We start from the raw sequence: 203,602 nt of genomic DNA, 5'->3' as shown, positions 1-203,602 counted from the left end.
TGCATGGCTTACAGACTGGCAGTATGTGAAATTGATGAGATAATGAGCTGTTCCTCAGCGTTCTGCAGAAGATGTGTTGAATAGAAGTTGCTTTAATCATGCTCACCTCAAAACAGTTATGCAAATGTAAATTAAATGGATTGCTTGGCAAATGCTTTTTCACACTTTGTCACTTTACTAAGGCAAAGTTTAAGGTCTTTATTCTTGATTATATGTGGTAGTTCAACAGACATTGGAAGTGAAAGGAAAAAGATACAACATTTTTACATCTGCAAAGTGTGTCACGCATTTGCACTCAGCTACCGTTAGTCACTAACATTGTAGAACTATCGAGTCTTTGGGGGTATGTGGTATGGGGTATGCACAATAGCTTTAGCTCAGTCAGATTGAGTAGACCGCATTAATTAAGTCTTGCAAAACATTGTAGTTCTGGTTTTATGCTAAGGATTTTGCTAGAAGGTGAACCTCTGCCATAGTCTCAAGTCCTTTGCAGCCTCTAACATGTTTTAAAAAAATATTCAGTTCCATCCAACTCTGATAAGCTTTGCTGCTTTTGCTGAAGAAAAGCCTATCCACAGCATGATGCAAGTGTTATTCTAATTGTCTGCCTTAGATGCACCATATTTTACCAAATTAATGGTATGTTCAGGGTTGTGTGCAGTGATAGATTTCCACAAACCATAGTGTTTTGCATGTAGACTAAAAAGTTCAGATTTGGATAAGAGCACCTTCTTCCACATTTCTGTTTCTGATAAATGGATATTGGTAAATTTTAAACAGGACTTTTCATGTTTCCTTTAACAATAGCCTTTTTTCAATGCTTTTTTAAAGAAGAGTTGCATGACTATTAGCATGGCAAATAGTAAAAGCAATAACAGGCCACCTTGCAAAGCCCGTTAGTTTAAAAAAACTTTAAAAAAACCATGCATCATTTTTTTCTTCCACTTCACAGTTATGCATTAATTTGTGTTGGTCTATCACCTGAAATCCCAATAAAATACATTAAACTCTGTAATGCAATGAGAATGTTTTTTGTGTGTTTGTTTCTAAAGAAAAGTGACCTAACGCTGGTTTCCTTATTTAATCCTTAATCTTTCCACCGACTACTTTTAAACAGAATATTTCTGTAAAACTGTTATGACTCAAAATGTGGCTCTGTTAATGAAATGTTGGGTTTGAAGCTGATTAAGTTTGAAACAGACAGCACTGAAAATAGGATTTAACATAATTTTGCCATCACTGACAAAGGACAATAAGACCCAGTTTGGAGCTGCAGCTTATTAATGATTAAAAGGAAGCATTCTTCCAACTAGGCTGGGCTGATATTATACTTCCATGTAATCCTATCACAGATGACATGGCAATATTGATTACTTAACAGTGTAATCATCATACATTTTCAGCCTTTCTTTTCAAGGGAGTTTGGTTTGGATACATATCACACCACACATGCAATGTCAAGCTTTCTTTGAATACAATAAATACAACACGTGATACTTTGTGTATTTTTGGTTTAACAGTCATGTTTTCTGATGTAGATGAACTTTTAAATACCATATTGATGGTTTGGACCATAGAAATCCTCTCACATTCCTTTGTAGTACCTTAAAACATCTGTGGATTGGAAGATTCTGCTCACAGTGACGTCTCTCAGCAGTCACTAGTTATAGTTACCAGTCTCAGGTTCAACCCTCATGCACTATTAATTGGTGTATCGCATCACTCCTGCCAGACCTCAGACTTGGATAAACACCTTTCCTTTCTGTGCACAACTTTAACTTTGTGGCTTTATTCTGGGGGTTCTCTAAATGTCTAAAATGCTTATGTAGTGTTTCTTACATTTTCAGTGAAAGCAAATCAAGTTCTGGGTTTTTCTCTCAAAAGGAGAGCTCTAGGATCTACGTGGAGGAGAGAGCAGAGAATCATTTCTCGTATATGGTATGTATTATCAGATTGTTTCTAATGAGCCACACAATGCCAAGCAGAGATCAAATGTTGCACAGAAATGGTGGCATTTAGGCCACAGTGCTTTGCAGAGTACATGAATGACTTTCTTTGAGAAGGAACTTTTTCATGTCATTTTTTTTTTTTTCTTTCGATACCAAGATTTCTTAAAAAGTTCAAACTGCTTTTTGGTTTATCACCAATTTACACAAATGTGCACACTATTTGATGATGCCAAGCATGCTAAAATTTTATTTATTGGTCATGTAAGATTTCCTGTGCTATTACCTGTTTTTGGTAACTCATTTTAAAATTAATCAAAAACATGTAGAGGCAGTCCTGAATTCCAATAATTAATAATTACACCATATCAAGTAAAATAAGATAACCATTCTGAAAAAAATACGTGTGTATGTAGTCAGACCACTTTGTTGATTAATTTCTGCAGAATAACAAGACTTAGGTATTATTTTCACAATGCATGTGAAATTCATCCCCTCCAGTTGAAGTATTGGGGCAGATGATTTAAATAATTAAAAGGTCAATTTGAAGGTTCTGCCAAGGTGTGGCAGCACACTGATATTTCACTTAAAATAGTAGCAGATTTCTGAAGTATTCTTAATGTTTTTATTATTATCAAGTTGTACCTTAGCTTTTCTTATATTGGTGATTAGCTGTTGAGATGGAAGAAACGAGGCCTCAGCAGCCCTGCATACATAAATAGAAAATAACCAAATTAAACATTTTCTACAGCTTTAGTCTTTGATTACTAACCAGCAGAACTGGCTTCAGATATAAGTGGATTTTGAGGTTGCTCAACCCCATCAAAAAGGACAAGTTACACTGCCATGATAGGTTGACAGTTGTTTGAAAATGTTAGCAACAGTTATAATTTAAAGGTAATTTATTAATTTCTGTTATTGTGTCAATAGCACCAAAAAAAAAAAAAAAAAAACAGTTTAAAGACCCCAAAAAGTGCTTGAAATCACTTTTATCAAAATGTTTTTCTGAGTTCAGAAAAGAATACAGAATTTCTATAGATAAATAAATATTGACAAACAGATCCTACATGTGCTTTTTATGTAATAATTAATGTGAAGTGACTAATGTGTTTGTCATGCAAAACAAATTGTGTAATACATTTGATTCCTTAGTTGACTAAAAAAACAATCTGCTATTCAAATAATACCAGGCATAGGCTCAGTGGTGATTTAGTGGCTGGGGAGCTTAACTTGAGGTGAGGCACCAAATAAATTTCTGCTCAGGGCCTCATACCAGCTTGAGCCGGAACTATTAAACTGTATTTGGTCCAATAACACGGACTCCTTCTGTGTTTTATCCTCGAAACTGTGTTTTTATCCTCAAACTGATCATTTGTGTATTGCAGAGCGCTCAGAGAATACCTTTGAACCATGAAGCGCAGTAAGCACCGTGGACAAAAGGAGGACAAAGGCGGAGGTATCACCTTAGCTGGAGCATTGGATTCATGTCAACAAAGTCAGAAAGTCCTGTTTGATATTATACAAACAGACTCAGGCTGTTTCTCTTTAATGTAAAACATATTATCATAAACAATGTGGTAAATATATTCTCATCCAAGAAATGTGAGCACATATTTTTAGCCTATTTATTTAATCTTGCTGTTTGCTCCATTTTAATTGTAAATGTAAAAATGTAATTCAGCTGCAGATAAAAATGAATTTGCACGGAAAGTACTTCACATATCATTTTGCTTTTAAATGTTACATGCTATACTATAGGATATTTACATATCCTATATCGTTACTGATCTATGTAAACGTGGCAGGATGAATTTGAGAGTATCTTTTTCACAAAACACAATATTTCAGTAAACTGCACAATTCTGCCTGGAAGTTTTGAGCTTTAGTGCCATAAATAAAAATCTCTCCTATTTGATTTTTGTCTAACTATGTCTTTTGTATGATCCCCAGATGAACCAGCCATTTTGGAGACACAGAACATGGATCGTAATGGGATGTTAATGGGAGGCCCAGACCCTGACACCATCTCTTTGGCCTCGGTCACAGCTGTCACCACCAATGTATCAAACAAGAGGCAAGTGTTATTCTAATTGTCTGCCTTAGATTTTTTTGGGATTTTGTTAAACATCTTTAATTCCTCTGACTTGTTGTTGAACAGATCAAAACCTGACATCAAGATGGAGCCCAGCTCTGGACGACCAATGGATTACCAGGTAGAATAAAGTCACAGTAGAGTGTTCAGTCAATGACTTGCAAAAATATTTGTAGTTTGAGAACCTTTTCACATATTGCAACCACAAACTTCAATGTGTATTATCAGTATTTTATATGATATTCATAAAGTAGATCATTATTGGGAAGTTGAAGGAAAAGGATTGATAGTTTTCAAAATTTGAAAAGTGTTTCATGCATTTTTTTTCAGCCTATTTTAAATTTAAATTTAAACAGCTTTGGGGAAAAAGTTACACTGCACATTACTCTTAGGACACTGTATTCTTCATGAAACATGGTGGTGGTAGCATCATACTTTAGGAATGCCTCTCTTCAAAGATAAAGGAACCTCATTAGAGTTGTTGGGAAGATGGATTAAGCCAAATATAGTAATCCCTGGGGAAGAAAAAACCTGTTAGAGGTGGCAAAAGGAAGTTCAGCTCCTAGCAGGACAATGACCCTAAACATACCGACAAAGCTACAATGGAACATTTTAGATCAAACCACATGTGTTGGAAGAGCCCAAACTCAAGACCTAGAAGGTTTGCCTCTTAATGATTGGCCTTAGAAGCCACCCCCAAAAAGTGCAGCCAAACCTCAAGGTGTTAATGAACATGGACATACTACAGGTCAGAAGGTACAAGGTTCACAAGGTATTGTGCTGTATGTGATTTGAAGATATGAATCGATTGATGGTGTTGTTTCAGGTCAGTGTGACAGTGATTGAAGCCAGACAGTTGGTTGGCCTGAACATGGATCCGATGGTCTGTGTGGAGATCGGGGAAGAAAAAAAGTATACCTCTATGAAGGAGTCAACTAACTGCCCTTACTACAATGAAGTAAGTTAGTCATCATGATGTAGAGATAGGAAATTAACTCTTAAATTCACGGTTTATTCACTACAAAACAAACTGTTTTCTCCTCCAGTATTTTGTGTTTGACTTCCACGTCCCGCCAGATGTCATGTTCGACAAAATCCTGAAAGTGTCTGTAAGTCACTCTTTCCTTTGAACCGACTGACAGGAATTCCTCACCTGAGCACTGAGCTTTTTTTATGTGTACAATTTTTAACCTACTTGCAGGTAATCCACTCCAAAAATCTTCTGCGAAGTGGAACGCTGGTTGGGTCTTTTAAAATGGACGTTGGCACAATCTACTTCCAGCCAGGTCAGAAAACAACAACTTTTACCGTTTAACTCCTGATCAAGCACTCTGATGTACAGTTTTGGTCAGAGGTTTACTTATACTCATGAGCAGTTTGAATGCCTTAATAATTTTGGCCTTTTAAAGATTTATTTTAAGCATCTTCATTTGTGGTGGGATGATAATGCAACATACGAGTTCAGTAAATAAAAATTGTGTATATTGTTGTAGATAATCTCTTATCTACACAAGGTAGAAATTATTAATCCATCCTCAAGTATTTACATAAACTCCTTCTAATATCTGGCGAGCTCTGCTTAGTCAATGGCGAGCTAAAACTAACTTCATCGTGGACAGTGATACTGGTGTTTCACCATATTCTAGTTTATCATAGACCTGAGCCTTAAATGGAAATTATGTTCTTGAATGTTCTCTTAACCAATCTGAGGCTAACAGCTTGGGTCAGATGGCTAAATCTGGACACAGTGAGATAATGATTCCCACCACACACCAAACTTGGTTTTGGAATGAACAGGCCAGCATTAAGCTTCTGCAATGGCCTCAACTTCAACTTTGTTGAAAACTTATAGACTATGGTTAAAAGCTCTGTCTGTGGCAGGAAACCAACAAATTCAGAAGAAAACTACCAATTCTTAGGCACCAGCTCCCCTGCGACCCACTATGGAATAAGCGGTAGAAAATGACTGACTGACTGACTACCAATTCTGTGATAAGTTTGAACCTCAGCGCCAAATTTGTGTTTTTACAATTAATTTATTATGATTATTTATCATTATATCTTTTTTCAAAGCAAAAAGAACGGTTCAAATAAATCATAAGAACCCCAAAATTAAACTGACATTAATGCCAATGAGGAGTGTTTGAAAATTTACCAAAACTGTTTCTCTCACAGAACATCAGTTTTACCACAAATGGGCTCTGCTGTCTGACCCGGAGGACATTACAGCGGGCTCTAAAGGCTACGTTAAATGTGACATCGCAGTCGTGGCTAAAGGAGACACTATTAAAACTCCACATAAGGCCAATGAATCTGATGATGATGACATAGAGGGGTAAATAAAACCTTCTTTGACATCTGCTGTTTAACCCATGAAATGTCTCATTTAAAACTTAATACAGAAAAGTTATTGAGAAAAACATTCTTTCTGGGTCAGAAATCTGCTATTACCTGAGGGGGTTCCTGCAGAGCGACAGTGGGCTCGCTATTACTTGAAGATCTATAGAGCACAGGGACTTCCCAGAATGAACACCAGCATCATGGCCAATGTCAAAAAGGCTTTTATTGGAGAAAATAAAGACCTGGTTGATCCATACGTTCAAGTACTCTTTGCAGGGCAAAAGGTCAGTTGAAATAATTGTTATCTCCTGGTCTTTTTTGTTTATCTACAGGAATCAAACATTAACTAATTTATTATGTGGTTACAGGGGAAAACATCAGTACAAAAGAGCTGCTATGAGCCCATATGGAATGAGCAAATTGTTTTTACAGAGATGTTTCCTCCTCTGTGCAAGCGCATGAAGATCCAGATCCGGGACTCAGATAAAGTGAATGATGTGGCTATTGGAACACACTTCTTAGATTTGAAGAAGATTTCCAATGATGGGGACAAAGGTGATTGCTTATTAATTGCAAAATATTTGACATGGGCGACATGGCTTTCTGCCCAGGGTGGCACAGCCTGAGGCACGCAAGACGGCACCGTGATATTTTCTTATTGCTTATTTGCATTTCCAGTCAGTGGTAGTGGTTCCTGCCTGTGATGTGCACACAGTATGAGAATAATGATGACAACACTAGTTTGTGTCTGATTGGGGCCTATGACTCATACTAATCAAAAGTACCATTACAATTTATTTTTAAGGAGTCTGGACTGTGATTGACCATCTATGGTTCAAACTACTACATATTTGGGCTGATCAGACCTCGAGTGAATAATTAGGTTTAAATAAGATTATTTAAAACACAGTTGAGATTTGGGAAACCTTTCCTCTTTTTGTTAAAAATTAAGAAAATAATGATTTTTAATCATTTACTGGCAGTAGGACCTCCTTAGATTTAAATAGATGGGATAAACACATTATATACACTGACCAAACAACGCTGAACTTATTATTTTACAGTGATTATGGACACTTTAAGCTAGTTGTAGATCTCAAAAAAGGGATTCTTTTCTAAAAACTATTGTTGATATCAGTCTATCTGCCCAGCTACGTAGGAAACTATTATCAAACCAAATTCTTTTAGTTCTCAATGTTTCCAATAAGTTGCATAAAAATTTGTTTTTTGGGTGTGCATTTGGTTGTGGATGGGGGGCAGAAGAAAAGGACTCATCCAGGGCATCATTCATGCTAGAACTGCCACTGCTGGTAGGCTTGTTAAATTTACCTACAGAGCATTTCCTTTTCTCATGAAGACCAGTTAAGAACAATAAACACCTCGGTCACTTTAGGGGTTATCCAGTTGTTCAATCACTTTCTTTATGCACCTTGTAGTTCATTTCCAAATTACCAGGAACACATCCTTTACACCTTGTTTCTCAGGCTTCCTTCCCACATTGGGACCTGCCTGGGTGAACATGTACGGCTCCACCCGCACTTACACCCTGATGGACGAGTACCAGGAGCTAAATGAAGGACTTGGGGAAGGTGTCTCCTTCAGGGCCCGTCTGCTCATTAACCTGGGCGTAGAGATCCTGGACCCCTCCTCACCTGACATCACCAGCTCCACAGAGGTTCAGGTGGAGGGAGTGCCTAACATCTCTGAGGTGGGTCTCTGCTCTGGATGGGTAGCCATGGAATGGGAGCATATTGTTTCTGCTTCTGACAGGTCACTGTGCTGAGCTTATTGTGAATTATTAATAGCTCTAATTTAGCCCATCAAATGCATAATTAATAGTTTTTGCATTAATGAGGCTCTGTCTACACATGTTTGAATACACATGGTTGTATTTTTTCCATAGACTGCTACAGGGAAGGCTGAGGATTTCTTTCTCTTTGGGTCTTTCCTGGAGGCTACAATGATTGACAGAAAGATCGGCGACAAGCCAATCAGCTTTGAGGTCACAATAGGTATTCAGGCTATGTCTTTGTCACTGTGGACAGAGTGGGGTCAGAAATAAAGGTACAAGGTCCACATTTATACAGCTACTGTTTCCAGGTTACTATGGAAGTGAGAACGATGGAGTCATCCAGCCTAAATCAAAGGGGAAGAAGGGTGGCGGCGAAGGTGCTGAAGAGGAAACCGAACTGATACACAACTCCAGCGATGAGGAGATGGACAATGACGGAGACCTGATTTCAGTGTCATCTTCTCCACCTATGAAACCTGTCATCACCGACCGGTCAGAGCAGTTATATTATAATACAGTCAAACAGTAAAACAACGAGCAAAATGATGATGTGGAAGGAAATATTACATAGTTTTTGGATGTTTTTTTTTTTTTTTTATTTTGTTTGCAAATTTAAAGTAATCATCATCAATTCTGACGAACCTTCTTGTCACTTCTGGAGAAAGCATTCCCACAACATGATGCTGTGACCACCATGCTTCACCACTGGGATGGTGTAGTCAGAGTGATGTTATTTATCTACTACACATTTTATATGTAAGCCACAAAGATCAAGTTTGGTTTCATCAGATCAGGGCAGCAGCGCATATTTGCTGTGTCTCCTACATGGCTTGTGGCAAACTGCAAGCAGGACTTTTTATAGGTTTCCTTCAATGATGGCTTTCTTCTCTCCACTCTTCCATAAAGGATAGATTTGTGGAGATCATGAGTAATCATAATGCTTTTCAGTCCTCCACCTGAGCAGATGTGTGTGTCTGCAGTTATTCCAGAGTAGATATTGGTGTTGTTCACTTATGTTCCCTAGCAAATCTCTGAGGCCACTTGTATTTATACTGAGATTAAATTACATGCATGTGGACTCTACTTATAATTAGGTGACTTCTAAAGACAGTTAGCATGGGATCTGATCTTATCTTAGTGGTACCAGAGTAAAGGGGCCTGAAAACAAATGTTTGGCTCACTTTAATTAGTAAAAACGTTTGAAAACCATGCATCACTTTCTTCACACATCACAATTACATGCTACCTTGTGTTCGGTATCATATAAAATGGAAATAATATAAACTAATGTTTGTGGTTTTTGTGTGAAAAATGTAAAAATTTAATTTTGCTGTGAATTGTTTTGCAAGGCTCTGTAGAAGCCTATTGTTGCATTTTGTAAATACAGCTTAAAACTACAATTTTCAAAGCTCAATACACCGTGGCTCTTGTTTCGATCCACAGAAACTATTTTCATCTGCCCTATTTTGAGAGGAAGCCATGCATTTACATCAAAAGTTGGTGGGAGGATCAGAGAAGAAGGCTGTACAACGCCAACATCATTGATAACATTGCGCACAAACTGGCAAGTGGACGCTTCAATAATAGCAAAGGGATTCTGAATCATTTAAGTTACAGCTACCAACACGTCTGAGTCTGATGTTCACTTGTTTTTTGCAGGAGGATGGACTGAACGATGTGCACGAGATCATCAAAACAGAGAAGGCTTATCCTGAACGTAGACTAAGAGGTGTTCTCGAAGAACTCAGCCAAGGATGCAGGTCCATTTGCTTCCAAACCTAAAACTAAAGAAACAACCAGTCTGTTTTAATGAATTCAAATGTTAACACTGACCAACATCATGTTCTTTTAGTCAGTTTGTTTCTTTGGCAAACAAGGACCACAATCAATTTGGCAGAACCAAACTTGACAGAGAGAGACTGAAGCTGTGCTTGTCAGAAGTGGTATGTCAGCTGACGATATCTTATTTTCCTGCTGTTTGTGGAGTATATATTTGCATTGTTTTACTGAATGTCCTCTGTTTTTAGGAGGCCATTGGTCAACAAGCTAAGTCCATGAGGACCCAGGTGAAAAAGAGCACAGTCAGGGATAAACTCAAGCTGGCTCAAAACTTCCTTACAAAGCTACGCTTCCTGGCCGATGAAGTAAAACCTGCACCAAATGAGTCAATTCATAACTACTCAATTTTGCAACAACAGATAATGTACTGTAGTATCTTCCATAATATATATATATATATATATGTTTAAATTAAATTTGTGTTTTTATTGCAGCCTCAGCACAGTGTTCCTGATGTTTTCATTTGGATGATAAGTAACGGGAAGCGCATTGCTTATGCACGTGTTCCTTCCAAAGACATCCTTTACTCCAGTATAGATGAGGAAAGGGGGAAAGATTGTGGCAAAGTCAAAACTATTTTCCTCAGGGTGGGTTTAAAGTAATCCACTTCAATTTATGTTACTGTTACTTCTTTTATTTATATTGATCTGAAGTTCAAGAAAAATCTGAATATTATTTTGTCCATCAAAGATCCCTGGTAAAAAAGGTTTCGGACCTGCTGGTTGGACGGTGCAGTCCAAATTAGAGATTTATCTGTGGCTGGGTCTGAACAGGCAACGCAAAGACTACCTGAGTGGCCTGCCCAACGGGTTTGAGGAAAATAAATTGTCCAAGGGGCCTGGCCTGCCTTCTTCACCACCCATCAGCCTAACCTACATGAGTAAGACCATCAACTGGCACAATAAATCACATATGCTTACTTTAACACAAAACGCTTTTTCTAAAGTGATCATTTTAGATAATTTTACAATATACTTTCTGAAGCTTTCCAGGTACTTTCTGGAACTCCTGTAGCTTTCCCTGGAAATCACTGATTACTTTTCTGGAGCCTACTGGTTGTGTTTCCAGAACTTGCCAAGTAGTTATTTTCCCAGGACCACAATTACTTCCTGGAACTTACAAGATACTTACCTATAACTTTCCTGGAATGTATTGGTTACTTTTCCAGAATGTACCACAGACTTTGCTGGAACTTACTGGTTATTTTCCCAGAACATACCAGGTACTTTATGGAACTTAACAAGTACTTTCATATAACTTTCCTGGAAGTTACTGGTTACATTTCCAGAGCTTACTAGGTATTTCCCTGGAGCGTTCTTGTTACCTTCAAGTTACCTCCCTGAAACTTAGTTGGCCATTTCAAGAACTGGGCTGTAATATGAGCTGACATAATGAAGTATATTCCTGGAACTTTTATGGCACGTACTACTTAATTTCCAAGACCTTCCTGGTACTTTCAGGATCTGGGTTATATTATGAGGTGATTTCAAAAGCACTAGGTAAGTTCTGGAACATTACCTCTAAGTTCTGGGAAAGTAGCCTCTAGGAAAGGAATGGACCACATTATCTAGTTCTACTGGATATTTGAAAATTCTGGCACATTCCACAACAGTTAGGATATTTTGTGTATTACTGATTTTAGTGACAGATATGTAAGAAAATATATATTGTATTTAAATGTCTTTAAGTTACATTACATATAATAGGCTGAATGTTTCCCTGCAGTGAAGCAAATTTTCCAGCTCAGGGTCCATATGTACCAGGCTCGCAGTCTGTTTGCTGCTGACAGCACAGGTCTGTCTGATCCGTTCGCACGAGTTTTCTTCTCAACCCAAAGCCAAGTCACTGAAGTGAGTTCTAACAAGACTTTTTTTAATCCAGCTTTTACCAAAAAAAAGAGGACAAACAAATACTCTGGTATTTTCCAGGTGCTGGCTGAAACCCTCTGCCCCACATGGGACCAGCTGCTGGTGTTTGAGAATGTGGAGTTGTTTGGGGAGGCCTGCGAATTGAGAGATGATCCACCAATTATTGTTATTGAGCTCTATGATCAGGACACAGTGGTGAGGGCAGTTTTCATATAGAGATGTCTCAAGGTCCTAATTTCTGTTCATAGGAGTGAAGGCTCTTCCTTTGAACAGTACAAATGTCATAGCAGCTGTTTTATTATTCTTCATTTTAATCATTATAATTAGGGATGTCCTGATCAACAGTATTTTTGTCCCTGATGGCAATTTGTTTATTTAAAGTATAGCCCTCTGTTGATACTGAGTTATACTTCAATACTTCATTAAAATAAATGTCCACACTTGAATTAAATAAATAAATTACATTTTATCAGTGTAACTCTTATTCACAAACTTATGACATTCCGGATGATGTAGTCACTTCTGCTTCTCTTGACATATACTATGTCCCAACCAGGGTTTCTGCAAGACAACCATAAAATCCTGCTCCAACACAGGGTTAAAACCTGCATAACTTTGTGACATTTTTCTAAAGATAAAACAAACACGACAAATAGAGCTACAGTCTGCATTAAATGCATGTGATACCCTGTAAATATTTTCATGGTGAACAGTTTCCTGAAGTGCTAGGCTAACACTTGCATGCTTATTCTCTGTTTTCATTTTACTCATTAATAATTCGGCTCGTAACATATTTTAGAGCAGGGCCAGTTAATTGTTTGTGGAGAAAACCGACAGAAAAAGTTATATTCCTCCTTCATACATAAAGCAATTTGCTTTTAACATTTTCAAATTCAATGACTAGTAGCTCTCTGCTACACTGAAAGCTATCTGGACATATAAGAAAAGTGCACAGATCAAGTCATATGAAATAGATATATATAAACACAGTTTCTATAGCACCGTTTTTCAAGTCCTGCTCAAATAAATAGACCATTGTTAAATTGTTAATATTGGCCACACAGAGGCGGCTTCAGGGAGTCCCACAATGATCATTTAAAAATGCTTTGATCAGGACACCCTCACTTATTATCCAACAATCTGTCTTTAAATTTAAATGTGATCTTTTGTTTGTGTCAACATCAACTTAACATGTTTCATATTTAAATGAATGTTTGCTGACTGACAATTTTATATTTGCTCCTGACAATAACAACAATGTTTTGGATGACCCTTTGGATAAGTAGAGTGTGGATTGTCTTGATATACTATAGCGGAATTTTAAAGTGTGCAGAGTAGATTGTATTCAAAGGCATGCAAGAAGAATAAGATAGGTCCACAAGGGCAAATAGATGGACCCTTCATGAATGTCTTATTCCTGTTGCATTCCTTTCGGTGAAAGTTTGTGCTTTTGTATGTGGCCATCAAAGTATTTGACTCTTTATAACCACTAACTGCAAGAAAGATTTGGCTTCGCAACTCTCAGATGCAGGTTTTTGAACTGTTCTTTGACTTTACACAGACATCTATTTTGCAGTTTACTGGTTATTTGTAGGGATTTTATATTTTTGCTATCCTTGCATCTTTAGAGATTTTTAATCTTGAAACATGTGCATCTTAAGCCATGTTTCTTGATGTTAATCAAAAACATGAATATTGACACTGCAATCATCTTTCTTTAACTTTAATGAAAACATAGTGTAGTCAACTGTGATATACAGGGTATGATGGTTATTTATTAAAACATACAGTCCAGATTTCATGTTTAATCGTCCACTCTATGCTCAAAGGGTAAAGCTGACTTCATGGGCAGGACCTTTGCTAAGCCTGTGGTCAAGATGGCAGATGAACACTACGGGCCCCCTCGTTTTCCACCCCAGCTGGAGTACTATCAGATCTACCGTGGGAACGGTGCTGCTGGAGAAATGCTGGCAGCCTTTGAACTTCTTCAGGTCAGTTCAAGGCAGTTTGGACACTCAGGCTGTCCACCTGTGAGCTTTAGATTCCTGTGGTTTCACACTGCTGTCATCTCTCAGATTGGCCCGAATGGAAAAGCAGACCTTCCTCCCATAGATGGGCCTACAGATATGGACCGTGGCCCAATCCTGCCTGTGCCTCTTGGGATTAGACCAGTGCTCAGCAAGTACAGGATTGAGGTATAAGCTTCGCTATAACTTTCAAAACCTCAGTGATTGTTGAAGATGTATTTGTAGAAAGTTCAACACAAGACAACATGTAAATTCTGCTTCTTCTAGGTTTTGTTCTGGGGCTTGAGGGACTTGAAGAGGGTGAACCTTGCCCAGGTGGATCGGCCTCGTGTGGACATTGAGTGTGCTGGAAAGGGAGTTCAGTCTGCCCTCATTCCCAACTACAAAAACAACCCCAATTTCAGCACCCTTGTCAAGTGGTTCGAAGTGGTACTGTTATTCCTTTCTGTTATTCAAATGCAAATACCCTGGATCCATATCTGAAATAAAAACTACATTGCTTCAGAGTCTGGCATATACCCTTTAAGAATTTAAATAATCATGCTATAAAAACTAGACGAAACATGTTCTTTGGCTGAGTAACAATATTAATAAGTACTATTTCATACAATCACACTAGAAGTATTAAGATCCAACATGTGATTGTCATTCCTTTAGATTAACCATTTCAAAAAATCTTTTATTGTGTTTGTTAGGATTTGCCAGAGAATGAGCTGCTTCACCCCCCGCTGAACATCCGTGTTGTGGACTGCAGAGCGTTTGGTCGCTACACTTTGGTTGGCTCTAACGCTGTTACCAGCCTACGCAAGTTCATCTATCGGAAATCAAATAAGCAGGACAACAACTGGTCCACTACGGGTATAACCTAATCCCCTGGGGTCAGACCGTGCCATGCAAAAGTATTCATAGCACTTTTATGTTTGACATATTTTATCACATTACAGCCACACACTTGGGGCTAGGTTAGGTACACATGGATCAGCAATTAAAATCCACAGGTTATAGTTTTGAGCTAACCATGATGTTCTTTCTACTATGTTTATTGCCTAGATATTTAAATACTCTGTACAAAAAGACAAACTACCACTGTATGACATTAAATCAGACTAAAGAATTTCTGATTTACTGTAGGTCAGTTAGGATTATGAAAATAATGTTTATTTATCACATGCCACCATTACAAGAGAGAAAATATTTTATAACCTTCCTTAAATTCATTTGTTTAATACATACATACAGTAAGATTAGTGTGCCTTTAAACAGTTAAGGAAAGCAATTTAGGATGTTTAAGCTCCTAACAGGTTACTTCACAATATTTGAGTAAAATGGAGGTAACTTCTAAAGCACACTGCTTCCTTGTATGACATCATGACAAAGAAAGAAGAACCACCAAGGTATTGGAAGGACAATTGTGGACCTCAGCAAGTCTGGTTCCTCGGTGGGTACAATTTCAAGATGACTGAAGGTGCAACAATGTACTGTTTAAACAAATATATGGAAGTATAAACCCCACTGAAAGGTCTGGCCATCATATCATCCAGGGAGTAAGGGGGTTCTGTGTCCAAGAGATGTTTTTGGTGCAAAATGTGTTTATCAACCCCAGAACAAAAGCAAAAGAGCTTGTGAAGATGCCGACTGAAGCTGGTAGGAGACTGTCATTATCCACAGTAAAATAAGTTGCACATGTACATGTGCTGAAAAGCCACTCAGTGAAGAAGAAGCCATTATGTCAAAAGCAACATATAATGACAGAATACAGTTTGCAATGCACTCAGGGACAAGACCATCATTTTTGGAGACATGTCCTGTGGTTTGTTGAAACTAAAATGGTGTTTGTGCATAATGACCAACCACACATTTGGAGGAAAATGGTGGAAGTTTGCAACCCGGAGAACATATCACAATTGTGATGTAAGGGTATGATTGTCATGTTGTGTTTAAGGATGGACCCAAGTGCAGAATGTGATTGGGGAAAACCACATTTTAATATTAATAAAAGGAACTTACCAAGCAATGAAGAATGGCAGGAAAACTAATCCAGAATCCAGAGCACAACAACAGAGGCAACTGAATGAATACAGCAGGAAACAATGAGAAAACAGGAGTTTATGTACTGAGGAAGGGGAGGAAAATGGCAAGCAGAAGAGATTTGGAGCAACTGTGGCAGAGGGAAGGCAGAGAAACTGAAGGAGGGAAGCTAATTAACACAGATCAGGGGGCAGAGATACAAAGAGAATACAAATCAGTGAAGGCAAAGACAAACAGAGATGTTACAGAAATAATTCTAAAAGAACAAAGGACATGAGAATAAACTAAATACAAAGAAATTAACCAATCAGGTAACATCTTGCAACCATAAATAGCACAGGAAAAACTATCCAAAGAAGAGAAAACCAAAGGAACAAGAACAAGAAAAATGATCACTAAAGAAAATCAAAATCCAAACACCTCATGATTGTGACAGTGATAGTGTCATGTTGTGAGGGTGCTTTGCTGCCAGAGGGACTGGTGCACTGCACAAAATGGCATCACGAGGATAGAACATTATGTGGAAATATTAAAGTTACATCTCAAGACCATCAGCCAAGAAGTTAAGGCTTTGGTAAGAATAGGTCTTCCAAATGGACAAAGGCTTTGATCATACCACAAAATTAGTTACAAAGTGACTTAAGGACAACCGAATCAATGTTTTGGAGTGACCATCAAAAAACCCTGATCTTTGTCCCACAGACATTTTGTGGGCAGAAGTAAAAATGTATTTTCAAGCAAGGCAGCCAACAAACCTGATTCAGTTTTATTAGTTCTGTCAGAAGGAATGGGCCAAAATTCCAGCAAACTATTGTGGCATACAGTTTTGATCAGAAATTATATCTATTACTAAGGAAATATATGTAAACCTCTGAATTTAGAGAAAGGTTTCAAACGAAACCTCTCAATACTGGCATCCTATTTGACCTGAAACAGGAAAGGTTTAGTTTGATTTAATGTCAGATAATGAGAAAAAAAAAGTTTATGTGTCTTTATATAGTATATGTAAATATCTGATTTCAATTGTATGTTGTTTGTCTTTCAGAGGAAATTATTGTGGTGAGCATTGAAACTGAGCCTGCTTTTAAGAAGATGGATACTGTGGTCAAACTGGACTCTGTAAGCTAAATCTTTTTTAACATTGATTCAAAGACTTAAACCAGGTCATAAAGACTGCATATGTCAATGCAAGTACAGGATGATCTGCATTTTTAAATTACCGAGAAAAAAACAAATATTTGTAAATGTGCCTGTACAATCTGCTGTTTTCTCCCCAGTGCTCCGAAGCTGTGGTCAAAGTCGAGGTGAGCAGAACACAAGTAGTTACTTCTAATCAAAATGAAAAATAATTGGTGTTGACTTTACAATATCTGACAATATCCATTGTATGGGTTACTCGAAAAAGGACGATGACAAAGATGAGAAGGGTAAAAAGAAGAAGAGGAAGAAGGGGGACGAACCTGAAGAGGAGGAACTTGATGAGAGCATGTTGGACTGGTGGTCCAAATATTTTGCCTCCATTGAAACGTTAACAGAGGTAACAGTTTTGTTCTTGCTAAACTATGTTCAAAACCTGTTAGCTCAAATATAAATACAACTGTATTCTGTAAAGAACTGTGCATCTTGCTTTAATTTTAAATAAGTAGAGTGAAAAAATACTGTCCTACTGTTGTAGGCTCTCAAGGCTCAAGAGGCAGCTCTCTCAGATTCAGAAGAAAAGGAAGACATGGACATTGCTGATGGTGGAGGTGAAAACAAAACCCCCATTAAATATAACATCTTGATATTCTAAAAATCTATTTATATGATTTATTGGCTTTACAGAGCCTAAGCCAACTATGCTATAATCATCTATTTCATTTAATATGAAACACAGGCAGTTTTTAACTTTTAAAAGCTCAACAATTATGTAGGTTTCTACTACAGTGCAATGGCTTAATTCTCAGTATTTAAAGGCCAAAAATAATTTCATCGAGATGTTGACACAAATCCATACAACTTGTTGGTTCTTTGCTCAATGAAATAACAGCGAATTGTGACCCTGAGAGAAGAAGCATTAGTTGTGGAGGTCCTCAACAATCCATCTTGGGGTCATTTTTTTTTATATATAATGTTTTCACGCTTTACATTTCATCCGCACAATTTGAGGAAATCTTTGATTGTGATACTGCTGAAGATTGCTATAAGAATATCAATTATGATATTCCAGTTTTTTTTTTGTTTCTTAACACAATAGTGCCCACCACTCTCTATGAGCTCTAGCATCTCTCAAATAAATACTTCTGCTTTGGGCATTAATAAAACTTTGATTTTATTCAACTTGCCAAATACATCATAGCTATGCAGAGCATGAATGCATGACACATGACTAATTATATCCTACCAAAGGTTGCATCCAAGCAGTCTTTTGCGACTGCAATATTCCACACAGATATTGAGATGCCCATTCCAAGAAGCTAGGTGATGAACAGCTTACCTAATGTGGTAAAAAAATATATTTCTAAGCTCAGTTATTCATAAGTATACAGTTATCTTTCATAAATGTGAAGAAACAAAAAACAGTCAAGATGTAAGTGTTCAGTCCAGAGGTGTCTAATACATTGAAATATTTCTTGAATGCATTAAAAGTAGTCAATTTTAGGCTAAAATTATGGCTTGGTGCTCTGCCCCATTACTGACTCTCTCATTACCCTTTTTCTTTCTGTCTTCATGGCTTACTTTCATTCAGAGATCAAAGCTGATGACTCTCCCGTAAAAGGCCACAAGAGAGGAAAAGGAAAAAAGGACAAGAAAAGGCCCACTGTGGATACATTTGAAAGGAAAAAGCCAAAGTTGGATGAGTTGAAGGTGGAGGATGACTAAATGTGATGTATTTTTATGTCATCCAAGTGGATGTGTAAGTTTAGCAAGGTTAAAAGAGGTCTAAATCCGTGTTGTCTGTTCCCAAAACAAGGTGTATCCTAAGGAACTGGAAAGTGAATTCGACAACTTTGAGGACTGGCTGCACACATTCAGCCTGTTCAGAGGAAAGGGCGGTGACGACGATGACCAGAATGTGACAGATGAGGACAGGATTGTTGGCAAATTCAAGGTGAAATATTATCCATATGAACATTTAAAAGTTTATCATTGGTGATTTGTGTTTTTGCTTTGTTCCATTCTTTTCCTTTAATTGTTCCGTTTTAGGGTTCACTGTGCATGTACAAAGTGTCAGATGATATGCCCAGAGACATGAGCTTCGACTCCAACTTAGGAATGTTTCAGAACATTCCCAACAATGATCCTATTAATGTCCTCGTACGCATTTATGTCATCAGGGTAAGCCTATGTGCTCTGAGCCTCTATGTATATTGATGCGATTACTCTTTCAGGAAAAACAAAGTCATATCTACAAGGATTTTCTGTGTTTTGAAGTGATGCTGTTATTTTATTAACAGGCAACCGATCTGCATCCAGCAGACATAAACGGAAAGGCTGACCCCTATATTGCAATCAAGCTGGGAAAAACAGAGATCAAAGACAAGGAGAACTACATTTCCAAACAGCTAAACCCTTTGTTCGGCAAGTAAGTGCTGGAAAAAAGGCTGAATTTCTGAACAGATTCTAAATAACAGCAGCTTATTAAATTTTCACTTTGTTCTTACATTTGAATGAAAGTGCATTTCTCATGGTCTTAGATCTTTTGACGTGGAGGCGACATTCCCCATGGATTCCAGTCTGACAGTATCAATATATGACTGGGACCTGGTGGGAACAGATGATCTGATTGGAGAAACAAAGGTCGATCTGGAGAATCGTTTCTATAGCAAACACAGAGCCACGTGTGGTATTTCATGCAACTATGCCATGTAAGAATCTAAGACCTACCTCATAGCATTAAAGCAAAGTATGTGTACTTTTTGAAGTAATTAAGGGTAGAGTTTTGCTACACGTAGCCTGTAAAATTTTTACTTCATAGTATAACTTTACATATAAATGTACTTTAACATGTTTATTACATAGCCATGGTTACAACGTGTGGCGAGACCCTATGAAACCCACTCATATCCTAGCTAAACTATGTAAGGACGGCAAACTGGATGGCCCGCACTACGGCCCCGGAGGAAGAGTGAAGGTGGAGAACCGTGTCTTCATGGCACCAACTGAGGTCGAGGATGAAAATGGTATCTTTAAATTGTTGGTTTCTACCACTTCATTGATCTGATGTTAAAATGCTAATACTTGCATGCTAGATAGTGGACTTGCAGATGCAATTTCTTGCAAAAAACGTTTATGGCCCTTGAACACCACTACATTTTGTCACATTACAACCACAGACTTCATTAGGTGTTAATGTGATGGACCAACGCAAATAGCAAACAACTGTAAAGTTGAAGGGGAAAAGCGTGGCATGCTTTTGTATTAAACTATTCTCGTTCTAACTAAATGAATTCCAGGGCAACCAACTGCCTTCAGAACCTGCTTAATCAGTAATAGAGTGCATTTAATCTCAGAATAAACACAGCTGTTCTCTAAAGGACTCAGTGGTTTGTTAGAGAACATTGACAAACAAACAGCATCATGAACACCAACAAGCATGTCAGACAGGATAGGGATAAAGTTAGGAGGAAGTCTAGAAATAAGAAGTCCTATTTGGAATGTGCCATAATCCATGAAGGGGGCACATCAAACATGTTGAAAAAGGTACTCTGGTCAGATGAGGCATCAATTAAATTTTTGGCCCACATGTGAGACATTATGTGTGAGATAAACTTACCCTGCACACCTTATCGCCACAGTAAAACGTGGAGGCAGCATCATGCTGTGGGGATGCTCAGCAGGGAGAGGGAAGATCGTCAGAATCAACTGGAAGGTAGATGGAGCTAAATATAGGGAAATTATGGAAGAAAACCCGTTAGAGGTTGCAGAAGACTTAAGACTGGAGTGGATGTTCACCTTCAAATCAAAGCACATTCAGGAGTTCGAATGGCCCAACGTCTAGGCCTGAATCAAATTGAGAATCTTCAAAATTTGCTGTTCACATATGCTCTCCATCTAATCTGACTGACCTTGAGCTATTTTGCAAGTAAAAGTCTCTAGATATGCAAAGCTGGGAGAGACATTCCCCAAAAGACTTGCAGCTATTGTTACAGTAATAGGCCCTTCTACAAAGAGTTGACTTAGGGGGGGCTGAATGCAAATGCACAGCACGTAAGACATTCAAGAAGTATGAATACTTTTGCAAAGTACAGATTTGTGACGATGTTTGACAGGTTTAAAGAAGCAGACGGATGAACACCTTGCTCTGACTGTGCTGAGGCACTGGGAGAAAATTCCCAAAGCCGGGTGCAAACTTGTCCCAGAGCATGTAGAGACCAGACCGCTATTGCATCCGGATAAACCAGGAATCGAACAAGTATGTTAACGTCACCCTAAAGCTGTCACAGATTTGAATTCCTGCTGTTCGTTTGCATCTTAAAAGGCGACTCTCATTATTTATTTAACTGTGTTCAGGGAAGAATTGAGATGTGGGTGGATATGTTCCCCAAGGATAAGACTGCACCCGGTCCCTCTCTTGACATTTCACCACGAAAACCAAAGAAGTATGGATCAAAGTTTTTAGGAGCCCTGCATAAAGGATCAGTATCCAAAACACTGCTGATACATTTCTAAACTTATTATAAATGACATCAATTTTTTTTGTGCAGGTTTGAATTGAGGGTCATCATTTGGAACACAGATGAGGTTGTTTTAGAGGATGATGACATCTTCACTGGCGAGAAATCAAGCGACATCTTTGTGCGAGGGTAAACGTGTGCTTGTGGCTTCCTTTTTTTTTTGTGCAACTTTTCTTAATTGCACATCTAGACAAGTGCAAATTTTCCATTATAAGGATTAAATCTACAACTTTTGTATCTGTTTGCCCTTAATCTATGACAACAGATGGCTGAAAGGACAGCAGGAGGACAAGCAGGACACTGACGTCCACTACCACTCCATCACCGGAGAGGGCAACTTCAACTGGCGCTTCGTCTACCCTTTCGACTACCTGGTGGCTGAGGAGAAGATAGTCATCTCAAAAAAGGAGTCCATGTTTGCCTGGGATGAAACCGAGTATAAGATCCCCCCTCGACTTAATCTCCAAGTGTGGGATGCTGATCACTTCTCTGCTGATGATTTTCTGGGTATTCTTTCCAGGAGTTCATTTGCGCGTTGATCAACAAATTAAATTACATAAAACATGCAATTATTGAGATTGTTTTTGATTGAATGTTAATGGACTGAATAGTTCTGTTGTTTCAAAACTCTCTTTAAGTTTAGTAAAAACAAAATGTCTCTATAGGTGCGATTGAGCTGGACCTGAACCGTTTCCCTCGTGGTGCAAAGACAGCCAAGCAGTGCACCATTGAAATGGTGACAAACGAAGCTGAGATGCCCCTGGTCTCCATCTTCAAGCAGAAGAGGATTAAAGGCTGGTGGCCATTTGTTGCCAGAAACGAAGAAGATGAATTTGAACTCACGGTGGGTGACAGCACAGACCAAACAAAAGAGTTATTCTAAATCGAACAGCTATAACACTATTTCTGCCATAGCAACACATGATGCAACCACCACCATGCTTGACAACTGTCATTCTTAGGTTTAAAACTCTCACTTTGACTCCTCCAAACACAGTTCTTGTTTTTGTGGCCAAATAACTCAACCTTTATCCCATCTGAACATTATGGCTTTTTTCAGAAAGCATCTGGCTTGTCCATTTGGGCAACAGTAAGTTTTAATCGGGCTGAAAGGTGGTGAGTTCGGCACCAGAAAACGTATTTCTTGATATGTATCCTCTAAGTCCACTTGGATCTTAAACTTGCTTCATTGTGTTCAAGCATCTTCCTGATTAGTTTTGGGTGAAACTGTTCATACTAGGGAAAGAAAACTGAGTTTCAACAGGATAAACATCCCAAACACAATAAATAAAGCAGGCTAACATTAATCTTCAGCAACGTTGCCAATCTCAACCCTATTGAAAATTTGTGGACTCCGTCAAAGCAGGGTCTTTGCCAAAAAAATGTGTTTGGTTTCTCTGTAACTTGCTAAGAGAGATTTATCCAAATATTAGTGAGAGTGTATGTACAGAGGAGGAAATCCAGGAGAAATAAAATTTTGCCCAGCAAAGTAAGTATAACCCCCTGAATAAAGGGAAGGGCTTAAGAACAACATTAAAGCCTTACATTAATATTGCAATCATACACCTGATGAGTACATGTAAACTGCTTGCTGGTACTGTGCATTTTGACTCAATCCAATTTTTTAAAGTATTATTTTTCTTTGCATTCTTAAACAAACATCAATTTCCTTCTTAACTGGGAAAATGTGTCATACTTGTTGGAATACAGGTATTCTGTGTAACCCAACATGACAAATTAAGCTTCTTGTGTCTTCAGGGTAAAGTGGAAGCTGAGCTGCACCTCCTCACAGGGGAGGAGGCAGAGAAAAGCCCAGCAGGAGAGGGACGCAACGAGCCTGAGCCTCTGGAGAAACCCAAGTATGAAAGATGTGCTCCTTTCACCCCAGTTTTTCTCTGTGACACTTTTGAATATATTTGGCGAAAGTGTTTATATGTGCATGAAGCTCCTCCTTCATACATACTATGTGCAAACATATGTTTATGCTGAAGAAACAGCTTTTCTCAAATGTGCTCAAATGTGTTCGGCTCTCTGTGCCCCAACAGCCGCCCAGATATTGCCCTCCTCTGGTTCCTTATTCCGCTCAAAGCCGCAAAGCACCTGGTGTGCGACCAGTACAGGTGGCTGACCATCAAGATTGTCACGGCGGTCCTGCTACTGGCTATATTAGGCCTTTTTCTCTACAACATGCCTGGATACATGGTGAAGAAAATGTTGGGAGCTTGAGAGCAAAACAGGACGAGGTTTTCACTTTTTTTCAAATAGTGTGCCGTAACACAATAGCTTCTGTTGTTTTTTTTTTTTTGTCTTTTTCCAAATTCCTGATGTGCTACTAACAGGGCAATATAACAACAAAAATAATCTGATGTTGATTTGAGCATATGAGTTGTTTGTCATTAATGTGTAAAAATCTCATTTTGCTACTGTTGTTCTGATATTTCGGCTGCTGTTTTTTGTTTGTTTTGCTTCTTGAAATGTTTCTTTTGTTCGCATTTGATTAGAATGGATAGGATCACAATTTCATTGAAAATTATGTAAGGGTATTTCACATAGTTTGCTTGTTTTCAGAATTTCTTGCTTCTGCTTTTCTGTATGATGTATCAAATTTGTGAATAAAATTCCCTCTGGACACCTCAGTTGTCCTCTGATTATGCCATTTAAATGCATATATGTGAGGTATGTACAGTTTATTTCAAAAGTATTGAAACTGTTTGAGTTTTTCACATTTTTTCATGTTACAACCATAATAACCATTGTATTTTAATGCAATCGTAAGAGATAGACAAACACAGAGGAGAACATAATGGTCAAGTAATCTAAAGCAGTCTAAAGCATGCTTAGTTTTTTATATTTTGCAAAATAATGCTGATGGTGAGTTCAGGGTGATGTGGAGTGTTACTTTTCATGTTGTGCATCTAGGCAACAGTTTCGGCCCCATTTAACCAGATGTTTGGGTCCTTTACATGGCTTTTGGCAAGCTATAAACTGGGCTTCGTGTGGCTGTTTTTTGATAATGGGTTTCTTCTAGCTCCTGTTCCAGAAAAATTTGTTGTTTGCAATTTGCTGCCATCCGCTGGTCATAAATTGAAATGACACCATGTCATGGTAAATGTGGATTATGTTAAACTAGCGCAGTTTTTTCTCTTTAAAGAATTTCAATTCAATTCACTTCAATTCAGTTTATTTATATAGCGCCAATTCACAACACATGTTGTCTCAAGGCACTTCACAACAGTCAAGTACATACATTCCAATTAATCCTAACAATTGAACAGTGCAGTCAGATTCAGTTATTTATTCAAAATTGGATACAAAGTTTTTCTATCTAAGGAAACCCAGCAGATTGCATCAGATCAGAGATTTGTAGCAGTCACTCCTCCCGGATGAGCATGTAGAGACAGTGGACAGTCACTGGCGTTGACTTTGCAGCAATCCCTCATACTGAGCATGCATGTAGCGACAGTGGAGAGGAAAAACTCCCTTTTAACAGGAAGAAACCTCCAGCAGAACCAGGCTCAGTGTGAGCGGCCATCTGCCACAACCGACTGGGGGCTTGAGAGAACAGAGCAGAGACACAAAGAGAACAAAGAAGCACTGATCCAGGAGTACTTTCTATGGGAAGGAAAAGTAAATGTTAATGGATGTAGCTCCTTTAGTCGTTTCACCTAGAAAGAAAGAACAGATAAACTCTGAGCCAGTTTTCAAGGTTAGAGTCTGAAAGAGAGCACATATAATTAGTTACAGTAAAAGGTCAGTCAGTAGCTATGTCTAGGAGAGAGAAAGGGTTAAACACTGAAAGACAGGGCCATGTGGGTCATCTGTAGAAGGTGAGCATTAAGTTGTTGCCAGCAGAAGCTTGGACAATGCCCCCCCTCCAGGAAGGTGTCACAGGTAGACACAGAGTCAGGCCAGGTGTAGCTTTTAGGAAGAAAAAAGAGAGTGAACATAATGTTAAAAGCTGAAATAACAGCAAATAATGCAAAATTGGAGAGTAGTGTGAGAATGTAGCGAAGAGGGTCAAAGTGGTCGTTATGTCCTCCAGCAGCCTAAGCCTGTAGCAACATAACTACAGAGATAGCTCAGGATAACCTAAGCCACTCTAACTATAAGCTTTATCAAAAAGGAAAGTTTTAAGTCTAGCCTTGAAGCTAATAAGTGTGAACTAAAATTGTTCGTAAATCACTTAGAGAAGATGCTAAAGTTGATGTCTGCTATAAATGTAAGTGAACTTTCTAAAATGTAAAGTAATACTGAATATCTACACTTACTTATATCTACAATTACCGTCAAAGTAGGAAGAAATGCGGGAAACGCAGGCATTTTATTTTAACACAGGTTAACATATCGAAATAAAAATAAAAATAAACTTTCCCACAGAAAAAATTTCGTCACCTAAGAAAAAAACGTTTGGAGGATGCGGGCATCGATCCCGCTACCTCTCGCATGCTAAGCGAGCGCTCTACCATCTGAGCTAATCCCCCTACAAGACGACAGACATGGCTGTGATGTCTTAAATCGTGAGCAATGAGATACATGAGATATAGGTCATCTCAATCTAAACCCGACCAGCCAATAGATGAGCGCCTCATAGTCCGGTGGGTCAATCACCTGCCGAGCTGATGACTTACTTTGGCTTGCTTTTGACCAATCACGCTTCACGTTCTGAATCCTCTATAAACTCTCGGAGTAACTTGGAAAGCCGTCATCGTTTCATCAACAACAGTCTGTACTTCTTTTGCAACCGTTAAGTTTAAACATATTTTCTTTTTTACATCTAAATGTATGACAGATTGTATGGTTTGTTTGTTTGTTTGTTTTGTTTTTTTTAACTTAGGTTCTATATTTTTATTACAAACAGCGCTCTGCGTATCACGTGGCGTCATGTTCATATTACCTCATTGGACTTGTTTATTAGAAATATTGAGTACACAACAAATACAGCAAATAATTTTCTCTGTGATGTACATCTCCGTTTTTACCCGATTGTTGCCTAAGTGCAGTAGCTCGTCAATGTCAGTATAGTATAGTAATAACTATTAATTATTGTACATTTATATGGCGATGTTTGCATCATAATCACGTTGTGCTGCTTCTATAATATTCTGTGCTCTATGTAGGTTGTGCCCAGCTAAATACAGTATGCTTAAGTGCTATTTCAATCACAGTTATGATCATAATTCTATGAATCATCAAACATGCGCGCCTAATATTTGATATTGTCAAACCCCCCCCAAAAATAAATAAGTAAACAGAAATTACGCTTAGTATTGTAGCAATAAGATAATAATTCACTGCTTCAGAGCAGCAGTGAATGCATAGTGAATAAATGTTGCTCATTTGTAAGTTCTTTGAAACTGATTGAAAAAAGTGACAGAAATCCAGTGTAATGATTGTTTTGTTATTTCAAACAATTTTTAAACAAGTAACTTTGTGTTTATGATTGCTTCCTTTCATAGTATGTATGCCAGGGGAGTAATCACCATCTCAGAAATGAGGGGGACATATTTTTCAGTCGTCTATTGAGATATCACCTCTCACTTTCAATCTTGGTGATTGTGTGGCTAGGGAGCCACACAATCACCAAGACCCACAGTACAGCTCCAGGGGACCGACTTTAGATCTTTAAACTACCAAAATTTAAAGCTTTAGCTACCAAACTCTGGTTGAGTTATCACAATGACCCTCTGACATCTACAGGGCAAATAGCCAGATCACTAAGTGCCAAATGACAACATTGACCCCTGACAACCCCTGCGAGCATACTAATCATTAGCTGTAGTGTCACATTATTCATACAGTATATGTGCTTTAACTCTCTAAGATTTTACACACTGTGTTTTGTATTCTAATACTTTCCTGCATGCTCCAGTTCTTGGACCTGATGGCATCCTTGGATGGGATAAGGTGCAGGATTTGGCTGAGTACCATGTGCATCAAGCTATGTTCACTGCACAAGTCTCCAAATAAGGACGGAGTCTGGCTTCCTCAGTGGACAAAAGTGCTCACCGACTACAACCACATCTGAAACCTGGTCCTGAACTGCCACACCCTGATTGAGGCCACCTCTCTTCAGCTTTTTGTCCTGAATCAGAGGACTCTTACACAGTGGTGAGCATAGTAGTTGTTTTTTTTTTACATAGACATTTGAAAGAAAAATATTGCTGTAAATTATAAAAATGACAATTTTCTGATTGCAGGTTTAATCAAAGGGAGAGCACCCAGGAGTTATGTGTCCTTACCCAGGGCCTTGCTGCTGAAGGTGGCATTGCTGTGGCCAGCTCACAGCTTCCGGCTCCACGGGAAAGGCTGGATCAAACTCCCTCCACATCAGGGCTCCGACATGAGTTTGTGCTTCCCCCAAACAGGGAGGGACAGGCTCCTAAGATGCGGCCAGGCAGACGACCGGCTAGTGCCACGGTTGTGCGGCCCATCGCCCCAGCAGCTCCTCTTCCACTCCCAGCTACTCTGCCACCACTCCAGTATAGTTTACTGTACCCTGGGTCAGTGGTGGTGGCAGCAGGTGCTGGTCAGCCTTCAGCTGCCTCTCCACTGGCTCCAACTCCAGTTTTACCTGCCACACAAGTGGCTCCTGCACCCACTGCCCCTGTCTCTGTATCCCGCTCCACTCAGAGGAATAGGCGACGTAGGGCAGAAGAGGAGGCCACTGAGGCCCCAAGTGGCAGTGCCACTTTCTGCCCCAGTAACTCAAATGGCAAATCTCTAGAGTGGCTGGTAGAACAGCGCCAGCTGAAGAGGCAGGGAAACCCATCCCATAATCTGGAGGTGGGATCACACCTGTAAATATTGTCTATAAGACTGTAAAAATGTAAACATGTAATTCAGGTTCAGTTCAAAAACAAGCTTCGCATCCTCCTCTCCTGCTCAGAGCCAAACAGACATTCCATCTTCCTTTGACCCACAGGACCCACAGCTGTCCAGTAACACCTCACATTTTTTATCTTCCACCTCAGCCCTAGACCCTTCTGCTTCTACATGTTTGCCTTCAACCATATTAGAAGATGCTGATGCTTCCTTTGCTTCCCACTTCCACCTGTGTGTCTCAAGAAGTCAGGTCAAGATGCAACTGGAGAGACTGAATAGGAATAAGGCTGCAGGTCCAGATCATGTCAGCCCTAGAGTCCTGAAGGCCTGTGCAGAGCAGCTCTGTGGGATTCTGCAGCACCTCTTCAACCTTAGCCTGGCCCAGAAGAAGGTTCCGGTGTTGTGGAAGACCTCCTGTCTTGTTCCGGTACCAAATAAAACTCACCCATCAGTCCTCAATGACTATAGACCTGTTGCCCTGACATCCCACATCATGAAGGTCCTAGAGAGACTCCTGTTGGCCCACCTGAGTAAGCAAACAGTAAACCATCAGGACCCCCTTCAGTTTGCTTATCGCTGTGGAGTTGGAGTTGAAGATGCCATCATACACCTGCTTCAACAAACCCACTGTCATCTGGACAAAGCCAGCAGCACTGTGAGGATCATGTTCTTTGATTTCTCCAGTTTATTTAATACAATCCAACCTGATTTGCTTTGTCAGAAACTCCAGAAGACTCAGGTGGAGCCCTCAACAATCTCCTGGATCAAAGACTACCTGACAAACAGACCACAGTTTGTGAGACTGAAGGGTTGTGAGTCTAACCAGGTAGTCAGCAGCACAGGAGCACCACAGGGGACTGTACTCTCACCATTCCTATTCACTCTGTACACCTCAAACTTCCAGTACAAGACAGACTCCTGTCATCTGCAGAAATACTCGGATGATTCTGCAGTTGTGGGGTGGATCAGAGATGGACAAGAAGCTGAGTACAGGAAGGTGGTGGACCGCTTTGTGGCATGGTGTGGAAACAATCATCTCATTTTGAACGTGACTAAAACAAAGGAGATGATTGTAGATTTTAAGAGAAACAGGAATAAGTCAAAAACTATTTCTATCATGGGAGAAGAAGTGGAGGTGGTGGAGGAGTATAAATACCTCGGTGTTCACCTGGACAACAGACTAGAGTGGAGATGCAACTGTGAAGCCGTCTACAAGAAGGGACAGAGCAGACTGTACTTCTCGAGGAAGCTTGGGTCCTTTGGTGTTTGCAGCAAGATGCTGCATATCTTCTATAAGTCTGTTGTGGAAAGTGTGATCTCTTCTGCCATCATCTGCTGGGGAAGCAGCATCAGAGCCAGGGACTTAAAAAAGCTCAACAAGCTGATAAAGAAGGCTGGCTCTGTTCTGGGGACTCCTCTGGAACCTCTGGAGATCATTGTGGAAAGACGGATTCTTCATAAAATGAAGAACATTATGGAGAACCCTGAGCATCCTCTTCATGAGACTGTCCTACAACAACAGAGTGTCTTCAGTCAGAGGCTTCTTCAGATCTGCTGTAAGACGGAGCGCTACAGGAGATCCTTCCTACCCACAGCCATCAGCATCTACAACGGCTCTTTGAGGAAACCTTCATAATATGAGCTATAACAACATTTAATTTCCCTTTGGGATTAATAAAGTATTTTTGAATTGAATTGAATTTGAATGTAAATAGATCTTTATACTTACCCAACCAATACAATCATTACCATGTAAATAATCTTACCTTTTCAGCTACCTTCTATATTTCTGTATTATGTCATGTTTTTATTTTATTTATACTACTAAATAATGTCCTTATATTATTTATATTATATTATAATACATTATTATTTATATTGTTGTTTATAAATGGAAGCGTGTTGTGTGTGGTACTCTGTTTTTGTGAATAAATGGTGATTGACTGATTCTGATTCAATGTGCTGCTTTCTAATAGTCTTGGATTGGATTAGTGGGGTGTCAGCCTCAGTCCTAACGGGGTTTTGTAGGTCACGCTAGCACCATGCATTACGGTAGTAGCCCGAAGAGGACTTTTCAAAATAAAAGCAGTATGCTTCACTTATATTGGCTGGAGTGGGTTGACGTCATTCTTGCTGCTCTGTGTTCTAATTTTAGTTTTCAGGTCCGACTGTGAATATGGAGATATATTAGTACTTTTTTCATAGTATTATATGCTTGTTGGTGTGTTCATCAATTTAGAGCCCATTATTTCCCATTGGATTCAATAATAAATAAATAAAAATCCAGTGAATACTTTCAATTCAGGATGACAGTAGGACACCTCCAGATGTTGCTCACCAAACTTCACCAACATCTGATGAGGAATTTCAAAATTAAAGCCCCTCAAATTCTGTTTTTTAAACTTTTTTTTACTAAATTGTTGTCAATGTGGCAACAAAACTGCCTGTTTTCAGTGAATACTTTCAATTCTGGATGACAGTACCACACCTCCAGATGCTGCTCACCAAAGTTCACCTATATCTGATGTTGAATTCCAAAATTAAAGCCCTCAAAATCTCTATTTTTCTAATTTATCTAAATTGCTGAGTTCATTTATTTGCATAGTGACAACCTCTATCCACTGACAATTTACCTGACCAATAAAATTAGAACACGGATGCAAGAATGACGTCAACCCACTCCAGCCGATATACGTAAAACATACTGCTTTTAATTTGAAATGTCTTCTTCCGGCTGCTACCGTAATGCATGGTGTTAGCGTGACCTACAGAACTCCGTGAGGGCTTGCTTGACCGCAGTCTGCGTTCAGTGACATCAGGATCTGGTCTTTGCCTCGGTCCAAGACTTTCCATTTCTTAATCGTAGCCTTGCCTTGGTTGATTTACAAATATGTTTTCGGTCTTTTTAGTATTTTGGGGTCCAGTTCTGCTTCACCTCAATTTATATAACGCCTCACATTTTCCTCAACCAACCTAAAACGCATGGCAGAATTCATGGTAGACTTTATGATGGTGAGCTGGCCAGATCCTGTTGCACCAATCCACAAACTATGACACTTTAAGTTCAATGCTTTACAGTTGGTTATGATTCAATTCTGTTTTAGACTAACCTGTTCAATAAGCATTTGTTTTCAAAAGTCCTGGTCTTGCTCTACGGTCTCCCTTCATGTTTTTCTTCGAGTTTCCACCTTGCGCAGCTCCCATGAAGGTTAAACTTGTGCTGTTTTTTTCTGATGTCTAGATAGCATCTTCATATTACCAGTAGCAAGAGCCTGCTGTTGGTCTGGTGTGAGCATTTTAGGGAAGAGTTGTTGGAGACTTCTTTTAGCATCTTTCAAGCCCCTTTTGGTATGGACTTTCTTGGACACACAAGGTCACCCATGAGGTGTCCAAGAAAGTCCAAATGATGTTTTATTAATTTTTTATTAATGAGGTTTTCCTTGTACATCTGATATTATACACCTGTGTGTAATTTTTGATATTTTACATGGGAATACATTTTTTAAATTATATTTTACAAAAAGTTTTAAGAGGTCTTTTTAGTTTTTATTGCTAAATTATATTACTTGAATCTCCCAGTATTGTTAGGATTTATTTTATTTATTCATATGTCCAAATATGTCAAATAAACATAGGCTGTCATAGAATGTCCTTTGTTTTTTTGTTTTTTTTACATGACTGTAGCTCTATTTCATCTTAATACAGTGTAATCATGAATAATAGTGCTCTTAGTCACATGTTACTTTCTATGGTACTGCACGTATGAGACTCCCATGGACATCTTTTTTAGGGATATTTAAGGTCAGCCAATCCTTTTAATATAGCCCAGAAAAGTTTTGAAATTTTAGTCCAAATTGAACCAAATTTTCTAATAATATATGGTAATTTATATCACAGCTGATTCTCTTATATAAGTTATACAATTGAAATGCAATATCCGCTATGATAAAATCTACAATCATCTATGAGAAATAATGGAAAATATGGCATATCTCCAAGTTTTCTCCTCTGCACTTGAAGCTTGAAATTTAGAGACACGTTAAAGTTTTGCAAATAGCCAAAGAGTAATCAGATCTTTTCACACAAGACACAACAAAGACATTGTTCAACAACTGTGTATTTATTGAAAACTCAAAAGATGATTGTTCTGTGGACATGGTCAATGAATGCATGTTCCAGCAGGCTGATGACAGCCAGTTTACAAATTAAAAATATCTTAGGGAAAGAAAACGAAGTGTCTTTGTTTAACTGGATAGTAATGATAACCAGTCAACTGACCACAGATCAGAACTTTCCTTCAGATGGCAACTAAACTCTGAACATCTTTTCAGCAAATTAGACATAAAAACACAATCATTTTAGTGATAAGAGAGCCATCATGTAGAAATGTGTCTGTATTGATTTGTGTAAACTGCTACATAACCATATTTTTAGTCTGCAGGTTAAGCTTAAAGGCCAGTGCATTGTCAGCCTATAGGATACTGTGGGAATAAACCAGAATCTTGCGACAACTTACAAAATCTTCACATAAAGTACATATACAAAATGTCACTCATTCACAGTCACTGTGTAACATTCTCATGCTCAGATATGTTGCTCATAAATAAGGAATATTTGCAGAGCAATGATCACGTTTCTGAAGTCATCACACCGAACAACTTTCTTCGGCATTTTCACATGCTTAAAACCCGCCGCAAACAAAAACACAAAAGCTTGACGCGGACCCAAGCACAAACCGCAGCACACATGGCCTTGGTTTTCATTTTACATACAGTAGGTTTGCAACAGTTCTGCTACAGAAACAAACTTCTACCACTACAGAAATTCAACTGAAACAAAATAAAAGTTAAATAAATAGGATTAAAAGTTACTCAAAAGTCACTTTTGTTACTGATTTAGTGGCTCAAGGAGTGTCATGATGGCACATGAGCAGTGTTGATCTGTGCTCTAACAGTAGTATTAACAGCACATACAAAGTCAAATAAATAAAATAAAAAAAAAACAGTATTCATTTAGAAATCAATATTGTTAACCGTTACAGACAGAAACTCAGCCATTGTTGTAACTCCACTTCTGTTTTGTACATTGCTCATGCTAAAATCACTGGGATATTATCTTACATTACTATTACTGTTGCTGTGTAAGTGAAAGCAAGGAGGAACAGCAAATAATAGGAAGGAACTGTTGTGGAAAGACATTTAGAGGGTGGAGGTTAGCAACAGATATACAGGTGATTAAGAAAGAAAAAGAGACAGAGAGCAGGGATAAGGAGGAGGATTTAGAAAGCGTGCAGAGAGTAGAAAAAATCTGGCCAAAAAAGAAAAGAAAGCTGGTGGAGGTGGTGGGAGTTCAGTATTCATCCTGGTCCAGGTGACCTTGTTCATCGAGGTCATCCTCATCTGGAGGGGCAAAGCCTTCCTAAGATATAGAAAAAATGGACATCCCTCAGATTTCTATTTTCTTTTAATTGACTTGATAACAATGACAAAAAAAAACATGTTTTGATCATCTATCTCTAATAGTTACAGATACGTCTCTTGAAATCACACTGTAAAACCTTTAAAGATCGAATACATATGGGAAATGTTTTGTTAAAGACCAGTGAAAATTAAATATAACATGAGTCCTAATGGACAGGTACCTCTGTTGCATAGAGAATGTGAATTATCCTGCTGAGGACAGGATTGTTTTCACTCTCATGTTCTTGGCAGATGAGCTCAATGTCCCGTAGTTTGCTGAAGTAGAAGTCTCTCTCTTTCTCTAGACCATCGACTGTCAGTTTTAACTCCATCAACTGAGGAAGAGAAAACAATATGTTGATGGTTTAGATAATCAATGAACACTTTCATTTACATACAGTAAGTAAGATTTGTATTGAATTGCAATGATCTAAAAGGGATGGTATAGATTTTTCCAAATTTGGTTACGTTAAAACGTTAATTAAGTTCAGTTCAATTTAGTTTATTAATATAGCACCAATTCACAACAAATATCGTCTCAAGGCACTTTACACAAGAAAAAAAAGTTACACGTGGTTAATCTCTAATCTGCAGTTGATAAGACACTCATTTGGCGACTTTATTTGAATTGTATTCAGATTAGTTGGTCCAGAAGGCTGAAGCTAATAGCTAAAAAACAAACTTCTACCATCTTAAAGGGGACATATCATGCTTTTAAATCCTTCCTTTTCACATTTAAATCATACAGTTGTGGTCTATATAAAGTGGAACTGCAATGCTTTGGTCGGAATTCCTTGTTATTGTAGCCCCACAGGCTCCTCCTTTACCCCTGTTCTGAGGAGCATCTGAGAGCCAAATTGATTAGAAAATGTCAACAATGGAAGACTTGTCCATCCAGACAGAGTCTGACCCAGAACGAGAGGGGAATGAAGACGACAAATCTGCAGAACGATGAGGAGAGAACAGTAAGACGGTTCGTTAGCTTTGTGCAACTCTACCTGTTGATTTAGCTCCATGATCTCGGCATCACTGCCCCCATTTCTGGACAAAGATGGATTCTTCCTTATGGCAGGCATGTTGTGCTGGACTCGCTGTAGTGTTGGCATGTTTTTAGGAACTGTTGGAGATGTTCGCTGTGGTCCTGGAGTTGTCAGAGACAGGGGAAACTCGTCAGCATTTCTTTGTAAACCAGTCAGATCACTGCACTTGGCGACAGATCAAGCACATCTAGAGCACTAATGCTGTCAGCTCGTGGCATGATGTGCCTTTGATATGCCATACTAGAGAAAATAGTTTTGACTATTTTTATTATAAACCTGATATTAAATACATGTTACATGAAGTTAGCGATCAAAATTATGCATTTAATTAAATTGTAAAACGGTTGAGAAGTTTGCTTCTTTAATAAAAAATAAAAAAAAGTGCTGAGGTCTCAAAGACAAAACATGCCAACACGCATAACTACAGTTCTCAAAATAAGTGCAGTCATCCTGCCCATTTCCACCCACACAGCTAAGTAGTGACAGAGTCTCAAAGCTGGTTTTTGACACACTACAGCTCAATGGAGATTGTTCTCCGTGGTTTTCAAGCTACTGAACAAGACACACATTTTGTTATTAATCTGAAAGCAGTTTTGTTTTTTGTTAATCAGACCAGCTTTTGGAACAATATGGGTACATCTGAATATATTAGAAAATCATTGGAAAGTTAATTTGAGTAATTCAATTGATTACACAGTGATGTATTTCAAGCCTTTATTTCTTTAACTTTTCAATGATTACGACTCACAGCAAATCAAAACCTAAAATTCTTCTTCTCAAAAAATATCAGAAAATGCATAACACAGAAATGTTACGTTATGGCCTATGCAATTATGTAGAAGACTGCTGACTTGACAGTTGTCCACCAGAAAGTCTCTAACAGCCTCCACAATGAGGTTAAAACCCAAAAGGTAATTGCTGAAGAAGCTGGCTTTTCACAGAATGGTGTATGCAAGTTGGAAAGTTAAGTGGAAGAAAGAAGTGTTGAATTAACAGGGATAACTGCAGCCTTGAGAAGATGAGAAGCAAATCCCATTCAAAGGTTTGGGGATAATTTTCTAAGGTATGGGCTGCAGCTGGATTCTTAGCTTAATAGCCACCACACTGACGTATCCAGGATATGGGCTACAGCTGTCTCATTTCTTGAGTTAAGCAAGTCCTGACTCAGACAGAACTTTAGAAGTGTCTTACCTAGGCTAAGGAGAAAAAAGATTAGATTGTGGTCCAAAGTCCTCCCTTAAGATTAAACAAGCTATCACTTGCTACTTGCATTTCATTTAAAAAAACACAGAGAGCGAAGGATAAGCTGAGAGGCACAGAATCCAATTTCCAATGTCCAGTATGAGCACTCAATGCTTCCCTTTGCTTAGAAGCTTTATGGAGATGCTGATTTCATTTTTCTGCAGGACTTGAGACCTGATCCCACTGCCAAAAGTTTCTGCTTTAAAGACCATGGTATCACTTTGCTTGATAGGCCAGCGAACTGATCTGACCTAATTGACAAACTGTTGTCTGGGGGACAATGAGAGATAACAGACCCAACAAAGCAGATGCGTTGAATGCTGCAAACAAAGCATTCTGGGCTTGTTGAAAACCTCAGCAGATCCACAGGCCTCCATGCCAACCTGCACCGATGCAGCAATTTATACAAAAAGAGCTCCAACCAAGTATTGGATATACTGTCCAGTATATGGACATACTATTAAGTAGGCCTACATTTCTAAATTAAAAATACCTTTTTTTGGATTCTGTGCAATATATATATATTTTTCAGATTTTTATAAGCTGTAGGGCATAATCATCAAAATGAGCAGAAATAACCTTTGAAATACATCCCCCATGTGTGCAATAAATTTACATAATATGTTAAACTTTTTTTTTATTACTACAATAAATTAACTTTTAAATGATATTCTAATGATATTCTAATTTATTTAGATAATGCTGTAGTTGCGAGAGCTGTGTGGTGAAGAATACAGGTGAATATATAAAATATTTTTGTTCATGTTTTAGAAGCAACGCTGCATCCCTCTATGCACTGTGGTGTTAACCACAGCCCCACAGTGTCACAGGTCTGCAGATGCTGAGCAGTGAAATTAGCCCGTCACTCTGTGAATCCTGCTGCTAACAGTTGCTTACAGCGAGCGTTTTTGAGCCATCCAAAAGCTCAGCAAGGCCGTGCAGCAAAGCCAAAGGTGTTTGGTTTACCTGGGTTTCTCTTTGGTTTGTGGATAAAGTGATCACCTGGATTGGGGGCAGGGGCCACATCCTGCCCCTGTCTGGCTAGCATGGGGTTGTACTCCTTCCCGTCGTAGTTGGCATCGAAGAACTTCTTGAACCACTGCACGAATTCAAAGTTGTCCTGGAATTTTCCTTTAACAAGCTTTTCTACTGGAATTATCTGGACAGTGAAAACAAGAAATATCTTTGAGTCTTCATGTGAGGGGTTAGTTAGATTTGTAAGGTAAAAGTAGGGGATGAACGATGCTTACTTTGTCAACACTCATCCTTTTGAAAGCTGCTTGAAGAACTTTGAAGTTGTGTATAAATTCATGCTCCAGTTTGGCTTGAAATTTGACCTTTTTTAGAAGAATGCAACCCGGAAATAACATGTCCATGAACTGGCAATACGCTGCTCCTGGAGAATACAAACGGACAACAATTTGTTTGTGTTAGATCAATGGAGACACGTCAGCAGGTGTAGCTGAAGAATCTCCTTTTTTGCTTGAGCTCACCTGAACAGAGCTGCTCGATCTTGGTGTACGTGAGATGTAGGGAATCGTTGACCCATGCAAGCATGTCATGGCGGCTGAGGTTGTCAATGGACACGGATGTTGCGTGCACATTCACTGCCATCCCCTTCCTGAGAAAAACAACAACTATTTCAGTTGGCGTTCTTTGTTCATTTCAATTAAATTTTCATCGGGACAGAGAATTTCCTCAATTGGCTACTGTATATACTTTTAAACACTGATTACCTTTCAATAAATGCGGAGTGGAAGGGAAATTAAACACAGCTTTTCATGTTTTTATTGTAAAATTGCCCTGTATCTAGCTCCATCTTCTGTATCTTCCCATCGACTGTGAACAGCTTCCATGTCCCTGCAGAGGAACCATATGCCTCCACTGCATGATGCTGCCATCACCATGTTTCACTGTTGGGATGATCTATTCAGAGTGGTGTGCGATGTTAGTTGTCCAAAACACATAGCATTTCATCTGTAGGCCAGAAAGTTACATTTTGGTCTCATCTGACCACAACTCCTTCTTTCACATGTTTGTGTCCCCTGTATGGCCTGTGGCAAACTACAAAAGTGCCTTTCTTTTAACAACAACTTTCCTCTTGCCTGATTTAACAGTTGTACTGAGAGATTCTCCCACACGAGCTGTAGAACCCTGAAGCTCCTCCAGTATTACTATGGGCCTCTTGGGTGCTTCTCTGCCAGCCAGTTTATGTGAATGCCAATGTCTTGGTATGTTTGACGATGTGCTATACTCCTTTTATGTTTGAATCATGGATTTGCCCATTGTAATGTTGAAAGCTTGGGATGTTGTTTTATAATCCAACCATGCATTAAACCTTCTCCACAACTTATCTCTGACCTGTCTGCTGTGTTCTTTGGTCGTCATGATGCTGTTTGTTCACTAATGTTCTCTAACAAACCTCTGAGGCCTTCACTGAACAGCTTTACTCATTCTGAGATTTATTTACTAATTTGAGGACCTCTGAAGGATGTGGATTGTATTTTTTTTTTTAGGGTTAACAAAGAAAAGGGGGCTGAATGCAAAAGAATTCAGTCATTTAAATTTGTAAAACAATTAAAACCACACATCATTTACCTTCCACTTCACAGTTAAGCACCACTTTGTGTTGTTCTTTGTGTTGTTCATCATACTTAGAAAATGCGATGGGTGGTACTTCTCTTGCCTTCACATGCTCATGTTGCAGCTGTGGATCTAGAAGACCCAATGTGACCTGTCACATAATGGCCTCTGGGAAATATATTTGATTTCTCATTGTAACGAGGTTTTAATCTACAGATGTGTTGTAAACATGATCCTCTGGTTAAACTGGACGAACTGGGGACGGGGAGGGATCACCGCTGTTGAGAGCAGCTGTTGACAGCTCCAGACTGAATGAACCAGTGATAATCTCCATGCACTGAGATTTACCTTTATAGATCATCACGTCATGTCAGTTTTACTACTAATAACTGAGTCATGTTTAAAGCTGGAATGTTCACTCTGACTGCAGCCTCAGCAGAGCGCATACCAGCATTTTCCAGTAGGGTTTAACTGCTTCACAATCACTGACATGATCATCATATGCACAAACCCCCCTATTATGAGACTCAATCACAGCGGCTCAGACACATATACGGCTACAGGAGTGCCTGTTATGAATAAGAATAAGCAGCACACGAAAGATCTCAGTCTATTCTCTATTATAGGAAGAAATGTGCGGGGCCTTGGGAAAAAGCTGCAGCAAAACCCTGAGAGGGAGCTGCTGAAGTCTGCAAATTATAAATGGGTGGAGGTCTGACATGTCGAGTCGGAGCTGAGAACAATAAATGCTCCCGTTAGCTGACGCTGGAAGCCTTTTGGTTAAAAAGCCGCAACGCTGGAGCTGATCTCCTAGCGGCCCCCTCTACAGGCCTCCTCGAATACCTCAGGACTGTCAGCGGAGGGGAAACATCTTCTCTGTGTGGGAGGTGAAGGAAAAACGCTCTTTCACGGGCAAAATAAGGAGCTGACGAGAAGGAGAGCGTGACAGAGCGGGAGTAAAGGTGCCGATACTCACTGTGTTCCGTGTTGTTATCTGGCTGGCAGTAGTCCTTATGGCAATGCGCGGTGCAGTGCTTGGTAACGGGCCGCCCAGTCTGAGCCTGCAACAATCCGGCTTCTACTGCGCAGGCGCCCGACTCCATGCTGTTAAAAGGCTCCTTATAAATAGGACCTTGGCCCGTTAAGAGACACATGATGTGTCGGGTTGGATTTTAAGCCTGTTAGTGACACGATTGAAGAGGTTCCCAAGAGGTCATGCCACACAACAAGTAGCTTATGTTGACGTTGTTTCTACTATTTGCTGAGATAAATTCACGGTGAAAAGAAGTAGTTCTAGGGCTTTACATATCAGCATGTAATAAAAAACAATCTGGTCTTTATGTGCTGACATTATTTAAATCAAACCCCTAGTGTAAACAAATAACATTGATTAAATTAAAACACAAAAAACCGAGAAGCTTTTGGCTGAATAAGTAGCGCCCATGCATCTAATTAAAGCACAATAAGCAGATCATCAGCAAAAAACTCTATAAAAGCAGGAGTCTTGGCAGTCACCTGCGCTGGAGCACACAGGTGTGTGTTAACAATGCCCAGAAGGAAAGAGATCAGTAGGGCCCTTAGAGAAGCAAATTGTCTGGGTTTTGGTCCCCCAAACATACAACCACACACAGGTCCACTTCCCAGACAAAGCACAGCAGAACAGAAAACAAAAAAACAAAAAACAAAAAGAAAAAACTAACAACAACATAGGTAGGTTGGATAGGTTAACAAAATTATAAAGTTAATGTTAGAAGTGAAACATTATTGAACGTCACATTTACAATTATGCTTGGATAAAACTTAAATGATGATTAAAATTTACTTCAGCCCAAATTTCCAAGTTTATAGTGCACTGTTTTCCTAGGCAGCCAGAACAGGAAACCTTAGTAACTAAAGAAATAAATTAAATGTTCTTCAGATAACATCATATAGAAATGATCTACAAAACTATAGTTTATGTATTTCTTTCTTGTTTGAATTGAATAATTTTACAATTTTATTTGAACAGGTAAGACAGAGGTTGTTATTAATAGAGTTGTCACCCTATTAAACATTCCATTATTTCAAAGGAAATGAAACAATTATATTGGACTTAAACACCAAAGATTAATACTTTTTCAGTTATTACACAAAAAATATCACCAAACTGTATATTGTACCTGTGGGAAAACTTTAAAATCCCTGCCCTCTAATGGCTGGTCTTGGCCCGTTTGGCTAAAATAATTTCAGTGAGAGGCATCTTGTAAGCACCAGTCTATGACATCATTATGAGGAAAGTTTGCTTAACGCCTCACTTTCAACCACAAGATTTTTGAGGGGTTTTGTTTCAAGTCACTCCCCGAAGGTCTCACAGATTCCTTAAATGCCCCCCGATACATGATAGATTGTATGGTGGATATTACGACGGTCAGCTGACCAAGTCCTGCTGCAGCAAAACATCCCAAACCATGACAGTTCCAACTCTTCTTCACAGTTGGTATGAGGTTCTATTTTCTGGAATGCTATATTTGTTTTGGTTTTTTTCAAGCAGGTCAATAATTTTGGTGCCCTAATAATTCTGTCTAAAAGTGTTTTATATTCAGATTTTAAGAGAGTTGTGCAGAACTGAATGCATGCAAACCTCAAATGATGATATTGGTGTAGTCTACTGTTTGTTTAGTGCACTGAAAGTTAGATTTAAATAATTGTATAACTCGGTAAGAGCAATTAATTTTTATTTTGTCCTCCTGTTAAATTTACAGACTTGAGAAATGGTATATTTCCTTTTTCCCATGGCTGGATACAAGCCACGATAGTCTAACCTCAAACAAAAAGCATTTTATAACTCCTATTTCTAACATACTCCATTGTATCCACACCTAATGTTTCCTTTTATTGTCATGTTTTTAATTTTTTTGTTTTATATGTATGATTTTGAATATGTTGTCAATATCATGTTTTATTATTTTACACTATTACTATTTAATTTCTGAGTAGTCCTAGATATACTGTCTATAAAGGCCCATCTAGAGACAAGTGCTGCAAACTATCTTATGCTATAAGCACCATGATACAGGCATATGACTATTGTTTTATTCAGTTTGTCTATGATATTGTGTATCTGTCCCTATCAAATAAACCTAATAAAACATAAAAAATAAATTTTGTAGGCATTTGAGATGAACATAACGGTAAGACGCGAAAACACTCAAAAGCCAACCATGTGATTCAGCCGTTATCAGTGCTTAGACACACAGGCTATGATTTCATTGTGGTTTATTTGCAATTAAATCATGTGATAAAGAGCTGCAAGACAAAACAGGAGAAAGAGGAATTCAATGTGACACCACATTGTTCAGCACCAGTGTACAGTATGTTTGGGAGGGGAAAGACACTGCAAGATCCACTGGAGCATTACAAGACCACAGAAATAGAATAGAAAGAGCAAAAAACTGTGCGTATTCCGGCTTCCACTTCCAAACAGAATCAAATCAAGTAAGTCATTTTAAGTGTAAAATTTAGAAATATCAGAAAGCTTATAAAAGTACTAGTGCGGATCTGTTCTGTCCTAACTAAACAATCACTGATACTTTTAACATCTGAAGGCATTTTATCCCATGTAGACACCTGGCATTAACTTCCTCAGCAACCCTTTGACTTTTCATTATTTTTCACAGTAGTGATGCTAGGTTAGGAGAACATCTATGCTCCACCCTTAAGGACCCAGGACAGAAACGACAGTGGCTTACATGTCAGGATGTACACATTTGTTTGAGAGGTTTAGTGTTTTCAGGTGTTAAAAAAGGCCATTTGGGTGAGACTTTTTGCTCAGTGTGAAAATAATTAGTCTTAAAGAATACAAAGTAACATAATTAATAGTTGTGCTTGACATGATAGTAGCAATCATAATATAACTGGAAACACAGCAGAGGTTCATTCACATTTAGTGGGGTTGAAAAAGAAGCCCATACTGCTGTATAGCTGTAAACATAAACTGAAATACTAATCTGAACAAGAACATTCCTTCATCTTTTTAGTCCCGAAAGCATAAAAATATATACAAATATAAAAAATTAAAAAGAAAGCTTAGTTAATTTTCTTCCATCAACTCATCAAAACCAACAACTTGTTTAATACATATTAGCGTCACATCAACAAAAGTTACATTTCATTCACCATGGCCTGCAGTAAAAATCATTTTACGACATTAAATTATGTAAAAAGGCATCTAAATAGTACATGACACAAGTGCAAAAATTGTATCTTACAGTGAGGTAACACAATTGCATCATAAAAACAATGTCTCGTAAACTATGAGATACAGTGCTTTCCCCTTACACGATTAAGAAAAACCAAAGGAGCTCAACAGCAACTGCTTTTTTATGCTGTTTTCATATTTGGTTACCTTGGGACTGAATTTTGGTAGCTAATACCAAATGACAAATGTTTTCCATTGAGTAAATCAATATGGCAAGTGTTACAGTTTTACAGTTCTAAATAACTGTTGAATTCAAGTAAAAAAAATTAAAAACAAATAATGAATCCATAATCAATCTTCTTGCTCTGCCACTTGTTTTCCCCGGGTTATGTTTCATCTATCTGGTTACCAGATCCCGCTGGATCTCCCTCCAGGAGGAGCCAGGATCCGGGCCGAGGATCTCTTTGGAATGTTGTCATCAAACTGAGCACCTGTAGCCGGAGGGAACAGTGACATCATGTGACTTTAGCAGCAAGACACAACAAATTAGTTTTTCTCTTGTTACGTTAAAAGCCGCCCTGGTTCAGCCTCCCGTCAAATGGTAAATACTTCATTGAATTTACCTCCGCCCGAAGACCGGTCAGGATCCACACGATCAGATTACAAGATTGCTCCTCACTTCACCTGCCCTGCCTGTCCACCCTCCACGTTATTCACCATTTAGAGAAACCTGCTTGCACAGCACGCTCGCCTGTCTGCCTTAGTCTCTGTGGCTTGCTCATGTCTCCCCAGAACCAACCTAATCATCCACAAATAAACCTTGCATCCTTGTCTTCCACATTCAGAACCATCCGCCTGATAGTAATAATCCTCTCTTTCTTTGTGAGCCGATACCTGAAGCCTGCTGACTACGGAATCCTGACACTGCCCAAAAACAATATTTTAATAAACTTGTTTAAACTTTTTCAGTGGCTCCGTTGTGCTGCTCTAGAGTCTCCTGGTTCAGAACCCATTATGACAATAACAAACTCTGTAGCTGGATTGTTATATTTAAAAAGTAAAAGTTTAAAACTACCCCTCCTTGAACCGCCACCTTAACGTGGCGGAAGGGTTTGAGTGCTTGAATGATCCTAGAGGCTATGTTGTCTGGGGCTTAAATGCCCCTGGTAGGGTCTCCCATGGCAAACAGGCTCAGGGTGATGGGTCAGACAAAGAGCGGTTCAAGAACCCCTCATGACGACTATGAAATCAAGGCACGTGATGTTGCCCGGTATGGCGGAGCCGGGGTCCCACCCTGGAGCTAGGCCTGGGGTCTGGACTCGTCGGAGAGCGCCTGGTGGCCGGGTTGCTCCTCGCGGGACCCGGCAGGGCCAAGCCCGAACGAGAGACGCGAGACCATCCCCCCAGTGGGCCCACCACCTGCAGGGGGAACCGTGAGGGACCGGTGCAAAGAGGATTGGGCGGCAGACGAAGGTGGAGACCTCGGAGGCCCGATCCCCGGATGCTTAGGCTGGCTCTAGGGAATGTCACCTCGCTGGGGGGGAAGGAGCCTGAGCTTGTGCGGGAGGTCGAGAGATATCGATTAGAAATAGTCGGGCTCGCCTCCACGCACAGCGTGGGCTCTGGAACCCATCTCCTTGAGAGGGGTTGGACTCTCTTCTACTCTGGAGTGGCCCATGGGGAGAGGCGGCGGGCTGGGGTGGGTTTGCTTGTCGCCCCCCAGCTCAGCCGTCTAGTGTTGGGGTTTACCCCAGTGGATGAGAGGATCGCATCCCTGCGCCTTCGGGTTGGGGAGAGGTCTCTGACTATCATTTCAGCCTACGGGCCAAGTGGTAGTGCGGCCTTCTTGGCATCCATGTCGGGGGTGCTGGATAGTGCCCCTCCCGGGGACTCCATTATTCTGCTGGGAGACTTCAACGCCCACGTGGGAAACGACAGTGACACCTGGAGAGGCGTGATCGGGAGGAATGGCCTCCCCGATCTCAATCCGAGCGGTGTTTTGTTATTGGACTTCTGTGCTAGTCACGGATTGTCCATAATGAATACCATGTTCAAACATAAGGGTGTCCATCAGTGCACTTGGCACCAGGACACCCTAGGCAGGAGGTCAATGATCGACTTTGTCGTCGTATCATCAGACTTTCGGCCACATGTTTTGGACAGTCGGGTGAAGAGAGGGGCTGAGCTGTCCACTGATCACCACCTGGTGGTGAGTTGGATCCACTGGGGGAGAGCTTTGAATAGATTCCAAGGGATGTTGGAGACATAGAGTCCGAGTGGACCATGTTCTCCGCATCTATTGTCGATGCTGCTGCCCGTAGCTGCGGCAGTAATGTCTGCGGTGCCTGTTGCAATCCCCGAACCCGGTGGTGGACACCGGCAGTAAGGGACGCTGTCAAGCTGAAGGAGTCCTATCGGCTGTGGTTGGCTTGTGGGACTCCTGAGGTGGCTGACGGGTACCGTGGGGCCAAGCGTGCCGCAGCCCGGGAGGTAGCACAGGCAAAACCGCGGACCTGGGAGGTGTTCGGTGAGGCCATGGAGAAGGACTACCGGTTGGCCCCGAAGTGATTCTGGCAAACCGTCCAGCGCCTCAGGAGGGGGAAGCAGTGCTTCGCCAACACTGTTTACAGTGGGGGTGGGGAGCTGCTGACCTCGACTGGGGACATTATCGGGCGGTAGAAGGAGTACTTCGAGGATCTCCTCAAACCTGCCATCACGCATTCCCTGGTGGAAACACAGGCTGGGGACTCAGGGTTGGACTCTTTCATCACCAGGCTGAAGTCACTGAGGTGGTTAAAAAGCTCCGCGATGGCAGGGCTTCGGGGTTTGATGAGATCCGCCCTGAGTACCTCAAGTCTTTGGATGTTGTGGGGCTGTCATGGTTGACACGCCTCTACAGGGGGATCACACTCCTCAGCCTCCCTGGTAAGGCCTACGCCAGGGTATTGGAGAGGAGAGTCCGGCCGATAGTCGAACCCCGGCTTCAGGAGGAGCAGTGTGGTTTTCGTCCCGGCGGTGGAACACTGGACCAGCTCTATACCCTCTACAGGGTACTCGAGGGTTCATGGGAGTTTGCCCAACCCGTTCACATGTGTTTTGTGGACCCGGAGAAAGCATTCGACTGTGTCCCTCGTGGTGCCCTATGGGGGGTGCTCCAGGAGTATGGAATTGGGGGCCCTTTACTAGGGGCCATCCGGTCCCTATACAAGCGGAGCAGAAGTTTGGTTCACATTGCCGGCACTAAGTCGGACCTGTTCCCGGTGCATGTGTGACTCCGGCAGGGCTGCCCTTTGTCACCAGTCCTGTTCATAACTTTTATGGACAGGATTTCTAGGCGCAGCCAAGGGCCGGAGGGGGCCTGGTTTGGGAACCAGAGGATTTCGTCTCTTCTTTTTGCAGATGACGTGGTCCTGCTGGCCCCCTCTAGCCAAGACCTACAGCATGCACTGGGGCGTTTGCAGCCGAGTGTGAGGCGGCAGGGATGAAAATCAGCTCCTCCAAGTCCGAGGCCATGGTTCTCGACCGGAAAAGGGTGGCTTGTCCTCTTCAGGTTGGAGGGGAGTTCCTGCCTCAAGTGGAGGAGTTTAAGTATCTCAGGGTCTTGTTCACGATGAGGGAAGAATGGAGCGGGAGATCGACAGACGGATCGGTGCGGCTGCCACAGTAATGGGGGTACTGTGCCGGTCCGTTGTGGTGAAGAGAGAGCTGAGCCGAAAAGTGAAGCTCTCGATTTACCGGTCGGTCTACGTTCCTACCCTCACCTATGGCCATGAACTTTGGGTCATGACCGAAAGAACGAGATCCTGGATACAAGCGGCTGAAATGAGCTTCCTCCGTAGGGTGGCCGGGCACTCCCTTAGAGATAGGGCGAGGAGCTCGGCCATCCGGGTGGGGCTCGGAGTAGAGCCGCTGCTCCTCCACATCGAGAGGAGCCAGTTGAGGTGGCTCGGGCATCTATACCGGATGCCTCCTGGACGCCTTCCTCGGGAGGTGTTCCAGGCACATCCCACTGGGAGGAGGCCCAGGGGACGGCCCAGGACACGCTGGAGGGACTATGTCTCTCGGCTGGCCTGGGAACGCCTTGGGCTCCCCCCGGAGGAGCTGGAGGAGGTGTCTGGGGAGAGGGACGTCTGGGCGTCTCTGCTGAGTCTGCTGCCCCTGTGACCCGGTCCCGGATAAAGCGGAAGACAACGAGTACACGTTTAAAACTAATGCAGCCATCTCCAAACCCTTTCTAATCCTACCTCAATGCCATACTAATCACTAGAGAACCCTCATCAGGTTGGTTTTAGAAGTCCTCTTTGTTCTGAGGTTAGACGATCCAGAAGCTTGTACCAACATACATTTATAGCTTAAAATAAATCATTTTATTAAAAAATGTTCATGCAGCTGAGTCTTATTTAGTCCTGATCCTCACCAGACAGGCTGAAGCTGGACTCATGGAGATCCCTCACACCCCCATGACGGGTGCAGGGGCGTGTTGGTGTGTCCAGATCTAGAGCGCCCATGTCCCTCTTTCCTGAATTCACCACAGCAACAACATCACCATTGTAGGGCTCCCGCTCAACAGCTTTCACTGCCTGGCTCTGGAAGAACAAGAGCATCAACAAATATAACAATTAAACCAAGAAAAGCAAATCAGTCACCATGACAACAAAAAATAACTTTATCAGTAATAATTCATAGCTGATATCAATCTTGTAAGTGTTAAGCAAGTTTTTTTTTTTTTTTTGCAGTCAGTCTGGTACCTTTTCTCTCTGAACCATCTTTTTGTAGAGGTAATCTGGGAAAGTCCTCAAAGGACAAAACTTCCCAGAGCCCTCAGCACATGTGAACATGCCATTTTCATAGACCAGACGTCCACGGCTGATGGTGACCAGGGGCACACCGCGACAACGGAGACCTTCATACAGGTTTATATCACCTCCCTGGAACTGGTTATCCACTGAGATGGTCCTACAGGCAGACATTGGAGTTCAGTAAGACAAAAGCTTGATTCGCCTCAGAGTATTGAGATGAAGGCTGCAGTGAGACAAGCTGGTCGATAAACGTGTGGATTGAATTTCATACTTGGATCCCTCTGGGTCCCAGACCACCACATCAGCATCTGCTCCTGGGATGATCCTGCCTTTCCGGGGGTACAGGTTGTAAATCTTCGCTGCATTAGAGCTTGTGACGGCAACAAAGCGATTCTCATCCATTTTACCTCCAACCTGTAAGTTAAAACAAAAACAAGTTTAGAAAATTTAAAAATTTTAATGGAAGGAATTTGGAAAAAATTGTGTAAGGGTATATAAATCAATTTCAAAAAGGGAATTTTTAAAACAAAATGTACATATAAACTGATAAAAAATGTTTTTAAAACCGATACTCCTTTTAAATTGCATAATCTTTTGAGAGATGCCTTTCTTATTTCCTTTTAGAAACTTCTTGTTTAAATCTGGCAGGGATATGAATAATTTCAGGCTAAACTGTAGGTGATTTCTTGATTCTAAAGGTCTGGAAATAATCAGGCCTTGGTGTGGCTAGTGAAACTGAACCGGACATAGGGCCGGGTTGATTTTTTATATCCTTTCTTTACTAAATAAATGAAATCGTTATTTGAAAAGTGCTTTTGCAATTACTCAGGTTATCTTTGTCTAACATTGCATTTTCTGTGATCTAAAACACTTAACTGACAAAAAAAATAAAAGCTAAAGAAATCTTTAAGGGGCAAATACTTAGACAGCAGGTTTTTATTTCCGCCACTAAAATGAGATGCTCTATTTGTGGAGGTTCTCTGGCTGCCAAGCAGAAACAAAAGAGCTACACATACCACTCCCCTCTCCCAGATGACACTCATACGGTCTTGAATGCCTGGAAGGCCGTGAGGGATCTTGGTGAAATCATCCTTGCCCATGGCTTTCTGTTTGACTGTGAATGGACGGTGATCAGACGCCAGGACATTTAGAGTGTCACTGTGGCAGGAAGGAGAAGGCAACGATTAGTCACATTATGTCACCACATCACTGAAATAAACTAGAAGCACTGACATCAGCTATTGTAAATGAGATATTCTGTGGGGTTTTCTCACTTTCCAAGCAGACTCATTAGGAAGTTTGGGGTACTGGGGTCCAGGCGTAGAGGAGGCACAGTAACGTGGGCAGCTGAATGAGACCAGTCCTGGTGATAGTACTGCATGCCGTTCAGGACAGCGTGGGCTGTGGTTGTTTCTCCATGAACAACCTTACCTGTGACCACAAAAAATGAAAAGCTATTAAAAAAAAAAGCAAGAATACAGTGTCATATTTTAGGAGGAGGACACCTGGGCATGTGTAATGTAAAAGTAAGCTAACTTCACCTTGCATCTTAGCTGAAGCCACCACATCTCCTGCAGACATGCTGGACACATTGACGAGATAGATTGGGCAGTGGGCCTAAAACAGAACAAACACAAATATATATTTATGGCAACTGCAGCAATCCCAGTACCTCTGGGAGACTGTAAAGAGTTGATGATCAATGTTGGAATGCTGACATTTAACTTACCCTGTTGGCAATTGTAATTGCCCTGTGTGTTGCTTCTGCTTCCAGCTGTAAACAACCCAATGACTGTCAGAAATTATACAGTTCTATTACAATTACAATTCATTTTCCTCCCATTTCACACTTATGCACCACTTTGGGATGCTCTATCACAGGAGTTAGGAACCATTACTGTCCAGAGAGACATTTTTGTCCTCGTTCCTGCTCAAGAAAATTAGAACCTTAAATGAACTCTTCAATAAAAGGTAGCTTATTGTATTTTGTATAAATACTGACTCTGGGAAATTGTTTTCGTGGTTTAATTATAATTAAACAAAAAATAAAACCAGAAAACTTTTACAAAAAGATAATCAATGCATTTTCTTGAATTGCATATTTATGTAGAATGAAGGGAAACCCCAGTGACAAAAAAAGTAAAAAAAATATACAATTAAACCCAAAATTTTGATTTATTGTGTCATTAGGGAGTTTCTTCTGACTGGAAGGAATTTCAACATTTTGAGTTCAAACCAGAGTCTCAAATCAAATCTGATTCAGAGTCTATGGAGGGAGCTAAGATTTAGGGTGATGGCATGGAGACCTTCCAACTTGAATCCCCTGTGGAAATTCCAAGCAGATGTTGTATAAAAACCATTGGCACACACTACTCAAACCCGTATTTCCTTTATATTTACAAACAGCGCTCAGTTCTTTATTATTTGCCAAAGCTTTTTAAGAGCCACTCTGGATGGCCTAAAAGGCTAAGTGTAACTCAGGAGAAGCTGGTTGGAGACCCCTGCTCCATAAGAAAAAATCCTAGTAAAATACATAGAAAGGAGGTGAAAATGTCAAGGAGTATAAATTTTGCAAGGCAGTGTATTTACGGAGATGTTATTGATTCTGCTGACCAGAGCAGGGGGGGAAGAAGTTATTTTTTTGAAGTATGAAGACAGTGGCTGGTTAATTCTGGATCTCCTACCTCTTCAGGACGACTGATTTCAATACCCTCCGGGCCACTGATGCCAAGGTCTAATGCCTCCTTTGCACCCTGGAAAGACAAAGCAACAAATACATCTTTATTTTTTTTAAATGTACAAACTACTGTAAAATAGATCTAACTGTTGAAATTTAGCATGTTTAGCTATGCAGTTTTTGCATCCTTCTGCACATGGGTTCTTCCTAACCTCTGTGACCAGCTCGCCATTCTCAGCGTGGACCCTTGCAATGGCCCCAATGTCCTTACAGTGCTGCAAGGCCTGGAAGAGCTCGCTGTCCCTCAGCATGAACGTCTCCTTGTAGGCCATGAACATCTGGAAGGAGTTCACTCCTTTTTCTCTCACAAGCTTTTCCATCTCATCTCGCACCTGTAGATCAAAAAGAATCAACATGTAAAAGCCCCCTTACACAAAAATGGTCCAAGTGTTGATGACTAGGCATAGAACCCAATACAATTTATGTTTTAATCCTTGGTGCTGTGCAACTTTTTTTTTTTCACCTTTTAAATAAGTAGGTCAATAGATAAACTGCAGTACTTGGAAAAAGTATTCCCATTGAACTGTTTAGTGTTTTTCACATCACAACCACAAACTTAAATATATTTTATAGGAATTTTATGTGACAAACTAGCAAAAGGTAGCACATATTTGTGAAATCAAAGAAAATGATACATATGAAACAACCAGCCTTTGTTGCACTTGCAAGCTTTGCACATTTTTTGCTCATTCATTTTTGCAAAATAAGTGGACCTCAGTCTGACTGGATGGTTAGTATGCAGTGTTATTTTTCGGCCACGTGTTGCTTTTGCGACTACTTAGTGTTGGTCTATCACATACAATCCCAATAAAACACATTGAAGCTTGCAGCTGTAATGGAACAAATCAAGAAAAAATGGAAAAAAGTACAAGCTTGATCAATTGATTACAATTTCTTGCTGCGACCACTTGATGCATGCAAGGTTTTAATAGTTGAAAAAAGTGTTTTTAAGAGAGAGAAATGCAGAGTTTCGTACCTTGGGTCCCCACCATGTAACTCCAACATGGAGAGCGTAGTCACAGCAGGATTTTGAGTCTGCCAGATTGCGACACTCCTCATAGGCTTCCAGCAAAGACTCATTCTTGTCTGGCAGGACATGTCCAATCACCATAGTTGTACCGCCAGCTAAAGCAGCCTGGAGGAAGTCCCAAAAACAGCTTTTTACATACATATACATATGTGTGTGTGTGTGTGTATGCCACTGCTGCTTTTTAATATCAAGCAGAGATAACTGGAGTAAATACAAAAAGCAGTGTTCAAATGTTCAGTCAGTCATTTTCTACTGCTTATTCCATAGTGGGTCACGGTGCCTATCTCCAGCAGTCTATGGGCAAGAGGCAGGGTACACCCTGGACAGGTTGCCAGTCAATCACAGGGCAACACACAAACAACCAAGCACAAACTCATTCATACAACTAAGGGCAATTTAGAGAGACCAATTAACCTAACAGGCATGTCTTTGGACTGTGGGAGGAAGCCAGAGTACCCGGTGAGAACCCATGCATGCACGGGGAGAACATGCAAACTCCATGCAGAAAGACCCCCAGCAGGAATTGAACCCAGGACCTTCTTGATGCAAGGCAACAGTGCTACCAACTGCGCCACTGTGCCGCCCAATTTCAATGTTCAAATGTTTATTTCTTTTTAGGGAAAAAAGTTATTCTCGTCTAGTGTGAAAAGTAATTGCCTCCCTTGTTAAATCATGAATAACATGTGATAAAACTGGCTAAAACTAAAATTACTCCAAGAGGGGCTTTGAAGACTCGTCAGGAGGTCGATTGCAGAACATCTAACATCTAAAGCACTGAAGGCTTCACTTGCTTCAGCTAAGTTCATGATTCGAAAATTACATCTATAGGAGAGAGCCAATGCAAAAACCACTGCTGACAAAACAGAACATCTTACATTTAGGTTGTTTTTTTGCTATGCTGTTTCAGGATGTTGACAACTTGCCATAACTGATGGAACCGTGCATTCTGCGCTCTACCAGAAAATCCTGAACGAAAACATCTGACAGTAAGTTTAATGAGTTTAAGCTTAGGCACACTTGGGTTATGCAGCAGGACAATAATTCAAAGAGCAACAGGGGCCATCTATTAATGGCATCATAAATAGCCTAGTCTGACTCCAGAGTTTAACTGGCATCTGCTCAAAAACTCTCCAATGTGGCTGAATCAAAACAGTTCAGATTGGGCCAGATTCGCCACAGAGAGATGAAAGACTGATTGACAGTAATTGCAAATGCTTGATGGCAGCCATGCCACCAAGGGTGGCACAATTATTATGTTTAGGGAGCAATTACTTTTTTTCACAGGCTAGGTTGTTTTGGATGACTTTTTTCTTTTGATAAATAAAATCACAAAATAATTTGAAAACTGTTTTTTCCTCTTGTTATCTTTGTGTTGTATTGCAGTTTTTCTGATGATACGTTTAACAGTAAAAAAAAAGGTAAAACACATCAAATCTGTAAGAAGGTAAATACTTTCAAAGCACAATATATATTTTTTGAATGGAATGGTTTTAAGCACTTTTATTACATGTTTCTGTCCAGGTTATGCAGATGTAAGTAAAAAGCCAACTGTAAAAGTACCAGTATAGACATTAACCCTTAATATAATATCTGATATTAACACAAAGTATTTATTTATTAAGCCAATAAATATTGACAGACCCATAATCTAATACTCAATACAACCATGAACTGTAAAACCTTTAACAATTACCCTTAAACATAACTCTATCAGTAGTTAAAGCACCAGACTGACAGCCCCTTATGGTGCAATCTTGAGCAATTTAAAGCCATTACTTTGTTATTACTTTATGACCTCAGTACTTCCTAGTTTTTCAGCTCCTAGAAGTAGATTTACTGCAGCAAAACTGGATAACCCAACCACTGAAGACAGAGCGTGTTTTTGTGTGTAAGTGCCTGCTTAAATGAGCATCTGTCAGCTGACCCCAGAGGGAGCCGGACTGTGTAGGGGGGAAAACTGAGGCAGAGGGGTGTGGGTCTAGGGACCTTTGTTCCTCAGCACAATAGCGTGAGTGAAAAGATTTGCGGCAGTCTTTGCAGCAGCCCCTCGGTATCCATGGAAACGGCTGGTGATCTGCATTTGTCTTTAGGCTTTTTTTTCTGGTGGCATCAGGCGGGAGACGAGAGAGAGGGAATGACGAGCAGAGAGGAGAGAGTGTCTGTGGGTTTGTTTGACGTTCAGCACTCATCGCCTTTCAGCTTACATTGTCATAAAATGCTATGAGTCATCATGGATGTCTAAAGGAAAACGGGACTTCTGACTTGTATATGTTAACTCCTTTCAGCAGATATGCGACTTTGCTTGCGGCATATTTTAAAGCTGTATTTAAGTGACGCAAACAAAGAAAGCTTTCTGTGGTGTTCAAAATGTTATCAGAAGAAACAGAAATGTAAGAAGTTACTTAAAATGAAAGTGTATTTTCTACATGTCAAGACATGTCTGCAGTCATCTGCAACCTGGCTTTAAAGCTTTGTGGCAAGAATGACTGGATGTACTTTAGATTAGAAAACTGAATATAAGAGTAAAATCAACACAAGCTTATAAGATCTCGTTTTACCTTTTAAACAGTAGAAAAAGTTCTGCTTAAAATAACCAAGGTACAGTATTTGATCCAAGAACACGAAAAGGGATCAAAAACATGATACATCGCTGACATCTAGGCTAAAATTAACAACTGAAAACATTTGCATCTGGATGGATAAAACTGACCTAAATCCAGAATAAACGCTCCACTTATTTTCCTAAACACATCTGAAAATGAACAAGGCCCTCTTGTTTAAAAATGCACCCTCACATAAAGTTTCCTCCACCTCTCCTTTCTTCAGGATGCTACCTTGGTGCCACTGTAGTAGTCGTCCACACTAACGGCGTTCATAAAGGTTTCCTCCAGGTGGACGCTGGTGTCAATCCCCCCAGGAAGCACCAGCTTCCCTGAGGCGTCGATCACTTTGGCTCCTCCAGGGATCATCAGCTCCTTTCCCACCTGCTGGATGATGCCGTTCTCGATGTAAACGTCGGCCTCCTGGGTGCAGTCGTTGTTCACCACCTTGCCGCCCTTTATTAGGATCCGCACCATTGCTGAACTTGAAGACATGGCTATCGCTCTGCACCGCAAAGAGAAACACAAATGTGTTCAGAAGTGTTGAATGCTTTTCTTGTGAAAAGCATAATGAATCTGTTACAGTAAAATAATGTTACAGATAAGGTACCTCATTCTGAGACAGTTTGAGAAGCTTAACGAGGAGAGAATAGGCTCAGAGATGGTATTCTGTGACCAGTCTGTCACACAGTGACTGACATCAGCTACAGCTCTGAGAAGACTGTGTCAGTCACTGCTTGAAACCTGACGTCCCACTCCACAGTGATGTAGTGGGAAGCAGAAAGAAGTTGACTCCCGTTGTTGGTCACAATGGGGCAAACAAGGGTCATTGAGGCCATTATTATAAAACAAATGAGTGCCAGGCATACAGTCATGTACAATGATGTGCATCCCACTAAGCTAAAATGTACTAAACAGTACCTGACAAATAGATCCAAACAAAAACAAAAAACAACTTCTGCCTGTTTCATTGTGGAGGATAAAAATCTCATCATGATTTATCTGTAACCTCAGGGATGATACCAAACAAAGATCTAGCTACTGTCCAAAATAGAATATCTCAGTATAATGTAAAGATAGCAGTCGTTAGCCACTGCATGCATTTTTTAAATAATATTTTTGGTTCTGAGTGCAGTAATTCCTTGTGTCCTATTGGTTTAGAATTTGTGTATGTCTTGTCTTTTATTGTCATTGTTGCTGTGATTGCAGAGATAGGTAGGTAGACTGGCAGGCTGGCAGGTGGGAACAGTATGAACGTTTTTCACATGCCTCTTTTTTTAAGATTTTTTGGTGCACACCACACCACCCCAAAAACTGTAACAATTTTCTCAAATTTTATTTGGATAGATTTTAATTTATATTTCTGTGTAGAAAATATGTAGGTTCACATCTAACAGACACTTCATTTATTAAAGTCATTTACAACAATTTTAAAAATGTATACTATATACATACAATATATATAACAAATATTCCTGATACTTGTGTTCATCTGGTTTGATTTAGGCATAAAATTGGACTGAAACAATAATGTGAAAAACTGTGTCTCAAAATCACAAAACAATACATAATTTGAAATATTGTTGAATACTTTGCCATGAAATGTCCAGACAACAATGTTTGGTGACTTTTCTGCCTTTTCAGTGGTTAGAATAAAAGGTAATTGACTTGTAAGCGTCTTTTTATTGAGCCAAAATATCCTGTTTCTTACTGTAGAATGTGCTTTTCTAAAGCCAAAAGCAGAGACAGAGTTTATTCCGCCTTACAGCTAAAAAGTAGATAGATAGATAGATAGATAGATAGATAGATAGATAGATAGATAGATAGATAGATAGATAGATAGATAGATAGATAGATAGATAGATAGATAGATAGATAGATAGATAGATAGATAGATAGATAGATAGATAGATAGATAGATAGATAGATAGATAGATAGATAGATAGATAGATAGATAGATAGATAGATAGATAGATAGATAGATAGATAGATAGATAGATAGATAGATAGATAGATAGATAGATAGATAGATAGATAGATAGATAGATAGATAGATAGAGAGTGAAATATTCTGTCAGCATTGGAAATTCTTTAAATCATGATGTAAATGATCAAATAAAAGCTGAGGAGATAGCTCAGCCAGTAATGTAATCACGAATTTAGCAAGCACAGTTTGAAGATATATTCATACATAATATATCCCATAAAAACATAACTTACTGTACGTTTTTATGGGATGTATTATGGACACTTGCCGAAGGACAAATACGTCTGACTAAACCAGGTCCTTCGGTTAAGTTGTAAATAATGGGTTAAAGTATGATTGGTTACCAAAATTATAAAGTTAATGCTGTTAAAATCTAACCATTATTGAACATTTTTACAGTTATGCTTGGTTAAAATTTAAATGATGATTAAAATGCCTGTTTATCGTGCACTGTTTGCCTAGGCAGCCAGAACAGTGGACCTTACTAAAAAAATAAAATGCCTGAGTTATTCTTATAATGTATAAATGGAATAATGTAGAATATATATTATTTATATATATGAATATATAATAATATAGAAATACAAAAAAGGATATATTTCTTATGTATTTCTTTCTTGTTTGACTTGAATACTGAACAATTTCACTGTTTCTGCAAACTATTTTTTATTTATTTGAAAGGGTTGGACCTGGGTTGTCATTAGGTTTGCTTAATATTGTTCTATTCGTTGAAACAAAAGAAAAACAATTTGAACTGTACTATGTTATGTTTAGATAAAAATATTTCTGCAAATCTTTTAAGTTCAAGACAAATTTTGGGAGAAATTGTAGATTTTCTCCTTCCTTTGCATCTTTCCACTGAGTGGGCTACGGTTGAATTTAGGTTACTTTCAGCGATTAACAATTCATGAGCAACAAAGAAGCAATCTCCAGGGTCCCTCCTGTACCCTGGCCGCCTCCCCTCCCTGCGCATCGTTGTGGTGATGATGTTAGAAACTGTGCGTGAAGTGTGTGTGCCCATACGTGCTTGCGTGCGGTGCAGGATGTGTGCGTCTGAGGGTGCGGCAAGTTTACTGCAAGGCACGGACTCCTTCACGCATCCAGATCTGACGCCTGATAGTGGGAAAGGTTCTGAAAAATCCATCCGCTGATGCTTACAGGTTAAACTGCATCGCTGCTCCACTCTGCTCTCACCTATTATTTGCTTTATCACAGCACAGAGATGACTGGTGGTCAAGTTGTTTAAAAGGGAATAATATAAGCGCCTTAAACGAGTGTTAGGAAATTGTTTTTACTGTAAATAAATACACAAATTAACAACTAATTCATGCATATTATTCATTTAAACGTGTGATAATATTTAGGCCTAACTTTGTTATGTGATTAATTTTGTCCACACCAATAAAAATCGAACCCGTTTTAATCTGCCAGATTATTACCGTAAATATGTAGATTTGGCTGGTTAGGTCCAGGCACAGTCAAATGATGACACATGACACAAAGAAACCGGTCTCCATCATGATCAGCGGTACAGTCTTCATCCCCGACCCAGAAACCGCACTCCCACCCCTCAGTGCGCCCTCTTCGCAAGAAGGTGAAGCTTGTGATCAACGCGACCAGACATTAATTAAACCCCGCGGCCCGTCTGGACAGACAGAGAAGGTGTGGTTGGGCTTCAGGGTGTGAACTGCAGGAACACCCAGACGTGTAGCCTCCTGGAGGGGTATGGAAACAAAAGTGTCCGGGTGGCAGGAGAGGATTAAGGCGAGAGCTCCCTAAAGCCCACTAGTCTTGATAAAACTGCTGAAATGTGGAGCACATACCTCCAGGTTGGGCCTGTTTCAGCTGCTCCAATCCGCGCTCTGGTTACTTTCTGACAGGAACAGAAGACAACACAATCCGTGGACGGCGCTTCCCGAGCAGATACACACACCAGATGGATACCTTCCCGGCCGGTCTGGGACCAGCACACCGCAGCATCATCGGCGTAAAGTCAACACACAGATTAAATAAAAACATCCTCCATATCCCTTCACAATAAAAGTCAAATAAAATCAAATACTTTTATGCATTATTGTGCAAAATTATTAGGTACTTTAAGGAAGCCACATCCCAAAAGAAAATTTAATGTAATATTTTGTCAAGTATTTGTATTTACTTTAAATCCAGTTCTTGTAGTTGATCATTTTCAGAGGTATGTGTATAACTCAAAGGATTATCTTGTGGCCACAAATAATTATTTTGCTTCTAATTTACTAAAACAGCTGAAGACATGGGAATTTATAACACTAAATCCTCACAAATGATATTCCTTGTGTCTTGATAATGTGCATGGGTGACAGACTTGAGGCCTGCATTTAGCTAGAACAGATTTGATTACATCCAAAAACATTAGCTTTATTATTACAATGCCTTATGTAGAAATCTACCCTGCAGCATGATGTTGCCACTACTATCTTCCCACATGGGATTAGCTTGTTCAGGACCATTCTTGCAAATAAAATTTGTTTAATTTAAACGTTGCCATTGATACTCTGTATGTACAGAGTTATTGTCCAGCTGGAAGGTGAACCTCCACCAGATTGTTAAATCTTTTGCAGCCTCATGGTTATCATCCAGGATTACCCTGTATTTCACTCCATCCATTTTCCTATTAACTCCGACCAGAGAAGCAGCTTCATAGCATGTTACCACCTAATTTTCTGACAAAAATATCATTTTGCACATTGGCCGAAAGGTTAGATTTTAGTCTCAGCTGACTAAATGCGACTGGATGGCTTGTAGTAAACAGGACATCTTATGGCTTTCCTTTTGTCTGTCTTCCCTGTCCCTACTGAAAAAACATCCCCACAGCATGATGCTACCACCAGTATTTTTCACTGTGAGGATGGTGTGTTCAGGGTGACATTTAATATTTTTGCATGTGGGCTAAAAAGTTCAATTTTGGTCTGATAACATGTAATTAAATGCACGCCACACTTTTCAGATGTTTAGATAGGCAAGACGTTCAAGTGACATCAATAATTATGCAAGCCACTGCATGTTGATCTCTCAGTTTGTATTTGATCCCCTGGAATAAAGACTTCTAAAGACAACATACTTGTATTTCCTAAAGCCTAACTAAAATGTGGAAGCTCGATTTAAAGACACTTATAATGCTAATTAGATAACTGTTGTTGGGTTTAAATGCAGGTCAAGTTAAACTCATGTTGTAGTTGGCTAACAATAAAAACAAAAAGCATACATGAATACATAAAAATAAATAAATAAATAAATAACTAAGTTGCTTTTTATATATTGTAGTTTTTTGTTTGTCAAATAGGTCTAACTACCTATCATACACTTTGGCCCAGAAATAGTTGCTGTCACATCAGGCAAAAATAAAACAAACTCTGTTAAGGAATAAAATTCTTTAACTGAACTCCCCTCATAAGAGAATTTTTGTCTTTTATTTTGTAGAATAATTTCTGATTTCCGGTGTTGCTTTGCGTTTCTGCAGCTAACCTCACGCGCGCCGCAGCATCCACACGGCGACACGACCTGACTCTCCAATCAGCGGCGTTGCGTAAAGGCTGGGCTCCCAAGCAGCCAATGGCTGCAGACGTAGGGCGTGTCCACTCAGGAGAGGCTGTACCATTACCAGATGAAGAGGGTGATGAGGAGCAAACATCACTTGTTTCATTGAACATTTTATTGGTACTATCACCGTGAATGACTGGCTAATGGGCTGTAAAAAAAAAAAAACCTTTAAAAAAAAACCTATCAACTGTCAGGGAACTCTTGAGTAACTTTTTGTTTTTCAAATAATACTAAATGCGTCAAAAATACAATTTTTAACACAGTATTTCCTTTGGTAGTTAAACATAATCAATAATACCTATAAATCATTTAGATTTTTCCCAGCTGGCTTATAACTGTAACCTACATTTGACAATTCGTTATTTATTTAGTGTAGTTTATATGTAACTGGTAAGATCAGTTCATTACTATTTAATTTATGTCAGGAACATACATTCATATTCAGTCAATCAAAATATTATTGAAAAGTTTATTTATTCCATTAACTCTGTTTTCTGAGTGAAATACATTATATAGATTAATAACAGCGTGAATGATGTTTACAAGCCGTAGTTTCTGTTAATTATGATGATTTTATGCTTACAGCTAATAAAAACATGACATTAACATTAGAATATTACATCAAACCAGTTTTTTTATATACAGAAATGTGGGCTTAATATAAAGTAATACCTGCTTAAAGGTACTTTTAATCTGACAAACAAGTCTCATTGAAACCAATATTCTAATTCAGACTGTATTAGGGCTGAAACAATTATTGGATTAATCAGGAGTAATAGATTATTGAAATAATTGTCAACTAATTTAGTAATCAAATAATCGTTAACTGCAGAATACAGACTCTAAATAAAACATGCCAAAGCCAAAATTGTACAAAATATATTTACATTTTGCATTTGAGATAAAAAACCATCTCTGTCTGTAAATACACTCTATCCAGAATTCAAGTGGCAGAGCTTTCGCTTCACCTGGTACAACTCCTGTAAAAAAAATCTCCTATTAAGAACCTTTTGCTATCCTATTAATTAATTGATTAATTGAAAAAATTGTCAAAAGATTAATCAATTTGAAAAATAATCGTTAGTTGCAGCCCTAGACTGTATACCATAAAACAGCATAAATGGGAACAACAAAATTAACTAGGTAACAACAAACAAAAAATTACAACACAAAAAACTGTTGTCACACTCATAGATGTGGAATATTTAGCTGTTAACTTCTTCAGACCTTTTCACATCTGTCACATGAGACCAGAGTGAACCTGCTTTCATATATGAAAAGAACAGGGCACCGGTGCCAAGCCTGCCAATTCCCGTTTTCTCTGGCAAATGCCAGCCAAGCTCCATGGTGCTGGGCAGTGAGAACAGGGCCTACTAGAAAAGGCCCTCAGGCCACCCTCATTAAGTCTGTTTCTAATGGTTTGGTCAGAGACCTTAACCCAGTGGCCCGCTGAAGGTCATTTTTTAGGCTCTAGGCAGTACTCATCCTGTTCCACCTTGCATAAAGGAGCAGATACCAGTCCTGCTGATGGGTTAAGAACATCTGACAGCCCTGTCCAGCTCTCCTAGAGTAATGGCCTGTCTCCTGGAATCTCCTCCATGCTTTTGAGACTGTGTTGGGAGATGCAGCAAAACTTCAGGCAATGGCACATATTGATGTAGCATCCTTGTGGAGATGGAGCCTAAGGGTGCAGAAGTTTTAACTGGCTTGATATTATACTCTGATTAGAAAGTGTTCCTTTCGAACACTTTCTAATCAGGTGAATTCCTGTCTTGAAAAAATAAGGTATCATTTAATCAATTATAGACACACTATATTTGCATAAAAAAAGGTAAAAAGCAGTGGGGGTCTTTTTTTTGCACAAAAACAAGACATTTATTCAAGTGTTCTCCAGCACAAGTACATACAGAGCCTTTATCTTCTCTCTGGACACTAAACATAAGTATGGGGTAGTCAATGCGGAGAATGGCTGCTACATTTGCTGTACGAACTGATCTTGAGGATAAAAAAGCGTATATAGGCCATAAACAGTCATGACAGAAAGAAATCACAGAGAGCGTCAACAGTATCACACAATATTGACCTGCCTTGAAGAGTAAAAAACAAAACAAAAAACTGGTTGCTGATATAAAAAAAGGAATCAGGTTAAATCAACAGCATGATAATAGACATGAATATTACAGCATGGAATGTAGGGTTAAGAAGCAATGCGCGTAAAGCATACAGTATGCTAAAGTAAAAATTATTACTGTTTTTTTCTCACACAATTTTCCCACAGCTAAAGCACCAACTACAGCAATCTAGCAATCTATAGTCTAAAACAATATAGGAAACCTTTCTTTACTGTTATCCTTAATTTTTTCAAGTACAAAGTTAAAATGCCTTTGTTAATATATTTGTATGAGTGAAATAACAGGTCTTTTTCATCACTACAGAGACTCAAAAACAGTCATTGTCATTTTCATTTATCTCCCAATCAAACATGTTTCTGGATATGATAAACTGTTTAGCACCATTGGAAACAACTACAATCCCTCTTTTACAGAAGCAAAAAGCAAAACTTTAAAATAGAAACTAAAACAAAAAAAAAACACCACCAGGTAGGGCTGTGCGGTAACGCAGTCCTCAGCCAATGCTAACATCACAAGACACCGAATCTGGATTCACTTGACAGACAGATCGGGATGTAACGCATAATGTTTAAAGCGAGTTCTGAATCAGATTTTTCACTTGATTTTTTTTTTTACTTTTATCTAAGAATTTTTGTCGATATATATTATCGAAGAATTATATTTGTACATCTTATGTGAAAAAACAAACAAAACAAAAAACAAGGACGAATTAAAAACAGTGACTGAAAATTTCTATTTACAAAATGTAAAAACTGTACAAAGATGAAGGGGTGTTACTTTTTTCAGCACAGGGAAAATATGTCTGCAAGGACAAAAACGATGGTGGTAAGGTCACTTAAAAAAGTAATTACATAGGGAAATAAAATTTTAAAATTTCAATTTTAAATACGATATAGATAAGTAATGACATCTGCTTTCATTAGGCCTTTTAAATGTTTTGAGTGCTGAAATCCTTGTCAAACACTACGTCAGTTTTTTGTTTTGACAAACCACAGCATCAGTCCTCCTGATTTTAGCTTTCAGTTTAAAATCAAGAGGAATAGCTTTCCTTTTATTGGTGATCCACACTTTAACATTTATCAGGGACACCAGAGGCCCGGCTGTCATTCACAAGAGACAAAATATGAACACAAAGCAGACGACATAGGTCTTAAACTCTGCCAGACGTTTTTACATTTGTTGATTTTGGGCGGTAACTAGGCATGAGCCTCTCGCCACCATAAAGGTAAGTTTCTTAAAAGTTATGATTTTAAACCTGATAAAATATTCCATCATATCGTTCCTATGGTTTAAATCCTCTTTAACGAGATTCCAGAGTCGCCGGAGTTTCTTTTTCTAGCCGAACAGCGCTTCCTGCCCGTCCACCTGCTGAGCACTGCTCGGTCAGCTGGCTAAAAGAAGGCGATGACACCTTTCCCTCACCTATACGAAAGATAAACTTAGCTTTGGCGAAATATTTCCAGTCAAAACAGCTCAGACAGTTGTGTTGTGGAAATTAAAGGAGCACCACCTATCACTCTTATTAGGGCAATACCGATTTAAAACTAGAGTTAGTAACTACGAGTGTGCTCTAATAGAGCAAAACGTCAGACTAATTCCCAAGATAAAATTTGCTTTTTATATACTGTTAGCCTAAAAAGAAGCAAAACAGTAAACTACAAGTGAATTTATCTGGTGTTTATGCTCTATTTTTGATTAAGTCTAAAGACAATAAATGTTATGGATAACGTTATATAACCTCAATAATCAATAGGTTACTTTAGCAGCAGCAGGAAAAATGATTGCTTTTGTCTTCTAATAAAAGCAATTAGATTATGTTATTGATCTTTAGTTTAGCTTTTTGTACATATACCATGAAACTGTCTTATTTTCTCTGAAAGTTATCATGCTGTGAGAATCTCATACCGACCCATGCCTAGTGGTGAGGTTGAGCTGCTGCTTTAAAATAGAGTACAGTGTGGATGATGGAGTAAAAGGAAAGATCAACAAACATCAATCCACCGACTGTACACAGTCCAATAACAAGAGTTTCACATATCAAAAGCCATACTTGTACTTCTATGGCACAGCCCTACTGTATACAAAAAGTATTACACAAGGGTAGATCAGTTCACATCATAAAACTAAAACAAAAAAACATTTCACAAGAACCATCATTTAATAATAACAAAAACAATCAAGAAAACAAGAAAGTATACATATAAAAGTGCTTTATAATGTTGATAAAACAGCACAAAATTGCTATAAAAAGGTAGAAGAACCTTGTGAAGCCGCACCATGTTGTTGAGTATTTGCACCTGACAGTTTTTCAGTTCAGAGAGGCAGACGTTGAGGAGGACGGTTACCGAGCCTCCAGCAACAACGCTTACTAATAGTTGTACAGTAATATCGTTAGTCGGCGTGACACTAGGAAAAAAGTAGCTCACCGGAGACTTCGATCTTTAAAAGGTTTTTTTTTTTGTTTGTTTTGTTTATTTTTTTATGACAGAAAACATCATTCCCATGTGGCTAGCTTCACACCCTGTTTGTGCAGATGCAGGCTGTGGGCCTGAGTGCAGAAAAGCTGAGAGATCAAATGAGCACCAGTAGATACATCAGCTGTAAAAGAGGACAGGCTCTGTGTTGCAGTTTAAAGTCTGTTTCCCAGAATTTAATTAAATGTAAAAACATTCAGCAGAAATCTTTCCAGCAACAGGTTAAAGAGCTCTGTATTGTCAAAGGTTGTAGTGCCACATGGGCTATGATGTTTGTCATTTTGGAGCACCATGGTATTGTAACCATATTACAGTAGTACCTTTATTACCTTCAGCTGTGTATAGAAACTGTAAACAAAGAGGTATATGTGATCTGGGGTTTTGGATTTTCAGAGACACGGCCCTCCAGACACTGAAGAAAATCCCTTTTCACATCTCCGTGAGGCTCAGTAGCTGGAAGCACGGCTGCACCTGCAGGTCACTACGCTGCAGCCTGACACATTTCACTCACCCAAGACGACGCTTCCCATACGATTTCCGTCTCTTTAATAAAATGCTTTCGGCACTTGTGTGTCTCAGTGTCTCGAGAAAAAAGCGTAGTCTCAAGGATATGAAGTGAATTTTGTTCTTTTTTGATACAAACAAAAAAGATTTTTTTTTTTTTTTTTGGCAAAAATAACACAAGCTTAAATTTGCATTTATAGTTTTGCTTGCAAAGCTAAAAGTTTCATATGTGCCTAGGAGTATTTGGTCACGCCTCCACCAGATTTGGTTGAAACTACTTAGCTTTAAACCATTTTTTTTGCAAGTTGTGCAGACATGAACTTCCAGAATGAGGGATATAAAATCTTTCTCTATTGGTTAATGTTGCCTGAAGAGACCATTTTGGAAACTCCAACCAGAATCGGTTCTTGCATGGATGTCATCCTGGATGCAAAAAGATTTTAACTATATTAAATAAAAATCCTCATGATTTTTTGTTTTCACAAATCAAAACTGTGTTAAAAAAAGTCTGTTTTTTAGTTCAGGTTCTTCACAATGATCTCAATATAAGGTTTTCCTGATGTGAAAATAAACTAAAGAAATGCTCCTTTTGTTTTTCTGAAATAGAATAAAGGTTTAATAAAGCTAAAGCTGTTTTAAAGAATCGCTGTTCAGTGTAGAACAGTCCACTTCAGATTTGCAATATTTAAAAATCGAACGCTATAAAATAAAAGACTTTAAATGTAACATTTCAAAGAAACCAGATAACCTTAGCCTCATTACCTACACCCTATAAAAAAAATCTTTATAATATATAAAGATTTTCATACAGTACACATTAATCAGAATTCACAAAAAACACTAGAAACCCATTCAGGCACAATTACTGGATTCCCCCCCCCCCCAACGTTTGTGTCGCCCCCTGAACGTATGCCACCCTGGGTGGTGAGCCATAAGACTCAAATATATACGCCTTCGAAATCAAACCTTTCAAATTTGCAAGCAAAACTTTAGAAGCATAATTTAATTTCAAAATTTTTTTCTTTGCAAAACGATAATATTTAATATTTTGTGTAGTTTTGCATTTAAATGTCTTGTTTTCATTGATTTTGATTAATCGTATTAAAAAACGAACATAATTCTCCTCATATAAGTATAGCTTGCACAAACAAATAAACAATACTCAATAACACTGCTAAAAGGTAAAAATGACAAAAACTTAAATAGAATAAGAATTACAATTCAAATACAGGAGATAATGTGAAATCCATGTCAATGTTTTGCTTGCAAATTATACAAGAGTATAATTTGTGGATTATGGTTCTAATTTCTGGTTCCTAAATGGCCTAAAAGGCAACGTCTCCTGCTTCTCAAACACAGGCAAAGTAATCTTTAAGTGGTGCAAACAGATGGCGTATAACAGGGACACTCCATGATCGGCCCAGGAGCCTCTGCCTCGCCAGTCGGCTCATGTTGGAAACGTCTGTATAGTGGACTGGGAAGCCAAATACCCTGATGAGAGCAACCACAGACAAACAAACAGGTTAAGACAAAGTTATCTAAAACCGAAGGTAAGACAATTAATTACCAAATCTTAACCCCAAAACTCTCAAAACAGAATTTGTCTGAGGAGTCAATATCATGGTTTGAATTTGAATTAAGGAAGGTGTGAACAGTGCATTTAAATTAATAACATTAGGTCTTCTTTAAAAAACAAAACTGCAACAGGTGCTCCACAGGGCACCATTTTAGGTCCAATTATCTTAGTTCAACTATTACCAATCATTTCAAAGTGTTTCTTTAAATATTCAGCTGTACACTGATGACTCAGTTGTATATGTGGCTGGGAAAACTTGTGATGCTGTTGCAGAAAAGTTAAATTCAAATTTTGAGAAAGTGTCAGCACTTTTGGAGGCCTTGTGCTTCGCTCCAAATATATACAACATTAAGTGTATCAACTGTTCTATTAAAAAACGTTATGCTGTAGTTATTCCGGGTCATATTTAGGGCACCATCAACAAGGAGGTAACATAGAAGACCTATTGCGGAGAAATTGAATTTTAAAAACATTTAATCTATTGTAAATATGAATATTTTTACAAAATCTATAAAGACCTGCTTGGTAACAAATGTGTAGTTGATGTGCAGTTAACCTTTTTATTATATCTCAGAAATGTTTTTTATTTATTGTTCCTTTGTCCAACCATGGTGTGTGTAAGCCAGTGGCTGGATGGCCTAATTAAAGCCAACAGTAACTGCAACAGTGCTTTACATGATCAAATAATCATAAACTAATTAATTATCTTAAGATCTTACCTCATAAACCTGTATGTTTTTTAAATCTTTGTTTATTCATACCTTTCCATCTCAGTGCACCAGAGAATATCTTCCTTTTCGTTCATAAAGACAGGGAAATGCTGGTCCTTTCCTTGCTTGATGGAGTTAGACCTCGTGGTGATGGTCCTCACCTTCCCAAACTGGAAAGAAATAAAACATTAAATAAAATAATTACCGTTTTATTCTTTTAAAGACTTAGTAAACTATAATACATGTGATACATGTATTTTTTCTTGTTTAAGACATATCTTAAGGATTATAAATTTGTAATATTTCTAAATTTTTCTGGGATAGATCACAAGATATCCAACACATGGAGCCAAGAATGTGGAAATGTGTGTATTCCTGCATCAAGGACACTGTTGCTAGTTTTGTGATTACATATTTAGTATTTGAAATCTCCTGAAATTCAACTGAGTACATAATGCAGTGCTGGCCACATTTGATGCCATAAAAGGCTTTAAAATAAACCAGTTTTTATTGCAGCAACATAATCTCACAATGAAAATTTCAGAAAAATGAATCCTTTAATTAGAGTACATTCACACAGTGGGGTAAAAATCATATATTTCTTTAGGTTGATCAGAGTTTGCAGGAACTTGTAATTAGTGATCAATGACTAACTGTTTCCCTGGGGAATATATTGAACGCTACACAGAAGCCCATTTTTTTCAGTCACAGGCCACAAGGCTCGACCAATATTTATCTTACCACCACACACATTCACCAGGATGGTGAGGGGGATAAGAAAATCTCCAAAACTTACAGTTTGAGACCTGCTGCATAGAGAGGCATCTAGGGGGTAATAGTTACCACAGAGACAACAGACAATATCTACATAGGTCAGGAAAAAGCCTTCACATCACCAACCTAAACATGGAATTTGCTAAACTCTACTGGGACTTTAACTGCTTTTCTGCAACAAACACATCAGGTACGATTAGCGTAAAGCAAAGCATAAAGCTTTTGAGAAGCACGTCATTTCCATTGTTAAGTATCGTGGAGGATCTGTGATGCTGTGGGTCTGTTTCTCTTCCAAAGGCCCAGAGAACTTTGTTGAAATGCATTATTTAATAAACAATTGGTGAACTCTATTAATGAACGAAAAACTCATCATCACTGGGTCTTTCAGCAGGAAAATGATCCAAAACATATGGCCAAATCAAAACAAAAAATAGTTCAGACACAAAATCAACCATCTTCCATTGCCACCTTAGTACCCAGAACTAAACCCTATGTTGAACAGAACAAAGCATTCTGGACTCTGGATTATCTAGAGAGACTGATTAGAGAGCAGTGGTCAAAAATCTCTTTCTCTGTATGCTTCAACATTGTGAAATGTAACAGATACAGAAGAGCTGTTGTACAAGCTGTAAGCTACAGTATTAGCAGAAGGAGTAGCAACAACTGTGCCCCTGAGGATTTAGTAATTAGTTTAGTTATTTAAAAAATATTCTCTAATGTGAAGCACGCATTTTTACCCCAATTGAATAAATATTCAAGGTGAGACTAAGCTACAGCCAGAAATTGATACATTTATTGATTGGCTTTTTCCATGTCTTTACCATGTAGCCAGCACCATGTACAGTATATTTAGAAACAAAAAAAAAACAAAAAAAACTGAATAATTTCTGTCAGAGACATTGTTTTCGGTTACCATTTTTAAAAATCATTTCTGTCAATTGCTTGATTTTTACTAATGTACCTTTGCTGTTCTGCCGTGTTCCAAACAGTCCTGGAGGTCCAACCTGTCAGCGCACATGGCGGACAGAGGTCTGGAGAGAATAAATGGATGGGAGTCATTTACAGTAAGGCTTTCTGTCTCAGTTGTGACTTCATATTCATCTGTGATGATCAGTGACATGGCAGACTATCTTTTTATTATTTGGGAGTCAGATTCAAAATAAACTACACTTCAGTTGTTTTCAGTTGTTTTTTCCACTTATGCATATGAGCCAAAATGCTTTAGTTTGACAGAGCATCTTCTATGATCCAACTCTACAGACTCTGCTTTTGCTAAAGACAATTATATTTACAAAGGCAGTCCCTCCTGTGAAAGTTTATGTTGATCCATGACAATGCAATCACCAACCTGTTCATGCCAGGGAGGTTACCCCAAAAGTAACGGGCGCGGTGGGCAGCAGACACCTCCTTGGCATCAATCATAACTGGATTACACTGTGATCAAAGGACAAGGAAGAACAAAAAGCAAGGGTAAATGATGAAGAATAGTCCAGATGCTTAAAGTACAGTGTCACTTTCAGTAAAAGCAAACACTACAGATAGTCATCTTTATGTGCCCTGATCAGTGACTGGCCAGTCAGAAACTGAAAATTCTGATCTTTTACTAATCAGTGAACGAACCCGTACTACGCATATCCTATAACTGTGGGAGGAAGACTCAAAGTTAGCTATTAGAAGCATCAGTGAGAAGTTTAACATGAATAAAGTCAGGGGAAGCACAGAGATGTAAAAATTATATTAAATTAAACTATTTTCTACAATCTATTGGGAGACGTCTGAAATGGGATGGAACAGCTCTGAATAGAGCCAGATCTTCTCGATCCTGCCTGGCTCATTTTTCTATTTATTTTTTTAAATGACAGCCTGGGGTAAGTCATTTTATCTGGGAAATAGTCATTTATATAATAAAATAAAATCATTTACACTGTTGGGTGTTGCATCATTGAGTAGCGATGCACATTGTTTTGACCTAGACTCAAATTTTCTTTGGCAAATATTACACTTTGCTTTACTGTTTGTTGTCATCAGAAAAGTGTTTCCAGATGCTGCTGTGTTTTTTTTTCCAGCTCAGACTAATTTAATCTTTTTGAGTCGCCACAAACTCACTTCATGAAGCATATCCAACTGTCTCCCTTAAGATTGCTGCATACTAGGCACCCAAGTGAAGGCGATTTGGAGATCTCAGAGGACGTCATGCAACATTTATGCAGCAAACAAGCACAGCATGTGTACTTGCCTGTTCTCTATCTAGTCCAGTAGAGTAGCGAACAAAGAACTTGTGTGCGTCTGTGTAAAAAGGCTCACAACTTCAACTTGGTTTCCATTGCTCAAGTCGGAGAGTAAGCAAAGTTAATACTGTTCGTTTGTAAACATCACAACTCTAGCTTATGCTGAGAGAGCGAGCCTTTCAACGGATAACAGAAAGGCTGAACAAAAAAGGTTTTCCACTTTGAACCTCTGTCATGGCTCATCTTGCTAATAGCTAGTATAAGATGTTAATGACAGTTAAAAAGGCCTACAAGTTTTACATTGACTGCTTACCTACACATGTTGGCTTGACGTCTCCTAAAATAATTAATTACTGCACAGGACGGCTAGAAAAGAAGATTATGAATAATGTCTCATGTTTCATATCTTCTTATAAATCTTGATTGGTGCATCTCTAGTGAAAAACCTTCAAATATTCTTTCCTTAACAGAATTAAACTGCTTTAAAGTGCAGATGGTTTCAAGTTGACAAGGTGTCAGATGTTTAAAATGAGGTAAGGAGACTAGTAGACGTCAGAAATGACCACATGGTGGCAGTCATAACCCAGTAGTCCTTTGGTGCCTCCTGATGTACAGTCATGGTTAAGGAAAGTATATCTCCTTGAAATACTAGCGTTTTCTCTAATAAATAATAAGATGATGAAAATAAATAGTTTTGTATATTTGTTTTACACCTAAGACTAGATGTGAATAACTTTAGAGCCTGATAAGTAGCAGATTATTTTATCCTTAAAAATTATAATTGACTGGGGGGGCGGTGTACTTAAATTTTTTTTACTGTGTTCAACTCTTAGACAGTGCTTTCTCTCTGGAGAGGCTAACCTCTAAAAAGCGAGAAATGTCCCTCTTGTCGCTGACACCCATTGCGACCACGTTTTCAAAGAGCCAGAAGAAAGGTCTGTTGTCTCCTTCCTTTGGCCGAGCCTCGTGCAGCAGCCGGTAGAACTCAAAGAAAAGGCGACCGGTGCCTTCTGTGGGCCAAAAACAGTCCTCACAGTAAGAAACAAGATCTAATAACATTGTTGTATTTTGAATATTTCTGGATCTGAAATAAAGGGTAAAATAAAGCAAATTTGTCCAAACGTACCATAAAGGCCCTTCCTAGCAGGATTGACTATTGAGAGGTCATTGCAGGGACTTCCACCAATGACGAGGTCAAACGGACCCCACTCCTGAATCTGTGCAAGGATACAACACAAAGTCAAACTCAAGGAAATACAAAGAGAGTAAAATAAACATATTGTACAAAGAATCTCTTGAGTTGTCAGTTTAGCATTTAAAAGTTTTGTTTCATCTTTTGTTTGCTGGGTATGAGATAGTTTAGGTGTTAAGGTTTAGCCACAGTATATCAACAGTCATAGACTATAAATCTGACATTTCATACAACCCTACTTATGCAAAGGGAAACAAATGCCATCTTTGGTCAATTGTCAGTTTAGTGTCTATTTTTTGTGTTCTTTAACACATTTTCTCATGTTTCAGACCTCAAAAAGTGTGTGTCTATTTAAACATTCTTTATTCAACATTTTCCCTGCAATGTGTTTGTCTTCAAGCCCAGGAAAACTACCACTTCTCAGCTTTAGCAAGCAGTGTGAAAAAATCCTACTGATTGTTAGCGTTGCTTTGATAAAGTACTCAGACCGCTTGCTAGAAGATGGGTCTCCTAGTTCCAAGCCTGGAACACGTTTTCCTCCAGGATTCTTCTGTATTTACCTCCAACCACCCTCCCATAAACTCTGACCAACTCCTTGTCCTTGCCCTAGAAAAGCATCCCCGCAGCATTATGCTGCCATAACCATGTTTTACCATAACAATGTAGTATTCAGAGATTTGAAATTATCGTATTGTTTGTCGTCATCGTCAAAAAAAGATCAATATGGTAAAAATTGTGATTTATCTTGTTAACGATAATTGACTTCTGTTAACAACATATGGAAGTAAATTTGTCTCACTATTATTCAATAAAGAAAAAACAACTAATCTCAATCAAAAAATATTAAGTTGTGATCAAAACTTTCAGAGTTGTAACGATTTTTCTTTTTTTTAATGGAATATTTTATTTTGGGGAGAAAAAAAAATTGTCTGATAAAACTTTTTTTGATTAAAATGACTCATTTTTTCTCACGAAGAGAAAAAAGTTATTTGCAAAACAAACTTTTATTTGCGCATGTCAAAAATCATTGGTTACGACTCTCACTCTTTTGGTTTTGACGCTCTCTGTTTTTGGTTGAACTCAAAGAATTTTGAGTTCTGGAAACATGAACATCCTGGGCGGGGCCTAAAGACGAACGACGTAAGACGTTTCCCTATTGGTTAGCGCTGACTAAAGCGGCAGGTTCTGATCCCCCGCATCTCTGAACTTCTGCTCGAACTGCAGGGCTTGCAGCGTCGCTTCAGTGAGGAGACATCAACTGTACAGAAGAAAACTGCGGTCAAGTGAGCCGACAGTCAGAAATATGCGGTGATGCCAGCCGACACTAGCTCTCTCTTAAAGATTAGCGTCGCGCATACAAGGTGCATTACGGTAATGGACCAGAAAGGACGCCGATCCTGGCAATGGTTGAGAAAATAAGAGGAAAACAGAAAAGTAACCTACAGAACATTTATATTAATTACATTTTTACAACTTTCACATTCATGTTTTATGTAAAAGAATAAATATTTTATATTTTACTGTACAGTTTTGGAGAAATATCTTGTCAAAGTACCTCAAAATGCTCAAACATTATATGCATTTGTCCCACTTTCAGGAATTTATTTCTCCAAAACCATGAGAGGTGACAACACAATCTCTTCAGATTTTATTAGAGGGTCATCTATATTATAACCAGAATAAATATTTCATAATTTTACTGTACAGTTTGTAGAAATACCTTGTCAAAGTACCTCAAAATGCTTAACCAGTGTCTGCTTTTGCCTAACTTTGAGGAATTTATTTCTCCAAAACCATTAGAGGTGACAACACAATCTCTTCAGATTATATTAGAGGGTTATCTATACTATAAACAGAATTAATATTTAATGAGAGGTGGGGGGATCAGAGTCTGCTGCTTTAGTCAGCGCTAACCAATAGGGAAACGTCTTACAGCGTTCGTCTTTAGGCCCCGCCCAGGATGTTCATGTTTCCAGAACTCAAAATTATTTGAGTTCAACCAAAAACAGAGAGCGTCAAAACCAAGAGTGAGAGTCGTAACCAAAGATTTTTGACATGCGCAAATAAAAGTTTATATTTTGCAAATAATTTTTTTCTCTTCGTGAGAAAAAATGAGTCAGTTTAATCAAAAAAGTTTTTTCAAACAAATGTTTTTTCTCCCCAAAATAAAATATTCCATAAAAAAAAAAAATTGTTACAACTCTGAAAGTTTTGATTACAACTTAATATTTTTTGATTGAGATTAGGTTTTTTTTGATTGAATAATAGTGAGACAAATTTACCTCCATAACAACAAAAAATGACAGTATGGTTCAGAATATTTCTTTTGCTGTTTTGACGTTTGAAAATATCATTAATGCATTTATTTAATGCTGACTGGGAACAGTTGCAGTTAATGTAACTGAAGTAGCCTTCATGATTATATAAATGTTTTATTGTTAGAGTAGTATTTGTACTTTTGGGGATTCTCTGTGTCTAATGACAAAATGTGTTGGCAAATAGATTATTAGTTTTTATCATCACTCGCAAATACAGTGATAACATTTAAAGCTCATACTCCTCATTCTTAGTTTGGGCCTTTTTCCTACTCTTCCATGGCCGCTACGAGTTAGCGTGCATAGGTAATAGCTGTCCTGTCTTCAGATTCTCAGACCTGTGCATCTCTGCCGCTCCTCCAGAGTAGCCATAGGCCTACAATTTCTGATTAATGCTCTCATGTTTTGATTTCTCATGTTTTTTGAGTTCTCCACAACCTCCTCTCTGACCTGTCTGTTGTGTTCCTTGGTCTTCATGATGCTGTTTGTTCATTATGTCCTTCCACTATGAGGTTGTAATGTGACAGAATGTGAAAAGATAAAGGGCTCTATGAATGCTTTTGCATAGTAGTGTTAATACATCTGAATGGCGGTGGAGTTTAAACACATTACGGCCCCTCCAAGGCAAAGCACATTAACTCACATGTTTGCGAGTGACATTCCTCACATCTCCAACATACATGATCCGCCCCTGATGTCGGACGATCCCCACCGTGATCGAGTCTTCACACACCTCGGACGCTACGTAGCGATCCACTTGGATGCCAAGTTCTTTTAACACCAGCAGCCCTGCACCGATTTCAATAAAAAACAAATCTATCAACAATTTATCAAAAACAACAGGTGTGGGTCATCTAATTATAAATTATTTCATTCAATCCAATTATCAATTAATTACAGACATTTACAATTATTTGACAAAATGGCTGATTTCTGTACAAGTGTTGCTGAACCTGCAGACTGTGACAAAGGTGGAGAAAATGTTCAACCTGTAGCTATGCCATCAAAAAGCGACAGAACACGAATGGGCTTCCGCTTCTCCACCAGGACTGGAGGGTAAAGCTTTGGTGGATCCTGAAATTTAACACCGACACATTGAAAGGAAAGTCAGATAGGCAACATAAAGATTCCTCTGCAATGCGCTGATTGGTATGTTAAAGCTTTAGGTCCAACTACTCACAAAGTCTTGCTCGTGATTGTTTGCAAAGAAGTGCTGCAGACGGCTGGGCCAGTCCGCGCGGCGCTCCAGCAGGCCGAAGCCGCCCTTCTGGCAGCACATGTAGCAGTTCCACGGGTCCTCTTTGATGGCAGCGTGGGCGGCTCCTTGACCGACGAGGAGGTCTACACACTCCACACAGAAGCACCTGAACACAACACAGAGATTTAAATGCATTAACGCAATGAGGATTTCAAATCATGTCTCCTGGTGGGAACTAAACTCAGCTAGGTAAGTGACGATTCTTTCCTTTTCATTTCAGTTTCAGTCAGAGGTCAGAAACAGGCTACGCTGCTGGAGCATCAGTTTTTATCATCCAAATGTCAAATACCGCCGTGTTGAAACAAAGCACAGCATTGTGCGCTGATTAGTTCCCCGTATCTTTGACAACACTCTGTGTGTCCTTAGTGGCGTGTTTCAACATGCTTCACCAGATTTTCTTTGTGATTTCGGTTCAGATTACAAACCGCATAAACCCACGTGATATAGTATTTGTTATCGGCCATTTTTGAGTAGGACCTCCATGATGATGCCCCTCTTTGCTGTTATAACAATGAGTTCTTTGTAAAGTATAATGCCACTATCTGTGTTTGATTGATTAGAAATAATAAACTGCTCATTTATGCAAATATTACTCAATTAAAAATATTCTCTATTAAAAATGTAGCAAGTATGTGGTATACATCTCAGACAGACAGTGCCTGTCAAATACCAATCTAAAAAATCGGTAGCCATACTCAGATTAAAGTACACAGGGGACTTCTCATGGATTTTAATCAGAGGCATCAGATTAATTAGAAAACAAATGTATGCCACACTTTTCAGATCTTTCTTTGTAAAAATGTTTGATAACTATGTATCTTTTTTCTTCAACTTCAAATGAGATCCCGATAGAACACAATGAAGTTTGTGGTTGTAACGCAACAAAATGCGAAAAAGTCAAAGCAGTATGAACACTTTTGCAAGGTCTACACAACATACTTGCTCCGTTTTAATAGACAGTATTATTGAGCTTCATGAGTTTATGTGAGTTTCTTAGTTTCGCTGAACTGCTTATGCTGGTTTTAGAACAAGTTCAGAGTGGAGTTAAAACAACAGTGAGGCTAGACAAACCTTCTTCCTGCATGTGAGGAAGAACTTTAGATTTTGTTATTGTCCTACATATGACACACAAAGCCCTGAGGGGACATCTCTAAATTCAGTCAACAGATAATAACCTGAATCTGTACTAGTTCATTCAATATCCTCATTTCAGATGCAGTGATTGGCTCTGCCTTCAGTAGACCAATATGACTCCTGTATGGTCAGACATATGTTCTTCCTGGCATATACAAGAAAAAACAAAACAAAGTGATAAAATGTCTGCCCAGTTATTTAACGCTGACAGAGGTGTCTGCAAATGTGACGCACATCAAACAGCAATCTCAAAGCATTTATATGAAACTGCTTTAAAAAACTTAAACCTTAAACATCTTGTATAGATTTTTTACAATGCACAATATCCTATTAAACTATTTATTTCCTGTCAAGCTTAGATTATTTCCTTTTGTGATGCTCAAGGTTCTGACACATCTCTGTACTACTTTTTCTGACTCAAATTTCTAGACTTTTTACTGCAAACACACAGCTAAAACATTTGATTTTCGGAGTGTAACAGCACTAGTTCACAGTTTTTTTGGAATCTGGATTAGTTTAGCGCCTTAATTTTATAATTTGTAGCTCTTATACAGGTCCTTCTCAAAATATTAGCATATTGTGATAAAGTTCATTATTTTCCATAATGTCATGATGAAAATTTAACATTCATATATTTTAGATTCATTGCACACTAACTGAAATATTTCAGGTCTTTTATTGTCTTAATACGGATGATTTTGGCATACAGCTCATGAAAACCCAAAATTCCTATCTCACAAAATTAGCATATTTCATCCGACCAATAAAAGAAGTGTTTTTAATACAAAAAACGTCAACCTTCAAATAATCATGTACAGTTATGCACTCAATACTTGGTCGGGAATCCTTTGGCAGAAATGACTGCTTCAATGCGGCGTGGCATGGAGGCAATCAGCCTGTGGCACTGCTGAGGTCTTATGGAGGCCCAGGATGCTTCGATAGCAGCCTTTAGCTCATCCAGAGTGTTGGGTCTTGAGTCTCTCAACGTTCTCTTCACAATATCCCACAGATTCTCTATGGGGTTCAGGTCAGGAGAGTTGGCAGGCCAATTGAGCACAGTGATACCATGGTCAGTAAACCATTTACCAGTGGTTTTGGCACTGTGAGCAGGTGCCAGGTCGTGCTGAAAAATGAAATCTTCATCTCCATAAAGCTTTTCAGCAGATGGAAGCATGAAGTGCTCCAAAATCTCCTGATAGCTAGCTGCATTGACCCTGCCCTTGATAAAACACAGTGGACCAACACCAGCAGCTGACACGGCATCCCAGACCATCACTGACTGTGGGTACTTGACACTGGACTTCTGGCATTTTGGCATTTCCTTCTCCCCAGTCTTCCTCCAGACTCTGGCACCTTGATTTCCGAATGACATGCAGAATTTGCTTTCATCCGAAAAAAGTACTTTGGACCACTGAGCAACAGTCCAGTGCTGCTTCTCTGTAGCCCAGGTCAGGCGCTTCTGCCACTGTTTCTGGTTCAAAAGTGGCTTGACCTGGGGAATGCGGCACCTGTAGCCCATTTCCTGCACACGCCTGTGCACGGTGGCTCTGGATGTTTCTACTCCAGACTCAGTCCACTGCTTCCGCAGGTCCCCCAAAGTCTGGACTCGGCCCTTCTCCACAATCTTCCTCAGGGTCCGGTCACCTCTTCTCGTTGTGCAGCGTTTTCTGCCACACTTTTTCCTTCCCACAGACTTCCCACTGAGGTGCCTTGATACAGCACTCTGGGAACAGCCTATTCGTTCAGAAATGTCTTTCTGTGTCTTACCCTCTTGCTTGAGGGTGTCAATAGTGGCCTTCTGGACAGCAGTCAGGTCGGCAGTCTTACCCATGATTGGGGTTTTGAGTGATGAACCAGGCTGGGAGTTTTAAAGGCCTCAGGAATCTTTTGCAGGTGTTTAGAGTTAACTCGTTGATTCAGATGATTAGGTTCATATCTTGTTTAGAGACCCTTTTAATGATATGCTAATTTTGTGAGATAGGAATTTTGGGTTTTCATGAGCTGTATGCCAAAATCATCCGTATTAAGACAATAAAAGACCTGAAATATTTCAGTTAGTGTGCAATGAATCTAAAATATATGAATGTTAAATTTTCAACATGACATTATGGAAAATAATGAACTTTATCACAATATGCTAATATTTTGAGAAGGACCTGTATATGCCTACAAACAGGAGTATCGTCCAACAAATGCAAATTCCCTAAAGCATAATTTTTACTTGAAGAAACAAATTCCAAAAAATAGCTGATCCAGAACCACAGGTCCAGTTTGACATGAGTTTAAAGCTGTATAAAGTCCAAATAGCCTATTTTACATTTTTAATGTCTCTACATTCAGCAAGTAAGTCAAAAACCAAAACACTGATTACTCAAATGTTACAATCAAGGTGGGATGTAGCAAGTCAGCAATAAGGAATGTAATTCAACCAGAAATTAATGTAAAAAATAGCATCTAAAAAGCAAGATCCAAATGTTCTTCATAAAATGGGAGTTGTGAAACTATGTTTAGAAAATTGAATATGTTTCATATTTAATGTTCTATTTTCCAAACATTTCCAGATCTGAAAAGTGGTCACCTAAAATGGCCGACCTTCGACCAGGGGAAAGAACTGAATATCAAAACCATTTTGCCATGTTTAAAGCAACCGAGTTAGTTTTATATTTGATCTACCAAATATAAGACAAAAACAATCAAAACTCTGATATTTAACATTAATAGAAAGACAGAATAGCACTGGTGTTAAGCACTACTGCTGCCAATCTCTGCTTGCTGTTTCATATTGCAATAATGCATTAGGCTGCCTTCTTGGAGTGTAAACCTAGAACAAGCTCACAGAACCACTTTTGTAGAAGAACATTACTTGATTTTAATGACTGAACGCTCGATAAAAGCTGTCAACGGTTGGTAAGACACACATTTTCCCCTAAATACCACACAGAACCTAGCCAACGAACATTACACTGCCAAGAGGGGTGCATATGCATAACTGAAGAAGAGGCTGTCATGATATAAACTTGTTGCATTAAGAAATCAAACCTTACCGGCAACAGTTGTTGTTTCCACACATGAGCACCTCGCGTCCACCACAGCAAATAGTACAGTACGACTGATAACCATCATCATCGTATTGATATGCACATTCCAGGAAGCAGTTCTGCAAAGCACAGAGAAAAAGCCAACTTCAAGCAATGGGAATTTAAATAGCTAAATGATGTGTGAGCACAGAAGGTGTTCTGAAATCCTGATCCTTTCTTTTATCATTTTTGGGGGGTTAATTTGACACACTGAAGACTTGGGTGGGCAGTTCCTCACCTTGCAGCTCTGGCACATTCCTCCAGCAAACAGAGGGTGCTCAAGGCTCACATTCAGACTTCCACAAGAGATACAGATGTCTGGAGGAAGAGGAGAGAGGGGCAGAGTTTAACAGGCAGAGGTCAGAGAGGTGTGGATACCCAGGACTTTCCCTGAATTGAAAACATTTAACCAGCTGTGACACAGGTCAGCTGAGATGGATCAGTTGGAGGATATAGATCATAGCATTGCTGTTTTTCTTTTCTATTTTTGGCTTTTAGTATTTTATGGAAGCAGTTGCACACATTCTGATTAAATCACTTCTTAATGATTGAGGTTAGAGAGAAATGTCTGAATGCATCTGGAGAGCATCTGTGAGCAGAACTTACCCTCTAAGCTGCGGCACTTTTGTCTCACTTCATAAACAAGCCGCTCTGAGGAAGAAAAGGGAGTCAAACAATCAATGTTGCTGAAATTTTCTTAAAACACTTTATTTCTTTATGCTCGCATCCCAATACAAAAAAGGTGCTCCAAGAAATCCGACGTTGGCCTGAATCAGACAATTTTCTACTGGATCAGACCCAACAGCTGACCAGGTGATCAGAATTCCAAAAATCCGATCTTTTACTGATGAATGAACGCACCATACCGAAGCGCTACCTGGAAGGGGTAACAACACCATCCAGTGTTTTCCTTGTAAGGTTAGCCAGTTTTAGCAACAGTGAGATGTTTTCAAACAAGGTCAGTGGAAGAGATGTAAGAAGCTATTTAACAGGAAGAACATGCTTGCAGTTCTTTCAAGCTGCTGGAGAGAGAGAGAGCAAATAACAGGAAGGCCTCCCAGAATACATCAACATTGCTCCGTTTTATCCTTTAGCGCTTTCGATCTCTAACTCTCTTGGAACACGCTGGGTTTGGAAAAATTGTCAGCATTTCGGAAACAGATAGAAGATAAAAGTTCATATTCTCTTGAATATACACACATAGAGTGCTGTTTTTGAAATGCTAGCTGTGTTAGTCACTAAAATAAGATGCTAGTTTCCAAACTCATTTTGTCTTGGCTTCAAAATAACACTTAGCAGTACTACTCTTTCACTCCCACGCACAAAAAATGCATAATGTTATCTCTACTACTAATATGCATGTTAATAACTGCTCATGGCAAAAGACTAGAAAAACATACTGAATCTTGTTCTTACATAATAGTCAATTCAGTTAAAATAGGTATTGGCAGATTAAAGCTTTACAAGCATGGGAAAACAGAAATTGGTCATGAAACTGATCAGTGCATCTCTGCTTTTTTTTTTTTTTTCCACCAAGTACTCTGACAAAAACACTTCCAACGAAAAGAAGAAGACGAGGTAGGAAGCAATACTTTTACAAAGTGGACAACCATCTACAAATCGAGCAAACCTTGCTGCATCCACTCAACACATACAAGTAAAGCACAGCAAGCCTTCCTGTGATCCTAAAGTGAAAAATATATTATGTATGACAAAGCAGCATACTGTGCTCATGTTTCATTTTAACGTGTGGACCTTTGATTGTTTAACCAAGTCAATATGGCCCCTCTAGAAACAAACTGCTGCTCTCCACTGTTTAACCCCAGAGTGTAGTTTTGTCCTAAATGTAGGTGGCACCCTGATACGCAGCAATCAGCAACAACTTGACCCTGTTTCCTGTTTGCTTTCTCAAATAATGAACCTCTCGTTGAGATACTGCTTCTGGGAACACTTACAGAATAAAGAGTTCATGATGCTTGAATATGCTAACGAACTGGGCCCCTTACCCCGCGTCCTCTCATCAATGATGTCCTTGACTTTCGGTTTCTCAGCTGTGCTTTTGCGAGGCTTTTTGGCTGGGGGCGGTTGGTATGCTGCAGCTTCGGGCTCCACCCACATCTCAGGGTAAACCTCGGAGTTACGCTCCTCTTGTGGGGGACAAAGTCAACACAAATGTATCACAAAGTTAAAATTGCAGAAATTATTCTGAATGAGTTCAACAGGGTTAAAGGTGCCATCTTCTTACCCTCTGGTGGCTCTAAGCCCTTAGGTCCAGTGGGCTGAAACCCTGTCGCTGCCCAGTCAATCATCTGCTTGTTTAACATGTCCACTGATTTGGAGGTTTCACTGTCATCGTTGTCAGGGCAGGCTATGAAGGCTTTTCCTGCCCGGCTACTAGCCACCTGGATACATATTACAAATATTACAAAAACTGCTTTTTTCTGAAGGTGACATCTGTTATTTCTCCATGTAGGCAGCAAGCTTAGCACCCTTTTAATGTGTGGCAATGTTGGTCCATGATAATAAAAGAGTGACTATTTAGTCACAAAATTTAGTGTTTTTAAAAATACATTGATTGGTCGCCGCGCTGTTGGTGTAGGGGTTAGCGCGCGACCACATTTAGAGGCTATAGCCCTCGAAGCGGCCGTCCCGGGTTCGAGATCCGGACCCGACGACCTTTGCCGAATGTCTTCCCCTCTCTTTGCCCCTCCTTCCTGTCTGACTACTATCAAAAATAAAGGCCTCTAGTGCCAAAAAAAAAAATAATACATTGATTTTTAAGTCAGGGGTGCACAGTGTATCCATTCATTCATCCATCTATCCATCCATTGCCTATGGATGGATCACGGATCATGGATGGATGCTTCACATATCCGTGAAGCATTGTGGCACCTCTACCCAGTCTTTGGGCGAGAGACAGGGTACACCCGGGATAGCCAATCACAGTGCAATTACACAATCATTGTTTGCACATATAATGTTGCAAAGGACTGTTTGGAATGCAGTATTTGTTTGTTATCTCCAGTTGTCATAAATTCACAATTTGCACACCAATAAGATATTAATAAGAATGGATGAATTTACAGCAATAGATCCCCACATCTCTCTGCACGTTTCCTGCCTGATTAATCTGAATAGAGGCCACTAGAGCCACAAAATCTTTAAAAAAAATAAATAAATAGATTTTTGAACAAATTGAGTTCAGCTAATGAGCTTGCTGTCACTAACGATCCTGGTCACTCAAGAGAGTACACGCGGTTAGGATTGCTAACCCTAAGTTACTGCTAATGTAGGTAACTTTTGTAAAAATGTATTTTTTACATATTTGTTACTTTGTCCTGACAGTAGAATATGGGACAGATGATCTGTGAAAAAAAATCAAGCGTCTCTGGCTCCTCCCAGTGGTCCTACTGCCAATTGCAGAACTACACCACTCCCAGTCAGAAACAACCAATCAGGCTTGAGTACGTTCTGCTCACACCCTCCCCCACACAGAGCATACCATTGTTCAAGATTGCCAGTATGCTGCAGCTGTTCTGATGGAATCAGGTCCAAGTGTGTAGTCAAAGTAAGGACAGGCCATAGTCAAAACACAGCATGTCGTTGATGTTTCGTCCCTACCGGTGACTGTACCCTAGCTGTTCCGCCGTCATCAGTGGCCCTGCTTACTAGCCTGCACATTCACGGCAGGCTCCACTGTGGGGGGAGGGCTGTAGCACAGCAGAAAGCAAGGAGGAGGGACCTATAAGGTGTGCTTGTTCCAATTTTCAAGTCCACACTTATCTCAGAACTCCCTATTCCAGCTTTAATACAAGATGCTATGGATAGTTTATCAATATTAGCTTTCTAATCATTTAGTGTTTCAATTTCGTAAATGTAGCACGTTTTACAGTGACTGCTCTCAAACACAGAGTGTCACCTCTGATCCTAATATAAATAATGATCGTTCAGCGCAAGAAGGCAAGAAAAAGATCTTTCAGATCCGCTTATTTTATCATCTTATGTTACTGGTGAAAGCTTTACAAAAATGCAGACAAGAAATCAGACAGAAAACATCTGATTGGTGCATCTGGTAGAGTAAAACAGGCGGTGGTATTAAAATATAACTCTGAAAGTCTCACCTGTAACACTTCGTAGATGGCTTTCTTGTACATGGGCTGTTTGTTATACGTTGGTTGGTGAAAGGCATTATTAAATGAACTTAAAGGCAGAAGCTTTTCTACACAGACCTGTAAAAATACACAGAAAAAGAATCTAGGTAAGTTTTACTTTGCATCACTACAAATATCCTATTAAAAAAGCTGTCAGGTTTACATTTCAAAAGAGTAACCAATACACAAATAAACTTAAGAAAAGCCCATTGTAAACTTTGTGGTTATCACTAAATAGAAGACTGTTTTGCTTGAAAAGGCAAAAGAAAAATCACCTGATAGAAATATCACTGTTGGCCCTAAACACTCACCACTGAGAATTTTCCGTCTCCAAACCACATGACCCATCTGGTTCCCTCGGCAGCTCTGCTCCGGCCCGTCATCCACCAGGATACGATGCGGCCTGGCCACCAGGAAAATCCTCGCAGCTTCCCCCAAACCAGCTCGCCGATGCCAAAACCACGGCCGTCCTGCAGCCAAACGACAACACAAATCATCCACTCTGTAATAACTTCTGAACATAGTCATGAAGCCTTTCCAGACAGCTGAGCTTTGGATATTTTCTACTCTTGGAAAAATCTGCTATATAAAATACAATAAAGACTTAATAACAATTTTAACCAAAACACACAATATTAAAAAAGATGAAAACAATGAGGCATACATTAAGAACACAGAGAAACTAGGCAGCCTTTCTTTGGTACAGTATATGTAAAAATGCCCAACTTTCACTGCCAACTTTATTGTTTTTTAAAAGGAATTTTAGTCAGTACTGTGAATTATTATATTAGATCTATTTTATGACAGTATACATGAATCTCCTTTTAAATTTTCATAAAGTTTAGAAGCAAAAAAATTGTAACATAGTCGACAAAGAAAAATGAAGCACATCTTCTTGGTTTCAGCACCAACACGTAAAGAGTAAAGCCAAAAATGTAAATTAGTTCCTCTTGTGAGAACAAAAATTATATTAAATGCCACTGTTTGTTTTCCTTTAACTGATAAAACTTAATTGATCCACTGCTAAAGTAACAAGAAAACAGTCAGCCCTACATCTAGAAATACACCAATAAATCAGCCAGAAATTGGCAATAATCTGTTATCAGCAGGTCAGATACCAAAATAAAATATGATTTTTTCCCCTATCAATTAAATGAATACAACATAAGAACTCTCAGCATTTTCAGTTAATTAATGTACCAACAAACAGCAAGTACTTAATACTGACTTTAGCAAAAACCAGATAAAGGTTAGGAACACATGCTTTGATGAATAAGTAGGGCTCATATTTTAATCTCTTCATTTCTGGTTCAGTTTGATAATCCAAGGAGCTGCAGGACATTTTGTATGCATTATAGTAATATTGAAATCAGTAAAACAGTCCCACCAATTTTTAAATCTGCAACAAATTATTGCCCCATCAGCATATTACCAGTAGTGTCAAAAGTGGCTGAAAAGTGGGTAACCAAGCTGTTCAACCAACCTCTCAGCCATGGCTACTCCCCCCTGCACCACAGGCAATTTGGCTTTCGCCAGTACCACTCCACAGAAACAGCAAATTGTGCCTTTATTGAAAATGTTAAATCCATGCTGGACAAAAACACCTATGTTGGTGCAGTCTTTTAGGATTTAAAGGCATTTGACACTGTTGACCATGAAGTCCAAACTGACTCACGTCAACTTAGCCGAGGACACTCTTGCTTGGTTTACATCTCATCTGTCTAGTCGACGACAGTGTGTGAGAGTGGGAGGCTCCATGTCATCTTTTCTAGAATGCCCCACAGGTGTTCCACAAGGTTCTGTGTTAGGACCTATACTTTTTTCTGTGTACACCAATGATCTGTCAAATATCTGTAAAAATTTTAATTTTCAAATGTAGCAGATGATGCTGTAATTGTTACTCCTGCTAAAACATCTGAGGAGGAATCATCCATTCTCATGGCAGCTCTGGTGGAAATACAGCAGTGGCTCACCAGCTCATCCTTACTGCTAAACAAAAAGAAAACTGTGTCAATGATGTTCACCAAAAACCTACGAAAATAGATTGGTCCAATGTGATCCTTGGGGAAACCGAGCTGGACCTTGTTGAGGAGTATCTCGGGGTCACCTTGGACCCGACACTTTCTTTTCAAAAACATGTTAAACTCACTGCTAATGTAATCAAGTATAGTTTACAGAACAAATCAGGCCATTCATGACAATAAACTTAGCAAAAATGTTTTTACATTTAATAATATTTTCACATACAGACTACTGTATTACATCCTGCTCACTTACCGGAGAAACAAATCGAAAGACTATAGAAACCCTTTATAAAAAGTCAATCGAAATCTTAGATCAAAAGCCTTTGTCACATCATCATTGCAACGTTTTGAGAAATACAAAATGCTTAATTTTAAAAATTGCTGCCTTATTTACAAAACCCTTCATGATTTGGCCCCGCTCCCTCTTTCCAAATATATTTAAGTTAAACCAGTGAGGTGTTTCAGCACCACCTCCTGTGGAGGAGATGTTGGGATCCCACACAGAAGAACAAAATTTGGACAAACTGTACTGTCAGTGAGAGGTCAGTTTTGGAACAGTCTGCCAACAAATGTAAGAGAATGCACGTCTTACCTAATTTTTAAAACACAACTTAAAATCTTTCTTAAAGTAAATCAGGCCTGTTCTCATTTTTAACTACGACTGTATCTGTGTAGGTTTTATATATTTATGCCTGATGTATGTATTTGTCGTATGTGTTGTGTCTGTCTCGGGACTATAGATGTAAACTAGCAGTTTTGCTCAAATCTAGCACATTTACAATTTGTGTACAGTTTGTATATGATTGTTCATCAATGTGCACTATCCCGATGAAATAAACAAATAAATGGTTCATGAACGTCACTGGATAATAAATCAAGCCCATCCTTTCACATTAAAAAATGCACAACAGCACATCATCTGTCACGGCTGCTGCAGTCTGTAGCTCTCATACCGCCTTGCTTTTACTGCTGTTTGCATGAGATGAAGATTGTTAATAAGACTCGAGTTATATACCACGAGCCTAAGTTAAGTCACAAGGTTTTTTGGCACAAGTTAAGTTTTTGGTTTTGTTTCTTTAGTGCGACTCGATTAAGTAAAGTTACTATCAAGTCATAGATGCAACATTTGCGTTGATCATATGAACATTTTGGAAGCAGCGGCCCCTACATGTGGGATATACACATCCAGATAAAAGTCTCATTGAATGGTATGTCTTTATTTTTATTCCTAGCTCTGGAAACTCCTTTAAGACTGTTGGAAAGCCATTCCAGGTGACTACCTCATGAATCCAACTGAGAGAATGCCAAGAGTGCATAGCAGGAATGTAAGCAAAAAAAAAAAAAAAAAGGGTGGTGGGGGGTGGTGTTATGAAAAATCTAGAAGATAAAAACATGTTTTGAGTTTTTCACAATTGTTTGTTTGCTTCATAGTTTTGATGTTTTCACTATGTATCTACGTTAGAGAAAGTGATAAAAATAAGGGAAAACATTTTACAGGTGGTTTGTAACAGTCATACCACAGAACCTTTCAACTTGTTAAAACAATCCATATCAGTGTGGTATAGCAGGATATGAAATCTTATTCGCAACAGTATCAAATGTTTTTTAAAGCCCCTTGAGACATGCTGTAGATACACATTTCTGATGCAGGTGTAACGCACAAAGTGCATCCTTTTACCTGTGACTTAATATATAGAGCCCATTATTGTGCATATTAGTGAACTTTCACACACCCCACCTGAAATGTGCACGTGTAAAAACCGCTGCTTTTGATAGAAAAGATATGATAAACATAATTCTAAACTCAATCACCCTTAAAATAAAAATCTTTGAATATCTTTCAAAACACTGCAAACAGAGCAGGTCATGTCCTGCATAAGGTTACCTCATACTCAGGCTCAGTGTCTGCAGCCTTTGGGGAAGTTTTTCCCTCTTCTCCGATGGTGACAGGCTCCGGGGTGGTTGCCACAGTGGGGGAAGCTGGGTCAGTAGGTTGCTGCTGTAGCTGCTGCTGCTGAGGTGGCTGCTTATGTTGCTGCGGCAGAGACGGCTGTGATTGCTGTTGATACTGAGGCTGAGACAGAGGCTGACTGTGTGGCTGAGGCTGAGGTTGTTGCTTTGAAGGCTGTGGGTGTTTGATTATTGAGACCTCCTCTTTCTGGGTCTCTGTCTCGTTCTTCTCCAGGTCCTTCATTATGTTGATCTCTGACATTAGTTTGGCTTTTTTCTCTGCCTAAAACGAAACCCAGAGACAACAGAGAATTTTAGATAACACGCACAGCTATTGAGCTTGACAGTGCAACATAAGCTATGAACTACTTCATTGCAAAATAAATGCAGGGCTGAGAGCCTTTGTAAACAAGCTCATACTGTGCCTTATAAAGGTATTCATTCTCTTTGAACCTTTTCACATTTTGCATTTTATGCAATAGCCAAACAATGTAGTGCATAGTTGTGAAGTGGAAGGAAAACGATACATTGATTTGAACATTTTCAAATAAAACTTTCAAATTTTACAAATAAAACTCTCAAAAGTGTGCCATATTGTATTTTGCCATAAGCAACACAGAGGACACAACAAACATATGGAATAATGCTCTTCACTAAGGTGAGACGAACAAATAACGTTTTGGCCTACATTCAAGTCGATGTGTTGGGTGGAAAACTACCACTGCACATCCCCTTGAATACCCCATACCCAGGGTGAAACAAGGTGGTGGCAACATCATGCTATAGGGATGCTATGTTCCAGAGGTGACAGGGGGGCTGGCCAGAGTTGATGGGTAGATAGAGCTAAATGCAGGTAAATACTGCAAGTGAACCTATTAGAAGCTGCAAAAGACCTGAGATCGGGGAGGACTTTCACATTCCAGCAGTACAATGACATACAGCCAGAGCTACAGTGGAGTGGTTTAGATCAAATCATCTACATGTGTTATGGTCCAGAGCTAAATCCAGCTGTGAATCTCTGGAGATATATAAAATGGATCTTCACAGATGCTCTCCATCCAATCTGACTAAGGTTGAGCTATCTAGCAATGAAGAATGGGCAGAAATCTTGGTCTCCAGCTGTACCAAGCTGGTGGAGAAATACCGACAAAGACTTTAAGCTGTAATTGCAGTAAAACATGGTTCAACCAAGTATTGAGTTGGGGGGGATTAACAAGAGTAGTGCATAAAGAGTTCGGACCTGCAGCGGTGCAGACAAAAGTTCAGTAAGTTTGAAGTCCATGACACTGAATCAGTAGGTCGATAAGAAAAGGCGAGACGCAGCCGAGACTAAAGCCTCTGGCAGCAAATCCTCAACAGCTGCACTCGTTCTGATGTCTCCTTCTCAAACAAACACAATGCAGGATTCAAACGGACATGCATGCTCACTTTCTGCTCAAACTCTTTGTCTTTTACGTGCACGCACATACACAAAAATCCCCAACTTTCATCCCCATATGTCAACACGTGACGATCATACTATACGCTTCATGTGAGAGCAGTGCTGCACAGCTGTGCTTATTTTCCTTGGGAGTTTTTCAGCTTCTCAGGATTCACATGGTATCAATCTCCAGAGGTAGCATGGCTGGGAAAGCAGGGGGAAGAGAGAGTATAGAAGAATCCCCTTCTCGTCTTCTTCCCCAGTGTGAGCCGTAAACAATAGTGCCTTTAAGAGGACAGGGTGCCATGGCTGAGTGGGGAGGGGTTTGCTTCAGAAGAGTAGAAACATGTGCTCTTCAATCAAGAAGCTCAGCTGCGGTTTATAAATATCTGGACTATAGTGCTGGATGATTGGTTCAAAGCCCTTGGCCATGCATGATACGCCTCTTGGCTCTAACACAAGCAAACTGGAGTTACTGCTCCACATCCCGCTTAGATCTGTAGTTCCAGGTGGTAAACTACAAAAACGAACACATTGCAGCTAGCTTGGTAGAAAAAAGCAAAAGAAGAATCTGTAATCATTACTGCCAAATTGTGGATTCTAGCTTGGTGACATTAGGAGATGAATTTGTGAATTCAGCCCAGCATCTCTTCATCTCTGTCGTTGAGCAATCAGTTATACTAAGAGATCTGCAAAGGCCAATCAAGAAGCTTTTTTAGTTTGCTGATGATCGTGCTCTCTCTCTGAGGTCTCTACTCCTCAGACTCCATGAGAAAGTGACACTAAACAAATCATTTAGGCGAGCACATAGTACAGGGGCTATAAGAAGCAGATATTTGTCTCTGGACTTCTTCTCAGTGGTTAATACCCCCTTTTGGGGGCCTCACAGTGTGTGTGCCGCTTTACGAGCGAAACAGGCCCTCTGAGTCTAAAAAGGGGCAAATAGAAAAGAAGGTAGAGGAGATAATACAATGCGGTCTTTATAATTTACACATGCCTGCCTGTCATGACACTGCAGAACTAGCACTACTTTATACCTCCTGTCAGAACAGCGCTGAAGACAAACAGCACATGTACAACTGTACAAACACAACAAAGCAAATGTGTTGAAGAAACAGGCACATTTTGCCCTTAAAACACAAACGTTACATTTGGAAGACTGTGATTACAGCCCTTTGTCATGAACAGAAGCTATACAGGTCTCTCACAGGGTGTAGAGACATGTTGGTTGCACAATAGCGGATAATCTGACTTAGAAGCCGTGCAGCACGATTCCCTGAGGGCTCAAAAGGTGACAGAGTGCATTGGGAGGCAGAAAACACCCAGAACACATACCAGTCTCTACGTATGAGCTCAAATAATACTGTAATAGTGACATTAACGGCACAGTTACGACAAACAACTAAACATCAGTTGTGTTTAATAAGGCTTTAACTTTGTAAGGGAAACTTTGAAACGGTCTAACACTCATAGATGTATTCCTAATATACCAATAGTGTTATGTATATGATCTGAAAATTCAGCTGCAAATTAAAACTAACATAACTTTATAATAATACTAACATAAAAGTTCCATTAGGATGGCAGAACATCATAACGCAAGAATCCTGATAAAAAAGATAAGTTAACTTAGTTTTCAGTTTGCATTTTTTCTCAACAAACCACTGAGACTTTAAAACAACACAAACCGTTTGACCTCTGTGTGCTGCAGTTTCTCGTGCACAGCAAGCAGGAAATACATATCAAGAACTGTAACTGCTTGATGGCTCATACACTGCGATACCTAAATCCTATCAGGTAGTGCAAACAACACTCTTTGTCGCTGAAGTTGTTAATGAGGAAGAAAGACTCAATATTACCCATTTTTAGTATCAGTGGGGTATTTAAAGTCAACTCAGAAGAAAGCGCAGTAATATGAGAAGGTATGAAAAAAAAATTTACTTTATTTTCTCTGAAATATCTGTGGTTTAAGCAAACGGAGAGCAAGACTTTAAGCACATCACAGGAAGGCTTAAATTATTACTAAATACCTCTGCATTCTCTAATGAAGACATGCAGGCAGAGCTGCTTTGGTTTTTACTATACATGATGCTAAAGACAATTTAAAATGTCAATTACCTACTACGTTTTTTTTTATTATTATAAAACCATGGTTTACATTGACTCCTTTCTTTCACACACAGTGTGACATCACTTCTGCTCATATTATAAATAATTAAAGAAAAATCTGAATCAGCTAACATCGGTATAGGCACCTCCAAGCTGGACAAACATCAGAAATCAAAAATCGGCAAACAAAATTCTGATCGGTGCATCTCTAATAAAAACTGCATTTAGCAACACCAGGCATATTCAAGTCTGCATGAAATCAAATTTCTGCAGAATCATAGCAGACATCTTACAAATATTGTCAGAAATGTAGCAGGGTTACAGTTGTCGTTAATCAGATTTTTAACACAGATCTCTAGAAAAGCTTTCTAACTAGCTAAAGTTATGCAATTCCACATTTGGGTCTTGTTATTCTGCCTCATTCCAGGAGATGACTAAGAATGATACTTAGCTAGCTGTTAATATATAAAGAGACGTCTTCATCAAACAACATGTGAAGTTACTGAAATAACTAACAGAGACATCTGCTTGGTTTATTCCTAACATTTTAAAAATATTTAATCAATAGTTTTCAACGAAATCTGCATTAATCAAGCAGAACAGAGTCTGCACAAATGGGAGGGAAATTACTTTAAGGCAAACACAACAACTCTAACCTTTTCCTGTTTAAAAGTTATGAATTCCCTAGAAACAGTCTTTTTGAAAATGTATCAAAAATCATGCTGCACATATTTTTCACAAGAGCAACTTTCTTTTTCAAGCCTGCAACTTTTTCCCAAACATGGATAAAGTCTGCGCTCCTTCCTTTTTTAAAGAGGCAGGTTCTCTTTAAGCCATGCCGCACAGATGGTCCACAACAACTCTCGCGGAAATACCTTATGTCAGCATATTCTCCTCACAGTAAGTAGGCTGTTCAGAAATACACACTATCGCCATGTGTTATCAATAAAACAATACAGAGAACATACCCATAAACGCCAGTGTGCTAACCTCATAATCCAGCGTGGGGCTTGGGTTTGTTCACCCCCACACTTGGGGTGGAAGAGAGCGCTTAAGAAAAACAAGAAAAAAAAGCCCCACATGAACATTTCTTTGTCTGGGGACTTCAGGGTCAGGTGATTGCTATGGCAGTTCTGGTTGGCTAGACAGGACTTGCAAATGTTAGGGGCCAGGAGGCTGAGTGTAGCTGGATATTTGCAGCAAACTTCATCTTCACCCTCATATCCATAGCACAAAGTTCATTTCAGTAGCTGGGGGAGGGGTGCAGAAAAGGATGGTGGAAGGAAACGAATAGGGAGAAAAGGAGAAGTTCACTGTAACACATGTAACGCACAAAAAAAAGTAAAGCGCAATGAATTTAACCAAACCACCACGCTGTCCGTGCTGCAGGAGCATACAACAGTAAGATCCTCTGCAGGACAAGTAGACGAACTCAGAGGGTGACTTTGATGCCAAAGCAAACTACTGTTTATGCAAATCATATAAATTTTTACAATGTGCCAGATAAGAAAAGAGCACAACAAAATAGCGCTTAGGAAATCCTCATTGTGCTTCAATTTCAGGAAAATCCACCTCTGTTTAAAAAGCCTTAAATACACACTTGACTCATATTTTACGGCACTTCATATGTAGGAGCCCGACATATGCTGCTAATTTGGCAATATTTCCTCCCAGGAGACACTTTTATGCTTTTATGACCGCTACTGGGGCTGAGTGGGAGAGAAGCAGAAAAAAAACGGAAAACTCTGTGTTGATATTGTAAAGATTTCCTTTATGGAACAGTACATCGCTTTGACAACATAGGCTTTAGTAGGTAATGTAAAGTATATGCATTTACAAGAATTATATCCAAGCTGAATAAAGGTTTAAACAGGAACAAACAATTTGGGATAAGTTATAGTTTGGGACGGTAACAGTGACAAATTGTTTTAGCGATATCGTAAAGGATTCAGTGGCTGCTGTGGAGCTCACACTCATTTTCTTTCTATTTACTTTTTTGGTTGTTATTTAAAAGTTTCTTTGTACCTTATTATGTGTTAATGTTTTGAGAATTTCTCATCTATTTATTGCTTTTAGAATCCTGTAAGCTAAATTAATGCTAGTCTGCTTTCTTCCATCTATGATTATAAGCTACATTTTAACTTTTAATAGTCTGTTATTAATTCAACTTTATTACCAGATCAGGGTCCCTCCTCCGGGTGGAGCCCAAGGCGTTCCCAGGTCAGCCGAGAGACATAGTCCCTCCAGCGTGTCCTGGGCCGTCCCCTGGGCCTCCTCCCGGTGGGACGTGCCTGGAACAACTCCCGAGGTTTGCGTCCAGGAGGCATCCGGTATAGATGTCCGAGCCACCTCAACTGGCTCCCCTCGATGTGGAGCAGCGGCTCTACTCCGAGCCCCACCTGGATGGCCGAGCTGCTCACCCTATCTCTAAGGGAGTGCCCGGCCACCCTACGGAGGAACCTCATTTCAGCCGCTTGTATCCGGGATCTCGTTCTTTCGGTCATGACCCAAAGTTCATGGCCATAGGTGAGGGTAGGAATGTAGACCGACCAGTAAATCGAGAGTTTTGCTTTTCGGCTCAGCTCTCTCTTCACCACAACGGACCAGCACAGTGCCCCCATTACTGCGGCAGCCGCACCGATCCGTCTGTCGATCTCCCGCTCCATTCTTCCCTCACTCGTGAACAAGAACCCGAGATACTTGAACTCCTCCACTTGAGGCAGGAACTCCCCTCCAACCTGAAGAGGACAAGCCACCCTTTTCCGGTCGAGAACCATGGCCTATGACTTGGAGGAGCTGATCTTCATCCCAGCCGCTTCACACTCGGCTGCGAACCGCCACAGCGCATGCTGTAGGTCTTGGCTAGAGGGGGCAAGCAGGACCACGTCATCTGCAAAAAGAAGAGACGAAATCCACTGGTCCCCAAACCAGACAGACCCCTTCCGGCGCTTGGCTGCGTCTAGAAATCCTGTCCATAAAAGTTATGAACAGGACCGGTGACAAAGGGCAGCCCTGCCAGAGTCCAACATGCACCGGGAACAGGTCCGACTTAGAGCCAGCAATGCGGACCAAACTCCTGCTCCACTTGTACAGAGACCGGATGGCCCCTAATAAAGGGCCCCCGATTCCATACTCCTGGAGCACCCCCCACAGGGCATCACGAGGGACACAGTCAAATGCCTTCTCCAGGTCCACAAACACATGTGAACCGGTTGGGCAAACTCCCATGAACCCTCGAGTACCCTGTAGAGGGTATAGAGCTGTTCCAGTGTTCCACGGCCGGGACGAAAACCACACATCTCCTGAAGCCGGGGTTCGACTATCGTCCGGACTCTCCTCTCCAATACCCTGGCATAGGCCTTACCAGGGAAGGTGAGGAGTGTGATCCCCCTGTAGTTGGAACACACCCTCCGGTCACCCTTCTTATGAAGGGGGACCACCACCCCTGTCTGCCAGTCCAGAGGCACTGTCCCCGACCGCCACGCAATGTTGAAGAGGCGTGTCAACCATGACAGCCGTACAACATCCAGAGACTTGAGGTACTCAGAGCGGATCTCATCCACCCCCAAAGCCCTGCCACCGCGGAGCTTTTTAACCACCTCGGTGACTTCAGCCTGGGTGATGAAAGAGTCTAACCCCGAGTCCCCAGCCTCTGTTTCCACCAGGGAATGCGTGATGGCAGGATTGAGGAGATCCTCGAAGTACTCCTTCCACCGCCTGATAATGTCCTCAGTCGAGGTCAGCAACCTCCCACACCCACTATAAACAGTGTTGGCGAAGCACTGCTTCCCCCTGCTGAGGCGCCGGACGGTGTGCCAGAATCGCTTCAAGGCCAACCGGTAGTCCTTCTCCATGGCCTCGCAGAACTCCTGCCAGGCCCATGTTTTTGCCTCTGCCACAGCCCGGGCCGCAGCACGCTTGGCCTCACGGTACCAGTCAGCCGCCTCAGGAGTCCCACAAGCCAACCACAGCTGATAGGACTCCTTCTTCAGCTTGACAGCATCCCTTACTGCCGGTGTCCACCACCGGGTTCTGGGATTGCCGCCACAACAGGCACCGCAGACCTTACGGCCGCAACTACGGGCAGCAGCATTCACAATAGATGCGGAGAACATGGTCCACTCGGACTCTACGTCTCCAACATCCCCGGAATCTGGTCAAAGCTCTCCTGGAGGTGGGAGTTGAATACATCCCTGGCCGAGGGCTCCGCCAGGCGTTCCCAGCAGACCCTCAATATGCGCTTGGGCCTGCCAAGTCTGTCCGGCTTTCTCCTCCTCCAGCGGATCCAACTCACCACCAGGTGGTGATTGGTGGACAGCTCAGCCCCTCTCCTCACCCGAGTGTCCAAAACATGCGGCCGAAGGTCTGATGATACGACAACAAAGTCGATCATTGACCTCCTGCCTGGGGTGTCCTGGTGCCAAGTGCACTGATGGACACCCTTATGTTTGAACATGGTGTTCATTATGGACAATCCGTGACTAGCACAGAAGTCCAATAACAAAACACCACTCGGATTCAGATCGGGGAGGCCATTCCTCCCGATCATGCCTCTCCAGGTTTCACTGTTGTTTCCCACGTGGGCGTTGAAGTCCCCCAGCAGAATAAGGGAGTCCCCGGGAGGGCCACTATCCAGCAATCCCGACAGGGACGCCAAGAAGACCAGGTACTCCGCACTACTGCCCGGCCCGTAGGCCGAAATGACAGTCAGAGACCTGTCCCCAACCCGAAGGCGCAGGGATGTGACCCTCTCATCCACTGGGGTAAACCCCAACATGAGATGGCTGAGCTGGGGGGCAACAAGCAAACCCACACCAGCCCGCCGCCTCGCCCCATGGGCCACTCCAGAGTAGAAGAGAGTGCAACCCCTCTCAAGGAGATGGGTTCCAGAGCCCACGCTGTGCGTAGAGGTGAGCCCGACTATTTCTAGTCGATATCTCTCGACCTCCCGCACAAGCTCAGGCTCCTTCCCACCCAGCGAGGTGACATTCCACGTCCCTAGAGCCAGTCTAAGCATCCGGGGATCAGGCCGCTGAGGTCTCCACCTTCGTCCGCCGCCCAATACTCTTTGCACCGGTCCCTCACAGTTCCCCCTGCAGGTGGTGGGCCCACTGGGGGATGGCCTCGGGTCTCTCGTTCGGGCTTGGCCCGCGAGGAGCAACCCGGCCACCAGGCGTTCTCCGGCGAGTCCCGACCCCAGGCCTGGCTCCAGGGTAGGACCCTGGTTCCGCCGTACCGGGCAACTTCACCTGCCTCGATATATTAGTCCTCATGAAAGATTCTTGAACCGCTCTTTGTCTGACCCGTCACCTAGAGCCTGTTTGCCATGGGAGACCCTACCAGGGGCATTTAAGCCCCAGACAACATAGCCTCTAGGATCATTTGAGCACTCAAACCCCTCCACCACCTTAAGGTGGGGCTTCCAGGAGGGGGAATGTTAATTCGTTTAAAATTAAAATCTCAAACTTTTTCAGTTTAACATATTTATTTTTCAATATTTAAACTTTTATGAATATATCAAATTAACAGCCAGCTGTTTGTATTGTAACATCTCAGTTGCTTCAAACATTTCTTCTCCCATGTTTCTGGCTGCAGACGACGAGTCGCTAACAAATGCAGGCGTGTTAACAGTGTCGAATGCAAGAGTTGTAGCTGTAGATCTGAGGCTGATGAAAGTTGTGCACTCTTCAGCCTTGAGAAAAATCTGGTGCTTCACCAGGTGCTTCCTCAGATTAGAAGTATTCCCACCACTGACCTTGCACTTCACATCACAAATATTGCAGCGAGCGTAATCTGCATCGCAGTTTGAAAAATGGAGCCATATTCTCGAGCACTTTCTATCAGCCATGCTTTGTTGACGTGCAAGCGGCTACTGACGTCATTATGCTCTTGTGCGTGCAATGCTGTGTTTATGTCTGGAATGGAAAATCGCGACAGTCACGATTATGTGTTTAGGTACCAAAAAATGGTACCGTTTGATTTTACGTGACTTGGTACCGCGGTACCGACGGAACATTGCCGTTGTGCCAGAAAAACGTTTTCCCCAGCTTCAGTCTGATGTAAAAACACCTCTGTGTTTGTTTTCCTAAACTGATCATTAAACACAGACATGTCTGCCTCCATCTAACATACAAATGAGTGTGCAAAGATGGACATCTATGCTGCAGGGTGAGCCACTTGATGATGATAATAGTCAGTACCTTAGATTGGATCAACAGGTTCTAGAGTTTGTCCGCTTTTTCCTTGATTCACAAATTGATGTTTGAGGTTAGAATGCCAACACAAATCAATCAAGTAGACGAAGATTAGTTCAAAATATCTGAATCCAACAAAAACATTTCTAAACAAGACCCTGATTAGGGAAACCATTTAAGCTCTGTTCAACTAAACTTAGTTTAGCTTGACCTAACTGAACTCTACTCAGTTTAACTCAGTTAAATTCAACGTAACTCACCTTAGTTTGATTCAGCTCAGTTTACTTCAGTTTAGCTTAACATAACTCAATTTACCAAAATTTAACTTAGTTTAACACAGTTTAATCCAACTCAATCAGTTTAACCCAATTTAAATCAACTTTACTCAACTTAAACTTAAATCAGTTTAACACATTTTAATTCAACTCAAGTTAATTTGACTTTGCTGGACTTAACACAGTTCAGCTAAATTTAACTTAACCCAACTCAGTTTAACTCAATTCAACTCAACTTAGTTTAGTTCATCTCAATTTACCTCAGTTTAGCTCAACCTAATTCAATTTACCTCAATTTCACTCAGTTTGACAGAGTTTAATCCAACTCAGCTCAGTTTAACTCAACTTAGCTGAACTTGACTCAATTTGCCTCAATTTAACTCAGTTTAACTCAATTTAATTCAACTCAACTTAATTTGACTCAGCTAGACTTGCACAGTTCAACTAAGTTTAACTAAGTTTAACTTCAATTTAACAAACCTCAATTTAATTCAGCTCAGCTCAACTTTAAACTAAGTTGAGTTTAACTCAATTTAACGCAATTTAATTCACCTCTACTCAACTTGGTGTACCTCAACTTACCTCAGTTTACGTCAGTTTTCCTCAATGTAATTCAACTCAAGTGAATTTAACTAGTATTAGCACAACTTAATTTAACGAGGTTTAATTCAACTGAACTCAGTTTAACTGAACTTAACAGTGTTTAACTCTTTAATTCAACACAACTGAACTAAGTTTAACAACTCGAATAAAATTCAACTCAACTTAATGTGACTCAGCTAGATAACTCAGTTCAACTCAGTTTGAGCTAACCCAGTTAAATTTAATTTAACTCGGCTCAGTCTCAGTCAGTTCAACTCATACTGATTATAACTCAACTCCATTTAATTTAGCTTAAACCAACATAAACCAGCTTAAATTAACTGAATTTCAAAAACTCAATCTCGTTTATCTCAACTCATCTCAGATGTTTCTAACAAAAAACATTACATGCTGTGATCAATTTTTTTAACATTCACTTGCCTCTGCAGTAAGACATGAAAAGCATGGAGAACAGCGTAAATCTAAATTGAATGTTTAATGCAGGACAGCATGAACCAGATGTGACCCACAAAAGACAAGAGGAGAGCAATGGAAAGCAGAAGCCAACTGAGGAAATTTCACTGAAATAAATGGTACCTTCATGAAATATCAAATGACACATCAAATACACTTGGTCGTGAATGGACCCGGGGCCCTTTCTTTGATTCTAGAAGCTTCGGTCAACGCTTGCCCCTCCCCCTGAGTCTGTGGTGGCTGGTTTAGAGTTGGGGTACTCACCTCCATCTTCCACTTGGCCATCAACTCCTCCCTGGTCCGCTTGTTAATGTAATAAGGGTCACCAGCCTGGAAGGTTATTCTGGGCATTGGCCTCTGTCGAAGGCTGATCTCCCAACCAACTCCCCCTCGTAGCCTGCCTCGACCTCCCTGTTTAAGGTATGAAAAAACAAATTAGCTACTTGTTTTTGAATCAACCTATGAATTAAGTAGAGATCTGTAGCAAAACTGTTCATCTAGCCAGTCACCATATTTTATGTGAGAGATTCTATTTAAAATGGGTAGTTTGGTGATCTAACTGGGCTAACTTGAAGTAAACTGGTTAATTTTATAAAGGGAGGTCACAGTGTCTAAGAACGTTGGCAATAGTTTAAAAAACATTGGAACAAACATTTTTGAGATGCTCCCAAGTGTATTTGATATTTCAAATCTATAGACCATTAGGTACCATTTCTTTCACCAGTTTTAAGAGGGAAGAGCACTTCGCGGTTCCTGGATCTCCAGTCAAAAGCAAACATTTTTTTAAAATATACAATATATATTTTAGAATGATTTGTGTCTAAAAGCTGTATGAAAAGACCTCTACTTCAAATCAGATATTTTTAGAAAGTCAATATAAACAAATGTATAAATAAGAAATACATTTGGACCTTTGGACTAGCTGCTTCTTCTCACCGGTAAAAACACGGACCTCCGCGGATCAGCGGTTCTCTGCTTCACCGAGACATGGCTGAGTGAAAACATCCCGGACCGCGCACTGCTGTTGCCGGACTTCCAGCTGCTCAGAGTGGATCGCAGCGCGGAACTATCGGGGAAGAGGCGAGGAGGCGGAATCTGCTTTTATATAAACGAAGGTTGGTGCAGAGACATAAAAGTGCTGGGAAAAACATGTAGCCCGGATCTGGAGACATTTTCCATAATCTGTAAACCGTTTTATTCACCGAGAGAGTTTTCCTCGTTTATAATGATTGGCTCATATTTTCCACCGCATGGCTGCACTTCTGCCGCGGAAAAACATCTTGCTGAGCTGATTACAGACGTGGAGAAAAAAAACATGGACTCTTTCATCATAATACTGGGAGATTTTAACAGAGCAAACCTCTCAAATGAACTCCCCAAATACAGACAGCATATTAAGTGTCCCACCAGAGACAAAAACACACTGGACCATTGTTACACAGCTTTAAAGGACTCATATCATGCTGTTACCAGGGCTGCTCTGGGTTTTTCGGATCATTATCTAATCCACCTCATCCCAACCTACAGACAGAGACTAAGAGCTTCCAAATCCAAGGTTCACACTGTTAAGAAGTGGACTGAGGAATCAAAGCGGATGCTACAGGCCTGCTTTGAATGCACAGACTGGACTGTTTTTGAAACCTCAGCCACTGACCTAAACCAACTAACTGATGTGGTGACATCATACATCAGTTTCTGTGAGGACATGTGTGTACAGACCAAGACCTTCTGCACCTTTGGGAACAATAAGCCATGGTTTACTCCACACCTCAGGAATCTGCGCTGGGAAAAGGAAGAAGCTCACAGCAGTGGAGATTGGGCGCGGTACAGGCAGGCCAGGAACAAACTAACAAAAGAGATCAAAGCAGCCAAGAGAAGCTACAGTGAGAAGCTTAAGAACAGCCTTTCTACTGGTGACACTTCAGCTGTATGGACTGGTCTGAGAAACCTGACTGCCTACAAGAGCCCCTCCACCCATCCTGAACACAGTCGTCTCCTGGCCAACCGTCTGAATGGCTTCTACTGCAGACATGACAAGAAGCCATTCACACCTCAAATTATCCCCTCTACATCCCATTCAGGAACAAATTCCTCCCATAAAGCAACCAACCCCCCACCATCAGATCCTCTGCCTGCACTAAAGATCTCAGAGGAAGAGGTAAATAGGCTCTTTCAGCGCATGAAAACAAAGAAAGCTGGAGGACCTGATAACGTCTCCCCATCATGTCTGAAAGCCTGTGCACATCAACTCGCTCCGATCTTCAGAAGGATCTTCAACAAGTCACTGGAGACGTGTGAGGTCCCCTCCTGCCTCAAACGATCCACCATCTCATCCGGTTCCCAAGAAACCCACCATCGTAGGATTAAATGACTACAGGCCTCTAGCCCTGACGTCTGTGATCATGAAGTCCTTTGAGTGGCTGGTGTTGAAGCACCTGAAAGACATCTCAGGCCCCCTGTTGGACCCCCTGCAATTTGCTTACCGAGCAAACAGGTCGGCAGATGATGCTGTTAACCTAGGTCTACACTTCATCCTGCAACACCTCAACCGTCCAGGGACGTACGCCAGAATCCTGTTTGTAGACTTCAGCTCGGCCTTCAACACTATCATACCAGACATCCTCCACCAGAAGCTCACCCAGCTCAACGTCCCAGCCTCCACTTGTCAGTGGATCAACAGCTTCCTGACGGAGCAGGTGAGACTGGGGAGCATCTTCTCCCGATCCACATCAATAAGTACTGGTGCCCCCCAGGGGTGTGTTCTATCCCCACTCCTCTTCTCTTTTTACACAAATGACTGCACCTCATCGGACTTGTCCGTGAAACTCCTTAAGTTTGCAGACGACACCACTGTCATTGGACTGATCCAGGACGGTGATGAGTCTGCATACAGACAGCAGGTGGATCGGCTGGTACACTGGTGCGGTCAGAACTACCTTGAACTGAACCCACTCAAGACTGTGGAAATGGTGGTGGACTTTCGGAGAACACCACCCCCATACACCCCCCTCACCATCCTCAACAACACTGTATCGGCCGTGGACCACTTCAGGTTCTTAGGAACCACCATCTCTGAGGACCTGAGATGGTCTTCACACATAGACACTGTTCGAAAGAAGGCCCAGCAGAGACTGTACTTCCTGAGGCAACTCAAGAAGTTCAACCTTCCACAGGAGCTGTTGGTCATCTTCTACACTGCCATCATTCAGTCTGTCCTGTCTTCATCCATCTCAGTGTGGTTTGGCTCATCCACAAAACAGGACAGGTCCAGACTGCAACGAATAACCAGGACTGCAGAGAGAATAATCAGGACTGACCTTCCCTCCATCCAGGACTTATACAGGTCTAGGGTCAAGAAAAGAGCTGCCAAAATCTCTGCCGACCCCACACACCCTGCACATATACTGTTCAGAGTTTTACCTTCAGGTGGCGCTACAGAGCACTGTTCACTAAAACCAGCCGCCACAGAGACAGTTTCTTCCCCCAGGCTGTTTCTCTGTTGAACATTCAATAGAGTACAGAACAACAGCATACAGATGTTGCAAATGCACCTTTTTTATTAGATATGTGTATATTGTACATTGTAAATTTGTATATTCTGTAATGCAGAATATTGCATTGTACATTGTATATTGTACATTGTAAATTGTAAATTTGTATATTCTGTAATGCAAAAACAGAACATAAGAGCAATGTGTACTGGAGGCAAATTCCTTGTTTGTATGTACGAACTTGGCAATAAAGCTGATTCTGATTTGATGTAGATTCTTGAGTCCTATTGGAATATTTGGTCATCAGCAGCATTTATGTTACACTGATGGTAAAATACCAAACAAGTCAGATCAAGCTACTATTTACGACTAAAGAGTAAGTCCCGTGTCTTCCATGCAAGTCTCGATGTCATGTCCCAAGTAAAGACATGCGAGGTTCAAAATATGTCCAAAGTTGAACTGTGACTCTTAAACAAGTAAATTGATAAAAAGGTCCTGAGCTAATACTAGTTTCCAAGAGTTATTCATTCAAATCTGGGGAGGAAGCTAAAGCATAGGGTGATAGCAAAGAGGCTGTCCAACATCATAGACTTGGAACTTATCATCAAAGAAAAATACTCGCAATACCAGTGGAAACTGGTCAGTAATTATAAGAAGGCTTTAATTGCTGTGATGCCGAAAAGAATTTGTCCATCATTATAGTGAACGCATACTTTCCCATGGTATAGTTTTTATCCTTTTGACCATGTCACAATTCTTGTAAGCAAATGAAAAAATCATGGGTATTTATGTTCACCAGCTGGCACTCACTTTCTCTCACTTTACAGACTTAATATTAGATGATTTTAAAAATTTAAAAAGCTTTTTAAATAACACCCATTCTGTTTGGCATACAGTGTCAAATATTTTCAACTCAAAGGCTCAAATCCTAGTTAAAGTCCAAGTCGAGTGTAAAAATAAAACAGAAACAAACTGTGTTGTAATCTTGTAGACTACAATTGTATGACTGAGGGGGGTGGGGGTGTACAGAGATACAGTACAGGTGGGTACTAAATGTTTGCAAACCTGAGTTTGTGTGTGCTTTAATTCTGAAAAAAGATTCACAGGCGGGTCTGATCCTAAAAAGCTTCACCAAGTAAACGGCATCTCTCTACACTCATGAGGTTTGTCAACATTTAAATTAACCTTTCTGCATGGATTTATGGTGAAGCTTGCCTTCATGTGGTGTGGCAAAAATCTAATTCAAAATGAGTCAGTAATTTCAAAAAACAATAAAGTTTGTCAGCTTCAACATTAAATAGTCTTTCTAGTGTATTCAATTACATAAATGATGAACGGGATTTGCAGATCAATTGCAGTCCCAATTTCATTGGAACTGTGGTTGTGGAAAAGGTCTATCAGATGCTTCACGTTAACAAACAGATTCTAATTACATAAACTTTGTAAAGAGGATCCATTTGTATTGCACGAGTCCGGCATAGAAGAATCGATAAATCTCTGTTGAGCTGAGGGGTTCTAGTGGAGGACGTATCGAGCCCACAGCCAGAGCCCTTCAACAGAAACCCTAAGATCCTTTTTTCATATTAACGACATAGTTTGTGTTTTGGTTAGCTTAAATTTGCTGTCCATCACTTGCTTTATAAATAAATTGACATTTACAATTAGAAGTTGTGGCAGACTTCAGCATATTTGTATTGACTACAAGCAAAATGTAATAATCAAATTCATTTTTAACTTCTGTGGGTGTTTTTCAACCCCAAATGAATCAGTTAAAGGGGTAAATTCCTCTGTTTCCTTTAATAATCTGCAGCATCACCCATTGATTAACAGACACCATTCATTGGTTCCTCCATGTCAGATTTTGATTTCCAGAGTAATGCTTTTCACAGAGCAAAACAATTAATAAAAATAAATAAATAAATAAAATAAATAAATAAACATCTGCAGCCTCATGCAAAAACAGATACAAACTGCTCCCATCTGTTGAACTTGATTGGTGGGTTTACTCCTGCATGTATTTAGTGCATTTTGTGTCATTGATCCAGTGCAGAAAGAAAACAAATAGCAAGAGAAAAACAGCTGCAGAAAATGAAGGAAAGCACACTGCTTTGTAAATGACCTCCTCAGGGTTTTACAATGTTCCTGGGACCTGACAGAGGTGTTGTTTGTTAAGATTCAGCTGCCTTTCCATGAATGTTACCGGAGTCAGTCAGTCATTTTCTACCGCTTATTCCATAGTGGGTCGCAGGGGAGCTGGTGCCTATCTCCAGCAGTCTATGGGCGAGAGGCAGGGTACACCCCGGACAGGTCGCCAGTCCATCGCAGGGCAACACACAAACAACCATGCACACACTCATTCATACACCTAAGGGCAATTTAGAGTGACCAATTAACCTAACAGGCATGTCTTTGGACTGTGGGAGGAAGCCGGAGTACCCGGTGAGAAACCACCCATGCACGGGGAGAACATGCAAACTCCATGCAGAAAGACCCCCGGTCGGGAATCAAACCCAGGACCTTCTTGCTGCAAGGCAACAGTGCTACCAACTGCGCCACCATGCAGCCCCTGTTACCGGAGTTCTTCGATAAAACGTTGCAAAGAAACCAAAGTCCATCGTGACACATACAGTCGAATGGACTCATACTGAAAGGTGGCTAAAACACAACTTATGGGGAAATGTATGATCTAATTTTGAGGTGTGCAAAAAAGGAACTTTGAAACACGTACGTGTGGCACCAGGACAGTTTATGCATCATGCAGCTCTACATTAAAACAAAAATGGCTTGTACAAAAGCCACAGCATATGAAATTTGCGTTCGACTAAAAGAAAATCATTTTAAAACATGACAAACACAAGGAACCATATTACATGGTTGCACCTGGAGGACGAACTAAAGCAGACAGGAAAACCTTTGAGCTATCGAAGTCAAAGCACCCCCTAAATCAGAAAAGGCGAAGCGAAGTACAGCGTTCATTGCAAATGTTACTGAGAAGGATCTGCCACCATTGAGAACTGATGGGAATTTGGGTTTTTGTGTCATGTAGCTTTCTTTGGATATATCCTACATGAAAGATATTTCACTGAACCGGTGACCCCCACGCACTACTACCACACCAAAACAGAGGGATAGAATCACTAAAGCAGGTAAGATAGCTCAAACATGTGTGGAAAGTGTGATCTCTTCTGCCATCCTCTGCTGGGGAAGCAGCAGCTGAGCCAGGGACTTAAAAAAGCTCAACAAGCTGATAAAAAAGGCTGGTTCTGTTCTGAGGACTCCTCTGGAACCTCTGAAGATCATTGTGGAAAGACGGATTCTTCAGAAAATGAAGAACATTATGGAGAACCTTGAGCATCCTCTTCATGAGACCGTAGTACAACAACGGAGTGTCTTCAGTCAGAGGCTCCTTCAGATCTGCTGTAAGACAGACCACTACAGGAGATCCTTCCTGCCCACAGCAATCAGCATCTACAACCACTCTTTGAAGAAACCTTCACAAAATGAGCTACAACATTTAATTTCCCTTTAGGATTAATAAAGTATTTCTGAATTTGAATTGAATTAAGAACTATATCTGGCAGCAAATCTGTGGTGGCCACCTGAGGAAGGCTGTGGACAAGAGATTCCTCACAGTCTGATAGATTTGGAGAACGTTTGCAAGGCAGAGCCAAGAAGTGGGACTCCTCTACCAAATAAGACTCAATGCTGAAATTGAATCAAAATGAGCTTCAACAAACTATAAGATTAAAGGTGCGCACATTTATGCAAGTGGGTTATAGCAGCTTTTTTCTCTTTCTAGCAGATTTGTTCATTTTTCACTTGAGTTGTAGATGTAGATCACATTTTAATAAGTGGAAAAGGTTTTGAAATTATTTATCATGGTCTAATTTTTTTACATCACGAAAACCTGGCTCTTTTAACAGGGTGGTGTACACTTTTGAGTGTAACTGTGTTATTTTTAGACGGTGTCCATAGCGTTCACAGTTAACACTGGTGTGGAGAAAATTTGACCTTGAAGCTACATATCCGTAATCCCCAGAACCATAGGAAATCAAAATGACCATTTTGCTACAGAATTCAAGCATACGATCATAGTTAACCTCAATATGCATGTCCGGTGTGAGGTTCTTTATGTTTTCCATTTCTTTTGAGAGCAGGGCCACTGTTCCCGCCATTTTTCAGTCTTACACTGACTGAAGTGTGCATTACATTCAATGTACAGAGTAGAAGTGGAACTGATCATTTGTCCACATCTCAGCAAGAATGTTACAATTTTCCTTTCCTTGATGTTTATTCTTGGCACTTACAGTCAGTCAAAACATCACTGCATATTCTTGGAAAACCAAATGCCCTACTAAAGAGACAATTTAACCTGTTAAGAACTTGAGCAGAGGGATGCCCATTTTTTTTGCCGGCTCCAAAAGTTGGTCAAACACCGCCAGATGCTTTTTTCCTAAATCCCTCGCAAGAGGAGGCTTTAATGTTTACAAAGCAATTTGCTTCATTAGTTTTTCACAAATACTTTTGGTTTTACAGCAATTTAAACACAAGATGATGCTTAGGGGTTCTTCAAGCATATCTGAGTCTACACGGGAAATCCTACAGGAAACACTTTTGCTTCTTCCCCACCCCCTTTGCGGGGACGTATCACAAGTCTTCGTATGATGTTTTCCAGTCACATAATTCCCGTGCTTAACCCAGGTTATAACTCTGGTAATAACGTTCGCGTTACACACAGCTTGTTTTAGGCACTGCTACACACATAGCTTGCTTGTTGTTTCGTGTTTTCCCGTGAATTTGAACATTATAATGTCGCAGAACAGTAAAACGAAGCCTTGGAAACAATTTTGCATTGCAGAGACCTTGAAGTGGAAGATTCTTCGGACAGCAGTGTGGATTTTGAAGTGGATGAAGATGAGAAACTTCTTCTCCGAGACCCAGTTCACTAGTAAGTTATAGTGTTACTTTTTATTTCCAGCAACTTTAATCTCAGTTATTTCAACAATGCTTTACCGATTTTTACTATTGTAACTACTGCTGTATAATTAGAACAAAAGGACCGCTGGGCTTGTTTGTGGAACTGGTTGAAGGCCTGTTATATAGCTGTTATATCACTGACACTTTACCAATACCACTGTTGCAGAATTACATTATTGCCTTTGTGTGTTATTTTATTATTTTTTGTGTAGAGTAGGAAATAATTTATAATCTGCAGCCAAGAGGAGGCAGGACCATCTGGCTTTGTAAGGACCCAGCCTCCCACCACTTCGGTTATCTTCTTCAAGGTGAGAAGTCTATTCTGCAAACTATTATGGACACAAAATAAACATGATGTGTCATTACAGTGTTACCATTGTGTTCCTAAGCCTATTATATGTCAGTGTCAGATGCAACTTCATTTTTAGCCATTTTTAATCATTTAGATCAATTAGGTCTTCAGCATATACTGTATCTTTCAGTTTCTGCAGTGACGATGGTGCAGAAGACAAAGAAGATGAGCATTATGAGCCACCTGCCCATTAGCTACGTAGTGCCTTAAGGCTCATAAAACGCAAGGTAGCGTCTGTCCCAAGAAAAAGGAGCCTCTCATCCAAGCCAACAAAGAGAGGTAAACAACTCCCGACGCGGGCAAGTCAGGCTACCTCTAGACCTGGTGATGACAACCCTGACCCTGTTGAAGCTGTTTTTTTAGTGCAAGCACCATCCAGACCATAATCAATAACACCAATTCAAATGCGGAAAGGACAATTTTAGCTGGCAAGACATTCCTATGGTCACCAAGTTTGTTTATATAGATTTTATCGCTAATTGTTGTTGCACATTTGTTAGCATTGCTTTTATTGATGGCTGTTTATTGCACATTTTTTATATCGTTTTTACAGATAATTGTTTTTGCACATTGATTTACATTGTTTTTATTAATGGCTGTTTTTTGCACACTTGTTTATATCGTTTTTCAGTGTTAGTTTTTTTTCCAATAAAATTCTACCAGTTGGAGATAAAAGGATACAATTTAGTTGGATTTCTTTCCATTGTTTTGATTTTATGTTGTGCACAATTGTACATTTTGTTGAAATACAAGGTAAATGTCATGACCAAAGGCTATATCATATGCAAAAGAAGTCCTACAGTGGAAATCAGCACTTTTATTTGACCAGATTCCCTTTTATGAGATGAAAAACATATTTGGCACAGTTTTGGCTAAATTGTGCCGAAATCCCAGCTCTGCCTGGCGCTCCACTTAGCACATTGCCTACTAAAACCTTTGTGGAACAAATATGCTTCGACTGAATCCGTCCACATTTGCTGCAGTTATAGTCAAGATGTTGATGAATACAACCTGTGGGTTCTCCTAGGATTTCCAATGCATTTTCATAGTGTTTTGCAATGTTTATATAGAAAAAACGTTTGCCAAGGGACAAAAAATTTATTTTCTCTTTGTTTAATCACAAATAAATCACACAAGCATTATTTTATGTCTTACCTTTCCACAGGTACCAAAGGTTTACAGGTTGACCTTATAACTGTGGAGCCATACTTGATTTATTTAAGTTATGTAATTTCGGGCGGAAATTGCTCTAAAACCCCTTAGGGCTTAAAGGGTTAAACAACTCTGAGCTGATTCAACCCTTGTACTGATCCAGAAAACAAAAACACAATAGCACCGGAATCTTACCTCGGTCTTGATTGTGTCGCACCCGTCGTCTTCCTTGTGCTCCACATCTAAAGGGAAGACAGTGATACAATAGATGACCTGAATCATTCACTGAAAGGAGGACAATGGCATTAATAGTGCATTTATCTGTGAAAACCTGCTTTTCATTGATCGATAAACCATGTGACACATTAATGCACTGCACTCACCATTTTATCACATGAACAATGCATTTGATCAAAATGAGCATATTCAGAAAATACAAACTGCCTAGGACCAGAGTAGTTTGAGAGCTCAGGTACCACATGAGAAAGCAGTGGAGTCATGAAGGTCCTGGATCAGGCTCTGATGAAAGTGAAAGGTGGCTAAGTTTTCTTTGGCCACCCTTGAACATCTGGCCTTATATTTTCCTTTCATGAAACACAGAGCCCGCTGCTATTAGCATGTCCCTTGCTGCTGACATTGAATTATAAAGGCTGCAACATTTTGTTTCACATCTGTGATTTGGCAGCTGTATATAACCTGCCAAGAAATTCTTAATACCTGAACTGAATCAGAACACCAAAAGGTAAGGTTTGCCTGGATAACAGATCGATTGTGGGAAAGAGGGAGATATTACTTGAGTTGAAAAGCTCTCAACTTTACTTTTTTCATCAGAGTTGAGACGTTTTTAGTGGTACTCAAGCACTGCAGTTGAGGACAAGTAGGAGAAAAAAAAGGAGCCTGAGCTTTCATAGTTTTATCTCGATTAGCTGAACAAATTATCTCATTTGTAGAGCTGAACATTTTTTCTGTGAGATCATTTCAACAGCATTTACATGAAACAGCTCTTAACAATCATATTACTGGAAATCTTAGAAGATGTTAAAAACATGGTGGATATCTCTCCTTTTTATAAAGATTAGAGCTTGTTTCCATTTTTGGCCTAAATATTACAACTAATACAACAGCAAGTAAAAAAAAAAACATAGTTAAAGTAACTCCTGATAAAGATTAAAGATGAATTGAGAAATTGGCTGGTGACTGGAATTGAACAATTTTCTTTTTGAATAGCTATGATGGTCAGAAACTCAAAAAAGTACATTTTTTGTTTGACCAGCACCATTATTTTGAGAAACCGACAGCATCCATGTGTCTGTCAGTGTGCTTAAGAAGCAGGACTGCTTTTTTGGTGTTTCTACTGATAATTTCTTCTGTGCAAAACATTTAAGACCTATAGAGACATGTCGGCTGTTCATTCAGGGTGTTAGAGAGCGAGAGAGACCAAGACTTTTAGAAGAAAACAGGAAGGTTGAATGCAGTACTGCAAAATTGCTCAGTTTTATCCTTCTGAGTTTTTAACAATGGTCTGTCATGGAACATGCTGGAATTGGAAATGTAAAAGCTTTCTGGAAATCTCAAAGTTAAGGTAGGGATTCACATTCTCAGGGCCATCCACGGTAACTTAAGCCAAAACTGCAATACAAATGCAAATTCTAGCTAATTTGCTGTGTAGTTTCATCCAAAATCTGCATTGTATCATTCATATTTTCCATAAATATGGAAAGTTCCATTTTATGAAAAGTAGTTTTTCTCTTTTTGTAAAAGTGTGATATTTTTAATTAGTTCTAAAACCTAAACATAGGAATACAATTATGGATGAAGCAAATATTCTTTAGCAGGTATAAAACTTCAGGAACTATCTTTTTTAGGTTTCAGTCTTTGTATGGTAAAGACTGCCGACCTCTGCTCTAGATCATACACACGGAGTCTGAGTTAACCATGCTAACCTCTATGCTAATCACTAACATCTTTTTTACATTGACTGTTCTCTCACACATGATGTATGATGTTGCCTCTGCTTGTAATATGAACAATTATTAACCTCTTACAAAATACATTCTGAATGTGGTTTTTAAATGTTCTTTTAGTTCTTAAAGATAAATCAAGATTAGCTTTAATCATTTTTGGTCAAAATTGGCCACAATGTTCAAATCGATGCAACTCTACTAAACATCCCAAATTGTTTTGTTTGATTTACAAACTGATCAGTGGCTGATGCCCTCCAAATGGCCATCATTCTTCCGTGGGTGAATGAATGATGTAGAGAAACTGTTACGGTACTATCGGCAACATGCACAGGAAGAAAACAGGCATAGATACATAAAGTGGAAGTTGCACAACATAAAGTGAGAACTTTAGCAGCAGGGTAAACCAGGCAAAAATAGCTCAGTGTCAGGGGCCCTCAAACCGCAGAGTAATAAAACTGACTAAAGCACAGTAAATGCTCCAGATTGACTTCCTTCTAACCTGGCCATGATTTCAGCTCCGAAAGTCTGCAACAATCATGTTATGTATTTTTTAAAAGCATTGTTTCTGTGTTCAAACACGCTGATGGGGATAGACAGAGATCACTGATAAATGAAATACTACAGGGGCTGTCAGGAGTCGTGATTAATGAAAGCTTGTGTCCATCGCACGATCAGATGAATACACGAGGAAGCCAAATTTAGGTTCATCACAGAAGCTCTTGCTGACATCTCTGGTATTAGTTTCACAGTGTTTCTAAAAGTGTCCAGGCTTTTTAATACTGCATTACCCCTACTGCAGAACACACATCTAGGAAGCGGCTGGGTCCTAAATTAGTAAGATGCCACAGAATGAGTAAATAGCAGATACCAAGCACTGTGTTAACACTTCTTCAGCCCCAAGGGAGCAACAACAACTTCTGATTGCAAGTTTTCCACTTATTGGTAATGCAGCCTAAAGACCTGTCCAAGCAAAAGTCTTCTCTGTTAGCAGCCTCTTCAAGATTGTTCCATCTGTGGCTGGACTCCCACCCCCCTCTCCACTGCTCTCATTGTGATCCTCAGGAATAAGTGACTATATAACAAATTGATGAGGCATGCAGAGTGCCAAGGTCACTGGGTTTGTGAGAGGAGCTGGCCTGTGATGCCCAGAGAGAGTATACCTTGCCAGCTTGAGTGGGTTCCAGCTTTAGCGTTGGTGGAGCTCAGTTGCACTCCAGACGTAGCTAAAATCCTTCCTGCGCCCTCCAGATGGATAACAGAAACCCTGATTGGCTGAATATCGATCCAGCGCCCCCACTCTCTCTGCCAAGCTCCCTACTCTCTGATTGTAACTGTACCAACACTGTTGTTCATTATTGCATTTTCAACCCCAGTCTGAATTGGCGATTAGTAAAATTCAAGTGAAGTAAATCTCTGCTTCATAAAAAGCAGCAGTTTGTGGCCCATGTCAAGCAGCCCTGTTGAAGCCAACATTATCCTGAAGTTGCAACAAGTTGTAAATGGATACTTTAGACACTTGGTCTCACTAAATCAACATTCACTAACAGGTTAATACATATATACAGTAAATTTCTGCATCTGCAGTAGAATACATTTAAAGCTCTTGTTTTAGAAACTGTAAATGAAAATTGTTTCCTTTGGCTTTGTGGCTCAATGTGCTGTCTCAAAGTTCCCAAAGCTAACACTGCACATCACACTGAGCACACCACTCTCACGATGAGACATACTAGCCAAAAATGTCCATCTCTAGATCTGCAAAGCAGGTACAGACATACCCCAAGAAGACGTGCAACTTTAACTGAGGTAAAAGTGGTTCTAATAATGGTTAAAAACAATGTTATCATGATTCCTTCCACTTCACAGCTATGTATTACTTTTTATTGTTCTCGCACATAAAATAGAAACATTACAAACATTACATACAAGTTTGTGGTAGTAACACAAAATGTGAAAACATTCAAGGCAGTCCAGGTATTGGTAAAAGTAAGAAAATCCTCTTTCTTCCAGTTAGCCCAGTTTGCTTTCACTGAGAATTTTTAGACCAGACCAAACAAATGTCGTTGCAACGGATTGTTTTGGAGGCAGTGTCGCGCTGATCGAGAGGAAAAGAAGTACGAATAAGAAAGTCCTCCTCATCGGGGTTTCTATCGCTACTTTGATCTTCAAATGTTGTTGTGCACCTCTTCACTACTCCACGTAGCCCCAAAAAACATTTTCAAACTCTTTCGTCTTCAGATTCACGCTCTTACTTTGTTTCCCTACTTCTTCTTCTCCTTAAATGTGCTGCTCTTACGTTCCAACCTGCTCTTTTGCTTTTGGAACGTTGGCCCGGCATGCATTCACACTGCAAGGGAACTGCTTTAGAGTGGGGATTTTGAAATACTAAACGCTTTTTCCAGAGTTTTGCTAGAGTTTTTCACAGAGTGGTGAATACCTCCTTTTGCCACTTCTGAAAAACTCCTTTCTTAATCAATCAAGGTTTTTCTAAAAATATCTCCTTCAACAAACTAAAAGAGAAGAAATTATTCAGTTTCAGCATTTATATATTCCACAGCATTAAGTCTGTTTTATTATTAAAGAAAACATCTTTCTGTTGAAACAGATTTCACCCGTTTTGAGTACAGTGCTGCTGTAAAAAACCACACCAGCCAGAGTTTTACTTTCTCCATCCATAAAGTTTTGTAGACTCAAACCCGAGTAATTAGTGTGCAAATAATCTGGCTGCTGACTTCCTGAGCAACAAAACCAAGGCTCAGTTCCCAGCCAGTCAGAATAAATCTCCTTTTTGTTTGTGAAATTATCCTTATGGCAAACAGGATGAACACCTTATTGGCAACATTTTAACCCCGCTCCATTAAAAATCTCCAAATAAAGAATTAAATGAAAAACATTAGGGTAGACAGGCAAAAATAGAAGTAAAGGTGTTTCAAGGGAGGCACCGATCAGAGACCTCTCAGCAACCGTTAGCAGGGTTATCTCAGGGTTTGCCTGGGTCAGACGGATCAAGCAGAACCCCAGATCAGGTGAGTACAGACAGATTGCCCACTCAGTTTGTACGACACCATCCAAGTGGCGCAGTCGTCCCCTGGGAGCTGCCAGTTCCCCGAGGAGTCTCGTTACCAAGAGACAAAGTGCTCGTCCCCTACGTCTATTTACCACACTCCTCATGGAGGTCGCCAGACTCTCTGTGGACCCCAAGAGGGACAGGGGAGGCACGTGGCCGAGTCAGGCCTACAATGAGCGTGTGTGTGTGTGTGTATGTGTGTGTGTGTGTGTGTGTGTGTACGTGTCATAATTTGTCATAATTCGATAAATATTCTGCCAGGACTCCTTATGCCCTTATCCACACCTGGCAAAGACAGGCAAAAGCCTCGAAACAATATTTTTTAACTGCAGAAGCATTAAGACTAAAAAAGTCCAACCTTTAATTAGAATACATTCATTTAGTGGGGGAGAAAGAAAACCACTTCAATTTTTAAGATGATCCGGGTGTGTAACACGTTTAATAAATAATCCAAAGCTCACTGTTAGAGAAATGCAGCAAAGAGTGGGTCACCATGTCTCCATAACAACCAATGCAAGATATTTACATGTCGATACCGGAAAAAAGCTATTTCTGTCCTACCATCAGCAACATTATCATGTGGAGTTTGCTGTGCTCTACTCGGACTTCAATTGGAAGCGTTTGCTTTGGTCAGATCAGACTAATGTTAAGGTATTCAGCAACAAACACTTTTTGTGAGTTTAAGGGGGAAAATAAAAAGGAGTAACGTGAAAAAAACACCTTATGCCCACTGTTATGTAGGTGGAGGATCTGTGATGCTGTGGGCCTTTTCAACTCCAAAGGCTCCAGGACTCTTGTTTCAGTGAACCAAAGCATGAACTCTACAAGAAAACTGAAGAAGGGCTTGTCATTAGGTATTTTAATGATCCAAAACATTTGGACAAATCAACAAAAATTGTTCACCAGACACAAAATCCACCTTTTACCACGGCCTTCTCTGTCTTCAGACATAAATTGGATAGAAATCCTGCTGGGTGAGCTAAAGAGAGGTTGTAGAAAGAATTGACAGCATAGGTTCCAAGCATTTTGCCACCTGTGATTTTGTTGTCAATAATTATTTTTATTATTTTGTTATTTATATTTATTTATTATTTAGATGGAATACTTTCCCAACGGAATAAATGTACTGAAATTAAAGGTTGGGTTATTCTAAACATTTCAGTGTAAAACTGTGCTGCAGCAAGAAAAAGACTTTGTGGACATCATTAGAATCTCTTAACAAAATCTTGCAATATTTAAGTGGTAGGAATAAAGAGTGTTCTTCTATGATTCTTCTTTGTTTTTGCGACAATAGTTTATATTAGAAATGGTTTTTTTTCAGCTGTTTTCTAAATTATGTTCAAAAGTGATACTAAACACATGATAGTGAAATGTAAGGCCTCCTAGGAGCAACATGAGGAATTCCTCCTAGCGTTTTATGCATGTCTGTGTTTCTTTTCGTGGTGCCTTTTCTAAAGTTAAAGGGTAAATGTGTAAATCTGACACTTTTGGCATTAGTGCTACTAGGAACCTGCACAGACCCTTTCAGCCTCCCTCTCACATACCCTTTCCTGTTTGCTCCACACAGAGTACAGGTAAACAAGCAGACGCCAAGCACTCACACTTCGTTGGTCGCTCGAGTTTCCGCCTCCCTCTCTTCTTGCGTGGCATCATCAGGCTGTCGTCCTTGTCTTTCTCCAAGTCCCGCTTCTCCTGGCTGGACGGGAAGCCGTTCTCGTGGGAGGGACTCGGGCTCTGACCCTGGGAGCTGTCCTCCTCCTGGTAGGAGGACATGCATCTGGGAATTCCATTCTCCACTTCCCGCTTCTCCTGTTTGGGGAAGCAGGCTTCAGGCATCTTATCTCCATGTCCATCCATGTCTCCATTATGGACTTGTGATATAGACGGCCGACACAGCCCGGGGTAACTGTTGCCAACACTTCCACAATCTGTGATAGAACCGCAGCTCCCTACCTGCAGGCAAATGGAAGAATCAGGGTGAAATGCTAATGTCTACATTTTGGAGAAAATGCACATAAAAGACATTAGAAAAAAGCTTTCTTTCATTTCTTAAGCATCTTCTGCTTTCTATGAATAAAGTAAAACCTGTAGTAAGGCTTTGCTTATGAGTCAGTGAGTTATATGGCGATTCTCATCAAACACTCTGAATTGGAAAGTTCAAAGCTGAGCCAGGAAACCTGCTACACAGCCATTAACTTACAAGCAAGGAAGGAATAAGTTCCAAAAGAAGGTTTCCTGTAGGCATTCATTAACCATTACAGCAGCACAGAACTATGCCAGGAATGTTGGCTATTGAGAAAGTTCTCTCTTCATCCACTTGGTTTCACTCCATAAAAGTGGACTCCATTTAAGAGCAGCTGACCTGTCTGCAGCTAACATGATATTCAAGTATCTAATCATGTCAAGCTGCAAAATGTATTAAGATGTCATATACATTGTCTTGCAAAAGTATTTACACCCCTTCATGTTGCAATCACAAGCTTCTGTGTATTTTAAGGGAATTTTGTGTGGGAGATCAACACAAAGTGAGGTGTAATTGTGAAGTGGAAGGAAAATGATAACTGGTTTGCAAAATATTTTATAAATAAAAGCATGTGGTCAATAAAATCTAGTACAGCATTAATCACAGTAGCAGCCAAAAGGCCCATGGTAACTCTGGAGGAGGTACAGAGATCTGTTGCTCGGGTGTCCAACGGACACATTTGGCAAGTACAGAACAGAGGCACAAAGAAAGACTTTGTTGAAAGAAGCAAAGAGACATTGCAGCGTCCCACAAGCCATATAGGGAACACAGCAAACAGGGCAAACTCTGTGACCTACATGCTAGTCGCGTGTGGTAGAAAACTAACACTGCACATTACCCTGAACACACCACACTCATGGGGAAACTGTGGGGTGGCAGCATCATACTGTGGGGTGATTTTTTTCTGCAGGGACAGAGAAGCCGGTCGGAGGTGATGGGAAGACTTAGTACTGTGGCAGAGGTTCACCTTCCAGCAGGACAACCACCAAAAGCATTCAACAAGAACTACAATTGAATGTGCTAGATCAAAGCCTATTCATGCATTAGAATGGCTCAGTCAAAGTCCAGACCTAAATTTAATTGAGAATCTGAGGTGAGGTTTGACTGAGTTTGAGCTTTTTTTGCATGGTTAAAATCTGGCTGCATGGTGGCACAGTTGGTAGCACTGTTGCCTTGCAGCAAGAAGGTCCTGGGTTTGATTCCAGCTGGGGGTCTTTCTGCATGGAGTTTGCATGTTTTCCCCGTGCATGCGTGGTTTCTCTCTAGGTACTCCGGCTTCCTCCTACAGTCCAAAAACATGACTGTTAGGTTAATTGCTCTCTCTACATCGCCCTTAGGTGTGAATGAATGTGTGCATGATTGTTAGTCCTGTGTGTCTCTGTCTTGCCCTGCCATGGACTGGCGACCTGTCCAGGGTGTACCCTGCCTCTCACCTATAGACTGCTGGAGATAGGCACCAGCTCCCCTGAACGGAGGAAGTGGGTATAGAAGATGAATGGTTAAAATGTTTTAGTCTCTAGATGTGCAAACTTGGTAGAGACAAAACACTTGAAGCTGTAAGTCCAGTAAAAGGTGGTCCTACAACGTCTTGACTCAGTGGGCTGAATACTGATAAATGACACAACTTTTAGATTATTATTTGTGAAAAACTTTGAAAATTATGTCTCAATCACCTTCCACATCACAGTTAAGCCCTAGTTTGTGCTGGTCAATCGCATCAAACTACAATGAAATGAATTCATCTTTTTAGTTTAAGCCTGAATAAAATGTTTTTTAAAGGTTCAAGGAGCATAAATAGTGTTGCAAGGATCTGTGGTGTCTCTGCTGTTGCCAAGAAAAACACGACTGGTTTACTTGGACCATAAAGTCAGCTCAAAAAGATACTTTAGAAAACATCAAGAGTTTCACACAAACAGCTTTTTGGATTTGGTTGGGCGTGGGTAACAGCAAGACCTCAGGAGATCAGATGTAGCAAATCTTGTGCAACACACAAAAAGGTCAAGTCTCTAATCTTATCCATGGAGGCTCAGCATGAAAACACCAAGATATCTGCTCTTAATGTGATCCTGCCAGCAAAGAGCTGAAGAACGTCTTGATGCAAAACAAATTATACAATACAGGCATGCAAAATGAACTTCTGTTGAAGTTGAAATGTTGAATAAAAACAAAGCCACAATGAGCCACAGTTGGCTTTAAAGCATCCCTCTCAAGCCGCAGAAGTCGGCTTGACCTCATTGGACAACTTATCCATAAACCGAACAACTCCAGTCAAACAAGAAGCAGCCTGCCAGTGAGTGAATCAGTCTGATGCATTGAATGAAAGCAACAAAGCCACAGCTCCAACATTATTGATATTCTACTAAATAAACTAGATTCTCTACCTCATTGTAAATATTTTACTGAAAGATGATTTTCATGGTTCCAAATGAATTATGGGTCATTTGTTTGACAAACTGATTTGATGTATACTTTTAGGTTGTGCCTCGATATATTAGTCCTCATGAAGGATTCTTGAACTACCAGTTGGCCTCGAAGCGATTCTGGCAAACCGTCCGGCGCCTCAGGAGGGGGAAGGAGTGCTTTGCCAACACTGTTTATAGTGGGGGTGGGAGGCTGCTGACCTCGACTGAGGACATTATCGGGCGGTGGAAGGAGTACTTTGAGGATCTCCTCAATCCTGCCATCACGCATTCCCTGGTGGAAACACAGGCTGGGGACTCAGGGTTAGACTCTTTCATCACCCAGACTGAAGTCACCAAGGTGGTTAAAAAGCTCCGCGGTGGCAGGGCTTCAGGGGTGGATGAGATCCGCCCTGAGTACCTCAAGTCTCTGGATGTTGTACGGCTGTCATGGTTGACACGCCTCTTCAACATTGCGTGGCGGTCGGGGACAGTGCCTCTGGACTGGCAGACTGGGGTGAAGTGTTTGCAGTGTTTGTCTGTTACAAATACAAAGCAAGCAGGCACACACACAATAACAAAGGCAAACACAGGCTAAGAAATGTATGAACCAACATGTCTGGTGCAACCCAACTGCTGCTGAAAGCATTACGCAACTGATGAGTGACCCAATGAACCACATGTGGCGACTGCCAGAGGTCAGAGGCCACGCTTGGTAAATCAGCCAGCCCAGACAGGCAGACAGGGGTCAAAAGCACAACACTAAACAGCTAATCCAACCTAATGCACAACAGCTTATTAGGAAACATGGCTGTAAATCACATGATGGGTAAAACATAAATTTTTACAGGTTTTGTGCTTTTTTTTTTATGTATCAAGATTGTCAAACAAATGTTATTTTCAGAAAAAGATAACTGTAGTACATACAAAAGCTGTTTTCAAATGATTATTTTATTTATTAAGGTAAAAACATTTGCCAGGCCATTTGTGAGAAAAATTTAAATTTCCCATCTTATTAAATCCGGAATCAGGAGCCATTGCAGCGGGGTGGTGATGTGTGTGTGGTATGAATGGATTAAATGAATGAATGACCCATTATGCACAGAGAGGCATTTTTTGAAAAATGTATTTATACCAATGTCGAATATTTCTTAGAAACTAAAGGAGGCCCCAGTAGAAAATGTTTGGGAACCACTGCCGTGATTTATGAAACCAAGAGTTCCACGCCACAGCAGAAAATCATGAAGGAGAACGTACAGCACATCAGTTTGTGACCCTAAGCCACAGGAACCAACTCTGAATGGCTCAACATATCACAAAAAATAAATTACTAAAGATTTTAGTGGCCTAGTCAAAGTCTGAACTTAAATCCAGGGGAGAAACATGGTCTTAAATAGGCTGTTCATGCTTGAAAACTTTCCAATGTGACAAAAAGGAGTGGGTCAACGTTCCTCCATGCAAGTCAGTTATCAAGAGTTTTCACACGGGCCAGGTTGGTTTAGGGAGCCGTTTCCCTTAATACATGAAATCATCATTTGAAAAGAACATTTTTACTTCCTCGGGTTAAGTTTGCCTAACATTAAAAATAAGTTGAAGATCTAAAACATTTAAATGTGACAAAAAAGCAAAAACAGAAGACATCTGTAAGGGGGCAAATACTTTTCCACAGCACTGTATTTATGTCATTTCAGACAACATTGTTTGAGACTATATCTGCATGCTAAAGTCTTAACCAGTAACTTAGAAATAAATCCTACTTTACAGCCTATAAGTAAGTAAGAAGTTGGGTTTGAGTTTATGTTAAACTAAACTAGCAGACAAAGAGAGGCAGCTAGTGCTTTAGGAATGAGTATCCTCCTAGAGTATTAAATCAAAGCCCCATGGAGGTTAAAACAACAACAGGGTCAGTTAATGGGTAAAGAATGAAAAGATGCTCTTTGCCCTTTCTGGGTAAAGAAACAACCGCAAGACAACTTTGATATACTTCTTTGCTGGTGCTTTCCCAGGTTTACAGGCGAAGAAAAAACTCCTCATCCAGGAAAGGGATAAAAAGTTTGTCTTTTAGTTATTAGAGATGCACAAATCAGGATTTTACTGGCCAATTCCAATTTCCCTTAAGGTCTGATCCTCCGACTCAGATTTAGTCAGACTTTCACTTTGATTTGAAAGACTATTAAACATACAAGCTCAGTTACATAACACACATTGACCATAAAAGACAAACAAATACAGGGGTTGGACAATGAAACTGAAACACCTGTCATTTTAGTGTGGGAGGTTTCATGGCTAAATTGGACCAGCCTGGTAGCCAGTCTTCATTGATTGCACATTGCACCAGTAAGAGCAGAGTGTGAAGGTTCAATTAGCAGGGTAAGAGCACAGTTTTGCTCAAAATATTGAAATGCACACAACATTATGGGTGACATACCAGAGTTCAAAAGAGGACAAATTGTTTGTGCACGTCTTGCTGGCGCATCTGTGACCAAGACAGCAAGTCTTTGTGATGTATCAAGAGCCACGGTATCCAGGGTAATGTCAGCATACCACCAAGAAGGACGAACCACATCCAGCAGGATTAACTGTGGACGCAAGAGGAAGCTGTCTGAAAGGGATGTTCGGGTGCTAACCCAGATTGTATCCAAAAAACATAAAACCATGGCTGCCCAAATCACGGCAGAATTAAATGTGCACCTCAACTCTCCTGTTTCCACCAGAACTGTCCATCGGGAGCTCCACAGGGTCAATATACACGGCCGGGCTGCTATAGCCAAACCTTTGGTCACTGATGCCAATGCCAAACGTTGGTTTCAATGGTGCAAGAAGCGCAAATCTTGGGCTGTGGATAATGTGAAACATGTATTGTTCTCTGATGAGTCCACCTTATTGTTTTCCCCAAATTACGGGGTGGAGAAGCCCCAATGAAGCGTACCACCCAGACTGTTGCAGGCCCAGAGTGAAGCATGGGGATGGATCAGTGATGGTTTGGGCTGCCATATCATGGCATTCCCTTGGCCCAATACTTGTGCTAGATGGGCGCGTCACTGCCAAGGACTACCAAACCATTCTTGAGGACCATGTGCATCCAATGGTTCAAACATTGTATCCTGAAGGCGGTGCCGTGTATCAGGATGACAATGCACCAATACACACAGCAAGACTGGTGAAAGATTGATTTGATGAACATGAAAGTGAAGTTGAACATCTCCCATGGCCTGCACAGTCACCAGATCTAAATATTATTGAGCCACTTTGGGGTGTTTTGGAGGAGCGAGTCAGGAAACGTTTTCCTCCACCAGTATCACGTAGTGACCTGACCACTATCCTGCAAGAAGAATGGCTTAAAATCCCTCTGACCACTGTGCAGGACTTGTATATGTCATTCCCAAGACAAATTGATGCTGTATTGGCCACAAAAGGAGGCCCTACACCATACTAATAAATTATTGTGGTCTAAAACCAGGTGTTTCAGTTTCATTGTCCAACCCCTGTATATGCTGCAGGTTCTTAGATAGGGGTATTAGTTTAGAATCCAACAGAAAATATAGAGATCGCAATATTATTCCATTAATGAGTCAAAACATACACCAGTCAGTAGAAAACCTCATGACAACATGCCTTATAGTGTATTGGTCCCCCCCTTTTGCTGCCAGAACAGCTATCATCCATTGAGGGATGGACTCCAATAGATTCCTGAAGCTGTGCGGTGAAATCTAGCAGCAAGACGTTAGCAGCAGAACCTTTAAGTCCCGGACGTTGCAGAGTGGAACGGAAATGTTTGTCCAGCACATCCCACAGACGCCCGACTGGACTGAGATCTGGGAAATCTAAAGGCCAAAGTCGACCCCTGGAACTTTCTATTGTGCTTGGCAAAAATGCTTACGTAAATGGTATGTGTCAAAGTAGCATTCACATGAGTCCAAACCACCACACTGCTTCCCCCGGTAAGTGAAGCAAACACAGTTATTAATCCAGGCGAGGCTTAACAAGACACGATTTACCAGACCAGGCCACCTTCTTCCACTGCTCCGTGATGCAGTTCTCATCCTCATGTGCCCATCGTCAGACAGGAGTCTGCATAGTACTCTGACTGGTCTGCAGCTATACAGCCACAAACACATCAACTGCAATTTATTGCATTCTGACACCATTCTATCAGAACCAGCATTTATTTCTACAGCAATTTCACCTGCGGTAGATTCTCTGTTGGATCGGATCTGACCGGTTCGCTTTTTCCCCAACATTCATCAGTGACCCTGTCACTGGTTTACTGCTATTCCGTCTTTGGACTACTTTTGATAGTTCCCTATGACTTCAAACCAGGAACACCCGACCAGAGCTGAGGTTTTGGTGGTGTTCTGACCCAGTCGTCTCGCCATCACAAGGTGAGGACACAAATGTTGACTTGCTGCCTTTGTATATTCCACCTACAAATGGGTGCGATGACTTATAGATAATCAGTGTTATTCTCTTTACCTGTCAGTGGTCCTAATGTTATGCCTGATCAGTGTATGTCCCTAGCTTTTATTGGATTTGTGTTCTGCTAAAAAACAGGTATGTTGGGAACACCTGCTGTCTGTTGATGTGTTTACAAACCAAAAAAAAGGTTTTCCCTTTAAAACATTGTAAGAACCTTAAGAAAATCTGATTCTTCAGCTCTTTTCTCAGTGATCTCAGGTCAGAACCAATCAAAGGAACTTCAGCCACTTTTAATTAATGGCCATCCGACTGCTACATTTACTTTTTGAATTCTCCTGATATTACTAGTACATGTTGGTATGCCTGTGTCATTCAGAGAAGGATAACAACAAAGCATTAAACACTGAAGCATTTGGCCTGAGGGGTCAGAAGGCCCAGATCTGTTCCGATTGGCCGAAACTGTTTCCTGCTGCTACCATGGTCTCAGTCCTACTAGCAAAGTGTGTCCAAGTTTTTTACATGCCACCTCTCACGCACCCAATGGCTGCAGTCCCAATGTTTATTTCTAATAATGGAGATATTTAAGGTGGGGTCAGAAGGAGCAACTCTGTCTCATTTAATGCCCCAAACTATTTTCGCTTTTCATTCCAGATGATGAATAAATTATAAAGTAGCGTCACTAACCACAGCAGAAAGGTTTCTGTGCCGAGGACAAGTGTACGACTGACGAGCGCTTTGATCTGGAGCAGCTGCCGTCAGACAAAGAAAGACAACATGCTGATTGAAGCAGAGACAGCTCAGATGGGCAGACAGGGCAAAAGCAAAGCACTAACTAATCCAACCTAACTCTGCTGCAATAAATCTACACAAGGCCCAATTTTTCCAATACCTTGCTGAAATATTCACTTTTTCAGTTTTGTCACAATACAACCACAATCCTCAATGTATTTTGTTGGGATTTTATCTGATAAACTAAGATAAGGTGTGCATAATCGGCCCCCTTTACTGTTACACCCCTAAATAAGACCCCTGACATCAGAAGGCACCTAATTACTCAATAAGGTCCACTTGTATCTGATTTAATCTCATTCTAAAAACCGTCATAATCTGTTGGACGTCCGTTGTAGCATCTTATGCTTTGTTTTATTATTTTGTTATTTATTATGTTGTAGGTTACTGGTGCTACTTTAACCTCAGTGTCTCAACTTTCCTGGTCTTTAACACCTGTTTCCCCATCTCTCATCGCTCATTGACTCACCTGTGTACCATCCAGTAATCAGAGTCCCCAGTATAGATACCCCATGGTTCAGTTCCTCCATGTCAGAGCCTCTGGTTCTACTCACCCAGTTTTTCCTGGTCCGTTCTGTTCATTAAATTATGCAATTTTTTAACTATACTACTGCCGCCCTCGTCTCTCTGTTTGGGTCCCCAACAACATCAAAGTTTGAACATGTCACAGAACATTGTTCAATCCACCATCCAAATATGGAGTCAGTATGGCAAATCCGGGACTGGGTCACGGGGGCAGCAGACTCAGCAGAGACGCCCAGACGTCCCTCTCCCCAGACACCTCCTCCAGCTCCTCCGGGGGGAACCCAAGGCGTTCCCAGGCCAGCCGAGAGACATAGTCCCTCCAGCGTGTCCTGGGCCTTCCCCTGGGCCTCCTCCCAGTGGGACGTGCCTGGAACACCTCCCGAGGAAGGTGTCCAGGAGGCATCCAGTATAGATGAACAACCCACCTCAACTGGCTCCTGTCGATGTGGAGGAGCAGCGGCTCTACTCCGAGCCCCTCCCGGATGGCCGAGCTCCTCACCCTATCTATAAGGGAGCGCCCGGCCACCCTACGGAGGAAGCTCATTTCAGCCGCTTGTATCCGGGATCTCGTTCTTTCGGTCATGACCCAAAGTTCAAGGCCATAGGTGAGGGTAGGAACGTAGACCGACCAGTAAATCGTGAGCTTCGCTTTTTGGCTCAGTTCTCTCTTCACCACAACGGACCGACACAGTGCCCCCATTACTGCAGCAGCCGCACCGATCCGTCTGTCGATCTCCCGCTCCATTCTTCCCTCACTCGTGAACAAGACTCCGAGATACTTAAACTCTTCCACTTGAGGCAGGAACTCCCCTCCAACCTGAAGAGGACAAGCCACCCTTTTCCGGTCGAGTACCATGGCCTCTGACTTGGAGGAGCTGATCTTCATCCCAGCCGCTTCACACTCGGCTGCGAACAGCCACAGCACATGCTATAGGTCTTGGCTAGAGGGGGCCAGCAGGACCACGTCATCTGCAAAAAGAAGAGATTAAATCCACTGGTCCCCAAACCAGACCCCCTCCGGCCCTTGGCTGCGTCTAGAAATCCTGTCCATAAAAGTTATGAACAGGACCGGTGACAAAGGGCAGCCCTGCCGGAGTCCAACATGCACTGGGAACATGTCCGACTTAGTGCCGGCAATGCGGACCAAACTCCTGCTCCACTCGTACAGGGACCGGACGGCCCCTAATAAAGGGCCCCCAATTCCATACTCCTGGAGCACCCCCCACTGGGCATCACGAGGGACACAGTCGAATGCTTTCTCCAGGTCCACAAAACACATGTGAACCGGTTGGGCAAACTCCCATGAACCCTCGAGTACCCTGTAGAGGGTATAGAGCTAGTCCAGTGTTCCACGGCCGGGACGAAAACCACACTGCTCCTCCTGAAGCCGAGGTTCAACTATCGGCCGGACTCTCCTCTCCAATACCCTGGCGTATGCCTTACCAGGGAGGCTGAGGAGTGTGATCCCCCTGTAGTTGGAACACACCCTCCGGTCACCCTTCTTATGAAGGGGGACCACCACCCCAGTCTGCCAGTTCAGAGGCACTGTCCCCGACCGCCACGCAATGTTGAAGAGGCGTGTCAACCATGACAGCCGTACAACATCCAGAGACTTGAGGTACTCAGGGCGGATCTCATCCACCCCTGAAGCCCTGCCACCGCGGAGCTTTTTAACCACCTTGGTGACTTCAGTCTGGGTGATGAAAGAGTCTAACCCTGAGTCCCCAGCCTGTGTTTCCACCAGGGAATGCGTGATGGCAGGATTGAGGAGATCCTCAAAGTACTCCTTCCACCGCCCGATAATGTCCTCAGTCGAGGTCAGCAGCCTCCCACCCCCACTATAAACAGTGTTGGCAAAGCACTCCTTCCCCCTCCTGAGGCGCGGGACGGTTTGCCAGAATCGCTTCGAGGCCAACCGGTAGTTCAAGAATCCTTCATGAGGACTAATATATCGAGGCACAACCTAAAAGTATACATCAAATCAGTTTGTCAAACAAATGACCCATAATTCATTTGGAACCATGAAAATCATCTTTCAGTAAAATATTTACAATGAGGTAGAGAATCTAGTTTATTTAGTAGAATAAAGCCAACTTAATACCTTCCATGTTTATGCAAAATAAAAGAACTAAGCCCACATTAAGAAATAAGGGGCATAGTTTACATCCTAGTGATTGAAAAGGCCTGAAAAAATACACATTTTTTGTACAACTGATGTCATAATGTTGCGAAAACTCTATAAAGATATTGCATAAAACTGGATAGAAAGATTGCCTAAACCAGTCTATCCACAAAGGGGCCATGTGTCGGGGTTATGAAGCCCCAGGTGGCCCTGAAGCTGCAGGTTCTGACCTCTGAAACAAATTGACAGGTCAGGTAAGGGGAATATTAATCAGAGAAGCAGCTAAGAGGCCCGTGGAAACTCAGGAGGAGCTGCAGAGAGCCACAGCTAAGGTGGGAATAGCTGTTAAAGCCATAAGAAGTCCCAACTGCAGTTTTCCAAATACCCTGTAGGGCAAGCATGTGGAAGAAGCATGTGGTCAGATGAGACCAAATGTGAGCTTTTTTGACCTACATTCAAAATGCTATATGTGGTGGAAATCAAAAACTGCACATCACCTTGAACACTCAAAATCTCCATCGTGAAACTTGGTGGTGGCCGCATCATGCTGTGGGAATGCTTTTCTTCAGCAGGGACAGGAACACAGGTCAGAGCTGATTGAAAGATGGATGGAGCTGCATACTAGGGTTGACTCATTTGCAAAGCGCGTATAGACTGTGTCAGACAGCGGGCAGGTGGCTTCAGGTTATTTCAGAGCCAAGCACTGACTTAAAGCAGAATTTGGAAATGGGGAAAAAAATACTTTTTTCTATTTTTGTATTTGATTTTAAAATTGTGATGATGCAGAAAAACAATGTAAGTGCTCAGCTTTGTTAAAGTGTTTTTTTTTTTATATTAAAGAATGTCTTAATACCTAATCTGACATATATAACAAGTATGTATGGAGGCACTGGTGTAGGGTCAGGTCAATACTTACTGGAAACTGCTTACGCTTCCTTCCAGGCTTTCCAACTTTAAATGAGGCACTACTAAAAGCCAACCTCTGCTCCTCCATTAGGTCCATGCCTAGCATTGTGCTCTCACCCTGTTAAGAGAAAATGACACATTAAGATTGTTTTATTCTTAAAAAGCACCTCTTACTAACCCTTGTCCTTAAACAGCACAAGTTAAAAAGGAAATTTACTGCAAGCATTGCAGCAGAAGTGATGCTAGTTCTGCAGCAATGCAAGAAGAAATGCACAGCATTGAAACACTTGCACATTAGAGAAAAGTGCAGCAGGTCACAGAGTGTCTTTGGCTGACAATGAGACAGATAGAAACTGAATGACATGCTCTTTTGAACTCGGATGAAGTGAAAGCTCTGTGAATGCACCGCTGACCTTCAAGACAATTGCCTCTTGACACCATTACAAACGCGCTGACCTGCCCCCACGTTCCCCTGCTGCAATGTCCCTTTGATTAATACAAACTGTCAAGCGGCATGGACAAAGCTACACGTCTGCCACCACCCAGCAGCCCTGGGGTTGATGAGAGAAAGGATGACCATAATGTAGATGCTTTGAGTTCAGTATTGACTGAATGGGAATGCCAGCATCAGGTCTGAATGCAAATAAGACTGACTGCAGCAGTGGTGGAGGGTGGAGAGCTGGACTGGACAGCTAAGGTGGGACAATCTGTCAACAGGATAACAATTCAGAACAAAGTGGCGAGAAGAAAGCCATTGTTTAAATAAAGCAGTAAGACATTCCATTTAAAGCCTGTGTCAAGACATGTAGAAGACACAGCAAACATCTGGCAGGAGCTGCTCTGGTCAGATGAGATCAAAGTTTAACTATTGTCTACTTACAAAACACTACGTGCTGGAAAATTAACCCTGCACTTCACCCTGAATGTAACCATCTCCACAGTGAAACATGGGGGTGGCAGCATCATACTGTGGGGAGGCTTTTGTTTAGAAGCAACGGGAAAGCTGGTCAGAGCTGATGGGAAGATGAATGGAGCTAAATACAGGCCAACTCTGGAAGAAAACCTGTTAGAGGCTGCAGAAGACATAAGGCTGAGGCTGAGGTCCACCTTCCCAGCAGGACAACCACCCTAAACATGCAACCAGAGTTACAATAGAACTCAATCTGTCTCTTCACGACCATCATGTGAGCTGCACAAAAAGCTCCAGAAAGCAACCTTAGGGAGAACATTTTTTATGTCACCTGTTTCTAAGATTAAGTACATGCCTCACATTTTCTTGACAAATACAAAGTCCCTTCATGGCCTAAACGAATGTAAGGTAAACAATAAAGAAATGTATTCACAGAACCATACAAACAGGTAAAATTCTTGGACATGAAACCTCATAGCTGTGAGACTGTGAGCTGATCAAATATTGATTGATTAGGCTAAGAATCAGTGAACTCCTCTCCTGCAGTCCCTCAAACCAACACTTATCAGGCGACTGGATGAAGAATCTGTCACCTTTGTCTATCGTTGCACAACATCTATCACCATCACAAGAAGCTTAAGCCAATCAGATCAATGAACTAGTAAATAGAACTCCCAATTCACAAATTTAGCTGTGAAAAGTGCACTTGTAGCTGATAGAAACTGGCTACCTCCAAATATTCCTGTTCTAAAAAGAATTTTGGCACATTTGAATGAAAGTCTCCTCTGTGAAATACTGCAGCACACATATTAAAATAAATATGCAACAAAATAAAGTAATAAACAAATAAAAAAAAGTGTTTGCATGACATTAAGTAACATTACTGTTAGGTCAATGCTATGTAAAACAAGTAAATGCGTTATTTCTATATCTGCGAGGCTCATGCATGCAGAATTTTTTAACACGTCCATGAAAAATCTATGGCAGCCCAATTTATCTGGCAATTACCATTGTGCATGCTACCGCTTTAAATGCGTAGGAAGGTGATGGGCCATTTATGTATGGCAGCATAGCTTTGACAATAAAATGCAAGGCAGACAGAGTACTACACCAGTCCTTATGTTTCACACTTTTGTCTCATTTTACTTAATTACAATGCTCTAATAGCGAAAGCTCTGCTTGACAAGACCCACTAAGTGGTCCAAATAGCTTTGAGTCTGTGAGAGTGCTGATACTTTTGTAATTTTGTGATAACCTCAACAACCCTGATGCCTAAAAGGGGCAAATATGTTTTCCTGCAGAATCAACAGACCCAGAAAACAGAACACAAAATCATTAAGAACCATTAAAAAACTATTTTTAGTTTTTATAAGGATTTGTATACATGCACAACAGCAAAATCATTAATACCCTAGTAACGTTTGCTGCTGAAATTAGAAGAATCCATCAACCATGACAGTCCCAAGGGGTAAACTAATTAATATGGAGAAATGTATGTGATCAGAATGACAAACAGTGTTGTGTGTTATAAAGGAAATGTACTGATTTCAGAGTAATCCAGACATTACCCTTTAGGTGTATACCTGTGGCCTAATGTGATTAGGGGTCTTTCTGCATGTGTTTTGCAGATTCTTTCAGTTTATTGTGTGATTTCTAATAGAGTGCCTGGTGCTTCAGTTTTTCCCCTGCCGGGGCAGCAGAATTTGCATAGATAATAGCATGTTTTGAGTGCACCCTTGTGTGCAGGCTCATTTCGGAACCACTTTTGTGGATGGTACAATCCTGTTTGCAGCAGGAAGAGCACCCAGAGCTCAGACACACTGAACGAAATCAACACACTGCCTCCCCGCAAACATTTTCTCAAAACAATAAAAAAGCCTGAAATGCAATTTGGTGTTGCCTGGAGTGAACCCTGCTATACTGTCGATGTCTCTGCACTATTTCCGTCTGGGTAGCCGGGTATTTAAGGCAACGTCTGTTGCCAGGCAACTAGACGAAGGGCAGCGCTGTGTAATGGGAACACGGAAGAAGAGGACATACCCCCCTTCCAGATGAAAAGCTGTGGAGCCATTCCAGCTCTGACTAAATCCACAGCAGCCAACGCCCACGTCAGCAACCACCATTAAACCTGCAAACGTCACATTATACAGCTGCACCTCTCAATGCCTTCATCAGCGATGCTGCGGCCTCTGCACTGAGGTGATGCTGCAGTTATCAGCATGCATGCATTGCAACAGGGGATACCCATGCTGCATGATGATGAATTCATCCACCTTTTACAAGTCTTCTCTGGACCAAAATCTACACTGTTCCAATGTTAGTGATTTATCTGTTTAATATCTTGGTAATAATACAATAAAACATGCAATTCCACCCTGAGTGCATATCTTATGATAATATCTGTTTATCTGTCAGCCAAATAATACAAAATTGCTGGCCTGTATTTTATGAGCGTTCAAGCAGAGGTAATCAATGGACTCTTTAAGTTCCCTTTTATTTTCAACAACTATTTCCTAATGTGCATAAATGCATGCACTCAGGAGATACTTTTGCAAAAACTAACAGACTAACAGAAGACAACTGCTGTTTCCTGCAAACGCACTATTAAGCACTGTGTGGAATTCTGCACGGTTAAATAGTAGTTTCTTACCATTCGGTTTCCAGGTGAATCCACGAAATCCGAGCCTTTGCATGAGGTGGAGTTGGTGTTGGTGACAGTGTTGGATGGCATCATTGAGTCTTAAAGGCTTATGGGAGGTAAAATAGCAGTAGAATTTGCGGACGTTTCCAGTAAGAATGAACTTCAAAAGGAACAAAAAAAAATGGCGAAATTTAGAGATGACCCTTCTTCTCTTCTCTCCTAGAACAGAGATAAAAATGACAAGAAGTTGGTCAGATCCACTTTAAATGAAAAAAATCACAAATATTTGAGCTGGCTGTGGTCAGTGGATTAAAGTGAAATTTTGATATTTGATGACACTGTTATAGTTAAAAAATGCACACACATCTGCGTCAATGTGAGCACTCTTGGGTTTCAGGATGAATAAAGATGGAGACCAGAGCTTTGTCACCTAAACTTTCACAACTGTGACAGGCAGGGGAAAAAGTTTTAAGCTACTAGCAGCACCTGTCTGTGAAATCAACCAAACTCACTTCTTATTTAGTTTATCACCTATGGAAAACTTTGTATTTCTGTGAAATCCTGCAGTGGAAATCAATACTGTTACTTATTATTAGTGAAAAAATACACTTTTGCAGAGTGTCTCTAAAGACATCTTATAAGAGAAGAAGAAATCACCGCTGAGAGAGTGAGACCATGTTTATCTGACATGAGGGTAACCATGTTGTTTCAGGATTGCTCTATGTAGGATAATAACTATAGAAGGGGTTGCGTTCAGGGTGGAACAGAAGAAAAGTGAAGCTGAGAAAAGTCATTAGTAGGAGGCTATAACATTATTATTGGAGATGCAATCAATCAGCCAATTTTGTCTTGATCGGCTCTGATCAGTGATTGGCAGGTCCAATACTGAAAAATCAGCAACACTTTTTTTCTATTCATTAAATGCGTTCACGCTAAGAAGTCCCACTATTTTTGGTCCCTAATCACATCAACCAAGAACATTTACATATATGTGCTTTTCTGAGCTTCAGAAAAATCTAGGTGATTGACATATGCTTTGATGCAAAGGGGATCATGTTGTAACTCTTTTATTTTCTGGTTGATTCTTCTATAAAAGAGGTTTCAGCATTTTTGTTCTCTTTTAAAATGTAAAAAAATAAAATTGGTCAAAATCAGAATCGACAGGTCAAAACTGGACATCGGTATCAGCCAGAAAAAGTCTAATAGGTGCAATTCTAATATTTATATGAAAACTGAATAGACAGTCATTAGGACACACAACTTGCACTGTGATCCATTTTTACTTTCTGTAAATAAAACTAATTTATTTATTTGATAGTTTTCTTGATCTAAACCTACAGCGGACACCTACATCTTGGAGATAAAGCAAAAAATCCACTCAACTTTTCTATTAGCGTTGCAATGCTTTCACATCAGAAGCTGCAGCAGTGTGCCATGCAAAACAGTACATTATAACCCTGACACACTTTGTGCATATTTCCTCACTTCAACTTGGCTTTACTCTGAGACTCAGATTTCTCTTTGTTGAGTTCACGTCATGCAGCTATAGGTCCCACACAGGCTTCTATAGATACACTGTATGGCGACTATAGCCTGCAGGCTCTTTCACACCATGCATGTGTGGCTGAGCTGTAGTCTTCATTAAATGGGCAGGGTGCTAATGTGGACTGTTTAAGGCTGCAGGTTTTTACACAGTTGCACATATTTTTGTGCATTAATATTTCATCCGCACATGGGCTGAAGTTACTCCAGCAGCCTGCCATGCGCACACCGCTAAGCTCACTGTTGCCGCCGTGGAAATTGGATTTTATAATGAATAGCCTATTTTATGTCATCTGGTGGTCAAATTAAAAGTTATCATTCGTATCGAATTCATTTAAAAGCCACATACGATGTTTTTCTGCAGCCAACAAACATAATGTGTTATGAGATTATTATTTTTTTTTTTCGGCCGATTTGGGGGTCACTCGTGCGTTTTTTCCTGCTCCAAATCAGCCTTCAGTCTAAGCCACATGCTTCCAGTAAAGCGATCGAGTGAGGCGCATCCGTAATTCAGCTGGCTGTCCCTTAAAATTGCAAAGTTTTGACGTCTTCTGCGGCAGGGGAAGTCTGCAATATGACCCAGGGGATGGTGGCTGTTTTACAGGCCACGGCTGCTGAAGGGTAAATCCCCATTATTTCTTTAAGTGGGCCTACAGTGTTATTACGAAGCCACGAAGCTGGTTCTGTTGTCTAAATGCGGTCAAGTTCACCTCTGGATGTCCAATGAGCATCATCTGCAAGAAAAGCGACCCCCCACATTTCGCTATTTCCCCGTTTCCACCGAGCGCCTTCCGCTCTCAGGGTTTTTGTTCACATAAAGGTTACCCTCCCTGCGCGGTTACCAAACAGCCGGTTTCAACGGGTCTAAAAACAAGCGTGAATCGCCGTGTGTTCGTTACCCAGTTTTCCCAAGTCCCAGGCCTGACCCTTTTTTTGTCTCGCTTGCTCCCGGAGCCTCCTTCCTCTTCTCTCCCCGTCCTCCACCACCCCAGCCGGCCAGCCCTCTTCCAGATGCGCCGCTCGCACTGCGGAGGCCTGGAGACGCTCAGCTTCCACTGGGTCCTAAACTCAGTCGGTTTAACTGCAGCCGAGATGAGAAGCGCTGGCCTCACTTTAAAGCCTCAGCAATGTTGTAGAAGTGCATTTTTCTTCATGCAAACTAAACACAGATATCTCTGTGATGAAAACAAAAAATTATTTATATAAAGGTGAGGGAGTGAAGTCGCAATTATGTGACACAATCTCATAACTATGAGACATCTTTATTACTATTTTATAATGATGAGATATCTTCTATGATAGGATACATAGGACATGTCAGAATTTTGAGTTAGCTATCCCATAATTATGACAAAATTTCAGCCCACAATTTGTCACTATCTGCCATGTTAGTGTTTCTTTATATTTTCCTACTGATCTGTTTTCCCTTAGTTTTGTTATTTAGTCTGGTTCCTTGTTTACCTTCTGTTCTGTTAGACATGTCTCTGTGCTAATTATGTTAATTGGACACATTCCCTCTGTTTCCATGCAGCCTGGTCCACACCTCTTCCGCTGATTACCTTGTCTCCCTGCTAATTTGCTTTCACTTCACTCCCTTCTGTATTTAAGCTCGCTGGTTCCTTCCGTTTGCACCTCATTACCTACCCTGTGTTTTTGCCCTGGTCTGGTTCTGCGTTTTTCCATGTCTGTTGCCTGGATTTTCATGTGGCTTATGGTTTTCACCTGCCTGAGTTCCTGTGCCTGGTCAGCTGTAAGTCTATTTTTCTATTAAAACCTTTTCATCAACTTCACTCAATCCTGCATTTGGGTCCTACCTCAAAACTTGACATGACACAATTATAAATGCCCCATGACAGATTTAGGTATAAAGTTACTTTCATTCAAACACAAAAGTGTGTTTCTGATAGGAAATAAAAGGCATCTCTCAGAAGTATCCATTTTTAAGAAGACAATGTACCTGTTTTTACTTCACATTTTATTACAAAAATGGAATATCTAAAATAATGTATATCCTTGTCAATAATCAATGAAAAAATGTGTTGTGGCATTAAATCAGTCACATCTTTCTCATAATTAATTCTTGCATGTTTCCACTGGTTTTATGATGATTCATCCTTGAAGAGCTCCAAGTCTCTTAGGTTGGAAGGCCTCCTTCCCATCATCCTAATTTTTACCTCCCTGACACGGTCTCTAGCAGATTCAAGCCAGGATTCTAGGTTGGCCACTCCAAACTCCAGTCAGAAGAAACATTTTGGTAAAATGTAAACTTTGCTTTAAACCTAAATCTGCCCAGGGTTTGAATAATTTTGGCCTAACAGTATTTTGTGATCATGAGATGTAATGTCGGGATCCCCGCAATAATATTTTCTAATACTATTGCAGAAAAGGCTGGAAATTCAAGAATATTTTTCTCCACTATTAACTGCTTACTTATTTTACATAAATCACACAGCTCTATTCATCTGCATAAAAATGTTAGGGAAAAACACAACATAGCTCATAATTATTATGGGTGAGAAGATAAATTGTATTGCACAGCTGCACACCTATGGCCATCCAGCTAAACCGACAGACAAGAGAGCAATAGTAAAATATGCAGCCCAGAGCCCTATGGTAACTGTGGAGGAGCTGCAAAGATCTAATATTCAGGTGGAGGATTCTGTTGACAGGATAGCTATTAGTTGTGCAATCCCCAATTCTGGCCTTATGGAAGAGTATCAAGAAGAAAGCCATCACCAAGTGAGAGCTGGAGCTGGTTTCTTGTTTGTCACAAGGGCACGCAGCAAACACGTTGAAGAAGGTCAGGTGAGAATTAAATTGAGCACTTTCTCCTCAATACAATATACTGTGTGTGGTGAAAAACACACACCTACATGGTGGTGAAACACAGGTGGTAAAAATTCAAATTAAATGAATTTGTGGTTGTTACATTAGAATAAATGAAAATGTTCAAGAGAGTATGAATACTTGTGCAAAGCACCAATCAAGACTGACGAGTTCTGAGCATTTGCTATACCCAGAAACGTCAGTCTAACTACAGTCCATCCACCCATTTCCTGTATCTGCTTAATCCTGTTCAGGGTTTAGGCAGAGTTAAAGCCTGTTCCTGCAGGCAATGGGTATAAATCTTTGATTCAACAGACCCAGTTCAGTCTGGTTTTTTTTGGGTTTTTTTTGCCTTGAGTCACTGCTTGACCTCTGTCCTCAGAGTCCTGCTTCTAAGATGGCACAGCCAAGAGAAGTGCAAAGCAAAGATAGAGAGTGGGGCTTATTAAATACACTTAAGAACCTGGGACGGAGATTTATCTTCCAACAAGACAATGATCCAAAACATGAAGCCAAATCTAAAATGGAATGGTTCACAAATAAACGTATCCAGGTGTTGGAACGGCCAAGTCAAAGTCCAGAACTGAATCCAATGGAGAATCTGTGGAAAGAGCTGAAGACTGCTGTTCACGAACGCTCTCCATCCAACCTCACTGAGCTTGAGCTGTTTTGCAAGGAAGAATGGGCAAGAATTTCAGTCTCTCGATGTGCAAAACTGATAGAGACATACCCCAAGCGACTTGCAGCTGTAATTGCAGCAAAGGGTGGCGCTACAAATTATTAACGCAAGGGGGCCGAGTAATATTGCACACCCTACTTCTCAGTTTTTTATTTGTTAAAGTTTGACACATCCAATAAATTTAATTCTTCTTCACGATTGTGTCACACTTGTTGATTCTTCACAAAAAATTGAATTTTATATCTTTATGTTTGAAGCTTGAAATGTGGCAAGAGGTTGAAAAGTTCAAGCGGGCCGAGTACTTTCGCAAGGCATTGTATTAATAAGAGCCAAGACGACAAACTGGATTAATTAGCCTCAATCCACATGTAGGACAAGAACTGGGAAAATACCAGTACCAGCATAGCTCTGAGTTTCTTTCTACACCTTGTAGATAGTGGATGTTTAAGGCCACGTTAGGAGGAAGTCAGTGAAGCATGTTGCCTGTTTTAGCTTAACTTACACTCCAAAGTAAGTATTTGCTTCCTGACATTGATGTAATCATTTCCAAGGCCCGCCTGCCATATTAATCTATAGACTATAGATCTAATGTACCACTTGGTCTGCTCATATATTTTGTATGTACTGTTTCATATGGCTTCAAATTATCTTTCTTGTACACAGAATTTAATATTTAGGCCCTTTATTTCTTTATGATGTTATATTTGGACACCAACAGCACCCACTTCACCGATGCTACCCTTTTGGTAGAGATTTTTCAAAATCCTATATAACAGCAGTATATTCTCAAAGATAATGTTTTAGAAAAATCTGAACTATTTTATTTCTGCAGTTAATACTTTGTGCAATTAACATTTGCCAAAAGAACAGCATTTAGTCTTCTACTTTAACATTTGATATACTGAGGCTTACACACAGATGAATCTTTGACCGTTCGTGTTTCTGCAATCTTTCTAGAATCTAGATCATCCAGAGTCCTGGGCGCTCTCTTATTCATTCCTCTCTTCAGCTCCCTCTACAGGTTTCTACAGTGTTTAGATCTGGGAACGTTGCTGGCCATAGAAGAATGGTTGAGTTTGTGTCTGGTAACCATTTCTGTGTCGATTCAGTGTAGCAACCAATAATGTAAGAAGCTCCTATGTTGTTTAATTGTTATTGGCCAAGCCTTTAAAAAAGTCCTTTTTAAAAATGTAATAACTGCACGGATAACATATTAACAATAATAAATAGGATATTCTTTCTTAGGAAAAAGATTGTTTGACATTTTTAAGTATATAATCTTCATATTGTCATCAAGTATATGTAATGTGCAGCACTTTCTTACTTGGTTGTGAGAGCCAGTTTCTATGGTTGGACAAAATCTTTATTTAGAATACCCTTTTGTAGCTCAGATACGTAAATTCATATTTTCATGTCAGCGTTGGATGCAATATTGTGCATTTTAATATTTAGTTAAATTTGTCTCAAGGAATTTGCTAAAACAATCCAGTCCTTAATTATTGCTATATTTAGCTACCTGGACTGGCACTATAATGGCACTTTAGTTCATTTTACAATATATCCAGGGGAAGACATCAAAATGAATTGGGACTACATCCTTCATCATTTCCTTAACTGCCCTGAATGCTACCCTGAATGTTTGATGGTAGGATGGAAAGGCTAGATAAATATGGGTCCACTGGTTTAATGAAACACACCTCTGGGTTACATAATATTTACATCTTATCTTATTAGTTTAGTAATGAAACCTTCATAAAAAACTGTCAATTTACAAAAAAGTACATTTCAAATTTAAAACATGTTTTGGTTCCATTTATTTCTATGAATTGTCAATAAGTGTGGTGTTGGGGATTTTATTTTAAAAAAAAAATTTCCCAAACATGGGAATTTATTCCTTATTTAATAGATTTAGTCAAATTCAGATCTCTATACATTTTATGCTACTGAAGGAATTTATCTGAAGCTCTTTTACACATCTCCACCAGGAGTGCCAATAAGTAGGGGTGGGGGCATGAGGTGTGGTGGGGAAGTTCAATATTTCCTTTTTCTATGTAGGATTTTTCTGTTATACTAGCTTAACTTAAATTCTTGAAAACATTTGCATTTCTCCTTTTCATTCAGAGCTGAACAGACCAGATGTCAAAGCAGCCATTTTTTACTAGTCATTGAGACAGAGCGATCTAGCTCTGTCAAATTACTGAACTATGGTACTGTAATAGAGTTTTAAATGACCCCTAATTTGATTTTACTTTGCTTCCAAAGAGCCAGACTTTATTGCGTACTTTTAAAGTGATCTGGATCAGACTTTTCCGAGGCTTTTAAAGGTGTTTCCCTGGATTTTGGCTGCTTTCTTACTGTCTAAACCTTGTGCCAACCATGACAACATTCTGTGAAGGGTGTGTCTGTAAAAATGAGTAAAGTGGAGAAGCAGGGAATGAAGGACAAAGCATGAAGCTTTAGAAAATGTCTACATTTCTTCTACTGACTACTGCATATTTCTACTGACAAACTGCAAGCGGAGTTTTGGCAATCACCTTGATGGTGCTGGAATAATTTGTATCTATCAAATTGTGTTATCTTTCAATATGCACTGTTGACTGTCTAGGGTGTTTGAACCAACAACACATAAAGTACCTACTGGCAAGCTTTGAGAGAAAACAGACAACATAATCATGGTGACATCAGTAAAACCAGGGCAGTTTTTAAAGAAAATTTCAGATTTTTCAATAATCTAAACCCATACCCCGATGCCAGGAAACAAATATAGTCAGAGTCATGCATGCTTAGCCTACCGAACATTTCATACATCCATGTGGGTAACTATTTGGAGTTGTCAGTGAAGCAGTGTTTACTTATACCAGTTTGTGATGGTGATCCTTAACAAATTTAAATATTTAATCTCATCTTGTGCTAAAGATCTGACAGATAAATGGCTGATGTTAAGTGAAAAGAAAAGCAAAGGATTCTTCAGATCTGCTGTAAGACAGAGCGCTACAGGAGATCCTTCCTGCCCACAGCCATCAGCATCTACAACGGCTCTTTGAAGAAACCTGCATAATATCAGTTACAACAATTAATTTCCCTTCGGGATAAAGTATCTTTGAATTTGAATTGAATTACAGAAAGTGGTTCTCTAGTGTGAAGTTATAAACACAACTCATTGGTGTTGAAGTTATTGTACAACATAAATTAACCAACTTGGCATCTATTATTCCATCTCATGGAAGACGTTTGGTGAAGTTGGATCAAAATGCTGGTTCATTACTTCAATTTCTGTTTTTTTTATTTAATGTTTGGTTAAAATGAGCCAACTACTGCTCCAGCAGCATAAACTCATCATTTACAGAAATAACCCAGCAGTTTGCAAACAAAAGCAGACTAGGACACATGAAAAGAGCAGCGTGAGTCATATTTTAAATCTTTTTAATATATCTCACATTTGATGTATTTACAAAAAAAACTGTGGCTTTGTCAAATCAACATGAGATCTAATGTGTACAAGAAGCGTAACCGCACAGAGCACACGCATAAATAAATAACATCAGGGAAGCTGTGCTGTCTGCTTTGCACCTTGTCTCTGTGAAAACAGTAGAAAAAAGGATCACAATGTATGCACCTCTGTGTGACCAGCTGTGTTACCCAGAGTTTGGTCTGACGGGGAGGGGATACATACAGTATTGCCTCAGCACTGGTTAAAATAAGATGAATCACTCTGGAATATTTTTTTTTCTATTTTGATAATAATAGTATAACTATTAAATGTGACTTTATTTCAGCAGCAGATGACTTGCCATCCCCAGGCATTCTGTGAACAGATTAAGGTCGACAACAGACTAATGCAGATATACTTTGATATATATACCTGTATTTTATATGACACACAATGTCTGCAAACAGTTTGGCACAAATGTAAAGGCTGAGCATAGGATTTCCCCAACGCACAGTAAAGTAACTGACAAATAAAATCTCTACAAAGTCACAGACTAAAACCTTGACACAGAGGCTGACAGATTATCTCATTTGCTGAATGGTTACTTTATACAGCACTTTACAATACAGCTACAGGCACAAACTGAAAAGACAGAAAGAAAGGTAAGAGCTGCAATTAAATGCAGGATCAGAATGAAAGGGGACAGGGTGATAAGTTTTTTTTTAATCTCAGATGTTTTTTTAATATAATTTGTGGATCTAAACATGTTTTACAGCAGCAGTGGTTTAAATGATTGTTCCTGCGTTCAAATGAATTCATGTTTTAGTGACTATGAAAGAGTACCAGTTAATTAGCATTTTTTGATAAACCCATTACAACATCTATATACTCCATCAATATCGCAGAGCAGAATCATAGCAATAAAAAGATAACATACATCAGAACAGAGAACAAAAAGTAAAAAATCCACATTTAGAATGACGACAACAGAGTTTTGTTCTTTTTTTGGACACAGTGTGTGACAGGTCACTGAAACCTTATATGTAGCTTATTGGACAGGCTTAGTGCATGAACCACAAAAAAAAAAATGCTTCTGCAATTACGTTCACTCAGGATTAGAGAAATTAACTCAAACCCAGAAAATACACACTTTGTTTTAGAAATGGATACCTAAAATGACATGAAATTAATTAAAAACATACATGTAAAATGGCCTGAAAACTGCATGACTTTGAATAAGCATGCTCTCCAGTTAAAAGCTGCCTCTGTGACAGAACACTTTGCTTTTTTTACCCAAAAGACACAAAGTCACCAACAGACAAATGATTTCTAACCAAATAGCTCTTCAGAAAAACTTCTCTCTTACAAACCATGCCACATATCTTGGCAACCTTGATACAGACGTGTTCAAAGCCCTCCAATAAATTCATCTTTTATTGCAGCAGCATAATCTCACTGAAAACTCTGGAGAAATTAATCCTTTAATTCAGAAATGCTCGAGTCAATTGGCGCAAGATCAGAATCTGCCAATTAATCTCCCTTTAATCGGTTCAGATTGATGATTGGCAGGTGAAATGCTGAAAAATAAGAATTGCCACCATTTTCAGTCAATAAAAACATCAATCAGTAGCATGTTCTCTGATGCGCATTTTTAGAGTTTAATAGGGTTAAGTCAAGCTTTGATGTAATAATGGTTCATAATCTTTTAATTGCTTCCTTAAAACCACTACCACAATCGAAGAGCCTTCCATGTGTCAACCCCCTTTAATAGATGCAAACATTTAAAACTGGAATCAGCAGGTCAGATCTCATAGAAAACTGGAAACCGGTATTGGCCTGCAAAAGCCTGATTGGTGCATCTCTGGAAATAATTATTTTTAACCACCGGTGGAGCAATGGCTGCATTTAGAGCACTGCTGTCAAAAGTCACTAGGAGAGCACTTCTCCTGTAACGTTTCACAGTGTTGGGGCATACAGAGGGATCCATGACCTCATCTCACCCAACAGGTTTTCTACAGAAAAAAACAAGGATTTGGATTGGCCATGTTTCTGTGCTGATCTGGCCATATGGTCTGGATCATTATCCTGCCAAAAGACCCAATAATGACCCATTTTCAGTTTAATGGCAGAGTACTCCAGATTTTTCTTTAAAAGCTCCCGGGGTTTTCAAAGTTGCAATGCATGCTAACAAGGTTCCCAGGGCTTTTGGAAGAGCAACAGGTCCACACCATCATAGATTTTCCACTGTACATAACAGTGGACATGAGGTGGTTTTCACAAATCCATTGTATGTTTCACTTCGAACCAACCTGAAGTGTTTTCAAAGCAACTCCATCTTTATCTGTTGAAAGCACATGGTTGCAGTTAAAGCTCCAGTAATGGTTGTAATCGAGACCTGGTGACCACTAGATGCAACATTTTGCAACAGTTTTTTAACTGGGAGCTTTGGAGAATTTTGTTTTACCTCCCTTGCTGCTCACCGTGCTTCACAGCAGACTGAACTCGTCCAGGAGAGCGGTTAAAGAAAATGGGTTTCTTTGTCAGCTCATATTTATGATCCAGGGAAACAAAAAGGCATCGATTACTTTTTAGAACTTCCTAGAAACTGTGAAGTTTAAAAAGGGTTAAGCATACTTTTATTTTAATTGGATTGTTCGAAGTATCAATAATTGTGCAGTTAATTATTTTTGTTAAACTCAAGAAGTATTGAAATGAAAGATTAGATTTTCTAAAAATGTCCGTCTATGATTATACAGCTGCAGTAAAATGTGATTTTATTTTCAGGCTCTTTACCAGGGGTGCCAACAAATGTGGCCATAATTCAACTTATTTACTACTGATTTCTGCACAGGCATATAGAGTTTCTAACTAAAACAGACCAAAACTACTGACAAGATGTGCTTTGGAAAGTCTTGATAAAATTCTATAAATGTGATCAGAAGCAAGTCCAATATTGTTTTATATGTGACCAACCAGTCTGAGGTGACATATTTCTCACATTTAAGGACTTTTACAGCAAACTGTAGCTCTGCAGTCCCTGAGCACATACCTTCATTGCACATTAAAATTTTCTGTCCACTTTCATCACCTGAATAAAGCTACTTGAAGCACTATCTACTAGCCTTTCAGCCTCTCATACTGGATGAGTGTCTGTTAAAATTCTGATCTGAAACACAGTGTCTAACCCACTACTGTGCTGAAGTACTTCCTTGCACAATAAACACTGAGACTAGCAGCCACTCAGTATCCTTTGGAAGGAGGCACCGTGCTGCGTTGAGTGTTACAGTGCCCTGCAGGTGGTATTCTCTGGGAGTAAAGGAGACTTGGCTCTTTGTTGTGTTTGCGGCAGCCCTCTTATAATCATCTTTATTGGTCATTGCACATGTACATTACAACGAAATTTGTCCTCTGCATTTAACCCATCCCTTACAGGGAGCAGTGGGCTGCCATTGTGCGGTGCCCGGGGAGCATTCTGGGGCTAAGGGTCTTGCTCAGGGACCCAGAGTGGTAATCTGTGGGATACGAACCTGGCCCCTTGTGTCCCCTCTGGAACACAAACCTCCTGTTCTAACCACTAGGCCACCACTCCCCTTTATTGGCAAGCGTTGCCCACCAAGATCACATTAGCAGCAGAGTAGTACGTGACTCAGCTAGTGTGTTCATGTGCACAGGCTATTCTGGATGCCAGCTGTGGCTTGTTTGCCCCTTCTTACTGAAGTACCAGATGAACAAAAGCTCTAATGCCAAAGCTTTTTTCACTGCGTTATTCCCTGAAATCATTAGCTTAGAATCGAGGTAAATTAGCTTTATTTGCTCCTATGCCAAGCGATTTATGAGACAACTTATACAAACACCAGACTGGCTTCATCTCCTTTTGTTTGCTCTGTAAAACAAAACTGTGAAACAATGACTTGTTTTAAATAAAGGTTATGTTATGTGGCAACTGTCACAAAATTCAGAACCTCTTGTAAAATTAGATTTTAACCATTTCACATACTGATTTTCAGTGGTAACAAAGTTTAACAACTGTTTCATTTATGAGGAACCATTTCCTGCGTTTCCATTGATTCACAATGGTAAAAAAGCACTGGCAGAGAGGTGGTACTTTTGCCTTTACTATGAACCTTTGTATGGAGTTTTGTGGAACTGGTAAAAAATATTTTCAACTTCATAATTGAGGGTAAGAGAGTATGGAAGTCAGCATTGGCAAAATCCCTTTAAAATTTGTAACAGTTACACCTTTCTATAGGCTTGTGATGACCCCACATAAGGTATAAACTGTAATCACTGTGAGAGAATCATAGAAATAGTTTTATTGCTGAAAGTCACGGCTTTTAATTTCTCAACAGGAGCCAGTCTGACACTCCCAGTGAACCTCGGTCGCTCACCAGAAATGGCCTGGATAAGTGAAAGTTCAGGGAAAAATGGTTCCTGGTTTCATAGTAAAAACAAACCTTCAGATATGTAGTGTGAGAATTTCAGGGCTCCTGGGCACATTCTGCTGGTGTGGGAACCTTAAGCAGGGGTTTGCTTATTCCACTGGCCTTCTCTTACTGCCTTCATGGCAGTAAAGCAAATCCAAAAAGTGTGAAAAAAAATAAAATCAAATAAAACCAATAACTGAACAAAAATCAGTATGTGTCTCCTCTAGCTTCTACTCACAATACCAAGTTTAGCTCCAGAATTTTGCTGTGCAAGTAAGCACAAGTAGCATGAATTTGGAGGACACTTCTGACGGTCCTTATAAACCAACAAAGACCTGGCATAGCATTGCACAGTACAGCACCTAAATCCAGACAACTTCATGCTGAACCTAAAAAGAAAATAAACATCTGAAATAAATGTCAACTACTCAAAGAGCCATGACAAAGAACCGGTGGTATAAAGACGTCTCCTTCATGAGAAGGCTCCGTGTGGTTACAGCAGTTTATGTACAGGATGATCTGCAGGAATAGGACAAAAAGCACAGCAAGCCATTCCCTTGGAGTCATGAGGGAAATTGTTTCGTGTAATTTTTACAGCAGTTTTTGTTTACAGGACAACATACACACTTGCTAATTAGACACATCTTGCGAAGAGCAAAGTGTGAAGATTTTCATATTATTATTTTTTTCACATAGTGAAATCCTTTTTAGATTAGATGCATGCATTACTCTATGTGCTAATCCCAGGGGCTTCCTGCTGATGTCGAATCTTCCCAGCTGATGACTGGATGTCCTTGCAGGCTGGGATAGTGATCTCTTCCCCTCAGTGCTTTTGAACTCTCACTGTGCCTGGATGTACAAACAGAGCGAGCGTATTTAGTGCTGCTGGCAGCCCCGAAGAGTGTGGGCAAATTAATGAAAACCTGTCTCAGTGGCAAAGTGCCACATTGTTTTGCTAATTTTGGACCGAGCAAGGCAGCAGTAGGCAACTTAACAGAGCCAGACAAGTATATTATTAGCTGTTATTTGTGCCATGCAGATATTTAAAGGCAGCCAGAGTGCTTCCAGGCCAAATAAATAAAGCAACAACACAGTCATTAGTGGAAGCAGATGCTGTTTCTGTACTAGGAAGTGCTTACACTTCTGGTTTTATTATTTGGAAGTCAAAAACAGGTGTAGGTGCAGGTTAATTAACTCAAGTGTGCTCTTACCATTTCACATAAAGTTAAACTGCATTTGTTTTCCATCATAAATGTTATAAAACAAATAATTTGCTTGGTCGCTTCAATGTATTCAACCATTTAACAATACATATAAAATCCAGTGTAGATGTGTAATAACTGATAATCTCAGCAAACAGACTGAGGAAATATTGCAAGAAAATAGTCAGTTAATTATTCCATTTACTTATGAGCATATTTACAACACCTTGTGAAAGTATTTACACCCCTGGAACATTTAGTAAATTACCACGCAAACGTCAATGTGTTTTATTGGGGTTTTATGCATTAGACCAATGCAAACAAAGAAGGACATAATTGTGAAGTGGATGGGAAATGATAAATGGTTCTGATAAATGAATAACTAAAACAACAGAACCAAATACAGAGGCAGTCTGGGGTTCAACTCCCGACCCTGGGATCTTTGCTACATGTCTTACCCTGACCCTCTCTGCCTATTTCCTGCCTGTATACTAGTAAATAAACGCCACAAAAAAATGTGGCATGCATTTCTTTATAGCCCCCTTCATCTCTGATGCCCCGAAATAAAATCTAGGGCAACTATTTGCCTTCAGAAGTCAGTTCTCTAATGTTAGCAAACATTAGTGAACTGTTGAACTTTCTTAAGTGTTGATTTCAGTTAACATTTTCTTTTTCTTCTCACTTTTGTCCTTTTGCCCCTTTTTTCTTTAATTTTCTTTTTCTTTTCCTCTTCTTTTCCTTTTCTAACTTTTATTTGTTCCCTTTTTCTCAATTTGTAAGGAACTCAGCAGGTGACCTTTGAAATTAAATTGTTTTTCAGTTCAGATTTTGTCATTTCTTTTTGTTTTAAGAAATGGTCTGAATTTTTTTTCTGGTGTTTTAGTTCCTGTATATTTTTCCTATCTTGTTTTAAGTAGTTTTTTGAAGGAAATCTTTGGCATTTTGTGTTTTTTTTATTATTTGTTTTTTAATTGTATTTTTTATGGTCCTATTTCCTTTTTGGGAGTGGGGGGTGATCTCTCTTCACTGTATTTACAAAGAGTTTCATATGTTTTATATATTTACATGTATAAAAAAAGTCTGAGTTAGGAATTTCATTTGTGTGGAGGCCTGTATTTATGTTGGCATTTTTAAAGAGGTCTGTATTTGTACAGAGAGCTTGGTTTGTGTGGAGGCCTCTGTCAGTGTGCCATCTTCTGTCTTTGTTGGGACCTCTAACTCTATTAACACCTCTGTTTGTGTGGAGGCTATTTGCCTGGGTGCCTGTGTTTGTGCCTCTATTTGCATGCAGACATTCGGTTGTGTGGAGATGTTTGATGGTTATCAAAGCAAGGCTCAACTTCACAGTCAGATCTGCAACCTGACCCTGCAGAGATTTTATTGTTTCCTCTTGTTCTTTGAATTTGGAGGCATGTTCAACATTACTGTTGAACTGTAAATGCAGAGTCTCAGCCTTTATTCTTTAACCAAGGTCTTTATCAGCTTTTTATTGTTAGAAGCATGTTTTCTAGCCTGCCTCTTGAAGAACTCAAGCTCATTAAGAATGCTTTCATCAGCTATAACTTTGGGAATGCATCAAAGGTTTGATGCTCTCCAGTACCTGTCACAACGGTTCTTTCCTGCTCCTCTTCCTCCTGTTCACATTTGACTCTCATGTTACATTCTTGTTTTAAATGTTTGCAGCTCTTGTATCTATTCCTGCTTTGATTTGCATTAAATCTGATATTATTCTTTGTTCTCTCTCCTCATGAAGATGAAAAATCTTTGCAGCTCAGTTTTAAGATCATCCACCTGCTGTGTGAGCATGATGGATAGTGTACTCAATGTACACTGAGGGGGGATTACTGTAACAGCTGAGGCATTGCCGGGAATCCTATTACTCTCGTAGTACTAGGGGTGACCAGATTGAGAGTTACCAGTGGCCTGAGAGTGGGAAGCCACATAGTAAACAGTGGCCTAGAAATGTGTCCATCTCCTATGGAGTATTGAGAGTGTGGTGCTGTAGAGTAATAAGGGGCCTGGTGGTGTGTTGGTATCGGCCCTGGAAACGCTTGGATTGGTAGTGTAAGCAGAGGTTCAAAAGCTTTTCTTGTGTTTTCTTGACCTTGCAACTCCAGTAATAACAGGAATAAGAAAAGACACTATAGATGGCTGACATGCTTGATGGTTTTTGACTGAGTTAAGAGGGTCAGCAGAGTGAATTATTTCCTGTTGGACCTCCACTGAGGGGCAAATCTCAAAGACAGCAGAAGGAGTTGTTAGCTGTTCTACCTCCACTGAAGGGGTAATTTGTTTCCTGCTCAACTTCTACTGATGTAGGACTCTCATGCCCGTTTTCTACCAGTCACTACTCAGCGCAAGCAAGTACAAATATACTATTTGTACTTGCTTGCTTGAGGTTCCAACTGTGCCGAGTCATGCTAAAAACGCTACGTCAGAAGACTATCAGTCACTGATTAGAAAGGGGGCGGCGTCACTAGTCTCAGCCTATTATAATAACTAACATCTTCAACCATTAAATCATTGTTGGGCTTATTTTGTATATGACCACTATAGATAACTAGAATTAGGTAGCATTAGCTAACCCTCACGCGTTCTCTAGTTTTTCCCCTTAGTTTGATACCGCTCCATGGCTTCTCTCTCTGTCCTGTAGTTTTCCAGTGTTTCGTCTTTCTGCCCACAGCCTTCTCTTCACTCTGAGTCTGACAAGAGCCGTAAACTGAGCAGCAGTCTAGGCTGTTGTTGTGTTTGTCTCTCTACAAATCACATCATGTTACTTTTTCGGACCAAACTGTGTAGAGCCAACCCGACTTGACCCCATCTGAGTTGAATAGAGTACATGCTAATGGAAAAGGGGCAAAAGTCACCAGAATGAACTGAGTGAGATGCAGCTCACTGGGGGTTTTGCTGTTATCTTCACAAGGGAAAATAATTGTGTCATAGTCAACTTGGATGTTGAGGTCAACCAAGTCACCCCATTAATGCTTAGCTGAGGAAGGTTTCATTTTCACTAACAGGTTTCATTTTCTCTAAAAGGCTTTTGATACCTGAGATAAATTTCGATAAATGTGAAGCATTCTCTCTCAAATGGGTCTGTTGCAAAGCCCTGCCTGTGTGATTTATAAAACTCAGTAGGATTCTACACCACTTTGTGTTGGTGTATATCAGATGTGAAAAACGTTTTTGCAAGGCACTGTATAGACAATTAAACTGTAATTTCTAGATTTTGCTTTTCACTCTGCTTCAGCTGAAATAAAGGAAGAAAATGGTGCATGTTTATATCCTGGCCAAATCTAATAAAAAAAGGATTTTGTATTAAGTGTGACACACATTTTACATTTTACAGCATGACTGGCCCTGAACGCTTCAGTTAAAAGACTAATGAATCAGCAAGTACCTGGACCCACCTCTGTCTCCACCATTCCTCATGTTGGTCTCATCTTCCTCTGCCCCGTCATCCACTTTAACAAAAAACAGAACCCAACATTTCAGATGCAATTATTTCTGCTATCAAGACTTGGATTACGTAGAAGTGAAGATTCCTTTAACTCAGCTTTGGGACTGACCTGAGTGGAGCTCTTTCACCAGCGATGACATAGTGTTTGTGATTGAGTCAGCAGCAACTAAAAGATCATTGCGAAGGTTTCTGGGTACACCTGAGGAACAATAAAATGGGTCGTTACTGGTCTTGAAGTTCTGTTTTGCACTGTTTACCTCGGATCAGCCATCAACAGCAGGAAAGCTACATTATAGCTTTTTGATTTAGGCAAGAATCCATCTGGTTTTAGGCACTAATTTTGATACATGCAAACTTTAGCTTTTTAAGAGCTCTGTGATTGTCAACAGTTTTAACATAACGTGCTTTTTTTGAAGGTGTGGGTTCAGACTCACCCTGAGCAAAGGCCTCCAGCACATCTCCTCCCACGCCTGCCAGACAGTCTTGCGGTGTGTGAGTTGGGGTAGACCCGGCCGAAGTGGATCGAATGGGCATGGGCATGGAGCAGCCGGCGCCGTGACTGGGAGAAGAATGAGGGGAGCCTCCAGACTGAGACTGCAAAAGTTAAAATCATTTAAAAAACACTTTTTACATACTTACTGGGTCAATCGATTGCCTTAATAACCTATTTTGGTTACATGGAACTTCACTGTAACACTTTCTTCTTTGTAATGACAAACAGAACAATAAGTCTTACACATAATTCAAATCTTCTGTTCAATACAAGATAACATACACTCACTGGTCACTTTATTAGGTACACCTGTCTAACTGCTCGTTCATGCAAATTTCTAATCAGCCAATCACATGGCAGCAACTCAATGCATTTAGGCATGTAGACATGGTCAAGACGATCTGCTGCAGTTCAAACCGAGCATCAGAATGGGGAAGAAAGGTGATTTAAGTGACTTTGAACGTGGCATGGTTGTTGGTGCCAGACGAGCTGGTCTGAGTATTTCAGAAACTGCTGATCTACTGGGATTTTCACGCACTACCATCTCTAGGGTTTACAGAGAATAGTCCGAAAAGAGAAAATATCCAGTGAGCGGCAGTTCTGTGGGCACAAATGCCTTGTTGATGCCAGAGGTCAGAGGAGAATGTCCAGACTGGTTCAAGCTGATAGAAAGGTAACAGTAACTCAAATAACCACTCGTTACAACCAAGGCATGCAGAAGAGCATCTCTGAATGTACAACACGTCGATCCTTGAGGTGGATGGGCTACAGCAGCAGAAGACCACACTGGGTGCCACTCCTGTCAGCTAAGAACAGGAAACTGAGGCTACAATTCGCACAGGCTCACCAAAATTGGACAATAGAAGATTGGAAAAACGTTGCCTGGTCTGATGAGTCTCGATTTCTGCTGCGACAATTGGATGATAGGGTAAGAATTTGGCGTCAAAACACGAAAGCATGGATCCATCCTGCCTTGTATCAACGGTTCAGGGTGGTGGTGGTGGTGTAATGGTGTGGGGGATATTTTCTTGGCACACTTTGGGCCCCTTAGTACCAATTGAGTATCGTGTCAACACCACAGCCTACCTGAGTATTGTTGCTGACCATGTCCATCTCTTTATGAACACAGTGTCCCCATCTTCTGATGGTTACTTCCAGCAGGATAACGCGCCATGTCATAAAGCATGAATCATCTCAGGTGGTTTCTTGAACATGACAATGAGTTCACTGGACATAAATGGCCTCCACAGTCACCAGATCTCAATCCAGTAGAGCACCTTTGGGATGTGGTGGAACGGGAGATTCGCATCATGGATGCAGCCGACAAATCTGCAGCATCTGTGTGATGCTATTATGTCAATATGGGCCAAACTCTGAGGAATGTTTCCAGTACCTTGTTGAATCTATGCCATGAAGGATTAAGGCAGTTCTGAAGGCAAAAGGGGTCCAACCCAGTACTAGCAAGGTGTACCTAATAAAGTGGCCAGTGAGTGTAAAGACATAATACCTGCTTTAATTTTCAAAATAAAAGTTTCACATTTGTTTTTTATTATTTGATTTAGATGACTTTATCTTATTTTTTAGTTTTACCATCTGCCATTTGTTTTAGTAGCTAACATATCTTGACTGCAGTTAAGTTAAAGAGCGGAGATGCACCTATCAGGCTTTCCCTCACCAATACCGATTTCCTTTTTTTTTCGTCTGACCTGCCGATTCATATGGAATAAGAAAATTATCCACATGTATGCATCAAAGTAAATGTCCCTAACCTTTAGCTGATTTGTATTACACAAAAAAATTGAAAATTGAAAATTGAAATTGTTTGTTTTGATGCTTTTAATGAATTTGTTTTTTTTTAGCATCTGACCTGCTGATCACAGATCAAATCCAATCAACCTTACATTTGAGGCCCTGGAAAGGAATAAAACCCGAATCGCATCTCTTACACTATAACATACTTGCAGAAGATATGTGGCTTTTACTGAATAACACTGTAGCATCCTCTTTGCATCTGACGCTGTAAAATATGTAATTTCATCTCCAGCTAAGCAAGACTGTTACTGATTTTTAGGACATGTCAAACAACTTTGTGGCTTGTGTCGCAACTTAATAGCACCATTTAGGCCGCACACATGCGTCAGTAATACAGAACACACAAAAGCAAATCCAAGGCTGCAGCAATGTCCAAATAATAGCATCACTTAATCTCATACTAAGCACTGTAAACCCTCTGTCTGCTTTGATGAAATTTCACTCCGTTCTGCATGCTGATCAGGAATGGAACATCAGAAAATAGGGATGTCTGAGCTATTTTCTTAATAAATTAGAAAATAAATGTCTGGCCACTCCTGGACTTGGTATAGGATATTGAATTTTCAGCCCAAGATGGTCAGACTGTAAATAGGTATGGAAAAAAAACATGATGATGACAACAGTAAATTAATTCACTATGTCCTGATGCAGCTTGGTAAAGGTAAGGTAAATTTGACACAGTTTGTCTGAGTTCACACATAATACTTCATGTTTCAAGGGATGTACTTTATTTCTTTGCATTTAGATGTACAGATATCAGACCTTTAGTGTCAGAACAAAGACATTCTCAATTTTCACCTAATGCTATACTGATTGGGTCGCTCTCAGTGGAAAATCTTTACTGCATCAGGAGGTTAACATTGTTGGAGTCATCCATTTTGGTCGCACAGTTGAGCATGCGCAGCTCAACAGACATCGCTACTCTGACGTCACCCTGGATTGTAAAACCTGCAGAAAATAAACTTTCGTTGCCATTTCCAGCGTGTCTTACGGGATGACGCAACGGAGGCGCATACATGGAGCGACAAAAGCTTGCAGGCGAACTTTTGCTCCACACGGTCATTCCCGGAATAGCTTGAAATCTGGAAATCTGTCTGATACAAGAAGGTCAGAAGATTCATATACCGATCGAAGACCATGCCGACACCCTGCGCAGGTGAAAACCCACAGAGGTTTTATTTCCAAGGAGATGAGTTTCCTCCTTGTTGATTCAGCCGACTAAATGGTTCTTCGTATTTTCCCCTCCTGGACGGATGAGAAGATTACCGTTTTTTTTTTTTCTTGAGTTGATCACGAACACGTGATTAACCCCCTCCCTCATTTTTCTTCAGACCTGACCCATCCTCAACTGGTGGAGAGGAGAAATCAACGTCAGAGTAATTTCGTTCTTTTTATATTAAATCAGATAGGTACATTTAGAGGTCTTGGCAGGATGAGGCATAGTTAAGGTGATTTAGAATCACCAGTAGTTAATCCAAGGTATCAACTTGTTGCATTCAATACTGATTAAAGTGTTTTATGCTGAGTGTTTGATTTGCTGTGCAAGGTGTGTGTTCATGTTTAATCCAGCTGATCCCAAATCAGCCAGGAGTTAGAAGTTGGACTTTTAAAAGTTTTTCATTCTAAGCATCTGCGGTCTGGGCCTCGCCTGACCACTCCTTTGTTTCAGAGTTTTTCCACTGAGTTTCTGCCACAGAGTTTTATGACTCTTTGTTAGAGATTTGTGGCAATCAGCTGCTAGAGGCGAAAGTAAATTTTCTTAAATCAATTTGTGCAAATTGTATCAATGAGAAAGAGGGGTAAGTATAGAGAAATTCAACTAAGCGCTTTGCAAACTGAATTAAGAGCAACTTACAGCCTGCTTCTGCTCCTCATCCTATCAGCCAACAAAGGTAAGCAGAGAAAAAGCAAGAAGAGCGAGAGCAACAGAATTAATGAAAAAAGAAGGAGAAAGTGAATTTTGCATGCAGCACACAGCACATTTACATGGCACAACATCAAGGTAGTTTCTTGCGTTTGGAGAGGTACACACATTTCATCTATTCAAATCCCAATTATCTAAGGTAGATTAGCACCAACAAGCCAGTAAAATCCAAAGAAGAACAACAGATCCAAGACGTGTGATGCTCTACTTACATCCAGGTCTCATCCTCCCACCTGCAAATAAATGTTCTGGAATCAGGAGACAGTTTTACCTTCAGCAGCCTCATCAGACCCTCCAGTTGAACCATCAGCTCCCGCCTGCTCTCCTGCAAGGCCGACATGCGCCTCTCCAGCTCATCCTTCCTGTGTCTGTGGATGGCAAGCAACATGGCACATGTTTTAAGTTTATTAATTTGCACACAGGTTTTGAGTACAATTCACCAAAAGACCTTTGTGTTGTAGTTACGGTGTAAATCCAAAACAAAAAAATGTTAAGTTTACCTTGAGAGAAGACTGAGTTGACAGAAACTGAAAGCTATTTATATACAGAATAATTAATTTCATTACCGAGTTGTTTCATAAACAAATGGATGAATGCCTTTAATGGGAGTTGAGTTGAGGGGGTCCTACTCTCTACACAGCTTCCTCTAATCTAATCTAATCTAATCTAATCTAATCTAATCTAATCTAATCTAATCTAATCTAATCTAATCTATGATTTACTGTATTTCCAGTTTTTATGGTATCTAACTATACTAAGATCGTCTTGCTTCAATATGGTCACAGCATACTCAGATACAGTATTTCATGGCATTTTCCACAAACCCTTATAGGCATGTCTCCATTATGCTACCCAGAACCTTTTATTCCCCAGGATTAAATCACCCTGAACCTTTAATGTTCCCCAGACCTTTGTGGACATTTGGACTGCAGTGCTGCTTATGTGAATTACACCCACTGATGCTGAGAGGGTTGCTGCTCCTTAGTTGCTACTGGAAACTATTAGTTGGTGCTGCCACCATTGTGTAGAACAGAGACAATTTTTTTTCTAAACAAAATTGGATTTTCAGCAATATAACTACAGGTCCTTCTCAAAATATTAGCATATTGTGATAAAGTTCATTATTTTCCATAATGTCATGATGAAAATTTAACATTCATATATTTTAGATTCATTTCACACTAACTGAAATATTTCAGGTCTTTTATTGTCTTAATACGGATGATTTTGGCATACAGCTCATGAAAACCCAAAATTCCTATCTCACAAGATTAGCATATCATTAAAAGGGTCTCTAAACGAGCTATGAACCTAATCATCTGAATCAACAAGTTAACTCTAAACACCTGCAAAAGATTCCTGAGGCCTTTAAAACTCCCAGCCTGGTTCATCACTCAAAACCCCAATCATGGGTAAGACTGCCGACCTGACTGCTGTCCAGAAGGCCACTATTGACACCCTCAAGCAAGAGGGTAAGACACAGAAAGAAATTTCTGAACGAATAGGCTGTTCCCAGAGTGCTGTATCAAGGCACCTCAGTGGGAAGTCTGAAGGGAAGGAAAAAGTGTGGCAGAAAACGCTGCACAACGAGAAGAGGTGACCGGACCCTGAGGAAGATTGTGGAGAAGGGCCGATTCCAGACCTTGGGGGACCTGCGGAAGCAGTGGACTGAGTCTGGAGTAGAAACATCCGGAGCCACCGTGCACAGGCGTGTGCAGGAAATGGGCTACAGGTGCCGCATTCCCCAGGTCAAGCCACTTTTGAACCAGAAACAGCGGCAGAAGCGCCTGACCTGGGCTACAGAGAAGCAGCACTGGACTGTTGCTCAGTGGTTCAAAGTACTTTTTTCAGATGAAAGCAAATTCTGCATGTCATTCGGGAAATCAAGGTACCAGAGTCTGGAGGAAGACTGGGGAGAAGGAAATGCCAAAATGCCAGAAGTCCAGTGTCAAGTACCCACAGTCAGTGATGGTCTGGGGTGCCGTGTCAGCTGCTGGTGTTGGTCCACTGTGTTTTATCAAGGGCAGGGTCAATGCAGCTAGCTATCAGGAGATTTTGGAGCTCTTCATGTTTCCATCTGCTGAAAAGCTTTATGGAGATGAAGATTTCATTTTTCAGCACGACCTGGCACCTGCTCACAGTGCCAAAACCACTGGTAAATGGTTTACTGACCATGGTATCACCGGGCTCAATTGGCCTGCCAACTCTCCTGACCTGAACCCCATAGAGACTCTGTGGGATATTGTGAAGAGAACGTTGAGAGACTCAAGACCCAACACTCTGGATGAGCTAAAGGCCGCTATCGAAGCATCCCGGGCCTCCACAAGACCTCAGCAGTGCCACAGGCTGATTGCCTCCATGCCACGCCGCATTGAAGCAGTCATTTCTGCAAAAGGATTCCCGACCAAGTATTGAGTGCATAACTGTACATGATTATTTGAAGGTTTACGTTTTTTGTATTAAAAACACTTTTTTTTTTATTGGTCGGATGAAATATGCTAATTTTGTGAGATAGGAATTTTGGGTTTTCATGAGCTGTGTGCCAAAATCATCCGTATTAAGATAATAAAAGACCTGAAATATTTCAGTTAGTGTGCAATGAATCTAAAATATATGAATGTTAAATTTTCATCATGACATTATGGAAAATAATGAACTTTATCACAATATGCTAATTTTTTGAGAAGGACCTGTATAACCAGTGCTATTTTCAGGTGCTTCTCTCCATAACTCCAAATTCCCTGCAAACATTTAATTGTAAAGACTTCAAAATGTTTGACATGGATGCAGACTTCTGCATTCAGTCACATTTGAGTCGGAGGAGAGATTTTGAAGATTATAACCCGGCGTTCTGCACAATGAGTCACTAAAAACTGAGCAAATACACACAAGCACGAACTTGTCTCGATTCTTTCATAAGAATAAACATAAAATCTGTTAATGATGTACATTCAGGTGAGGTTGTGTTTGTTTTTATTTGTACCTCAGAACATCAATGCTGTACAAAGTTCTTACATGAAACAACTTCTCGTACTCATGCTCGTCGTCTTCCGCTTTATCTGGGACTGGGTTGCGGGGGCAGCAGACTCAGCAGAGACGCCCAGACGTCCCTCTCCCCAGACACCTCCTCCAGCTCCTCTGGGTGGAACCCAAGGCGTTCCCAGGCCAGCCGAGAGACATAGTCCCTCCAGCGTGTCCTGGGCCGTCCCCTGGGCGTCCTCCCGGTGGGACGTGCCTGGAACACCTCCCGAGGAAGGCGTCCAGGAGGCATCCGGTATAGATGCCCGAGCCACCTCAACTGGCTCCTCTCAATGTGGAGGAGCAGCGGCTCTACTCCGAGCCCCACCTGGATGGCCGAGCTCCTCACCCTATCTATAAGGGAGCGCCCGGCCACCCTACGGAGGAAGCTCATTTCAGCCGCTTGTATCCGGGATCTCGTTCTTTCGGTCATGACCCAAAGTTCATGGCCATAGGTGAGGGTAGGAACGTAGACCGACCGGTAAATTGAGAGCTTCACTCTTCGGCTCAGCTCTCTCTTCACCACAACGGACCGGCACAGTGCCCCCATTACTGCGGCAGCCGCACCGATCCGTCTGTCGATCTCCTGCTCATTCTTCCCTCACTCGTGAACAAGACCCCAAGATACTTGAACTCCTCCACTTGAGGCAGGAGCTCCCCTCCAACCTGAAGAGGACAAGCCACCCTTTTCCGGTCGAGAACCATGGCCTCGGACTTGGAGGAGCTGATCTTCATCCCAGCCGCTTCACACTCGGCTGCGAACCGCCACAGCGCATGCTGTAGGTCTTGGCTAGAGGGGGCCAGCAGGACCACGTCATCTGAAAAACGAAGAGACGAAATCCACTGGTCCCCAAACCAGACCCCCTCCGGCCCTTGGCTGCGTCTAGAAATTCTGTCCATAAAAGTTAGGAACAGGACAAAGGGCAGCCCTGCCGGAGTCCAACATGCACCGGGAACAGGTCCGACTTAGTGCCGGCAATGCGGACCAAACTCCTGCTCCGCTTGTACAGAGACCGGATGGCCCCTAATAAAGGACCCCCGATTCCATACTCCTGGAGCACCCCCCACAGGGCATCACGAAGGACACAGTCAAATGCTTTCTCCAGGTCCACAAAACACATGTAGACTGGTTGAGCAAACTCCCATGAATCCTCGAGTACCCTGTAGAGGGTATAGAGCTGGTCCAGTGTTCCACGGCCGGGACGAAAACCACACTGCTCCTCCTGAAGCCGGGGTTCGACTATCGGCCGGACTCTCCTCTCCAATACCCTGGCGTAGGCCTTACCAGGGAGGCTGAGGAGTGTGATCCCCCTGTAGTTGGAACACACCCTCCGGTCACCCTTCTTATGAAGGGGGACCACCACCCCAGTCTGCCAGTCCAGAGGCACTGCCCCCGACCGCCACGCAATGTTGAAGAGGCTTGTCAACCATGACAGCCCTACAACATCCAGAGACTTGAGGTACTCAGGGCGGATCTCATCCACCCCTGAAGCCTTGCCACCGCGGAGCTTTTTAACCACCTCGATGACTTTAGCCTGGGTGATGAAAGAGTCCGACCCCGAGTCCGCAGCCTCTGTTTCCACCAGGGAATGCGTGATGACAGGATTGAGGAGATCCTTGAAGTACTCCTTCCACCGCCCGATAATGTCCTCAGTCAAGGTCAGCAGCCTCCCACCCCCACTGTAAACAGTATTGGCGAAGCACTGCTTCCCCCTCCTGAGGTGCCGGACGGTTTGCCAGAATCGCTTCGAGGCCAACCGGTAGTCCTTCTTCATGGCCTCACCGAACTCCTCTCAGGCCCAAGTTTGAAACAACTAAATCCCCTTTAGGATTTACTTGGTATTTCTCTGCAGATGGCTAAAAGCAGAAGTCTGTGATGTAAAAGGGTCAGGGTAATAACAAAAGCACTCCATCCCTACCAGGGTAATTTTCTGGGGAACATTTCCGCCATTGCAATCAGTTTTTTTTACACTTGTAGTTGCAGCAGCAATGGACGTTCCTCATGTGAAAGCACACCTCATGTCACAGTTTCATTTTGAGAACTTTATCTTACACAAAACTTTTTCCTTGTTTAAAATCAATACATGAAAAGAAAATGAATATAAGACAAATATTCTAAATAAATCTAGAAAAACAAACAAAAACAAAACTAGAAATGAGTAACAAATTGTGTTGTGCTGTGAAGCAAACAGTCCTCGGTTTGACCCCCAGCCTGAGCCATTTACTGCAGGCCTTCCTCTTCTCTCCCCTCCACAGCTTAGTAGTTTTTAAAATTGATTTAATTATTATTTTGATAAGAGCAAAAAAATGCTTTAAACAACTTCACATAAAATACGTGCACTAAAAGAAGAAATAAAGTAGCAATAAGGTGGGGATATTAGATTTGCATCCCTTTAGTGTTTGTGAATATCCATTTATGGAGTGTGGCTAATTATCACCCTCTGGTGTTTATAGTGTGTAACTGTATATTTCCTGATCTTTCGGGAAGATAAAATGAGTCTGGTGCCTTTTCATTCTGGAACATTAGACCAGCACTCTGTAGTGGAGCAAAGAAGACCCAAAAGAAAAAAAAAACAACAGAAAATTGAAGACTGATGCTGCCAGTGAAATCTAATGTTTACAGGCTGTAAAGCCAGCAGGTCTTGAGACAAGGTTTAGTCTGGGGCAGAGAAAAGGTCAAACCAAACAAAGCAAGGACAGCATCTAGACAGAATGTAAAATCTTTTTTTTCCCTTTACATACTGTATGTCTTCGGTTTTTCTTTTTCTGTCAAATGAAAACGCAGAGCAGTAGTGAACCTTTCCAGGAGTGGCTGAAAACTACTCCAGGAGCACATGATTGACTCACCCTGGAGGTAACAAAAAATCCAGAACAAAATCTAAAGCACTGCAGGATTGACTTGACTCAGTCAAGATCAGTGTTCTCTTCTAAGAAATGAACCTAAGGATGACCAAAGCTCTGCGGCATGACAAATGATTGTGCTGCTGCTGCTGTCGTAGCAAATTTAAAAACAAACTTCTGAGTTAGGAAGATGTCATTTCAGCAAACAAAAAGAGAGGAGGTTTGAGGTGTTTGTGAGGCATGCTTTGCCCTCTGTTTGTGTGTATCTTCCTGTTATTGTCAGCTAAGGCATGTTGTGTCACGTGTTGCTTCAGTGGCAGGCTCATACCTGAGGAGCCGCAATTCCGTCAGAAGCGTTGGGTTCTGCTGGGCTTTTTCTGGTGTGGGCTGAGAGGCCTGTTCATGCTCCAAACGGAGCCTCTGGATCTCCTGCAAGATCTCCCTGATTTGGGCAGAAGAACCAAATTCTCAGTCTGACAATTTAAAAGTAATGAGATAAGCATAAAAAAGACTGCCTCATGATGAACGTTTTATTCATTGAAACACCAAGACAGTTACAGTGTAGCTACGATTAACAATCTTTTGCTGTTTTGTAAAGCTTTTCTTAAAATGTCACACTATTTCATCACACACATATATATATATATATATATATATATATATATATATATATATATATATATACACTCAGTGTGATTTTAAATAAATAAAAATTTCTTTCAAAATGTGCAGCATTATAACCTTTTGTGTTAAAATTGTTTGGCTTCTGTGTAATCCAGCCATCAAAATAAAAATGTGCATAAACATTTGGTCTTGTTTTGTTTTTACATGATTTACAGTTAAAGAATGGGTTTATCTTCACACAGCCTGTGTGTTTTTAAATGTAATAGGACATTTAGCGTAACACAGACATTGTCACCAAATTCAAACTAATCTACAGTTGTGTAATACTATAAAGCTGGGCACACATAAAAACCTATCTGTAGCAACAATAAGTTAGGTGAAATAATTAACTGTACCTGTTTTTGTTCTCCAGCTCTGCAATCAGCTGTCTCTGTTGCTTATTGGCATCAAAGTTGAAACTCAGATCTGTTGGAGGACACTGTTGCTGCAAAACAAAATCCTCCTCATTAAAACTGGTGAGAGAAGAAAAGTTCAAAATACAGCTCTGTGCAAAAGTATTCATACCCCTTGTATTTCTTTTTACGTTTTGTCACTTTATGACCACAGACTTCTGTGTATTTTATTGGCTTGAGCATAACTGAGGACTGGAAGGAAAGGGATATATAAAAAGTGTGGTGTGCACTGGTTTTCAGATCCCCTGAGTGAATACTCTGGAGAACCACATTTTTCACAATTCCAGCTGTGAGTCTTTCAGGTTATGTCTCTTTCAGTTTTACAGATCTAGAAACTGACATTTTTGCTTATTCTTCTTTTTAAAATAGCAAAAGCTCAGTTATATTTGATAGAATGCATCTATGAACATTATTTTTGCCACTCAGTTTTGGTCTGAACTGTAAGACATACAGATGCTTTCATCCACATCATTGTATTGGAACTCAGACTGTATGTTCACTGTTCTTGTCCTGCTGGAAGGTGAACCGCCAACCCAGTCTTAAGCCTTTTCAGAATCAGAATCAGAATCAGCTTTATTGCCAAGTTCGTGCATACAAACAAGGAATTTGACTCCGGTACACTTTGCTCTTTTGTTCAGTTTTTGCATTACAGAATATACAAATTGTGTTCCCTCTAACAAGTTTTCTTCCAGGATTTTCCTGTATTTAGCTTCCTGAAACTTCCCATCAACTCCGACCAGCTTCCCTATCCTTGCGGAAGAGAAGAATCCCCACAGCATGATGCTGTCACCACCACGTTTCACCATAAAGATGGTGTGTTTGGAGTAATGCATTTTTTTGTTTTCCACCAGACAGTTTTTTCCACCACATGTTTGCTATCTCCCCTATATAACTTGTGGAAACTGTAAACAGGACTGAGTTTCTTTCAACAATGAGTATCTTCTTGCCATTTGTTAACAAAGACCGGATTTGTGGAGTGCAGAACTAATAGTTGTCCTGTTGACAGATTCTTACACCCGAGCTGTGGATCTCCACAGCTCCTCCAGAATACCCGTGGGTGTTTTGGCTGCTTCTCTACTAAACGCTCTCCTTGCTCAGTCAGATAGTTTAGGTGGATGACCATGCCTTGATAGGTTAGCAGCTGTGTCATACTGTTTTCATTTTTAGATGGACTGAACAGTGTTCTGTGGGATGTTCATGGTTTGAGGTACCTTATAACCTTCCATGATATTAACAAACCTCTGAATTGTTGTGTCAATACTGAGAATAAATTATTTACTAGTTAGGTGATTTCTGAAGGCGGTTGGTTGCACTGGATTTTATTTTGTGGTACCAGAGACCATACTTTTATTATTTGTAAAAAATATATGAAAACCATGTTTCGTTTCCTTACATTCTACAATTATGCACCACATTGTGATGGTCATTCACATAGAATTTCCCAAAATACATTGAGGTTTGTGGTTTTAAAGAGATAAAATGTCGAGGGAACGGTAAACAGCTGCAGCGGCAACAAGCAGCATTGTAAAGATACAAAAATCTGATTTTCGAATAGTTTACATAATGTCGTGCTTTTAATTTGGGATGTTAAACCTCTTAACTTTGGGGTCCTACGTGAACAAAAATTTTTAGAGAGAGGTTTACGCCATAAAAGCTAGTTTATCACTGACAAAATCCACCTTTCTACAGTTTTCCAGCAACAATAAGGAAGGTGCCGAAGAGCTTCTATACAGTGCCTTGCAAAAGTACTCGGCCCCCTTGAACTTTTCAACCTATTGCCACATTTCAGGCTTCAAACATAAAGATATAAAATTCAAATTTTTTGTGAAGAATCAACAACAAGTGGGACACAATCGTGAAGTGGAATGAAATTTATTAGATGTGTCAAAGTTTTTTAACAAATAAAAAACTGAAAAGTGAGGCGTGCAATATACAGAGAGCATCATGAAGACCAAGGAACACACCAGGCAGGTCCGAGATACTGTTGTGGAGAAGTTTAAAGCCGGATTTGGATACAAAAAGATTTCCCAAGCTTTAAACATCCCAAGGAGCACTGTGCAAGCAATCATATTGAAATGGAAGGAGTATCAGACCACTGCAAATCTACCAAGACCCGGCCGTCCCTCTAAACTTTCATCATGAACAAGGAGAAGACTGATCAGAGATGCAGCCAAGAGGTCCATGATCACTCTGGATGAACTGCAGAGATCTACAGCTGAGGTGGGAGAGTCTGTCCATAGGACAACAATCAGTCGTACACTGCACACATCTGGCCTTTATGGAAGAGTGGCAAGAAGAAAGCCATTTCTCAAAGATATCCATAAAAAGTCTCGTTTAAAGTTTGCCACAAGCCACCTGGGAGACACACCAAACATGTGGAAGAAGTTGCTCTGGTCAGATGAAACCAAAATCTAACTGTTTGGCCACAATACAAAACGTTATGTTTGGTGTAAAAGCAACACAGCTCATCACCCTGAACACACCATCCCCACTGTCAAACATGGTGGTGGCAGCATCATGGTTTGGGCCTGCTTTTCATCAGCAGGGACAGGGAAGATGGTCAAAATTGATGGGAAGATGGATGGGGCCAAATACAGGACCATTCTGGAAGAAAACCTGTTGGAGTCTGAGACTGGGACGGAGATTTATCTTCCAACAAGACAATAATCCAAAACATAAAACCAAATCTACAATGGAATGGTTCACAGATAAACGTATCCAGGTGTTGGAATGGCCAAGTCAAAGTCCAGACCTGAATCCAATCAAGAATCTGTGGAAAGAGCTGAAGACTGCTGTTCACGAACGCTCTCCATCCATCCTCACCGAGCTTGAGCTGCTTTGCAAGGAAGAATGGGCAAGAATTTCAGTCTCTCGATGTGCAAAACTAATAGAGACAAACCCCAAGCGACTTGCAGCTGTAATTGCAGCAAAGGGTGGCGCTACAAAGTATTAATGCAAGGGGGCCAAATAATATTGCACGCCCCACTTTTCAGTTTTTTATTTGTTAAAATGGTTTGACACATCCAATAAATTTCATTCCACTTCATGATTGTGTCCCACTTGTTGTTGATTCTTCACAAATAAATTAGAATTTTATATCTTTATGTTTGAAGCCTGAAATGTGGCAAGAGGTTGAAAAGTTCAAGGGGGCCGAGTACTTTAGCAAGGCACTGTAATTAATAGATTGACTGAAACCTGATGAGGCTTTGTGAGGTACTTACTGTGGAGTTGCCCGCCTCAGCTGCAAGGCGCGCAGCATACCTTGCAATGAGCCGGTGCTCTTCATCCAACCGGCTGGGACTCTCCAAGACACTGACCAAAGTCAAACACAGGGCAATACATCACACACACGTATGCACATGTCATGACTGTAATGTAGGCGAATAGTTACAACAGTCAATATGATTATATGCTGAAAATTTCTTTGAATTAAGTTGATTTTATGCAACTTGGATTTAAGTCCAGGATTAGTTGAAAAATGCAATAACTGATCTGAAGAATGAAATGATGATGACTGGATAAGCAGCATGCCAGATGCATTTATGACAGTACCAGTGCCCGCTTTAGCCAAGAAAGGAGATTTTAAATAAAGCATATGAGTTAAAATGATCATAGGCATGGCATATGGTGTGGGCAGATGATGGGACATATGCTACTTTTTCTCTGCAGGTCATATGCAAGGAGGAGGGAAGGAGGGCTCAAATGGTGTGGGGAGCATTCCAATTTTGATTGGAGAGCGACCAACAGCCGACAATTAAACTCAGTGTGGTTGCAAACCCACTACATCCACAAAAAGTCTGTGCCACCGTCTCTAACTGAGCCTCACAAACACAGCAAAAAGGGCCTTTTCAAGTCCCACATTAGGCTGTGACCAAATATTTGACCCTTACAGACAGATTCTTCTGTGTTTGTGTTTTTCTTACATTTACATTTTTTACTTTTAATGTTTCAGATCAATAAAGAATCACTATGTTTGACTGTGACTATCATGTTGTTTTTTCTGAAATAATGGGTTAGTTTTAGAGCAGTGGTAACGGACGCACACCATATATAACATAATGTTTCCACCTTTGTCTCCTAAATGTCTTGGGGATCATCGAAATGTTTCTGTAAAATGTGAGGTGGGGTTTTATGTCCCTAACTGAGACAAGTAAGGCTCACTGTGCTTCAGTAAGGAGGATCAATCCTGCCATAATTAAGAATTAATACAGAAATAAATAAATATAAATAAATATCAATAAAATGATTACTGGGCCAAAAAGTAGCTAGAAATATAAACTAGTGCCCTATTAAATGTGACAAAATAATAAAAAGAAGAGATTTATTCAATAATCCATCAATTAATCAATCTGCTGTACTTTTCCTACTCCTTTTATTTCTTTCATATTTATTACCACTCAAATATATTTAAAACATGTTTTTTTCCTTTTTCAAATTATTGTACTGTTCAATTATTTCTTAAGCACTGATATATTTTCCACTTTAATATATCCTTGTTGTATTTTTTTTACACAACAGATTTCCCTGAGCCCATTTATTTCCCTCTTTCTTTTTTACATTATTCTGTCTCTGTGTTGTCTTTCAAAGAAATAAAAGGGGTAGGAAAAATATAATAGCAAGACATTCACTTGTAATAAATAAACCAAGGAAAAAGCTAGTGAAACTGAACAAAAAAGCTCTGGTTAATCGCAGTTAATTTATGATTTAACAAGGGGGACAGTTATATTTTGACATAGGTCCAGGTTGGTTTGGACAGTTATTTTTCCTTAATAAATGAAATAATCATTTGTATTGTATCAACTGTATTTTTACTCACTTAGTGTATCTCTGATATTAAAATTAATTCGATGATCTGAAACATTCAAGCGTGACAAAAAAATCCAAAATATATGAAGCGTGTAACAGGGAAAATGCTATGTCATAGCCCAGTAAAACTGTTGCTGTACTGTGACCATTTTAGCTACTTTGTTACCATTGCATAAAAACCCCTGAATGAACCAAGGTAGGAGCTAAAGATTTGACAGATCTTTTGAAGGGCTTAGCGTTGTGTCACAAACTAAGTGAGAAAAAGGGAACTCAATCAGAGCGTGACATAAAAAACATCGTCCTAAATGGGTTTCTTTCTAAATAATTTACAGTCTCGCAGATACTGTTTCTTGTAAGAATATGGTGACACCTCAGGGAGCTGCTCTGTTTGACTCTTCAAGCTCTATCAAGCTGTTGCTCCATCCTGATGGTTGTAGCCAGGATTTAGACCAATATAAACAACTGGCCTTTTAGTTTTTCCTGATCTGGTATGTTTTCCACACACATACTGTATTTTTGTTACACATGAAGCAATTCTCCTCAAACTACGTTCTTTCTCTGAGATTCAATCATGTCACTCTCTTTTTATAATTTTGAATAAACTTAAAACAGCTTTTTGTTTCCTCCAGTTTTAGAGCATCAAATTGATAGTGTGGTTTCTTTCAAGATGCTTTGCCTATTTAGATCATTATCTGGACCAGATAGCTGTCGGCAGACTCCTGGTTTGGAGAATCAGATAAAGTCAGAATGCTAGCACAGAAAGCCAATATCAGCTTCGGTGCGTTCTATGTTTAGAGTATTTTCACCGCTTCACCTTGCAATCAAACAGCCCTACCCCACAGGGAGCTATAGACGTTACATTCATCTTTACTTAAAATAAAAAGGGACAACAAGAGAGGTCATGCGCAAAAATAGTCACTACATCCACTGCTGCTTTGTGTGGTCACATTGAATTTCAAATTAAGTTATAACAAAAGAAATGATCAGAAAGAATTTTCTGCTATGTTAAATGACAGCTGTTCTTAAGTGAGTGTGATGTTACAGACATGAGCCTTCGCTTCAAGTATTAATGTTTGCATTTATGAAGTTAAACTACCTTGGTAAAGTATTCATGCCCTTTGCACTGAATTTTATGTGGCAGACCAACACAAACAGATGCATAACTAAAGTGGAAGGAATGTGTAAAAAAGGAAACTTGGTATTCAAGGTTTTTACTAATCAGAACTCAAAAGAGTGGCATGTATTTGCATACATGTGTGAGTGAATACCTTATTTCATTTCTTATATCATTCTAAAACTCTAATATCCTTTGATCTAAACCATGTCATTGAATCTCTAACTGTATATTTGGGGGTGTTATGCTCTTGGAAGGCGAACCTCTGTGCCGCTTGTGCGGCCTCTAACATGTTTTCCTTCAATGCTGCCCTCTATTTATCTCCTTCCATGTTCACTTCAAAACCTTGACTAGCTTTCCTGCACCTGCTGAAAAAAAAAGCATCCCCACAGTATGACGCTCCCATCACCATGTCTCGCAGTGGTAATGTTGAGTTTAGGGAGGTGTCCAATGTTGTTTTTCTCCACATGTAATATTTTACATGGAGGCCAAAAGGTTACATTATGGTCTTATTTAACCAGAGGACCTTATTCCATATGTTTGCTGTTTCGCCAAGATTTTAAAAACCACTTAACCTTTACCTTCTAATTCACAATTATGTGTTACATATGAGATGTCACATAAAATCCTCCAAAAATATACTAAAGTTTGTTGTAATGTGACAAAATGTGGAAAAGAATATATTTAGGGGTATTAATACTTTTTCAAGTCATTGCATATAAAACATTGAAGAATTCACAAACTCTAAAATAACATAACAGCAGTAAGTTATACTCAAAATCAGGAGACAACAAAAGACAACAAAAAGCTTTTCTGTGTCTATACACTACTCATAAACAAGCCTACAGGTTTAATTTCATCCCACAAGCTCTGCAACAATTAAATTTGAAATAAAAACAGTTTTAACTCAGAATGAATTATTATCCACCAGTATGTTAGAACTGAAGGTTACTAATTTTGACTAGTTTCTTAAAGTGATTTCAAGTACTGTGTATTGCTTAGAAGGAAATACAGTAAGAAGAAATGCTGAAGGCAAATCTATTGTTGTATTGTGGGATTACTGTCTAACCTTGATTTGAAGGAAATAATATAGTAGGTGAGGTTTTAGTTGTTCAACAATTTCATGTCCTGGTCCAATCCTCTAATTTTAGGATTTTGATCAACAGTTTTAAATGATCAACTGAACCCCTATCAATTTGCACAAATAATTTTGAAAAGTAGCATAGTATTTTTGTGTGTTCGGCTTACACAAATACATAATATTGGCCATGCACATTAATTAGCTGATTTAATGACTCTGATGGTGCATTCTCTTTGTTTAATAAAGTCTGGTTTTTCCAAGCTTTCAGTTGGAAAAGCAACAAAAAACACTTGCTAAATTAGGAATATGGCTGTCGCACGTATAAAAAGCAGTTAAAGTTGCCAGTATGAACTATTTATCAGTTTTATTTTGTATCTCTTTAAACCTGTGGAACAAAGCTCTGTGAAATATATATTTAATATTGAATATGTTCCTTCTCTATTTTAACACAATAAAACAAGAGAGATACATCCTTATCAACTTGCTTTGATAATAGCAGTTAGAACCAAAATAAATAACTAATCTCACTGTTGTCCGACTTGCAGCTACAATGCTCTCAACTAAGGTAAAGATGTCATATTCAGCTCTGAGCTCCGACTTCTGAATGTTCATTCCCCTCTTAAGATGATGTTCAAAAGAGAGACTGAACTGGCTACTGCATTGGTCTGTCTAATTTGTTCATCACAGACAGAAGAGAGAGCTAGGACGAGGGCAGCTAAAACACTATTCATTAAATGTTATGACACTCAATGCATAGCAGTCTGTTTATAAAACACACTAAACTGGAACTCCGTATTTGAAAACAGAGAGTAAATGTTCTAGCATTAGCGATTTAACTAATGTCAGTAGGAGCGAGACATGAGTTTATTGCAAACTGAATGTGAGAGTAACATAAATCTTCATCAACATAAGGTCGTTCTGCATAAACTGCACTTGGGACTGTTACTGTCATGAAAAAAGTTACTGTCAAGAAGAAATTGATACTGCAGCATGCGGAAAGTCATAGCAAGTGACTTAAGTTTGACGCAATCACAATGCTAATGTAAACCATGCAATACTGATGAAATGTAGTTTTTTACTCCACTGAATGTCGGTATCAACAAATGCCCATTCATAACGACTCGGATCAATATCAGGGACTGAAACAGAGCTGTTTACATGTAGTCAGCTGTCTGGGAAAGCCAAGTTAAATCTTCTCAAATATTTTTCCTCTGCTGTTCCGTTTCTGCATGACTTAACACATTATAAATTGTTCTCCTGGAGGGGGGACTTGTCTGAGAGAGGCAGAAAGGGTTGCCATGTCAGCAGAGCAGACAATATCACAGAGCTGACTGTGATGGAGCATCAAGGCAGACCATTCTTTAGAGTGTGCTGACATTCTGACAAACTGACAGGCTGCACAAGGATAGCATTGATCTGAGAGGCAGCCAAGAGGCGCACGGTAGCTCTTGAGTAGCTACAGAGTCTCACAGCTTAGGTGTAGCAATTTGTCAACAACTATTAGTCTCCCAAAATCTGGCCTGTATGCCAGAGTAGCAAGAAGAAAACTATCGTTGACAAAAGGCCATAAGAAGTCCCGTTTGCAGGTTGACACAAGCCATATGAAGACACAGCAAACATGTGGGAGAAGGTATTCTGTTCAGATGAGACCAAATTTGAAGTATTTGGCTCAAATGAAAAATATTATGGCTGAGACAGCTGATTGCAGTGTGGCAGAAAAATAACATTGCACATCACCATGAACACACCATTAATAGGGTAAAACATGGTAGTGACAGCATCATAGTGTGGGGATGCTTTTCTTGAGCTGGGACTGGTCAGAGTTGAAGGGGAAGATGAATGGAGCTAAATACAGGACAATCCTGGACGAAATCCTGTTAGAGGCTGCAATACTTGAGACTGGGATGGAGGATCTCCTTCCAGTAAGACAGGAACACTGAGCATGCAACCTGAGCTACAATGGAATGGTTTGGATCAAAGTATATTAGTATGTTTAAATGGCCCAGTGAAAGTACAGACATAAATCCAATTGAGAATCTGTAGCAAGACATGAAAAGTGCTTTCATAGTTATTATTGTTAAACCTTTATTTCACCAGGCAAAACATTCAGAACAATTTCATATTTACAATGTTAGCCTGAAAGTGCTACAACACAAAAATGGATACTTTCAATCTAATCTAACACCAAAGAAGAAATTACCGAAATTTCAGTATCTCTTGCTGCTAAATGTGGACCTGGAGCAGGAGTGGGGCCTGAATACAAATGCATGCCACGCCTACTGATTTTTATTTGTGAAAAATGTCTAAAACTATATATAATGGTCCCTCCTCCTCACAATTACACACTACTGTATGTTCATCTATAAAATCTCACATTGAAGTCTGTGGTTTTAATGCAACAAAGTGTGAGAAAGTTCAAAAGGTATGAAAGGCTTCCAAGACACTGTATGTTTATGTTCCCATCTCTCATATTACACATAATTCTGCATTTTCAGTATTCCTGCTGCGTTCTCATCACCACTTCAATGTCACCTAATTGCAGGGAATTCTATGATCCCCATGATTACTGGGAGAAGATATATTTTCAGCCATCTTGTCTATGCCTTCTGCTCTAAATCCTTCATGTCTTCGTCTCAACTCATCAAAAACTGGAGTTCTAAATTTAGATGCTAGTTGTTGAAGCGCACGGATTATTTTTCTGGAGTTTCTCATCATAGAAGATGTTAAGAACTGCTGAAGGTTAAAGCAGTGATCAATAAGACTGCAGATTAATCAAATTATTCTAATTAATCAAATTACACAAAGCTTGGGATATTCGTACTCGTACGCGTTGTCTTCCGCTTTATCTGGGACCGGGTCGCAGGGGCAGCAGACTCAGCATAGACACCCAGACGTGCCTCTCCCTAAACACCTCCTCCAGCTTCTCCGGGGGGAGCCCAAGGCGTTACCAGGCCAGCAGAGAGACATAGTCCCTCCAGCGTGTCCTGGGCGTGTCCTGGGCCTCCTTCCGGTGGGACGTGGCTGGAACACCTCCAGAGGAAGGCGTCCAGGAGGCATCCGGTATAGATGCCCGAGCCACTTCAACTGGCTCCTCTCGATGTGGAGGAGCAGCGGCTCTACTCCGAGCCCCTCCCGGATGGCCGAGCTCCTCACCCTATCTCTAAGGAAGTGCCCAGCCACCCTATGGAGGAAGCTCATTTCAGCCGCTTGTATCCGGGATTTCGTTCTTTCGTTCATGACCCAAAGTTCATGGCCATAGGTGAGGGTAGGAACGTAGACCGACCGGTAAATCGAGAGCTTCGCTTTTCGGCTCAGCTCTCTCTTCACCACGGACCGGCACAGCGCCCCCATTACTGCAGCAGCCGCACCGATCCGTTTGTCGATCTCCCGCTCCATTCTTCCCTCACTCGTGAACAAGACCCCGAGATACTTAAACTCCTCCACTTGACGCAGGAACTCCCCTCCAACCTGAAGAGGACTAGCCACCCTTTTCCGATCGAGAACCATGGCCACAGACTTGGAGGAGCTGATCCTCATCCCAGCCACTACACACTCGGCTGCGAACCACCCCAGCGCATGCTGTAGGTCTTGGCTAGAGGTGGCCAGCAGGACCAAGTCATCTGCAAAAAGAAGAGACAAAATCCACTGGTCGCCAAACCAGACCCCCTTGGCTGCGCCTAGAAATCCTATCCATGAAAGTTTTGAACAGGGCAGCCCTGCTGGTACCCCTCATGACGACTACTAAATCGAGGCACGTGACGTCGCTCGGTATGGCGGAGCCGGGGTCCCACCCTGGAGCCTGGCCTGGGTTCAGGACTCGTCGGAGAGCGCCTGGCGGCTGGGTTGCTCCTCGCGGGACCTGGCCGGGCCAAGCCCGAACGAGAGACGCGAGGCCATCCCCCAGTGGCCCATCACCTGCAGGGGGAACCGTGAGGGACCGGTGCACAGAGGATTGGGCGGCGGACGAAGGTGGAGACCTCGGCGGCCCGATCCCCGGATGCTTAGGCTGGCTCTAGGGACGTGGAACGTCACCTCGCTGGGGGGGAAGGAGCCTGAGCTTGTGCGGATGGTCGAGAGATATCAACTAGAAATAGTCGGGCTCGCCTCCATGCATGGCGTGGGCTCTAGAACCCATCTCCTCGAGAGGGGCTGGACTCTCATCTACTCTGGAGTGGTCCACAGGGAGAGGCAGCGGACTGGGGTGGGTTTGCTTGTTGCCCCCCAGCTCAGCCGTCTTGTGTTGGGGTTTACCCCAGTGGATGAGAGGGTCGCATCCCTGCGCCTTCGGGTTGGGGACAGGTCTCTGACTGTAATTTCGGCCTATGGGCCGAGTGGTAGTGCGGAGTACCCGGCCTTCTTGGCATCCCTGTCGGGGGGATAGTGCCCCTCCCGGGGACTCCTTTATTCTGCTGGGGGACTTCAACGCCCACATGGGAAACGACATTGACACCTAAAGAGGCGGGATTGGGAGGAATGGCCTCCCCGATCTGAATCCGAGTGGTGTTTTGTTATTGGACTTCTGTACTAGTCACGGATTGTCCATAATGAACACCATGTTCACACATAAGGGTGTCCATCAGTGCACTTGGCACCAGGACACCCTAGGCAGGAGGTCAATAATCGACTTTGTTGTCGTATCATCAGACCTTCGGCCGCATGTTTTGGACACTCGGGTGAAGAGAGGGGCTGAGCTGTTCACTGATCACCACCTGGTGGTGAGTTGGATCTGCTGGAGGAGGAGAAAGCCGGACAGACTTGGCAGGCCCAAGCGCATAGTGAGGGTCTGCTGGGAACGTCTGGCGGAGCCCTCAGCCAGGATGTATTCAACTCTCACCTCCAGGAGAGCTTTGACCAGATTCCGGGGGATGTTGGAGACATAGAGTCCCAGTGGACCATGTTCTCCACATCTATTGTCGATGCTACCGCCCGTAGCTGCGGCCGTAAAGTCTGCGGTGCCTGTCGCGGCGGCAATCCCCGAACCCGCTGGTGGACACTGGCAGTAAGGGATGCTGTCAAGCTGAAGAAGGAATCCTATCGGCTGTGGTTGGCTTGTGGGACTCCTGAGGCAGCTGATGGGTACCGTGAGGCCAAGCTTGCCGCGGCCCGGTGGTGGCAGAGGCAAAAACTTGGGGCTGGGAGGAGTTCGGTGAGGCCATGGAGAAGGACTACCGGTTGGCCTCGAAGTGATTCTGGCAAACCGTCCGGCGCCTCAGGAGGGGGAAGCAGTGCTTCGCCAATACTGTTTACAGTGGTGGTGGGGAGCTGCTGACCTTGACTGGGGACATTATCGGGCGGTGGAAGGAGTACTTCGAGGATTTCCTCAATCCTGTCATCACGCATTCCCTGATGGAAGCAGAGGCTGGGGACTCGGGGTTAGACTCTTTCATCACCCAGGCTGAAGTCACCGAGGTGGTTTAAAAGCTCCGCGGTGGCAGGGCTTCGGGGGTGGATGAGATCTGTCCTGAGTACCTCAAGTCATTGGATGTTGTAGGGCTGTCATGGTTGACACGCCTCTTCACAATTGCGTGGCGGTCGGGGACAGTGCCTCTGGACTGGCAGACTGGTGTGGTGGTCCCCCTTCATAAGAAGTGTGTTCAGGGGGATCACACTCCTCAGCCTCCCTGGTAAGGCCTACGCCAGGGTATTGGAGAGGAGAGTCCGGCCGATAGTCGAACCTCGGCTTCAGGAGGAGCAGTGTGGTTTTCGTCCCGGCCGTGGAACACTGGACCAGCTCTATACCCTCTACAGGGTACTCGAGGGTTCATGGGAGTTTGGCCAACCGGTCCACATGTGTTTTGTGGACCTGGAGAAAGCATTTGACTGTGTCCCTCGTAATGCCCTGTGTGGGGTGCTCCAGGAGTATGGAATTGGGGGCCCTTTACTAGGGGCCATCCTGTCTCTGTACAAGCGGAGCAGGAGTTTGGTTCGCATTGCCATCACTAAGTCGGACCTGTTCCCGGTGCATGTTGGACTCCAGCTTGGGATATTATAACCAGCATATGAAATAGTTACCACTAGACCAATGCCTTGTAGAATAGGTAGTATTATTATTAAAGCCTTAGTATGGCTTCATGCACTACTTCTACCCTTCAAATGGCAGCTTTGCAGTTGTTATAATAACCCCTCCATCCAAGGCAACAATATCCTCTGCAAGTGACATCTTCCCAAAGCAGCACTGACTCACAGAGTAAAATGTCAAGGCAAAAGTTATCATCCTTCTACAGGTCCTTCTCAAAATATTAGCATATTGTGATAAAGTTCATTATTTTCCATAATGTCATGATGAAAATTTAACATTCATATATTTTAGATTCATTGCACTCTAACTGAAATATTTCAGGTCTTTTATTGTCTTAATACGGATGATTTTGGCATACAGCTCATGAAAACCCAAAATTCCTATCTCACAAAATTAGCATATCATTAAAAGGGTCTCTAAACGAGCTATGAACCTAATCATCTGAATCAACGAGTTAACTCTAAACACCTGCAAAAGATTCCTGAGGCCTTTAAAACTCCCAGCCTGGTTCATCACTCAAAACCCCAATCATGGGTAAGACTGCCGACCTGACTGCTGTCCAGAAGGCCACTATTGACACCCTCAAGCAAGAGGGTAAGACACAGAAAGAAATTTCTGAACGAATAGGCTGTTCCCAGAGTGCTGTATCAAGGCACCTCAGTGGGAAGTCTGTGGGAAGGAAAAACTGTGGCAGAAAACGCAGCACAACGAAAAGAGGTGATCGGACCCTGAGGAAGATTGTGGAGAAGGGCCGATTCCAGACCTTGGGGGACCTGCGGAAGCAGTGGACTGAGTCTGGAGTAGAAACATCCAGAGCCACCGTGCACAGGCGTGTGCAGGAAATGGGCTACAGGTGCCGCGTTCCCCAGGTCAAGCCACTTTTGAACCAGAAACAGCGGCAGAAGCACCTGACCTGGGCTACAGAGAAGCAGCACTGGACTGTTGCTCAGTGGTCCAAAGTACTTTTTTCGGATGAAAGCAAATTCTGTATGTCATTCGGAAATCAAGGTGCCAGAGTCTGGAGGAAGACTGGGGAGAAGGAAATGCCAAAATGTCAGAAGTCCAGTGTCAAGTACCCACAGTCAGTGATGGTCTGGGGTGCCGTGTCAGCTGCTGGTGTTGGTCCACTGTGTTTTATCAAGGGCAGGGTCAATGCAGCTAGCTATCAGGAGATTTTGGAGCACTTCATGCTTCCATCTGCTGAAAAGCTTTATGGAGATGCAGATTTCATTTTTCAGCACGACCTGGCACCTGCTCACAGTGCCAAAACCACTGGTAAATGGTTTACTGACCATGGTATCACTGTGCTCAATTGGCCTGCCAACTCTCCTGACCTGAACCCCATAGAGAATATGTGGGATATTGTGAAGAGAACGTTGAGAGACTCAAGACCCAACACTCTGGATGAGCTAAAAGTCACTATCGAAGCATCCTGGGCCTCCATAAGACCTCAGCAGTGCCACAGGCTGATTGCCTCCATGCCACGCCGCATTGAAGCAGTCATTTCTGCCAAAGGATTCCCAACCAAGTATTGAGTGCATAACTGTACATGATAATTTGAAGGTTGACGTTTTTTGTATTAAAAACACTTTTTTTTTATTGGTCGGATGAAATATGCTAATTTTGTGAGATAGGAATTTTGAGTTTTCATGAGCTATATGCCAAAATCATCCGTATTAAGACAATAAAAGACCTGAAATATTTCAGTCAGTGTGCAATGAATCTAAAATATATGAATGTTAAATTTTCATCATTACATTATGGAAAATAATGAACTTTATCACAATATGCTAATATTTTGAGAAGGACCTGTATATTACTGCCAAAGTCAGAGAACCCTAGGAGAGTGTTGCTTTTTTTCATATAGGAGCTGCAACATGATGCCATCCACTGACCTCCATGGGTTCGGAACAGGACATGGTTTACGTCTCTCACATTGTTAGATTCCCTAAAACCAGATATAATCCTAAAACTGTCACTGATGGATCCCACCCCCCCTCACAATTTTCCACACTGCCCTTAAGCTGACAAAGTCCTTGGTGAAGGCTGATAACTCTGCCTGGTGGAGCACAAGTGAAAATGAGTCATTCACACCCTTCATCCACGTTCTCCCCGAATTTCTGACAAAGTCGTCTTGACTAATGCGCCGCAGGAGCTCCTGAGTCTCTGAGTGCTCTGATTTTAGAACCACAAATTGCTAGAAAGATGTGATGGAGCGATACAGTACAGGGAAAGGAAAATCTACCCGGCACAGACCAGCGGGAGAGGGTGCGCTTACATTATAGCTCCCTCGGAGTGCTCTCCATCACTGGGTTCGTAATCACAGTGTTTCATTACCGCTGTGAGTAAATAATAATACCAGAGCTGGCTCTTACATGAGATGGACTGAAATGAGAGGGCAATCAGGCCTGCTTTTAGGGCCTGCTGTCAGCTACATGACCAGGCTCCAACTTCATCCTAATCTCTATGTGATGTCATCCTGTTTGGTAGGAGTGATCACATATTCATTGTGACAGCATAGCATATTTTCTACTAAAAATACACCCAGAAGGTCATGCTGCTCGAAGGCAAAACTACGTGTGAGAAGGTTATGATATGCTGTTCTTATTTTCTACTGATCAGAGACAATCTGAACACAAACTCAATTCAGAACTGATTGAAAAGGATGTATCTGGATTTTGTGCAACTTATGATGATAGTTTGTTGTTTTCAGTCTGAAACTGCTAACAGATTTTTACAGTACACCAGCATTTAAAATACAAATAACACAGTGTAATGCTGAATTTTCCTACTGCTGCAAAAACAATATATTGGCTGTATAGGTATTAATAATATTATCTACACCATGCACAGAATTAAGCAAAGCTCTTTACTTCACAATAACTAAATTTTGTAGTTGTTAAGTCAACTTTCATGTGCAAGCTACTACACAGTTTCACTGCTCTGTGCTTTATAGAGTATGAGATACTAAGAAGTTGATACAGTGCCTTAAAGGTATTCATAACCCTTGAACTTTTTACATTTTTTCATTATACAACCACAAACTTTTAAGTATTTTATTGAGACTTTTTAGGACAGACCAATTCAAAGTAGTGCATAACTCTGAAGTGGCTTGACTCCTTGCTGAATAGAATCATACCCACGCCATAATGCTGCCACCACCATGTTTCCCTGTGGGTAGCGTTTGCCCAGGGTGATGTGCAGTGTTACTTCTTTGTCACATATTTTGCATGTAGGCCCAAAAGGTTCTATTTTGGTCTCATCTGTCCAGACCCCCTTTTCCCACATTTGTTGTCTTCCCTTCATGCCACAAGACATGAAGAGGACACTCTTCCCACTCTTCCATTAATGCCATATTTGTGCAGTGAGTGACTGCTAGTTGTCCACTCAACAGAATCTCCCACCTGAGCTGTGGATATCTGTAGCTCCTCCAGTGTCAATATGGATGTCTTAGGTACCTCTCTGAATAATGCTCTCTTTGTTCTGCCCATCAGTTTAGGTGGACAACAATGTCTCGGTGGGTTTGAGTACCATTCGTTGTGTCATAATCTTTGTATTTTCTGATGATGAATTGGACTGTGAGAAGCACAAAGCCTGGCATATTATTTTTCTAACCTAAACGTCTCCACAGCTTCATCCCTGACCTGTCTGCAGCGTTCCTCGGGCTTCATGATGGTGTTTGTTTCCTAACGTTCTCTAAAGTTCCTCTGAGGCCTTGGCAGACAAGCACTATTTACATGACGCTTAAACTACAAACAGGGGAATTACTTTACAAATTAAGTGCCTTCCAATAAACAGTTGGTCAACACTTTCTTTTTTTAAGGGTAACTGAATATAAATGCATATCATGTTTTTCAGATTTATGTTTGTAGAAAATCTTGAAAACCATGTATCAGTTTTCTTTTACTGACAATTATGTCCTGGTTTGTGTTGGTCTATCACATAAAATCCAGATAAAATACATTTAGGTTTGATGATATACTTTTGCAAGGCACTGTCTTAGCTGGTTCATTAGTCCAGTTATCTGTTTGGGTAACTAGCCTGCACTCAGCTGCTTAACAAACATGCTTCTCTTATCTTGTAATCTGTACTTTAATATCTGTAGTTATCTTAACAGTTAACAGGGTTTTTGTTGACATAACTGTTCTTTTTTTGTGTCTGCAAATATTTCTAAAACAGATGATTGTGTTTTTCTTCTAAGTGATGAAAAAGTGTGGTATCCTTCTTCAGCCAGTTTACTGGTTGGAGCAGAAGGATGCTCGCACAGAGAGAGAAAGCTCTGGAGAATGCTCCAGGCAGGAGAAAGCTTTCTCTGGCATCTCATGGGATGCAGTTTTGAAACTTTTTAAAACTCTGTTAGTACTTCTATCTTATATCTTGTCATTTTTGAGGAGATTTAAGTTACATCTTCAAAAAGACACGAGGCTCTTGCTTTGCTTACCTTTTGGTAGGAGTAGGTGCCCCAGAGGACATGAGCATTGTGTCGTTCATGTTGTTGGTTGCTGGTTTCGGCTGACTAAAACAAGACAAGATTAGAGGTTTTTAATGCTATCCTGCAGAGGTCTGTGGTGCTTGACACCGGGAATGGGAGAACAATTTACATTTTTATTAGTAATCATAAATCAGCTCTTCTAAATGCAGCTTCATCCAGCTGTACCTAAGAAGGTAAGAAGGGCAGGAAGAGGAATCACCTAAAACCACTGAATGTGTTGCACCAAAAAAAGGCAGCATGGTGGCTGCTGTGAAATAATCGACTTTACTGCAAGCAGATTTAGATGTTTTTAGTCAATTAGCTGGAACCTAATTAACAAATGCAAGAGCAACAACAGCAAACAAGAATTCTAATTAAACCACAAGTCTGTAAAAAAAACAAAAAAAAAAACAACACCAATAAAAACAGGGGAAGGTGACATTGTGGGAGGTAATTTGGGAGCATAAACAATGCAACGTGCCCACATGCCCATGTGGCATCTGGTTTCGTAGCGGGGCTCATCAGGACCCGAACTATCAGACCACAGAGTCTCATTAACGGATCAAAACATCCCTCAGAAAACAGCAACTGCAAACAAAGACACAGGGGTTTGCACATCTCTGTATTTGCATCCTCTGAATCTGCACCTTTTTTACATCTCTCATTATAACATAGAGGGCTGTGGAGCCCTGTGTCCCTCATTACTTACCGGTCTAAACAGCAATTTATAGTTAGATAAGACTATTTATATCCAGATAATACTGTTATTAATTGCATTATTCTACTTTTAAAATCACACAGAAATTAAAAAACCTATTGCCTTCAAATAAATAATGGGATTATCAGCTAACAGATATTGTGAGGGGTTTAATATTTTCTGTTTAAATACTTGATGACATTATATATTAGATTTTACATTTCCATTTCCCGCACAACATAAGGAATTGAAAAATACGTAAATGATCTGATCTATTGACTCACTAAAGCCGTTTGTGATAACTTTTCACAATATTTTCATTAGGAGAGCAAAAGACAAAAGTGTCTGTGCAGCATATTGCAAATGCTATCTATGCTCCCCTTAAAAGACAGCATGCAAAAAAGTCATTTAAAAAAAGGTTTAATTGTCATCACACTGCCAGAATCCTTCCTTAAGGCGCAGGACGAGGTACGAGGCATGAGACTTACCTCTGCGAGGAGAGAGAGCACCTGCCTCGGTGGCAAAATACATCCAACCGCTGCTGCTGCTGCTGCTGCTGCTGCTGCCGCCAGATGCCTGATCTGTCCTCAACTGAGCAGGCAAGCATCTCAATGTACTACACTGCTGCTGTCTCCAAGGAAACTCGGCAGTCACATGACTTTATGACGACATAGATTTTCTATGTCTCAAGCTCCTTATCCCTCTCTGAGGCACCGCTCTGAGTCTGTCATTTCACCTCGCTACATGCAGACACACTGCAAAATGGGGAAATGCCATTTGCTTTAATTTAGCCCAAATTCTAGTGGGGGGAAAAATACAAATATTGGCTTATTTAAAACTGTGTAATATGTGATCATCTATGGTTGCGACTATATTTACATTTGAATATCTTAACTCCTCCCTTTACCTTCAGCGAGTTACATAAATCAAAGCTCCTCTGTGCAAGCCTTCTAAAAATAATCTTCAGCCCTTTTTGGATCTATTAATGCAACTCCTGTTAATGTGGAGTTCAATAAAAAGAGCTTATTCTAAGGTTTTAGAACTTTTTTCTAAAATTAGTCAACTCTAAAATGAATCCCTACTCACTCACCTGAGTGCCTGGAGATCTGTGGATCATTTCCTGTAAAACCAGACTGAGGACATGCAGCCCAGACATTTATCCATCGTCTCGGAGGTCAAAATTCAGGCACTAAAGGATCAAACCCTGCAATGTGCCCTCGGTACCTGCTTTTTTGAATGACAATACATTTTTTGTGGCATAGCGAGAAAAGGGAAATTAAATGGGTTGTTCAGAATATTTTAGGTGAGGTTCAATGAAAAGATTATAAGCAGTTAATATCTTATCTGTAGTGGAGAACTCTCTTGGAGTCTTCATTAGGAGTGGGGGATTAAAGCTATTTTTGGATGCATCAAATTGCTGTTAGTTGTTCCTTATAATAAGACTGAATAAAGTGATTCTAAATATATTTACTGAATAAAATAGCCAGTAGCCAGGGCAACTATAGCACCCTTTGTTCCCTTCTACAAAATGTTGGTTCCAAGGATAAAAGGATGGGTTGTTTACACCTGCATGTATGATCAAAAAATGTTTGTCTGCCTAACACTGACACTGGAAGCACTGGAAGCACTGGAGTGCGGCTGCTTAGTCATCAGGGAATGTCCCAGATACTGATTGGTTCATGTATATTCACTATTCTTTAATGTCCTCACAAAACTCGCCTGTACAATGTTTTGGTATGTTTCCAAGAAACATATAACCAACCACACATTGTCCCACACCTCTGGTACATCTGGGCAAGGTGGTGGAACGGGCCTGCTGATTTCCAACAAATGCAAATACAACCAACTGCTACCCAAAGCGAACTTTTGCAGGACCAAAGTGCAGACAAGAGTGTGGAAGCTCTCGTCTGCACAATAAAAAGCAGAGGGTATAAATGCACAGGTAGGGTGGACAATGCACGAGTGAATCAGGGAAGCTAATCAGGAGAAAACTGGAGCAGCTGGTGAGGAGGGAGAATGCAGGACAACTGAAGGCGGGAGGCTAATTAGCACAGATGAGCAGGGAGTCCAGGGAAGTGACAGTAACATCTAAACATAAGAATAAATCATTAATCTAAATTAAACTGAATGAACTAAAATAACGGCAACTGAAAAACGTAAAGAGTGAAGTGCAGAGAAAACAGATAAGGAACTCAAACTCAAAACTTAACACAGGAGAATAAGTAAACTAAAACTCCTAACACAGGCGGATTATGACAGTCGTTGATGACACAGTATGAATGTCCACCAACTATGGCTGGTCCTACGACCAATCTGATGGTCCTAACTCAGATTTTCTATCATGAATGCATTCATTTGAGCTACAACCGGTCCACAGTGCTCAGACTCACAAAGCTGGCAAAGAGCTACCTCATTTTCACAAGAAACTGTGCCATAGAGGCCCTCTCTGTCACAACTATGCACTTTTCTGACCACCATTTTTTGGACTTCCATGTGAGTCTCGCGGAAAGAACCACTGCTTCTATCCCGGTGGTTTTCTGGTCACCTACTTCATCTCTTGTTGCCTCCGCTCTTCCAACCTCCAGCACATTCTTCTCCTTTGAAGTTAATGGTGACACAAAGTCACAGTTCTTTTTTGGACAGCCTATGTCATTTTTCCACCAAACACGCTCAATCCTCCCAATTTCAGCATTGACTTAATGATACCCTCGGGTTACTGCGCAACAACCTCAAAGCTGCAGAAAAGAAATGGCACCAATCAAACACTCCTGTAGATCTAGCAGGCTTCCAGGCACTACTGTCATCATTCTCTGCCAGTGTCACTGATGCAAAAAAGTATTTTTATATTGACAAGATTCACAATACTACTGATACCCGGAAACTCTTTTACAACTTCAAAACTCTACTTAACCCTCCACCACCTACGACCAATCTGATGGCAGACAATTTTGCCTAATTTTTTACAGTTTACAGGATGCAAATCAAGAATGCCAATAATTCAGAATGCTTAGGTTCTCCTTCATCATTCTCTTCATTTACCTCTCTCACCGAGAACAGTGTGACTACATTTCTAACAACTAGCTGACCTACTACATTACCGCTGGACCCTGTTCCTACTAATCTACTCCAGTCCATTGGTCCAGCGGTAAATGCAGCAGTCACACGTGATTAACGCTTCACTGACATCGAGTACATTTCTCAAACATGCTCAGACAGCACCGCTGTTTAAGAAATCTTTTCTCCCTCCGATTTAGGTGGAGAACTATGGGCTGGTCTCTCTCCTACCATTTCTGTCTAAAATGATTGGAAGGACGGTCTTCAAGCAGGTCACAGAATACTTCTCAGAAAACAGCCTCCTTGACCTAAACCAATCTGGGTTCCAAAGTGGCCACTAAAACGGCTCTATTGGCTCTCACAAAGACCTTAAAAGAAGCCAGAGCACCAGCCAAGTCCTCAGTACTGGTCCAGCTCGCGTTATCGGCTACATTAGGATGAGTAAAACTAAGATGAAGTATTTTGCAACATCATACATATAAGAAATCATATTGCAGGGTTCCACCTAGAAGGGCAAAGGAAAACACACTCTGCCGTCGTCAATCAGAGTACTATTGAGCAAGTGATGTCAAAATTATGGGTCGCTCAGGACACAGTGATCCCCACACTACAAGACCAACACACAGGATCATAAAAAGTAGGAAGGATAGCCACTGCCACAGAAACTTAGGTCACCATAACTGTGCAATTTCAAGTGTACCAGCTAGCATGTTGTGTGCTCCAAATGAGAGTAGTGAATGAGGCACAGGGCTGCAAATATGAATGATATGTTAACGGAGTGTAGCACAAGATTGAGTTGTTTTTACTGATAGGATCTTGACCTGTGAATAAGGTCAGCTGTCTATGTTAAATCACAGTGTGCAGATGTCTGCTTTTTTAATCGATTCGCAGCATTCATCAGAGTACTATATGTAAAACATGAGGGGGGGGGCCTTTCCCCTTATATAAGACAAAGAAATCCCCCATAGGGCTGAGCTCTGCCGGTGGGACCAATTGTATGACAGCCTGACGTATGTTAGTCAGCCCCAGGGCAGCTGGATGACTGATTGTAGTGTCAAGTGCTTTGGGATCTCTGGAGACTTAATAAAGAGCTATACATATGCAGGCCATTTACCATAGATTTTATGTGTAGGTGACTGTTGAGCTGGATCAGGGGCATAATATTGGTAGGTAGACTTCAACAACCCTATTCTGTGATAGGACTATTCAGTTCATGCAGAGGTATGAAGAACACATGTAGTTCACAGAACATAAGGATGACCTGAAAGGGGCTAGAGCAGCCAGTGATAATTTATATGGGACATGTTGTGGGCAGGTTGCCACTATACCTATGGATGTCAAAAACATACCGAGAACGAAACATGTAAAGTATTTCAGGTAAGATCTAAAAGTATAAAGGAGTAAAAACAAAAAATTGTAAAGTGACTTAGGTGAATGCTATTTTATTGCTTTTTACACTCTGCAGTGTACATCATTGTCCATAGAAAAAGCCTCTCCCCTCATGGTGTTTGCTTCTACACACCGGACTGAACCTCACGGGGGAGGTGTTGAAATGTCCAATATTTAGAGGGAAAATCTGCATTTTTAAGTCAAGGCAAATGTATTTATAAAGCCCATTTCATATGACAATCATAGAACCATCTTAGTACATATATATCTGTGACAGTAACATTGTGGTAGGATGGGCAGAAAACTGATCTTAAGTACAAAGAATGCAATCATGCCTTCACACTGGAATTATATTTTCCGGATTTGGCATGAACCAGACACTTTTAAATGGCCATGGAAGGTGGCATTAGACAGTTATTTATATAGAGGCCGATGATTATTTACATGGGAAAGGGAGGTTGGAGGCGGTGTGCCACCAATGATCTTCCTGTTTGAAATATGGACATAGTGTTGAACATTCAAAGCATTTTTGTTCATAGTAGCTGTCTGATATGAAAGTAAAGTGATGTAAAAAGCTAAAAACATCACAGTGGTTTAAATTAACACTACTTCATAGATTTTTACACTAATTTAGTTTTCTATCAGGCAGTAACCCTGACAGAAACCATTTACATGTCCTGTTATTAGTATGTGTTTCATACAGGAAGATCATTTGTGGCACACAGCCATCAACCTCCATTCCAGTTTTAAATATAATTGGTGTCTTTGTAAATAATTGTGACACATTTTTATGGTTCATCAAGTAGGATTCATGTAAACAGTTGATGAAGTTTGGATTCAAGAACGTAGAAGTCTTTAAACAACTTGCCCTCAGCGTCGGTCTCCAGGATTTCAAGAGCACCATCATAGAAACCCAATCCTGAAAATCTCAGGCTGACCAATTACATGCCTCATATCTTTGATTTAATGGCACTGATGTATTTTGCATAACTTCAAATTATAAAGCAGGGGCAAATATTTTAAAAATGTTATGAATTATAAAGAATTTATAGTGAAAGGAAATTTACAGTAAAGGAGAATTTACTTAATATAAAATGTGGCACGCGATTTGACACTAAAGCATGGATTAAATTTGGATGCAAAGTATTTACAAAGCCTGTTATTTATAGGTCCGTTTTGGCAGACGCAGAGCTAACTCTATAGTGTAGGTATATAAAGTTTTTTAGACAAACAGTGGTACCCAAACTAGTATCTTCATGAATAACATGAATCCCCAAGAATCTCTCTGACAGTTTGAGTAAAAGGAAAACTTCACAGTTGCTTCAGATGCCAGTAAATATTTCAAAACAGCATGAGAACAGCAGCACTTTGTCAGAGGATGTTGTGAGGGTTTGGACAGCAAAGGAGCTCGTGTCCGTTCGATTTGGGTGGCCTGATCAAACCTGACGCTCTAGCCTGATTCTGCCATTCATTCCCACAGAGGCTTTGTCAGCTCTGCACGCATGCACGCACGCACACACATACACACACACACACACACACACACACACACACACACACACACACACACACACACACCTGAGATATGACGGCGACTTATAATATGAAATGACACCTCACTGAAGACAACATTTATCCAACTTGGCAAAGAATGACGTCAGTTTCACAATTCACATCGTAGACTACCGTTTCTCTTACCGGGATCAGTACGACAAAGCAGATCATTATATACGGAAATCATTAGGAGGAAAAACTTCTGGAATCATGAATGACATACAGATACTTAGTCCAGTCACCCATTAACTCTTTAAAACTGCCCATCAAATATGGGAATGATTTGTTCTGTCAGCTAGCTCTCTCTCCTTGTGGCTACAAAAGGGGAAAGGAGTTTTAAGCTATAAACCTTTTTTTAATTTTCTTATAGATTACCAAAGCAATTGACTGAGGATCCATTTTGTAACAAATATATTAGCAAAGCGAGGCTTAAAGCTAAAAGCCTTAGTTTTAATGTTATGCTAAGGTCCCCTTCATACTGAATTAGGACAGTACCATGGCTTCCCAAACATCAACTACTGTTGGATTGTGGCAAGTCTAAAAAGCCTAATTCCAATGTTAAGTAAATCATGGCATTATTGTGGTTTTAGTATTTGCTAAATAGATTTTGTGCTGTTTTTTTCCAGCCATGCTACCATAAAACTGCTGCACTGGTATCACATCTGAACTGTTTCTTCACAATCTGTGAAATTTCCCCATACATAGAGAAGGTTTCTGTGCCTTCACTATCTGTTTGCACTTTGTTTTGGAGACGTAAACATCATCAGGACTTTCATCAATTTATGAGCAGCATGAGAGGATGCAGGTGGGTACAAAATAATTTGAATCAAACATAGGAATTATGAGGATGTGTCTTGGGGAGTGCATGTAAAATGAATCATACACAAAACCCAAAATCTGTGTATTTTCACTGCATATGTGCAATTTGGAGGTATGCGTACTTTTCCGGAGCTGGAAGTTGTATCCCACCGGAAGAGCAGGTCATTCCAACCTCTTTGTGGAGGAGGCTTGATAAGGGTTCTGCATTTAGTGGCATGTAGATCATGAATTTTTAGTCTCAGCTGCTTGGTGAGTACTTTTTGAATGCAGACAGAGCAGTGCAATGCAGATCTGCCACCAACAGAGTTATTTTAGATTACTTTGACTGCTACCTGGTATGGGCATAATTATGTTAGGGCTTGAAGCCAGCATGGCCACTCCAAGTTCTCTGTTGACAAATCTAGTGCCGGTCCGTGTTTGCCACATGTTGTGGATTAGATACTACTGCTGTGCAAATGCTGCTCCACACAGCACCCAGAACCCACATGTGCTGCCACTGTGATAATGAGCCACCACTATCTCAGTCCAGACGATTTATGCATGCAAAAAGAGTTGGAGAACTCTCATGCTCCATCACCCATAATGGCGAGCACACTGTGTTCTTGATGCACCCCAGATGAACTTTCCAACACTCTGCAAAGACCATCAATTCTCTGACTATTTTCATAACCAAATTAACTAGAGGTTTAAGGTTAGACAAAGAAACACAACCAAATCTTGGCACAAAAACACATTTTCATCACTGATTCATTCATCCCAAGATTCCTTGGCAAATATACATTTTCTTGCAGTCAACATTATTGTATTTACAATAAAAAGAATGCCAAAGGGTTTTTCCCTCCTTGCAAAGTATTTAACTACAGAGACTTTAGAGTTCTAGACTCAGCAACTATATTAAGCTTTCTATAAATAATTAGGGTGAGACAAAAGGGAGGAACTATTAAAACAAAACCACCACATGTGGTTAAAAGAGAAACTTACACTCTAGAGACTGTCAATGACAATAAAAGAGGCATCTGAAAACTGATAAGGATCTACAGGATTTTGTGATATGCAATATTGTCTTCTGAGAAATATTTACAACCCAATGCAGCAACACTGATTATGACGACTTTGTGCATCTCCAAAAGCAGGAAATAGAAATAATAAAATGAATAAGCTGTACTTAAATATAATAATAACAAAATCTCAGCACAAAAAAATCACAAATAAAAAGAGTGCCCCATCTGTACGGCCCTTTAAAATTTCTTTATTTTCTTCTGGAAACCATTTCTTTCCCACAAATTTTCCCCAGTTTTTCTTTAGTTTGTATCCATATTAAAGGATGTAACCGCATTTGCTTCAGGAAAATAAACCAAGTAAAAATACAGGTTAGTCAGAAATAAAAATATTTTACAGGGCCCTTTATCTGGATCCTGTGACAGACCTTACTCTTAGGGCCTCTATCTCCTAAAAAACCAACATCAGAAAACAAAGAAAAGAAAAAGAACAAGAACGCGGGAACAGAATGGATAAATGTTTGCTGGGGGCATTGAAAAGATATCATCCAACGTAGTATCGGCCAAAAATCCTTTTCTCTTTTTATCCCTATTAATCTTCTTGTGTGATATAATTTCATGCAACACGGCCTACAATGCACAACCTAATCCAATCGCCTCGGCTCTATGTAGACGAAACACTCAGGTTGACAGTTTTTTCTCCACGAAGTGATGAATTATAAATTTATGGAAATGTCATCTCTGTCTTAAAATTTGCATACATTTGGATACAGTGCAGAAAAAAAGAAAACTTTCTACCAGGGGGAGGAGTCTGGATGGGAAACTGATTTGGAGCTAATGGTATCCATCATGCAGAAAAATGGGAAAACAAAAAAATGCAGCAATCTGTCTGTTAGTCTGGCATTTACTGAGCTACACTCTCCTGCTAAATTGCAACGCTGTCACTGACACTTGCCTGCAGCAGAGACATAAAAAAAGACAGCTTAGTTTTATAGTTGTGTGTGGAATATGAAGGAGGTTTCTGTTCTGGAAAAAGTTATAGATGTTGAGAACTCAAATCAAAAAGTTGAGCTATTTCTGGTTTGTGCAGTGAAAAATAAGCCCATTCATCACGTCTTTAAAGTTGTAACATTAAATTTATTTTTTGTGGAAACCAAAGGGCTGTAGAGAAACAATGCAGGAGAAAATATGAAGGTGAACTCAGTGATGTACGTTGTGAGGATGAGATGCAGCAGTGAAACTAATAATGGAAACTGTACAATTTTTCAACTGTGATGTAAATGAGTGAGTAGAGTTAGGGTTAGAAGCAGAATATAATGCTTTCCTATAATGACTTCCAGGAGCCCCAAAGCCTGGAATGTGAGATTGATGGCATCACCCCGGATTCATTGCCAACAGATGGATGAGGATGGCTGAGCTGTTAACGGCAGCGGCCTGCGTAGTACATCATGTTTTCCCGTTAACAAATAATCCGGGACAAGACATCTTAGTGAGACGGCACGCCATCAGTCATGAGATAGCCGCATAATGGAAGGATGGAAGCTGTTACATGATGGGAACGCACAACACATCATAATGACAGTGAACCCCACTGCGCTATTAATCAACACGGCATGCGCTGGGAATAGCACTTACACAGTATGGGTGAGCTCTTGAGGTCTCTCAGCCTGCTCGGGGAACACGGGGTGTGGCGGCTCTCCGATGGGGACGCAGCCCAAGGATTTACTGATTGCGTGGCTCAGCTTTTTGGCCGGAGACTTCTGTGAAAGTGGACAGGAAAAACAGTATCAGTCACCTCTTGCCTGTTGTGGTTTCTGCATACATGATGAAGGCCTGTGGATGCTAATTTAATATGCTGTTTTAGTGGAATCATTTATCGAAATTATTTTGCCCCAGAACTAAAAATCTGTTAACAAGAAAATATTTTCATCATCAAGTGTACATTTCCTTCTGTTAAACCTATGTATGCACTTTGTTTTCTCATGGTCTGACATTGAATCAGACTGAACCTTTTCTTTTTTAGCTGGAAAAACAATTTTCATTTGCCAGATTCCAGAAAAATTGAGAGATTGTTTAGAGGATCTTTTTAGACTTCCTTTGAATTCAAAACTTAATATACATCTATTTAGTGTGTCGTTGAACTGCTGTTTAGCTCAGGTCTCATATACATGAACAAAAAAGTGTGAAACAACTGAAAATATGTCTTATATTCTAGGTTCTTCAAAGTAGCCTCCTTTTGATTTCATTACTGCTCCGCACACTCTTGGCATTCTGTTGATGAGCTTCAAGAGGTAGTCACCTGAAATGGTTTTCCAACAGTCTTGAATGAGTTCCCAGAGATGCTTAGAACTTGTTGGCCCTTTTACCTTCACTCTGCGGTCCAGCTCACCCCAAATCATCTCGATTGGGTTCAGGTCCGGTGACAGTGGAGGCCAGGTCTTCTGGAGCAGCACCCCATCACTCTCCTTCTTGGTCAAATAGCCCTTACACAGCCTGGAGGTGTGTTTGGGGTCAATGTCCTGTTGAAAAATAAATGATGGTCGAACTAAATGCAAACCGGATGGAATAGCATGCCGCTACAAGATGCTGTGGTAGCCATGCTAGTTCAGTATGCCTTCAATTTTGAATAAATCCCCAACAGTGTCACCAGCAAAGCACCCCCACACCATCACCCCTCCTCATCCATGCTTCACGGTGGGAACCAGGCATGTAGAGTCCATTCGTTCACCTCTTCTGCGCCGCACAAAGACACGGTGGTTGGAACCAAAGATCTCAAACTTGGACTCATCAGACCAAAGCACAGATTTCCACTGGTCTAATGTCCATTCCTTGTGTTCTTTAGCCCAAACAAGTCTCTTCTGCTTGTTGCCTGTCCTCAGCAGTGGTTTCCTAGCAACTATTTTACCATGAAGGCGTGATTCACACAGTCTCCTCTTAACAGTTGTTCTAGAGATGTGTCTGCTGCTAGAACTCTGTGTGGCATTGACCTGTTCTCTAATCTGAGCTGCTGTTAACCTGCGATTTCTGAGGCTGGTGACTCGGATTAACTTATCGTCTGCAGCAGAGGTGACTCTTGGTCTTCCTTTCCTGGGGCGGTCCTCATGTGAGCCAGTTTCTTTGTAGCGCTTGATGGTTTTTGCGACGGCACTTGGGGACACTTTCAAAGTTTTCCCAATTGTTCTGACTGACTGACCTTCATTTATTAAAGTAATGATGCCCACTCGTTTTTCTTTACTTAGCTGCTTTTTTCTTGCCATAACACAAATTCTAACAGTCTATTCAGTAGGACTATCAGCTGTGTACAGTATCCACCTTCTGCACAACACAACTGATGGTCCCAACCCCATTCATAAGGCTTGAAATTCCACTTATTAAACCTGGCAGGGTACACCTGTGAAGTGAAAACCATTTCAGGTGACTACGTCTTGAAGCTCATCAACAGAATGCCAAGAGTGTGTGGAGCAGTAATCAGAGCAAAAGGTGGCTACTTTGAAGAACCTAAAATATAAGACATATTTTCAGAATCAGAATCAGAATCAGAAAAGCTTTATTGCCAAGTACGTTTTTGGACATACAAGGAATTTGTTTTGGCGTAGTTGGTGCAATACAATACAAATTAAACAGTATAAACATATCTACAATATAATATAAATATATGTGCACAGTTTTAAGTGAGTGAGAGTAAATGTAGAGCAGTATAAGATGCAAGAGCAATACAACAGTGCAGGTGATCATTGTGCAAGTTGTTTCACACTTTTTTGTTTAGTATATAATTCCACATGTGTTAATTCATAGTTTTGATGCCTTCAGTGTGAAGCTACAATATTCATAGTCATGAAAATAAAGAAAACTCTTTGAATGAGAAGGTGTGTCCAAACTTTTGGTCTGTACTGTATATATATATATATATATATATATATATATATATATATATATATATATATATATATATCTGTATCTCACCAATCCTATATGATTGTATATTAATTTCTCTAGATCAATTAATATCAGATTAAATTTGGTGTTCATGCTTCTGATTAACTTCTTGTTGAATATTGTATTTTTATGTTTGTTGTACATAGGACAACGAAACTGAAACACCTGGTTTTAGACCACAATAATTTATTAGTATGGTGTAGGGCCTCCTTTTGCGGCCAATACAGCATCTATTCGTCTTGGGAATGACATATACAAGTCCCAGGATAGTGGCCAGGTCACTACGTGATACCGGTGGAGGAAAACGTTTCCTGACTCGCTCCTCCAAAACACCCCAAAGTGGCTCAATAATATTTAGATCTGGTGACTGTGCAGGCCATGGGAGATGTTCAACTTCACTTTCATGTTCATCAAACCAATCTTTCACCAGTCTTGCTGTGTGTATTGGAGCATTGTCATCCTGATACACGGCACTGCCTTCAGGATACAATGTTTGAACCATTGGATGCCCATGGTCCTCAAGAATGGTTCGGTAGTCCTTGGCATTGACGCGCCCATCTAGCACAAGTATTGGGCCAAGGGAATGCCATGATATGGCAGCCCAAACCATCACTGATCCACCCCCATGCTTCAATCTGGTCATGCAACAGTCTGGGTGGTACGCTTCTTTGGGGCTTCTCCACACCGTAACTCTCCCGGATGTGGGGAAAACAGTAAAGGTGGACTCATCAGAGAACAATACATGTTTCACATTGTCCACAGCCCAAGATTTGCGCTCCTTGCATCATTGAAAACGACGTTTGGCATTGGCATGAGTGACCAAAGGTTTGGCTATAGCAGCCCGGCGGTCTATATTGACCCTGTGGAGCTCCTGACGGACAGTTCTGGTGGAAACAGGAGAGTTGAGGTGCACATTTAATTCTGCCGTGATTTGGGCAGCCGTGGTTTTATGTTTTTTGGATACAATCCAAGTCAGCACCCGAACATCCCTTTCAGACAGCTTCCTCTTGCGTCCTGTCAAAATAAGGTGAGATCTTGCCATGTAATCCATGCTGCACATAGTAAATGCTCACAATTAACCCCATAAAAGTTATTACAAAAATATCCTTGTGTGTGGTGTGTGCAATGTTCTTATAATCAAGCTGAGAAACTGGAGAGGCCTGTATGGAGCCATGAATTATCTGTCTTATGTTTTCTCATGCAAAAGTATAAACAATTATATCCAAGGAATGATGTACGATGATTCTATATTTTTGTATGTAATGAATAAAGGTTAGTTGATGATTATACCTTTTACATGTAATGAATAAAGTTAGTAAAACAGTTAATCCTGTTGGATGTGGTTGGTCCTTCTTGGTGGTATGCTGACATTACCCTGGATACCGTGGCTCTTGATACATCACAAAGACTTGCTGTCTTGGTCACAGATGAGCCAGCAAGACGTGCACCAACAATTTGTCCTCTTTTGAACTCTGGTATGTCACCCATAATGTTGTGTGCATTTCAATATTTTGAGCTAAACTGTGCTCTTACCCTGCTAATTGAACCTTCACACTCTGCTCTTACTGGTGCAATGTGCAATCAATGAAGACTGGCTACCAGGCTGGTCCAATTTAGCCATGAAACCTCCCACACTAAAATGACAGGTGTTTCAGTTTCATTGTCCAACCCCTGTATCTTTTTTGTTGTTATTGTGCTTAGTTGTTCACTGAATTTAGATTATAACAAATAAGAACGTATCAAATCTAGAGAGATAAAAACTCTTCAATTGAAATTGGGAGTCTTATCTCTGTTCCATGACTGTACTTTGCTCCCGTAAGTTATATAATTAAAGCACTCAACTTTGAAACTTTGAAACAAGCAATCTAAATAAAACACACAGCACCTTAAGGCATTTAGGGATGAAAACATGATTGGATTTTTCCATAAATGTTTTCTTCTATAGGAAGAGGCAGTCTGTGACTCTGTTGTAGTAGTAAACCTGCCAAAACCAAACAGTGTAGGAGAGGTGGGACATAAATGAGGCGATTCAGATTCATTTAAATTGGACTTTCACAGTTTTCAGCACCACAGCCAGAATAGATGCATCTATGTATGCTACTATAAGTGGCAAAATCGTTTTGGCACATCAGACAAAGTGTCTTGTGTCTAACACTTTCAATCAAGTCATTCAAGTCCTGAAACTATATGAGTTGTTATCCTTTCCTGTGGAACTGGAAATGGATTTGGGATCCAGGGTAATATCACTTCCTGCTTTCAATTTATGACATCGTGAGTGATTGAGCTTTGAGGAAAAGCAGTAACACAGTGACTTCAATCAATACAATTTCATTTTCAAAATAACTACACCTCAATAAAAAAACCTAAGATTGTTTTGATAGATCAATAACTGCATGGAGACGGCGATTCTGTCATAAAATCGCTCCTCAGTCTATGAGAGGTATTGACTTTTGAATTGTGCAGAGATGGCAGAAACATGATGCAAAACCAGGAGCGATCACAGATTGCTTGCTTACCCAGGATGAGTGCTCCTTCATTTGGTGTTGGTTACTATGGGGGCCGTTGGCATGGCCGCGCCAGAAGCAGCTCTGGCAAAGCTGGTAGCCATGGCACTGTTGGCACCGGTACCGAAAACCCATCATGCTCTCACTCCGGCAATACGAACATTCTACCGGATGGAAGACTGCTCGAAGAAACACAGAAATCACATCTTTATTTTCATTGCTGTTTGAGCATCTTTCCACCCATCCAACCATTCCTGTTGAAATCTTTCATAAGTTTTCATACCTAACGACATATTGGGTACTTTCATTAAATCTATTACTTTGAACTAACAAAATAACAAAACAGATCAGTGGTGTGAATTAACTTTAGAAAGTATAAGGCTAAAATTTGGGGAAATTATTTTACACTCAAAACACTTCTGAATAAATCCAATATGTTGGGGGAAATAACTTACAATTTATAGAAAAATGAACAGTCTCTAATCATTACTATTTATTATCAGTTTTATTTTAATGACACAATATAAACAGAAAATACAGAAAATCGCATAACATTTGCTGTTTAAGTTTTTTTAGATAAATAAGTATCTAATCCCTTAGCAAAACATGATTGGTGAGAAGCCTTCATGGACCAGCACACTCTTATTGTGCTTCAAGTAGTTGTTTGCTGGGTTTGCACATATCTCAGGTAGGATTTTACCTCCCCCCTCCCTTCCCACTGTACAGAGACTCTTGAATCCTGCCTGGCAGCTCAAAAACCCAGTTTCCTGTACAGATGTTCTATTGCATTAAAGTCTGAGACTGGCTAGATTCTTCTTTAGCGGCTCCTTTGTTTTCTTGCTTGTATATTTTGGCTCACCTATGCACAATTTATCTTCAGTGTTATGGCTGAGGGAAAATTGATTTTCTCCAACATGTGATGGTACATGGACCCCTCCAATGACTGCTTAATCAGATAAAGTAGTTTTGTACCCATAGCAGAAACAGCACCAAAGCATAATGGTTCCACCACTGTGCTTGTCTTTGGAAGTGGTGCTATATCGGTCTTCCTCAGCACTTCACCAGCAAACGTAACATGATCCTGCTCATGTACCCTCTAGAGCAGAGGGTTAAAAGACTTAATCTGTTACAGTTTAGTTTGTTAACCATTCTTCTACACAACAAGAAGATGTAGAAGTTTCTGTGTCTGTTATAGTTCACTGAAACAGTAAAAACATACCATTTTCAACATTAGCAAGTCGGTGCATGAGTGGTAACCATACAAGACACTGAGGAGGAGGATCTGCCATCAACACATCCAGGAATGTGTTCAGCATAATCTTCTTCTAGAGACAAAAAGACAGGCATGTATCAAATTCTTACTGCATTTAAAATATAAGAACAATTTCCTTAAACATACACATAAGCAGAGGTAAAAATAAAGGATTTGGTTATCCTCACCCTACCTGCTGGGGGAAGCACATCCGCACCGAATGCTCCGTGTAGCCAAATGACGGGCCCTCAAATACTGCTGTGGGGAGCTTCAACACCTCCCGGAGGAACTGATCAAACTTTGCGAACACCATGACTCCACTTGAGTCAGAGATCTGTGAAAAAATATCTGACAGACATGCAATTCTTTAACTGCATTGTTAGAGAAGCATTTACGTTGCACAATCTGTGTTGCATAATTTCACTAGAAAGCAAATACATGCACATTCATTCAATTAATATAGAATGGGTACATGCTTCAACAGTGCCCCTTTGTGTTAAAATGAAGGAAGTGCATGAGGACGTAAGTTGGAAGAGAGCTGTCTAAAACATCAAGCATATAAAATTTCAAGAATTTGTAGACCCTCGGATATTAAAGAAAATTGTACTTACAGCGCAGCTTGTCCACGATTTTTCCTCCGCACATTGTTGCCAGCATGGCTTTCATTGAGAAAACAGTCAGCTTCCCATGACTTTCACTGCAAGTTGGGAAAGAAGGTATACATTATCACTACACCAAAGTGATATTGTGAAACAGAAGAAATATTAAAAGCAAAACAAATCAGTTTTATTTAGGTTTGGTTGCTACAACGTCTTGATTTATCCTAAAAATTTATTTTAACACAAAACCAGGAACATCACAGTTTTGCAGAAATAGTAGAGTAAGATATTTCCAGTAAAACATATAAAATTAATACTCAAAAAATATTTGAAACAATGGAATGAGCATCATGATACACATTTAGAGGTGCAAATAACCTAAAGTTGAAGGGGAAAATATCAACAGCAATGTTGCATTCATCTGTAAAATTGAATAAATAAAGAAGTAAAGCCTAAATGACTGACAATTAAAATAGTGTTTTGAAAACGTATTTGCTCCCTGAAAGATTTCTTCTGTTTTTGCTTTAATGTCACACTTAATGTTTTAGATCATTAAACAACATTTAATATCAGACCAAGAAAATCTCAGTAAACACAGAACATATTTTCCAAAGGATGATTTCACTAAGTGATCCAAAACCAGCCTGGTCCCCTAAATCCAATAACTGGTTTTGCCACCCTTGGTGGCAGACACATTGGATTTCAATTCAGGCTTTGACTAGGTCACTCCTAAAGCTTCACGTTGTTGTTTTTTGAGCCACTTAGAGGTAGACTTGCTGGTGGGCTTAGGATCATTGTCCTGCTGCATAACTCAAGTGCACTTGAGCTTAGTAAGGTCAAAAACTGTTGGCTGCACACTCTACTGCAGGATTTTCCTGGTAGACAGCAGAATTAATGGTTTCATAATTTCATAATATGGCAAGTCATCCAGGACCTGAAGCACCAAAGCAGCCCCAGATCATCACACTACCACCGCCATGTTTGACTGTTGGTATGATGTTCTTTTTCTGAAAAGCTGTGTTTGTATTAAGCCAGATTTAACATGATGCACACCTTCCAAAAAGCTCCACTTTTGTCTCGTCAGTGTACGGAATATTGTTTCAAAGGTTTTGAGGATCATTATGATGTTTTTTGACAAATGCAAAAATGGCCTTTGGGTTTTTTTCAGTACTGATTTTGCCCTTGGAACTCTCCCAGTAAATCCATATTTGCCCAGTCTCTTTTAAATTGTTGAATCATAAACACTGACCCTAACTGAGGTGAGGCCTACAGTGCTTTAAATGTTGTTCTGTGTTCTTTTGTGATCAGTCTTTATGAACGTAGACTTGGAGTACTTGTTAGCCTGACCAATCCAGTGACGGTTCACCACTCTTCAGTGTTTTCTCTACTTGAGAATAATGACTCTCACTTTGACTTGTTGCAGGTCCAAAGCCTTAGAAAAAGCTTTGTAAGCCTTTCCAGATTGACAGATGTAAATTGCTCTATTTCTTATTTGTTCTTGAATTTATTTTGATTGAGGCATGATGTTTTACTTTGAGATCTTTAGCCTACTTCATGCTGTCAGAAAGGTTCTGTTGAAGTCATTGTCTGCCTCTTCAAGCCTGGCAGTGCCCAGTGCTGGGTGTATCTAGTAAAACTGAACTAAAAAATGTGGTTAATCACAATAAATTCAGTATTTCACAAGGTTGAGGGGTGGGTTTGGCCAGTTATGTCTTCACATAAGGCCAGGCCAGTTTGGATGGATTGTTTTCTTAAATAAATGAATGTCATTTAGAAACTGCCTTTTGTGTTTACCCAGGTTAAATAAGTCTGATATTAAAATTTGTTTGATGATCTGAAACTTCAAAATGAGACAAATGAGAGAATGGATTTGTATAGGGATCTTATTTAGGTCGCTATAAGGTTCCTTAATCAAGTTTCCATTATTCTAAAGACATTCATTCACCCAACAGAGCCCAGCTATTTTGCTACAGTCTATTTGCTTTTGCTTCGGCCTTGAGGTATCCCAGAGTCTGATAGTGCTCCTGCCTATTTTAGATTGGACATAAGGGACAGACAATGAAGCTGCTTCCTGTAATCGCAGCTATTAACCTCAAAGTTTCCCAGATACACTTATAATTAATAATGGAGCGGGACTTGAATGGTTTCACAGATAAATGTAAACCAACTAAATAGGTCCAGGAATGGACAGGGCAAGCAGGCAATCAAGCTCATTCGTTTAAGTCATGATGGAAAACTTTATTAGCCAATGATAAATATCTCTGCTCTGCACAGTGGGTGGCTCCAAACATACTGACAACAGTATGTAAATATCACTGGGGTTAATTCAGCTGATAGAAACATCTGTTTTGCTTTTTCTGGATCAGACTATTTGGACATTCACATCAAAAACTTTTAGAACATTTAAGAAGTTGATTTAGAAATAAGGGCAAGATTACATTTTTAAATGTTTCTGTTCTTCTAAAACACTCCTTAAACTGGCTTTTAATAACTTTAAACAAAAATGATGTAGAACTGAGCAATGTTTTAATTATAAAGGTAATAAGAAAGGCTGGTTTTCACAGTTTGTTAATACGTTTTTATGCAATATATGCGTAGAATGACTACAACAGAATGACACTAATGGTGCAAAGGTGTTTTTTCCGTCCTTTTATGTTATTTAGCTGCAAACTAAATGCTTTATATTTTTTAAGTGAGCTACTGATTTTTTTCTGTTTCCAAAAATATAGAAAGGACTGTTTTAGCTCAAACCACATATATTCTGTAGGATTTAGGTCTGGAGACTAAGATGGCCATGGAAGGAGATTGATTTAGTGTCTGGTGAACTATGTCTGTGTTGATTTGGCCAAGTGTTGGATTATTATCTATCTGAAAGACCCAGTGATGACAATTTTTTTTGTTTTTGGTAGAGTCCAGAATATTTTTATTTAAAAAGCCCTGGTATTTCAAAGACTCCAGTCCCAGGGACATAGGCCAACAGCATCATGGATCCTCCACCGTACTTAACAGTCTCATCCAGCCACAACAACCAGTTCTAGCTAAAGTCCCAGTAGAGTTTAGCTAACACGTTAGCATGTAGATAGTGTCTAATAGCTGACGTAGAGATTTGTTGACACCACTCTTTGATGCAGAGAGTATTGGAGATTTTCCCTCCCTTACCATCAAATTACTAGTTACTAACCTAAAAAAAGTAAAATATAAGTTAAAATAGATTTAGTTACGTATATAAGGACTTATTTGAGATATCAAAATGTGTGGCATTGAATATTTGTTAAATGAATTATTTCTTAAAATCAAAATTTTGTCCTCAATGAATTAATTAATGCTGTATTTTTTTACATTCATCAGTTTGAGATTGTGCTGCTGTAATAAAATGAATTAATTTTATGGTTTCCTACACATCTTTACAAGGGGTGCCAATAAATGGGGCTGACACCGTAAATGACATCAACAACATTCATGTTCTCTGCTCATTAGCTGTTATAGTGCTTTTGTTTCAGTTCTCCATGCTGACCACAAGTCCCGAACCTGTCATAGGTGGCCACCATGAAGTTCAGCAGCAGCCCGATGGACTGCTCCACATTGATCTGGTGTGTGGTAGGCAGCCGCTTGTTGAGCTGGAAGTAGATGGAAGACAGAATGGTCTCCAGTCGTGACACACTGATCTCAGCGTTGTGGTCCAGCGTGTTGAGCCCGTTGTCTCGGAAAGCTTCGATCATGTTCCAGACATCGACCAGATGGACTGTGAAAAGGGGGGAGAGCAGGGGAGCACATACTGATCAGCTGAGTGTTTATTCATGTCTGTAATCATCATAAAACGTCCCCAGAGCTGAAGTTTGAAAGGGAATCTGCGTGCACTTACGGTTGCATCTCTTTTGGACAAACCGGAGTTTGCATGCAGTCCTATAAGTTGACAATCTGATAACATCAAAGTTTTGTGCTCCTGAAAAACAAAACAATAATGAAAAAAGTAAACATTTGTAGCACTTTACAATAGGAACCCCATTAAAAATGATTAACAAATAGGTAATAAATCAGTTATTAATAAGGCTGTTAACATTTACCAAACCAATAATAAGGAGTAATAATGCCCTATTTTAAGGGTAAGAGCAAAAGTAAGTATAATTAGTGTCTTGCCAACTAATTCTGCATCAGCAAATTAACTCTGTAATAGTTGGCTTATTACTCATTATTAGTGCTTTATAATGGGTTATAATGTGTTAAAAGCTATCCTTTTATCAAATCTTCCAACTCGATTGAATAACAATTTTCCAAATAAAACAGGATTAATGAAGGCACATTTAAACACCATTACTGTATGCATGAGAGAGCACACAAGCTTGTCAAATAGTTATGCACGGGCTGTCAATGAATAGGAAAAAGAGGCTTCTCGAAGCTGACTGCACTCACTCATTTCCATGAAGAGCTGTCTCTTCTCGACCATGGCCTTTCCTCGTTTGCTGCCTTCCTCGATCATTCTGTGGCACATCAAAAACACCAGAGCATGCAGCACTTACTGCAATGTATTTAATGCAACACAGAGGATTTTCTGACATGATTCGATCCAAATGCACCAGAAACAGCACCTTGAAAAAGCGTTCAAACCCGTTGCACTTTACATGTTTTATAACATTACAAAAGTGTGGCATGCATTCATATTTAGCCCCTCAGGATTGCACATCCACAGATTGAAAATCCTTCCCATTCCTCCGTGCAAAATAACTCAAGCTCAGTCAAATTAGATGGAGAGTGAAAGTTAATTTTCATGTCTCAACATTAATTCTCAATTGTAATTTCCTGCTGGAAGGTGAACCTCTGTTCCAGTCTCAGGCCTTTTGCCGCCTCTAATAGGTTTTCTTCCATCAACTTGACTAGCCTCCCTGTTCCTGCTGAAAAAAATATTTGAACTATTATTAACCACAAATTTGTTTTTGCGCTGCGGTTCTCGTCAGTTCTTATTAAATTGCTGATGTTTGTGCTGTTTAAAAAAGAATTCCTTGTTGTTGCCTATTTCTGTTCACTTATTACTTTTTGCAATGTAAAAATCATTTATACATTACTATAAAATATCAGGATCATTATTTTCTCTTCTTTCTTCTCTAAGTGCAACTGAGAATATTTAGGATTTTAGTAAACTACCATTCACAGTATCAGCTTTTACTCAAAGATGGACGACAGTTAGTTATTTGTTTATCTGACGTTATTTTACAGCAGAATGCATGTGGTCATCAAACTCCCACAGACAGCTGTGATCATTTTCATTGTACTTATTGTAGCATCTTTTTAGTACTTCTGAACTGACTAGCTCTAAAGTGCTTACCTGCTGCTGATTTGATATCAAGCAAAGTGATCCCTTCAAGGTTGAACCTACGAAGGAAAGGACACTGAAATATTAGTGAAGAAGTCTTTTAAGGTTGATACTGGTACAAATAGAAGATTTCATCTTCTTAATCGCACCTAAAATGTAGTTGTGGGTTAAAAAAATAATTAAAGCTTCCCTTTCTTCTTCCCTTCAAAGACTTCATTAACTCTCACTCAAGGCGGTTGCTTCCCCCTCTTTGCCTATGTAGAGGTATGAGTGCGCTGCCTCAAGAGCCATCCAGCGCCTGTGGTCTGCGAAAAGGATAATTCTTCATGACATCCCGCTCAGCAATGCCTGCATCCTGTGGGCTAATGACACCAACAGAGCTGCATAGGAACTATCTAACGATGATGGACAAAGAGCACATTCAGGCCAGCCAATGAGTGGTGAAAGTGCAGGGTGTCCCTGGGAAACGTCAGGCCACGAGATCCATGCACCCCGAGCGTGGGTCACATGCGTCTTAGTAGGGAGGTGATGATCAGCGGAGCGTGTCCGAAGATGCCAAGGTTCTACAAACCCCAATCAGTGTTTTACTTTTATCTTTAATCAAACTTGTGTTGAAGGTTTTAGTTTGCTCCGTATACTGTGCTTGCAAAAGTATTTACTCTAAAGGTTTGATGTGCATTTGAATTTAGCCCCCTTTACTCCCATACCCCTAAATAAAATCCAGAGTAGACAACTTCCTTTTGAACGCACCTACTAAGTAAATAGAGTCCACCTGTATCAACTTTAATCTTAGTATAAATACAGATGTTCTGTGAAGGTCTTGATTTGTTGAGAGAACATTAGAGACCAAACAGCATCATGAAGACCAAGGAACACAGCAGACAGGTCCGGGATAAAGTTGTGGAGACGTTTATAGCAGGCATAGGTTATAAAACAATTTCTCAAGCTTTAAACATCTCATGGAGCACTGTTCAGTCTATAATTGAATTGGAAGAGTTTGTCCCAGCTGTGTACCCGTAAAGACATGCTCATCTACCAGAAATAGCAGGCTAGATAAGGAGAGCATAAATCAGAGATGCAGCCAAGAGGCTTGTGGTAACTCTGGAGGACCTGTAGTGACTGAAAGTACAAATGTGGCCTTAATGGAAGAGTGGCAAGAAGAAAACAATTGTTGAAAGTCATTAGAAGTTCTGTTTGCAGGTTTTTCACAAGCCAAGTAGAGGACACGGCAACCATATGAAAGAAGGTGCTCTGATCAGCTGAGAACAAACATGGGCTTTTTGGAGTACCTGCTTTACGCTGTGTGTGCAGGAAAACTTGCATTATACTGCCAAAGTATTCACTCGCCCATCCAAATAATTAAAATCAGGTGTTCCAATCACTTCCATGGCCACAGGTGTATAAAACCAAGCATCTAGGCATACAGACTGTTCCTACAAACAGTTGTGAATGAATGGGTTGCTCTCAGGACTTTAGAAAATTCCAGCGTGGTAGATGCAGTGGTGTAAAGCGCACCACTGGATTCTCTGAAGTGACAAATCACGCTTCTCCATCTGGTAATCTGATGGATGAGTCTGGGTTTGGTGGTTGCCAGAAAAAACGGTACTAGTCTGACTTTATTGTGCCATGTGTAAAGTTTGGTGGAGGGGGGATTATACTGTGGGGTTGTTTTTCAGGAGCAGGGCTTGGCCCCATAGTTCCAGTGAAAGGAACTTCAAATGCTTGAGCATACCAAGACATTGTGGACAATTCCATGTTCCCAACTTTGTGGGAACAGTTTGAAAATTGCCCCTTCCTCTTCCAACATGAATTCCAACGTGAATGTTGCCAAATACTTTTGGCAATATAGTGTGTATAGCACCCTGAACGCAGCATCCTGACTATTTAACATGATGGTGGCAGCATCAAGCTGTGAGAATGCTTTTTGTCAGCCGGGACAGGGAGGCTACTTGTAGTTGATGGGAAGATGGATGGAGCTAAATGTTATATTGGAAGAGAGCCTGTTTAAACCTGTATAAAAGACTACTGAATGGGGCAAAGGTTCAACTTCTAGCTAGCAGGACAACGACCCTAAGCATACAACCAGAGCTACAATGGTATGGTTTAAATAAAATCCTATTCATCCAGACCTAAATCCAATTGAGAATCTGTGGCAAGACTTGAAAATTGATGTTCTCCATCTAATCTGATTGAAGGGGCTAAATACAAATGATCTCCACACCTTTCAGATCTTCTTCTGTAGAAAAATAAAAACTCATTTTTATTCCACTTGGTAGTTAGTCAGTCAGTCATTTTCTACCACTTATTCCATAGTGGGTCACGGGGGAGCTGGTGCCTATCTCCAGCAGTCTATGGGCGAGAGGCGGCGCACACACTGGACAGGCCTCTTGGCAGTTTTGCACCAAATTTCCTTGATTACAGAAAATCTCAGTAAAATAAACTCATATTTTTTGGTTGTAAAGTAACAAAAATGCTTCGATCAAAGATGTAGGGTGTATGACTACCTTTGCAAGGCACTGTAGTTATTGGCACTGAACAGTTGTTACATTTTGTTACCAGAATATGTCTTTTGATATGGCACCTGATGAATATTATTTCCACCACTTAAACAATTTTTGATGGCAATCCATCAAAAAAAAAAAAAAAAAAAGCTGTGGCAGCTGAACAATATTTGGAGAAAGCAAATCTAGGAAGAACGATGCACCACATAGATCAAAACATAAACAGTATTTGCACATCTTCAACCAGAAAAAAAAAAACTGATGCGCTGCAAAAATCATTTAGTTTCTATTCAAAGACCAGTAGGCACAAGTCAGCAGAACAATACAAAAGATTCATCTGATACAGAAACTCTTTTTGGATTGGTAATCAGCCCCCCGCCCCCCCAGTAGTTTATTCAGAATATAATATCTTTTGATAAGGAACAAGCTGTTACTTTTTCACAGGAATACATTATAGACGTTAGCACGTCGAGATCCCAACTGATTAAAATCAAAGCCAACTGCATTCAATGAGTTGCAAGAACAGTATAACTTGCAATAAATGATACACAGCTATTTAAATAAGTAAGACTGTCATCAGGCCTATCAGGGTACGGTGCAACCGCACCTTCAGCTTGGAGGTAATGACAACATCCTTAGAGGCGAATGAACAGAAGGACTCGCAGTTACTGCAGTACCTCCTCACCGCTGATATCATTCATTTCTCCCTTTTACCAGCCTTCATTCCCACTATGAGCGGATCACCCCAGGAGGAACAAAAACGCAGCCATGTTGCTGATTAACTGCCTATTTAGGTTATCTTATTTCCGCGATGGGAATTATGTGTCGTGATAATTAGATTTTTTTTAACCCCCCTCGCCAGCCCCCCTCCTTTTCTGGATTACCAAACAATGCAAAACTTGCATCTTGTTAAATCTCGCAAATGCCTCGACAGTATTAAAGAGAAATGGCCTTTACCGGAGGAACCACAGGCAGGTTGCGTTTAGAGCATCGTCACCATCGGCAGCAGCAGCGGAGTCAGATTGGGAGGCTGAGCGGAGTGGTCCAGGGCGAGTAGGGGGAGGATATTTTCTCAGTGATTCACAGCCGCATTCTCACCTCTGATAAACCCACGGGTGTCTTCCGCCGACGTTACAGCTGCCGGGATGGTGAGGAACCACTCGGACCTTCCGTCGTCATTTCTGAAGTTCCTCTCCGCTTTCATTCGCCTTTGAGTCTGGCAACTGCGGTTGTAGCCGCACGTAGAAACACACGAGCCGAGCCGTTCCGCCGCTCGGCATCAGCAGCGACCCAGCGGCAGGGGACGGGAGCGCAGGCATGCAGGCACGGAGATGCCATGCGCGAACAACTACTACACTTTACGCATGCGCGCAAGCACACGCTTATGGCAAGTTGTTTGTGTAAATAATCGATATTGGAACAGCAACTCAAAAAAAGATTTCATGCAAATAAATGAATGAAAACATACCTTTTTATATGTCTACAGCCACAATCTGCGAAAAAGTATTCGCACCCTTACAGATTTCCTTAAGATTCCTTTAGAAGCAGAAAACACCCCCTCCAAATCCTGAATTAGCTGTGATTAATATTAATGAAGGTCAAATGCCAAAACGCATTGGTTGGCTAATAAGGTTGTTTGTTAGTATTTTAAGTGTTGCTGGAGTCTTCACCTCACTAGATCTCTGTCCCTCTCCATGCACCGGGTGAGTCGGTGAAGTTGTGTCAGAGACCTTTGGAGCTCTGGGTTAACTGTGATTAACCCTATTTTTTGGAAAGTTGAGTTCAGTTACACTAGCCGCACCAGACAACATAAAGTAGGCTAAAAGATGGAAAAAGCAACTCATCATGCTTCAATCTAAATAAATTAAACAGATAAGAAACAAAGTCATTGATTTTCATCAAGCTGGAGAGTTACAATAACATTTCTTAGGAGCAGCTGATGAGCTGTCATGAGAAAACGGAGGTGTATGCAACAGTACAGCAGCATAGGGAAAGAGCTTTAAAGGTCAACAAAAAAGAACTTTCAAATGAATCCAAAAATTTTAGGGCAGCAAGTGAAGCAACAATTTGGAAATGTGGTCATATTTACATGCCACTGTTAAAAGACAACCAGCGGTATTTTATAAACTCTTTCTACATGAGCATAACCATGAATCTTCACATAGTGTATTACTGTAATCCCACCGAGTGGTCACAAAGGTGTTGAGAACTGTTTAAAAATGCTTTCTAGAAAGAACTTTCTTTTTGGCCAGCAGCCATAACTAATAAAAACGTGATCCAAAGGCTACACCAATCTCAATGTAAATTTTAAGATCTGCATCTATCTAAACCCAAAAGGTTTGTGGAAGTTCACCTAGTAAACAAACGTTTAAGAGATTTTGAAGGCCACTTTTATGTCATCAAGACAGTTTAACAATAATTCAACAAAGCACAAATCTTTTTTTAAGTAGGACATATAGATCTGACCGTCATATGCAAAACATGACACACCATGCTTCTCCAGAATGGAATGAAGTGGGAGCAAATAAAAAGCAAAGGGGACCAAAGATTAAGCCCTGTGGAACCTCACATCAACGCAGAGCAAAGGATACGTGCACCCCTGCGTTGACAGAAAGGTTGCTCACCAAGAAGGATCTAAATCCTTCTAACGTTGCGTCTCTAATTCCAACCCACTGCTTCAAAAAAGTACAAATTTGTTATTCACTGTGTCAACTGTAGCAGTTAAATCTAAAAGCAAAAGAGCCACACAGCCACCAGCGTCAGTAGCAAAAATATAGTTAAAAACCTTTAAAGAGGGTACAGCTCATAACACAGCAGTAGAACACATGACCCACGAGCCTTTAGACC

General features: G+C 40.5%; 5 protein-coding genes and 1 non-coding gene across 23 annotated transcripts; 1 reads left to right on the top strand and 5 right to left on the bottom strand.

The window, feature by feature from the left end:
- The first annotated feature begins 1,773 nt into the window (after positions 1-1,773).
- Positions 1,774-24,225, top strand: LOC124855551 (otoferlin-like). Its single transcript, XM_047345510.1, has 42 exons — positions 1,774-1,938; positions 3,332-3,402; positions 3,897-4,020; positions 4,105-4,159; positions 4,865-4,996; positions 5,085-5,147; positions 5,240-5,324; positions 6,214-6,373; positions 6,476-6,662; positions 6,747-6,933; positions 7,863-8,086; positions 8,282-8,390; positions 8,479-8,662; positions 9,614-9,734; positions 9,830-9,930; positions 10,023-10,113; positions 10,198-10,314; positions 10,444-10,596; positions 10,700-10,889; positions 11,735-11,859; positions 11,938-12,069; positions 13,707-13,868; positions 13,953-14,072; positions 14,172-14,333; positions 14,600-14,762; positions 16,978-17,051; positions 17,210-17,236; positions 17,338-17,469; positions 17,608-17,680; positions 18,661-18,779; positions 18,886-19,023; positions 19,119-19,250; positions 19,370-19,497; positions 19,610-19,780; positions 19,935-20,095; positions 21,185-21,327; positions 21,426-21,514; positions 21,620-21,718; positions 21,855-22,096; positions 22,255-22,433; positions 23,348-23,448; positions 23,635-24,225. The coding sequence occupies exons 2-42, from the start codon at positions 3,357-3,359 to the stop codon at positions 23,813-23,815; spliced, it is 5,382 nt and encodes a 1,793-aa protein (XP_047201466.1). The 5' UTR covers positions 1,774-1,938; positions 3,332-3,356; the 3' UTR covers positions 23,816-24,225.
- Positions 24,226-25,997: 1,772 nt separating this feature from the next.
- On the bottom strand, positions 25,998-26,070 carry trnaa-agc. Its single transcript has one exon. It is a non-coding gene; the product is annotated as a tRNA-Ala (tRNA).
- A 6,440-nt stretch (positions 26,071-32,510) lies between these two features.
- On the bottom strand, positions 32,511-39,865 carry mapre3a (microtubule-associated protein, RP/EB family, member 3a). Of its 2 annotated transcripts, none has more exons than XM_047345308.1 (7): positions 39,712-39,865; positions 37,646-37,773; positions 37,403-37,548; positions 37,119-37,311; positions 34,869-35,011; positions 34,053-34,205; positions 32,511-33,829 (listed from the first exon to the last, which is right to left on the bottom strand). In XM_047345308.1, exons 2-7 carry the CDS (start codon positions 37,764-37,766, stop codon positions 33,761-33,763), a joined length of 825 nt encoding a protein of 274 aa, XP_047201264.1. In that variant the 5' UTR covers positions 37,767-37,773; positions 39,712-39,865; the 3' UTR covers positions 32,511-33,760. The 2 variants fall into 2 exon arrangements, with proteins under 2 accessions (XP_047201264.1, XP_047201265.1); XM_047345309.1 differs by having other exon boundaries at positions 37,155-37,311.
- Positions 39,866-41,973: 2,108 nt separating this feature from the next.
- dpysl5a (dihydropyrimidinase like 5a) lies at positions 41,974-58,037 on the bottom strand. 3 transcript variants are annotated; one of them, XM_047345307.1, is made up of 13 exons: positions 57,890-58,037; positions 54,313-54,583; positions 51,425-51,583; positions 50,601-50,780; positions 50,396-50,464; positions 49,441-49,485; positions 49,253-49,328; positions 48,986-49,142; positions 48,728-48,869; positions 47,983-48,125; positions 47,661-47,868; positions 47,330-47,498; positions 41,974-43,403 (listed from the first exon to the last, which is right to left on the bottom strand). In XM_047345307.1, exons 2-13 carry the CDS (start codon positions 54,571-54,573, stop codon positions 43,318-43,320), a joined length of 1,695 nt encoding a protein of 564 aa, XP_047201263.1. In that variant the 5' UTR covers positions 54,574-54,583; positions 57,890-58,037; the 3' UTR covers positions 41,974-43,317. The 3 variants fall into 3 exon arrangements, with proteins under 3 accessions (XP_047201263.1, XP_047201260.1, XP_047201259.1); XM_047345304.1 differs by lacking the exon at positions 57,890-58,037 and adding an exon at positions 57,506-57,746; XM_047345303.1 differs by lacking the exon at positions 57,890-58,037 and adding an exon at positions 54,689-55,127.
- Positions 58,038-61,495: 3,458 nt separating this feature from the next.
- dnmt3ab (DNA (cytosine-5-)-methyltransferase 3 alpha b) lies at positions 61,496-132,502 on the bottom strand. Of its 5 annotated transcripts, none has more exons than XM_047344930.1 (23): positions 132,398-132,502; positions 129,939-130,148; positions 126,389-126,496; positions 114,800-115,151; positions 108,366-108,412; positions 98,463-98,609; positions 87,080-87,427; positions 83,482-83,640; positions 83,141-83,248; positions 81,265-81,421; positions 81,026-81,166; positions 79,626-79,670; positions 79,258-79,337; positions 78,987-79,099; positions 74,731-74,914; positions 74,540-74,624; positions 74,194-74,339; positions 71,170-71,260; positions 70,905-71,053; positions 69,164-69,249; positions 68,777-68,846; positions 67,093-67,211; positions 61,496-66,246 (listed from the first exon to the last, which is right to left on the bottom strand). In XM_047344930.1, the coding sequence occupies exons 2-23, from the start codon at positions 130,020-130,022 to the stop codon at positions 66,105-66,107; spliced, it is 2,961 nt and encodes a 986-aa protein (XP_047200886.1). In that variant the 5' UTR covers positions 130,023-130,148; positions 132,398-132,502; the 3' UTR covers positions 61,496-66,104. The 5 variants fall into 5 exon arrangements, with proteins under 5 accessions (XP_047200886.1, XP_047200885.1, XP_047200887.1 ...); XM_047344929.1 differs by having other exon boundaries at positions 132,371-132,491; XM_047344931.1 differs by lacking the exon at positions 98,463-98,609 and having other exon boundaries at positions 132,371-132,491.
- A 5,880-nt stretch (positions 132,503-138,382) lies between these two features.
- Positions 138,383-202,066, bottom strand: dtnbb (dystrobrevin, beta b). 11 transcript variants are annotated; one of them, XM_047345230.1, is made up of 20 exons: positions 201,713-202,066; positions 198,267-198,313; positions 197,357-197,424; positions 196,809-196,889; positions 196,475-196,688; positions 192,959-193,044; positions 192,541-192,695; positions 192,315-192,420; positions 191,108-191,274; positions 186,291-186,415; positions 176,115-176,189; positions 161,875-161,965; positions 158,597-158,685; positions 157,906-158,019; positions 151,990-152,086; positions 151,650-151,670; positions 147,924-148,083; positions 147,599-147,688; positions 147,430-147,493; positions 138,383-143,679 (listed from the first exon to the last, which is right to left on the bottom strand). In XM_047345230.1, the coding sequence occupies exons 3-20, from the start codon at positions 197,421-197,423 to the stop codon at positions 143,568-143,570; spliced, it is 1,914 nt and encodes a 637-aa protein (XP_047201186.1). In that variant the 5' UTR covers position 197,424; positions 198,267-198,313; positions 201,713-202,066; the 3' UTR covers positions 138,383-143,567. The 11 variants fall into 11 exon arrangements, with proteins under 11 accessions (XP_047201186.1, XP_047201185.1, XP_047201195.1 ...); XM_047345229.1 differs by having other exon boundaries at positions 201,854-202,066; XM_047345239.1 differs by having other exon boundaries at positions 147,440-147,493; positions 201,854-202,066.
- Positions 202,067-203,602: the final 1,536 nt, after the last annotated feature.

The sequence above is a fragment of the Girardinichthys multiradiatus genome, chromosome 19 (assembly GCF_021462225.1).
Source record: "Girardinichthys multiradiatus isolate DD_20200921_A chromosome 19, DD_fGirMul_XY1, whole genome shotgun sequence".
NCBI classification, from domain to species: domain Eukaryota; kingdom Metazoa; phylum Chordata; class Actinopteri; order Cyprinodontiformes; family Goodeidae; genus Girardinichthys; species Girardinichthys multiradiatus.
This window is presented reverse-complemented; position numbering and strand designations above follow the sequence as displayed.

What these genes read in the sequence shown, in the direction of transcription:
- LOC124855551 (XM_047345510.1), top strand. Translation starts at nt 3,357, where the DNA reads ATGAAGCGCAGTAAGCACCGTGGACAAAAGGAGGACAAAGGCGGAG. An exon ending in GAGTGCCTAACATCTCTGAG is followed by an intron (nt 8,087 to 8,281) that starts GTGGGTCTCTGC and finishes TTTTTTCCATAG; the next exon opens with ACTGCTACAGGGAAGGCTGA. An exon ending in CATCAGCCTAACCTACATGA is followed by an intron (nt 10,890 to 11,734) that starts GTAAGACCATCA and finishes GTTTCCCTGCAG; the next exon opens with TGAAGCAAATTTTCCAGCTC.
- mapre3a (XM_047345308.1), bottom strand. Translation starts at nt 37,766, where the DNA reads ATGGCAGTGAATGTGCACGCAACATCCGTGTCCATTGACAACCTCAGC. An exon ending in CAAACCAAAGAGAAACCCAG is followed by an intron (nt 35,012 to 37,118) that starts GTAAACCAAACA and finishes TGACAACTCCAG; the next exon opens with GACCACAGCGAACATCTCCA. An exon ending in ACATTCTCTATGCAACAGAG is followed by an intron (nt 33,830 to 34,052) that starts GTACCTGTCCAT and finishes TCTATATCTTAG; the next exon opens with GAAGGCTTTGCCCCTCCAGA.
- dpysl5a (XM_047345303.1), bottom strand. An exon ending in ACTACTACAGTGGCACCAAG is followed by an intron (nt 51,584 to 54,312) that starts GTAGCATCCTGA and finishes GACTTCCTCCAG; the next exon opens with GCTGCTTTAGCTGGCGGTAC. An exon ending in TCATCTGGGAGAGGGGAGTG is followed by an intron (nt 48,126 to 48,727) that starts GTATGTGTAGCT and finishes TTTAACTTACAG; the next exon opens with GTTGGAGGTAAAATGGATGA.
- dnmt3ab (XM_047344930.1), bottom strand. Translation starts at nt 130,022, where the DNA reads ATGATGCCATCCAACACTGTCACCAACACCAACTCCACCTCATGCAAA. An exon ending in GCGACACAATCAAGACCGAG is followed by an intron (nt 98,610 to 108,365) that starts GTAAGATTCCGG and finishes TACCTTAAACAG; the next exon opens with GGAGGTCGAGGCAGGCTACG. An exon ending in AAAGTGCCGCAGCTTAGAGG is followed by an intron (nt 79,338 to 79,625) that starts GTAAGTTCTGCT and finishes CTCTTCCTCCAG; the next exon opens with ACATCTGTATCTCTTGTGGA.
- dtnbb (XM_047345230.1), bottom strand. Translation starts at nt 197,423, where the DNA reads ATGATCGAGGAAGGCAGCAAACGAGGAAAGGCCATGGTCGAGAAGAGA. An exon ending in GAGCTGGAGAACAAAAACAG is followed by an intron (nt 158,020 to 158,596) that starts GTACAGTTAATT and finishes TGCCCAAATCAG; the next exon opens with GGAGATCTTGCAGGAGATCC. An exon ending in GTCTGATGAGGCTGCTGAAG is followed by an intron (nt 151,671 to 151,989) that starts GTAAAACTGTCT and finishes GTTGGCTGATAG; the next exon opens with GATGAGGAGCAGAAGCAGGC.